The 288358-nt window shown below is 45.5% G+C and overlaps 1 long non-coding RNA gene and 1 pseudogene across 1 annotated transcript; one reads left to right on the forward strand and one right to left on the reverse strand.

The window, feature by feature from the left end:
- Positions 1–4768: 4768 nt before the first annotated feature.
- Positions 4769–240157, reverse strand: LOC118971532 (uncharacterized). The gene is made up of 6 exons (XR_012127588.1): positions 238526–240157; positions 199271–200908; positions 183586–183798; positions 170465–170579; positions 37649–37744; positions 4769–5176 (listed from the first exon to the last, which is right to left on the reverse strand). It is a non-coding gene; the product is annotated as an uncharacterized lncRNA (long non-coding RNA).
- LOC140847420 (coiled-coil domain-containing protein 122 pseudogene) lies at positions 184218–185501 on the forward strand (annotated as a pseudogene).
- Positions 240158–288358: the final 48201 nt, after the last annotated feature.

A 288358-nucleotide genomic window follows, 5' to 3' on the forward strand; every position in this document is an offset into this window, starting at 1 on the left:
CTGTGCATAACAGTGCGGAGCGCCTAGGACCGCCATTCCTGGGGCCGCTGATGAACGCTGACACTGCATGGACTGCTTCTGCAGGATAAGGAAAGAGAAATCTACCACGGAGCCCTTCAGATGTCCAGGCTGGAGACTTCTAGTGGCAGACATACTCATTATAGGAACTGGGCACCAAGTTAACATGTTGGCCCACGTGGAGCGAACAAGAAAAAAGGAAAAACACAGAGTGAAGCACAGATTACCAAGAGAGATGAAAAGGCAACTCGGTGACACACGCCACGCTGTTTTCAAGGAAGCCAAAATTACGAAAGCAGAAATAAAACCTAGACAGTAGAACAGACACAGAGAACAACCCAATCAATGAGACAGAAAACAAACAAGATAGTCTAAGAATTAAGAGAAGAACAAAGAAAAAAAGTGTATAAAAAACACAGAGGATGGGAACAGAGATTTGGTGTAAAGAAACTGATTTTCTCTAGGAAGCCCCCAGAATACTAGAAAAAGAAGCACTTATTTAAGTAACTATTATGTCCTATGTACTGTGGTAAGCACTTTACAGTTAGTATCCCTTAAAACAACCCTTTCAGGTGCACACTAATATATCCCCGTTTTTCAAATGAAAAACCCACGCATTATGGGAAGCCTGTAATTTACACAGTGAGCTAGTAATCGGATAGATCACGAGTCAACACCCGAGCTGACTCGATTTAACATCTGGTATCTACATCCCTCATCAAGAAACAGCCAAGGAACGTTTCCCGGAAAGAAAAAAAAACCAAAATAACCCAACTAAGGGGATCAAAATGATTTGTCTTCATAGTCTTCTAAAATAATGGAGAGCCCGTTACATGCTCAAAAGCTTTGTCACATTTATGCAAAACACAGAACGAGTGTATACATTTGGAGAGTGGTTTCCACCTCCGAGAACCAGCGCCGTGATATGCAGAAGCCAAGGAGGCAGGTTCAGGCCACACCACCACGAAGCTATTGTTTCATTGAAAGAAAGGCAATAATATTCTGTGCCTGACAAGCCACATCAAGAAGTGGGTCTGGTTCTGGGAGACATTTTTAAGGACATTGATGGAATGAGCCAACTTCATGAAGTGTTCAGAGGATGCTTGTGAGTAAATGTGACTCAGTCCCAAGAAGAGACACCCGGACGATGGTGGGAGTGGGTGCCAAGCGGTCCCTTCCGACGCAGACAGGCCGTGAAGGGGCGGCTACTCAGACTGAAGTCTGATGTGGGCTACACATTAACTAAGGCAAAGCGTAACCCTCCCTTTTTGTTATACAATCTTTCAAATGACTTCCCAGGCGAGGAGAGTTAAGTTTTGCTGGAAATACCAGAGGAGATCCCATTTCATGGTTTGTGTTTCTCGATTCACAGTTCTGTGCCTGAGAACATGACCTGGCTTATCACAGGGGTCATTGCCATTTGGGGATTAATGTTTCACAAACTTGGCAGAGAAGAATGACCATAGTGTAGGGCTACCTCTCTCAAGCCACTTCGCACTGTCCCTGCGAGGGTTTCTGGATGCTTACGACGGCTGAGGAAGAGCTCAATCCAATAAAAATGAGCCCTTAAGAGGACAAAAGTAGCCAAAAGAAGCAAATAAATATGCAGGACACAGTTTCATAATCTGTGCCACTTCTGAATTAGTAACATAGAGGAATCAAATGGCATACATTGTAAGTTTTGTTCAGCATGTGCTGAAACAATTCCTATTTTATGAATACCCAGTAATGTCAATTATTATTTATTATTAACAGCCCACCATCAAATTAAAAAGAAGACATACGTGTGTGTGTTCTAGTCTGCTCGTTTCCCTCTCTCACCTCATTATAAGGCTCAGTTGCTTCATAACTAATTAATGATTTAAGGTAACTTGGAAATAGAAATTGCAACCCACATAACCAGACACTAAGGTTGAAATGGGGTAATGTTCTGTCGTGTTCTTGGGTTGTTTATAAAATTTTGATTACTGGTAAATATTTGATCTACTGTTTTGTGCCTGACAAGAATGTACTGTTTTCTGAGATCTACTTTTTCCAAAATCTACTTTTAAGTTCCAAGCTGTTTTACATGACCATCGAATTCTTGGTATTCTAATTTGGAAAAAGAGACCCAAGTCCACAGGGCCGTCTTATTGCGTGATAAACCACTGGGAAATGGTGCAAAGAGCGCGTGTACCCCTTCAGGGCAAGCAGTCGCTGTGCCTCTTAGCGTGAATTCCTTCCCAAAGTCAGTGGTTCCTCTTGACATACAGGAGGCAGAGGCTCCCTATAGCTGCTTATCATGCACTTTACAAAGAGGTTTTATGTTTCCATGTGACTCTCATAAAAGTCCTATGAAGCAGCTATTTTTAATTCCCTTATGGCATTGAGAAAACTGAGGTTGGGACGTTCAGTGTGTTTCCTCAACTCTAACGGCTTTCCAAGTGCAGATCCAAGCCTGCAAAATAATGGCTGGGCTCCCTCCGCTTCACGCTGCCGGCGCTGGTCCTGAGAAGGGGAACGGAGCTGATGGACGGATTTGTATGAAGTCACCAAACTGACTTCTCGTTTCAGCTCCGCAGCCTGCCAGTTCATCCCCAACACTAGGCTCTGGGTGAGCCCCTGGTGGGAAGCTAAGCACTTAATCTAAAAGCCCGCACAGTTTTTAGAGCCTGGGGCTAGAAAAGAACACTCTGTCCTCCCTGACACATTCTGGTATGGTAATAAAAAATGTGAATGACATATTCATCCCCGAACCTTAAAATCAGCACTGGAAATTGAGAAAAATGGGAGCAACAAAAAGCTCAAGACCATATTCACCAAATTCAAGGCACAGAACCTCACAGAATTATGGAGAAAGTCCACCCAATCAATAGCATTCAGAGCTAAGAATTCAGCCACTAAGTAGCATAATTGCTGTAATTAGTCAAATGGTGTAATTACAGTAAACACATGATACGTTGCCTCCGAAGCATGTAATTGCAAAACATAATGGTGTTATTATGATTTCTGATGATATAATACAATTTGGATATATAATAAATGTCCGTAACAATATTAAGACATTTTCCATGTGTGAATATTCTTAGTACTTGATTTGGCTTTCTTAAACTTTCTAGGTTTAAACCTAAGTCATGCAGGAAATCAAAGCTTTTCAATGAAAGGGAAAGTGAATATCATCCAAGACAGTATCTTGGTGAGAAAAAGACAGATAGAAAGAGAGAACAAAGTCTTTGAAGTTGAGTGTAAGGTCACTGACTCATTAGGAAAACGCTACAGAGGAATAATGCTGCAGTGCAAGAAAATACCTACACAAATGTGGTTATTTCATGTACATTCTGTTTCTCAGGAATTTGAATTTTTACCTTAAGTTTACTGCTAAACTATCCATGAAAGTAAGAACATAACGCCGTCAGCACCATTCCTAGGAGAAGGCAATGTTTTTAAGGCATTTGCACATTAGTTAAGCATGTGTCCAAATCTCATACCATACGTTATACTGATAATTATGAGTGGTCTTGAATTCTTTTTAGATTCAAGGTTTTGTACGACTGAAAACATTTTTAATTCACAGAACTTGAGAGTTGGGAGAATTCTTTGTGGGTGAAGAGATGCACGGTTCAGGGGCTCTTGAACTTGATTCATAAAAGGCGCTGCACGTTTTGGTGGAGCTGCAGTTTTCTTGGGAAGGGGTTTTCATCGGTGTGTTCAGCAGATCTGGGAAGCAGACAGATCGGCCTGGGAGGTTACCCTACCATCTACACATGGGATGGAATCTTCTCTACCAATGCCCATCAGATCCGTGTTCCACTTCGACTTCAACCTTGGTAGGAAGGAACTCTAAGTAATATTTCAAAGTGGTTGTCCTGTTATTCATGAAACACTCCACTCCTTAGATCCTTACTCCCCCATACTGACCATAATTCTTCTTCATCAGACCTTCTACCCTGCTGTCTTGATCCCTCTTCCAGACAAAGCCCTCTAGAATGTTTGAAGACAATTCCTATCACAAATGGCTTTCTCTCGAATGAGCATCTCTATTACTGGGGACCCTTCCTACTTCCTTCTCCAGTGGGTCCCCCATCCAGCAAGATCCCATTTAGAGTGGGACATGACTCTCTAGATGAGTGGTTAGCAAACATTTTCTAGTAAGGGTCAGACAAGAAGTATTTTTGGCTTTGCGAGCCGTACAGTCTCATCACAATGAGTCACCACGTCTGCCACACAAAAGCAGACATAGATGAATGGGGAAGGCTGTGCACTAATAAAACCTTATTTTAAAAAAACGGGACAGACTGGAGTTGACGTGTTGGTTTGCTGATCACACCCACATGAATCTGAAGCACAGGAGAGTCCCGGGCAGTGGTTCTTCTCTGTCTACTGACCTTCTGCTAATCCAGTTTAACTTAAAAAACAAACAAACAACTGAGCATACAGTTAACAAAGTTCCGTAGATAAGCACTTGTCTAATAGAACTTTCATGATAAATGGAAGTTTTCTGTCCATGTTGCACAGCAAGGTGGCCCTGGGTACATGTGGCTACTGAGCAAGTGAACAGTACCTGATGCATTTTACAGACTGAATTTGTTATTTAACTCTAATTAATTTGTTTAAATTAAAACAGCCCTTGAGTGGCTACTACATTGGACAGCACAGCCATAGACGTTGTTTCCCTCTGCCCTTCGGCATACTCATTAATGACACTGTACATGTTATCAAATTAACACATGAACTCATTTATTATCATCAGCAAAATACAGCTTCAAGTATCAAAGAAGTTCAATAAATATTAATGATGATCGTTAAATTGAATCATTACAGATAGTGACATAGCATGACAAGATATGAGACATAATTAGAATCCGTCTTGCTTTTATTGACAAAGATTTTCCATGGAACTGGGAGCCACGATCACATCATACTATAGGCGTTCATGATTTTAAATTATTTTAATGGATTTCACACTTTTGATGTTTATCTGAAGTCAATTCAAGCTTTTCCTCATTGACATTCCCCTGCAATGAATATTGATGGATTTTACTGTAGTGTGAATTTCCAAGGGTCTTTTTTTTGTCTCGTGCTCTGAAGATCCAGACGTCGGCACACATTGTTTAGTGTTGAAGTTCATTTCAACTCTACGGAAAGTAGAGAAGAGCATTTCATCCTAATGTTCACCGTCCTCAGGAACCAGAATGCAAACAACAAAAGAATTAAGAACACCAGCCTGCTGGAAAGTAAACAAGTTCATGAATTAAGAACCCAATTATTACTCAAAACACATTGCTTTTATTGCATCCCTTCACTTATTCATTCAACAAAAATTGCTCTTCGCGTTGCAGATACAAGAGCAAACTGGACACGTGTGGATTCTGCCATCCGGGAGCTGCCACCGCATGCAGATGACAAACATTAATTAAGGCACCTCATAAGCAAAGGCCCATTTACAAATTATAATCTGGAAAGTTCCACAACACACTGAGGGCATATGACCAAGGGCCCTAGCAGTGCCCAGCAAGAAGTGACATTTAGGGGGACATCTCAAGAATAAAAATGGAGCCTTGCAAGAAAACTGGCAGCAGATACATAACAGGGTGAGGAACTGTGTTAGGTCACATGTGAGGGTGAAAGTGAGGCACTGGCCATGAGTTAGCACGGGGTCCTGGTCCCCATCCCAAGAGCAAATCGGTGGTGGTGGGGCCAATGGTGAGAAAGTTAAGGACAGATGGGGAAGCGGAGGGGCAGCCGAATCCACCCAGCATGTGACAGGACCTCTCTGGCTGCTACAGGGACACAGGCTGGGGGCCACATGCAAACGGTGAGTCCAGCTTCAGGGCCCGGCCTGTCGTCCAGCTGAAAAGTGAGTGCGTTCTGTGCTGGAGAGGGCAGAATGGACACGGAAGGAGTAAGTGTCCCGGAGCAGTGCTCAGAAGGTGGAATCGACCGGAAGGAGGGCGAGGGAGGGCTGAGGGGCCGGGCAGCGCCCCGACACTCCAGGGCCCCCTGGGAGAGCCGGGTCTGGGAGTCTCCGCCGTTCTCCAGAGGTCCAGCATTGAGCAGGCGCTGCAGGGCCAAGTGTTTGTGTCGGGGCATAAGCAATCCTTCTAAAGCAATGAAGACCTACCTCTAAAGGGATAAAGAGCTTCTTTTTGTTCTGGGTGCATGTGTGTTTCAAATATAAATGTAAGATGCATGGCAAATCCTCTTCCTAGGCTCTGAAGGCAGCTGGGTCCTTGGCATCCCTTGGCTTGTATCTGCCTCCATTGTCAGACAACATCGTCCCCATGTCTCTGGGCCCAATCTCCCTCTTCAATTAGTGACACTAGTCACCAGGTTAGGGCCCCCCCTGATGACCTCACCCTAATGTAACTCAGCTTGCCAAGACCCTGCTTCTAAGTAAGGTCCTGTGTAGGTTCTGGGGCTTAGGACTTCCACGTGTCTTTTTGGGGAGACACAATTCAACCCAGAATGCCATGCATTCAATTTTCCTAACTGAAGCATGTGTAGATATTTCTTCTCAACTATCGTCCCCCATAAGTACTGCTATGAAAGGCAGAAAAACAGGGACCTGCATTCAGTCTAATTCTGGCTGCTTCTCATACTTGCACATGATTTTATTAGTGTTTACCTGATTGTGACAATTATTTCACTATGTGTCAATTCCCACCCTTGACTTAGAAGTGAGATCTTTTCATAATTAAGACCTGTGTGTCATTTATTAAGACACAGGTCTTATGCTAACTTAGAGCTTAATGCCTGTCATGTGAAGGGACCTCACTTAACGTCCGTCAAGTGAGAACAAGAGAAGAGAGTAGAAGGAAGGAAGTTAGAGTAATTTCCTGGTTTCATCTTCAGTCGTAACCAGATTAACATGCCTTCCCCATTTCCCCTTAACCTTTCCTAATTGCCTCTATTAATTTCCCTCTCCATCCTTGCAAGGATTCAAAGTCATCGTCAGACATTACTGATAAGCCATGAAGGGAGTGATAATGAGTAATGGATGAGATAGTAACCTGTTTCCAATCTGCAGATAAGACAGATTAAGCCTGGGACTCTTAGGGGCCAGTGCTTCTGAAGATTGCTAATAGATTGCTGGGAATTTTCCATGGACAGGGACACCACATCCTCTCAAACTGCCAGCACTGGGTGTCACCCCCAGAGTACTGTGATTCAGTAACAATTATGCAAGTATTTTATTGCAAAATGTCTTCACCTGCAGTAAAGGGGTTCTGGCTCAATGTCTTCCACGACCAATTCACTATGCACAAACACAAACAGTGAGACAGTAAAAAAATTAATGAGTCTGTGTGATCCCATATATGTGAAACGCCAAAAAGAGGCACTCCCAAAGACACAGAAAGCAAATTGGGGGTCAGCAGAGATGGAGGGCAGGGAGAGTGACCGCCAGGAGGTACCAGCTTTCTTCTGGGGCTGATGAAAATGCTCTCAAGCTGATGGAAATGCTTGAGGAATTCTGTGAATATGCTACACACCATAAATAGATGGGAAAATTATGCAATAAGTGGATTATATCTCAATAAAAAAGTTTGTAAAAAGTGTTGGCCAATCTCATGCATGAACGCAGATATGAAAATCCTAAATATTTTTAAAACTTATCAGCAATATATAAAGAAAGGCACTATGTCAAGATCAAGGTTGTTTCCATGTTAGAATGTCAGCTGATTTATTTCATAACAGATTTATGTAAAAAAATTCTATATACTCCATGTAGAAAAGTATAGACAGATAGTGAATAACATTAAAGAACTGAATTTAGGGATCCAGACAACATGTTCTTCATTAGAAAGCTCAGTATTGTAGAGATGTCAATTCTTCCCATTTGGTTCATAGATTCAATATAAAATTCCAATAAAAATGTTGGCAGGTTTTCTGTGGGCTGTGACATCCTGATTAAACAATCATATGTACATTGTTCCTCTTCCCTTTCTCTTATCTTACTTTTCCTGTTCTCTTCCCCTCCTTTTCCTTGAGGGGCAGAATGGCCATGGGCCAAAGTGTCAGTAGATACAATAAATATGTATAAATACATGCAGACACACACACACACACATAAATCAATTAACCAAACCCTAAATGTGTATCGTCCATAACAAGGTATTTCATAAGACAGAAAAGACAAACAGCCAGTGATAATTTTTTTAAAGTGCCAACTTTCATTACTAATCAGAAAAAAATCGATTGTAATTCACCAGGGGCTAATTCAAGAGGGAGACCCAGGAAGATCCTGAACTACAGGCACACCGGATCTAGAATCACATATTGGAACAATTCCCTCTAAATTCACAACGAGACTTCATTTCAAACCCAACAGATTTTATAAAAAGTTGGTTTTTGTTTTCCATTTTTAATCTTAACATCATCATCTACAGGCTAGGATGTGAAGCCAAAATCCCTCCATGATCTGTGGACAAGGACTGACCATCTGCTGTTGGAAGGAGTAAAAGAAATTTGGTATTATCTAGTGAATTTGAATTTGAGTATACTCTACAGCCTGGCCATTCCACTCCCGGGCACCACGGCCGAGAGGAGAAACTTGTGTGTATGTGCTCCAAGAGACATAACTGCAAATGTCTGTGGCAGTCATATCGTCAACAGCAAAGTTCTTAAGACTCTTAGAAGTCCTTCTGTCTAGCTAAGAGGATCTATTTATTCTGTACCATGTTCAATCTTTCAGAAATTTTAACAAGGGTTCGCAGAAACACAGTCTGGATTTGATCTTTATTCCCAGGCCACCTTTTATTTTGAGAATGCCAGTTTGGGGAAACTGCAGATGAGAAAGAATTTTGCTTTCCAATCCACTCCTGGTCTGTAAATTCATCTTTCTGGATTCTGCGTGGAGACCATCCTGGTCCTTGTCTAGCTCCTGGCTTTTATCATCCTCAGCTAAAATGGACCAACTGACACTCTCAACAACGCTTTCACTTTGCAGGAAAGAAGGAATTTCAGCGACCAGAGGCGCCAACACTGATCCCGTGTTTCGTGAGCAGACACAGAAGGAAACATAGCATTTCAAGGAGAAGTGGTTTTTTTTCTTTAAAGTTGCACACGCACACGTATAGAAGTGTTTCCTTTTTACCAAGGGGGCTGCTTACAAAGGCTTCTCTGAAAGATAATCTGAGCTAAAACCAGAATAGTAACTTGATTCCACATGAAATCACAGAAATTCTAGGCATGTAAAATCATGGAAAAAACACTCCATGCAGAGGGAGCAGCAAGTACAAAGGCCCTGAGGTAGTGACAACAATGATGAGTCTGGGCTGCAGAAGAAAGGACAGTGGGAAGGAGCACAGAGGTCAGACAGGAGAGCTGAAAAACCTGTTGCCCATTAATTCAGTAAACTCTTGAAAAATGCTAAACTCTGTCGCTGTTACAATGCTACACGTAAGTAGGGACTTGGCAACTGGTTTCAGTTTGTTATGTTGATTGGCATGCTGGGGATGACTGGGAATCGATGATCCTGGGTCAGGCTGGCCCCAGATCAAGGGGCTGAGGTTAGCAAGCTTGCCTCGATGGCTCCCTAGTTCCCCATGCATGTTGCACAGGCTCTCCATAGTTACAAGCTGGGCTTCTCCTTTGAGCTAGCCCTTCCCAAATACTGGCACCGTAAAGGTTAAGCTACTCCTATGGAAATGGAGCTCGGCGGTGGATCACTGCTTTTCACGGTGACCGGAAACACACGGTACGTGTGTGTTAATACGATGACCTCCTTAGGGACCGGTTCTTAAAGAAAGAGCTCCAGAATAGAGAATGTCTCAGATAGTCCCCAACTTACGAGGGTCTGACTTAAGACATTTTGACTTTTTGGTGTGCAAGGGCTACACATTCGGTAGGAAACTGAACCTGGAATTTCTCATGTGGCTCTTCTGTAGGCAGCAGGATCCTCTGCCCTGATGCTGGCAGCTCCCGGTCAGCCACACGACTGCGAGGGTCACAACCGTGCCTTCCCCAGACAACTGCTGTGGTTTTCGGATTCAGCACAGTGTTCAGTACCTTACATGACACAGTCAGCACCTTACGGTAACACAGGCTTTACGTTAGATGACTTTGCCCGACTGTAGGCACCTTCTGTGGCTCTGATATCCTAACTCAGCATATATCTGTGAGGTCGTTCACTGCTGCTAGTTAAGGAAACAAAAGTAGTTAAAGTTCAGGAAGGAGCGAGTTCTTTTTTAGTAGCGTCCATTATGTTCTTTCGGATACTGCGTTCAATTTTAGGTGATTAACCTGTGTTCTCTCTGTACTTTTTCTCTTCATACACTAGATGTCACTGTGGAGCTCTTTATTAAAAAGCCTAAGGAAACGGTTCATAGATCAATGGAAACTAAAACAATCATGAAGGATGCCTACCACGGCAGCACCCAAAATGCACGCGAACATCCTGCTCACCAGGATGACGTCCGGCAAGCAGACAGCTCGTCTCCTACACACGACTCGCCCTGACTCTAGCCCAGTGTGAGCTCTGATACTTAAAAAACAACTTGGATTTGTTTCTGTCTTTTCTCCATTTGCATACCTGTCAACCCGATAAAAAGTGAGAGTCTGGGAAATGCAAGTCGCCTACTCATGAAATTTAATGATGTGCACATATGCTCTATTCTAAAACGTTGCAAAAATATGCCATTCCCTGGATGCTTCAGAAAAGTAACCCTCTGAAGGTGACGACCTGGAAAAGAGTGAGGACCCAAGCCCCTGTGCTGCGCCTTTCCCGCCTCCTGTTTCTGCTGCATCACAGCCCTTAGAGCCAGAAACGGCTGTAATATGTTTTCAATAGTTAGGGTGACCAACGTCCCAGGTTTCCTGGGACTGAGGGGGTTTTAAAACCAGGGCAAACTGGTCAATCCACAAACGATGGACACCAGGGAGATCCATTTGTTTATGGTATTACAAAGCCCTCTGAGAACTCTGCACGCACACAGAGAACCCCGAGTTCCTAAACGTGAGCACCAAGCGTTGAGACAGGCAATGTTACTCGGCCTACTTTTTAAATCCCATCAGAATGACGGGTCTGACTCGCCACATGGCATTCAAAAGGAGGAAACATTTTCCAGGATGCCTTCCGGAAGCAGAACCAGTTGGCCAGGTCCGAAGTTTTAATGACAGTGACCACAGAGATGGAAAGATCTGCACAGTTCTAAAGGGGGCCCTGGAAGAAGTTTCCAGGCGCTCTGCTAAGGTACATACGGCACTGCCCTGGCAAAAAGATGCTCCTGCACTAGGTGAGAGGGTTAGCTTTTCCTAAAAAACGTAAAGGGCTTTTTCTAAAATATCGGATGTGTGGATCCGAGAGGACAATTCTACCATGTACAGCATAATTGGTGACATTGATTCAAAGGCATGGTTTTGATGTGCATCTAAAATAGTACCACCTTCTTCCAAAGAAGTGCAAGTCCACAGACTGTCCTATTATTGTATTCAGAGAGGAGGAGGGGGACGCCTGTAATCCCCTCCTTGATCCTCAGAACCACCCTTTGGGAAGGCATCCTTATCTCCATTTCACTGACAAGGAACTCTGGGGGCACAGCTGCTCAACTGTGCACAGGGCAAGTGGTGGAAGCAGGTTTGGAAACAGCTTTCTCTGCCACAGTTTCCCCACCGCTCCTTACTGTGCCTGGACTCGATCCTCGGTTGGGAACCATGTTCTGCTCAGGAACCACCACCACTGTTGGGAGCCATTTACCTGAGTATTGACTATAAGTATCTAGGGAACACCTCACTGTGGGTGACACAGTTACCTGTCTTTCATCTGCAGCATTTGTTTAAAAAAAAGAGAGAGAGAGAAGAATTGAAATGAACCCTGCAATCCACACTAGAGAGTGTTTCCTACAGATTTTATAAAGCAGGTAACATGGGAAAATTAAAATGTGTAAAAATCTCAGTACAAAAAATGAAAGTGAAAAGACTTTAAAAAGATAATTTGCAAAGATGTCAGAGAGGAATGTGGAAGCAGCAGGGCCGGGACGGCTGGTGAACAGCGCCTACTCCTCGACCCCCAGTGGCAACGGCCACACACGGTGAGCACAGCCCTTCCGGGGCCGCCTTGCAAGGTTGGTCCCCTGCCTCGTGCAAGTGTCCCCTTCGAAGCCACTGTGCAGCCGGCTGGCAGATGTGCACACATGCTGTCCACTGGACTTCCCTTGTAGCTCCCAGAGAGAACGGAGAAGGACGGCGGTGGATCTGGGGGGCTGCACAGCATGCCTCCCCATCAGGCTCGCACTGGTCCCCTCTGGGGCTTCTGCTGGGGTCTCTGATTCGCCTGCACGTCACGTAGCTCTAAACAACTTGGCACCACTGCGAAGCTCCTGCATTCAGCTGCCCACTCAGCTTACAAATCCTCCAAGTTCTACACAGGTTTTGTCGACACAGCCTCAGCCCCCAGCTAGTCTCTCCCCCAAACACCTCCACACTAATTAGAGCAGGTTTGGGAACTTGAGAAAGTCTCGTATTTCCAAAAAATATTATCTTCAACGATTATACTTTGCCTTGTGAACCCAGCTACAGTCTTTTCTGAAAACACTTTGTGGGCACCATGGCAGAAGAGACTTTATGTAATCCATTGGCTCTAAACAGGAAAAGATGTCTTGGAGGTTAGCGTTTTGTGAAAGATGCTCCCGAGCTAATCAGAAGCAATTTCCACCAGAGTTATTTCCAGTCTCCTGCTTTCCAACTTTCGAACCATCACAGCAGAAATGAGTGAGAAAGCACCTGCCCATGGCGCTCCTTCTCCGAGGCTCGGCCGTCCATTCCCACCCATTCACTTTCCTAAGAGCTGCCGAGGAGGCTGAGGTCACACAGCATCAGGCAGGTGTGCCTGGAACAACACAATCCCTCATCAGGAGTCACACTTCCATAGGAAAACCCCCTTACCCTCTAAGTCTGATCTCTCCTGTCAATTAGAAAGAAATTTCTATTTTCAATAGCTGGTGATTTGATTGAGAAAGGCTAGCAAAGAACTGACCCAATTTTGTATTGCCATCACAGTTTTTGAGTGGTTCTATGCCCTGTGTGCTTCCTGGCTTCTCAAATTGAAAAATCAACAAGCATTTGCGAGAACTGCAGGGAGAACAGGCAGACCCCCCGACACCACAGTCTCATCTCCTGTGCGCCACGCATGCTCAAGTGGGAAGCATGTGATACAGGTGTTGTCCTCCATCTCTGAAGCCAGCTGAACAGGAGCAGGCGGCACGGAGACCTCTGAGTCATGTGGCCAAGGGCCCAGCTCCTGTGCGGCCCTGCATGTGTGGCCACACCTCCCACAGCTGAGTGTACAGGGGTCTAGGGTCACCTGAATAACACCTCCTCCCAAAGATGTCCACAGCCTAATTCCTGACACCCGTGACCGTGTTACCTTCGGTGACAAGAGGGACTATGCAGATGTGGAGAAGTCAAGGATCCTGAGATGGGGAAATGGTCCAGGACTGTCTGGATGGCCTCAGTGTCATCACACGGGCACTCGGAGAGGCAGGCAGGAGTGGCAGAGGGAGGGAAGGAGGGATGAGGACAAAAGCAGAGGCCAAAGAGGAAGAGGGGACTGGAGATGCCAGGCCACTGACGTGCACGGTACAGGCAGAACCACAGCTAAGGAATGTGGGCAGCCTGGTGGAGTCGGGCAGGGCTAGCGCAGGCTTCCCTGCAGCCTCCCGCAGGAACAGCCACTGATTGGAGCCCCGTAACACCCACCTCCACCTTCTGATCTCCAGAATTGCCAGAGAATCAATCTGTGCTACTTTTAAGCCACCGAGCGTGGCAATTTGTTAGAATTGCAAAAGGCAACTAATACAGCTGGTTTCCCTGTCTCTTTCTCTAAAACTGTGGTCCCCTCACCCCCTTGTATCTCCCCCTTGTATAACAGCTTATGGTCTGGCCCATCAGGCATAGCTCCTGCATTACTAAACGTGCAGATGGGAATTGAGCAGTTCTGACTCAGCACTACAGGCCGGCTCGCAAGGCCACTGTCTTCCAGCAAGATCCTGTTTGCTCTCAGAAAGCAGACATTCGATGGTTCTCCTTCTGTTTCTTCTGTGAGATGAACTTCACCTCCTGCCTCCCTAGCCAGGCAGAGTACACCTCAGGGACTACAGCAAAGGCTGTACTCAAAACCAAAAAGCAGCAGTAGAGCGGGAGAAGGGGGTAACTTCACCACACAGCCCCGGTCACAGAAGTCCCACCTGCAATGCCTTATTACGCTATGTCAGGAGAAAAATAAAGTCCTTGTCCTTACGTAGCTCAGAGTCTGGGGCAGCCCTTTCAAAGCTCACATCATGCATCGAAGTTCCTGGGCAGGGCTTGTTGAAACACAGATTGCCAAGCCCCAGCCCCAGAGTTTTGGATTAGCAGCTCTGCAGTGGGGCTGAGGATTTACATTCCCAAGAGATGTTGGTGGCCGCTTGTCTAAGACAGACAAGATGCAAGCCCAATAATCAAAAACAGGGCAGTGAGTGCAAGCACTGTGTGAGCCACACAGCTTGGCAGAGGGAGGAGTGGAAGTCGCCCTGAGCAGGGGGGGCCGGAGATGCCGACAGCCCGTGACACTGCGGTGGGAGCACACCTGGCCCTACCATGGGACACAACTCCAGGTCCAGGGACGGACACGTGCAGGGACCCAGGGATGCTGTGGGCCGTGTCCAGCACAGAGCTGGCCAGCAGACACCATGAGCTGGTGGCAGGGTTGAGGGAAGGGGACTAGTGAGAAGTTTGAGGGGCACAGGCTAGCTGACTGGGGGACTGGGTGAGTCCCATGAGACAGAGCGCACCTATTCTGTCCAACGACCACGTGCCGGGTGGGAAGCGGACAGTGGCTCAGAACTGGTCCCCTTGCAAGTTTGGAGTCTAGCTATGGAAAAGAGGGTGCTGGAGGATTCTGTGCAGGAAAAACGGAGGATGAAGACCTTGGGGGCACCAGGCACAGTGGCCGCAGAGCCTGAGCTGGGCCACTGGCATGGGAACGAGAGATGGGTGCAAAGCAGAAGCAAGGGAAAGAATCAAAGACTGATGCCAGGCGGCTCAGTCCAGTCAGAAAGAGGGGGTCAGAGGAAGCACAGGGGGTGGCAGGAGCGGTGCTGAGGGGGTGGCAGGGCCCAGGCAGGCCGGAGATGCAGCCGGTCAACTCGCTGCAAGCAGCCAGGGCCGCTGCAGTCAGCGCTGTATCTTGCCGGCTGAGCCTCCCGCGTGTTTCCTGTCTGAAAGGCCTGCTTGGCTGCACGGCGTCCTGACACTGCACCAAAATGAAGTGACGTTTTAATTGTACCTTTCACTAGGGACCATGGAAAAAATATGTGACAGTCCTCTCGAAGCCAGACCCCAATAGCCCCATGCGCTTCAGAAGCAGAAGTGGGTCAACAGGGCTCAGCACTTTCCCTTTATTCGAGCAGGAGAGGCAGGTCTCATTTTGGGGGGAATGCTGAGCTTTCCTTCTGGGGACACAAATATCCCTGGTCATTTGGATATGGAAAGAGAAAGCCTAAGCCCTATTCTCCTAGGGAGAAGTGCAGAATAATGAGGAGCTAAGCCGTTGTGAATAGTCACACAGGAAGCGTTTGCCACTGTGAGCAGAGATGTCGCCCAGAGAGATCCGTGGAGGCGGACCGTGGGAAGGGCTTCTGTTGTCTCTGGGAAGACTGGAAAGGGGTCCTCAATTCTCGGGGGGTGTCAGGAAACAGGGCCCTGGCAATGGCAGCAGGCTGGGACGCGGGGAGGAGAAAGGCGGGGTGGTGGTCTCAGAGAGTCTGCATGTTGACATGTGACATGACACGTGACATATACACTGGTTGGCTGCATGCAACTCCCTTCGCCCAGTCCCACCCCACAGGGGAACTCCATCCAGGACATGGGTGGAGATCTAGTGACTGAAACTTAGATGCAGGTACCCGTGTGCATGGGGACTGTGCCTGGAGACAGAGATGTACAGGTGGATGCGAATGTACAGAGTACAGGTAGAGCTGAAGGTACATATTAGAGATAGGTATGGACAAGGAGATATAAACCTGTAGTTTATAGTAACTACAGACATATGCCCCAAACTAGAGTTAGTGGCCTCAGGACCACCAGCTCTCATTAGTCATGATCTTCATGACATGTGACACGTGTCTCTTCTATGAACTTTCCAAGATATTTAAACATAAGTCTTTTAAAAGCATATTAAAAATCGGGTAGCCATGGCAACCAGCTGCCATAATACAGTATCTTTGTTTATACAGTACCTGGGCAAAGGGTTTTAAATTATCTTGGCTTATTAAGTGATTTCATAATGATCTGTCATGTTCATTCTGTGCTCAATTCAAAAGCAAATTTAGAATTTTCTGAGTATACATACTTTAGATGATTAAGGCTATCTTCACTTGATAAAATATAATCTATGGGTACGTGTTTATTTTACACCTTCTATTGCCATGGTGAGCACAGTTAGAAAAACATTCCAGATAGTGTCCATTCCAAATTATAGAAAATGCAGATATTTCAAATATCTAATACATAATGTGAAATTCTTTCTCAATGCACATTTTGCTTAAAAAATGGTCATGGGGATCCTTAACTATCATATATACTACCTACTTTACTGTCCCATGTTACCTCAATTATTTCCAGTAAAATTAAGTGGGACACACTTTGTATCTTAAAAAGTGGGTACTCTATTTAAAAACTGAAATTCATCCTTCAAAAATGTATTTTCTTTAATGCTCTGCAAATCAGCCATCCTTCCCTAGAGGACGTGTGTATCACCTCAGATTTGGTCCTCCAGGGAAGGAAGTGGTACTAGTGCTGGACCTGAGCCCAGGGTCAAGGCGTAGAGCTCAGAGATGTCAATTATGGAGGCAACGCAGCAGTAACGATGCAGAAAGATGGAGCAGGGCAGGCTGAAGGCTCCATGTAAAACCGAAACCTGATGCACGAGGTGAAATCGATCTAAGAGGTAGACAAGACCAGGAATATGGTCAATTTACCAAGTGCAGAACGGAAGGAGGGCACGGAGCTGGAGCAGAGGGTAAACTCTAGCTGAAGATGCCCAAGGGATGGATCAACCAGCAAAGCAAAATAAACAGAACAAGTACTTGCTTGGTGAAGAAACACAGACATATGACTCCAGTGCCATGAGACTTCTCTAGAAGATGATGGTTTTCGAAGATCAGAAGGGGTTTAGACTAGAACTGGGGTAAAAGAACTGCTAGTCAGTGGTCAACGTTTGTAAGAATCTACGCTTAGGAAATGATCCAAAAATACAGAGAAATCTCATGTACAGATTCTGCTCTGAGTATTATTTATAATAGCAAAAAAAGCAAAAATGACCCAAATATGCCAAACAAAGGTGTTGCTCAGTAAATGACAGTTCATCCACTTGATAGGAACCCATAGAGAAAATAAATGGTAGTTTTAATAATAATGCTAATAAAAGTTAGCTAAAACAAAAGTCATGATTCGGGGAAGCTAGTTAAAATCTCTCAAACATCAAATAAAATGTCTGTTGAGATCACTTTAAGGACTTACACTTACTGTTTTGTTTGCAGGGTCTAAGTATCTTCAATGAGACAGGATACTGGTCTCTGGATTATTCCTAAAATATTCCTAGGAGCTTTCTAAGGCTCTTAACAGCAGTAACGCTGGGATTTTCACCATGTGAGGAAACCCCGCAGTACTTCTTCTAAGGATGCAGCTTTGAGTTCCAGGTCATCAGCCTTAGATTCACAGGCAGGAAGGATGAAATGGGCAATAAGGATGCAGTAATGCTTCTCAGACACAGCAGTGTGCAAGTGCTCTTTATGCGCCCTCTCAGCCTCAGGCCTCCATCCCGAAGGCCCTGTTTTACCTTCCCCCAAGAACGGGCTCCACCTGGGTACACCACCTTCTGTTTTCATTCGTTTTCTCGGAACCTGGTTGATCCTGCAGCCACAGATTATGCCTGCTTCTGCTGAGCATGATGTGAATGAGACAGACGCACTGTACTTCGTCTAGAGAACCCAGCGCACACGCAGGACAACAGGCAGGAGATGACAGGTAATCCCACCATCAGAACTGAGGTGAGGGCGACAAGAGAAATCAACAGAGGCTTGGAGGATTTCAGAGCCCGCTGAAGTGGAGTTCCCACACAAACACACCGAGGCGGGGGTTCAGCCATAAGCAGTGTATTTAGAGGGGCTGGTACTCCGGCTGGGGAGAGGGAGGCGAGACAGGGAAGGGAAGGCGGACCTATTAAACTACCTGTCATGGAAAGCACCTGGAGCTGCACCCCGCCAGGAAGCCTCAGAGCATGGTACAAAATGCCGGCTCTGGAACCATCTCACCTACAGAGCAAGGAGGCTGGGGGGCCACACGTCACCCCACAGTGCTGTGTGTCCGTCATCCAGGGAAGATGCTTCACAGGGGGTGTTACTTCCCTAGCGCTTTGGGACGCATGGCGCACATGGACGGATCGGCCTCCCGCGGCCCCCGAAGGTACTGACAGAGAAACGGTCACGGTCGCAGGGATTTGAGTCACACACACACAACATCTGCTACTGGATGTGATCTTACTGCAAAGCACTGTATCATCAAACGCCAGTTTTTATGGAATGGAAAGTCTTGACAGAAACAGATCTGAGCACCTAAACGTGGGATTACTTCTTCAAAAGAACAGCGAGACGTCAGCACGTCCAGAAAACACAGTGGGGCCATCAGCACAGGGAAGAGGCTTCAGGACCTCCAAATCCACGTGTAGAGTGAAGGTGGGGATGAAGGTCTGGCCAGGGTACAGCTGCAGACAATGGTGCTGCGAGAAGGAGGACCTTCTGGGATCCCTACATATACATGACGTGGGAAAGTCCCATGTGCTGGCCAGTCTGGCTATTGCACGGCATCCTGCCACAGCCTAACGCGCTTCTTAATGCCAGGACTACATAGCTCACAACATGGCCAGAGGGCACGGGACCGGAGTGCACACTCCCCTGGCATGCATACAGCCCTCATTTACCACCCTCGGATTCCCCAGGCAAGCAGAGCTTGGTGCTGGGAAACTGCCTCAGACACCTCCAGGAGTCTCTGTCACCTGACACCAAGGATCTTGGTCCAGCTAACAGCTGTATTTTGTCTCATAGGGGATCTGAAGTGGTGGTGGATTTCCAAGCATACTCTAAAATCTTCTCATTCAGACACTACAGAATTGCACTCATGAGAATAGTAAAAGAACCTTAAAACAATACCAGTTTTTTAAAAGACGAATATCAAAACAGAAGTACCAGTTATTTGGAAAACATGTGAAGCACGGATGTACTGACTTAAGTCACAGACTCGCTTTCCATATACCTGGGGAGGAGATCTGGGATTTTTGGCAAGTTACATGCCTGTCTTATTTTCTTCATCTGTCTAATTTCACTTAATAGGATTATAAAAGATTAAATGAGTTTATTGCTTAGCAATCATAACCAATAAATGTTAACTGCTCTTGCCTTTGTTAACTTCTAAAAGATGACCACATAATTTTATTGTCCAGACCTGAATCCTCTTACTAGAAGAAGGGTAAGTTAGGATTAATTACACCAGGACTGCAGGCATAAGCCTGCACGGCTCCAGATAAGGTGGGACACACAGTCTGCGCATGCCAATCAACAAGTTGGTGTAAGTGGTTCACCTCATTATCTCAGCTAAAGCCAGCTATGCTTCCTTGTCAGAAAGTTGATTCTTGAGTGACACAGTTGTATCAGCAACATTTGGTGGTGATGGGGATTGGGTGAGGGGAGCCTCAGAAAGGACTTCAGTACACCTGAGAATTTCCTTCTACAAGCACACTAAATCTCTGCTCCAGTATCAGGTAATTTACTGAGGATTCGGTGGTTGCACAAAACACACTGTTGCAATTAACTTCTACTTTTATTTTCTACATACATGCCTTCCCTCTATATAGATACACATTGGAAGGTTATTACTTGGCCAACTGCCAGTTACTACAACATTTCCTTACAGCACGAATCTGTACAACAGTGCAGGCGTGGAAATGGGAAGTTTGGCCTAAAGAAAGACCCATGGCCATTGATAAGAGTCAGGCTTTGAGGGAGGAGTTACAGGTTTCCCTTTCAATACTCTGAGACAAGGACTCAGCTTTTTAAAAACTTCTGACTCCTGATTCTTGTATGCATACCCTTGGTATTTAAGAAGGATTTCAAAATCTTTGAGTGGGTTCTTGACTCTCTACCTGGCAGATATGACCTGTGTTTTCCCCTCTCACTTTGGCATCTGACATCTGTCTCCTGTGAGTCTTGACCTATCCTCCAAGCGGACCCCCCAGTCACACATATCAGCAGAGAATCGCAGAGCGTGATCAACTCTTTAGCGATTGTATAAGCCAGGCACCATGAATGCAGAGAGAATGGACTCTGCTAGGAAAGGCCACCCACACCTCAGATACTCTGTCCCTTGGATGTGTCTTTGGGCACATGTCAAAATTCTTCAAGCAGAATTGCTAGGGTATGGAGTTTGCACGTTTACCACTTTTCTTAGACACGCGACAACTGCTCACACATCCTGGCCTTGCCAACTCAATGTTGCCAGGTTCAGAAATTTTGCCAATCTGATGGCTGTGAAAAGATCTCCTTTTTATTTCAATTTGCATTTTCCCAAATACCATACTGATTTGGAGCGTCTTTCCAAGTTATTGTTAACAACATAATTGTTCCTATTGCCAGTTCATGTACTTTGGTGAATTTTCCATTCAAAGCCTTTAATGGTTTTTCCTTTGATCTCTCTGTCTTTTTTCCAAGTTGTTAGATTTTTATATCCTATACTATAATCTGTGGTCTGATACAGATGAATTATAGAGACAGATAGATAGGTATACAGCTATACATCTCCAGACACCTTCATCTATTCTGTTGTGTATCTTTAACTTTTAAATGTATGGTGACTTAATGTGATGAAAAAAATTTAGATTTTGATAAAAACATACTTATGAAACTAAAGGTTTATGAGTTTTATTTTTTGTGTATGGCTTTAAAAACTCACTTTCTGCCCTGAAATTATAAAGATGTTAACCATTTTCATACAGATATTTTCAAAGCTCTGTTTTTCATCTCTAGGTCTTAAACTGTCTCTGTTTATGTCATGATAGAGATCTAAGTTTTCAAAAATTTTCCTACAAGGTAACCCAATTATTTGAACACTTCTACTGAATTCAAATACAGTTGACCCTTGAACAATGAGGGGTTTAGGGATGCTGGTCCCCCACCATGCAGTCAGAAAATCCATGTGTAACTCTGACGACCCCAAAACTTAACCACTAATAGCCTACTGTGGACTAGAAGCCTCAGCAGTCACACACACAGCTGATAGCACACATTCTGCATATTGTATGTATTACATTTTACACTCTAACCATAAAGTAAGCTAGAGGAATGGAAATGCTTTTTTCAAACTGTCACAAATCTCTGAAAAGTTTTCCAATATATTAATTGAAAAATTCTGCACATTAAGTGGACCTAAGCAGTTCAAACCCATGTTGCTCAAGGGTCAACAGTACATGAAAGGTTGTATGTTTGTGGGTTAGCTTCTGGACTCTTTATTCCATGATTTAATTGTACCACTTTGCAAAAATTGTAGATTTTTGAATTATGAAATAAACGCTCATTGTGCTATTTTCCAGAATTTTCAGGATTATTTGGTTATTCTGTGAAGATCGCTGTTACTCATAAAATTATGCATGTTTGATGAATCCCAGCCCACCAAAACAAAACTTTGTAGGGTTTTTGTTGAATCCTCTTTGGACTTATTCCTCTCTTTCCAGAGGATCCATATCATTTTTGTAAAGTCTACTCATCAAACAACGTATGTCATTGCCTTTATTGGGTCTTTTTACACTGCTTAACATTATTTTACAATTTTTCTTACACAGAATTAGAACTTCGTTAGGTGTATTCCTGGGTAATTTATAGGCTTTGTTGGTACACTGGATGAGCTCGTTTTCCTTTTACTGTTTACTGACTTGGTTAGTGCTGGTGTTGGAGAACACTAGTGTTTTCTGTATATTGAAGGGAATGAACACAAGTGCGCAAATACCATAACTGTCAAGTGACATTTAAGCAGCCACTGGCCTTTTTAGCTGTGGGTGTTGTTCAAGAACCTTTTTAGATGAACTACATTGAAAAGGGGCTGTCAGCCAACAGACAAGTCAGATGATCTTAGCACCTGGGCATTCAAGAGAGGCTTGCGGAATTCACAATGTTATGCATTGTATAACATATTCCAGAGTTTAAAACAATTAGGTAAGTACTGAAGTCAAGCAGGGCTGGAGAGAGGTACAAAGTAGTTGACCTCAATTAGGACAAGATTCTGATCAGTGACACAGAAACAGAACTCCATCAGGGAGCTGAATAAGTACATAGGAAGCCTGCATGTAGATCACCTAAAATGTCAGTCTGATTCTCTTCGATACCTTTTAACTGATATTAAAGAAACATTATTCAGTATTTGAAAGCTGAGGTAGCAGATCCCAATGGATAAATTATTTTTGTACCTTTCCAGGGATTAATGCTGTCCAGATGACCCAGGTCCTGAGGACCTACGGAATCATCCAGAAAACTCCAGCAGTTCTGTGCCGTATCCCCCATGAAAGGGAAAAGGATGGATTTCCCAGTGGTAACCAGTGGTCTGTACCCAATTAGACCCAGAATCATTCCTGGCATCCGTCATTAATACTCCCCAAAAGGAAGACAAATGCAATTTAGGAGGAAGGAACAAAACTTCCCTGCCTTCATGGAGGGCTCACTTTACTGCAGCCAGACTTCACATTAACATCTTAACAGCTCTGACAGAATCACTTAGGAGCCCGGCTTCATGTAAATAGAAAATTGTTAATGAGGAGAAAATGTGGGTGATGAATGAATGTGATTGAAATGAAATGACCTTCACTTATTCACTGGGTAATTAAAGTAATCAAAGGACACCCAGCTGTGATGGGAAATGTCACAGAATCGACCAAAACACAATAAGCTGTCCTCAGGGTGAAAACTACAGCGTTCCCTATGTTCTACAGAGAAAGGAGTGCTCTTGGAAAGTGTTACGTGACAGAGAGTTTTCCTGGCTATCTGAAGAATGTTCGTACTTGAGGGAGACTGTTGCAGTACAAAAACAGGAGTGAGAAATACAACTGCTATGGAACAAAAAGGTAGCGTGCAGAGACAGATCTTCCGCATCCTGAGCTATCCTTTGGATCCCAATTAGGCGTTCCCCACAGTGTACAACATCAACCACAAAATGAGGACACGCAGCAGATCACTTCAGATCCCCCCGATGTTACCCTGGGGAAGCAGGGATCAAGGATGCACTGTCCCTAAAAAGCCTCTATCATTTCTTTTGGCATCAAAACAAGCAGCCGTGTCCCAAAGCTGGGCAGGAACACAGACCGCACTCGAGGGTCGGTGATGGATTTCCTGCGCGGCAGTGACCATCCCCATAATTCCCACTCGTTAAAAAAGCTCATGCAATCCACGTGCACTGCCAGACTTCTTTTCTCATTCCTCCCCTGTACAAGCACCAACTCCAAATTTGTGAGCTCTTTAAACTATAGATCTCTCGAGGGCAAAACCTGAGCTTTCACCTGGGACAAACCCCACATACGTTAGCACCTGGGCATTAGAGATGCTTGCTGAGTTCACTCTGCAGACACAACAAAATACATCGGAGTATATGTGCTGCATATATATACAAAGGACAGAGTGTGTATACATGAGGCACGGCTCCCCACTGCTGTGCCTACAGGGTGCGTGTCGCTTTGAGCACATCCACGTTAACCAACGTGATTACAGGGAATCCCACATGAGGCTGTCCCCCAGGGCGCTGGTGCACTGCTTACTCTGAAATCACTGTCCTAACTGCAGGGCTGTCGAGCCAGCATCACTAGTTCCAGGATCCAGTTTCCCCGAGGTCCTCTTTACATGTCTAAATGCAGAAAGGAGAGTCAGTCCGGCAGAAAGAGCGGAGAGCGTGTTACCAGGAGAGAGAAGGAGAGATGTTTCTCTAGACTTTCCAGACCACCTTCCGAGAAGCAGTTACCATTCTGTTTTACTCATTTGATTCTGCCTCATCTCTGTGTTCCTCTCCTTTTTTTCCTGCTGCACCTTTCCGCTTTTATGTGCCTGCCTGCCTGCGTTTCGGGTCTCCCTTCTATGGAGATGGGAGCTGTTTCATCCTTCCCCATCCTCAGCGATTGGGAGGCTGCTTTTAAACAATCCTGGCATTTTTATCTTTCTCTCCACAGTCCTGCCTCCTCCTCCTCCTCCGTTCCTTCGAGTCCTCATTTCCTCCCCACGGCTGATGTGCTGATTTGGACTTTCAAAGTTTTTTGAGGACTTGTGTGGCCGAGGAAGCCTGAGCAGCCAGCCGTGGAACTGGGGTTCTGGGAGCTGCAGTCCAAACCATGAGTAACAGCCAGTTGTGACCAACACAAAGAAAGGCTGTGCTTATGTTAATGAAGACAGATGGAGCAGCTGCATAAAAAGAGAGGCAGCTACATCACACTGAGCACAGGCTGGGCATGAAATAAATAGAAAAAAACATCACCCCTGCCAGTCTCTGCAGTATTCAAATTTTATGCACTCAGTATTCAAGCAATAAATTATAACACATTCAAATTGATTGGGAGCCTCTAATTTTAAGCCCTAAATGCCATGGTGTCAACTTCCACATCCTTACTGGTCAGTGGTGAAGATGATGTTAATATTTTCCAGGTAAATCCCTGTGCAAAGTAAAACTTCATCTCTACAGAAGCCACACCTGTAAGTTTACACGTGGGTCACCAGCTGGAAAATTGAACTGGACTGAATTCAGAGGCTATTTGAAAACCTCAGTTTAAAATTGTGATGGTTAATTTTGTGTGTCAGCTTGACGGGGCCACAGGGGTGCCCAGATGCTTGGACACACATTATTCTGGATGTTTCTGTGAACGTGTTCTTGGATGAGATGAACATTTTGGTGGACTAAGCAAAGCAGATTGCTCTCCAGAACATGGGTGGGCCTCATACAATCAGCTGAAGGTCCGACTGGAACAGAAAGCCCGCTCCTACCCCTTAGGAACAGAGAATTCATCCTGCCTACCAGCCATTAAATTGGCACACCTACTGTTTTCCTCCTTTCAGACTACAACTGAAATATCAGCTCTTCCTGGGTCCCAGGTTTTGAACCGTCAGATCTCTTGAATCTCCAGCTGGCTGACACACCCTGCAGATCTTGGGTCTTGCCCATCTCCATAAGTCCATGAGCCGATTCCTGACAATAAATCCCTTTCTGAACCTATACACATGTGTTGCTTCTGTTTCTCAGGGGTACACTGATTCACACAAAAACCTTACCCCCGTCAGAAACCTTAGAGTCATTTCTCAGAGCATGGAAGGAAAATAAGGTACAGAGAGACTACGAAATGTGATGAAAGATAAATAACAAATGAGCGTCACTGCTGATTTTTCTTTCTCAGGCCTCATGGAGTTTCCAGGGCAGTCACAGTTGTATATGATCTGGGGGAGACGCAAGCCCAATCAGTCAGCTTTCAGATGTCAGGAAAGCCTGAACAAGCGGAACATGTGGGAGAGGATGCAATGGCTCTTGCAATATCAGCACATTCACTGCACCCCATCAACGATTACCTAGAAACTTTCTGATATTATCTTCTCTTTTAATCTAACTTGCTCAAAATGTCTGTTGTACTCCTCAAGATAAAAACCTGTCTGGTTTCCTCTAATGATGCTAGAACTGTAGCAAGGAAATAGACCCAAAAGAGTGTCTGGACCAAGCCATGGGAAGCACTTGGGGAGGGGGGGGTGATGACCAGAATAATGGCCTCCCAGACACGTCTGCTTTTCCTAATCCCCAGAGGCTATGACTATGTCACTTACGTGGCCAAATGGTCACTGAAGATGTGATTAAGTTGAGGATCTTGCGATGGGAAGGTTATCCTGGATCAGCCAGGTGGACTCAAACCATCGCAAAGTCCTGCTAAGAGGGAGGCAGCAGTGCCAACAGGGAGAAGGAGGTGTGAAAACAGAAGCAGAGGTGGGAGACAGGGAAATGATGCCGTCCTGGCTGCACAGATGAAGGACGGGACCACAAAGAAGGAATGCAGGTGGCTTCTAACACCGGGAGAAACCCACCAGATTCTCTCTCAGGATCTCCAGAAAGAATACGAGCCCTCCACACCTTGCTATTAGTGGAGCATGACCTGGACTCGGGTCCTCTAGAGCTATTTCTGTGTCACTTGAAGCCATGCAGTTCATAGCAGTTTGTTACAGCACCAATAGTTAACTAACTCAGCGAGGCTTGCAAAAATAAAGGCCTGAGCCCAGCCCCCAATGATTCTAATTCATATCTTCTTCCAGGAATCAAATTTTATATTTCACGAATTTTGTCAGTGACCAGAGGTACAATGAAAAAGCCTAGGCACCCTCCTGAGGAGCTTGTACTCTGAAGGAAAAGGTAGTTTTTTTGACACAAAACACCTCTCTTTCCTGATTAAGAGGGTTAACAGCCACCCACAAATAGTATATTGATAGATCTGTGGTGATCCCTAAGGCTTTGCCAAAAAAAAAATAGAGAAATGAAATTCCATTCATTCATTCACTTTACTCAGGTCAGCTTTCCTAGAGGGATGGCTTGGTGGTGAATGTTTACAAGATTCGTGCAGCTCTCCATCTTTCTTCCACACATTTGCACCCTGAGAACCAACCCTTCCTGTTATTTTGTCTGGGCCCAAATCAAAAAGTGGTGGGGCGGTAGTGATGAGCACACCTGAGAGGCCAGTTAAAGTTTTCATCACAAGAAAAAAAATGTGTAACTTGTTACGGTGAGAGACGGTAACTAGACTTCCTGTAGCAGCTGTTCCGTAATGCATATATGCGTCAGATTATTCTGTGGTGCACCTGACACTAATGCAACCTTGGATGTCAATTAAAAAATTTTTAAATGGCACTATCATAGCTTTTTGCAGATTTTTAACCATTTTATTCTCCACCCCAAGACACAAACACATGAGTTGACTTTTAAACATTGCTTTAAAATACTTTAAGGTGTTTTCCATGCAGAGACAATTAAGCCAGAAAGGGACGAACTCTAAAATATGCACATTTCTCTGAAAGTTGGATATAATTTTTACTTGCAAAAGAACACTCCAACAGAAAGTCTTCAATATGATGATGTCGGCTTTTTCAGACTTGCCGTTTTAATTGCTAAGATGAATGTTGAGGCTGATTTAGCTCCAGAATCATAATTGACCATAAATTTTATCTCATTTTTACAACCATTCCTGAAATACCGAATACAGTTTCTAAGCTGAAGTCCAGTTTCCCGTAAGGGTTTATGAGGGGTTGAATTGTGTCCCGTCAAAAGCTGCTGAGTCCCAGCCACCAGTCCCTGGGAAGTCATCTTATTTGGAAATAGGGTCTTTCACACAACTGAGTGAAGATGAAGTCATTAGGGTGGGCCTCAACCCAATATGATTTGGGCCTTGTGGACAGACATGCAGAGATGTGAGGATATAGGGAGGGTGCCATCAACAACCAAGGGGGTAGCTGAGACCACGAGAAGCTAGGAGAGGGCATGAAACAGCTTGTTGTCCCCAACCAAGCCTGTGGACACCTTGATCTTGGACTTCTAGCCTCCAGACCAGTGAAACAAGGAATTTCTGTTGTTTCAACCACATAGCTTGTTAAGGCAGCCCTGAGAAACTAATAAAGATGCCAGATGTGCTTTGATTCCTTTTATATATTACAGATTAGAAGCTAGCAATTACAATATTCAGATGAAAATGGTCCTTCAGAATTACCCACAAACACTCATTACCCCATTCTTCCCAGCATGTGTGCAACACAAAAACCTAGTCCTGCTGCCCCAGGCTGAGGTTCTGGATCCATTAAAACCAACGGAAGTAAACGATCTCCTTGTTTTTTAAATTAAAATTCCTCATGGAATATGAAATGGACTCCAGATATTACAGGAATCAAAGTCTAGAAAATACGACGGTAGTGAAAAAATATGAGAATACTTAATGCAAGTTGTTTATATTTCTCCTGCTCTTTAACATATTTGTCAAATATTCCAGACAACCTAAGCTAAATCTGTGGTTTCCTTCAGTATCACTGGAATAGTGGCGTAGCTAGCTCTAAGGTACGGAGATTCTCAGTGACAGTGTGAATAACTTTAGGTCACTGGGCTGACTCTCTTAGGGAGCCAATACTTTTACCTGCTCTCTGCATTTACTTCACAATCTCAGGAGCCCTTTTTCTCTTTTTAGGCTGAACTTTCTCTTCCTCCCTTGCCAAAGCCTGCCCTCAGGACTGCCGCTGTCATCCTTCACACTAGGTGTCGATCAACTGAAGTCAATGTGTTAACTCACACAACCAGCTTACACCTATTTTTATAAATAAAGTATTATTATAATGCAGCCAAAGTACATTTACATATGACTGCCTTTGACTTAAACAGGCAGTCATATGTGGCCCAAAGGCTGAAAATATTTACTCTCTGGGCTTTAGACAGGCCTCTCTCAATAAAAGCAAGGACAAACATAATCACCACATAATATTTATATTATATTTGAAATCTTCAGGACGTAGGAGAGTAAACAGCATGGTTATGTGGGATGTAAAAAGACAGAGCTTTTTCATCAAATAAACCACACACCCAGTTCATTTTTGAGTTTGATGTGAGCAAGGTGAAATGGGCTGGGAGGCCAGTTTTGGGAACTACATATGTATATGGGGTGCCTTAAATAACCGTATATTTACACAGAAGTATCTGTACGTCTTTCTTGGGTCTTACTCCTTTCTGTTCTCATAATCTAACCTGTTTGGTTTTAGGATATGCAAAACATCGGCTTACTCCCAAACCTTGAAGTTGAAGAGATGTGTTTTAGTAAATACGAACCAAAGTTTCACTTTGAGAGTTCGTAGTTGAATGCCATGTGTCAGCTTCCTGAGTCAGACCCCAAAATTGCTCCTGTTTGGGAAGGAGCAATCTGGACGCTGGCTCCACTGAATTCGAGCCTGCAAACTAAAATGTCATAAACAGAATAAACAGACATGGATTCGTCCCACTGTCTCCAATGAGTGTCCCTTTATTCCAACTTCCTGCTTTTAACATGGAACACCTATTACATCACCAAAACAAAATGCTATGACTGCTTCTTGCACTGACATTATTGCTCTTGGTAATTCACCATCTGATCATCCTGCTGAATTAGGCACTTGCCACTCTTGCTATTTACCTCTTTGTTACTTATTAGCACCATGACTACAAATGGAAACAAAATACAGAGGGAGTCAACATTAGACAGGTAACGCCCCCTTTCTGGAAGTTTGCCTCAAGCCGTTCCCCTTTTACAGAAGACCTCCATTAGTAGGGTACCAATGTTTTTTCCATAAAAGTGGAAATCCCCTTCAGATTTCTTTTGATTAGCAAAAACAGGTGCTATTGTAGATCGTTCATAAAAGTCACATGGCCTGATTTGAACTCTTGAAAAGCAGGAGGATACTCTTTGCTTTGTGCCATTTCAGCTTAGAAAAGGTTTCATAGAAATGTTCTACTTTCAGACAGCTGGGGAAACCTGTGTTTCTGGATAAGTTGTAGTTTCTGAGTAATCAATACATGATTTCCAACCACTTTCTCACAAGTGCAAAATTCCTTGGAAGTGAATGGGAAACATGTTGTATTAGACCCTGAAGACTCCTGGGTATGTCTGTTCTCAGCAGCTTCACTTTTTAAAACACATGTACTGAAAAATAGAAATGACCTGGATTAAGACACACAATTTCTCAGGCTGGACTGCAGCCAACTGCAATTTGTTCTTTCATTCAACAAATATTCACTGCATACCTACTATGTGCCCAGCACATTCTGTGTTCTTGGAACACAGTTGCCAACAATGTACAAAATATCCCTGCCCAAGTAGGACCTCCCTTCCTTCGAAGGAGCTTCTCTCTCTAACGTGGACAACCAAGAGAGGGAAAGGCTTAACGATCAAATCAGGAACGTCACATTCATTTGCAACAGCTCTTTTCACAGATATCACAGAACGCTGGCCTGATAACTGTACTTTCAATATATCTTTTTCTTCTCAGTCTTTTCCTTTCCCTTTAAAAAAAAACCTTTTATCATTGTCTCTCCATTGTCTAATTGCTTGTTTAAATGCTTCAAATACTTCAGTTATCTTAATGTCCTAATTCCAGACTTTCAAAAATGTCAATTTTCTTAGTTACTCCACCAAGAGATGTTTATCAAGCAGTGTGCCAGTATTTCCTTGCTGCGTAACAAACAGTCCCAGACATCAAGTGGCTTAAAGAAACCACTCGTTTATTTGGGCAGGATTGGGTGGTGATGATTGATCTCCCTTCCCTGTAGAAGCAGGTGCGGAAGCTCAGCTGGGGTCTGCAGGACACAGACACTAGCTGCTGAGCTGGTGCTGCCTGCTGATGGGAACTTAGCTGGGATGCTGGCTGGGGGCCTCAGCTCATTTCCACGTGGAGCTGTCCAGGGGCTGCTTGGGCTTCCTTAGAACATGACAGGTAGGTTCCAAAGAGAAGTGTTTCAGGTGACAGCAAGTGGAAGCTGCCAGTCTCTTAAGGCTTGGGCATGGAAAGTGGCACAGGGCCCCTTCTGCCATATCTTACTGGCCATGGAGGCAGCATGGAGCCTACCCAGAATCAATGGGAGAAGACAAAATCGCACTTCTCAAAGACAGATGAGCCCAAAGATTTGAGGTCTCCTGTGTGCCAGGTATGATGGAAGGCACTGGAAATGCACAAATCAATCAAAGTGGCCAAGGTCCCACAAGAGGCTGGGAGTCCGGCAGAAGAAGGAAGCCAGTAAATAGCAAGCTATAACACAACAGGTTCGTTTAGGGGGGAAGTGCTGTGGGTATACAGAGAGAAAATTGAGGATTATTTTATAAGTAGGCATTCAAGCAGTTAGAACAAGTAAAAATAAAAACAAAACCCTGAGAGGAAGAACACAGCTTCAATGCTGAAATTGTGGCCACCAGAGTGAGCCCTGCCTGTAGAATCCAAATTCGACCGTGAGGTAACCACCAATGTCCACCATCTGTCCCCCCGTCATTAAATGAGCGGAACACCCAAGCAAATGCGTATCGGACCAGAGTGAGCCGCATCCCCTTGTCACCAGCCACAGCTGCCCTCCAGCCCTCTCTCCCCTCCCCGCCCTCGGTCTCCTGGCTTCTGCTTGACAAGGGCTGGAAGCCTGCCAGCTTCTCAATGAAGGCATAGATGCTCCTCAGCCGGTCCCTGCAGGGACCGACTGAAAGAACCCACTTCCCACCCACTGCCCTTTCCAGACATGGATCGCCCCTGGCTGTGCTCCACGGGCACAAGTAGCTTTATATTTGGTAGAGGATTCACACCCCTGGCTAGGCTTCAGGTCCTATTAGCACATTCAAATGGTGTATTTTATAGGTTTATGCAAAGAGTGAGCCATACACACGTCGCTTTAAAGTCAGTGTAACTAATACATAACAAACAAGAAGACAAAGCTCACTATGGCACAGGTCTAGAAAGGAGATGTTTTTAGATTGTAACTGGCCTCTGAATAGAGGAAAATTTAAAGCTATTTACTTATTTCAAAGCTTCTCGAATGGACGCCCAAACTTCACAACCTGTTTGAGCTCAACTTCTCTATCACGCACCTGCCTCAGGTGCTTTTCCTAACTGGAGTCAGCCATTTCATACCTCTTTTCAACGCTGCTTGATTCTAGCACTTATAGAATTATTTTAAACTGGGATATGTTGTACAATGTCATTTTATGTATCTTTGGGTTGACTGAGCCCTTTTAAAATGTGGCGCCTCTGAAAAGGGACTAGAACTAAACCAGCAGGTTAGCATGCTTATGATCATTATGAAATTATTTAAAAGTGGCCTACTTAATATTTTTATTGTATTATATTGAGAAACATGACTGACATAACAAACGTCACTCACGTTTGCTTAACCTCTCATCACGTACCTGGGTTGTGATGGGTTAAAACCTACCAAGCACTGATTTAACTCTGAAAGGGCAGAAACAAAAATACCAAGTTGAGTCTACATGGGAAAGTTATCCAACTTCCAACAGTATAACCAAGATGTACCAAAATACAAAATAATTCCTAAACTGGTCACCCGGAATCTTCAGAGAGCTCTGTCCACTGGCCCAGTAACTTATACAAGCCAATGGAATGACATCAGACTATTCTTCAATTCCTGCTCTCCAACCCAGTTTTGGAGTGATAGGCATTGTATTTATCCACAAGTTCAAAACAGATCGAGATTAAGGCACCCACGTTCAACACAACAGCACATATAATCAATCAGGTGAAGCCATGGGTACCTACCGAATACACAGGTCAGTCTTTGTACGCAAACAGTATGAAAAACTTGCAGGTCAGAGTTAAGGGTGAGCAGGATTCTAACATTAAGGGCTACAATATAGTCAAAGATTAAGGCAAAGCATAAGCGCACATTTTCCACATTTAAAGTTTACCTTTAGTTCCATGCAATCGAAAATTGTAATCTTTTTACAATGGATCTACAGGATGAAGCCCTTCTAAGATCCATGAGAATAAAGTTATTCTTTGCAGAATTGACTATCATATAGGAACTTAATAGATGTTGCTTTAACTAGATGGTAAAAACGGCATGTAAAATTAAAGGACCCCTTTTCCACCTAGGGAACACTATACGTGGTAGCTTACAAGCAAGTCTACCGTCAATTTGATGTTTAAATGCTGTTAGGTGGAGAAATGAGGTTTATGAGTTTTTTTAAATACATTTTTCTCTATCACAATTGACCAATTATATAGCAACTGTAATACAGTTTCAAATCTATAGCACTGAATTTTTGTTCTGTTCAAAGCTCTGTTACCAACATGGGTAATCAATGCTTTAAAATAACAATTTATCGGGAACATATTAACTTCCGCTTTTTCTCCTCATGCCTTGAGCAGAACCATGAAGTAGGCAAAAATTGTAATTTGGAACCGATTCCCATTCCGTGTCTCCAAACAAGACACTCACAGCAGCAGTTCAAGGTTGTCTTTTGAAAGAAGAAAGCAAGAGATTTCTAGCTCAACAGATGCAACCTTTCTCCATCTATTCCCCAGCTGGAAATCCTACGTGAAACAACACAACAAACATCATCTACAAGCTGACAACCCGAGCAGGGTTACTGCAGGCCAGCAGTGCCACGGTCAACTGGACAAGCAGGGTGACGTCCGGATGGAGGCGGAAGTGTGAGCCCAGACTTGGAAGTGCTGCGCGTTCTCCAGTTTGACATCCAATGTCCTGGAAGGTCCATCCTGAAGGTCTTTGATTAGAGGTCTGAGACCCAAGTTTGAGGATGGGGTGTATGGGAGGGAAGGACATGCTCACTGGGGGCCATCCCTTGCCCAGGGGACACCCAGCGGTGACTGGAGGCATTTTCAGGTGGGGAGATGCTCGTGGCTCCTGGTTATTGGGTCAAGACCAGGGGTGCTACTGAACATACTATGGACACCTTCCCACCCCGACAAAGAGCAGGTGGCCCCACAGGTGAACAGTACTGAGGCCACAAAGCCCTGTTCTGGAGACTAACTCAGCAGACACAATGAGGGGAGAGAGGAGATGCCATCCAGACGGGCAACTTATATGGTCTGCAACAAAGCCATGTAGCCAAGGAAGGCTGACAGAGATGAGGCTCTGCAGGGAGGGAGGGGAGGCAGCCCGTAACCAGTGAGAAGACAAGTAACTGTGCTCCCGGGTGCTGTGCTGTGAACCCCACAAACCACCTGAATGCCGGACAGAGAAACATCTTCACAGGGCAGACGAGTGACAGCTTTGGAAAGAGGGTGTTTGGGAGCGCACACTCCCAGTGGGGCTGTGGACAGATGGCCGCTGTGTGTCCCTTCCTCCTCCCCCTCAGGGCTTCCTCATCTCTGAGGCAAAGGGCAGCTCCCATTCAACATGGCACAGCAATGTGAAAGGGGCACACGGGCTTCTTCTGTGCAGGGAGGGAGGGAGAGAGAGCAGGGGAGAGAGGGGGAAAGTAGAGATTACAAACAAGACAAGTACATTTATCACCAGAAAATATATCCAAAAAGAAGGAGAAGACCATGAATTTCAGACAAGTAGTTTTCCACTCTCAAATAAATTACAGGTTTGAGATTACTTTTTAAAATATGAAATAACAAAAGGAGATTTTAAAAAATCAAGCTAGTGGAGCTGAGGAAACAGGAAAGAAAAAAAACCGCACACGAGTGAAAACAGCCACTAGCGTAAGTAAAATAGAAAGTAAATTCAGAGGCATGAGCTTTAAAATTGAGTCAATGAACTGCAGAAGAATGGAAGAGAACAATGATATAAAACTACTATGAAGCGAGCTGGATGAACCCGTCGTGAAGGGCATCCAGTGTAGTGCGACTCGCAGTCCTGCAGAAGAGAGGAGGAGAGAGCCCAGGCGTCCACAGTCAATTCAGAGTTATAATAAAAGACGTTCTGTTCTGGAATAAAGACTTGAACCTGCTGATAAAGAGGACGCTGTCTCCTAAGCGATGTGCAGCAGAATCATCAGCATGAAGATATGGTGAAATTCATCAACTTCAAAGGCAAAGAACCATGTGGGAATCCAGGTAGAACAAAGCCCAGTTATGTAAAAGGACAAAGACATAATATGATCTTAGACTTGTGAGGCAACACTGAATGCCCGAAGATCACAGGACAATGGCTACAAAATTTTGAGGGTAAGAAAGCGCCCTCCCCAAATGTAATGCTCAGCCAAGCTGTCCTTCAACATAAAAGCAGCAGATAGACCTTCTGCAGCATCGTGACAGAAAGAATACAGCCCCATTCACCTGTGTTCAAAACATTGCTGGATGACAGATTCAAGGCAATAACAGATAAATCAAAATAAATAAATAAGGAATGGGGAAAGGATGATTTAAAAAACAAAAACAAAAACTGAGGTTAACTACCAAATAAGTTTAGATCCAGGAATGAAATGCTGGTTATATGCAATGAAAAAGAAACATGAAAGTAATCCAACAAACAAAAAATTGACAGCTGTTGGGAAATGCGCAAAAAAGGATGTTGTGTTTTAATAAATATCCTCCTGTTATTTAAGAGAACAGATAATGGCTAAAGTTGTAACATGTAGTTAGAAAAAAGCAGTTTTTTTAAAAACCACCTTTTTATGGTTTATGTTCCTTCATCAGAATTTCTGAGTTAGGAGGGACAACCATTCTAGGAAATGACTTTTGGAAAAGAAATGTTCATTCTAACATTTAACAATTTCTTCCCTCTTATTTTCACGTACCATTTTTTGGCTAAATTTATTCAAATATAATCTTATTACTAAAAATAACATATAAAAGCTTGATCCCGTTTTTTAATGTACTTTTCCCTAGCTATTGGCATTTAGTGACAATTTATGGCTCTTCCGATGTGTTTCAAAAGGGAGATGCCAGTCCCAAACGTCAAATGTTGACCAGAATGACTTCTGTGTGGTGAGCTTTGGAGTGATTTTTTTTAATTCATACTTTTCTGCATTGCTGTTTTCAAAATTAAAAACATATGTTTTTAGAACAAAAGAGGTCATTATTGTCTTAGTAGAAATGGCAGAATTGAGAAGATGTGACAAAACCGTATGGTACCCCCCCAACTCTCACTATTTTGCTCCTGGCCCTTTAGAGAGGTGGCTTGCCATTCTGTGCCCAGGTCCCTGCGTGCTGACCAGCGAAGGCCCAGCTGTGCCCCCAGGCAGAAGGGGAGCATGGGCTGCCACCCTCAGGGGCACATCCTTCCTACACCTTCCTCAGCCATCAGCAGCAACATTTCCCAGTGGATCTGATGTTTTTATAATTAACAGGAAGTCTATGAGGGGGCGCTGGTACCCCCCATGGCCAGCACACACCCGCTGCCTCCTCTCCACGGAGACCAAGTGAGCTTTCAGAGGGTCACCCATTCCCTAAGCCACCAGATCGGAGGCCCATGGGGCAAAGAGGAAGTATCACCCCTCAACCCTAAAAAGGGTCTGGGATGGGCTCACTAGGAAGTCATTTGCAAGGATACTGAGTAATAGCAGAGAACTTCCTGCTCTGGGATGCCTGGTGAGGGTGAGGCACCCCGACGATCTTTTCAGAAACAAGCCCAGCTCAGGCGCGTCCAGGTGGCAATGACCCTGAACCCTGGACAATTTTTCCATAACTTTATGAAATCATCATGAATTACTCTTAAGTACAGATTAACAAAGAACATTAGACAGTGGCCTGTGTAAAGACGTACGACTGTAGAAAAAGGAGTGACTTCTAAGCTGCCATTGCTGCCGCCCTCCTGGGGTACAGCTTGCATCTCAAGTCCGCCCGTCCATCCCTCCACGGAAGAACCAAGCAGCCCCTCGTGACAAGTCAGACCTCCCTTCTGGGCACTGGCTTCAAGGGTTAAATGTAGTTCACTGCAGAGTCCTTAAAAGCAATTTATGCTTCAGTTCCTTATTCTCTAAGGCAGGAAATCTCTCTCATTACTGACAATTAGCTTCCTATTGATTCTGTCATGTGCTCACTCGAGCTGTAAAGCGGGTCTTTAAAATAAAATAAGATTTTGGGCAACATTTGGCAATGGCCTAGAAATCCAAAACACGGCAGGAGGTGGGGATAAAACACTCAATAACTCTGCAGGCAGCGCCACTGAGTGGAAAATCTGCAATCTAGCAATAAACAGGCTTTAAATATCATTAGTCATATTTGTATATAACCTTCTCTAATACATCCAAGTCGACTCCAAGTGTAAGTGCCTATCATAGCAGTCTTTCAGAAATCGTTCTTGAAAGCAGTGTTTTTGTCCTAAGAGTGAAAATGAATGCATGGAAAATAACTCAGTGTAGCACTTACATTTAAATGAAACAGATTCTCATTTGAACTTCTAAAGCTAGCTGTTCTTTCTTCATTACAAGGACAATCACGAGAGTGCGATAACAAGAGAAGCAATAATCCATCAAACAGTGAGTTCAAAATTGGAGCTATTTTCCTTCCTTATTTATAAAATCATTCTTTTTCTTTGTCTTTCCAAGACACAGGCCCTGCTTACATTGTTTTTTCTTTTTTTAAAAGCAATGGTATTTATTTTCTGTGAAATGTATCTTCAAGCGGAGCTTACCTTGTTACGGTGTTCTTCTGTTTTATGAGAGGCTAACTGGGGAATATTTTCACTGGAACTAATTGGTGAAGAGGATAGCAGATAAAAATACAGGTCTTCAGGAAGAAAACTGGCATGGGAAAGCAGGAAGCCTTACACATGGGTTTGGGCTACTTTTGATGCACAAGTATAGCCAGTCCCATTCTGTAGTGTCAACTCGGGTGTGCGAGTCACAAAGGGCATGCTTACCTCCCTCCAGTTTTCATTACTTTGTCATAAACTATGAGAGCCTTTGATGTAAGCACACTCAGTAGTTGAAGGGATGGCAATGGAGGGATGAGCCATCGCTAGAGGCTAGATATAACTCCGTAAGTACCTAATCACCCCTGCAAGAACCTCATTACTCCTAAAACTTACCCAGTAAGCAATCACCTGGAAAGAACCACATGTCGATTGAAGAGTCACACATACAAATCCACTACAGCCATGTTCAGGGGCCCAAAAGCACGGAGCCTGACCGTCCAGGTGAGTGAGTCAGACCTACCTGGCTCTCAGTTCCCAGATGCTCTTGCTACCCAGGGGCTAACTTCTCTGGACTTCAGTTTCCTCCGCTGTGATCTGGAAACCATAAAGGGCTCTTCTGCAAAAGACAGACACAACAGCAAAAAACACATCAAAGTCTAGAATGTACTGAGCATGTCCACTCCAGTAGGCATAATTATTACTGAGGTTGCTGAGATATCCGAGATAACGCAGGCTTCTGGGGCCACAATCCAAGTACAGGTACCATAGCCACCGTCAACCAAAAGCTTATCTCAGAGTCATGAAATGGGAAAAATAAAATGAAAATGGAAGGGCTTTATAACATGTGCCCAGTGGGTATTGCAAACAATAAGTGGTTGCAGTGAATGGAGATTAGGTGCCAGCAATGTCTTCCGTGGGAGAATGACCTTGAGCTCAGTTTCACGCTCTGGCACATCTCTATTACATGCAAGGTGCCAGGGACCCCTGCCACTCAAAGTGTGTTTCTTGGGCCAGCAGCGTTGACACCACCTGGAGCTTGTTACAAATGCAAAATTTTGGGCCCTATCGTAGCAGGCTCTCCCATACCTACCAGACCTATCTGAATTTCAGCAAGATCCTCAGGTAAGTGATATGTATGTTTCAGTTTCATAAACACTGGGAACAAGCACAGATCACAGAGTCTGTCAATGGCCAGTGTCTATGGGAACTGAGTTGGAACAGAGCCCCCGAATTCTACTCCTCGCGGATGTGCACCAGGCCCACACATCAACAGGTGGAGTGCATTTCCCTTGCCTTAATTCCTGCGTGGTCTTAGAACTGGCTTTGGCCAAAAGAAAATCCCCCAAACTGCTGATCTTTGTCTGAACCCGTACAATGTGCACCACCAAGATGAACCCTGATGGAATTATGGACTTTGAGTGATGGTGATGTATCCGTGTAGGTTCATGGATTGTAACAAGAGATACCAAGCTGGTGGGAGACAGCAGGGGAGGCTGTGTGTGTTGAGGAGAGGGGTTTTGTGAGAACTCTGAACTTCCCACTCAATGTTCTAAAAAATAAAGTTTATTAATAATAATTAAAACATTGATGTTTTGGGAGTTCCAAGCGCCACCCATCGGGCATCCAGCCACCTGGAAAGGTCTTGTGGGGGAGATTGGAGGCACTCTGGTAGGCCGCCCCCACTGAGGTCCTTGGCCATCATGGCCCCAGGTAACTGGAGCCCCAACCCACATCACATGACCCAGAAGAACCACCTCTCTGAGCCCAGCTGATGTACAGAGTCATGAGAATAACACAGTGCTGCTGGGGTGAGTCCCCAGGTTTTGGGATGGTTTATTATGCTACAGAATGTATGGGAACAATCTGATTTGAGAGTCCACTGTAGCACATTTCTATCTGAAGATAAGTTTCCACAAAAAAAAGATGTGATCTGCTGATGATTCAAGAAGGGCAAATTCATTGTTGTAAGGCTCTTGTCCAAGACAAATCCTGATGCTATGATACAAAGAACTAACAGGGTAAACTGCAGCAAGAGGGAGCACGTGAAGTCCTAGGGCAGTCCCTTTGCTGCGTGCAGTCCTTTTCTTAGGAGAAGCGTGCTATACACCTTTCTAAAATATGGGCAGAGTGATTCGAGAAGGAAGTTTAACAAGAGGGTTTCGGCGAGGTGTTTTCATTCCCCTCCTGAATGAACCCAAGAGAACAGCTGCTCTCTCAGGCTGCTGTTCTCTTACCAGTTTAAAGCATTTTTTTGCCCTTGAAATAAATGTCCATAAGAGGAAATATATTTCATTTATGTTCCTGGAAAATGTGCTGTTATGTGAAATGTGAGTTTCTCATAAGAAAAAGAAAGCAGAATGTGGAACTCACTTCTCAACCATAGAGCGATGGTCAAATGTTTATAGAAACGGCAATGATATTGAAGTAACTCCAAGGGATGTGATTTACAAGTAGAAAGCTTCTTAGAGAGGACATATATTAACAATATGGCATATTGATTAATAATCAAACATCATAATATATGCGACAATGTTTTTGTCCTACTGTTTTATAACCTGTGTTATAAATATACTGTTTTATTACTCATGCCAAAATAAATCAGAGAATAAAGAAACAGTTTCATCAGAGCAGAACATGGCTACCTGCTCCCGGAATGGAAGGGTCATGCCACAGTTCCCAGAAGTGAGCAGCCTGTAAGCCTCATTCAATCATACTGAAATAGACTAAGAACAGGTTATACCTAGAAGGTTGGTATTAGGATTAATAAAGTAACCAGCATCAACCCCCCACTACCACCACCCCACCACCACCATATAGTGTCTATCACATCATGAGGGCTCAATAAAGGTGGAGAAATTCAGGGACAAATAAGAAACTTCAGATCCCTTGCTTACAATATTTCAGACTCCTTATAGACAGCAGACATGATTATTCTGTTGTCTTCAAAGCATGTCTTCCTGCTTTCTAGAAATGCCACTTGGGGGCCAGTAAGTGGAATTTCATATTCATTCTGCTTTCAGCACACTGCGGAAGGCTCCCCAATGGGCCATGAGCACAAAGGAAAGAATTAAGACATATTTTCTCTTCTCAAAGAGCGCACACTTCTCTCATCCTCGTTCTTGGAATTGGCTTCCGAACCGGTTCAGCAGCGATGCCAGGAGGCCAGCCCTCCCTCCTTCTCAGCTGAACTAATTAATGGGAGTGACATGTGGTGGGAAGTGCACACCAAAGGGTTGGAGAAGCCATGGAATAAGCGAGGTGCTCCTGAAGCATAAACTTACCCATGGCTTTTGTAAGCACAGTCTGCGTTTGGGGGCTAGGAAAGATGTGCGGCAGCAGAAATTGCAAGAAAAACCACAATGTGTGTCACTCATGAATGAGGAAAGGAGTAGCCTTCATTACTGCGGAGTCAGCCCTGACTCTAGGCCAACGAGGCAAAGCGCACCCACAAAATAGATGGAAATTATCTCAGAGACCTTCCAGTTGGAAGATTATGCTTCATTACTGCATAAAACTTTTTTTTACCTTAAGAGTCAGTATTTTCTTTGAAGAGGTCTTTTAGGGTTCTACTGCTGTTTAACAAGTTACCACAGCCTTAGCAGCTTAAAGCAACACCCAGAACAAGCTCATCAACGTCCCTGGGCCAGGCATCCAGGAGAAGCGTGGCTATTTTCTCAGCATGGGGTTTCACAAGGCTGACATTAAGGTGTCAGGGCTGCTGTATCTTTATCTAGCCCTTCAAGCTCCTCTTCCAAGCTAACCGGCAGTGGGAAGAATCCATTCCCTTGTGTTTACATGACTGAGATCCTGGTTTTCTTGTGGGCTGTCAGCCGGTGGTCACACTCAGCTCAAAGGCTGCCCACATGTCTTAGCTAAGTGGCCCCTCCATGCCCCTTCTCATTCGTCAATACCTCTAACTTCAGGAAAACCCCAGTCCCTTTCAAGGGCTCACCTAATTAGGTCAGACCCATATGGATAATTAACCTTTTGATTTACTTAACATCATCATATTAACCTGCTAAGGAACAGCTATTAATCATCCCAGTAGATACAGAAAAAGCATTTGGCAAAATTCATTGTTGACCTATGATAAGAAGTCTCAGAAAATGAGGAATAATGGGGAGTGTCTGGAACCTAATAAAACATCCACTTAATGGTGAAAGATTGAATCCTTTCTCCCCCAATGTGGGGGAGACGCCAAGGAGGTCCTTTCTTAGGACTTCTATTAAACACTGTGCTTAAAGTCCCGGCCAATGTACCAAGGTGAATAAATAAAAATAAAAAACACACAGATTTTTAAAGAAAGAATTAGAAGTGTCTCTAATGTGGCATAATGACATCTGTGGGAAATGCCAAGCAATCTATTTAAGAGCTAGTAGAAATAAAACATGAGGTTAGCAAAGGTTGCAGGAGACAGTATCAATATACAACTGTGTTTGCATACAGCAATATTTCTCTATAATTGGAAACAAAAAGTTAAAACCCAAGACGCTAGCAGCCGAACAAGTCGGAGAAGGATTTTATTTTTAGATGGGAGAAAGAACAGGAACTTTTCTTTTGGGTCTTAATCTGGCAGGGAGAGGAAGGACAACACGGAAGGGAGAGGGAGAGGAGACAATCCCTCAGGCGATGTCCTGGGGTCAGTAAGAGAGTGTAGGATCTAGAGAACGAATGAAGGAGTCAGCGTAAGATGTGGCCATGGGTCATTTGCCGATAACAAGGGGGACAATTCTTGTCCAATGGGGAGGAGGAACCCACATGCTGGTATGTGGGTACATGTGGTGGCAATCTGCGGGATTTACTTTCTTGCCACCTTAATTTCCACAGTGAGGTCAGGAGCAAGCCCTTCAGCTATGCATGTGGTTGGGAGAAAGAAATGCCAGAGTTTTCAAAGAGAGAGCTGGAAGGTGGGAAATGGCTGAGAAGAAAGTGGAACCATAAACCGGCATTAGGGCATGAAGTCTCGGCAGCATTAAGGGTGACTCTTTGAGGTCGTGGATTTGGGAACCAGACAGCAGTTGTTCTCAAACCACGTTCAGCTGCATGCTGACATGGAGTAGGCTGAGGTCTTAGGGCAATCAGCATTGCCATGTGGCCAAGCAAGCAGAAAGGTGTGGAGGATGGATGCAGAGGTGATGGGGGGCTGACAGGGATTTTAAGGCAGGTATGGAGGGCAGAGAAGTCCTCAGGGGGCTGAAGCACTGTAAGGGGTGGCAGACGAATGGGCTGGAATTCCCAGGGAAGCCAGAGATACACTGGCTGGTGTTGCTAGAAGGCACAGGCCAGCAGGACAGGAGGTGGTGATGACATAGCTGGACTCACGGGATTGTGATTGTGAGCAGAAGACACAGGCATTGAAGATAAGGTAAGCTTGTGAGCTTAAAGAAGACAAATTGTGAAAAGGCATATACATTGAGCCAGAAGCTAAAGTCATCCAGAAGTGAGCATGGATGATGCAGAAGTCGTGGAACAACAGCAAATACAGCAGGATGCTGGTGATACAGTATGACGGCATTATCTTCACATTCGGGGCATTTAAGACAAGTGAAGAGAGAAAGATACGGTGATTGAAATAACAAAATTTTGACATTTAAGACCATTAATCCTGGCATTATGAGAACCAATCACACAGAGATTTATATGTCCTCATTAATAATATGTATTATTATTATAACCTCATGCTCCCCCTCCAATGGCAGCCACTTGCAATAACAAATAGGATAGTTTGATGTCAATTTTTCACCATTTACTCTGAGTCTTCTGATTTAATTTTTTAAAACTATTCTGTTAGTAAAAAAAAAATCCATTAGTGTCTATTGGAAAAGATTTTAAAGGGTCTATCTCTATGTAAAAAGGACTGGCTAGCTGTAAAGGCACAAGTGACTTGATTTCTCAGCAAATACACTGATCAAAAATTCCTCCGATGTGACCTAACGCTGTTACATAGTGTCCGCCAGCCATTTTAAGAAGTTTGTCCCTCTTCCTCAGAGATTACCTGGACACGTGGGAGAGCATTAAATTGATGTTATCATCTGTATATCATATTTATATGGTATTTCTTTGTGGAAATACAGTGACACCAAGACAGAGAAGAGAAACTGTTCTCATGCCACATCTGATATGCAGTGTCACCTGGCTTCAGTCTGGCCTGCTTTTCCAAAATTGATAAACTCAATGAAATAGTATTTCAACCAGCCACCAAGAAGAGGCAAGACATTTTCTGGTGAAAGTAACATGAAATACCATTTTCCAGTAAAAACGCTATGACATGGAGGAGAAAATGAGCGCTTTTTACATTAAAAGGAGACTTGGAGGAACCCAACATTTGAAATGTGTGATTGACGGTATCGCGAGATTTTCATCAGTGGGCCCAGCAAGCCATACCCCTACTCCAAACCTGGGCCTGCCCCCTTTTGCTGCCGGCTACATCGTTGGGAAGCTGGAGAGGCAATGCTTGGGGTTAACTGATTTCACGGTTGGCCTGAAATATTGCTTCCGTCTCCTTCTATCCTTCATTTTTCCTCCCCACTCTTCTCTGCTGTTTCTGGAAAAAGAGGGACTTTCCAGGTGGGGCTTAAACTAAGAGACCCTGGGAAGAAGCCAAGTGAAAGGTGGAGGCAGGGCTACGGGTTCAGATGGCAGGCAAAGGAGAAGGACCCTTTGCAGAGGGGGTCCAAAACATTCCAAGCAGCCTTCTGCTGACTTTAAATATCTTCATTTGTCAGTGTAAGTGCAATTGATTAAGAGCCACAATCACACATTCCTGAAAGCCATCTGTCATGGACTGACTCTCTATATAATCAAGGATGCACTTCAGAACCACCTATTTTAAACAGCAAAAAAGTATGATAACCAGAGAACCACCAATAATAACTGACATCTTACTGCTACTTCACGGCCTTCAGAGAGTTATCACAGATGCAGGCGATGTATAATAGACTATTTAGAAATCTGGATTTTCCATGCCACTGGCATTTCCCCATTTCTGCAATGGCCTTGCTTTTAGGCATCTTACTGTATCTCATTGCTTTTTTTTTGGAGAGGGCATCTCTCATATTTATTGATCAAATGGTTATAAACAACAAGAAAATTCTGTATAGGGGACTCAATGCACAATCATTAATCAACCCCAAGCCTAATTCTCAACAGTCTCCAATCTTCTGAAGCATAATGAACAAGTTCTTACACGGTGAACAAGGTCTTACATAGTGAATAAGTTCTTACATGATGAACAGTACAAGGGCAGTCATCACAGAAACTTTTGGTTTTGATCACGCATCATGAACTATAAACAATCAGGTCAATTATGACAATTTGTTTGATTTTTATACTTGATTTATATGTGAATCCCACATTTCTCCCTTATTATTATTATTATTATTATTATTATATTTAATAAAATGCTGAAGTGGTAGGTAGATGCAAACATAGTTTAGTGCTGTAAGAGGGCAAATGTAGATGATCAGGTGTGTGCCTGTAGACTAAGTATTAATCCAGGCTAGACAAGGGCAACAAAACATCCACGGATGCAGAAGATTTCTCTCACAACGGGGGGAGGGGGGGGTGAGGTTCTAAGCCTCACCTCTGTTGACCCCCAATTTCTCACCTGATGGCCCCCCTGCGACTGTGCCTGTCTTAGGTTGTTCCTCCCTTGAGGAATCTCACCCATCTCTGGCTAACCAGTCATCTTCCGGGGCCACACAGGGAAATGTAAAGTTGGTAAGTGAAAGAAGCAATATTCTTTGAAAAGGTTTATCTCATTGCTTTTTATATCTTACCACCACGGAGAAAGGAAACCGCAGTAACCCAGCTCACTCTGTCTGAGCAACGCCCACAATATGACAGGTGGAGGGACTGAATGAGTAAGTTCAGTGGTGATTCGGACTTGTGGATTGCTTTCCAGTCATGCCTCTCTCTTATCCTTTAAATACAAGGGGAGACATCATTCCTAATCTGTTTCTCTGACATACCAGTCAGGCCAAGTTATACTTCCAGAATCACAGTGCTTCTAAGCCTCCCAGAGTCTGGGCAGTTCCAGGGAAAAGCACATTTCTCCACAGCTCCATGGCTTCTTTCTCCTGTTGGGGCAGGGAGCCCCAAGATGTGTTCCCTGGACAGGCACATTATTTTGAGCTCAAATCAGTCAAGGCCCAAATGATCCAGGAAGAAACTCTCACCCTCCCCTAGTTGCCTAAAAAGAATTTAGATAGAGGACCTGCTCCAGGAAGCTAGAAGATATCATTAGGGTTTTTTGTTTGTTTCCTATGCTGATTTTCCCAGTTGTGGGGGCCCCTGAGCTTCAATCATCAAAAGACAGAAAGCATGAGAGGTCCCCAAAGGGCTACTTCTATCAGCATGTTCCTCGAGCGTGAGTGAGGAGGCATTTTGGGGGTAAGCAAACTGCTGGATAGTAAGTGTGCTGAGCAACACACCTACAGAAATGTTCTGGAGAATAGATTTACCTGGAAATAAAATCCAATGCTGTTCTAGAAGATTCCTGCGGAAAGACACGTGTATATAGAAGCATGTGCATACAGTCCTAAAATTCTTCTTTGGGGCAGATTTTCAGTGGATTAAGAAGCTCTTCTACAGACCTCAGGGCCCTTTCAATTCTGTGTCCAGGCTGCTTTCCCCAGAATTGTTCAGTGGCCCCTGCAGTGTCCTGAACTAGACCCCCCCACCCCGATGAAAAACATCTTCAGTCACTTGGAGGACAGCCTCACACCACCTTAAAGTGCCACGGAGAGCAAGCGCAGGCACGTGCATCTCCCCCACGCCCAGAGAATGTGCTACGAGCTGTCTAAACGGCCTGTCTAAACGGCCTGTCTCTGCTTTCTGATTCCTCCCGGAAAGGGGCCATTTCGTGAAGTTGGTCTCTAGCTTAACAAGACACCCACAGTCCTAAAATCTGCTCTTACTGGGAAAAGCACCCACTGCTTACAACTAATTGGATTTAACTCACATTGCAAATACTCCTGGTCAGATCAGACCAATCCCAAAGAGAAGACTCAGGCAGCTGTTTGAGTAATCATGATCTCTCCAGGACGGTGTGTGTTCTCCTTCTTGGCTCAAGGGCAAGGTCCCTCCTCCCTCTTGTAAACGACTTCAGCATGAGTTACAAGGACCATTTCAAACCCCAAATTCTACGTCCTCCTACTTGACTGAAAGATAAGGAGACATAAGTGCTTCACTTCTCTTTCCAAGGTGCCCTCAACACAGCTACAGCCCTTAGCCCTTGATGCATCTTTCCTCATCCAAATAGTCCCCCGTTATGTAACCCGCATCTGCTTCCCTTTCTAAACTTGGAGGGTGCCTTCCTCACGTCATCAGAGGAACACGCCCTGGCAGGGTCAGCTGTCCCAGCAGAGCAGCTGCTCATGTCAGAGCAGTGACAACTGCGAATCTGTGGGAAGAACTGCTCTCATTGGAAATGGAGCAAAAAAGACAGCCCATCAGGTTCCTTCCGCTGTGGTTTGTTCTGCTCACATGTAGATAAAAGCCATGCAGAGTGTGTGTAGCCAGACTCTCAAATGACTCTGATTCTTCACATAAGTTTAAGACAGAATATGTGCTGACAACTCAAAACAACACCGAACAGTAATTGACAGGAATGTTCACGTGCAAATTTGACCTCCAAACAGATCTCTGGTTGTGGACATCGGTTCTTAATGTATATGGTTTTTTTATACACCAAAACTTTCCAGTCCTCTCACCAAAAGGAGGCGTTTGAAATATGTCCAAAATCCAAAATTTGACAGCAGTCTATTTCCTGCTACAAATAAATACATCTTTGAATATATAGAAATGTCTTTCACTGACTAACTGTACCTTACATCAATTAAAATTATTTTTCAAATTACTATACATTTTTATGGGTACTGTTGTCTCTCCCTCAACTAGAACTGTTTCCTCTCATCTCCAAGGATATAACCTTAACAAAATGGCCATGAGCTAAAGCCTGGAAAGATTGATGACTAGCTTCTGTAAGGGAAAATCAACCTGGAAATCCATGTCACAATGAAGAGGTTTGGCTTTAATGAAAGCTAATGGTTCCGTAAGCAAGCACATCATATTGTTGAGGACAGAGCATTTCTTGCAGGCAAAGAGTGAGGGATTTTCCCGTTTGGTCACATAAAATATAGGTAGGCAGGAAAAACGTGGGGTGATCAGAAAACTCCCACAAGGTCTAGTTACTTCTCATCCCACTGGGTTAAATCCTTTTTCCACAAGTGCCTAATAACCAGCAATCCTCCTATGCCTGTAGAGACCATTAAAGCTTCCAGTGGTGGGTGTGAGGGTGGGACGTGCAGCTGGTGGAAGCGGTGGGTGTGAGGGTGGGGGTGTGCAGCGGGTGGAACCCACTCCGGGAGGTGGAATATTTCCTCCCTGACATTGCATAGAATTCCTAGAACTTGGTGATGATAAACAGGAGGCAGGCGGTCAGTCTGTTTCATCATTGCTGTTATCTGAGATCCCTGCCCTCCTCATATAGTATCTTAGTTCATTTTCTGGGAAGCCAAGCTAGGCCTTGATCTTCTGCATAAAAACAGACCCTTTGCCCACACTTTGACATGCCCTCTATACCACTGTGTAGAACTCATTGGAGGTCAGCACACAGGAACTGCGTTTTTTGTTGTTGTTGTTGTTTTTTATTAAGAGAAAGGAATATTATCAGAAAAGAGTACCTCCATAGCCAATCATCTGACACCCTTTAAGTGATCAAAATTAAGGATATTTAAAGCATGCGTTAATCTTTGATTTACCAAGAGTTTTATCCTATCAAGGAGTAATCCCCCTTTTCTTTCTTTCTTTCTTTCTTATTTTTTCCTTTTTTTAAAATCTTTAATCTACGCTTAAATGAAGAATACTATGTTTACTATGCTCTCCCCTATACCAAGTCCCTCCTAAAAACCACATTACAGTCACTGTCCATCAGCATAGCAAAATTTTGTAGAATCACTACTTGTCCTCTCTGTGTTGTGCAGCCCACCCTCCCCTTTCTCCCTCCCCCCCCATGCATGCTAATCTTAATACCCCCCTTCTTCTTCCCCTCCCTTATCCCACCCTGCCCACCCATCCTCCCCAGTTCCTTTCCCTTTGGTACCTGTTAGTCCATTTTTGGATTCTGTAATTCCGCTGCTGTTTTGTTCCTTCAGTTTTTCCTTTGTTCGTATACTCCTCAGATGAGTGAAATCATTTGGTATTTCTTTCTCCGCTTGGCTTATTTCACTGAGCATAATACTCTCCAGCTCCATCCATGTTGCTGCAAATGGTAGGATTTTCCCTCTTCTTATGGCTGAGTAGTATTCCATTGTGTATATGTTCCACATCTTCTTTATCCATTCATCTACTGATGGACATTTAGGTTGCTTCCAATTCTTGGCTATTGTAAATAGTGCTGCGATAAACATAGGGGTGCATCTGTCTTTTTCAAACTTGATTGCTGCATTCTTAGGGTGAATTCCTAGGAGTGGAATTCCTGGGTCAAATGGTAGGTCTGTTTTGAGCATTTTGATGAACCTCCATACTGCTTTCCACAATGGTTGAACTAGTTTACATTCCCACCAGCAGTGTAGGAGGGTTCCCCTTTCTCCACAGCCTCGCCAACATTTGTTGTTGTTTGTCTTTTGGATGGCAGTCATCCTTACTGGTGTGAGGTGATACCTCATTGCAGTTTTAATTTGCATTTCTCTGATAATTAGCGATGTGGAGCATCTTTTCATGCGTCTGTTGGCCATCTGTATTTCTTTTTTAGAAAACTGTCTGTTCAGTTCCTCTGCCCATTTTTTAATTGGGTTATTTGTTTTTTGTTTGTTGAGGCATGTGAGCTCTTTATATATTCTGGACGTCAAGCCTTTATCGGATCTGTCATTTTCAAATATATTCTCCCATACTGTAGGGCTCCTTTTTGTTCTATTGATGGTGTCTTTCGCTGTACAGAAGCTTTTCAGCTTAATGTAGTCCCACTTGCTCATTTTTGCTGTTGTTTTCCTTGCCCAGGGAGATATGTTCAAGAAGAGGTCACTCATGTTTATGTATAAGAGGTTTTTGCCTATGTTTTTTTCCAAGAGTTTAATGGTTTCATGACTTACATTCAGGTCTTTGATCCATTTTGAGTTTACCTTTGTATATGGGGTTAAACAATGGTCCAGTTTCATTCTCCTACATGTAGCTGTCCAGTTTTGCCAGCACCATCTGTTGAAGAGACTGTCATTTTGCCATTGTATGTCCATGGCTCCTTTATCAAATATTAATTGACCATATATGTTTGGGTTAATTTCTGGAGTCTCTAATCTGTTCCACTGGTCTGTGGCTCTGTTCTTGTGCCAGTATCAAATTGTCTTGATTACTATGGCTTTGTAGTAGAGCTTGAAGTTGGGGGGTGAGATCCCCCTACTTTATTCTTCTTTTTCAGGATTGCTTTGGCTATTCGGGATCTTTGGTGTTTCCATATGAATTTTTGAATTATTTGTTCCAGTTCATTGAAGAATGTTGCTGGTAATTTGATAGGGATTGCATCAAATCTGTATATTGCTTTGGGCAGGATGGCCATTTTGACGATATTAATTCTTCATAGCCAAGAGCATGGGATGAGTTTCCATTTGTAGTGTCCCCTTTAATTTCTCTTAAGAGTGACTTTCAGGGTATAGGTCTTTCATTTCTTTGGTTAGGTTTATTCCTAGGTATTTTATTCTTTTTGATGCAATGGTGAATGGAATTGTTTTCCTGATTTCTCTTTCTATTAGTTTATTGTTAGTGTATAGGAAAGCCACAGATTTCTGTGTGTTAATTTTGTATCCTGCAACTTTGCTGTATTCTGATATCAGTTCTAGTAGTTTTGGAGTGGAGTCTTTAGGGTTTTTTATGTACAGTATCATATCATCTGCAAATAGTGACAGTTTAACTTCTTCTCTACCAATCTGGATTCCTTGTATTTCTTTGTTTTGTCTGATTGCCGTGGCTAGGACCTCCAGTACTATGTTAAATAACAGTGGGAGAGTGGGCATCCCTGTCTGGTTCCCGATCTCAGAGGAAATGCTTTCAGCTTCTCGCTGTTCAGTATAATGCTGGCTGTGGGTTTATCATATATGGCCTTTATTATGTTGAGGTACTTGCCCTCTATTCCCATTTTGCTGAGAGTTTTTATCATGAATGGATGTTGAATTTTGTCAAATGCTTTTTCAGCATCTATGGAGATGATCGTGTGGTTTTTGTCTTTCTTTTTGTTGATGTGGTGGATGATGTTGATGGATTTTCGAATGTTGTACCATCCTTGCATCCCTGGGATGAACCCCACTTGGTCATGGTGTATGATCCTTTTGATATACTGTTGAATTCTGTTTGCTAATATTTTATTGAGTATTTTTGCATCTACATTCATCAGGGATATTGGTCTGTAATTTTCTTTTTTGGTGGGGTCTTTGCCTGGTTTTGGTATTAGGGTGATATTGGCTTCATAGAATGAGTTTGGGAGTATTCCCTCCTCTTCTATTTTTTGGAACACTTTAAGGAGAATGGGTATTATGTCTTCTCTGTGTGTCTGATAAAATTCCAAGGTAAATCCGTCCGGCTCCGGGGTTTTGTTCTTGGGTAGTTTTTTGATTACCGTTTCAATTTCTTTGCTCGTAATTGGTTTGTTTAACTTTTGTGTTTCTTCCTTGGTCAGTCTTGGGAGGTTGTATTTTTCTAGGAAGTTGTCCATTTCTTCTAGGTTTTCCAGCTTGTTGGCATATAGGTTTTCATAGTAGTCTTTAATAATTCTTTGTATTTCTGTGGAGTCTGTCGTGATTATTCCGTTCTCATTTCTGATGCTGCTGATTTGTGTTGATTCTCTTTTTCTCTTAATAAGTTTGGCTAGAGGTTTATCTATTTTGTTTATTTTCTCGAAGAACCAGCTCTTGGTTTCGTTGGTTTTTGCTATTGTTTTATTCTTCTCAATTTTGTTTATTTCTTCTCTGATCTTTATTATGTCCCTCCTTCTGCTGACTTTAGGCCTCATTTGTTCTTCTTTTTCCAGTTTTGATAATTGCGATCTTAGACTATTCATTTGGGATTGTTCTTCCTTCTTCAAGTGTGCCTGGATTGCTATATACTTTCCTCTTAAGACTGCTTTCGCTGCATCCCACAGAAGTTGGGGCTTAGTGTTGTTGTTGTCATTTGTTTCTATATATTCCTTGATCTCTATTTTGATTTGTTCATTGATCCATTGATTATTTAGTAGCATGTTGTTAAGCCTCCATGTGTTTGTGAGCCTTTTTGTTTTCTTTGTAGAATTTATTTCTACTTTCATACCTTTGTGGTCTGAAAAATTGGTTGGTAGAATTTCAATATTTTGGAATTTACTGAGGCTCTTTTTGTGAGCTAGTATGTGGTCTATTCTGGAGAATGTTCCATGTGCACTTGAGAAGAATGTATATCCTGTTGCTTTTGGATGTAGAGTTCTATAGATGTCTATTAGGTCCATCTGTTCTAGTGTGTTGTTCAGTGCCTCTGTGTCCTTACTTATTTTCTGCCCGGTGGATCTATCCTTTGGGGTGAGTGGTGTGTTGAAGTCTCCTAAATGAATGCATTGCAGTCTATTTCCCTCTTTAGTTCTGTTGTATTTGCTTCACATATGCTGGTGCTCCTGTATTGGGTGCATATATATTTAGAATGGTTATATCCTCTTGTTGGACTGAGCCCTTTATCATTATGTAGTGTCCTTCTTTATCTCTTGTTACTTTCTTTGTTTTGAAGTCTATTTTGTCTGATATTAGTACTGCAACCCCGGCTTTCTTTTCACTGTTGTTTGCCTGAAATATGTTTTTCCATCCCTTGACTTTTAGTCTGTGTCTGTCTTTGGGCTTGAAGTGAGTTTCTTGAAGCAGCATATAGATGGGTCTTGCCTTTTTATCCATTCTATTACTCTGTGTCTTTTGATTGGTGCATTAAGTCCATTTACATTTAGGGTGACTATTGAGAGATAATGTACTTATTGCCATTGCAGGCTTTAAATTCGTGGTTACCAAAGGTTCAAGGTTAGCTTCTTTAGTATCTTACTGCCTAACTTAGCTCGCTTATTGAGCTGTTATATACACTGTCTGGAGATTCTTTTCTTCTCTCCCTTCTTATTCCTCCTCCTCCATTCTTCATATGTTGTGTGTTCTGTTCTGTGCTCTTTTTAGGAGTGCTCCCATCTAGAGCAGCCCCTGTAAGATGGCCTGTGGAGGTGGTTTGTGGGAAGCAAATTCCCTCAGCTTTTGTTTTTCTGGGAATTGTTTAATCCCGCCATCATATTTAAATGATAGTCGTGCTGGATACAGTATCCTTGGTTCAAGGCCCTTCTGTTTCATTGCATTAAGTATATCATGCCATTCTCTTCTGGCCTGTAGGGTTTCTGTCGAGAAGTCTGATGTTAGCCTGATGGGTTTTCCTTTATAGGTGACCTTTTTCTCTCTAGCTGCCTTTAAAACTCTTTCCTTGTCCTTGATCCTTGCCATTTTAATTACTATGTGTCTTGGTGTTGTCCTCCTTGGATCCTTTCTGTTGGGGGTTCTGTGTATTTCCGTGGTCTGTTCGATTATTTCCTCCCCCAGTTTGGGGAAGTTTTCAGCAATTATTTCTTCAAAGAGACTTTCTATCCCTTTCCCTCTTTCTTTTTCTTCTGGTACCCCTATAATACGAATATTATTCCTTTTGGATTAGTCACATAGTTCTCTTAGTGTTGTTTCGTTCCTGGAGATCCTTTTATCTCTATGTCAGCTTCTATACGTTCCTGTTCTCTGGTTTCTATTCCTTCAATGGCCTCTTGCATCTTATCTATTCTGCTTATAAATCCTTCCAGGGTTTGTTTCACTTCTGTGATCTCCTTCCTGACATCTGTGATCTCCCTCTGGACTTCATCCCATTGCTCTTGCATTTTTCTCTGCATCTCATCCCATTGCTCTTGCATTTTTCTCTGCATCTCTGTCAGCATGTTCATGATTTTTATTTTGAATTCTTTTTCAGGAAGACTGGTTAGGTCTGTCTCCTCAGGTGTTGACTCTGTGATCTTTGTCTGCCTGTAGTTTTGCCTTTTCATGGTGATAGAGATAGTTTGCAGAGCTGGTATAAGTGACAGCTGGGAGAGCTTTCCTTCTTGTTGGTTTGTGGCCTTCCTCTCCCCCTTCATGAGGCGCTGGGTTCTCACAGGTGTGGATGTGGTCTGGCTGTTGTCCTGTGTCCTCTGGTCTCTATTTTAGGAACAGTTGTCTTTGTTATATTTTCATAGATATATGTGGTTTTGGGAGGAGATTTCTGCTGCTCTACTCATGCCGCCATCCTGGCTCCACCTCCCCGGAAGGGCAAGCATTTTAAACCATTTGTCCACTGGTAACCACCCCAGATGCTCTGTTCTGAAAAAATAACTGGCTGTTTATGACTGCTAATGCTTCAGCAGCAGACTATTCTTGCTACATGAAATACTATTCAGAATCCCTGTTTCTTTCAGAGAAAACCAAAGTCCCTTTTGCTCTGTGGCTCTGAGGCCCCCACAGCAGACTTGAGAAGAGGGTCCTCATTGGGTGCTGGGGAGCGGCGGGTACAGAGGCCACCCAAGGGGTGCTGAGACCACACAGCCAGATCCTGGACAGTCAGAAAGTCCAAGGAGGGCTTAAGAGACATGGGAAAAAGAGAGGCTGGGTGTGGCAGGCACCTACCAGGTCCGTTTGATTTATAACTTTGAATCACTTCGGTCCTACACTGGAAGGTAACTCTGTTTCCAAGGAAGGGTGCATCTTTAATCTCTCAGCTGAGCATTCCCTTCAGGCAAACACCAAAGTTTCTTTATAAAATGTGCTTATATTTGAATTTCTATGGCCAGAGTTGACCTTTCTATACAACTGGGAAGGGAAAAATAATTTTCATATCCAAGTTTAATTCTCACGTGCTTGATCCTGTAATTATTATCCCTTGAAAATAGGAGTTTAACCTGAGGACACTGGCAAGCCCCCACTTATTAATACTCAGGTCTTTCCCCAGGACTGTGAATGAGTTCCCAGAAGCCAGAGAGAGCTTGGACTTTCTCCAGCCCTTGGCCTTTTGTAATCTCTCCACCCTTTGTTCCTACAGTGCTGGAGAAAACGGCTTTTCCTGCCCAGCTTTTCGTTTCTCTAGGTCCCTGTTTTAGTTGCCCCTGCCTAAAAACTAAGCCAAGAGGCATGCTAGTTTGCACAGCTGAGCCAACTGTGCAAACTGTAAATGCATATTCCAGGACAGAGAGGTAGGTGACCCTCTCCGTCAGCAAGCAGGGTGTGTTCACCAGCCCAGGAGGTATTTTCCAGGCATTCTGTTCACCAAGGAAATGTGCAGGAGCCAAAAGAAAGGAAATGGACAATGTTCTCTGCTCCTCCAGAATTGCAGTTCTCCTGGGAGATAAGGAATCTCTTCCCAGCCATTTTTTTTCTCAGATTATATGAATCCAGGGACACCCTGCTGGAGAAAGCTCCCCTAGGCGACGCTGGTGGAATGTTAACTCTGCCAGCGCCTTCTGCCAGGTCCCTTGGAGATGTTTCCCCTGCACAGTCTGAACCCAATTTTGATTGTCACAAGATTCTGAAATGAATTGAACATTGGACAACCGAGATGATTCCCTTTCTGTTTTCCTCCACTTTAAACGTGCAGATCATGGTCTATTATCACCACTTGCCTGCATAAGGTAACTCACTCACAGCTGAGTGTTAGGTACAGACACAGGCACGCATGTGTTCATCCCAATGCACCTGTGCGTGTTCTCTTCTGCCCCCCTTTCCCCTCTCCTCCCTCTAGAAACAGCTATCCTAATGTACATGTGTTGTACGTGCTCATGTCAAATGTGTATCACTGGTTTTCAGTTCTGAATGTATGTTATGTGATATATTTGGTTGTATGTGTTGCATGAGGGATACAGATGTTTTGTATGGTAGGTTACATGGTTTCTTCCTTTTTTTCACTCAACACTGTCTCCTGGATCTCTCGGTGGTGTGGTGTGCACAGAGTGAATGCCTTCTGACTGCAGGAGACTGCTCTGAAGTTCAGGACTGTATGCACCCCATCCCCAGTGATGTCTCCAGTTCCTGGCTGGAACACCTCTAGGATGACCCTCCTTATGCGTCTCCCAGTGGACCTGATGTGGGAATTTATTTGGGTTATATACTCAAGTACAAATTTGGGTCTAGGCTATTTTGATACTTACTGTGATGAAGCACCATATATTTTTATATTGTGTTCCCATATGTTTCTTTCCAAGACACCTCATTTGTTTTTGTCTTTATACCATAGTTGTGCTGTTTTAATTACTATGGCTTTTGTCTTTATCTTAATATCTTTTATGTCAAGTCTTCTGTCAAGTATTTTTTTGTCATATTTTTGCCATTCTCACAGAAATGTGTCTTCAATACAAATTTAGATCGGGTTTATCAAGTTTCTAAAGGAATTAAACTGAAATATTGAATTTATAGATTAATTAGGAGAAGTGACATCTCTATAACATAAAACTTGTATCATCTCAGGAAAGGAATGTCTCTTCATATATTTATATTATCTTCAATGCCCTCTGAGTTTACATTTTTCTCAATAGACATTGTGCATAAAGATACTTGATAATTTGTGTTAATATTGTGAATGGTATCTTGGATTATATACTCAAGTTGGTGGTGTAGAGAATTGCTTCTAATTTTTATAAGTTTATGTTGCTTCCAGCAACCTTGTTGAATTCTAAGTTTGTTTATTGATTGTTATTGTTGTTGTACCCACAGGATTTTTTCATCTGCAAATGATTTAGTATAAGAAATCCTGTTCTGTACCAAGAAAAAAGGACAGGGGTCTCCCCTGGAGGCAATGTGGCTGCCAGCAGACATGTGGCAGTGTCTGGAGCTGTTCTTGATCGTCACGACTGGGTGAAGGTGGTGCTGTGGACACCCAGGGGGTACAGGTCAGGGCTGCTGCTCTGCAGCCGACAGGGCCCAGGAGGCCTCACCACCCCATAAAGAGAATGATGTGGCTCCAGATGTCGCAACCGTGGAGGCTGAGAGGCCCCCGGCTAGGATTCCAGCTGCTCTGTGAACTGCTGAGGGGCTGAGTCCCAAGAGTGGATGCCCCCGGGAGCAGACAGTCATGCAGGCCACTTCCTTTCCCTCAACCATATCAGGCAACCCTCTGCTCAGGCTTTTCTCTAAGGTGCTTGTCTAAATTTTGTCTCCTGAGGTTGGGGTTCACCAACTGCTCAGTGCTTAGAAAGGCAGCAGGCAGAGGAGGGGCTGCCCGAGGAGGGCAGGGGGACCAAGGAGACCCTTTCATCCATTCCTCGCCCCGGAGGGGAGGCTGTATGGCCCTGATATGACCACCCACCCCAGGAATATCAGTGGCCTGGCTTTTGCAATAGTTTCTTTATAGCAAAGAGAGCAGGCAGAGACCCCCACCTGCTACCCCGACACACACACCAAATCCAGTATCGGGGAAAGGTGAAAGCAGAAATTAATTCTTTCTACCACAGTCCCTCTGTCCCTTCGGCCGCCTGGCTCCAGCTTAATGAAGCAACCTTTCACCTGTCCCTGCCGACAGAGGTACAGTCTGTTTGCAGCATTCTCAGTTCCCCCAGGGAACTGTGCTGGTTTTTTATGGGGTGTCTGCTCCCTCAGCTATCTATGGTCACTGCTGCAGTTCTGTATTACCTTAAAAAAATAATTAATTGTAGGTACTTTGGGAAAACTAAGATATTGAAGTGAATATTTCTGTAAATTCCATTCTTCATTAATGGATGATGTAATAGATTCTTGTCCATATGTTTTAATGAGGTCCGATATGTTTATGACTTGTTATTTCCCCCATCTCGGACACAAAATTACATTTCTCTTGACACTGACGGTTACCCTACAAATGATAAGAAAAACTCAATGTTCTTCCCCTTTCCAGTTTCTAGGAAGAGCTGTTTAACATCACAGGTCCTTAATCTCAGGAAACAGAATCCCATTCCTAGCCGCTAATAACATTCATCAAAGCAGTCTTTTATGACATTTAAATAGATGAATTTTCCTTTACACACACAAGGACAGTACAGATGATCTGTATGAAACTAGGAATTTATCACAGTGATATATTCCTGTTATCACCCTGCCATTATTTAGCCGTTGATTCAGGGAAAACAAACCGCTTGGATATCAAGATATCGAGATGGCAGTATAGAGAGAGAAAAACACTCATGAAAATTCAAAGAAAGCTTCCATGGCCCACCCCCGATATTACTATTAGAGATTACTTGTGTGGTTTATAATCCTACTTAAAATTCAGACTTAACATTTACAACATTTTGTCATGAGAGAGCTGTTTTTCACATACATATATGAAATACATATAATGCATTTCAGAAAAAAAGTTTAAAACAACCTTAAACACTCTAAAATGAGGCTTGTATGCATTCAAATGTCTAAGGGGAAATGATTTTTATTTCTATCTTTTATTTTGGATGCTTTGGTACACCACCGTTTCCCATAAGCTGCAAGTTGAGAGCCAGTGGTAAAGCACAGCCAATTATTTAGCAAACTTGAGAAACAACAGCTGTGCATGCAAATATTTCTGCAAATTCTGCTGCATCATAAGCTCTGATAAGCAGAAAAATACCAATTTTGATTAAAGTAACATATGGATAATCTCAGAGTAAATTCAAGAGCAACCTGGATAGTTGTTAAGATTTTATTCAAATACATTTAATATAATTCTCTAACGTCTATTTTAGGACAAAAACAAGTAGGCAAGAATGCAAAGCTTGTGCCTACTCCAGAGTAACACGAACACTGATCAGGATAAAACAACTATCTTCTGATTCAAGTTTTCCTCTCTGATCCTTGGTTTTAGACCAAGGGGCCAGTCAACTAAGCCAAATCTGGCCCACCATCCTTTTCATAAATAAAGTTTTATTGGTACACAAACACATCCCCTGGCCAATGAATAGTCCATGATGGCTTTCACACTATCGCGTCGGAGCTGAGGCCATCTGACCTGCAAAACCTAAAATATTAACTATCTTTCTGTTCATGGAAAGACTGTGGTGGCCTCTGTCACAGGCCGTGAATAGACAAACACATACTGAAGTTGCTGCCCGCCATTTCTCCACTGTTCTTACCTAGTGTGGTCAGAATATTCTTCCTCCCTCAGCAAGGCTGTCTTGGCACCTTCCCTCGAGGTCTCCTAGGGGGTGACCCTTGCTACTCTCTCCTCTTGCTGTGTGCTGGCATGAGCAGCTTTCCCGGCCGCTGGAGCCGCTTACGGCAGCTTCCAAATGATCTCACGCACGTTCACTCTTAATTCATTCTAAAATAATCTGCACACATACTCCCTTGGTACTAACTTTGGATGAGCAGTGATTCATACTTTTGTTGGCAAAATGAGACACTTGATTAGAATCAATAATATCAAATAGCTGCCATCAATTAAAAATGCTTCCAACAATCCTTGGTAGTGGAGCTCTATAAATGGATATGGTCTTGATTTACTAGAGAAAGGTATTGATTTTTCCCCAGATACTGGCAGCATACAATTGATTAATGCAAACATTAGTGTTGTTAGACTTTTAAGCATTTTTTAAGTGCCGTTGTTATTTCTCTGTACCCAGTGAATTATTTAGGAGAGTATTTTTAAATTCCCAAACATATGGGGCTTTATTAACTATCCTTTGGTTTCCAATTTATTGGCCTCACAGTCATTCTCTGTGTTTGGGATATAAGTTTGTGTACGTACAATATGCCAGGCTTCTTAGTGTCATTGTGTAAACCTAGCTTCCTAATGCTGTTACCTTGATCTACCAATTTCTGATAAAAGCATGTTAATAATATTTTCAACTTCTGATGAATGTGCCTATTTTCTTGGTGATTCTGTCAGTTTCCTTTCTGGAGTTCAAGCTGCATACAATGTCATATTGCTAAACCTTCTAGTGTACTTGCTCTTTTGTATTCATTACACACTATATTATTTTACTAAAATAATTTATGTATCCAATTCTACGCTGTGGAGTATTAGTATGACTGTTTTCTTTTAATTAGTGTTCTCCTTGATTTTGTTTAGCTGTGTCATTTTTTCTTTGGCTGGATTTTCACTAGTTAAATCCATTCACCCTGATAATAATGACTGATAGATTGGAACATTTCCACCATTTTATTTTGTGCTTCCTATATAGCCATTGTTTTACTTTTTTTCTCTCCAAATGACTTTTTAACTTTTTATTTCTCTCCAATTTTGGTTATTTATTGTATTTTATATTTATAGTGATCAGTTTCATTGTTACATATACTAAACATTCCTTTAAAATAAAACCTGAAGTTAGTTAATTCTAAGAAAACCTGAAATTATGCAGTAATTGTGTTTTTCATCAAACATTACATTCCTACTGGTTATGGATTCCAGAGTTTTTATTTTCAATGCTTAATGCAAAATGTATTTTCTGCATTTAGCATTTAATTAAATTAGTTGGAACTATTTCTTCCACTCCTGTTACACACTCTTTCTTGAACCCTTTCTCTTCTCTCTTACCTTCTTATTGTCTTAATGAAGAACATCCTTTAATACTTCTTGAAGCACTGGTTGTACTGTCTGTGGATATAAAGTCTGTATGTGAGAAAATGCTTTCCATCTAACTGGGATCAGCAGACGAGATGTCCACTGTTAGTTGAATTATCTTCCTTTGTAGGCAATCTGATGTTTCTCTATTGTAGCTTAGGAGTTTTTCTTCATTCTCAATGGTTTGCAAGTAGCAATTACATGCTAGGGAATGGACTTATATTTATCTGTTTCAGTTCACAAAGAACATTTTTTATCTGAAGTTTTCAATTCTGAATAATTTTGGATATAACTTTATTCAACTCCATGCATTTACCACCAATGTCCCTCTTAGGAAACTCCTAGGAAACTAACATTAAAGTATCTCAATCAGCTATACACATCTCAGACAGTTTTGTTTCTTTTTTAAAAATCTTTTTTCTTGCTATTCTGTTCTAAGGTTGTCACACATCTAATTGCCAATTTCTCTTTGAGTAGGTGTGGTAAGAGTTCATCCCCAAAACAGTTTGCTTGTTATTCTTTTACTGATAATGCCTAAGTTTTTCTATGATTACTAATTTTTTATGTTTATTTCTGCCTATCTTGATAACTTCCTTGCCCTTTTAAAATGTATGCTGTGAAATCATTTATTCACTTAAGTATCTTAAATATATTAGCTTTAAATGCTCAGTCAGAATGTTCTAGAACATTCTTGTCAAGTTGATTTTTTAAATGTTGATTTTATTGACTGTAATGGATTCTTAGTAATGGTTTTCTTCAAAGGTTTTGGAATTTTGGATTCTGGCTCACTTGGAGGGTTGGTTTCTTTTTTCTCTTTCCTGCTTCTTTCTCCTTTCCCTCCCTCCCTCCCCTTTCCTGGCAGGCACACTCTTGCATCTAATGATTTCATGGCTGGTTGAACCCCCAAACTCCCTGTGATGGTTAATTTTATATGTCAGCTAAGCTGGTCCATGATGCCCAGATATTTGGTCAAACATTTTTCTGGATGGCTTTGACGGTGTTTTGGGAAGAGATTCACATTTACTTGAGTGGACTCTGAATAAAGCAGATTGCCCTCCATGATATGGGTGGGCCTCATCCAATCAGTTTAAGTCCTGACTAGAGTGAAAAGACTGACCTCCCTTGAGTAAGGAGGCATTCTGCCAGAAAATGACCTCCAGACTTCAAAGCAGTCTCAGCTCTTCCCTGGACCTGCAGCCTGCCAGCCTCCCTGCAGACTTTGGACTTGTCAGCCTCCATAGCCATGGGAGCCAATTCCTTATAGTAAACCTCCCCCTGCCCCCTCTTCCACATGCTGCTGTTTAAGTTTCTGTGGAGTTTAATGACTAATACATATACTCCCACACCAATCCGGATGAGCTATATTAATGGCATTTCAGGACTTCTGCTGGGTGATGGGGAAATTTAGCTAGAGGAAATCATGTTCCTGAATGACTGGGTGACTTGGCCCAGTCACTGGTGTTGAGGCTATGTCTGTGTCCTTCAGCCTCTCTAAACCCACAGCTGGTCAAAAGTCACAGCCTCAGGGAGTGGTTGGCAACTCTTTCCCCCCCAGCCTCCCCGCTGGAGGAGTGGGGAAAATCTCACCTAAGCTTCTAACATGCTTAAAAATGAATCTGGATCCTTGAACCTGGGCAGAAAATTCACAGACCACAGCCACTGCCAAATACCAAGTATGGCTCTATCTGCTTTCTTTCTGTAACAATAAAACGGAAAGGAGTGATGGCTTCCATGAATATACATTTTAGAAAATAGCCTTTTCCAAATATTTGGAGAAAAGGAGTTTCAGCCAGGAGACTCAGAAGAAGAGGATCCTGATAACTTTTTTGCTATAAAAGAATTTTCATAATTGATTGACAGCTTCAATGAGCACCATGAAGCCACAGTTTCCACGAAAACAACTTGCCCTGTGGGTTGAGGTTCAGACGGTGTGATGGCCTACGAAGAGGTGGTATTCTCTGAAGAATACTCAGTCTTGTCCCTCCGGCAGATTCCAAACGAAACATTCCCTTCCCTTTGCCTTGCTCAGTCCTCACTCATCCCCACCGTCACTGCCTGGCTTGAGTTCTCTCCTACTTACCCCTCTGCCACCCTGGCCTTACCCTGTTGGCACACGCCATACACTATTGAGTTATGAGTTCTTATTTATTATCAGCATCGTACATGATGAAATATAAAATATTTTCAGGGCTGGAACCTCTTCTACCTTATGGATATTCGAGTTGGCTGTTCCCGGATCCATGCTGACCACATCATTAGGCCCCCAACAAATCTTCTTTTGAATAGTTGAGTGGCTTCTCTTTGTTCTGAACAGCCCTGTTATTCCTGGACATTTGTGACCTATGCACAAAACTATTCCTATGAGACTTTGTAGATCTACAGTATGCTTTTACAGTAAACATTTTTGATTGGCGGAGTCATTCTCTTTTTGGGGGGTACATGTAGAGTCTATGGACCAGCAAAGGCTGTGGCTTCCTCGGCAAACAGTGTTTTCCTAAGTGGAAGTGGCTCCACTCAGCCTTCCATGCTATCCTAATCCAGGTGACAGAGGTCCAATGTTTGTGACTTCTTTTCCTACACTTTCCTACAGAAAGTCTCAGCCTTCACAAATGTGACTTGACTCTGGAACACACTGCAAATTTTATCAACACATAACAAAAAGGCCACTTCATCTCCGTGGACGTCTGAACACACAGATCGTGGAAAACCAAATGCAAAATATAAGCACTACGGGAAAACGTTTTTGACAGTTCCTCCGATCAGAGAGTGAGCAGGGCTGGCAGCAGGAGCGAGCAGCCTGAAAGCAGCACAGGAAGGTCTGACGTGGCCACAGCACTCCGCGGGATGGACGCGTCATGCCTTCGTAGGAGGCGGAGCCTCAAGGGGGCAAAATCACCGCCTTCACATCAAACGCATTACAAGGCCATTCCAGAGGGAAGGAAATGAGTTCTGGAGGAAAGCCACCCCCACTCAGGTCTTCACAAATGAGCCACTGAGGACCTTTTCAAAACCTAAGCCATCATTTAAAAAGGCACAGAGAGGAGTGATATGATGCAGAACGGTGCTTACATAACCAGTTCTGAAAAGACGTGCGCGGCGAGAGAGGGAGAAATGGAGGATCGAGTCCAGCTAAAGATTTCTTTTCCCTCGCATGCCAAGGGGCGGATGCTATTTAATTTTTCAAATGGGTGGGGAGGACGGGAATTAAGGATCCATCATACAGATATCTGAACGTCCCAAGGAAAACAAGAGATTCGGAAAATAATTTTTAATACATACTTTTCTCTACTAAATTTGCAGGGATTTTATGAACAACTCATGGGAGTATACATCGGTATTAAAGTTCATATAAGCCTTCTAAGTCCTAAACAGTACAAGTAAAGGAAATTCTCTCAAATATCTTATACGTTTTTAAGGGAAAGGGGCAAAGGCCAGTTGAAACAATGTCAGTATCCCCAGGAAAGGGAGATGAGGGGTTGGCTGCTAAGGGAGTGCTAAACGCTACAACGCAGCACTGGTAGCGCATTTCCCTCATTATCATTCCTACTGGCTTCCTTTAGGCAGATCTGCAGTTCTCAGCTGTCCATCTTAATTTAGAGAAGAACCTACGGCAAGTGGACCCAGGGCCCTGCGAGGAAGGCACACAAAGTCCTCTCTTCCTCGTGCGGCCTTGGATAAGCGCCAGCCCTTCAGAAAACCCCAGGGAGCAAGGAGAGTACCACGAAGCCCTTTCTAACTTAAGTGCATTTGGAGGCCTGGTCAAAAAAGGGACTCGTGTGGCAGGAAGAAGCCACCCTCTAGGCACGGAGTGTGGGGCAGGTGGGCCATGCTCCTCGGGGGACCCAGCGGGACAGGAAGGAGCTGGTGCCGGCAGTCACGGGCCAGGCACAGGAGGCGCCCTGGCCTCGGGAACCCAAACTAGACATGTGGGAGGACGGAGAAGGCTGTGACCTGGCGAATGGGGCGGCACGGAAGGAAACCTCTGTCCCCTAAGCACAGAAGCCGATGAATGGTGTGCACAAGCCCACCGCCGTGAGCCGCTGGAGCCCCGTGGGCAGGTGTGCACAGCCTGAGTCCCGTGGGGTACCTGGAAACACGTCTGAGCCCATGGCTTTTCCCTGAGCCCACCGAGCACGTGAAGGATAAGCAATAAAATCCTCCATGCTCAACCGAGCACCACACCGTGCAGGGAATTTAGACCTGAGCCTACGTGTTTTCCTTTTGGCCTGAGCAGTCACCCTCCACAAAAACAATTGCAAAACCGAGATACCATTGCCAAATAGCGCCTACTCTCATGGACAGACAAAATCCTTAAGAATCCTCTTAATGTTTTCCTGCAAATATTGGCTATGCCGCCCCAGTTTAAGATGCTTGACAAGACTGAGCTGGGCTAACACAACTAATTTGCTCATGACACACATCTTCACTGGCAGGGGGAAGGTATATTGCAGTCCAGCCAGTGACCACATTAATAATTCCAAATGAGTGGATTTTATGACCACAAGTATTGAACATTTTAAAGTGTTTTTCTCTCTTCTACTACTTCCGAGGACATTTAATTCATAGTGGGCTATTCCATGTGCCCATGTTAACAACACGAACTTGTTACAATCCCTTCACATCATCATATTGTAGCCCTGAGAATTTAACAGTCTGCAGGGAGCCCCTGAGTAGGGCTCCAGGCCAATAAGTTGCAAAACCTGGGGACTTATGAATATTCTCAACTCCATTACATGGCATTGTAAAGTTGGGGTCTCCCTACCCCTAGTTGTCCCCAAATCTCCTGCAATCCCCCCACCAAATGCTTGTTAGTGGCTCTACTACAGAATTTGCATTTTGAATCTTTGTACAGAGAGGTCTGTCCTGCTTCTTGTGTCTGGAAGACACAATTTCTATGTGTTGAGAGTTCTCCTATGTCCTCACTCCCATCTTTGATGCCACCTCCTCCATGCAGGCTTCTGTGATATACCATGACTCTTTACATGTCCCCCTATGGACATTTACCAGCTTGTTCTTGGCTACACACTTGTTATTCACATTCAAATCTCATTTTTCAACTTGTGGTTCAGAGCAGGGGCTGAGCCTTCTTTATAATCCTAAACATTTCTTCCCTGGGCTGTGGCAGGCATTGAATCACAAAGCCTTGCATTCTGATTACTGACTTGCCCTGCTAACGCAGGAGTGCCTCTAGGGAGCATGACTTACATACCTTCCATGGCAGAAACGAAGGTTCCCTACGTCGAAGCTGATCCTCCCTGTGTAGCACCACAAGCCAGAAATTCTACAGATAGAAATTACTGTCCGCTGAACATCAGCGTGTCCCAGTGTCAGCTGTCCTGGGAGAGATGAGGTGCTGTTATCTGCACGTTTGTTTATCAGATGGTTTTCCTGAGCAAAAAGAGATGAGGTGGAGCAAGCAGGAGTGGCTGCTTACCAGGAAGAGAGACCAAAAGAAAGAGGTGGGAAATGAAGGTGGAAGGGTCGAGAACTAAGCTGCTGCTAGCTCTGCGGGGAACAGTAGCATTCTCAGAAGGTCACGCCTTGAGGTGGGTCAGTGTCTCTTCTCAGCCAGCCACTGTGGGCAGGTTCTCCCGAGATCACTACTGCGGGGCATCGATCACTACTGCACCTGCATGCAGGTCTGCACCTACACTGGGTTGCTCAGCTCAGCAAAAAAAAAAAATCAGATATTCTACAGCCTTTCACTTGCATGTGAGGCCTCCAACAGCATATTTCATTTCAATCATTAAGTCCACTCTTCCATCCAAACTGGATTTCCAGACCCAGGGCAGCTAGGCTGAGAATCCATCGAACATGAACTCTCTGTGTGGCCACGAAGACAGTTAGAAAATGGAGTAGCCGCATGTCTTACACATGGGAAGAAAACCCGACAGCCTGAACTGTCTGGGGCCAAATTTCTGAAAGGGCCCAGTGGACCTGCTTATAGCCATGGAAGACAGACACACCCTGATGGGCCACAGAAAAGGCAAGAGCAGGCACAGACTGGGGGGACAGGGTGTGCAAATGGCCAGCGAGATGCATGCATCTAGCATCTGTGCACAAACAAGGAGCAGACTAAGCTACCTGGGGTTTCCCTGCTGAGCAGATGCACATGGTGTATTTAAAAATTTTCCTTTGTGTGTTTCTATGTTCGTGGAAGGTGTTGATTCAATAGCTGTAATGAGAGATGGAAGCTTCTCAAAGTTCAGTGTTTCATTTCACACTGGAACAATCAGAGCAAAAGAGAAATGATTCTATAAAATGTTCTTGACTGCATGCAGGGCAGAAGCTAACCCATTCACCATGGTGCATACAACTCTCCTGAAAGTACTTAAATGTTACAGGGAAGCAAATTGAAGTGCAGACTAAAAACCTTTGCTCTCTTTGAATAGGGCTTCAAACTCTGATGGGGTTGGAGGAGCTCAGACCATCCAGGATGGGCAGGGCGTTCTCGATGGGGAGCAGGTGAGAGCCCTTTGGCAGTGATCCTCCTGGCAAAGCAGAGGAATCAGAGCACGTGGCCCGAAGTGCCACCTTGTTTGTGCACATCAAACCCAGTGCCACCATCAAACCCAGTCTGGCCACACTCGCGCCCTTTCTGCTCACTTATCATGGAAATCACAGTACCAGGTACAGGGCTGTTGTGGAGAGACAAAGTAAAAAGACACAAACAAGGAAAAGATCTTTGAAAAACTAACACTAAAAATAAAACACCCCATTTTATAGCAAGTTGCTATTTATCCAAATTACTGAAACCTGTAGAAACGTGCATTTTATTAACTCAGTCCCCAAAGCAGTGCACACAAATGACTGTCATGAGCATGAATGGCAGATGCACAGCCACATACCTGTGAAGAAGGAATCCAGTCGGGAAAGTGAGTAACAGGTGACCTGGGGGGAATGAGTGTGTGTGCTTTCTAGATGGTGAGGAGGCTCTGCAGGACAGCTGGAAGCACCGCAGATGGGTCCCAACTGTGAGGACGGCATGGGTGCATCAGCAGGGCCACCGGCTCGCTCCACCCCTGCAAGCCTGGGAGGAAATCAGCACCAAAGATCACATGTCCATAGTGATGAGATACATGCAGTGGACAGAGTCAGGAGGAGACTCCTGATAACAGGTGCACAGGTTCTTGTCGGTACTGATAAGCAGACCTTCTCTCCACTCTGGGACCTTCTCCTTAGAAGTCGCCTAGATCCACAGTACATACATGTATGGCTCAGTAACCGACTCCCACCGAACAGGATGTGGGGGTGTTGAACATGCATTTCTCTGTGGCAGCAGGCAAGCCCAATGACAGTCGTGCACTGTGGTGTAAGCATATAAAAGTGTAATCACGTTTGTTTCCCACAAATCTAGGCAATGAAATGGTCCTGGTTCTTGCGTACTTCCTGACAGGAGAGCACAGGAGCGAATGGACTGGGACATGGTGCATCATCCGACACAAACTGGCTCCGAGAGCAACGGTGGTGGAGACGTCAGTGCTAGGGCGTTTGCGTAGGTGACTCACGGCCAGAGGGCGTCCTGTACACTGCAGGGGGCAGCAGCTTTCTCCCAGTTTGGGCCAAGTGCTCTGCACACACAACAGGGTAGCAGGACTGGATCGGGGGACTTGGCTGGTGGGCATTTTGTTGCCCTCTGAGCAATGTTGACAGCTATGGGAGCACATTATGCAAAGCGCTTCCTTCAGGAACCTGCTTGATCACAAGGCCTTCTTTAGAAGTCAACCTTTGGGGTCTGTGCATTTTAGATGAGTATCTATTTTCAACAGCTTCATCTGTTTTTCTCTTTTCATGGTGTCTTCTTTGCGTAATGAGGCATTCTTCTGGGACCTGACAGACATTAGGCACTGTTCTAGCAGGATGTCAGCTAGAAGCGCAGGAAGACAATGTGTTAAGGTGCCTGAAGACCTAGCCCAGTGACTGAGGACTACAGACAGGCATCTGCTGAGCCATTTTTTACGTTAACCCTGCAGTGTTCAAGTCAGTGGGATCTCCCTAACGGCTAAGCCCCTGGGCTTCTTCTCAACCCTGTAATTTTACCTTCTGTCTCCAAAGGGCAGCCCTTTTAGTTCAGCCCTCGGTATTCATGAAGTAAATACCCTTCTCTATTAGTCTGGAAGGCCCCATTAGTCTCTTTCATATAGCCAATATGGTGAATGACATTTAATAATTATTAATGTCCCAAATTGCATTGTACCTTGTCATGGTCCAGTAAGCTTGATAACTGCTGATGACCTTCAGTGACACTGTCCGTCACCCAGGTTCACTCAGCATACTCATATAAAGATGCCTGCCCCCACCTTCTAGCCACCTCCCTGCTAAAAACTTTAAGAATGTGATGCAATTTCCTGCTTCTGTCCAAAAACACAGCCCATGTTTCTAGGCATCATTTCCTACTTTTCTAGTGTACGGTTAGAAAGATTTCTAACTTGAAGGAATGTGGGCTTTCCCTAGCTTTGAATCTAGTCTCTTGCTCAGGAAGGGGGACCTCCCAGTGGCGTCTCAATGAGACTGTGGTTGTCTATAGGCTGCATCTTGTTCCTGAGCTCACTGGACACCCGCTGGATGTCTTCACCTGTTTATGGGGAGACTAAAGCCAGGATGTCTGACCATGTGGGGAGGGACGTTCACTGCTGGGATGAGGATGCGCTCCATTCCTGCCCTCTGCTCTCACCCTGGCCCTGGCCTCAAAGCCCCTAATTACAGCTAGTCCTCTGCCTCATTTGGTTTATTCTCATTCATTAAACTTTTGTTAAGTGAATAAATGTACATGTGGAAAAAATTAATGACGGTGGCAGAAGCTTGCTCACTGTCATGAAGCTAGCTATAATTCCAGCGCACCTTTTTTCCAGCCTTATGACATACAGACACGTAACATTGTGTATAAGGTGTACAAGCTGCTGATGTGATACATTTATAAATTATCATTGAAAAATGATTACTAGCACCGTGTTAGCTGCCACCTCCAACCTGTCACAGAGTTACCATTTCTTTCTTGTTATGGAATGTTCAAGATCTCCTCTCTTCACAGCATTCGAGTAGATGATACAGTAACACTAGCTTATAATCACCATGCTGCACATCAGATCCCTAAACTTGCTAATCTTATAACTGGAATTTTGTGCCCTTTCATCAGTATTTCCCCATGTCCCTGACCCCATAACCCATTAACAGCCACTCTACTCTGTTTTTTCTGAGTTTGTCTTTTTTTAGACTCCACATATAAGTGAGATCATACCATATGTCTCTCTCTCCTTCTGGCTTATTTCACTTAACATAATGTCCTCAAGGTCCATTCACATTGTTGCGCCCGGCAGAACTGCCTCCTTTCCTATGGCTGCACAACATCGCAGTGTACACACCCCCACATCTTCATCCATTCATTGATCGATGGATATTTAAGTTGCTCACTTCTTGTTTTTTGTGACTCATGCAGCAGTGACTAGGGCAGTGTAAATATCTCTTCAAGATTCTGATTTCAGTTTCTTTGGATAAACGCCTAGAAGTGGGATGGCTGGGTCCTGGGGTGGGCAGTTGTCTTTCTAACCTTCTGGGGAGCTTCCATGCTTCCTTCCATGGCGGCTGCACCAGTTTACGATCCCTCCCACAGCGCACAAGGTCTTCCTTCCCTCCACATCCTTGCCCACGCCTGTTAATGTCTTGTTCCACCTCATTCTCTGAGCACCCACATTGCTATTTTCTATTCCATGGGGTTTTTATTTTCTACTTGCAGTGATTTTGCCCCCATTTTTTTTCCATCTGATTTTGGATGTCTGGACTAGCTGCAAACCCAGACAGCAGGGATTGTGGTGTTTTTGTAAGGCACTCTTCTCCCTAAGGACTGAGCCGCAAGCAGCATGACCCCTAAGCTCAGACAGGCACTGTTGTTTTACTTAATGTTCAAAAGCATGCTACATCTCCACACTGAGGTTCTTCAGGGTAAAAGAGGTATCCTGGGCTCCTTTATATCTTCAGCATCTTTCTCACAGCCTAGCAGGGGTGGATTCTCAAGGTTTTGTGGGATAAAGTGGGAATAATTCTATATTCTCTCCTAAAACAGAGACCAGCTCATTGTTCACTTGGAATTTAAATTCTAACACAGCAGACAGAGCAAAACATAAAAAGGCACCTGGAAAGGGTGGTGGCCAGCTGTGCTGTGAGGAAAGAAGAACGGGAGGATGTGAGGAAGAAAGAGGCAAACAGATACACAAATCATCACAGGCAGATTCTCTCAGGGGGCAACACTTGAACCGTGAGAACCGAATGATCAGGGAAGAGCCAGCTGTGATAAGACCTAAGAAACGCAGCCTTCCAGACAGTAGGACTAAAAGTGCAAAGGCCCTGAGGTAGGAATGCACTGGCACCATGAAGTGGGAAGAAGGCCAGGGTCCCCAGGTCTGATGTGGGGTTTCGAGGAGACAGGAAATGCATGTGGAGATGCGTAAAGTCACTGGGCCGGCGCCGTCTCAGCCGGCAGTGCTCAGCAGGGCGAGAGAAGCTGTCCCCTCTGCCGTCTCTTATTTTCTGAGCAGCAGAAGGAAAAGAGAGTTGTGGTAACTCTCCGAGGCTACCAAAAAAGTAAGGGAGTGACATGACTTCCTGTGATGTCACAAAAACGCCCATACCAACAGCACGTGGATGGTTCAGGACCCCCACACCCACCACAGAGCCATCCAGCCGGGAACAGCCTCCGAGCCTCTGGCATGGGAGCATCACTGTCATGTAGAGCTACGAGCCTGCTGGGCGAGGCTTGTCGTCACCCACCCCTCTGTGCACGCTGCCTGTCTGGATGATACCCTGGCATGTGCGGACCTGGGAGGGAAATTAAGTCACGCCGAGAAGTCAACCGCCCAGCCTCACCTCACTTTCTGTATCGGAGCATATCACTTCCTTAAGCTATAACCAAAAACCAGCAAAGAAAGACATCTGGAGGGTCAAAGATAAAGAACAAGCTTAGGAAATATGTCGATAAATACACAAACGAGATGTGATTTCACGCATTTCAGACTGGCAAAGACATGAAAAGTGAGAAAGCCAGGAATATGAGCAAATGGGAGCATGCTCACACAGCTGGTGGGGAGGAGAATTGCTATGACCCCTTCAGATTCACAGGCAATTTTACAAAATGATCTAGTAACAGTCACGATGGGCATGACCTACAACCTAGCAATTCTACTTCTAGTTAGAAATGCCAATAATAGTGCTGCCATGTGCCCAGAAAGAGGTGCACAGCTGTTTACTGCCGCATTGTTTGTTACGGCAAACAAAAAATCTAAAATTCACCAACAGGTAAATGGGTGGATTATGATACATTTATAAAATGAAATCTCACAAGGCAATTAAATCGGGGGAGAAGGGCTACTTGTGTAAACATCGGTAAATGTGAAACACTATGATGGGTGGGGAAAAGGATGAAAAATCACTGGCAAAAATACACCATAAGTATGAATTTTTAAAAACTCAGAACAATCCACATATAGTAAAAATCTGAAAAGGATGATTTAAATGGCACTGTTAGTAAGAAAAATCTCTCTTCTTCCTAAAATGACCCTGAATTGTGAGTACGGTAATAGTGAGTTTCAAAGTTGGTACAATAAAACAGAAGTGCGCAGGAACAATGGAAATAAGGAGCATGTTGGGTTACAGTATTTTGCAAACATCATGAGGAGGAACGACACCTCTAATAAGAGATTTTTATGCATATCCACTGGGATAATGTGTAAAAGTAGAATCCTATAATTCTTATTTGAATTGATGGCGAGTGCGTGTACTGATCTCATTTTGGCTGCAATGATTATATTAATTAACCCAAGATAAATGGTGGGGAAGATGGTCAAAAACATTTTATATTTGTGGCTTGTGCCTTCTCTTATTTTCTGTCTTTAGATTATCCCTTCAGCCCATCAGGACCACATGATAGAGCCACTGGCTTTGTGCACCAGCGTACTCTTCTAAATACCTGCTCACAAATAAAAGTAAAAAAGGGGGAAATATTCTCTCTTCCTAGGAAACATAAGAGCAAATGCCTCCAGATTGTCTGCATTCACCCCGATGAGGGGGTGGCCGCTAGATTCACTGCCCAGAGCCAAAGAATTAGAGAAAAGAAGAATGAACCCCGGAATTCACATGGGCATATGAAATGAACCTCGCAAAAAGTGGCCCTACTCATTTTCCTGTTTAAATAGCTGCTCCCCAGTGAGAATTCCCTTTGTGCTACTGGGTAATAAATACTGAAAGAGACTCATTATGGCTTCATCCTATTACAGGTACCTACTCCTTGGGAACAAAACCAGCTAACCTGTCAGGATCACAAGCGCCCCTCCTAAGTGTGCCCCAAAAAAGGTCCTTAATCTTCTAAGAGCTGATTCTCTGAGGTGCCTGTGCACAGAATTATCTGACGAAAGGATTGTCTTATTTAATGCCATAGGAAATCCTCAAAGTTTTAACTCACTGATTCACTACTATGGTATTTTAAGCCAGGTAAATACCATAAATGTCCTAAGCAGCCATTGTCATCCTAAACTTCGGCACACAGGGTTGAAGCCTTGGTTACAAGGGATCCCCACTGTGCTTCTGCGGTTTGCAGCCAGAGCATGTCTTCTGCATCCACCACTGGGGCAGCAAATAGGGCATTTTCCCAACATGCACGCAGACCGGGGCACAGAGACTGCCGGTGGCCCCATTCACCGGGCCGCAGAGGTCCGAGCACCTCCACTGTGGCCTTACCGGTGGCCGATGCCGGGGACTGCGCAGGCCGCCAGAGGGCGGGAGGGTGCTGCTGACAGCGGCCCAGGGTGAGACCTCACCGGGGGCTTTGAGCGGCCGCCGGGAGCAGGCCAGCCATACACAGCCTTGCAGGTCGCTGGGAGAAAGATGGGGAGCCGTTGGAATGATTTTAGGACAGGACAGAGGTGAACTAAAGAATGTTCTCAAAGAAGCACTCCGGAAAGGACAAAGGGAACTTCACAGAGGAAACCCGGCCGACAGCCCCTGAGCCCAGTGACCAGGGTAACATGACGGTGGACAGGCGCGTGCACATCCCCTATCCTGATGATGATGCACAGGGTCCTTCACCGCTGCCATGTTCTGGCCCAAATCCCCAAGCCCCAGCCTGATGGTGAGAAAACAGCAGAGAAACCCAAATTGAATGTCTTTCAGCAGAACACCTGACCAGTCCTCCTGAAAACTCACGCAAGGCAAGGGAACACCAGGAAACTGTCAGACTGGAGACCAGATGACACGGTGACTAAGTGCCACGTGGGATCCTGGATGGGACCCTGGGACAGAGAAAAATCACTTGTGGAAAAACTTGGGGAATCTCAGCACCATCTCTAACACAGCTGACCATGTCGCACCCGTGGTAATTTCTTAGCTCGGACACATGCCGTGTCCCTGTGTAAGATGTTACCAGGAGGGGCAGCTGGGCAGAGGGTACATGGCACCTACCTGCAGGGCCTTGGCAATTTTTTTAAAACTCTATAAACTCACTCTAACATCAAAAGGGTTTGTGGGGAGAAAAACAAGATACTCTGGCCACTTCCAGTGGACAAGTATGATGCGAGAGGACTAGTTAGATGCAGGGACTTAGGTGAGGGAGTGAGAAGGCGAGCTGGTTTGGGACTCATCCTGCAGGAAGAACTCGTGGGATTTGGGGCAGGTCTGGGTGGCGGTGACAAGGGAGAGGAGTCAGGGATGATTCACACAGTCCACGAGAGGCATGGCGGTGTCGGGAGTGAGATGGCCAGCCAGGCTGAGGAGCAGGATTCGAGGAGAAATCAAGGGCTCATCTTAGACGTGGGGAGTCTGAGGTGCCTGTTAGCGGTCCATGTGGGGAGGTGGAAGCGGTAGATGGAACGCATTAGTCTAGAGCTCAGAGGGACAGGTCAGGGTTTGAGGTACAAACACGTTATCATCAACAGGTATATAATCCCCCAGAAAGTGGGAGAGAGTCCCTAGGGGTGGCTGGGTGGGTGTGCAGGAGGTAGGCAAGGGAGAAAGGAGCAAAGGGCAGTGGGGAGGAAGGTTGGCAGGGGATCCTGTCCACTGCCAGGTAAAACTCCCGTCAATGTAACTAAGCCTTTCCAAAAGAAAATGAAGCCTTCGTGGCCGGGATGTTGAAGCCCGGGCAATTGAGGTGGGAGTTTGTCATGGAATGTACATGCACATGTGCATAGACATACTTCATACGTATGCACACTGTGCATTATCTTTCCTTAAAATAGGGTCCATGTCCAAGATCCACGGGAATTCCTGAGATTTTACATCATTAGCTGCCGCCATTCATTTATAACCCATTTGCATATCAAACCACAGGTAATGAAGGGGAAGTTTTTTATGCCAAAGGGTGAACCTGTGCATCATTTGCACTGAAATTATGATGAAGGTCAGATCCTCAGGAAAACCTCTTTTGGCTTAGGAAAATAATAAAGTCAATAAATCAAATCTACCCCAAGGGCCAAGTTCCCAGGGATTTAGTACAGTCAGGGAGAACATGTTCCCCTTTCCATTCTAACATTAGCGTCGCATTCTTGAGTCCTGTAGGGAGAGTGCTGTGTGCAAAGCTGAGGTTGGAGAGGCCCAACTTGTAGTCCCCGGAGGGTTTCCCTTATTGGGAGATTATGAGTCAAATTAAATCTGAGGGCCCACGTTACTCTCTTAAATGAGTCTTTTCCAAACCGTTAAATCTCTTGGACACAGAGGGCCTTCACTGCTCCACTGGCCTCTCTTTGGTAAATCTTCTCAAAGTGATTTCCCCAGACTTTCAGGACTCTCACTGTGATGGGAATTTGCTGCTGGAGAGCACACACCATACGTGGGTCATAAAGACCTATCACCTCTCCTTCCTGCCAGGCACCGTTTTCACAGGCAGCCCTGTCAGGGACCATGCCGCCAGGAGGCATGAATTCCAAGGAGGCTGCAGAAAGTTGATTCAGGTATTGTTTTTGAAGGATGTCATCAAATAAAAAAACACATTGGGATTAGGAAGGAGAGGCTTCTTTCCAAAGGATTATTGCAAGGGGAGGAAAGGGGCCTTTGCAATTATGGGGACATGATTAGTGCAGGAGGGAAAATGCTCTGCCTCTAAGGACAGCACGTGTTTCAAAGGCTGGGCCAACGGGGGGCTTCCTTTATAGGGAGGAGTTTATAACAAGGCTTATAAAGAATGGAAAGTCACTCCTCACACTTCTGGAGGCTAGACGGCCCAGATCAGGGTGCCCGCCTGGGCTGGCGAGGACCATCTTCCTGGTGCCCTCTCTCTCTGCATGCTCTCACAGCGGAAGGCGTGAGGGAGCTCTCTGGGGAGTCCTCTATACTGGTGCTAATCCGTTAGGAGGGCTCCACCATGAGCACCTGATCCCAAACCCCAAAGGCCCCACCTCCTAATACCATCTTTTTTGGGGGGTTAAGAACCTGGGGGGACACAAACTTTCAGGCAATAGTGACGTTTTGTTCTGATTGGTGAGTGGGCAGATGCAACTCAGCTAATCATTTGTGAGGTGAAGAATGGGCATGTGGAGGGTCTGTGTCTTGCCTTGTCCTGGGTACAGAGACCGGCAAGGGGTGGCATCTGTGAGCCTTAAGTCACATGAGGAATGGCCCTTTGCAGCCAGCTGTTTTCCAGAACACCAGGGGTGGCGGGCATTTCTTAACTATCACTATTTTCCAGGATCACAGGGCTTGGGTAAAGTTTGACATTGTCAGTAACAATGAAAGAAAATTCAATCAAAGGACAAGACTGGGCCCTTAGTGGTGATACACGGGGCATCTAAGTAACCAGGAAAGCTTGCTCTTAATTTGCCCCCAGAAAAACAAACAGTATGAATGCCATTTTGTGACTTCTTGAAGTAAAACAATTGCTGTTTTCTGAAATCCCAGGAGAGATCCTGTGCTTAGCAATTGTACTAACATTTAAATACCTAGAAGAATGCCAGTGCCACCAGGAGCTTCCTGCCAGGAGTGTGCAGGGACACCACATAGAGAAGCCACAGAACCTGTGACCATCCCTGCAGCACAGACTCGAGAGGTAACCCAGAGAAGAAACCTGCCCCTTGTCTTTCCACCATGGTTGGCTCTTTTTCTTTTACTCTTGACTTTTAAAAAATATTTTACAGTTCACCTTTAACACCTTGGTGTTTCCGGGAAGGACCTCAGGAGCAAATCAGAAACTATCAGGATTCCAACAGGGATGGAGCTGTGGACAGAAAGATTGGAAAACATCCTCTTTGTAAATTTCCTCAGGGGTTGGCCTAACACCGAGGAGAAGCCCATTGTGTGACTTCATTCACGTCATGACCAGTGGACGAGGGATTTTTATTTTGATTTAGGTTGGGTGAAGGCCTTTCCCCTTTCCAGGCTCACCTGCCCCACCTCCAACCATCCTCCTTAGGAAAGCTATGCTCCTCATCTTCAACAGGCTGCAGATACTGGGACCTGGTTCTCTGGATGTCCATGCAGTCCTTCACCTCAACGAAATCTATACTGGATGTTGTTTTTCTTTAAATGTGTTTTATCCACATCATACCAACTTACTTTACAAAAAAGGGCTGCTTATAAGAGGTCCAAGATGTATATTTTCCATGCAAGAAAAACTTTAGAAACAAAAAGTGACTCTGACGTTTACCATCATTAGGATTGAGGAAAGAATGACAGAAAGGTTTAGATGGCGTGTATTTATTAAAGAGTAATGGCACACGTATAGAAGACAGCATGATTTAGAAATGATGTTGCTCATTTTGAATGTAGAAATAAAATCACCACAGCCAAAATATGTAAGTACGGTTGTAATTCCCAATATTATTTAGCTGTTTATGTAAGCTGTTTGAATTACACGTAATTTTATAGAGTTGCACATTAAATCTGAAATAGAGAAAGCAAACGATCCTATTATCTTTATTATTAAAAGCTCCCATGCAGATGATCCTAATAAATAAGAGTTTGAATAATCAAGCATAAACTTAGTCTGTGATTTCTAAAGGAAGTTCAGGCCACGCCAGGGTTACTGACAGTGAAACCTTTAACCACACAGCAGAAGATGACATGTGCTAAAGCTTTCTGACCATCCTAATTTGGATTAATGTTGTTTCATCAGGGCCAGTTTAGTTTTATAGCCTGTGCCACTGCATCCAAGAACAGAATTCAATAAATTGCATAGATTTTTTTAACAGAGTTGAGGGTGTCAATCCCTGTTCCTACTACCACCCTGACACAGGGATTTGGGGAGCAAAACAGAAAGATCAATGAATACCAATCTTTAGGAAAGAAACTTTCAAGACTCCTGAAGAAAAGGATCATGAATGGGTATTCACAAGCAATTAAAATTAAAAAACTTCACAAGCTGTATCCAGAAAATCAAATGCTATGTATGCCAGTTTTAGGTACATGTGCAGCAAAGACATCCAAGGGGGATGATGGAGGGTTTGAAGAGACCATTGTTTAAGGTTTACTTACGACCTTCCAGCTAAATTCTACAAGTGGGATTCCCTGGAGCCAGATGTACTTAACATTTATTCATATTAGTGATATTTAGCGTGTCAGAACTCACAGAGGTTGACAGAGTTGCAAGTATTATTGTAGAGAAAACACTACCAAATTATTTTCTATATAAAGTTTCATTCAGTAAAAAAAAAAAAAAAAAAAACACATTAGATTTTAATGCACATTATAAATGTAGGGGATGCAGTCTCCCTAGATGAATAACATTTTATCAAGTGACTCTCCATTAACCGCAAGCAGATTATCTACAATTCAATTCAACACAATTATCAAATATCACAAGGCACCACGCTAAATGCGGTAGGTAAAAGGAATAAAATAACAACCCTGCTGTCTGCGCACTCATAGCCTAATGGAAAGAAAAATAGATAAGCAACCAATTAAAATGCAATATGATCGGTGCTACAAAGGAGACAATTCTACTGTTTCGGTTTGGATTCACTAGAGGCCAAGGAAGGTACCAGAAAGACAGACAGAGTGACATTTGAGGGGGGCATACAGTTTTCTGGGTTAAAAAAAGTGGGGTTTGGCTATGCCAGACTAAAAGGGCAGGATATTTAAGGCACAAAGGTATGGAAGTTGAGGAAATGCCCTGGGAGCCGTGAGGGATCAGTGCGGGCTGAGCACAGCGGACACGGAGGAGGACATGAGGGAGGAACTGGGAAGGTAAGGCTGGGACAGGGAAGTACACGTTTACTCAGTGGAGTGGTTTACCGGGATCTGTGGAAAGCCCCATTGCTTGGTGTGAAGGATGGATTATAAAGGTGAGATGCTGACCATCGGGGCAGCCAGTGCCCATGTGCAGACAGAAGATGATGGAGTTTGGGGCAAGAGCAGTACATGGCAGCGCAAGGTAGGAAGATCGCAGCAATTGTAGACATTGAATTGGGGGTACCTGATGACCAAATGGAGGTGTGAATTCAGGGAAGGAGGCGTCAAAGGACTCTGTGGCTCCTGGCTCAGGCAACCGGAGGTTGTCATTACTAAGCTTGGAAATACGGCAGCAGATGCATGTGGGAGGCAGTTCGGTGGGGACAGCGTGTAATGGTTTGTGGGCACACTGATTGCTAGTGGGGCAGGAGACATCCAGCAGGATATATATGCCCAGAAGGCACTTAGTAAAGGACTCAGAAGAGCGCTGGAGATCTAATCAATGTGAACACCATCATCACATGCACTTTGATAAACTCAGTGGTCCTTAAACATAGAAGCCCTACAAAAAAGAAAATGCAAGAAGCCCCAGGCAAAGAGCATAGCCGGTCTGGAAAATGTCCTGCTTCTCCTCTTCTCTGGACTCCAAATCCCAGGGACCATCTCTCCGTCCTCCCCACACCTCCTGCCACTACAAATGTTTGTATCTCCCCATTTGCATTTTGGAATATTTTTGGGATTTCGGTTACTTGCCACACATATTCACAGCTGCATCTCATCACAGGAAGGGATTGTCTCCCCAGTGACAGACACCCCCAGACCTTCCTAGCTCTGATCTGTGTCCCCCAACCCAGACTTTGTATCTCCTGGGGGCTAACCTGTATGACAGCTTCAGAGGGGAATGTGCAATCATGGCAAGAGGAGAGGGCCAAGGTAGAACATGGGAAACACCAACATTTTAATGAAGAGAGGGGAAGCTGGAGAAGGCAGCAGAGAGAGGGGCCACAAGGAGACAGATGAGATGCTCAGAATTTGTGGCCGGAGGAATAGTTGGATATGAGGTGAAGTCAGGTGAATTGGGGTTACCCTTCACCACTCCATTTTGCAATGGGACCATCTCTCCATCAGTGTGGAGCTCTGGCATGCACTTTCGAATATCCATTCACCTTTCTTTTTTACTGGCAGAATCCCATATTCACTTGGACCAGCAATGTTTCAAGCTAACAATACTCATTATCACAGCCTGCCTTGTCGCTGGTAGGAGGTGCCGTGCAACACAGCTCCAGACAACGGAGATAGAGGGAAGTTCCTGGGTCAGGATTCCACACGTGAAACTGCAGAAAGGAGTTTTTGGCTCCCACCCTCTTCTGCTTCAATGCGAGCATGGTGTTTATAGGACTGGAGCCCATGTTCTGGCCAAGAGACTGAAATCAACATGTGAAGAATGGCAGAACAAAATGGTACAAGGATCGTGGGTCCCTGCTGGCATTTTTGAGCCTGTGCCTCAGCCTCAGACATCCTGCTTCTAGACTTGCTGTTTGTGAGGAAAAGAAAACCTTTTGTGTTAAAGCGGTTGTTAGCTGCCTTGTAGTCTTTGTTCCTTGGAGCCCTATGTATGCGACACTTCGTGTGTACATAGACCTAGAAAAGGCTCTTCAGGCACTGACAGCGGGAGACCTTTAATTCTGGAAGCTGCCATGCTTACCCAGCGCTGAACTGCAGGGGAGATGTAGGCGGTCTTTTCCTAAAGCATCAGGGGAGCATCACCGAGCAATGGCGAGCAGAGCCGGGACTCCCTCTGCAGAACCACATTCCCGTGTGCCACCTGAAGTTGGGAAGCCGGGCTTTCACGTGGAGGGCTCTGGAGGGTGGCCCATTCGGAGGCTCACTCGTTCCCAACTTCTCTCTCACCGTCTCTCCTTCGTGGCCATCCATAAGCCTCTGCCCTTCCTGCAGAACCTGCAGCTCTCTTCCCTGAAAAGGGGCCCTAGCACAGGGTCAGTTCTGGGTCTCAAGCTGGCTCTCTTGCCACCTCCAAGGTGTCTCTTCCTTCCAGCTTTGTACCCGATCCTGGTTCATTCGATTCTAAATAGACATCAACTTACAACAGCATTCAACTGATTGCATTTCATTAAAATGCTAAACCTTTTTTTAGGGAGTGTTAATTCACCTGATGCCAAACCATAAATGACGTAGAGGGTATTTCAGAGTTCTCCACCCCCCACATCTTTAAAAAAAAAACACACAGCTTTTGCTTTAATTCTTAATATGGAAAATATGTATAATTACAACTTTGAAAATTCACAACTCCAGAGATTCAGTGCAGGAACAGGCCTTCAGGACTAAGATAAGTTTTGAGAACCTAATTTGAGAAGTTCCGCAGCTCATCTCATTCTTGGCAGAAAATCAAGAGAAAAGTGGGCCACCTGGTGAACATTATGGTCTGAATGAAGCAGAAAACTGATCCCCCAACTTCTCCTCTTCACATGAAGGGTGCCTCTGAGTTTCAGTCTGAGTCTTAACTATTATTTTCTAGGTCTCAAGTTCACATGTTAAAAAATAGGCTTAGAGGATTTTCCCCCAAAACTATAAAAGTACGCTTATCGAAGAAAGATAATCATACCAAAAACAAAGACAAAAGCCTATAATTCTTCTCTCTCCCCAGTTAATATCACTCCACCCCCTCACATGGACACACACCAATCCCTGGGAACAGTCTGACGGGCACTCAGCCACATGCTTAATACATAGATTATATGCAATTACGTCCCTTTCAATAAAAGCAATTTACAAAATGTGCAGCAAAATGCATTTTAAGTTTTAAAACACTGGAAATCTTATAAATAATTTCTGATTCTTAAGTTTCAAAAAGTCAATTTTTGGTTGGAGAAATAAAGGTAGCCTAGTTACAAGGCAGCAGGGAGAGTAACATTCATATTTGAACTTATACCACTGATACTTGCAGTAAGCATTAAAATGCAACCAGTGGTGCATTTCCAAGATATTTCAATTCTGTCTTACACCACAAAATACCCCGGAGAGGATTTCTAACCAATACAAATAGCCAAACACCCAAGATCTTTCCAGAAGAGTACAAATAAATAAGTCCATTACTTGCTGTTCAACTAACAGATGAATAAAATTCTATTTGGTGACTGGTTGAACAATATTGGAACTGGATTATTTGAATATATTTAAATGTTCATACCTATCACCTTCCAAATCTTACTGCCATATTGTCAAGGTAAAACATCTGCCTAGTTCTCATGCCCCAGGCAAAGCCTACACAGAAGAATAATTGCTCCCAGGGCTTAAACTACTTGTATTTTTTTAATCCTGTTTTTCCACTTCAGCATTTTCTTCAATAGTGAAGGCAATGTGCTCAACCAATAATCCCCTTGAGGGCATGGACTGCGCTGACTGTACTCTGTATTCTCTTCATTCACTACATGCATATCCTTAAGTTAAGTGGCTCTAATGAGTAAGTTTAGTAATATTATTTTCCTTACAGCTTTTCACAAAATTCCCGTAACAGAATAAACTGGGGAAAAAAGCATGTACTTCTGTTTTTTTCTTTTTCTCTGGAAAGCTACAAAGGCTAGAACAGGAGAGATTTAATAATTGATCATTCTAACAGATCATTAAAAACGTGATTTCAGGACATCACAAGATTTTTGCAAAGGAAGAGGAATACAGAACTTGCATTTTATGACTCACAGATTTCTTTCAAACGGAAAGAATGAAGTGCTATTGAGAGTCATGTTCTCACGATGCCCTTCCACTTGAGCCAATACACCTGGCCCAAAATAACTCATGAGCAGTGACCTGTCAGTCCCTCGGAGCTCTGAGGCGTGTCTTACGAGCGTCTGTGTTTCTGGGACCGCATCTCAGTATCTTAGAGCAACAATGATGAATTCCTTCTCACACCTCTGGGGGTTGACCGGGCATTCCTGGTCCTGCCCAAGCTCACGCAAGGGCTGAATGTTCTAAGACAGCCTTGCTCAAATGCTGAAGCCTTCCTTGGAGCTGCTGGAACGGTTGGGATGGCTGACTGCCCTCTGCACGTGCTCACCCATCCCCGGATTCCTCAGAAAGGGTGGCCTCAGGATTCTACGTGGGAGAGTGGAAGCTGCACAGCCTCTAGGGGTCCCAGCTGGAAGCTTTACGATGTCACCATTCTATGATGCAAAGCAAGCCACTGTAGCTCAAAGGGGTGCAGCCACAGCCTCTGCCTCTGGAGGAAGGAGTTGTAAAGAAGCCATGGCCATTGTTAATCTACTTCAGGAAACTGAAAATCCCTCACACCTCCACCCAGCCTCGTGCCATCCGACCCTGGACACAAACCGATGGTGGACCAAGAGACTCCACTGCCTTCCAGGACTTCAATACGACCACCTTAAAATGGGATTTTCTAGGATGGACATTTCCCAGCAAACAGGCAGGAGGAAGTACAGTACACAAAATGCATATTACCATGCAATATGTCACAACTGTAAGAAATGAGGGAAAAGTTTAAGAGGCATTTTGGGTTGGAGCAGTAAGCACAGTTAGATGAGAGAACTCCACAGAGCTTTAAAGGTACAGAATACAAAATGTACACTACACCATGCTTGCTTTATATCAGGGACTGTTCTAGAAAGTTTGATGGACTTAGTTCATTTGATCCCCATAATAAAACTCATAAAGGGACACTTTCACCCGTTCCATTTAAAGATGAAGAAATTAAGGCATGGCGAGGTCCACTCACCAATGGCAGCGCTGTGCCTCTGACACAGACAGTTCTGTCTGCAGAATCCATGCTTCTCCCTGTCCACATGCTGGTTGCGAATTCCTCATTCAAACTGCTGCCTGGCTATACAGCTAGCAGAGTACGTCCTCTGTGAAGTTAAAATATCATGAGAAGCAATGCCCTGGAGAAAGCTATGTGTGTCTAGATCAATACTGGCCTAAATACCAAGCACTTAGGAATGGAGAACGATTATAAACAACTGTATGGCTTGTTCTTGATGGCCAATCCCTCTACTATGAAGTGTTATGTCTCAGAAAGCCTGAGTGGTAGGGTATGCTGGGGGGGGCACCAGGGTTCACATTATAACTTCAGATTCATCTGTCCTTAGACTGAGTTGGCCAAGAGGCACAATGGCTTATGTACTCATATAACTGTCCATTCCTGCTTCGGAACCCCAAATTGGCTGGTGGCAATAGGCAGTTCTCTGAGGATCAGTTTCCTTCCGTGTGAAAGAAGGACAAAGAAAGAATGGAGAGCACAATCCCCCATTTATTCTGAGAACAGGATATATTTCATAAATGCTTATTAGTCTTCTTCTGCAAAACACTGAGAAATACATAGTGAGTGAAACCCTACTTTGGTTTAATTTAAAGTTGAGCTTAATCATCGAAGCTGTGGGTTGCTAGATCTCCTCTTCTGGGCCCTTACATTTATTTTTCAATACCGTGCAATTACAAAAAAACTTAACTTCCACTGCAAAGGGCATCCATTCTTCCATGAAGCCGAACGGTTGGGAGACTTGGCAACAAAGGGCTGACCTCCATGAAAAACAGACTCTTCAAAAGAGTCATTGTTTTGTACTCAGAATCCAGCCCACAATGTTCAAGTCCAACAACATCCAGAGAAGTCAAGAGGGTGCCCTTTCTTCATAGCGATTGGGAGGTAAAGTTACTTTGGGAATTGGCTGAGCTGCCCGACAGCTACCCACACCTCACAGAAATGATAAAAGGCTAAACACTCAAGCTAAAATGAGCATTATGTTTCCAGGTCATTTTAACCTCAGTGGCCTATTCCAAAGAGCAGAACATTCCTTAAGAGCTTTATATTGTGATTAGATGATCTGGCTTGTAAGTGGTATTGTCCCTTCAGCAGAAGCCTGCAAACATTGAATGGCTTTTCAACAAATATTTGCCTACAATGAGAAAGCATCCTTTCTTTTAGTGTGATGGCAGCCTTGGCCATGGCATCACCAGACCCGGCTGCCTTTGGGCTGGCTCACTCAGGCACACAAATAGTTTGAAAACTTCTCTAGACAAAAAAAAACCTCCAATTCTCTTTCCATGGCAGCAGGTTGTGATCATTAACTTCTCCGACATATTTAGGGATAAAAAGCCACACTAGAGATGAGATTATCAAGGGGACCTCCTACTAGAGGGGCATATATTCAGAACACTGACTGTCCCTGGGGCAATGACCTAGGTCCAGCTCACAAGTTCGGGTCCAGCTAGCAGAGAAAGTGCAGCCCGTTGTTTTTTCAACAACACAGGTGAATCTTAACTTCTGTCTCTGACAAAATGGAAATCAAATAACTGAAGATGTCATCATGACAAAGTCCTCTGTAAAATCTAACCAAAATGACAAGGACATTGAAAACTGAGTCCTGGATAAAAGCCTGAGACTGCCTGTCCCTATGACCATATGCTAAGCCAGCGCAAAGACCACCGGAGAACTGGGACCCTCAAGGGGGAACAACATAAGGACTCAAGATCACTCACACTCTGGCACCCACACCATTGGGGTCTGCTGCAGAAGAAAGGTTTTCACAAGTATTAGTAAATGAAGGTTTCCCAATGTGAGAGATTAGAATTCAAGTATTTATGTCCTGTGTAGTCTGGGGCCACTCAAGCTATGATTTTTCTTTAAGCAGTCTTGCAATGACAGTAAGAAGCACACAAAATTGATATTTCAAGTCTTTGCTCAAAATCCTCCTCCTCAGCAAGGCCACCCTGGTCGCTGTTTGCACCATCGGCATTCGGGCTCACCTTCGCAGTCACAGCTGTCTGGCCTTACGCAATGTAAACCACAGATGCCGGGGCTGTTTGCTCCATACCTGGCATAAAGCAAGGTCCCTGCTATGACTGGCATCATCTGTACTGGATCATCCCAGGAGGCACCTGACATTATCCACATGTTGGCATGCTCATCTGCACAACCCAGCTTAGGGACTGACACTTACCTGAACTCACCAAGAGTTTTTGGTTGAGTGTCAGTTTGAGCATGTGGATTTACATCTGGCTAAAGGAAAGTGAAATGAAGTTGCATGCTTGTGTGAGTAATAAAATTGGGGTGGTGGGTAGCAGAAGGCATGAGGAGTAAAGAAAAGGGTAGCCAGCCAGGCGTGGGGACAACAGAGAGAGACCTCACACACCCTGCCCGTAGTGGGTGCAAAGCAGCAGAGGAGCCCGACAGAGCTGAAAGGAGATATCCCAGTGGACCTTAGCTGGACGAAAGGTTTTAATTATTTTTGCAAGAAAGAGCCAGATATTGTTAGAGAGAAAGCTGAGTCATTCAAACTCCAGCAGCGCCTGCCTGGTGATGTGGGTTTTCTGCCAACTGGAAAGAGAATGTCAGCCAGTCTCCAAACCACTTCATTACTTTTCTTGCAAGGGTTCAACGGAGATATAAAGGCAACTCAATCAGTCCCTGTAAGATTCCAGTCGCGCTCACAGCACAGAAGCCCCTTGAGCCCAGAGTGAATCACGTTCCCTGTGTTCCAGCAATGGTAGAAAGAATATAGGGACCAACAACCCAAACACCCTCTTGCCTTATTGGCCTGACATCACACAGGCACTCTTCCTGCACCCACGTTTTCCTCTCTCCTTGCTGTCGCAAGGTCTATGTTCCCCTTTTCCTGTGTCATTAATATTCTAGTTTCAGCCTTCCACAGGTGTCTCCTGACTAAGTTCTTTCCAAGAATTGTCCTAGGAGATTTGTATTCTGCACATGAGGAAAGCATGCTCTGTCAAATGGCATCCAGCTGAAGCTTTTCTGAGAGAACCAGAGGAAAAGATTTGAGACATTTCATGTTGTTTTTGTTTCTGTGCTTTATCTGAACACTCCTTGTATTTTGACGAACCGCAGACACAAAACCTTGCCTTGTCCCCACTGCCTATCCTGTCTTGTATCTCTTACCTTCTTTGAGACGCAGTGCTGCTGAAAGAAAATGCCCAATTTTAATGTCTAAATAGCATTCAGGGAAGGCTGTTACATGGCAAACGCGAATCTGTAATAACTGGGTAAACACTGGAGTCTTTCATCTATGACTTTACTCCTTGATGGCTTAATATATAAATAAATCCCTCGGGGGAAACAATTATCAAATTCAATAGCACAAAATAGGAGGTACATTATTTAGCACAGTGCTTCTACACCTGTAATCAACAGCCATTGTTTTGTGCTCCAAGACACAGAATCTATTTTCCTGGATTGCTTCACATAAAATAGCTCTTTTAAATTCATTCTTGAAGCATGCAACATTTCATGTAGATCCTGCCTGAAGAGAGGCAGGCTATGATGCTTTCTCACCAGACACCATGCATACAAATAACCAGAAGGAGCTCTGTGATGGTCGGGGTTATAGACATGATCTTTCTGGGGTTACAGAGAGACAGGGCCCAGGGCGGTGGCTCATTTATGACAAAGAAAGCTGTCAGGGAACAGTACATCGTGGGAAACGCAGATGTGGCCAAGATAGACAGAAACAGCTTGAGATTTTTATTTGCTACCTCTGAGGTGGGGATCTGCATTCTATTCAGAGGAGTGTCACTGTGGCCGGCTGAATAAGGGACCCTCAAAGCAGCCACACTAGTTTCCAGACCCTGTGAATGGCAAAAGGAACTCTGTAGACAGAAGCCCAAGGCCTCAAGAAGGGGATATTTTGGGAGATCACCAAGGTGGATCCAGTGTAAGCAGACCGAGGCAGAGAGTGAAGCCTACAGACAAGGACTGCTGGGATGGTGTGGTGCATGGATGATCTAAGCAGCTACTGCTGGCTCTGGAGATGGAGGAAGGGACCACAAGCCATAGAATACAAGTGGTCCCCAGAAGCTGGAAAAGAGAAGGGAACAGATTCTCCACTACAGAAGGATCCAGAAGGAGCACAACCCCCATGGCACCTAGGTGTCAGTCCAGTGTATCATCAGTCAGGGTTCACCAGGGAAACAGATCCGAAGGAGATTGATCATGAGGAATTGGCTCAGGTGGTTCTGGTGCTGAGAAGTCCCAAAGTCTGCCATGGGCAAGTTAGGGACCCCGGAAAGCTGGAGCAAGTGAGAAAGTCCACCACAGTAAGCGCCTGGCACAAGCAGTGTGAGAGTAAGAAGGCAAAGAATGAAGGCCGCCCTCAAAAGCCCTTGGGCCACAGGGCCCACCTGCTACGGACCACGGCCGAGACCGCCCTCAAGAGCCCTCGGGCCACAGGGCCCACCTGCTACGGACCACGGCCAAGACCGCCCTCAAGAGCCCTTGGGCCACAGGGCCCACCTGCTGCAGACCACGGCCGAGACCGCCCTCAAGAGCCCTCGGGCCACAGGGCCCACCTGCTGCAGACCACAGCTGAGACCACACTCAAGAGCCTTCAGGGTCACATGCCCACTGCTACGCACTGCGGCAGTGACCACATTTCCTGCTTGAAACTACAAAGAGAAACGGTCCCTTAAGTGTATGACAAAACTTTACCAATGGTCACTGTGTGAAGACCAAATAAAGAACTCGTGGTGGTGATGAAAACACCAGCAGTTGCTGAAAGCAGTTGTGTGTCTTTGTTCCTGACAGTAGGGTGGGAAGGAAGGGAAGAGACAGGTGTGTGGGGACGGGGGAGAGGTGGATTCCTGTGAGTTTGGGACCCAGACCAGCCACCGCCAGTCAGCCAGTCACTGGGAATAAGGATGAAGTGAGGACTGAGCACAGTGAGGACAAATTTTCTCCTTCACACACTATCCCACTTGCAGGGAAGAAAAAAGACTTGGTGTTTCTGTGTGTTTCTTCTGGGGGTGACTCAGTTGGGGGGAGGGGTGTTGTGGGGGTGGCAGTGCATAATAATGAATTTGACTCCATGTTTTACGTTTGAATAGGGACAACATTTAAGCCTCATTTCTTCTCCTCCTGGCCCACATCTGGGCAAGCTGATGAAAACAGTCAGGGAGTTACTGAATGAAAAACAGAAGAAAACAGATAGGCCTCAGCTTCAGCAGTGGAAGTAGTGCCTTGCCTGAATTCCCCACCGCCAGAGCACCCACTGCCCTGAAATACCCTCTAGCACACACGGACCGTCTGAGGCAGTGGGCGCTGAAGGATTCCTGGGCACTTACGAGCAGCTTGAAGAAAAGTGACCTTTAGGACCTTCCTCCCAAGTTAAAAAGCACTTTCCAGCCCAGTTTTAAAAAAAAAAGACCCCATCAAAGTGAAAACAGGGCCTTCCTAGGTTGAAAACCATTACAGGAGACCTATTTAGGGAAGGTGCGCGTATCCCCCTGCTTCCGCACCTAAGAGCCAAATCTGACCTGTTCTTAAACCTGGAAAATGTAAGTGGTGCTTCAGTGTCAATATTCCTGTTCTAGGGCTTCATCTATATTACCAAAGCTACTGATTCCAGCCAGTAAGTAACTGGGAAATAATTTGCAGTACTTGGCTAATCTGTCCTATTCTGGGTCCATTTCAGCAGCCTCTCAGCTACAGTACCCCTTTCCCTGGGTACTCCGGGGGGTAACTCCCCGCTGATGTCATCTCATGTATTATATCTTTGCAGGCAACATTTTAACCACCTCTGGTCTTTTCCAGGTGTACAGGTATGACATCACACCGAGGACATCCTTTGAGGAGATTACCATGGCACACTTATTCAGAGCATGAAAACACTCACAAAGGAGCTCACAAAAGCAGAAAGATCCAGTACATCCACATGTAAGTACAAGGCCCCACCACCTCAGTTAAGTCCTGAAAACTAGTCGGTGAACTGAGGGTGCTGCAATCCCGAGAGTATCAAGAAATAGCTTTTAATATTTTTGTTTGTTTTATTTTGGTATCATTAATCTACAATTACATGAGGAACATCATGTTTACTACACTCCCCCCATCACCAAGTCCCCCCCACATACCCCATTACAGTCTCTGTCCATCAGTATAGTAAGATGCTACAGAGTCAATACTTGTCTTCTCTGTGTTGTAGAGCCCTCCCTGTGCCCCCCCTCATTATACATGAGGGATTTTTTAAAGCTCTGCTTTCCAACTCATTCATTCTCTCTTCAGCTGTGTTTCATTTGCAATTTACATGTGATGTTTCTAAGTTGTTTTATTTCATTTCTGGAATATACATTTGGTTATTTTTCATATCTGCAAGGCCAATTATATTCATTACATTAAATATCCTGCCTTTTGGCTATTTTTTACATTTTTTAAATGCAGTAGGCTTCTAGTCTGGTTATTCCAATACCTGCAGACCTTATAGGTCTGACCCTGCTATTTGTGGCTCTTGCTCATGGCAGCTTATTATGAGTGGCACCCCTCCCAGTTATGACAAGCAAAGCTGTGTCCAGACATTGCTAACTAGCCACTGGAGGTAAAATGGCCCTTGGTGAGAACCAGTGTGTTAGACAAATGCGTACGCTCTCTGAAAATCCCTGGAAATGCCATCAAGCCCTCCCTGATAACCGGGGCCCACATCTGTTTCTCTGTCACCTGAGAGAGCATACTCTAACCTGAGAGATCAAGTGGCATAATCTATCACTTCAGCACAGTACACATTACTGTCCTAGTCCACATTTTAAAAACCCATTACAGAATCATTTATTTCTTATCTTACCTAATTTAGCACTGTGCTCATGGGACTCAAAAATATGTCTCTGATGTGACCAAAGGGAAATTTTCAATTCAGTACTTTTAAAAATATTGGTCACGGTGATTATTGTGTGTACCTTGGCTGAGATGACTCAGCGGGTAGGGGTAGGAGTGTAAGAATTCAAATCAGTTGTTTGCTTGGATTAACTCTGTTAAGTATCTGTATCATATAGTCAGCTTTACAGAGCCAGTTTGTAATAGTTTAATTAGTGATTCTAAAAGTGCAAATGAAGAATACTATTTTTGAACCACCTGAGAGGCTGCATGTGTTATCTGGCTGGCTTTTACTTCAACCAAATTTTATATACCCTTCAAAAGTATTAGGAATATTTTTCTCTTTTTTTCTGAAAAGAACAAACTGGCTGATGAAAATCAGTGGCTTTAGGTCACTCAGCAACAATTATAATTAACCAAGTGATATTTGAATGAAAGTCATTAAGTGGCGGATCACACAAGACATGATTAAGCCATAATGGTTATCAGTAAGCATACATGTGAATAGGTGGCCTAAAAATGTCAGTGGCATTCAGTTTAATTCCAGAGACAGCCGTCAATACATTTCCCATCTGTACTTCCACTGGCAATATAAACTGGACTTTGGAAAATTCCTAAACTATGTTGATCTTTAAATGGAGAATTATGCTTATTTATGTGTTTTAATGTAAATTAAATCAGACTTTTCAAAACCTAGAACGGTAAATTGTCGGTGGTGTCTAAGCTGTGGAGAACCAGAATGGTAGGCAGGGAGTTTGAGACGTAAAGAGAAAACAAGCACAAAGTTCAGCATTCAGGAAACCCCACGCTCAACGCTGGAAGATGCTCCCAACAGTGGAATGCCGGCACTTCCACCTGCCTAGAGAGCTCCACTTGCAGCAATTCTCTGAAGATTTCTCATTCCAATTAACACCTATAATTCACATGTATTTTTTTAAAATCTTATCTCCACATTTTGACCTTCCTTTGAAGAGAAAAAAGAAAGGAGTCTTCGCGTCACAGACATCTGAAATAAAGGGCTGTACCACAGAGGTAATAACCTTTGCATTTATTGAGCAATTACTATGTGCTGAACACTCTGTGAAGTGCTTTCCTTTCTGAGTTCATATAAGGTCATTTCTTGCTACACAGGCCAGGCCTCTCAGCATGTCCTTAGGTTTCTGATAAAGAAACCACGACACTTCATGGGAAGATGGCGGCGTGAGCAGTTCAGTGGAAATCTCCTCCAAAAAACATATATATTTATGAAAATACAATAAATACAACTATTTCTAAAAGAGACACCAGTGGATACAGTACAACAGCCAGGATACATCTACATCTGCGAGAATTCAACATCACATGAAGGAGGTAAGGTACAACCCATGGCCAGGCGGGACCCAAACACTTCCCCACCCCAGAACCCAGCAGGAATAGAGGAGTTGGAACGGGGAGGGAGTGAAAGCCCAGGACTGCTAAACAACCAGCTCTGGAAAACCTCACCCGGAGCACAAACACAAGGTGCACAGGGTGCTGGATACTAGAGAAACGGAAAAGCAAAACCTGCGGGCAGGTCCCCACAACTGGCATACCTGAGACAAAAGAAAAGCGAGTGCTTTTTCCAAGTCTTAAAGAGACAGGGACCCCATAGCTGGGCAAAGTCATCTGGGCACACTTAGCCAGCAGCTGGGAATCCCAGGGAACTCTAGGTGCGCTAACCCCCTGGGCGGCAGCACAGCTATGAAGCCCCTCATGGTACTAAACAGCCTGCCAGTCATTCCCACAACTGGCGTGAACCCCGACACACTTGCACAGTAGCGGAAGATTGGCAGTGCACGCCGGGGGTGCCAGCACCAGAGGGGACCGGGAGCGGCCTGAGTGCACCGGTGGTGCTAGAGAGGACTGGGAGCAGCTTGCGTGAGCTCGCCGCAGTGGCGACCGAGCAGCCCAGGAGCGGCCTGTGTGTGCCAGCGGCGGCAGTGCCACAGGGGCACAGGAGAGGCCCAAGCGCACCTGCAGCGGAGTCAGAGAGAGCAGGCATGCTCCCAGCAACCAACCGGAATCCCAGCCTGATGCACAGCAGCCCGGGCCAGACCCAAAGGCCACTGCTGGTACACAGCTGCCCGGCAGGGGCACCACTATCGCACAGGAGTGCACCTGGCGTGCCTGCCACTCCCCGCAGGGCTCCGCGCTGCTCTGATGGACACCCCACCCACAGTAGCTTAGGGGATTAACCCAGTGGCTGCTCCAGGAGTGCGGGCAACCGTCACAGACAGCAGAGAAGGGCAAGGCATCCAGCAAGCAGAAAAGGACTTTCTTCTCCCAGCTGACACACTCACAACTTGCCTACAGCCACCACTATCACAATCAAAGGGCAAAAAAATTTAGTCCACTCCAAAATAGTTCAGACAACCCTGGAGAGAGGACCTGCAGAGACAGACCTAACCAGTCTGTCTCCCAGAAAAAGAATTCAAAATAAAAATCATAAACATGCTGACAGAGCTGCAGAGAAATATACAAGAGCCAAGGGATGACGTCCAGAGGGAGATTACAGAAATGAAACAATCTCTGGAAGGATTTCTAAGCAGAATGGATAAGGTGCAAGAGGCCATTGATGGAACAGAAACCAGAGAACAGGAACACATAGAAGCTGACACAGAGAGAGATAAAAGGATCTCCAAGAATGAAACAATATTAAGAGAACTCTGTGACCAATCCAAAAGGAACTATATCTGCACTAAAGGGGTACCAGAAGAAGTAGAGAGAGAAAAAGGGATAGAAAGTGTCTTTGAAGAAATAATTGCTGAGAACTTCCATAAACTCGGGGAGGAACTAGCTGCTCAGATAACAGAAGTATACAGAACTCAAACAGAAGGGACCCAAGGAGCGCAACACCAAGACACATAATAATTAAAATGGCAAAGATCAAGGACAAGGACAGGGTATTAAAGGCAGCCAGAAAGAGAAAAAAGGTCACCTACAAAGGAAATCCCATCACGCTATCATCAGACTTCTCAACAGAAACCTTACAGGCCAGAAGAGAATGGCATGATATATTTAATGCAAAGAAACAGAAGGGCCTCAAACCAAGATTACTGTATCCAGCACCACGATTATCATTTAATTATGAATGAGGGATTAAACAATTCCCAGACAAGCAAAAGTTGAGGGAATTTGCCTCCCACAAACCACCTCTACAGGGTATCTTAGACGGACTGCTCTAGATGGAAGCACTCCTAAAAAGAGCACAGAACAAAACACCCAAAACACCCAACCAACGGAGGAGAATGAATAAGAAGGGAAAGAAATAATCATCAGACTGTGTTTATAATAGCTCAATAAGCAAGTTAACTTAGACAGTAAGGTAATAAACAAGCTAACCTTGAACATTTGGTAACCACGAATCTTAAGCCTGCAGTGGCAATAAGTACATATCACTCAATAGTCACCCTAAATGTAAATGGACTGAATGCAACAATCAAAAGACATAGAGTAATAGAATGGATAAAAAAGCAAGACCCATCTATATGCTGCTCACAAGAGACTCACCTCAAACCCAAAGACAAGCACAGATTAAAAGTCAAGGGATGGAAAAAGATATTTCATGAAAACAACAGAGAGAAAATTCTAGTATCAGGTGTTGCAATTCTAGTATCAGACAAAATAGACTTCAAAATAAAGAAAGTAACAAAAGATAAAGAAGGACATTACATAATGATAAAGGGCTCAGTCCAACAAGAGGATATAACCATTCTAAATATATATGCACCCAATACAGTAGCACCAACATATCTGAAACAAATACTAACAGAACTAAAGGAGGAAACAGAATGCAATGCATTCATTCTGGGAGACTTCAACACACCACTCACTCCAAAGGACAGATCCACCAGACAGAAAATAAGTAAGGACACAGAGGCACTGAACAACACACTAGAACAGATGGACCTAATAGACATCTACAGAACTCTACATCCAAAAGCAACAGGATACACATTGTTCTCAAGTGCACATGGAACATTATCCAGGATAGACCACATACTAGGCCACAAAAAGAGCCTCAGTAAATTCCAAAAGATTGAAATCCTACCAACCAACTTTTCAGACCACAAAGGTATAAAACTAGAAATAAATTGTATAAAGAAAGCAAAAAGGCTCACAAACACATGGAGGCTTAACAATATGCTCCTAAATAGTCAATGCGTCAATGACCAAATTAAAATGGAAATCCAGCAATATATATAAACAAACAACAACAGTGCAAAGCCCCAACTTCTGTGGGATGCAGCGAAAGCAGTCTTAAGAGGAAAGTATACAGCAATCCAGGCATATTTAAAGAAGGAATAACAATACCAAATGAATGGTCTAATGTCACAATTATCGAAATTGGAAAAAGAAGAATAAATGAGGCCTAAGTTCAGCAGAAGGAGGGACATAATAAAGATCAGAGAAGAAATAAAATTGAGAAGAATAAAACAATAGTAAAAATCAATGAAACCAAGAGCTGGTTCTTCGAGAAAATAAACAAAATAGATAAGCCTCTAGCCAGACTTATTAAGAGGAAAAGAGAGTCAACACACATCAACAGAATCAGAAACCAGAAAGGAAAAATCATGACGGACCCCACAGAAATACAAAGAATTATTAGAGAGTACTATGAAAACCTATATGCTAACAAGCTGGGAAACCTAGGAGAAATGGACAACTTCCTAGAAAAATACAACCTTCCAAGACTGACCCAGAAAGAAACAGAAAATCAAAACAGACCAATTACCAGCAATGAAATTGAATCTGTAATCAGAAAACTACCCAAGAACAAAACCCCTGGGTCAGATGGATTTACCTCAGAATTTTATGAGACATACAGAGAAGACATAATACCTATTCTCCTTAAAGTTTTCCAAAAAATAGAAAAGGAAGGAATATTCCCAGTCTCATTCTATGAAGCAAACATCACCCTAATACCAAAACCAGGAAAAGACCCCACAAAAAAGAAAACTACACACAAATATCCCTGATGAAAGTAGATGCAAAAATACTCAACAAAATATTAGAAAACCGAATTCAAAAATACCTCAAGAGGATCATACACCATGACCAAGTGGGATTCATCCCAGGGATGCAAGGATGGTACAACATTTGAAAATCCATCAACATCATCCACCACATCAACAAAAAGGACAAAAACCACATGATCATCTCCATAGATACTAAAAAAGCATTCAACAAAATTCAACACCCATTCATGATAAAAACTCTAAATAAAATGGGCATAGAGGGCAAGTACCTCAACATAATAAAGGCCATATATGATAAACCCACAGCTAACATAATACTGAACAGCGAGAGGCTGAAAGCTTTTCCTCTGAGATTAGGAACAAGACAGGGATGCCCACTCTCCCCACTGTTATTCAGCATAGTACTGGAAGTCCTAGCCAGAGCAATTAGACAAAAAAAAAAGAAACACAATGAATTCAGATTGGTAAAGAAGAAGTCAAACTGTCGCTATTTGCAGATGACGTCATATTGTACATAAACAACCCTAAAGACTCCACTGCAAAACTATTAGAACTAATATCGGAATTCAGCACAGTTGCAGGATACAAAATTAACACACAGAAATCTGTGGCTCTCCTATACAGTAACAATGAACTAATAGAAAGAGAAATCAGGAAAACAAGTCCATTCACAATAGCATCAAAAAGAATAAAAAACCAGGAATAAACCTAACAAAGGAAGTGAAAGACCGATACCCTGAAAACTACAAGACACTCTTAAGAAAATTTAAAGAGGACACTAAGAAATGGAAACTCATCCCATGCTCCTGGTTGGGAAGAATTAATATCATCAAAATGCCATCCTGCCCAAAACAATATAAAGATTTGATGCAATCCCTATCAAATTACCAACAGCATTCTTCAATGAGCTGGAACAAATAGTTCAAAAATTCATATGGAACCACCAAAGACCCTGAATAGCCAAAGCAATCCTGAGAAGGAAGAAGAAAGTGGGAGGGGGGGGATCTCGCTCCCCAACTTCAAGCTCTACTACAAAGCCACAGAGTAATCAAGACAATTTAGTACTGACACAAGAACAGAGCCACAGACCAGTGGAACAGAATATAGACTCCAAACATTAACCCAAACATATATGGCCAACTAATACACGATAAAGGAGGCATGCACATACAATGGGGAAATGACAGTTTCTTCAACAGATGGTGCTGGCAAAACTGGACAGCTACATGTAAGAGAATGAAACTGGATCACTGTCTAACCCCATACACAAAAGTAAACTCCAAATGGATCAAAGACCTGAATATAAGTCATGACATCTTAAAACTCTTAGAAGAGAACATAGGCAAAAATCTCATGGACATAAACATGAGTGACTTCTTCATGAACATATCTCCCCGGGCAAGGGAAACAAAAGCAAAAATGAACAAGTGGGAATATACCAAACTAAAAAGCTTCTGTACAGCAAAGGACACCATCAATAGAACAAAAAGGTATCCTACAGTATGGAAGAATATATTCATAAATGACAGATCTGATAAAGGGTTGACATCCAAAATATATAAAGAGCTCACACGCCTCAACAAACAAAAAGCAAATAATCCAATTAAAAATGGGCAGTGGAGCTGAATAGCCAGTTCTCTAAAGAAGAAATTCAGATGGCCAACAGACACATGAAAAGATGCTCCACATCGCTTGTCATCGGAGAAATGGAAATTAAAACCACAATGAGATATCACCTCACACCAGTAAGGATCGCAATCATCGAAAAGACAAACAACAACAAATGTTGGCAAGGTTGTGGAGAAAGGGGAACCCTCCTACACTGCTGGTGGGAATGTAAATTAGTTCAACCATTGTGGAAAGCAGTATGGAGGTTCCTCAAAATGCTCAAAATAGAAATACCATTTGACCCAGGAATTCCACTTCTAGGAATTTACCCCAAGAATGCAGCACTCCAGTTTGAAAAAGACAGATGCACCCCTGTTTATCACTGCACTATTTACAATAGCCAAGATATGGAAGCAACCTAAGTGTCCATCAGTAGATGAATGGATAAAGAAGATGTGGTACCTATACACAATGGAATATTACTCAGCCATAAGAAAAAAACAGATCCTACCATTTTCAACAACATGGATGGAGCTAGAGGGTATTATGCTCAGTGAAATAAGCCAGGCAGAGAAAGACAAGTACCAAATGATTTTACTCATATGTGGAGTATAAGAACAAAGGAAAACTGAAGGAACAAAACAGCAGCAGAATCACAGAACCCAAGAATGGACGAACAGTTACCAAAGGGAAAGGGACTGGGGAGGATGGGTGGGAAGGGAGGGACAAGGGCGGGGAAAAAGAAAGAGGGCATTACAATTAGCATGTACAGTGTCGGCGGGGTGGGGCACAGGGAGGGCTGTGCAACACAGAGAAGACAAGTAGTGATTTTACAGCATCTTACTACGCTGATGGACAGTATGTGGGGGGGACTTGGTGAAGGGGGGAGCCTAGTAAACATAATGTTCTTTATGTAATTGTAGATTAATGATACCAAAATTTAAAAAATTAAAGAAAAAAAGAAACCACGACATAGAGCTAGGAACAACACATTAGATCTTTTAGAAGACAACCTCTCTGCTGAGTTATCTGCTGCCCCAGCCCATTCACCTATCTGCCCCACAGCAACCCAGACGAGGAGAAGACGGGCTGGCAGGTCCGCACTCCACCCATCTCCCTGGCAATGTTTGGGCAATGCCAACAGCAGTCCAGCACTGTACTGGCTGCCTGGCTTCTCCTCTCTCTGAATCAGAAGTGCCCAGAGCCCACACACGACACTGAAGTGGAAGGAAACAGTCAACGTGGTCCCCACCTTGCCTCCTCACACACGTAAATCGGCTCTGTCACCCCCTGGGTCACATCCCAAGTGCTTGCTCCACGGCTTCTGCACATCTCGGATTATCCACAGAATCAAAATGCCCAAACAATACAAGTTCAATGCTATACGGAGTCCAGTGAACCCGTGCACTGACTGTCTTGTCCTTTGAGGGAGGAGAGTTACTTCTTTTAATCGATGGGATGTGAATCACAGAGATTAAATGCAGTTTGCTGAGGCTCTTGGTGATAGATAATGATTAGGTGATTAGATAATTGTGGGTGACCAGATAATACTCCTGCAAAGGGAGAATGCCAGAGTGTTAGGATCATCAGCAGGGGTGGGGGGGCTGTAAAACATCCTGGTGTCTATGCCATATCCCAGACCATAACGTGAGAGAGAGGGACCAGGGCCCCCAGGATGACCACGGGCTGCTGTCACCCAGGAACCTGCGGAGAATGAAATCTACCTGGACATAATCATTGGAAAGAGTGGACATTTTCAGATGGCTTTTCATTTACAGTAATGTCAAGGGAACGAAATCGATGACTTTTATGTCCTATATGGAAAAAATGTGTAGTACTTATGAATGGGAAAAATGAGAGGTTTCATCCAATTAGGATGTTTTTATCTCTAAGTTCGGATTCTGGGCCTCGAGCAAAGACTTCCACAAGGGCCCTGTGCCCTTTTTTATTTGTACAAAGACACCAATGAGCTTTGGGAGGGAGACTCTGCTCAAAGAGGGGAAGGAGGCTCCCCCTGCTGCCTCGGGAGGGAGGGATATTTTTTATCTGTGGAACTGGCTTGTTTTGAACTTTATCCTTCCTTTGAATGACTGTGTTATCTCTATTAATTTTCCAAGGAAAATAGAGAGCCCTTCTAAAAACTATTCAGGTTCCTAGAAAAGAACAATAACCATTTTCCCCAAAATTTTTATCATGAATTACATTTCAATCCCAATGGGAAAGTCTGTTGTTGTTTTTTTTTTTTGGAAGTCTGTAATTCCTTTATTTTATCTCTTTACCTTATAACCATGGCATAAGTAAGATACTGTTTTTGAAGGTTTTTCTTGCTCATACTTTTGAACTTGGAAAATTGAGCTTCAACAATGCTGACTGACTCTTGAGCACATCCTGGAAGTTTGTTCTGTTAACCTTTTTTTTTTTTTTTGAGAGGGCATCTCTCATATTTATTGATCAAATGGTTGTTAACAACAATAAAATTCTGTATAGGGGGGTCAATGCTCAATGCACAATCATTAATCCACCCCAAGCCTAATTCTCGTCAGTCTCCAATCTTCTGAAGCATAATGAACAAGTTCTTACATGGTGAACAAATTCTTACATAGTGAATAAGTTCTTACATGGTGAACAGTACAAGGGCAGTCATCACAGAAACTTTTGGTTTTGATCATGCATTATGAACTATAAATAATCAGTCAAATATGAATATTCATTTGATTTTTATACTTGATTTATATGTGAATCCCACATTTCCCCCTTTATTATTATTATTATTTTTTTAAATAAGATGCTGAAGTGGTAGGTAGATGCAAGATAAAGTTTAGTGTTGTAAGAGAGCAATTGTAGATGATCAGGTGTGTGCCTGTAGACTATGGTTAATCCAAGCTAGACAAGGGCAATAAAACATCCACAGATGCAGAATATTTCTCTCAAAACAGGGAGGGTGAGTTTCTAAGCCTCATCTTTGTTGACCCCCAATTTCTCACCTGATGGCCCCCTGCAACTGTGCCTGTCTTGTTGTTCGTCCCTTGAGGCATCTTACCCATTTCTGGCTAACCAGTCAATTTCTGGGGCCATACAGGGAAATGTAAAGTTGGTAAGTGAGAGAGAGGCCATATTGTTTGAAAAGGTTAGCTTTTTACTTCTTTGCAGATTTATGCCCTGTGGCTTCTATGCCCAGCACTTGTCTTGAGGTATCTTTACCACTTGGAGGAATTATGATACTCGGAAAATTCAATATGAGGCATGAATTCTATTTAAGGGTTGTAATTAGGAAGGAAGAAGAAAAGCTATAGAAGTAGCAGGCGGAAGAAAACGTGAGAAGATTTATTATTTCTTTGACATATCTTCTTATAGAGTAACTTAAGCATGTATAGGTTTTAAACTACTAATTAAATTGCGCACACACATTAACATAATAGGAATACAGTTACATAACCAAAGCAGATCTATAATTACCAGCCATATCCACTGAAACCAAGAAAACCAGTTAGGCATCCTAGGCATTTGTGAAAATTTATCTATGATATGATGGATATTGTCCAACTGTATTTGAACAGTCTGAGAGAAATCAGACATATTAAAACAACCCATTCCTGGGAGCTGTTCACATGCCATATGTTCTTTTAACAGTAGATAGTCTGTAGTTGTAAGATTCTGGAGCACTACAACTTGCACTTCTCCTAATTCTTGGTTGAGTTCCAACAGTATAGATCAGTCAAATTTGTTGTTTTACTGTATGCACAGGCCAGCTTAGATATCTCCTTCTTCATTCTCATGGCAAGTTCAGGAACCGGTGGGATGAATGCAGCTACAGCTGTAGCAGTGTCTGGATCTTTGTTGAGGTTTTTTTGATGATCATCTTCTGGTATGACTCTTCCAGAGAGTGCTGATGTTGGAAGTTCTTCTTCATATCGTATCTTAGTTCATTTTCTGGGTAGCCAAATTAGGCTTTGATCCTCTGTATAAACACAAACAGACCCTTTGCCCACACTTTGATATGCCCTTTATACCATTGTGTAAAACTCATTGGAGGTCACCGCACAGGAACTGTTTTGTTTTTTTTTTAAGAGAAAGGAATATTATCAGAAAACTGTACCTCCATAGCCAATCATCTGACACCCTTTAAGTGATCAAAATTAAGGATATTTAAGGCAAGGATTAATCGTTGATTTACAGTTAGTTTTATCCTATCAGGGAGTAATCTCCCTTTTCTTTCTTTTTTTTTTGTTATCATTAATCTACACTTACATGAAGAATATTATGTTTACTAGGCTCTCCCCTATACCAGATAGCCCCCTATAAACCCCTTTACAGTCACTGTCCATCAGCATACCAAAATGTTGTAGAATCACTACTTGTCTTCTGTGTTGTACAGCCCTCCCGTTTCTCCCACACCCCCATTATGCATGCTGATCTTAATCCCCTCCTTCTTCTTCCCCCCCTTATTCCTCCCTACCCACCCATCCTCCCCAGTCCCTTTCCCTTTGGTACCTGTTAGTCCATTCTTGGGTTCTGTGATTCCGCTGCTGTTTTGTTCCTTCAGTTTTTCCTTTATTCTTATACTCCACAGATGAGTGAAATCATTTGGTATTTCTCCTTCTCAGCTTGGCTTATTTCACTGAGCATAATACCCTCCAGCTCCATCCATGTTGCTGCAAATGGTAGGATTTGCCCTCTTCTTATGGCTGAGTAGTATCCCATTGTGTATATGTACCACATCTTTATCCATTCATCTACCGATGGACATTTAGGTTGCTTCCAATTCTTGGCTATTGTAAATAGTGCTGCAATAAACATAGGGGTGCATCTGTCTTTCTCAAACTTGATTGCTGTGTTCTTAGGGTAAATTCCTAGGAGTGGAATTCCTGGGTCAAATGGTAGGTCTGTTTTGAGCATTTTGATGAACCTCCATACTGCTTTCCACAATGGTTGAACTAATTTACATTCCCACCAGCAGTGTAGGAGGGTTCCCCTTTCTCCACAGCCTCGCCAACATTTGTTGTTGTTTGTCTTTTGGATGGCAGCCATCCTTACTGGTGTGAGGTGATACCTCATTGTAGTTTTAATTTGCATTTCTCTGATAATTAGCAATGTGGAGCATCTTTTCATGTGTCTGTTGGCCATCTGCATTTCTTTTTCAGATAACTGTTCAGTTCCTCTGCCCATTTTTTAATTGGGTTATTTGTTTTTTGTTTGTTGAGGTGGGTGAACTCTTCATATATTTTGGATGTCAAGCCTTTATCGGATCTGTCATTTACAAATATATTCTCCCATACTGTAGGGTTCCTTTTTGTTCTATTGATGGTGTCTTTTGCTGTACAGAAGATTTTCAGCTTGATATAGTCCCACTTGTTCATTTTTGCTGTTGTTTTCCTTGCCCGGGGAGATATGTTCAAGAAGAGGTCACTCATTTTTATGTCTAAGAGGTTTCTGCCTATGTTTTTTTCCAAGAGTTTAATGGATTCATGACTTACATTCAGGTCTTTGATCCATTTTGAGTTTACCTTTTTATATGGGGTTAGACAATGGTCCAGTTTCATTCTCCTACATGTAGCTGTCCAGTTTTGCCAGCACCATCTGTTGAAGAGACTGTCATTTCACCATTGTATGTCCATGGCTCCTTTATCAAATATTAATTGAACATATATGTCTGGGTTAATGTCTGGAGTCTCTAGTCTGTTCCACTGGTCTGTGGCTCTGTTCTTGTGCCAGTACCAAATTGTCTTGATTACTATGGCTTTATAGTAGAGCTTGAAGTTAGGGAGTGAGATCCCCCCTACTTTATTCTTCTTTTTCAGGATTGCTTTGGCTATTCGGGGTCTTTGGTGTTTCCACATGAATTTTTGAATTATTTGTTCCAGTTCACTGAAGAATGTTGCTGATAGTTTGATAGGGATTGCATCAAATCTGTATATTGCTTTGGGCAGGATGGCCATTTTGACGATATTAATTCTTCCTAACCATGAGCATAGGATGAGTTTCCATTTGTTAGTGTCCCCTTTAATTTCTCTTAAGAGTGACTTGTAGTTTTCAGGGTATAGGTCTTTCACTTCCTTGGTTAGGTTTATTCCTAGGTATTTTATTCTTTTTGATGCAATTGTGAATGGAGTTGTTTTCCTGATTTCTCTTTCTGTTGGTTCATTGTTAGTGTATAGGAAAGCCACAGATTTCTGTGTGTTAATTTTGTATCCTGCAACTTTGCTGTATTCTGATATCAGTTCTAGTAGTTTTGGGGTGGAGTCCTCAGGGTTTTTTTATGTACAATATCATGTCATCTGCAAATAGTGACAGTTTAACTTCTTCTTCGCCAATCTGTATTCCTTGTATTTCTTTGTTGTGTCTGATTGCTGTGGCTAGGACCTCCAGTACTATGTTAAATAACAGTGGGGAGAGTGAGCATCCCTGTCTAGTTCCCAATCTCAGAGGAAAAGCTTCTCACTGTTCAGTATAATGTTCACTGTGGTTTTATCATAAATGGCCTTTATTATGTTGAGGTATTTGCCCTCTATTCCCATTTCGCTGAGAGTTTTTATCATGAATGAATGTTGAATTTTGTCAAATGTTTTCAGCATCTATGGAGATGATCATGTGGTTTTTGTCTTTATTTTGTTGATGTGGTGGATGATGTTGATGGATTTTCGAATGTTGTACCATCCTTGCATCCCTGGGATGAATCCCACTTGGTCATGGTGTACGATCCTTTTGATGTATTTTTGAATTCAGTTTGCTAATATTTTGTTGAGTATTTTTGTATCTATGTTCATCAGGGATATTGGTCTGTAGTTTTCTTTTTTGGTGGGTTCTTTGCCTGGTTTTGGTATTAGGGTGATGTTGGCTTCATAGAATGAGTTTGGGAGTATTCCCTCCTCTTCTATTTTTTGGAAAACTGTAAGGAGAATGGGTATTATGTCTTCCCTGTATGTGTGATAAAATTCGAGGTGAATCCATCTGGCCGAGGGGTTTTGTTCTTGGGTAGTTTTTTGATTACCGATTCAATTTCGTTGCTGGTAATTGGTCTGTTTTGATTTTCTGTTTCTTTCTGGGTCAGTCTTGGAAGGTTGTATTTTTCTAGGAAGTTGTCCATTTCTCCTAGGTTTCCCAGCTTGTTAGCATATAGGTTTTCATAGTACTCTCTAATAATTCTTTGTATTTCTGTGGGGTCCGTCATCATTTTTCCTTTCTGGTTTCTGATTCTGTTGATGTGTGTTGACTCTCTTTTCCTCTTAATAAGTCTGGCTAGAGGCTTATCTATTTTGTTTATTTTCTCGAAGAATCAGCTCTTGGTTTCACTGATTTTTGGTATTGTTTTATTCTTCTCAATTTTATTTATTTCTTCTCTGATCTTTATTATGTCCCTCCTTCTGCTGAACTTAGGCCTCATTTATTCTTCTTTTTCCAATTTCGATAATTGTGACATTAGACCATTCATTTGGTATTGTTATTCCTTCTTTAAATATGCCTGGATTGCTGTATACTTTCCTCTTAAGACTGCTTTCGCTGCATCCCACAGAAGTTGGGGCTTTGCACTGTTGTTGTTTGTTTCTATATATTGCTGGATCTCCATTTAAATTTGGTCATTGATGCATTGACTATTTAGGAGCATGTTGTTAAGCCTCCATGTGTTTGTGAGACTTTTTGCTTTCTTTGTACAGTTTATTTCTACTTTTATGCCTTTGTGGTCTGAAAAGTTGGTTGGTAGGATTTCAATCTTTTGGAATTTACTGAGGTTCTTTTTTGGTCTAGTATGTGGTCTATTCTGGAGACTGTTCCATGTGCACTTGAGAACAATGTGTATCCTGTTGCTTTTGGATGTAGAGTTCTGTAGATGTCTATTAGGTCCATCTGTTCTAGTGTGTTGTTCAGTGCCTCTGTGTCCTTACTTATTTTCTGTCTGGTGGATCTGTCCTTTGGAGTGAGTGGTGTGTTGAAGTCTCCCAGAATGAATGCATTGTATTCTATTTCCTCCTTTAGTTCTGTTAGTATTTGTTTCAGATATGTTGGTGCTCCTGTATTGGGTGCATATATGTTTATAATGGTTATATCCTCTTGCTGGACTGAGCCCTTTATCATTATGTAATGTCCTTCTTTATCTTTTGTTACTTTCTTTATTTTGAAGTCTGTTTTGTCTGATACTAGAATTGCAACACCTGCTTTTTTCTCTCTGTTGTTTGCATGAAATATCTTTTTTCATCCCTTGACTTTAAGTGTGTGCATGTCTTTGGGTTTAAGGTGAGTCTCTTGTAAGCAGCATATGGATGGATCTTGCTTTTTTATGCATTCTATTACTCTCTATCTTTTGATTGTTGCATTCAGTCCATTTACATTTAGGGTGATTATTGAAAGGTATGTACTTATCACCATTGCAGGCTTTAAGTTTGTGGTTACCAAAGGTCCAGGGTTAGCTTCTTTACTATCTTACTGTCTAACTTAACTCACTTGTTGAGCTATTATAAACACAGTCTGATGATTCTTTATTTCTCTCCCTTCTTATTTCTCCTCCTCCCTTCTTCATATGTTGGGTGTTTTGTTCTGTGCTCTTTTTAGGAGTGCTCCCATCTAGAGCAGTCCCTGTAAGATGCCCTGTAGAGGTGGTTTTTGGGAGGCAAATTCCCTCAACTTTGGCTTGTCTGGGAATTGTTTAATCCCTCCTTCATATTTAAATGATATTTGTGCTGGATACAGTAGTCTTGGTTCAAGGCCCTTCTGTTTCATTGCATTAAGTATACCATGCCATTCTCTTCTGGCCTGTAGGGTTTCTGTTGAGAAGTCTGATGACAGCCTGATGGGTTTTCCTTTGTAGGTAACGTTTTTTTTCTCTCTGGCTGCCTTTAATACTTTGTCCTTGTCTTTGATCTTTGCCATTTTAATTATAATATGTCTTGGTGTTGCCCTCCTTGGATCCCTTGTCATGGGAGTTCCGTGTACCTCTGTGGTCTGAGAGGCCATTTCCTACCCTAGTTTGGGGAAGTTTTCAGCAATTATTTCTTCAAAGACACTTTCTATCCCTTTTTCTCTCTCTTCTTCTTCTGGTACCCCTATAATGCGGATATTGTTCCATTTTGATTGGTCACTCAACTCTCTTAGAATTCTTTCATTCCTGGAGATCCTTTTATCTCTCTCTGCATCAGCTTCTCTGCGTTCCTGTTCTCTGTTTTCTAGTCCATTAATGGTCTCTTGCATCTAGTCCATTCTGTTTTGAAGTCCTTCCAGAGCTTGTTTTATTTCTGTATTCTCCTTCCTTAGTTCTTGCATATTTCCCTGCAAGTCCATCAGGATGGTTATGACTTTTGTTTTGAATTCTTTTTCAGAAAGACTGGTTAAATCTATCTCCCCAGGTTCCTTCTCAGAGGAAGATGTAGCATATGCCGAAGCTATCTGGGTTAGTCTTATCTGGATCAATTTTTTTTGCCTTTTCATGTTGATATGTGCTATTGACTGTCAGCTGGGGGGGCCAAACTTTCCAATTGCCACTGGCCTTTCTTTACTGGGACAGCTGCGACCCCTGGTGGCTTGTGTTGGGCAACTGCGTGTAGACTGGGTCTTTGTGTCTTTCCCGGCCGGTATGGAGGAAGCTCCCTTGCTGAGGGCATGACCAGCCTCAGGCTGCTTCTCTGCTTTTGCTGCACCCTGGAGGGGTAATGGACAGGGGGCTGTTTGGCTGTTTACCTCCATGAGGGGTCTCAGAGCTGTTGCCCAGGGGGTTAGTGTGCCTGGGTTTCCCTGGAATTTCCAGCTACTGGACTATGACCTGTGTTGTTTCCATCCAGCTGTTGCATCTCTGTCCCTTTAAGACTTTCTAAAAGCACTCGCTTTTCTTTGTCACAGGGGCATCAGCTTCGGGACCCACTCACCGGTCCTGCTGCCCTGTTTCACTAGTATCCAGGACCCCACACATGCACTGTGTCTGCGCTCTGGTGTGGATGGCTGGGGCTGGGTGATTAGCTGTCCTGGGCTCCCTCTCCCTCCCCGCTCCGACTCCTCTCCTCCCACCAGGAGCTGGGGTGAGGGGCGCTTGGGTCCCACCGGGCCAGGGCTTGTATCTTACCCCTTTCACCAGGTGCTGGGCTCTCGCATGTGTGGATGTAGTCTGGCTGTTTTCCTGTGTCTTCTGGTCTCTCTTTTAGGATTAGTTGTATTTGTTGTATTTTCAAAAATATATATGTTTTTGGGAGGAGATTCCCACTGTCCTACTCATGCCACCATGTTGGCTTCGCCTCGTCTGTTTGTTTTGTATTGCAATTACATCAACTCCTTTCCAGAAATAAATTAAACTCTAGTTCCTTACTCAGCTTAAAAAAAATTTCCAAAACAAAGCAGGGATACACTTTGCATAAATATGTTCTCATAAATATTTGGTTAAAAACACATATATCACAAATAAGTTATCTGGTTATTTGCATGCAACTGGACAACATATACATGTAATTGTATGTAACATCTATATAGATACACATGTAATACATTAAACATATTCTATATTTTTTCATGTCATTTTATTCATGTTGATATGCTTATGTGTATACATTAATACCCATTTCACATGTTCAAAATTATTCTAAGCAATAAAATGCAGCATATAAACTCAAAATTACTTTCTGAGAACAGACAAAGCAAACTGAATCTTAATTGGAGCTATTACCTTAAGGTAATGATTGAGTATTTTAATCAGTACAAAACAAGTTAAGAAAAAGAAGGAAAGTTCAGTTTTGCAGAGTTTCAGAGTTACTGACCAAACCTGTCTATTTAAATCCATCTAAATCCCACTTGGGAGGTGCGAGGTCCATAAAAAGGTACAGCGCAGGCAAGCTCTATGTGGGGCCATGAAAATAAGCACCTCCAGCAACCGTCTCCACCATCAGGAAAGAGCACAGAATGGAAATTAGGTCCCACAGCCAGGAGGTGGCCATTTCCATCATTTAACGCTGCCTGGATTCATTCAATCATAGTAATTCACTTGACAAGCTGTGTTTCCAGCAAAGCATTGTCTTGAATTTGGAATTAGCGAGGTAGGAATTGGGAGAGGTTTTCCAGTGCCTTCTGGACATTTCCACTCCATCTTAGTTGAGCTAGTTGCTAGCCTACCGGGGCACACTCAGGTACCCACCAATGTTTGTTGATGGTGGCACTGATCATCCAGACCAACCTGAAAGACGTCTCTCAGGAGCCTCCCAACCACCACTGGCCACTGTACCTGGAACTGCAACACACCCCAGCCTGAACGAATGTGATGCTGGTCACCACTGGACTTCTCTTGCTGCCTCTCTTTACTATCCAACATGTGGTGCACTTTACATACTCATCTTATGGATTTCTTTGACTCCTCTGCTAGAACTGTAAGCTCCAGAAGGGCAAGAATTTTGAATTGTCTGTTCACTGGCAAACTACCAGTGCTGAGAGCTGGCTTTGGTAAGTCCAGCTTGGGTTATGGATAATATGACATGAGTAAACCAGAATGCAATCTGATTGATTAAGATAAAAAGGCAGGAGTGTAAGAAGAAAAGGAGGAAAATAGATCTTGAGCATGTTCAAATGGTGCAGCACCCAGGTTGATTTATTTTCAGGGTGAAACAGAGTCTCAGTATGCCTCTCAAACTTATGGGCCATTCCTTCATCATCTCCATAGAATTTTCCAGAAGAAGCAGACATGGATGGAATCAGATAACACATCCAAGGGCCCCAATTACCCAGAACTCTTGCCAGAATTGGAAACATTATATAGTGCTGTTCATTTTCTTCTCTATATTGGAATTGGCATTGGTAGACACAAACATTGAAACTGACTTGACTGTAAATGGACTCATGTTTCCCAGTCTCTTGCCAATCTTTTTATAACCAGTTACTGACCAGCCTTTGCAAGCCACTCACAATGCAGTATGCTTTCCTTCTACTTATTTTACAGCTTGGAAGAATGTTTTGTTCTATGTCTTCACCAAGTTGTGCATGTTTTTATTCCACTTGGCTTACCCTATCACCTAAGGCAGTGGTTGGCAAAGCTTTTCTATATAGGGCCAGAGAGTAAATATTTCAGGCTCTGCTGATCATACAGTCGCCATAGCACCCACTCAACCCCACTGCTGCACCTCAGGTGCAGCCATGGACAACGTGTACATAAGTGGGTATGGCTGGGTTGTCATAAAACTTTATGTCTGGACACTGAAATCTGACAGTAACATAATTTTTACATTTCAGGAAATATTTTTAAAATCATTTTCCAACTATTTAAAAATGCATAAACCATTCTTAGCCTGTGGTCCAGATAACAACAGGCAACAGGAGGGACTGTGCTTTGCCAACCCCTAGCCTAGGGTGTTAGAAGGATTTCTCAAAGTGATCCTTAACCTTGAAGAGGAGCTGTTCAGATCCTTCTTTCAGTCCCTAGCCCCTAAATGCAAATTGCCACAGGAAAGTTCTCTTTAAACCCAAAGACTAGAGCTGCTGAATGAACCCAAGGTACAGGAGGCCAGATTCCTAACAGGGGAATTGAGCTTCACCTGTACACTACTCAACATTTGAGGAGACCCATAGAATGTACAATACGAAAGTGCATTGTAATGTAGACTACGGAGTCTGGGGGATCATGATGTGTCAGCGTACGTTCATCAGTTGTAACAAACTCTCTGATGTCGGATGTTCATAGAGAGAGAGGCGATACGTGTGGCGGGGGAAGGAGTAAGTGGGAAATCTCTGTCACACCCCTCATTTATGCTGTGTACCTAAAACTTCTCCAAAAAATCAAGTCTACTTTTCTAAGAAAGGAGATAACCATCGGCAGGCCTGACCTAACCAGGTAAGCCCTGTAAAGCCGGCCCTAGCTTTCTCTGAAACCCGAGACTTTAGCTCCAGGGATGCTCTTTTGCTGACCTTGAAGGAGAAAGATGTCATGAGTACTACGGATACAAGGACCTGAATTCCACCAACAATGTAAGGAGGCTTGAAAAAGGATCTTTCCGCAGTCCAGTCTCCAGATGAGAACACAGCCCAGCCAACACTTTGATTTGAAAGTGAGTCCCTGTCAGACCATGAGCAGAGAACCCAGAGAAGCCTTGCCCAGACTTCTGACCCACAGAAAATATAACAAATGGGTATTGCTTTAAGTTTGTGGTAATTTATTATGCACCACAGACAAAGAACGATGACGATACACATTGTGCTATAGTGTTTATAAACTCCACACACAAGCACACCTCGCTTTTTTCACTGGCTCATGATTCTCACCTCAGTTGGGGGATCAAAATAACAACACAGTGCGTAAAAAACACAAGTACTGGAATTTTAATGACCCGAGTTTGACTCGTGCTTTGCCCACTTCCTTGCGGGTATCCTGTGGCAGGCTTACCCCTGGGAACTCTATACAACAGAGATGATGAGAGGACCTGCCTGACCACACTGCTTCTCAAACTTGGCTGCCCCATACTCATCGGGGAAACTTTACAAATGCTGACGCCAAGCACCGCCCCCGGGGATTCGCCTGTGATAGTAAAGGGTGGGGCCTGGACACTGGGCTGCTCACAAACTCCGCAGGCGATTCTCATGAGCAGCAAAACAGGAGACTGGCTGCCTCGTGGGGCTGCAGTGAGGCGCAAATTAGATGGCGAGGGTTCCAGTGCTCAGTGCCCAGGGAAGTCACTTTGGTTATCCTAGTGTTTTGGGTATAGAAGCTTGAGATCAGAGATGTAATGGCCCAAGTTCACCCACTTAAGTAGGAGCTCCCATAGCCAAATACAGCTCATCCTATCACACCCAGTTTAAAAGACCAGCAGACTGTCTCTCTAGGTCTCCATCCCTTCATTTTGTCCAATCCCAGATCCTTGAAAAGTGACCCATGGAATAGGGGGTCAGCAAACTGAAGCCTGGGGAGAAATGTCGCAGTCACCTGCTTTGGCAAAATGAAAAAAATTTTAGAATAAAGTTGTATTGGAAGCAGCCTTTTAGTGCTTCAACGGCAGAGTTGAGTGATCACAGCAGAGCCACAAGTGTCCGGCATCCGGCCCTTTACGGGAACGCGTTGCCGACCCCAACAATGAACAGTAGGCAAGGTGATGGCTCATCACAGCTGGCGACCTGATAGGTGTCCGCTGGTCAATGCTGAGCTTCCCAGACAATTAAAGAGACGATATACCTGAATAGTTAAAACACTTAAAAGCAGACTGAGCTCACAGGAGATGTTAGACCGGCACAAGCTGTGAGTTCCCTCAGGGGCCACGACAGAAATGGAATCCAGATTTTCTACCTTCTGCACAGCACAGTTTGAGATCCACTGCAATTTAACTGAAGTAAACTTAACAGCTATTCAAGAGGTTTGAATGGGGGATGGGGCGGTAATTTCATTTTGTTTTCTGTTTGTTTTAATATTGCAAAGCCACCAGTAATTGCAATGGATTGGACAAAACCAGTTAAGGTTTTAGGAAAAACACAGCCGCTCTAGAACTAGGTCCGAATTCTCTGGAATAACGTAAACAACTTCTGTTGTTTTGAGGCTTAACAGAGTACAAGTATATGTGGCACAAACACCATGTTTAAAAGCTTTTTAGCAACTGTTTCATTCTACTAAACTCTAAATGGGTGGGAATTCAGCCCCCAGTAGGCTCTGTTTTAAATGGAAAGGTTTCTCTTTGTGTTATTTATCCCACATGCCAAGCAGCATAACCCTGCTGGCATGAATGCTAAGTGCCCAGCCAAAGAAGATTCTGGCATAACAAAGACAAACCACCCAGGGAGCCCTTTGTCTTACACTGAAGTCTCTTGGCTGCTGGTTATCACACTGCAGATATTTCCTGAGGCCAGAAATTACTGAATTTCAAAAATATTTTTAAATCATTATTTTTTTCAGTTGTGGCCCTTCTAGGCCTTCTAGATACAGTTTAAAACTGTACTTCAAGGAACTATTTATTTTTTTAAAAAGAAGCTTTCTGTCTTGTTGCTTACCTGCAGAGTGCAAGACAGGAACGGGGTGCTCTCTTAGGCCCCTTCCCTCTCAAACGAGGTGTGATTATGCGTTTTGGCTGACAGTATCCATCTGGATAAATAACCAGCCTTGCAGTGCCCCCAGTAAGGGGGAGACGAGGTACAACCGAGTACATGTGCCACACACGTTATTTTTTGCATGTTCTGTGAGCCTGGTCTTTAGCGAAGCATGGTGCATCATAGAGGACAGACAGACAGCTGGTCCTCATTCCCAAGGGGCAAACAGTCAGGCTGGGAAAGATTCCACTGAAATGCACAGCAATAAGGAACAGTTACCTTTGGCATACAGGACACACTTGGAAAACAGAAATTCTCAACCACCTAGGTTTGTTTGTTCTGCTAACAAGACAGTGCTATAAAATTTGACTGGTCCAAAAGAAAGAAAAACTGCGCCTTCGAAGTTTCTAAGACCTGTTTTTGGTGGTAAAAGTACACACACCACCAAGATATTTTATTTGGGATGCTGGCCCATGAGTGTTTTGGTTATTGAAGTGGAGGCCCAATCTGAGGAAGAGGAAGAGATTGGGGGGGGGGGGGTCCTCTGCTCTGCATAACGAAGCAGCAGACATTTGGGGTCTGGGGTGGCAAAGTAAAAGCCTGCTTCATTCTGTATTCCTTTTCTATTGCCACAAACACGGTGACTTAAAACCACACAAATTTATTACCTTACAGTTTCCGTGAGTCAGGAATAAGGACACAGGTTACCTGAGTCCTCTGTGCAGAGTCTTGCCAGGCCACAGTCAAGGTGCGAGCTGGGCTGTGGTCTCATCTGGGCCTCAGGCTGTTGGCAGGATTCAGTTCTTTGTGGTGGCAGGACTGAGGCCTCATTTCCATGCTGGCTGTCAGCTGGTGGCCTCTCAGCAATTCTAAGCTCTGCCACATTTCCTGGCTACGTGGTCGCCTCCACAGGCCCCCATCAGGCTTCCAATCACTCTGACTTCAGGGAGGGTCCAATTCCTTTAAGCAATCACCTGATTAGGTCAGGCCCACCCCAGACTTACTGAACTAGAAACCCCAGGGGTGGTACCTCATAATCCTTTGTAACAAGTTCTTGCTCAAGTTCATGAAACACTGTATGTTTGAGGTGTTTGCATATAAAACTGAAGAGTCCACAACACACTGGCAATGATCTCAACTATGACAAAAGAATTCTGTGACACGTAAAGGAGAGAGAGAGTTGCCACACACGCAAAGGTTGGAAAATCAAGGTTTCAGTTGAATGTCTAGACCCCTAAGGAAATGTGGCCAGACCCCAGAGAGGCTATGCTTTAGGCTTCTGGGACACTGAAGGCTCTGATACACATCAACAGGACATAAAGGAACTCAAGGAAGCCACAAATAAGCTCTGTTTTCGTGTCATCAGCACAGCCAATGGAGAATGGAAATGTGGTTGATCTGATGGTTTTAAAAACAGAAGTTCAGCTACTTATCTATAGAGTTATGTTTAAAAAGTGCATTCAGAACACCAACCCTAAGTGTCATTCAACTGGAAAACCCTTGATGCTGAGACAACCTTGACACGCAGCGGTCACAGGGAAATCTCACAGCGGCAAGAGCCCCAGTTAGAATAGTGTCACCTGGTGGTTAGGAGTTGAGATGCTGGCACCTCACAAACCTGGAGTGGAATTCCAGCTCTCCACCTGTGTTAGCCTCTGTGCATCTCAGTTCTTCTCATCTACAATAAGACACAATGACAGCCCCATCCTTACTCAGTGAGGATCAAATAAGTCAGACACCATTCAGCAGCAACAAGACAACGCAATTAAAAATGGGCAACTGATCCGAGCAGGCATTTCTCAGTGAAGATCTGCAAATGGCCAACAAGCACATGAAGAGATGGTCAACGTCATTCGTCAGGAAAATACAAACCAAAACCACAATCAGACACCATGTCATATCCTCTAGGATGACTATAACCTAACAAGACAGTAACTAGTGTTGGTGAGGACACAGCAAAATCGGAGCCGTCCTACACCTCTCATGGGAATGTGAAATGGAAACAGTTTGGCAATGCCACAGACGGTTAAACAGAATTATGCTATGACCCAACTATACACTCAAGAGAACAAGACAGCAATATCCACACAAAAATTTGCATATGGACATACGTAGAGGAATTATTCATAATAGCAACCTGAATGCCCATTAGCTGATGAGTCGATAAACAAACTGAGGTCTACTCACACAGTGGGATTCAATTTGCTCTAAAAACAAATAAAGTACTAGTACTTATGACAACACAGATGAACCTTGAAAACATTGCACTAAGTGAAGGGAGCCAGTCACAAAAGACCACTTATCTTCCCATTGTATGAAATGTCCAGAATAGGCAAATCCATAGAGACAAAAAGTAGATTAGTGACTGCCAGGCGCTGAGGAAGAGAGGAATGAGTGGCTTATCATGGAAATATTCTGGAATTAGTTTGTGGTAATTGTCACAAACTTTGTGAACATGCTATAAATCCATGAATGATACACTTTAAGGGGACCTATCTTGAGGTATGTAAATTACACTTCGATTCCAAACAATAGAAAAATCCACAAAGATTGAGCTTATCAGTGTCCGTAGCACAGAGACAACGAATAAAAGCTATCTCAACAAAACAATGAGACTGGTGGGGGTGTAAAATGATGCAGCCACTGTGAAAAAAGTATGGTAGCTCCTCAAAAGATTAAACACAGAATTACCATATAATCCAGCAAATTTCACTTCTGGGTATATTCCCAAAGGAACTGAAAATCAGGGTCTTGAACAGATACCTGTATATTCACATTCACAGCAGCATTATTTACAGTATCTAAAAGGCATTAGCAACCCAAGTGCCCATCAATGGATGAATGGACAAAATGTGGCCTATCCACACAACGGAATATGGCTCAGCCTCAATACGGAAGGAAATTCTGAAACCTGCTACAACGTGGATGAACCTGGTGGACATATGCCAAGTGAAATAAGCCTGTCACAAAAAGATACAGACTGCGTGATCTCACTTCAGTACCTAGAGTCATCAACTTTATGGAGACAGGTTAGAGTGGTGGGTGCCAGGGGCTGGATAAGAGGGGTGGCGAGTTAGTGTTAAAGGGGTCAGGGTGTCTGCTTGAGAGGATGAAAAGTTCTGGAGATGGATGGTGATGATGCTTGCACAGCAATGTAAATGCACTTTATGCCAAAGAACTGTACACTTAAAAACAGTTAAAATTGTAAATTTTATGTTGTATATATTATAGCAATTTTCTGAAAATTAAAAATAGAGGTCAGTAGATGGTGTATTGTGGGTGGAAGTTACAAAAAAAGTCTTCTTGTAAAGTACTTAATAATCAAGTAATAGCAAAATGAACTTGATATCTGCCTTTTTTTAACAAATGAGAAATTGCACATCCCACCACTGCAGCGGGCCAAGGGCCAACATGCATTCACGTCAATATCACTGAGTGCCAAGGATTGAGACAGAGACAGGGGACCCAAGGAGACAACTGGGTCCTTTCAGAACTCACTGATTACCTCTGCTTTCTGGGGAGCAATCACCCATCATCTTAGCTCTGAAATAATTGTGCATGAGCTCCTCCAAAGCAGCCATCTGAGCTATGTTCCCTGAAGAGCTGTCTCAGGTATGCTTGCAGCTGAATGAATCAGGCTAAACCCAGAAGCAATCATCACAGAGAAGATGCTTTTCAGAGAACAAGTGGCCACCTGTGAATCAGGGACATTCTGAAAGTCTAGGAAGCGCTGTCCAATTTGGGGTTAATGACGTCTTTGAAAAGGTGACTGTACATTGTCAAGATGCTATTTCTTCACATAATAACTACTTGCCTGGAATGAGTAGTGGTTTTTCCTCATAGAAATGTTTATCTGGTCAGCCTGCTGATAGTTTTTATTCTTCATCAAAGAATTTCAAAAAAAAGCTATGCATGCAGAACAAAATCATGAAAATAATCATTTAAAGTATTCAGGAAAATCCTAGAATCTCCAAGAGAAAATATTATACAAGAATTCAGCTCCAGTATTATGAGTTTTGTTTCACCAGACACATAATACCTATTCAGTTTGGTTTAATACCTCATCTTATACCCCAAGAGAAATTTGTGGAGTGAAAAAAAAAGATCTCTTATGAAACACACCTGCTGTTTATTATTACAATTTCTCAAAAAAAGTTGTAGTGTCTCTATTCACTTCACAAAAGGAGTGGAAGAGCCAATAAATGCTGACTACATCTCTAACAGATAATACCTACACAAAGAAAAATCAGTTTTTAAATCATTTTACCTACTTCCAAAATATAATATGTTTCAACACATTTTTTCACTGATCGTCTGATCATGTGGACTCAGTCCTATTTTTTTAAGACATGACTTGAATATTGCAAATTTAACCCATGAATGTATCTCTTCCCTTTCCCAAGGTTTAGTAAAATGGGAATAGAGAAATAAAAAGATAGTCATTAGGGCTTAAAGAATAAAGGAGACAACAGAGGCCAAGAGAGACGATGGAAGGTCTTAGAGCTGCAAAGCAGCCGTGAGCAGTCAGCAGGGCTGTCTGTGTCTGCCAAATACCAGGGGCCTGGAGGGGCAGAGGGCAGGGGTGAGGAGGCCGTTGCCTGCAGCACACTCCCAGGAAGATTCAGAGAGAACAGGCGCCAGGGGTCAGGAGGCGGGGTGCAACTGTGGACTACAGACGGATTGCAGGCCGGTCGAGAAAGACAGCTCACCTCAGACTCAACATGTTTCAGACAATACCCTGTCACCATGAGCAATGACCCAGGAACCACCACCTCCCAGCCTGCGTACCTGCTGCACCTCTTTCTGACCACCAGCCTCCAACACCTGCCAGTATCCACGGAACATTCCCCTTCCTCTGCCAAGTGCACAAAGACCTAGTCCTCTTGATTTTTCTCCAAGGAAGTCTTCTGGAATACTGTTGCCCCCTCCAGGAGTGCCCCCCATTGTCTTTACCTCCTCAGTCACAGCCTAGTGTAGCCCTTTCCCACATGAACGCTGGGCACATCTGACCGATCCGTTCAATACTGCAGAAGTGCTCCACGTCCAGGTCAGCGCTCACTGTGCTCTGTTGAGCTCCTTTTTCTTTTTCTTTCTTTTCAACATCCGGGCCTTCTGTTCCTGCAGGCGGTGTTAGTCTTCACCGCGCAAGGCACAGGGAACCTTACAGTGAATTAGACAGGATGTTACACTGTTCGCCGAGCTAGAAGATTCAGTGGGATTCTGATAGGTGGGCGGCAGGAAAGGCTTCCAGGCGTATGGGCCGCACTTCAGTAGGACCTGCATTCAAAGCCCTTTTGATCAAGAAGGATGTCTCTGCTTGATGCTGCTCTGAGTTGAATGCCTAACTCTTTTTTGTGTATGTGTGAGCATTTAAGCATTTTAACAGTATCTAGTATATAATTACACTGAATAAATGATAGCTGTTATTAAAGAGATCTAATATTAATCACTGCCACATGCTAAGCACTGTGTTTACACCATGAAATAGCATCTACATATGTAGAATGTCCAACCCATTCAGTGGCTGGGGTCAAGTGGTTCTAAAAGCAGCACTGAATGATGTATTAATCTGGACCTGTTATCTTCTTGGCATTCATTAGGCATCTAGCAATTCCTGTGGGCTGGAGAGGAGGGATACAGGATACAGGAGTCATAAATTCTGAAAGGTCTGCATCCTGTGTCCTGTTTCATGGCGCAAATTTTCATATCTCATTTGCCTATCCTTTGCACTGTCCTTTCTCCACTCAGCAGCCAGAGTAATCTTCCTAAAATCCAAATCAGATTATGTAATCTTATTTTTAAAATCTTGCTATGGCTTCCGATTCTCTTTATAGGAAGTCCAAACAACTGAGCCTAACATGGAAGGCCCTCCGAATCCTATTACTGCTCAGTCTTCATCTTTTTTGTCACTGCTCACTACGTTACACTTGACTCCTTAATTGGACTACTTAGAATTCCTTGATTGTGCCTCGCTGTGTCTTCCACAGGCCTCCGTAAATGTTGATTCCTATTTGGAAATACCTATCCTGGCATCTTCTCTTGGTGAATGGTTACTTCAGCTTACAGCTTAGACATCATGTCCTTCGGGAAGCTTTGTTTGATGCCCTAGACAGGTGCCCCTCCTGTGCTTATTCTTTTTTGGTTACATAATTTTTTTATTAAGGTACCATTGATACACAATCTTAAGAAGGTTTCACATGAGCAGCATCACAGTTACTACACTCACACATATTATCCAGAGCCCCCACACCCCATTGCAGTCACTGTCCATCAGCGTCCTAAGATGATATAGAGTCACTACTTGTCTTTTCTGTGCTACACTGCCTTCCCCGTGGCCCCCCAACATTATGTGTGTGAACTGCTTTTTTCTGAGGGTAGCCTGCCCCCCTGTCATGAGGACACTCAGGTGTCCAAATAAAGAGCCTACATAGAAAGGAACCAATTTGCCAGCACCAAGCAGTGAGTGGCCCTCCTGGGAAATGGCTTCCTCAGCCCCGCCAGGCCCTCAGATGGCTGCAGCCCCGGTGACATCTGTCGTCACACTCTCCCTTGTTTCTGCCGTGACTCTCAGTATCCAGCATCAGCTACCAGTCGGCTCATGTTTTGTTCTTTTTTCACTTTTTGTTTTGACATAATTATACAATCACAGGAAGCTGCAACATAGTTTGTACACAGTCCTGCATACATTTCAGCCACCTGCTCCCAACAGAGACCTCTTAAATAACTACAATAAAAACCAGGATGTGAATAAAGCAAGAGGCAAAATTATCTCTTTTCACCTGAGCTCTATTCGGTAGGTATGCAACCCTCTGCAAGTTGTATATTATCTCAGCAGCTCAGTTTTCTCATCTATAAAATAGGGATAATAGCTCTTGCTCCAAAAGTTTACAGGAGAATTGAGATCATACTCCTAAAACACGTAGAACAGAACTGGGTTTGGAACAGAGACATCAATAAATGGCAGCTGTTGTGATGATTCTGTAGGTTTCACAATGACAACTCATATACACTGATAATCACTTTATGGGATCAGATAAAACATTAGATTTTTCTTCAAAAGATCCACAAGAGTTGCCATCAAGACATTTACAAACAGGATAAAGGAAACATACTCAGACACTGAAAGAAAACTCCAATAACCTATGAGATAGAAAAAAGAGTTTTGTACTTCACTGCAGTGACACCAGATGCCGAACAATAATGGAGCAATGGGTACAACATTGTGAAGAAAAGGATGTGGGACCCAGTGAACACCAGGCGAGATGTCACTCAAGCAAAGAGCAAAACAGAGAGACTCTTCTGCATCAAAGAGCTCAGGAAACACAGAAATCATGAGCCTCCTTGATAAAACTGCTTGAGGATGAAATCCAGACAAAACAAGACAAGATTAAAACCCAAGAATGGAGAATATTTGGCCAGACAAAGGCTGATGAGAGAGGATCCATTTAAACAGAACCCATATTAAACACCTGTGGGAAATGTGGATGTGGTCACAGAGCGACTCTGCCTGTTATATATACCACCGTGGCATGAAAATCATGTAATCGTGAAGAAAATCAGAAGACAAAATGGAAAAGTGTGAAATGACACCCTCAAATTTCATAGCACACAGTTAACATTACCTGAAACTGAAAACTGTAATTCAAAGATATATAATGTCTTCAACTTCTTAATGTTATTTATAACCTTAATTCCTTAACCTTACATCAGTCTTTTAGGGGCTAACATGTCTTGTAGGAAAAAAAAAATCTATTTGAAATTTAGTGCATCTCTTGATTCTAAATCTGTTTCATTTCTTCCTGTTCAATCAAGTGAAGTCAAATCAATGCTTCCATGAAATAACGGGGCCCATCAAAATGAAAATACATTTTGGTGTCACTGTCCATCTTCTGTCCCTGTTCCTGGGGCCTTTCAAAGGTGTTCGACGTGATGGTTATCCGCTGGGGATGACGTTTACATGTGGCTGGTAGGGAATCTGCCTACATTTTATTCTGTTCTTTGTCAGTTTCTGTATTACTTTATCTTTGTCACAATGATGTATTCTTTCCATACAAGGAATGAAATCATCACTGGTTGGCTTCTCACGCAGCCTTTTCTACTTTTATTTCAAGTACTGCCCAAATGATGTAACCTAGAAAGACAACTTGGCTTTGATCTGAGTTATTCATGCTGTCCATCTACGGAAACCCGTTCAGACAGTACACGTCCAACCAACTTGCCTCTTGTCACACATAAACATGCCCATCGAGAGCCTCAGCATCATCACGCTGGAGGGTAAGGGGAAAGTCCTTGGGGACCGGTTCGAACGTGGGTTTCTTTTCACTAACTGGGAGCCTATTTCAGGATCTCTGCCAGCACCCTCGCTTCCCTGGATATTTCAAGTGTACCCAAAAAAATTTAATTCCCAGATGCTAGATCCGTTTTCCTGCCTTTTAGCTTCTATACAAAGATTCTACTCTCTCTGGAACGTAGAGCAAGGAAGATTTTTCTGGCGAATTCTTGGTTGATTTTCACTTGATCAACAACAAAAAAATCTCTACTTTTGGAAATTTTTACAAAGCAGCAGAGAGTCCCTCTATGTGGCAGAAAAGCACTATTTCCCACAAACTGCTGACTCACTGGCTATTTTTCGGTCAGGTAAGCTACCCTGGGACAAGTTAGAAATGCTGACTTTTACAGAAAGCAGAAAGGGAGGGAGGCTCTGTGTAGCTGACAAATTCGAACAAACACGCAGCACCTGTAGGATAAGACAGCAGAGTCTGCAAGGACACTGATATGACTAAAACCTCCAAACACAGTTAACCACGGAATCCGACGTGTTTCAGGCAATTCAGACTGCAACCGTGAGTGGAAACCCTTGGAAACTCGCTGAGCAGAGAGGACACTGGGAAGGCTCCAGCTCAGTCCTGACACTTAGAAGGAGCCTCAAAAGGAGGGCAGGCTGAGGACGCCAGGCTTCCTAACTGGACAGTCACCTCTCATCCGGGGCCTCCTCTTTTGAGAGTCACCCCTCTGATTTCCCTCTAAATTTGTAAGGTCGCAGGGTTGGGGGTCCCACTCAGGCTGAGCCAGGTCAGCACTGCCCGGCTGGGTACCTCTGTGAAGCCCGGGAGCCTCAGGGGCGATGAGCCGCCTGCCCAGCTCCGGCCTCTGGTTCCTTGCACGGCTGGATGAATACTCACAGCAATACGTGGTGCCCTGTGTGTGTTCTTGTCAGGTATCCTTTATACGGTATGAGTCACTGACGTACCTTTCCTACATCAGGATTCGTGCTGATGGGGTGTGTGTATGGTGTGTTTACGGGATGTACCTAGGCCCCCTTTTTTATAACACTTGTTAGAATATTTGTTTGAGCAAAAAGTCAGGTTAGTTGCAAATGCTTTAAGAATCACACAGAAAGGATTCAGTCATGAAAGTTGAAAAAAGCTTCATCACAGGGCAATGCATGCCCCCCCAACCCCTTCCACAAACCACAATGACCATTAAGTCACCCTTAATGTGTTTCACGGGGGGTTCACTTTTGTTTAATCTAGACTCAAAACACATCTCGAATGTGCCAATTCATAAACATAACAGCTCTGAATATAAATGTGTGTGTCACAACTGCCCTTGGGCATAGCTGAGAAGTAAGCAGACTTACCCTTCTGCTCCTTTTCCCGTCCTTCTCCTGCAGGGGCCTCCCTCCCAGGGCTCTTAGGAATCCATGGCCTTGGGCATCCTTCCCCAGTGGAAACCTCATCTCAGGGAAGAATGTGAACAAAGCGTTCACAGGAAGCTCTGGACACCAGCTCACCAGCATTCCTAGCGTCGTGCAGGCATCCATCTGCTCTACTACAGAAGAGGGGAGACTGTTTAGGCATGCGGGTGAGGCCTCTGCACTGAAAAAGCCACTAGAAAACGCTTGTGCAACCGGCACAAAATTCCCTCTCCCAGAAGCATCCACATTTTAGCAGAGAGTAAAGCCTCGGACCCAGGCAATGAAACCCTAATGGAGGGACATCAACAGTAGGTAAAGGAAGCATTTCTGAATCAACGAGGCCTTTTGCAGTTTTCCCAAAATGCTCCTTCCTCCTGGGGCTGGCCTGACAGGTTCATGAGCCCAGGCTGCAAACATCCCGGTTAATCCTTTGACCCACAGCAGCGATTCCCAAAACGCGTGTGTTCGGAAGGATGTTAATGGGTGTCACACACAGGATAAAGGGAGCTGTGGTCAGATCATTTTGGCAGGCACAAGCAAAATTAACCAGCTGCTAAATAGGCTCAGGTGTGTTTCAGAGCTTCAAGTGGAGAATGTATTCCTCCGTGCTTCTCAGAATTACTCTCTTTGCTCTAAGCTTTGAAACACAGATCTCAGGCAACAGTTCCGACATTCAGATTCCCCGTGGACAGAGTAATCACCTTGGTGGCCACAGACACACAGCTCTCGTCTCCCAGCAAGGGGCCCTGCGGCAGGGAGCTCAGCTGAATGGCATCATCCAAATACTGATCTTGTTTCAACAAAGTACCACAAAATGAAATGCCACAGACTGGGTGGCTTATAAATAAGGGACATTTACTTCTCCCAGTTCTGGAGGTTAAGAAGCCCAGGATCATGGTGCTAGCAGTTTCGATGCCTGGTTGGGGCCCATTTCCCAGTTCTCCCTGCATCCTCACATCATAGAAGGGAACCCTCTGGGGTCTGTTATCAGGGCACTAATCCCCTTCCTGAAGGCCCTACCCCCATGACCCAATCACCTCTCAAAAGCCCCACCTCCTACCACCACACTGGGAATTAGCTTCAACAGAGGACTTCTGAGCGACTGCCCAAGAGCCTGGCTAAGTTCCTTAGATGTACAGGGTAGACTGAAGCTCTTCCTATACAGCCCTGTCTTGCCCAAGGGTTTCAGCCCCAGGCAAGTCAGTGAGACTGAGAAATAACAATGGAATGTTCTTGGGGTAAAAGGGTTTATACACGGCTTTATTCTCACAGTGGTAGGTCAAGACTAGGATCCTGTCTGCACCCAGCAGTCTGCAGGTCTGCAATCCACCTCCATCTCTGCCTCCTCCCAGAGCACCCGGCAGAGCTCTTTACATAGTGACTCAGTCAGTAACAGTGTATTGCCTACGGGTGTGGGAGCATTAGCCTAGCAGCAGGACAATTACATCAACAAGTTTAGGGTCGGGGGAGGATCCTGGCCATAGGAACTTCCATTTTCCCATACCCTTCTTCTGTCTGTCATTTCACAAGTTGCAAAACCAAGTATCTAAAGTCCCTCTCAGCCTTCTGCCCCACCCAATCCCTTTCTCCTTCACAGGTATCACCGGTCCCAAAAGATGTGCCCACCCACAACCTGAGAATGTGACTTTCTTTGGGAAAAAAGCATCTTTGTAGATGTTATTAAGAATCATGAGCTCCCTGAGCCGATGCCTGGTGTCCTCATGAGAGCAGCAGAACATGGAGAGTCACAGAGGAGAAGATCTGCAGAGATGGGGCAGAACTGGAGGGATGCTCCCACAGGCTGGACCCACCTGAAACTGGAAGAGCTGAGGAAGGATGCCTGCAACCCTTCAGGCAGCTTGATCTCAGACTTCTGGTCTTTAGAACGGAGAGAGAATAATTTATGTGGTTTAAGCCACCACGTTTGCAGTATGTCGTTACAGTAGTCCTTGGACATAGACACACACATGTCCTCCAATAACGTCTTGCCCATCTAAGCCTCATTTGGCATCTGTTTCTCTGAGGACCTGCACTGACACAGGAGCTTCTTAAAATTGAGAGTCCTGGGCCTTGGCCCTACACACTCGTCAAGACTCTGACGTACCCGCTCAGCTCTCCGTGGCTGCGTTTCTCAGCTCCGGGGTCGCATATGGGATCGCCGCGGAAAACTGTTCATCTCCCCAATGTCCAGGCCACACCCCAGACCAACAAAACAAGAACATCTGTGGGCCAAACCCAGCCAAACCCAGGGCATTCTTTGAGGCTCTCCAGATACAGCCCAGTGAGAGAACTGCTTCTCGAGAGAAGTGGTGCTCAGACAGAGCACGCATCAGAGGCACCTGGAGGGCCTGCTGGAACCCACATTGCTGAGCAGAGTTTCTGAGTCAGCAGGCCTGGGGAGGGGCCCAAGAACGGGCTTTCCTACAACCCCCAGGTGTTGCGGATGCTGCCATTCCACAAGGCACACACCGAGCACTGCTGAGAGGAAGACCCTGACAACACATTCCCGCAGGGAATCCCTGGGACCCCTTCCAGCCTTCCAGAATACCCAGGGTTACAGCTGAAAGAGGTCCCATGACCTTCTCTGTCTCTCACTGCATATGTGAGCAAACTGGGGCATAAAGTGGTGAGGTGACGCTCCCTGCTGGAGTCCAAATGTGTCCCCTCAAAGTTTATTCTGTTGAATGAAGCTTAGTCCCAGAGTGAGGGCATTAGGAGGTGGGGGGTTTGAAGGTGATTTGGTCATGAGGGTGGGGCCCTCAGGAATGGGATTAGGGCCCTGATAACAGACACCCCAGATAGCCCCCTCACCCCTCCTTGCCATGTGAGGACACAGGGAAATGACGGTCATCTAGGGTCCAGGAAGCAGACCCCCCCCAGACACAGAATATACCAGTACCTTGATCTTGGTCCCAGCCTCCAGAACTGTGAGACATACATGTTTGTTGTTCATAAGCCGCCCGGATGATCGTATTCTGTTACAGCAGCCTGAATGGAATACGATGTCCTCCACCCCCTCAGAAATCACACAGATCCCAGATGCAGGATTTGAGCCAGTGAGCTGGTTCTCTGCCACTCCACATGCCAGAATTCACCTGCCTTTCCGTTTCTTCTGAACTCAGCCCTCCAAAAGAGCGCTGGTAGCAACTGCCAACATAAAACCATGAGAATGTCCGCCAATGCAAAGGTGCGAGTCCGGCCCAAGCTGGAGGGGGCCTGTAGCAGACGGTGGCACACACAGAGGTAAGTGAATGGGTTACCACTGCTGACGGGTGTCTTACTTCACTTAAACTTGAACATGTCACCCTATAGCTCAGTTCTCTCACTGCCACCCTGATACAACAACTGAGAAAAACAAGCAGAGCTCCTGCCTTAATTCAATGCATAGATTCTTTTACAGTGCAAAGACGGTATCCAGTCTACTCTGAAGATACTCTCCACAGGTGAGAACAAGATGGAAGTAATTCCTATTCTTAAAAAGTGCAGGGATGCGGGACAGGGATCCTTTGATCCTCAGCAGTTTATACTCACGCATGCCATGTGCAATAACTTCATCTACTGGATCCTCAAAGGGCTGCCTGTTTTTCAGTAAAAATATCAGAATTGAACTTCAGCTGATCTCACTGGTACGGCAGCTTGTGGTGCCTAACTGAAACAAGTCTTTAAAGTGGCATTGACTTTTCTGAGGGGAAAGGGGGAAGACTGTAAAAGATCTACAAAATGTAGGAAGGAAAGTTGCCTGGCTTTCTAAGTGAATTGTGCGGGCATTTTGTCAGTATCTATATCGTTCCATTTAACCACACACAAGGACAACGCTTCTAGGACAAACACGGCCTAGGAAACACTGGTCCTCAACGTCCCGGGGCAGAGGTGTTCTTGATGCTCGCCCTGCAGAACCAAATCTGGGGGCTGGGAGGCTAAGGAGGCACTTTTTTATTTCACAGCTAGTAATATGAAGGACTGAGGAAAGCAAAGCGCCCTTTTATCACGTAATATAAGTCCTTAGGACTAAGTTACGGGCATCATAATCTCTAAGGAGCGCATTCATCTGGATGCTTGGTGAAACGTCGCCATCAAAACCGCAAGCAATCGGCCGCTGACAAATGTGTTTGTGACGAGGGAAAAGCAGCGGTGGAAGCACGTTCCGCAGTTTCTGCAGACATGGAACAAATGACCGAGCAGGCGGTCGGTGCCTTCCCCTTTGGATATTTTTCCCTGTTTTCTCCAGGACAGGGCCGGCAGTGAACACTGCTGAGATTCTTGTGGGACATTATATAGCAAGTGCCCAGGAACTTCCTCTGGCAAAGCGGGCAGAGTGTTCCCAGGGACCATGTGAGAAGTCAGTGAGCACCCACTGGGGCCCACCTTCTCACCAGAGAACGGGAAGTAATCAACATCCCGCGCAGAGGGGCAACTTAGAATCAGTCCGTCTGGGGAGGGTAAGGCTGAGAATTGTGACATGAGCATTTATCAAGCCGGGGAGCAGGCTAAGCACATCCCAAGAACTGCCTCATTCCTCCTGTTAACGACCGTGTACCTCACATCCTACCATTATTTTCATTTTTCAGTCGAGTAAATTCATGCACAAAGAAATGAAGCCATGTGTCCGAGGCCACACAGACTGCCAGTAAACTGTGAATCCCAAGGAACCCTGAATTTCCTCTGGCTCCACAATCCACAGCCTTAACTACCAGGGGCAATGGCCAGCCTCAGCTTCCCTGCCCTGCTCTTACCATTATGCCCTAAAGGATTTAAGGCAGCACTTCAAAGAAGCACTGTTTTCTTCAAAACAAGCAAACACGAGAAGTCCTCATCATTGAGTGTGTGCATACCCAGGGCAGGGAAGCCACGCTGCTGCATTTGAGATCTCAACAATTTTATTCTCAAGGCACTTGGTTAAATAATGTCTAAACTTCAAATAACTGGCAAGATGGAAGTACCTCGTGTGCTGTGAAATGAAATGCATGCAATTCATTTCCACTGGTCAGATACGAACACACAGAGTTGCATTTAATGGCCATTAATATTTGAAAATATTTGAACTATTCTAAAGGGCAGCTGCCCTTAAAAAAAAAAAAGGCAATTAGTTTGGGAACCAAAGGAGAAACAGTGCATTTCTTAACCTTTCCTGTTTGCTTCACATTTTGTAGGTGGTCTTTACGCAGGGAGGGTAATGAAGCCTTTCCACCGGAAGCTGGCCTCTATATTTATATACAGCACGGTCCTGAAAACGTATACTGAATGTCAATACCCAAAAGTGAACAGCTGAACAAGAATCCTAAAAGCAAGCATGACCTCTACCACCCCAGATGACATCTAGTCTTTAGAGGTGAATATACGAAACACTGTTAAACTTGATCCTTAAAACACAATCTTCAGCAATATCTTTTCGAATGTACAAGTTCATGAAACTATCTTCTTTGATAATTGGTTGTATTTCTACCAGCCTGTAGCTGATGAAACTTGCAGAGTTTAAAGATGTGCTACTTCTGATATGCCTAATTCCATTTTGGTTGCATCTGTATCATATTTATGAAACCTCATATTTCTTATCATAGCAGGAGAGCTTCCCTTTTTTTTCTTTTTTACTCATATTTAGAGAAGAATATGATATAGTAGTAAACCAAACACACGAAAACACACTTCTGTACCGAGACAGTCAATCCGCAGAAAAGCAACTAGCAATGGCAAGGGGTGCCCTACATTACAACTAGAAACACCCAGTCCTCAGCTGACATACACGAAAGGCAGTACCTATGAGCAGTTACAGAGTGTTGATGTAGAATCTGCAGACATACGTGATGTTTAGAAACATCAAATATATGAAAGTTGGGGACTATTGATGTCATATGATAATTACAACATCCCTTGTCCACAGAACAGGCATTGTTTTCCTGGTGCTCTAACGAAGAAAATGATGAAAAGGAAAAAAGAAAATCAAGGCTTAGACCGGTGAATGGAGAAGGCACCCCCTCAAAATAGTCACATTCAACAAGCGAGCCTATTTGTAAGAACGTTTGCATTCAGCTAGCAAGCCAGTGTGTAAGAAGACGTCCTGTGCCATGTCTCCCTGCGAGGGTTCTGGAAGTTCAGGTCTCTAATGACCAAGGTATGTATGCATCTGGGCTCCGAAAAGAAGGGGAAACAAAAAGCAGCTCCCTGCAGAGAGGCGTACTGACTGACCGCTCGTCTTCAGGTGCCAAGTGGAGAGTTCTGTATAAACGGCAGGAAGCAAGGCGCACTGACTTCTCAAAATCAGAGGTGTTCTGTCTAAGTTAGTGCACCCTTTCTCAGACTTTCTCTGTAGCTAAGATCAGCGTTTCTTACATTGGTACTACTGACTCTTCTTGGTTGTGGGAACTGTTGTGTGTGCACTGTTAGGATGTTTACCAGCATCCCTGCCCTCTACCCACTCGATGCCAGTAGCACCCCCTCCTCATTTTGACATCCAAAAATGTCCCCTAGACATTGCTGCATGTCCTCTCATAGGGGGATGGGGGAATAGGCACAATCATGTGACCCAACCGTCCACAGTGAGCTCCACAGCCTTACATCACCAGGGACTTCCAAGCCCCTGCAGACATGTTTGTTGAAAGGATTCAAGTGCACAGAACTGCAGCCCAATTTGTTTTCCTGGCTGTTCCATGCACAGGTAAACCAACAGTCATGGAGGCTGTAAACCTGCTCAACCTACCTCTCCTGGCACAGAACTGTGCCACCAAGGCCAAATGCCCATGTCAATCATGTGGCAGACTGTCAGTCTCTCTCGATTTCTGAAATTGGAATTGTGTCCAATGTTTAAAAAAAGAACCACATCCCCAAGTTTTGCTTGAAGTCATTTAGCAAATTAACTGCTCTTTCAAAGTTCTTAAGATGTACTTATTACTAAAATTAGAAATTGACTAAATGGCAGAGAATGGAACAGTAGTTAGTTAAAACACAGTATACCCTTACAGTGGGAACAGTACATCCCCATTAATTATCGTGTATTTGAAAACTATATAACGACACAGGAAAATGATGAGGACATAGTGATCGAGGAACCAACTAGTATTTATAATTTATAAATATATACATATATATAGTGTTCAAAATTATTAGCATGATGCTATCAGTGGATGTTATCTCACATAGTTTTCATTTTCTTTTGTCTTTATTTTCTAAATGTTCTTCATCGAACAGTTAACAATTAAAATAATAACCTTATCACCTAAAATACCCATTCTGTACAACATGCTATGCATTAATTTATGCAAAATAAAAACGAGAAGCTGATTTTACATGGTCCCCCTTCCTATAAAAACCTTTCTGGGTGTTTAGTTCCTTACCCCACTGTGGTTTTGCTCAGAGGAAGTGGCTGCAGAATTCGGCTGCCATCGTGACTCAGCAACGCAGAGCCGAGTCTCAGCCATGACCCCAGTGTGTAACCACAAGATGACACTCTTGTTCACTGGAGGCAAGGCACCCCTCCCCAATGGTCTCAATGCCCATTGGCCATGGAGTGACACACAACGGGCCTACTCTGTGGATCTCTGAGGTTAGTTTCTAAATCAACAGCCACAAAGGACAAAAATCTCCACTCCAAAATGAACTCATGAGTCAAAAGCACCTGAAGCATGGCAAGTGTTGTGAAAAGATGCTGAGATACAGGACAGGGAGGCCCTGGGGACCGGGAGAAGTGGGCAGCTTCGTCCAGGTGCCGAGGCCCAGCTCTGTGTGTCCCACCACACCGCTCCTTACCTTCTGACTGCCACGCGAGGAAACAGAATGGCAGGCGGAACAGATGCTCACTGAAGAACAGCCCTAAGGAAGGGCTGAGATGTGTCAGAGGTGCCTTCACGGGACTCCAGCAGATGGCAGTAAAAGCTAAATCAGGCATGCAAATTAGCTTGGGTCCACAGGGCCAAGGGCAGAAAAGGAAGGTCAAGTATCTGTCATTCTCCAGGAGTCACATTCCTACAGGTACAGGCACCCATACACCTCAACCAGAAAACATACAAAACAACCTGGAAGCTCTTCATTGGCAGCCAGGAATGCGTTTCGCTCTCATGCGCCAACACGCCAAGCTCAGCTATGATTCCTGGTAAAGGGGGAACACGCTGGTGATCAGTTGGTGGCAGCCACTGTTTTGATCCACTCACTGTTACTTGGAAGCAAGAAGAGGAAGGTTCTAAAGGACAGTTTCTGACACCTTGCGCTACTGCTCTCCAATGCGGACACAAAAGCTAGTGAACTTGGGGTACCATGTGAAAAATTTCAGAACAATGTCCTGATGAAGTCAATAAACCCAGAAACACTGTTTGCAGGCAGCCAAAGCATCTCCTTCTGAAGCATAATGTCATGCAGAACCTAGCAGCCTAGAGGTCACTAGCCCTCACGGCCAACATGCTCTATGATCTTCTCAAATGCTCAACTTCTCATCAGCTCACTTTACTTGTAAGTAGAATAAAGGTCTTGGGCAAGATAAATTTTAAGGTTCTCTCCAGTTTTGAGATTCTAGGATCTCATAGCTCTTTACCTCATAGACTACACGTCCATCTGCATGGGACTGATGAGGTTAAGACGGCATCAAAATCCAACTCAACTCACTGAATACGGGGCCAATGTTGAGCGCATCTCTCTGGGAACAGACAGATGGAACTTTGGGTTTCTCACGTGGCTTCCCAGCACCAGAATTCCACTTGTCAGGGCCCCAGTGTAATGAGGTGACTCACTGAGCACTCCTTGGGTATTTGGCTGTGCGTTGATCTAAGCATGCTGTATGACCTGTTTCACATTCTCTGGAAATACTCTTGCTTGATGAGATGTAGAAGCTCTGCAAAGACTGGAATGAGGAAATTGTAACAATTGATTGGTTTTACTACCTTGTTTTTCCCCATCAGGGCCCAAGTCAGTCAGAAACAAGCATGGCACTCCCACGATTCTTGGCTGGGGTACCACAGCCTCTAGGAAATGCATTCCCAGGGCCAGCCAAGGCGCCGCTTCATTTCCTCCCATAAAAGCAAGGAGTGTAGGTGCGGTTATTTTTGGTTTCAGAATCCTGTTTGGCTGGATGAGAACTCCACTTTCATCATTTTTATTCTTTCTGCAATACAGTTTTTTAAAAGCAATGCTCTTTGCATGTCATTTTGGGAGCCACTCACACTGATCAAAGATAATGACATTCTTCAGGAACAAAAGATACCATTTCCCAGCTCAGTATTTTTCTAGGACAATTTGTTGAATCAGATTTTAGGGAAGGCTAGTAAGTGGGGGAAGCACTTCAACTAGCGTGGCTGTGGCAACTGCTACAAAAGCTAACGGAACACTCACTCTGCTTCTGAGTGAGTACAGTTTTACATCTTAAAATATCACCGATTTCCGTGGTACAGAGATGCAATTAGCCAGGTCTGTAGAGGGGGAAGATTTTTTTCTCTCTCTCAGGTGCTGGAAGGTCAGGCTAAAATGAAACCTTTTCACAGATAAAATGGCTGGAGTTTCAAAAGCTATTCCAGGTGCACCTGGATGGGGTGATGTGCGGCATGTCTGAAGGCCCCTCCCCCGGGGATCAGCTCTGGTAGCCCTTTGCCAGGACCCCTGAAGACAATCATTTGGGGAAGGAGAGAGACGGAGCTTCGTATCTCCCGTGTGGCTTCCCAGCGCCAGAACTGTGACATTTTCCATTTGTCACCGCTCACCATCTGTATGATACAAATTATTTAACTGCTGCAAGATTCCGCTTTCTTATCTGGAAAATGGGAGCAATACCCCACAATATATGGATTAAGCAATAAATCACAGTGGACTGCCTCGAGCGCTACACAGATAGGAAAAACTCACCCACATTTCTGTCCATTGTGTCATAACTCAGCGAGCACATACAAGAAATTAATTCCAACTCAAAGCAAATCAGTAACTATTAAAGGCAATTCTATTTTACTATCTTAAGTGGTTCTTTTCTATCATAACCTCTGTTTCATAAAGTGGTGGCTATGAACTCCAAGAACACTGAACAAGGATTATAATTTATAGATGCTATCTCCAGGCTGCCCTTGGGGCCAAAAAACGCATTTAAAATGAATGGTCACAGTGGACGCAGTGACTCGAAAGAAGAGAGCATGGAAAGAGAAGACACGGTAAGTTCACAGCGCAGACACCTGGCAAGTACTCTCCTAGCAAGTGATCAAGGTCAACATCACTAACAGTGCGACCCTGATACAGTGGGATGGGAGGGGTGCTGCACCTCTGTGGTATAAAGGTAGGAAGAATAAATGTGGGCAGAACACCAGGCTTCAGTCTGATCCCTGGGACGGTGATGGAGCCAGCCCTTCCCTTCTGACTGGAGACTGTGCAGGGCCACAGCACACATGAGACGGTACAGGGGCACTTACTGAGCCCATCTGCAAAAGCCAATGTGACTGGCTTCTGTTCCTGGGAGGGGTGGGCATCCTGAGCGCTTCAGGGGGCTGAGCAGCATCCATGGCCTCCACCTACAAGGTGCCAGCAGCAATGCCTCCAGATACTGGCAAAGGTCCCTAGGCATGGGGAGGCCGGGGCACATCTGCCTCTGTACCTCACAGCTTCCTGGGTAAGAACCACTCATGTAAGAAAACTGGCCAGACCTCCCAAAAAAGTCAGTGTTGTGGAAAACAGACAATTACAAATAAAGGGTGGGAGGTGGGACCCTTCTAGGTAGCATACAATCATCAGAGGAATTCTGGACACATGACCAAAAATCATTTCCTGAATGTAAACACTGACACACACAGCTCTTTAAAGCAGAGCAGCCCTTCTTCAAGGGACACACCCATCCTCTCAGGGCAGCCCTAAAATGCAGATTCCGAAGCTGTGGTGGGGTGGGTACCGAGTGTCTGCACTGCTAATGAGCTTCCAGGGGCTGCCCCCTCACACCACACCTGGCCCACACGTACAGCAGGGGTCACTGCAAGAAGACACGTCTGTGAATAAAGACTGACTCTCAATTCCACTTCTTCACAGAGTGGTGTCCATACACTGGCCTTTTCTGAGCATACATATGTTAGGTTGCTGATCCATCTGCGATAGATAAAGCATAGAAGGAAATTATTTGTGAACAGCGGTGCCTAATTACTCATCTGCTGTGACTGACACACCTCTGTTTCTTTTACAGAGGATGGAGATAATGTTAGTTTCTCTAGGGGAAGTAGGCACCTATCTTTAAATTCAGGATAAAATATAGTTAAATTGCAACAGTATTTGAAGTTACAATGTTTGGAAAGTGTGATAAAAATCTAGAGGCAACACAAAAAACGAAGCCACGGTTCCATTAAACCTAATTGCCACTGACCTTTTTATATATTTCATTCTGGACCTTTTCCCCATGCATAGGTTTGTTTATGTTGCTTACCATGTAAGAAGTTGTATCCTTTCTCTCTGACCTAGTAGCAGGGTTACTGCTCTATATTATTAGAAGCTTCACAAACACCACATTCATGACTCAATAATATCCTATAATCGCTTTTAACATGCCATGTTTCAAAGTGAGAGAACATTCAGATGGCGCTTCCTTCAAAAACTAGCCAGGGACACCCTGATCTCTGTCTCCCTCCCCTTTGGTGTGCTGATCCCAGCTTAATCAAACGCTAAAATGATTACAACGCTTTCTGCCATCTCACCCTGACTTCTCTGGAATGGGTGGTTCTAGCTGTGAAGCTGCTGACAGGCTGGGTGTAAAAATGTCCTGAGATGGGCACGCAGCTGCCTCTCCATCACGGAGAGGGCGGTGAGGTGCGCGCCAGCTAAGACCAAAAGCCCTAGTGTGCGTGGTGGCTCTGCTGGGTGGGTGGGCTCACGCGCTGCCCCTCCTGACTCTCAAAGCTGGGGGTGGGTCTCTTTCCCCTCCGTCAGCTAAAGCAGGAGGCTCTGCCTCGGGGCTCCAGCATGACCATTCCCAGCATTTCCCGAAGCGAGCGATTTCCTGGCCAGGCACCCCAGCTCCATACAGCCCCTTTATTTTTTTTCTCACTTTCCATCTCAGTCTCCATCAGTACCTGCTCTCTGTGAATCCCCCCAGATGGTCACCCAAACAGTGTGACTTTGAAACTAGCTTCTGAAAGACAACACCGTGTCATTACCAAGCAGCGTCAAGTGTTTTGAGGCAGCAGTGAAACCAGCAGAGAGAGCCAGGCCCTGGTGTGCAGGCCGTGCTGCTCACCCGGGACCATGGCTGGCACAGAACTAGAAAGGAAGAGATGCACCCACCCTCCACACTTTCAGGACTAAGACCCGTCCCCCAGAGGCAGAATCAGGGAGAGCGTAGGGGAACAGGGACCTGGTCATACCTTGGAGGCCCTTGGGCACTGCCTGTCCTGTTCCTTGTCTGGGAGAAGACGGCAGACTTCAGAAAGCTACATGCCAAGTTTGGGTGCTGAAGAAGAAAAACAGGACTTGGGCACCCCAAGGAGAAAAGGAGGAACGTTCAGATAACAAACTCCCTTGAGGGGCGCTCCCTTGTCTGTCCAGCTGGAATTGCCTGGGACTGGACCACCCCAGTGGTCAGCTGCAAAATGCACCTGGGAGTCAGACACAAATGAACACGGGCAGTTCCTTCCTATCATGGTGCTGCTTCTGTTTGCTTAATAAACGGGTTTATGATGACAACGAACTGCCTTCTTTCCACCTAAAGACGGCGATCGCAGGTCACCCAGATGCGATGGCCAAAGATACTACTAAGGCTGTTTCTCCGTGGCCCCGGGGGCAGGGAGCACCTGCCGCAGGGTCACCTGGGAGCCTGTTGCGGTGCACATGCATTCCTGGATGCCATCCCAGGCCAGCTGAGTGCGTATCTTGGGCGGGAGCCAGAGAATATGCATATCTAACGACTCCCTTGCGGATTCATAGGGAGGACTTACAGGTTTCAGTGCCTAGAGACGAGATCGACAATTTATAGGGCCCAGGTGTCACAAAATGTACCTCCGAGTTCCTGAGCAGGCAGAAATTGCTCGTGGTGTTTAGAGAAAGCCTCAGGTTAGAGGATCTTCGAGAGCATCCCTACAGCAACTGCAGAGTGTACCTTCTCTGAGATACACAATAAACCCTTTCACACCGGCTGACTACTTTGGAAGAAGAGAATGAGAGGGAGGAAGAGGGGTGAAAAAAGAGGAGAAATGCACTCACCCCAGCCCTCTGCAGAGAACACACTAGGGAATTTTTCCCACTGCGACTTTCATAGCACAGCCCTGCTGGGCAATCTCCTAGGTGGATACGGCCCCGTGCTTCTCGGTCTTGGGACAGCACAGCCTGGCAGGTCGGCCTGCTTGTGAGCGGGTTGTGTGTTGGGAGAGGAGTGGAATGGAGCAGTTAGGAGCACAGTCAGCTGCAGCGATCCCAACAGGCAGTCCCCAGCACACACTTGGGAGAACCCGGCCCCCAGCTCCTGTGTGGGAAGAAGCCAGGATGCAGAAACACCACCTTGAAAATGTGCGGCTTTGGCTTTTCCTCTCGAAAGAAGCTTCTCATAGGCATTACACCGGGAATGCATCTTTGGGAGGGAACACTTCCAACTGGGGGGTTGTTCCCTATGCAGACCTTTCTGTGGAAAATGAGTGGATGAGTCCCCCACAGAAAAATTTTAAAGCATTTTTTAAATTAAAAAGGAGCCTCTGTTCATTTTCTCACATGTCAAGCTGTTAAGGGGCAGTGACCTCTACAGCTGTGACTGGGATTCAACAGGTCACAGAAAGTCATGATGGGAAGTCACTGCAAGCGGGGTGGTCCCTTCCCCTGCGATTCCCAAGGATGGGGTCAAGTGCCTTTGAACAGTGCTAAGGGGAAGACAGTGAGAGGGCGTTTAATCGCATGACTCAGTTTCCCCTAGGGCTCCTCGGCACTGGCCCCTGACCCACTCGTGCTGACCTGGATAGAGGGAGACCTGATGATTCCACAACCCGACAGGCCTTTCCATCTACTCCTGCTGGACACCTGTGCCTCGTGGCCTCCTCTGTATATGCTGGTCCCTTCCTGCCCCTTACAAGGACACTCTCACGGAGGGGAGGGACCCTCATCCTGTATGACCTCATCTTGCTCCCTTCCTAAGACCCTAACTACGTCTGCAAAGACCCTTTGCCAAATGAGGTCCCATTCTGAGGGACACATGCATTTGGGGCGTCACTATTCAGTCACTACAGAAGGGATATGGGTTCATGTGGTGACGGGAGCACCTCTCCAGGTCAGGTGCAATCATCATTACTTGCTTAAACGTGGGGAAGAATTCACCAGAGCAGTTATCTGGACCCAGACTCATTTTTGAAGAAAGGTTCTCAGTAGATTTAATTTCTTTAAAACACATAGTATAGTTCAAATTCCCTATTTCTTTTTGCATTTTCTTCAAAATAAATCCTTTTCACTTAAATATTTAAATATATGGGCAAAAGATGGTTGTTATTTCCACTTACATCTCTTCAATGCCTGACAGGGGTCTGGTGACAGCGTCTGTGATGTTCCTGACGCTGGCCTTGTGTGTCTATGTCTTTTCATGATTAGTCATCCCAAGGATTTGTAAATTTTGTTACTGCTTCAAAGAGCAAACTTTGTGTTTCAACTTGGCCTTTCTTGGCTTTTCTCTGCTCCACCTTTGCTTCCTGCTTTGTTAATCTCTAGTCTCATCTTTATTCTTCTTCTCCACCTTGACTCCATCTGCTCTTCTCACCTTCTGGAGATGTTTAGACCCTTGACTTCTGGTATTTCATCTTTTTCGCATGTCCACAAAACAGTAAACATTTTCTTCTGTTCATAGTTCTTCTGAATCTCATAAACTTTGATAGGACAAGTTTTCATCCCCTGAGCTCCAAATGTGTTCTAATTTCCATTGTTAACTTTTTTTACACTTACTACTTAGAAGCATACTGCTTAATTTCTAAATGTTTGAGAATTTCCTAGTTATCTTTTTGTTACTGATTTCTAACATACTTCCATTGTCATCAAAGAATATACTCTGAGATTTTAATCTCTTAAAATTTGTTGATAATGACTTTATGAGTCACTTTGTGGTTGATTTGGGCTATTTTCTAAGAGCGCTTTGAAACTAATGGTATATTCCGCAGTTTGGGCTACAGCATTATATACATGTTAATTGATAAAGTGTGCTAAACGTGTGTAATTGTTCTCTAGCTTGTTCTCTCAGGTCTGAAGAGGTGTGTTAAAATTTCACACACACACACACACAAAGGCAAACTTCCCTGGGAGAGAATTGTGCTGTCTCTTCCATGCCGAGGTCAGGTGTCCTGTCCCTAACGAGAAAGGGCATCCACATGCTGACTTGGTTTCTGGAACCTTCCCCATCCTCCTGGATAAGTTAGGAGAAGGAGCCTGAAAATGCTGACTCTGGAGGGTGGCTGGATTTGCGTCTGAGCTGAGTCACAGTAAAGGAAGGAATGCCAGCGTGCCAGGCAGCAACCAGCCCAGGGATGCGGGCCACCGCATGGCTGCCCAGGAGACAGCCAGAAGCCCAGGCCTCACGGTTCTTCCCCTGCGGGCTGCCAGCACCTCCCAGCTCCTGGATCCTGCTCGAACCCGCCCTCAGCAGGCTAACCCTTCCCCGTCCCCCGATGACTCACCCTGCCTCAGATGCAGGAGGCACCATCCAAGTGAGCCTTTTCTTTCTGGATGCTTCCTTAAACCAAAGGGGAAGGCTGGGACGTTGTTATGGCATTTTATATATTTATTTATAAAAATGTATATATGTATATGGAAACTAGCTGTAAAGTTATATAAACTTATAGATGTTAAACTATGAACATATATATTTATAAACTAGGTATAAATGTGGTTATTTTAAGTCATTCTTTATAAAATCAATTATATAATAAAATATTGCTATGAACCACATTGTATATCATGGATTTCATATACATATTATCTATATGTAAATACCTCATGTATATTATGTACATATGTTGTATGTAACTATTATAAATGTATATGTATAATCATTAATATAACCTCACAGTAAATATATAAATTATAAGTTAATGCAAATAAAGAATATATATGCATGTTTGTATTCATATTTTGATAAATTATTCATATAAATTCATGTCATAAACATATATATTAATTTATATATATTGGTTTTTACATGTTTTTATGACCCTTTGCATAACGATGAATCCACTCTATGCTGTGTTGTCAGGCTTTTTCTTCTGATTCTAGAATAAATTAAAACGTTTCCATGGGCTCTGGGCACCGGGCTCCCTGCCCAAGGAAGTCTGTGCTGCCTCACAAGACGGTTCTGCAAGTACAAAGCTGTTGCAGCAGGGGAGTGAAGTGGGGCTTCTGCCCTTGGAGAGGAGAGGAGACGGACATCATAAACCAGCAGGACCGCATCTGTGGCCCCGCGGGGACTCGGTGAATGTTTAATGTTGATTCTTGCTGTTATTTTGTCTCCATGTACTTTAATATGGCTCTCTTTGAGATGTACTGGATCTCCAAATCCAGGGAATTTAATTGGATTTCGGTGAGAGTTCAGACACACACACATCACCAGCAGACAAGCCGCGGGGTGGGGGGAAGCCCTGAGGAATTCTGTCCTGAGGAATTCTGTCCTTCTCTGCAAGAGGAAAATGAGTTTCAGAACAGCTGGACTTTCCCCCGTTAGAAGCAACCCCACTCAGTAAGAGACGGTGACACTCAGAGCACCGGATTCAGGTTTCTCTGCACACTTTAGGGGTGGAGCAAATCTGGAAGACTTTATTCTTATATTTCTATAGCGATGTAAAAAAGTCCAATGAAAAACGTGAAACGGTATGGGAAAAAAGGCTCAGTGGGTGACTGTGCATTGCAAATGATTTATCAGTTGCTGAAAAGTGACTGATCTATCAGATGGGACTCAGCCTTTACCAGAGCATTTTCTGGAAATCCAGGAGAAGGCGTGTCACTTTAGCAAATGTGAGGTCCTTCTACCACAAATGACTTCTGCTTCATGCAGATTTGGAAATCTAACTCCACATGATCAAAGAAAGGAAAAAAGACCATATTTTGGTTGTATGACTGAACTGTTATTTTCCCCAAACAGAAAATACTCAAATATGTCAGGAATGCATGTGAAAAAGGAAGGAAGAAGGGTAGGCTGAGGTGGCAGGTCCCTAATGTCCCTAATTTACAGATGGGAGGAACAGGTTTTCACTTACCTGAATAAAAACATCAATAATAACAAAAACCCACAGTGAGCCTACACTATTCCTGTTGTTACCTACCCTTCATTCCAGTGGGCAGAAAACAGAATTTTCCATTAAAGGCTGAAGTCTTGCACATCATGTCTCCTAAACACCTCACATAGGCCACTGGTGGACAATTTCAGAGCCGCGCTTATAATCTGACCCAGACTTTCTTTGCACAGCTTTAGGTACAATTTTGTCAGCCCCCTTTCTGGCTTAACCTGGGACATAAAGAGTTATTCTCTGCTTCTTTTCCCTCTTTCAGTAGATGTAGATAGAAGCAGAGAGAAAATGTAATTATTGTCAAATACTTTGAAATTACAATAAAAATCCCAGATGACACTGTATTAGTCTTCCACTGCTTCTGCAACAAATACCACAAACAAGTGACTTGAAGCGGCACAAATGATCTTACGTTCTAGGGGTCAGATGTGCTGCGATCACAGTGCCTCTGTGGCGGGCCCACTGGGGCTCTGAGAATCCCTCCCCTTGCCGTCTCCAGCTCCTGAAGGCCAGCTGCCCGCCTGGGCCCACGGCTCCTTGCTTTCGGCAAGCCGGGAAGTTAGCATCCTCCACTCCCTGGGACCTCTGCTTCCACGCCGCATCTCCTTCTCTGACTCCTCCTTACAAAGACCCCTGTACTTACATTAGGACCACCTACACTCTCCAGGATGATCTTCCTCATCTCAAAATCCTTAACTTAGTCACAGCATCAAAGTTCCAGATCCTGAGGACCAGGACCTGGATGTCGTTGGAGGACAGAGGACGAGGGACTTTATTCTGGTCACCACAAATAACAAAGAAGGTGTCCGCATATATCAAATCAGAAGAGTTTGAGTTTCTGCAGTTGCTGTCAGCAAGAGGTGGGCACCAGCTCTGGGGCAGGGCTGTCCCCCAGCATGCTGCAATAGGTCCAGTGCAAGATTTTAGGGACAGTGACACATTCCATGCCTATACTTCCTGAAGAATTACCGTTAGGTAGAATTACTAAATCGTAGTACTACCTGCTAATCTCAGTGGTTTACCACCATGACAGTTTATCTCACTCATGGAATGTCCCAGGATGGCCCTCCCTCCTCCAGGTGACTTGGGCTTCCTACAATCTGTGGCTTGGCCATTTCAACACATGGCTTCTGTAGTTGCCATGCTTGTCTAGATCCAAATATGTGGTGCCGGTTCCGCAACACACCTAACTTCCACTCACATTCCAATGACTGGAAATCAGTCACATGATCTCTGCCAACTGTAAGGGAGGCTGGGGAATGGAGTTCCCAGGAAGGAGAGGACACCGATATGGTCAGCGCACCAATGGGAGAGTGGCAAGATGCCTTCTAAGCAGCGGGAAATAACAAGAAATAATGTACTACATACGTGGATCTTCCGTCATGCAATTGAAAAGAAATGTTTCGCTCCCTTTGGTCCATGACAATGGTGAATGACGGTCCCTCACGGTGAGCATTTGGGCAATCTTGGGTCTACACGAGGCTCATTTCTCAAGTGATTCAAATTGAGGAGCAATCAATAGGAATTTATAGAAAACATAATATCGCAGCAGGGTCAAATCAACCTGGAGCTCACTTTGAAATTTTCCAAATGCAAATTCAAACTTTGCAAGCAAATAGTGCCTGAAAGACTGGACATTTCTATGAAGAGAAAAAAAAGAGAATCTTCACCCTTACTTTGCACCAAACCTACAGGTTAATACAAAATCATCTACGAAAGAGCTAAAATTATTACATGTCTACAAGAGAACAGAGGAAACTGGATTGGCAGAGGATTTCTAATGCAGGACCAAAAAGGCACAATTTTTAAAATGTTATAAAATCAGGATCACCAAGATTAAAATATTTTGCTTTCTGATAAACACAGTTAAGAAATGAAAAGGAAATCACAGACTGGGAAAATTTTTGCAAAACATACCTGACCGAAGGCTAATATCCAGAACATACAGGTCATCTCTCACTCAGTCATGAGAAGACAACGCAAATTTTTTTAAATGGGCAACAGATTGGAATAGATACCTCAAAAGAGACAATATAAATAACCAATATGCATATGAGAAGATGCTGAAAGTCATTCATCATCAGTGAAAGACACATTAAAAATTCCTCCACACCTATGTTAAAAAGTTAAACGTCAACGTTAAAAAGACTGGCAATAGCTGGTGAAGATGCAGACCGAGTGCAACCCTCCCCCATTACCGGCAAGAAGGCAAAAAGTTAAATGCACATTCACTACTCCACTCCCACGTGTCTATTTACAAGAGGTAGAAACGGATTAACGCAAAGACCGGGAATGTGAAAGATGACAGTGGCCTTAGTCCCAATCAGCAAAAACTAGAAATGAACCAAATATTACTCAAAGGCAGATAAGCAAACTGTGACCCTTCCATACACCTGGATGCTCTTCAGGGATTAGAGGGGACGAACGCTGGCACATGAAACAATACGGACGAACCTCGGAGGATCATGCTAAATGAAAGGCACCAACATGAAATGTCCTCTTATATCCTTCCATGTATATGACATTTTAGAAAAGGCAAAGTTATGCACAGAGGACTCCACATTTCCTTAATGCTCTGCTATTGCCATCTTTAAATTTTTTATAATTTTTGAAAACAGGCCTGCACACTTTGTTTGCACTGAAACCCTTGGTGCATGGCTGGTCCTGCTTAGTTTGGCTAACATGGAGTTTTTAAAATATGTGCACATGCAGAAGTGCACAGCTACTTTGTGTTCCCGCCAGGCCAAGGTTTCCAATTTTCTTACACCCAGAGTGCCTTCAAACATTAATGTGACTGTCTGACACCACAAGAAATATGAGGTTTCAAAAGTGCAAAAGTATGTTGGCCAGCAGATCTCAGAAATCACTAAAAACAAAACCAAAAACTGGAGAAGCCAGGGTGCCCATATGGAAGGGCCCAGTGGGCACACTTGCCCGCACTCCCCCACGCTGCGCCCTCCAGCAGTGGGGTGACCGATGGCCAGGACGTCCCCAGTGTGGCAGGCTGAGTGCAAGAACGCCATCTCCCATACAGCATAATCTGAATAAATGTTGTTGGCTTCGAAAACATCTGTGCTGCGACCAAAATGGTGTCTTCATACCCCATCGAGTTTCTGGCTTGCTTTTCTGAAAGTAGTTTCATATACAAGATGAGCGGCAACCCTGCTGTCTACAGAATCCCCTCCATCAGCGCGGGCTTGTGATAGAAAAAAGACGTCAACACCTGAGAAAAACAAATCATTCTCAAAGCTGAGAAAAACACCTTGGCTGTATGGGACGAAGAAACGGAAGGGATTGTATTCAAACTGGCAGGGCAAACTTCCTGCGGAAAGCCACAGGGGGATCCCCAGAGCAACATACGTTCCATCAGCGAGAGGAGCCTGTCTTCTCCGCCAGCGCCAGGATGGAGGCCATCAGCACTGCCCACTGCTTAACCACCACCCCAAAGGCGACCCTTAGGGCCTGGGGGGAGGGACGCTTTTCCATCCTCTAGGCTTCTCTGCACTGATGCCGAGATTGATGCAATAATTACAATGATAAATTCGGGGGGCATTTCCTAATCACCTGATGTGGTGAGCAGTACATCCTACGCAGCCCTGCCCCTTCCACATTGCCCAGGCGCATGCTCATTATTCCATCCCGCACAACTGTGAGATGGGTGGGTGGGAAGTTGTTATTTTCGTTGTTTTACAGATTTGTAAAGAACGTGAGGGTGTAAAAGGTTGACATGTGTTTTATTTTTGAAACCACAGAGCTGCTGTAGTGCCACCTCTGGCGACAGGGGAAGAGGAGCTCGAGCGGAATACATTTCCACCCAAGGCTCATCTCCTCATTCTCTGGGTTCGTGAGAATTCAGGTCACGTAGACAGCATTTTATCATCCCTAGAAGAAGAGTGAGCAGTCCTGTCAGCCTCTCCACACTGGCACCAGCAGACCTTGAAACCGAGGCAAAGGGAAAAGTTAAAAAATATTCTTTATGCCTTTGAGGGAAAATGTGTGTGAGGAAAAGGAGAGAAATAAAGATCCCCCTAAGATGCAGCTGGTCTAGAGCAGCAGTATGAACAATCTAAGGTCAGAGGAACAGCGCTGTGTGATAATGGGAGGCGGATGGTAAGGCAGATGGTAAGGCAGATGGTAAGGTGAGTGAGTATGCACGTATGTCCACGTGTGCACATGCGCGTGTCTGTGTGTTGGAAGCCATTTAAAATGATTCCATTATGGACTATAATCTGTTAAAAGTATTCTATTATTCTGCAAAACAGTTTCTTCCACAAGCATTACCTGAATGCTACCAACGGCTTTTCCCCAAAAAGTATTCTTTCCACTAAATAGGTCTTCTCTTATATTCCAGTTTCTACAGTAACCCAACCAGTTGTCCCAAATTTGTTCATAAACACGCAATTTGGACAGGACTCGGTGGAGACGTCTCCCTTCTGCTCCTCCTGGTCCTCCCTGGGGCAGCTGAAAGGCTGGCGCCTGGGATCATCGGAAGACCTGCCCAGATTTGGCCGTTGCTCTGGGCTGTTGGTTACGATGTCACCTAGGCCTGTTGGTTTACCTTGGGCATGGCGACTTCATGCGGCCTGGGCTTCCTCACAACGCGGTGGCTGAGTTCCAAGACTGAATGTTCAGGGAAAGAGGTGGGAAGCGTGATGACCTCTGTGATCCAGCCCAGGAAGTCACACAGCATCCCTTCCACATTCTGTTTCTTATGGTGATCTTAAATCTCCACTCGGGTTCAAGGGGAGAGGAAAGAGACTCCACATCCTGACAAAATTGGCGAGTTTCAGAAGGGCACGTGGGAAAACTTGTCAGAATCCACGGTCTCCACCTTGCCAATGCACAGAGTAGCATCTGCTGCACCTCCAAGACACGAGCGCAGGGAGACAAATGTGGGGCTGTCTGAAGAGAGATGAACGTCATGCAGGACTCCCCCAGCACCCCCAGATCAAGATCAGGGACAATATCAGTTATACTCCTCTACCCACCTACAGCATTAGCACAGGGTGGTTCAATCTCAGTGCACCTGAAAACTTAGCATGAAACCAGATACGATTACCTCAGAGTACATGTCCAATGTCCTTGTCCAAACAAAGGACGATGAGATAACGCAGTTTATTTACAAGCAGGGACTTCCTTTCCTGCATGCTGGCTTTTAAAGCACTGCGGTGATTTTCCATTTGTGATATGCTAAATATTTGAATTACATTTTGAAGTAAGCAACATTCCAGAATAAATAGCCAAAGACAAGGTAATTAATTCTCAAAGGTAACCAAATGCATTTTTTCATGGAAGAAATTAATTATTCTCTAGACAACTGTCTTTTCCCTCATAAATGAGGACATTTCTCCCCTAATTAGTTGAAATTGCCTGTAGGAGATTATCACCACTGACCTATGGAATTTCCTTCAGCAGGTAATTCCAGTCATCAGAGCGAAGGGCTTAAAATAGCAGAATCTGGGTTTTCGGTTTGTTTCTGCTCAGTGGGGTGTAGAATAAAAACATAAATCCATCTGTGATTACGTAGGGATATTCGCCCTGCACTCATGTGTTAAGCAGAAGCGTTCCCTGGAGCAACCTGAGATACTAGTGGAAACACCTTTCCACATCCTGCTGCTGTGCTCCTTCTTGCCACAACACCATAGGCCAGGAATACAGAGTCTCTTTCCCTGCGCGTCAAGCTGCACCACGCTGAGATCCCAACCAAGAAAGAAACTGCAGTCTGATTACTCCCACAATGTGCTGCCCAGAAGCCAGGGTGAGTCACCCCTGCCCAGGTTAGTGCTTCCCACCTGGAACCTGATTCAGCCAGACAGCTAGATGATAGACAAGAGACATGGATAAACAGATGGATGGACAGATAGGTGGACAGATGGGTAGATACATGAATGGACTGATAGATAATGGACAGAGCGGTAAGTAGGTGGCTAGATAGACGGATGGCTGATAGATGATCTGATGGATAAGTGGGTAGGTGGGGAGGTCTCTGGTAGATGGATAGATGGACGTCTGGATAGCTGGGCAGATCACTGCATGCATGGATACGTACCATCACTGGAAGAGTAGGATAAAATTCTTGGGTAGAGTCATAACCGACTAATATGACACATCATCCAAATCTAAACCACTACACTAGGAACATGCAGGCATTTATTTACTAACACAGCATATCTTCGTTTGTAAACACTTGGTGTGCACGAGGTTCCAGGCACTGAGTCAAAAGCAAGGCACACAGCAATTTCCCTGTTATCAAGATTACATTCTCATAGAGAAGACAGAGAAACAAATTTTAAAAATATATCACGGAAAGTCAAGATCAGTGCTATGACAAAAAATAAAGCACAATAAGGGGAGAGGGGCTCCCTGAGCTGCCCAGCTCAGCAAAGTCCTCTTGGGAAAATAAGGAACTGTGCAAATACCCGGGGAGAAGGGTTCCCAGTCAAGGACACTGCAAGTGCAAAGGCCAGAGGACTGGACTGGGTATGGTAGGGCCTGAGGCACAGAGAGAAGGTCACGCCACCTGCTCACGGCAGATGCCCACCTAGAGGGCAGTGCACTGCCACATACACCATGCCTGGATGGCCACGTGCATCACCCCTGGAAGACACAGATGAAATCCGTGGGGACAGCTGCCCAGGACTGTGCAAAGACCCATGGCAAGCCAAGCTCTGCTTTGTCTCTGGAGTCCAGAGATTCCTGAAGCCCAGGCAGCCTGGAAACAGAAGTGCCCAGGGCTGTAAACCTTGGCAGAGAAAACAGCCCTAGGCTGAACAAGACTCTCTAGGCGAAGCAGACATTTTTTCCTGTTTTCCTTACTTTCCACCTTTGGCTTTTCTGTGTTACTTTCAGAGGATACATCTCTGTGTGTATGAAAGGCTGGAGGCCAGATAGCATGGGGGAAAAAAAGTAGCTTCCTCTATTTATAGGCCCAGGCCTTTCAGAGCATTCATGCCCACAGATCTCCATCCTTACCTGGAAATGGCAAAGGGAAATGAGTCTGCAGCCAAGCTCACCTCCCAGAGCATCCAAAACATAGTGGAGCTGTTTTGGAGCCAAGGACATTTTCCTGAATTCATTCCAAACCAGAATGCACATGCTGGTGCATGATATTTTGCAAAATATGCAGGCTCAGGAACTGACAGACTTTACATTTACGTCAAATAGGAAGAACCATTTGTGAATCTCTGTTGCAGAAAGCCGCTGTCTGCAAGCCAAAAATAATAGCATGAAGAAGAAGAAAGAAACAAATGTGGCATGAAAACCTCTTCCCTGGAAGACGGCCAGTTTTGAGTTTGATACCAGTGACTTGTGGAACCCGAAAAGAGAATAAATTCCTACCTGCACAATCTGCATTGTTCCGCTCCTCGTGTTAATTCTACCTCACACTTCAAACACATATGTCATTTTTCTCCTGTTGCAAGTGCAAGGTGTTCATTCTAAAAATAAGCTGTCTGATTAGATTCCATAAGCAGATTCTTCCTGATGACTGTTATTTTTCAAGACTGTTGTTTCAACTGAGGTTACAGTAAAGAATTAGATATATTTTCTTCCAGAATCCTCAAGATGTGTACATACGTGTGCACGTGTGTACATAGTCTTCATGACATAGAAATTTCCCATTTGCTCTGCTCAACTACATGATCGAATATTCATGAAGAAAAATAATAATAAACAAACTTGTTTGCTGCATGCTGATCAAGAGCTAGAAATTCCTTGTTTACCCCTAATCAAGAGCCGTGCACACTGAAAAACTCATCAAATCCAAAAGTCACTCAAATCCACTAGTATTTTTCAAAATCAGGCTGTAAATAGAAACTCAATAATATTGCACTAAACACCAGAATATAGACTGTACAGGCCTGCAACTATTTTTGAAATGCTTTGATTCCACCAGGCAGCCAATTACCTGGAAGAACCAGGGCAAGAGATGGAAAAAAGGGACAGAAATGAAAGGGGGGAGAGAGTGAGTAGGGAGCAGGGCTTGACAAACTCCAGCCCACATGAGCCACCCTGCAGGGCACCCAGATCGCTGGCCCACAGCCACTGTTCCTGATTCTGGAGGTCTGCGGGGGAACCTGAGTGCGTTTCTAACAAGCTCCCAGGAGATGCTGATGCAAGCAGCCCAAACTCTGGGCATTAGGGAGAGAACTAGGGCATAAAACAGGAGGGAAGGAGAGGGAAAGGGGACTGCAGGAGCGCCGTGTGGCCAGGCAGAGGCTGGTGGGGGCATCCGTGCTCACTGACTGGCCCAGGGCAGAAGCAGAACAGCGAGCTGCTGAGCTGCGGCAGCCCCATCCTGACCCGCCTGCAGCCCCATCCTGACCCGCCTGCAGCCTCGCCTGGTAACTGACTCAGTCCTGGCCGAGAGAGGTGAGGAAAGTCACAGGGCAGGTGGGGCTTCTAGGGAGGCTGCCCACTGGGCCCTCTGTCCCTCTCTCCTTCTTCCCACCCAGCGCTAGGAGCTCGAGATGCAGCAGCCATCTGTAGCCACACAAGCCTGTGGACAAAGGCATCCTCCTGTGCCAGGTGGAGCAAAAGAATGGAGACTGCCTGGGCCTCTGATGGCATCCTGCAGCCCGGCCCCACTGTGCCCATCATGGTCTCACCCCAGTCTGCGTGACGGGCAAAGCAAGCACCTCCCTCTCTGTTTAAACCTCTGACTGCTGGGTTTTCCATTGCCTTCGCAGAACGATCCTGGCTTATGTAACAACTAGCCAAGAGCTTATTATGTGCCCAGCATGGCGCATTGCTGTGCATAAATTATCTCATTTAAAATAATGATTAATGATTGAATAGTGCTCAGAACTCTTGACTGCTCTGCAATGATGCATTTAGAAAAGCATTAACTTTCTGCTTGATTCCAGACATAGAAAACACAGAACCCGAATGCAAAAATACTCACAATCACCATCCCATCACGGCAGGAAGAGCAAGCACAGCCTGGGGGCGACCAGGAGAGCCCCCGCGACAAAGCGCGTGGAGGAAAAGCTCAGGCAGGCTTTCTGGAGGCAGAGAGCCCTGAGCCCAGTCCTGAAGGGAGAGTGGAAAGTGCACGCACACTTACACCTCTGGCAATGTCTCTTTGAATGTATGGCAGCCACAGCTCAAGGGCAGAAAGAAGAAAGCGTTCTGTGAACTTCTGCAGCAGTGACAGAACACCATGCAGCCAACTCTACACGTGCACACAAGTGGGAGGGGACGCTGGGTGCACGGTGGCAAGGAAAACCATGTCATGTCGGCGCTGCGGAGTCCACCACCATGAGCAAATCTGCCACCTCCCTGCATCCCAAACTCACTGCCACATTGAGCTGGAGCCAGGCAGACCTCACGGGAAAGGTGGTACTCAAGCCATCCTTGGGCCAGCAAGGAGCTCCTAGCTTGTCCTGACTGCCATGTCCTACAAGACCAGGAAGGGTTTCCCTCCGTATGAGAAGCACAGCCCCCTCACCTCCCCACTCCACCCCAACCCCAGCAAACAATCTAGGGGGTTGAAATTTTTGTTTGAAAAGCACTGGGTTGGGACTGTCCTAGAAGAGTGGCAATAAGCAACAAGGAAGCTTGGGGTGGAGAGGCATGGGACTTCCAGGTCAGCGTAGAAATAAGGAGAGACGCCCACAAGTCCCATCCAGGAGCCCCAGAAGTACAGCCCTCCTCAGGGGGCAATGGTGCCCACCTGGTTGCTTGTCTGATCTGTGACTCACTGGCCTTTTAAGCCAAAGCAAAATTCTTCACTGGCCCATAAGATACCAAACAACACATCTGCCTATATTACATAGATTAGGATGATAAAGGATTCCTTACAACCACTTTCATGTGATTGGCCACCAAACAAAATGACTTGTGATGGGAAGTCCGGCCACATATTTCATAACAGATAAAGCAATTTCTAGCTCTGACTGGGGCCCAGCACTCTAACAGTTAACTCCTAATTCTTTCTCCTTGATGGCTTTTATGCTCTTACTGTTTTGTTATCTACATCTTCAAAATTAATTGCTTTTGTCCAAACACAAGTGTTACAGATGCACGCCAATGGAAAAAATGACAGTCTGAGGAAAAGGCTGAAGATTTTGCATCTATCTTTCCTAAAACAATTAGGACCGATTTTGTGCATTAGCTGGGAGAAAATACTTTTATTTGTCGATAATACCAAAGTACATTTTTCTAATATACCCTTGAGAAAACTGCAACACCGTGTCCTTTGATACTTTTGAAAGCAAAGCGATCTTGTGCCCACAACACAGACTTAACTATGGGCTTGAATAGCTGTCTGAGCATCATGTTTTGTTTTGGAACCTTTAAAGTGAGAGAGGCAATTTAGAGACTCTTGCTGCATCCAACCCTCCAGAATGCAGGAGACCACGGGGGACAGACGGTACGTCCACTGTGCCTTCACCCCACACAGGACAACAGTAAAAGGAATGAAGGATGCTGAGAACCGTCACAGAAATTCGTCTTGGTAAACAAGGATTCCGCAAATGGCAGTGTATCCGAGTTCCGTGAGACAACTTCGCTTCTGCCGTGAGCAGCTGACTTGCCATACACATCACTTGCGGTCTCACCCAAAAGGGCACCCCTAACCCTGAGGAGTGGGGGCAGGCTGCGTACGTGTGTTATTTCCATGCCTGTCCGCCTGTATGTCTGTCTGAGGATCCAGAAACAAGTTCAAAAAACAGTAACATACTGGAAAGTAAGGCAGTAGGCTTTGATCTTTCATATTTAAATTTTAAAGTTCTAAATAATGTAACAGTCATTTTCTACCATTGACCTCATTTACAATGTGCCAGGAGCTGACATAAATGCTTCTGATATCATGATTCTTAGAAAATACGGCAAAGTGAGCATTGGTCCCTGTCTTAAAAGATAAGCAAACTCAAACTGAGACACAGAGAGGCTAATTCCCTGCCCAAAATCACACAGACAGTAAGAGAAAGATGGGAATAATACAAACCCGGGTGTGTTTGCCTGTGAAGTTCTGACTCTTAACTGACATTTTATATGTCATTTCTATTTATATGTTTATACGTCAGAGGATGTTTCTCATCCTCTTCACCAAAGTTCGGTAGATTCCTGCCCATGTGCACCCCAGCTCAGACAACACGGTGGGGTGGCAGTGGAGGCAGAGAACGCCATCTGATTCTTCCCGGCACACAGCCTGTCAGTCACAGCTAATGAACTGAAGGCTCTCTTACCCCCCACTCAAACTCTCTACAGGAGCAAACAATCTATTATATGCAGAAAATCTTCATGCTAAGGAAATCATTAGCTTCAAGGGAAAAAGGAATCGTACTTAAAAACTCTGAATGGAAGTATCTGATTGCTTATGCATTACATGATCCTAGTCTGCTTGTGAGAAAAAGAAACTGTTACCACGTTTTATGTGCCAGATGAAAACAGTTATCGCCCTACAGAGCCTGTCTTACATTCTAGAAACTAACAGGGTTTTTCCTTGCTTGGGGTGGGGGGTGGGGGTGGGGGGTGGGGGTGGGGGGGTTCCGACTCTGGTCATGACATACGCCTGCTTAGGGAGCTCTCTGTCTTCGATGATATTCAAAGTGTAAGTAGGAAGAAGACGGAGACCGTTCTGGCCGTCAGAGAGCAGCCAGGCATGGCTCAGTACCCAGAAAGAAAGACGAGAGTATTTTGTGAAACAAAATTAAGTTGTGAAAGATCCCAATGTAACAGATCAGGGAACTCTGATTTGTGGGCAGACCTCCAAACAAAACACAACAGAGGATCAATCTATGCTTCTGCTTCACTGGGGCCGTTCAGTTCTCTTACAAAAGGTATTGATCTGGCCTCGCAGCTACAGCAGTCAGACTTCCATGACAGCCAGTGTTTATGGCTGAACATTATGTTTCATTTTCCCCAAACCCTGCCCCAGCCCCAAAAAAGCTCAGTAGGAAGTTATCCTGAAACAGGACAGCACAAATGGCTTTCCCAGTAAAAGGTATAACAGCTCCTCTTCAGTTTGCGGGCAGTGCGGTCCGCCTCCAACACCCTCTGCAGACAGGCTCCCGTGCTCCCTGGCTGCCACTCATCCCCGAACCCTCCCCTCCTCATGGTGACAGCTCACAGCTCTAGACCTGCCCTGCAAGGACCAAATCCCAAGCATGGCAGAAATGGCCCTGGCCACGGAATAGCACGCCAGAAGTGAAACAGGCTCATAACTCTACACAAGCTCCGGGAAGGGCCTTCAGTACATTTAAAGAGCTCTTCCACAAAGTGTTCACGATCTTCTAAAGCAGCATGTAGTTTGCTTATTGGTGATTGTCACACGCTGTCTCTCTCCAGCTGCTGGGATGCACATTCATCATCCTTGGGGATCCCTCTACGTTTTATTCACTGATTATGTACCACAAGCCTTAGCACAGTGCCTGGGAATTCCTGGTAATAGTTGTTCCATAAATGTGGTGAGACTTCCCATTTTTAGAGTATATATTTCTTAGGAGCTGTCTTTATTCAGAATATATTTGTGCCACTGAGGGAATTAACAATAGTAAAGATTGCGAAAAAGAAACAGGAGAAATAAGGGGGCTGCTAGCTGAAAGGGCAAGCTCCCAGATTCTATTTCAGCCAATTGGGACCTGTATCTTGTTTCAGCCAGTCGGGACCTGGATCCTATTTCACCCTATCAGAGCTTAGTCCCTCTCTCCCCTCCAGTCAGCAAGAACACACACCACCCCTGGACCCTGCCAACTGACCAAAGCCACGACTCATCACCCCCCAACTACCCCCAGGCCCAGCCAATCAGCCAGGGCCATGGCCATCACCCCCCCGCCAAACCGCCCTGGAAGCCCATAAAACCTTTGTTCTGGGCAAAACGCGCTCTCTTTCTCTGGCATCTTGCCACTGCGTTGGTGTAGATGAGAGATTGAGCTCGGGCTAGCTGGAATAAAGGCTCTTTGCTTTTGCATCGGTGTTGGCTCCTTGGTGGTCTTCTGGGATTCATGACACTGGGCACAACACTAGTAAGATCCAGATAATCTGCTATCCTCCATACACGTAACAGAGCAGGAGGTAACCATGTGAACACGATCAAAGCCACATCTTATAAACAAACAGTGGGACTTCTAGGCCCTGTGCTCGGTCCATGCGGAAGCTCTCTGGGCTCAGGGAAGTCCGCATCGACGGCACAGACGTGGCTACAGTGGCTGTTCACTTCAAGTGTACACAGGGGGAAGCGATGACTTTCTTCACTTGATAGGATGCTGCGCCTTCTGTAGGCTCCGTCAAGAGCATACAGGCAAAGGACGCTAATCGGTAGGGGACTTTCCTGTTCGCGTTCCTGAAACTCAGACCTCACGGTGCCGCTGTCATATTCATGTCCTTAGTGATGTTTTGTCCCCCGTGCACAGGATACGAGCTGATTCCCTGGTGTGGCCAATGCCCAGCTCTCCAGAACCATCTCCTGCCAGCATCTGCACATCCAAGTTCTCAGATCTCACCTCCCCCCTTCCCACCTTCCTTCCTCCGCAGATCTTTAGACCTGAGGCTCTATCCCCAACTTCATAAAAAAAAAAATGAGACAAAAGCAGCAGTTTATCAGATTTTTACAACCCCTGAGCTCATTCTTTGCTTAGTAACCATTTGTTTTTTAAAAAACAAAACAAAACTCTGAGCAATACCTGTGTGCCAGGCACTGCATTAGAAAAAAGCTTTCATTTGAATTATTTCATTTTAATATTCTAAAAACTCCATCAACATGAATGTCACACTATATATGTACAGGAGGAACTGGCTGCTCAGTAAATGTAAGGGCTCTTCACACAAGAACAGATAAGGCTGGCCAGGAGACACAGGAAAAAGTAATAATAATAATCAGCTCAGCAGAGAGGCACAGTTTGAAGGCACGGTGAAATACCACTATTATTACACTGGTAAAGTTTTTTTTAACGGACAATACCCAGTGCTGGCAAGGATGTGGAGCAACTGGGGACTGTCCTACATTGCCGGTGGGAATGTAAAACAGCCCAGTGACTCTGGAAGCCAGCTTGACAGTGTTTTTGAAGTTGAACGTGCTTTCCCGTATGATGCAGCAGTTACACTGAGATACATATACAAGCAAAATGAAAATGCATGTCCACACAAAGACGTGGTCGTGAAAGTACATGGAAATGTTCACAATCACTAAACCTGGGAACAATCCAGTGTCCTTCAGCTGATGGGTGGATAAACAAACTATTGTTAAGTAAATCCATACAAGGAAAATGCTATTCAGCAATAAAAAGGGACTATTTATGCACACAACAAATTGAATGAACCTCGGAGGCATTATACTAAGGGAAAGAAGCCAGACACCAAAGCCTCAAAGTGTATCATTTATTTTATATGAGATTTTGGAGAATGCAAAACTATGGGCAGAAATCAGATCACTGGTTGCCAGAAACTAAGATGGGGAGAGGGGGTGACTACTAAGGGACAGGAGAGAACAGAATTGCTCTATCATGATTGTGATGGGGATTACTCAGTTATATGCATTTGCCAAAACTCACCAAACTGTACCCTTAAAATGGTTGTCCTTTTCTGGATGTAAATTTTGCATCAATAAAGCTTAGCATAAAAAATAATCCATCAGTCAATAGAAAGAAAGAGGTACCTTGTTGTAAGCCAGGTGGCTCTGAAATGGTCAAGTGGAAGCTTGCAATATATGCAATTATACTACAACTGCAGTATATGTTCATTTATGTTTACATAAGGTCAACAATGTAATCTCTAGATTTGTCCACACGTGGGTAATGCACAATATATGCCAATATTTTGGCTACTGTGGGGCTGCCCCATTTCTCCTCAGATCACCTCTCATCCTGGTTATGACTTGGGATAGGTGAGCACCTGTACTGATCTGTATAGATCTTAATAATGCTAAAGACTTTGATCTTGGCATTTACTTCTTATTCTTAAAAGAAGTTTTGGTATTTTCTCCCCACATGCAACAAACTGTTATAATCCCCCCACCCTTGGAGATTATGCCACCCGCGCTGGAGTGTCTCTCCTCTGGGTGGCTTACTCTCCTGGAAGTTCTCCTGTACAGATTTGATGTCTCTGCCAAATCTTACACGTCTCATTGGACCCTTCAGATCCGACGTGCATTGGTCATGCATCTGACTGCCCTTTTCCTGTTTATCCTTCCATTTATGGAAGGCAATCGTTCCTTCCCTGCCAATGTCATTCTAAGACATTTCTAGGGCACTTCCCTAAAAACAAAATATAGAGAAAATTCTTCAGTGTTTTTCATGGGTTCCCAAAAACAATAAATACATAAATGTACTACAAATAGTCTACAGGCCTCTCCTGCATAACTGACGTCCGTAAGCCCAGCTTCCAGGGCCACATGCGCCTTCGGTTTCCTTTCCTCTCACTGAGCGCAGTGCTGCAGTGTCCCCCTCCCTTCGTTTGATGACCTTCATTGTGTTTTGCTCATTAAAACGCAGGGACTCCCCCACTCGGCTCCTGACCGACAAGGCCCTATCTGCCACTTCCCACTGCTGTCTTTAACCTTTAAGTTGTCGTTTCAAGTTTGAAGATATTTTGCTGTAAGGTCGACCTTATACCTATAAAGCAGGGAAGCCATCACTCCTAACATTTGGGGCTGCCTGCTTTTCTATTGCTGGGCCATCCTGGGGACTGTGGGGTACTGAGAGGCATCCCGGTCTCCATCCACCGGATGCCAGGAGCGCCTCCACCTAATGTGACAAGTAAAAATGTCTCTGGACAGGGTCCAACGTCTCCTGGGAGGCGTGGCTGCCCCCAGTTGGGAACCACTATTCACAGTGATGCTGTCCATTTAAAACAAGACCCTGCTCAGCAGCTCGGGCTGCTGTGACACATGAGAATATGACTGTTACACTCAGCAGCAAGGTGCAAGGAACACACAGCAGCAGAAAATGTTCTTAGCGAAAAGGAAGGACTCATTTTCCTAAGCAGGCTGAGACAGCCTTCCTTTGCAACAAGAGGGAAAGCACAAGATCACTCCAGGTATATTCACTCTCTTCTTTAGAGACGTGCCCCCTAAAGGCTTGCGTTTCTCTCCCCCACACCCCTCTGCAGGGATGAGGGCTCCCCTTAACCTTCACCTGCAGTGGACAGGCAGGCCCGAGCAAAAGCGCTTCATGTCCACCCCACTTGAGCAACAGGGATAATAATGCCAGTGCCCACCTCATGGGACGTCGCAAGGACACAGGACTTAACACAGAGCATCTGAGCCAGTGCTACTTCGTAGTAACTGCTTTTAGGAGTAGCTTTAACAGTATTACAGCCAGAAAATACTTTGATTCAATCACTTTCTCATGTTCTCATTTCACATCAACTATTTGTTGAGTACCTGAGCTATGCAGACACTCGCTGGACTAATGTCACTGCTCCCAAGGGGGTCACAGTCTGTTAGGAGACAGTAGACGATGGAAGTATTAACAAGGTGCCAAGGCAACAGAAGGGGACACCAAAGTGTCCAGAGGAACCCAGGAGGGCTTCCTGGAGGAGATGGTAGTTGAACTGAGACCTGAATGACAGAGGGAATTTTCCATGGGGCAAGGAGTTAAAAACAAAGGCTACAAGTCCAGGGGTACAAGCTCAGATGGCACTTGTAGGAAATTGAATTTCAAAATCACTGTCGGTACGGATGTAATCAGGGGAGTTGTGGGAAGTGTGGCTGAAGAGCAAGCAGGGGCCAGCTCACAACAAGTCTTGCATGGAGAGCACGGCCTTTCCCAAATGCACTGAGAACACAAATGTCATGGGATGTTACACGGCTGACGTTGGGGAGGCCCAGAGTCAACCAAGACCATTGGGAAATGCTAGGTCAGACCTAAATGAGTTTCTCAACTTCAGGACTTCCCAAAACATTTAAAATGCCAAAGGTGGTTCTAAGGTTCCAAGAAGAATAACTGTAATAAGCAACAGTTTCCCAACTGAGGTCCTAAGAACAGCCCCACAAGGGATCCACATCGGGCAATATAGCCTAGCTAACGAGAAGACATAAAAGACTGTTCAGATAAAGGGATTCCTTCATCAGACTGGCACATGAGAAATGTCCCTCTGACAGGACCAGCGTGGACAGCTTAAACAGGATGGGCGTAAGCCCAGAGGCAGGGAACACCAGGGAAGGACACTGCTGCCATCTTCCAAAAAGGACAGCAATAGATCGAGTTCCAGCCTCCAGCAGTGGACAGAAGGGTGGAATGCCAGAGAGACATCAGAGGTAGGAATGACCGGACTGTAGGTAATGAATGTGAGTCGTGAGCCAGAGAGGTACAGAAATATCACATGTCCACCTTATGCAGCAGGTGATGGTGGAACCGTTCACTAAGAAAGAAATCATGGGACAAAACACTGGTTTGAGGAGGCGGACGGGGGAGTACCATCCTGGGGCGAGGACTCGGAGGGGCCTGTGAACTATCAAGGATAGGTGGGAGGGGGCGCCCAAGACCCAGACTATCGATAGAAATTCAGGAGCCGTGATAGTGGATTGAGACCCTTGGCATCAAGGCTGGAGAGAGTGCAGAATAAAAGGAGGAGGTGATACCGAGGACCCTGCAGAGAGCACCTGTTACGGGCTGGGCGGAAGGAGGAGCCTGCAAGGGAAGCCGCTGCACAGGTGGGGTGTGTCTGTGGACAGATACCTGCACAGGAGAGAATCGCTTCAGGTGGAGAGAACGTGAAATCAGGGAGCACCGGCCAAGACCACACCGGAAGCTTCTGACTAGACCTCTCCGCCAGAGCCACGGGGGCCGTAGTTCAGTGCTTCTCAAAGTCAAGCGTGCATCGGGGTCCCCTGGAGGGCCCATTCGAGCCCAGACTGGGGGCCGCCCCCACAGTCTCTGATTCCCCAGGTCCCAGGTGGTGCCATGGCTGAGGAACCCCACTCTGAGAACCACTGTTTCTAGACAAAAGAATCCTGACCCTTCTTCTCTTCCTTGGACAGAAATGAGGGTGGGAAGAGCACAAATGTTTCATGTTTTCCTCTCTCTGGTCCTCTGATTCCAGGATATGGGAGTACTTTCTTTTACAGCACCTTATTCCAACTTCAGGAGCCCAAACCCTCCACATTGCACCAAGTATAAGAGGGTCTCAACACTAAGACACACCTGTAATTCAAGGAATGCCACGGAGGAGAAAAGGACACCGATAACTGTGAGAGGTAGCTGACTGTAGGTAGCACTCTGATTTCAGAAATAGAAAATCCTACAAAAATGGACACTTTGGAACTGTTAATGCTGTCCTCCGGGGCCATCCTGGAAAAGTCTGAGAAGGCTGCACAGCAGCAGGAACTGATCATTACCTTGTGGTACAGACACACATATCAACACATACCTACCAGATCCAAGGGCTTTCGTCCTCGTGAGATGGCCCACGGCCACATCCTTTACCTGTGCCCCCAAAAGCATATAATCCTACATTCCCCCAGTTCTTCGGAAGCTCTCAAAACTCATCATGCAAACATGCCAGGATATATAAGAATGAGGTCTTCACTCACTTACCAACTTTACATTTCCCTGTATGGCCCCGGAAGATGACTGTTTAGCCAGAGACGGGTAAGATTCCTCAAGGGAGGAACAACCTAAGACAGGCACAGTCGCAGGGGGGCCATCAGGTGAGAAATCGGGGAACAACAGAGGTGAGGCTCAGAACCTCACCCCCCACCCCCGTTTTGAGAGAAAGCTTCTGCTTCGGATGTTTTATTGCCCGTGTCTAGCTCGGATTAGCACATAGTCTACAGGCACACACATGATCATCTATAATTGCTCTCTTACAACACTAAACTATGTTTTCTACTTTTATCTGCATCTACCTACCACTTCAGCATTTTATTAAAAATAAAAATAATAATAATAATAATAAAGGGAGAAATGTGGGATCCACATATAAATCAAGTATGAAAATCAAACGAATATTCATATTTGACGTGATTGTTTATAGTTCATAATGCGTGATCAAAACTGAAAGTTTCTGTGATGAATGCCCTTGCACTGTTCACCATGTAAGAACTTATTCACTATGTAAGAATTCCTTCACTACCTAAGAACTTGTTCATTGTGCTTCAGAAGATCGGAGACTGACGAGAATTAGGCTTGAGATGGATTAATGATTGTGCACTGAGCATTGACCCCCCCCATACAGAATTTTATTGTTGTTAACAACCATTTGATCAATAAATATGAGAGATGCCCTCTCAAAAAAAAAAAAAGAATGAGGTCTTCATTCCCCACAGTTACCTGGGACTCTAAGTAGACATGCCCAGAATGTTCTAGCCCAGATGGCCTGCTGCTGCAGAGGAGATCCACTCCAGAAATGCCACTGGCATGGTCAGAGTTCAGAGGAAGCGAACTCTCCTACTGGTTTTTTCTCCTCATTAGCAAGAGAGATCCTCCGAGTTGCATGTATCATTAACTCATTGCATCTTATAAACAATAGCTACCATTTCTTAGATCCTAACTATGTAATACAGGTTTCCACCTGTACGTATTTTCTCAAAAGAACCACTCAAGGTAGATATTTTTAATATGAAAATAAGCTTCAGATGGTGGAGGCAGAGCCAAGATTCGACAAATATTGTAAGATTAATTTCAAGGGCATAAATTTTTGTACACCAAGCTACTGGGAATAGTCCGTCTACACTGACATTGGCCGGTGTCCACAGCCGAAATGCATGGGCAAAACCAAAAATACAATTGGTCTCTCCCCTTTAGGGGTTAAAAGAAAATGTCTTCCACTGCTGCCTACAAGAAACTCCATGCAGAGTCAAACTGAAATAGCTGTTTCTGCGCTGCCAGGGGTCTCAGCGCACTAGCTCAGCAGTACCAGCTGGAGGCAATCTGTCCACCTCTATGGGGCATCCCAAAGGCAAGCATCTCTGGTGTCATCAAGCTACATCACATAGCCATGCTTTTACCTCCAAACACCCGTGTGAGACGGACTGCCCTTACATCTGTCCTACTAAGGGTAGAGATGGCTCCATGGAGGTAAGTTGATCAGAAAGAGAGCAGGCCATGAGTCTATGCTGAGACCGGTCTGGGGCCTAACCCTGAAGCCACGCTGCCTCTCAGGGGACACACGCCTAGAGCAGCCACAGCCAGAACAGTCTTACCTCCTTATAGGGAGGGCCAATTCAGGACACGCCATTAACACAGCCAACAAAAGGTCAACCAAAACAAATACCTTATACAAACAGTGGCCAACATAAAGCCTTTTTCCCTGGGAGGGTGCTTTGAAATGACAGGCGGGAAACCCGATCCCCACGTGAATGTCCCGGGAGAGCGTCCAGTAGTAGCAAATCTTCCGAGAGGGTCAAAATTGCCTGTTATTTTTAAAACCTGAAACTTACAATAATTCCAGACTGCTCAGCCACATGTTGCAAAAACTGCCAGATTAAGTTATACACATGGAAATGATTCCAGCAATCCTGCAAAGAAGGGGTCTCTTAAAATTTGGCAACGTCAGTTTCCATCTGGGAGGCATTACCCAGCCTGGGCGGAGATGGGAGGGGGTGTGTGGCTGGTGAGCAGTCCCGGGGTCCTGGGAGCCCAACGGCCGGGCATGTGGCTCGGCCTCTTCTGGGCTTTGAGGGAAGCTTCAGGGAGAGCTCATCTCCTCCTTGTAAGAGAGTTGTGTATATTTGGGGCCATGCTCTGGCTGTCATTCTATACGGAACGTTCTTTTTTTTTTTAACCTTTCCCAAATCTGAGAGTAATGAGTCCTTTGTATTCAAGCTCTGGTATTTGGAAAAGGCATCGTTATGAATAGGCAGAGTCTGAGCTACCTGCAGAATGCCAGCTCTCCCACATGTGGGAAAATTCAGACCCCCACATGTGTTTCCCAGGAAGACCCTCTTTTCACAGAATTTGATAGGTCCATTTGCACTGCCCCCAGGTGCTGGAAGGCCAGGCGATAGAGCCTCACACAGAAATGAGGCTCCCTTTTAATTACCTGGATTCTTCCGGGATGTTTTTAAAAGTAAATGGGTTCCAAGAAACCTGGGGAGAAAGAATGAAGTCATTGCAGGAATACCTGAGTTTCCTCGAGTTTGCTAAGAAGACACTTTAATGAAGAATCATCCCCACAGTCTTCTTCTGGGGTTAGATACAGCTTTTGGGGCCCTCGCTGAAATTCTGTAAAATTGTGCAACTTACCGGAACCATCACCTGCTTTCCCCTAGTTTGTTACAGTTGCTGAATCTATTCACAAATGAGCAGATGCTGTCGACACCCTTAACAGCCAAAGGGTGGTTAAGGCCCAGCAGCAGCAACTTCTCCTGGGAGCACGTCAGAAATGCAGAACCGCTCCCCCCCCCACGTCTGATCTACAGAGCCACCAACTTCATTGTAACATCTACCTTCTCTGCACCAATGAAACTGGCAGGTGGCCAACTGCGGATGTGCAAACCAAATCCGGCACAGCCCGCTTTTGTAAATAAAGATTTACTGAGACACAGCCAGGGCCATTAATTTCTCCATGCTTGCTTTCACACTACCATGGCCAAACTGAGAAGCTGCACATAGTACTTTCTGGTGCAGTGCAGAAAATGCTTACTAACCCCTGATCAACCTTGGTGGGAGCGGAGGGGTTGGTGGGGGTGCTGAACCCTGCTCCTACTAAAACCACAGCAGGAAAGTAGACAGTCGTTCTTTGGTAAGAGATCTGCTTGACCCATTAGCAACAAAAATCCCCAGGTAAACCTCTAGACCACATTCGATCCCACAGTCCTCCCAAGACAAGGTCTGCCTCTGACCCCCCCCAAGATGGGCAAGCAAAAAATTACCTTCATGTCCCATTCAGTGCAAAGCATAGTCCTGTCCAGTAATTCAGGCCAGCGTTTCCCAGGTGAGCTTCCCAGCAGCACTGCGGAGCATGTGGGACACGCAGGCTCACGCCACACCCCACACCTGCCTTACCAGAGACCCGGGGGGTGGGGCCCTGTAGTTTGTGTTTAACAAGCCCTCCAGATGATTCTAATGCACGCTCGAGTTTGAGAATCACTCACTGGATAAACCCTTTGGGTAACTGAGGCACATGGTACTGCTTTCTCAGCAGACATTTGAGGCTCAAATACTAGTTAGAAAATCAGCTGGCAAGTTTTTTCTGCAATGGGTCAAACAGTAAACATTTTCACTTTGACAGCCATATCATCTTGGTTGCAACTACTCAGTTCTGCTGTCACAGTGGGAAAGCAGCCACAGTGAATGAATGAACATGGCTGTGTTCCAATAAAGCTTTATTTACGGAAACAGGTTCTGGCCCCGTGTGGCTGGCAGGTTGGCATTTGTTGAACCCTGAGTTAGAGTAACAGGAGCTGCTATAACAAGCCTACACGCCTCGATAGTGTTTTATGACATAAGTTTACTCTTGCTCTTGTGATAATCCAGTACAGTCCAGTATTCTAGTTGTCAGAAGGCTTTCCTCCAGGGATGATCTTTAAATCCAGGAAGAGCTGACAGTTAACCTTTCAGTCTTGTAGAATGTGAAAAAATATATCAAGGTATTTGATCCAGCAACCATGCTCCTTGACATTTGCTCAAATGAGTGCAAACTTATGTCCATACAAAACTGTGCACACAGATGCTTAGAGCTACTTCATTCCTAACTGCCAAAACTTGGACACACCCAAGGTGTTCTTCAGTACATGAATTTGTAAAGAAACTGCGGTCCATTCAGACAATGAGTGATTATTCAGCACTGAAAAGAAATGAGCTATCAAGCCATGAAAAGTCATAGAGGATCCTTGAATACATACTAAGTCAAAGAAACCAGTCTGAAAAGGCTACTTACTGTAGGATTCCAACTATGTGGTTTTTTTTTGGAAAAGGCAAAAACTTTGAGACAGTAAAAAGATGAATGGTTGCAAGGGAGGGGGGGTGGGTAGGGAGGGACAAATAGGATTTTCAGGGCAGTGAACATACTCTGTATGACACAATAATGATGGACATATGTCACTTTACATTTATGCAAACCCACAGGATGGACACCATCGAGAGCAAACGCTAATGAAAACTTTGGGTCATCTGGACCCTACATGGCAGTGTAGAGTCGCCAGCTGTAATGTCCCCTCTGGTGGGGATGTGGATAGCTGGGGGATGAAAGTGCGCCTGCAAACATGTGGGAGAGGAGGTACATGGGAAATGTCTGTACATTCTGCTCATTTCTGCTGTGAACCTAAAATGCTCTAAAAAATAAAGTCTATTAAATATGTGTGTGCATCCATCTTTTCCATCATTTATCAACATGTACATATTTTTTTTCTCTGGCTGGTACAGTAGTCGCTAGGGGACACCGTGGCCTGAGGAAGGTGAAGCCCCTCATGGAAGGCAAAATGAAGAAGGGGGTGGGGGCTGGGGAGCACTAAGATGGACCTCCCTACCCTCCGACTCTGCCTGGAGCAGAGCGTACATCAGATAGGGGCACCAATGTACTAACCAGCTTCAGAGAAAGCTGGATTTGGAGTCTGGAAGGAGGTGGGATGACATCTTTAAGGCCTCTGGACAGATACTCCTTTTCAGACCATCATATTTAGAATCTTGATACAGTTCTGTATACCCAAGACCCTTACCAGATGAGACTCTGGATGCATGACAAACTGTACGCTGAAAAAAAATCTTGTTTGAATTGCACAAGTTCAAGGAAGCCGGTAATAAGCCAAATAGCCTGCCTGTGGGAGAGCTGCAGGGAGAGAGAAGGGTCAGGAAGGAAAATCATAAAATAAACAAATTGCCGCTTTGAAAATTCATATAGCTCACCCCACCTCTGAAATGAGAGTTCGAAATGGAAATGCTTGCTCCCTTAATACCGGTTATCATAACAAGATGCATTTAATCCGTGCGCTGCCCGGATCCCTTTATTTAGCCATGCTGACTGTTTTTCCACAACAGATTGAAACATCCACTGTTTCACCTGCAGCCTCCTCCCACATGCACACCAGATACCTGGTAGCAAATCTCATTTAGATGATGTTTTGTCTGGAGACGCTTCCTAACAAGGCAGATGCAGAGGATGCAATTTCAGACACTCACATCCAAAAGCACACAGCTCACCACCTGTCGCTGGGAGGCAAGGCAAAGGCTGCAGGCAGGAAGTCTGTGTGCCTCCCTGCGGCCCGGCCCCGGGCCACCAGGCGCTGGGGGGTGCAGCAGGGCAGGGACTGTGGAAGCGGTCCAAGCACTGTGTGGAGTGTGGCCTTCTGAGTGTGAACGGATCAGCTGAAGAGTAGAGAAAAATGGCCATGGCATCAAATCAGACGGCTATCCCACACGGTGCAGAAAGGCCTTGCTGGGGAGGAAAGCTCAGAACGTGATCCTTCTCAAAACACTTGTACCTGCCCTCCTGAGGGGGCCGAGAAACCGTGTATGAGCAAAATCCACCAAGCAAAATAAACAGAAACTTGAGTTCCCTAGACCACTTCCCTCTCGTTGCACAGCACTCTCTCTTTTGAAGAACTAATTAGTGACAAAAAAATAATTAGTGACTTGAGAACTGTTTAAAAGGAAAAAAGACGGCCCAAATGGAACTTGGCATTCCTAAATTCTGACTTTTCTCAAAATGAACTCATTGCAATTTAGGGAGGTGCAACTGTAGATTTTTTAGCGTTCGTAAAGCACAATCCCATTTTGATGACACTGGAGTGATATGTGCATTTGCATACTTACAAACGTTACATGCATATAGGAAATTAGAACCCATTCCTAATAGTACCAGGAATGTGATCTAAGGAAGCTTCCTGCCTGGTCAGTTTTTCAGGTGACCTTGAGGTGCCCCCTAACTTTCACTTCTCCATTCCTGGCTATAAAATTTGCAGCCATCGAGAACCAATTCTAGAAGAAAATTCTAGGTGGAATTTAAAACAAAATAAAGTTAATATTTACCAGCTAGTACAGCAATGAGCAAAATGGATAACATGTTGAAAAAAATTACAAATCAGGAAAAATGCTTAGTTCTCTTACAAAGGAATCACATTGTCCCTTTCTGGGGAACACCAGTCACTCTGGGCTAGTGTTCACCCTAATATCCTCACTGGAGCTTGGTTACCTCTGGAAAGACCGTTTTTCCAAATAAAGCCACATTTCTGAGGTCCTGGGGGGTTAGGACTTCAACATACCTTTTTTTGGCACACTACACACCCCATAAAGCCATCCCATATCCCTATTCTGTATATTGTAAGACAAATATATCATGCTCGAAGTTGAAGTAAGTTAATGATAAGAAAAATCAAAGAATAGCTCTGCTCAAGGGATGGATGCATTATGAAGGCCAAAATCCATGGAGGTCGTCACTTGCCACTGAACACACTTGTAAAGTAGGTCAGGCTATTGTGACTAGAAGTTTCCCCTTCTTGTACTGTTTGGAAATCCATGTTGAAAAGCAGCTCTTCTCCCACCCCTTCAACAACATTTAGTCTGTAAAAGTGCTCAAATCATTTACCTCTACAAAAATAGAAAGCCCAGCAGGCCTCATCAGACGCCCCTGAGCTTTCCTGGTCCCTGCACAGTGACCCACTCTCAGCCCCTTCTCTCCCAGATTGACTCCCTTCGTTCTGCCATCCTCACCCCTCTGTACCCCACATCCGCCTTGCATTTGTGCCACTCCAGCCCTTGGTTCAAGATACTCCCTTCATTGAAATTCTCAACTCTTCTTCACCTATTAAAACCCTTCAAGAGCCAGTGCAAAGACTGTCCCCGGAGGACACCTTCCCCACCTCCTCACCCACCTCTGCCTGATTCCTCCTCTCCCTGCTGTCTGCTCTCTTTACCTCCCATGAAGCCCTTAGATTCCTCTGCTCACACGATGCCTCCCTCTTTACATCTGTTTTCCTGACCACGTCATAAATCCCCCAGGCTCCGGCTGTGCAGCCCCATTTAAACGGAGCTCATAGTAAGCCCTCGAGAAAAGATCTCTGGGCTAACTGATAGAAAACCAGATGAATGCTGTTATGAAGAGTCCAATGTGGTTGCCAAGCTCACTGAAAATAATTATGCTTTCTAAGAAAAACATTTGTGATTTTTGCCCTCCACTCTTGGTCTAAGCGTGGAAGATTCAGCAGGACAAATCAGCAAATGAATAAAAGAAGACGGCTTAAGATACAATATGAAAAAGAACTTCCAACATCAGCACTCTCGGGAAGACTCATGCCAGAAGATGATCATCAAAAAACCCCAACAAAGATCCACGCGCTGCTACAGGTGTAGATGCACTCATCCCACTGGTTCCTGGACTTGCCATGGGAATGAAGAAGGAGATATCTAAGCTGGCCTGTGCATACAGTAAAACAACAAATTTGACTGGATCTACACTGTTGGAACTCAACCAAGAATTAGGAGAAGTGCAAATTGTAGCGCTCCAAAATCTTACAACTACAGACTATTTACTGTTAAAAGAACATATGGGATGTGAACAGTCCACAGGAATGGGTTGTTTTAATTTGTCTGATTTCTCTCACACTATTCAAGTTCAGATGGACAATATCCACCATATCATAGATAAGTTTTCACAAATGCCTAAGGTTTCACAAGTGCCTAACTGGTTTTCTTGGTTTCACTGGATATGGCTGGTAATTATAGATCTGCTTTGGTTATGTAACTGTATTCCTATTATGTTAATGTATGTGCACAATTTAATTAGTAGTTTAAAACCTATACATGCTGAAGTTACTCTACAAGAAGATACGTCAAAGAAATAATCAATCTTCCCATGTTTTCTTCCGCCTGCTACTTCTATAGCTTTTCTTCTTCCTTCCAAATTACAACCCATAAATAGAATTCGTGCCTCATATCGAATTTACCGTGTATCACAATTCTTCCAAGTGGTAAAGATACCTCCCGACAAATGCTGGGCATAGAAGCCACAGGGCATAAATCTGCAAAGAAGTAAAAAACTAACCTTTTCAAACAATAAGGCTTCTCTCTCACTTACCAACTTTACATTTCCCTGTATGGCCCAGGAAGATGACTGATTAGCCAGAGACGGGTAAGATTCCTCAAGGGTGGAACAACCTAAGACAGGCACAGTCGCAGGGGGGTCATCAGGTGAGGAACTGGGGATCAACAGAGGTGAGGCTTAGAACCTCCCCCCCCCCCATTCTGAGAGAAATCTGCTGCATCCGTGGATGTTTTATTGCCCTTGTCTAGCTTGGATTAACACAGTCTACAGGCACACACCTGATCATCTACATTTGCTCTCTTACAACACTAAACTATGTTTTCTACTTTTATCCTCCATCTACCTACCACTTCAGCATTTTATTAAAAGTAATAATAATAAAGAGAGAAATGTGGTATCCACATATAAATCAAGTATAAAAATCAAACGAATATTCATATTTGAACTGACTGTTTATAGTTCATAATGCGTGATCAAAACTAAAAGTTTCTGTGATGACTGCCCTTGTACTATTCACCATGTAACTTATTCACTATGTAAGAATTTGTTCTCCATGTAAGAACTTGTTTGTTACGCTTCAGAAGATTGGAGACTGATGAAAATTAGGCTTGGGGTGGATTAATGATTGATTATACATTGAGCATTGAGTCCCCTATACAGAATTTTATTGTTGTTAACAACCATTTGATCAAAAAAAAATAGGAGAGATGCCCTCATAAAAAATAAATAAATAAATAAAATTTTTAAAAAAAGAAATAAATAAAATAAAGTACACACTTCCAATTGTAAAATAAGTAAGTAACCGGGATGTAATGTATAGCATAAGGAATATAGTCAAAATATTGTGACAACTTGGTATGGTGATATCTGGTACCTAGAATTATCATGTTTATAAATGTTCAATCACTGTGTTGTACACCTGAAACTAATGTAATACTGTATGTCAACTACCCTTCAATAAAAAATAATTATCTAAAAAAAAAAAAGAAGATGGCTGACACCCAAATGGCACGAGGCCAGTCCACTTGTGGTGACTATGCTTTGGAAGCTATGATTTTTCAGGTGATAACCGCATTCTGGAATACATATGATCAACAGGTGTCCCCGTGAAAATACAAGCTGTGTGACAACAGCCAGGCGGTCGCTGAAGGAAGAACAGTGAAAAGATAACAGGATCTGTCTAGAATCCTTTGGTACTAAAGATGCTTTAGCAGGTTCTGGAATTTACAAATATCACCCATCTTTGAAATGCTGGATGGGGAAGACAGAGATCCCACACTTTTCCTGGTGGCCTCTGCCTGTAATGGTCAATGTCGTCTTCTCTGTCTTGTAAAATATGCAGTGTTTCAAACTTCAGCTCCTCTCCTAAGCCTTCCAGCCTGGAGCACACCTGCCCTGCCCCAAACTATTTTCTAGGGCTTAAGGGCTAGCCCCCTAATTCACAGCTTACCCGTCAGTTATCTTTCTCACATATTTCTGTTTTAAATGCCTCAAGGTGACCGCAATGTCTTTGAACAAAGGGGGTCCACCTCGGGTCTTCCATCTCTGTAGTCACTGTCACATTCCATTACCTTTCCTCTAAAATGTGCACAACTGCAGCTGAAAGGAAAAGGCAGATGCCCAGAGCTTTCACTATGGGCAAAATATCTTTCCCTCCATACCGTTCAAGAACTGCTGAGCGAATTAAACTGTAAATCGGAGACAGCACAGCCGTCTCTCCCCACCGCCCAGGAGAGCTAGCTCAATCAGGACAACAGAACTACAGGCAACGACAAAACGATAAACACCGTTAAACATACGGGCTGAAATGTGCTGCTAACGCAAAGCAAATCTGGCCAATGACAATGTTAGTTTGAAATCCTATTTTCAATTCCAACATGTAACTGTTACTGCAAACGCTGGGCTGAACAAACTTACACTTTTTCAAAATAGTCAAGAAAAATTGCAAATGTGATATTTTCAGTAGAATATTTGGGTAAAAAGAGGGTTGTGAAACATTCTACACTGCTATAATGTATTGAAAAATGGATTGCAATATGTACTACATTCAAATATGAAGATTATACTGATAGTAACATGTTTATATATGTATTTGTATATAAATATGTATTATGCAAAATATATATGTACGTTGGTGTGTATATGTATGCACACACAGAGATGTATACTTCTGTTCTGCTTGTTTATTTCAGATCAATTTTATTGTTTACATTATTAAAGCTTGAGCAGTGGCCTCACTCCTACCTTCACCTATAAATTCTGAGCAAGAATCTTACTGTGCCGATGGACAGTGACTGCAATGGGATGGGGGGGAGGGGAAGGCTCAATAATATGGGTGAATGTAGTAACCACATTGTTTTTCATGCGAAACCATCATAAGAGTGTATATCAATGATACCTTAATTTAAAAAAAAATTCTGAGCCAGAAGTCCCATGAGAAATTTCAGCTGGTCTTTCCACAGCTAAACCTCTAACCCTTGCAGTTTTACCGTGTTTGGGGTTTGTTCTATTTAATACTGGGGGTTGTCTCTCTCCTCACGTTCCATTAGATCCAGCCCCCACCTCACAGAACACAAGCACGGAAGCCCACCCCCCCGTCAGGCTTTATCTATCCTTGTGGCATGCGCTCACAGCCCTCCAGGAAAGCCACCCACAGATTCAGTGGCTGAGCCATCAGATGAATGAAAAATGCTCAGGGTGAGAATTTCACGTCTACATGAAGAAGCCCCGTGTCTCCTTGGTGTGACAAGGTAATGTTAGAAAGGGTAAGGACCAGCACACAGCACAAAAGGCAGCCGTGAATACATCAGGAGTCCAGGAAATGAAGAAACCCTCCAAAGGGGAGGGGCTGTGTCTGGGCAAGGAGGCGGCTATGGCTAAGAAAACAACCTTGAAATGGGGAGACAGCCATGTGCCCTTCCCATGTACAAACCAACCTTTGCCAGCAACAACAAGAACTCCAGCTCTTCTGATGTTTTCCCGCACCCATTGCTCTTGACTTGAATGTGCTTCATTCGAGAAGCTCTGTGAAGCCAAGCATCAAGAATGCCTCCTCCCCGATGCATTAGGTATTAAATGGCTTCCCCAGGCCTCTCTAGGATGGGGACACGCAGTGCCTCCATGCAATGCTCAATCTCTCCAGGCGGCTTTCTCCCCAGATGCACAGTCAACCCTCCCTATCTGCCACACCTCCCATTAAGGCTGTGTGCCGTGAGGAGACAGCTTTCCCATGCCCTGGATGGCTCACAGCCCTGCCTCTTTCCCAGGGCCTCCCACCGACAAAGTGCAGAGCAGCGGGCTCTGGGGGCAGGAGCTCTGTGTCCCAGCTCGGCCACCTGCACCCCAAGGAGCGAGTTCTGGGGTTCTCTGACTCATTTGGGCTCTACGTTCAGTCTCCCCAAGGCCACTTCCCGTGCCATTTGCTTGACAAACCATGTGGGACAGTCTCATGACATCCTGGACAGGAGATTGGTACATGTCCCCCAGTCACCTATCACTGCTCTCCTGCCAGCCCAGCCCTGCCCTATGGGGCCAGTTCCAGGACAGATGGGAACACAGGCTCTGCAGGTACCCAAGGAAGACAGATCCTCATCACAGCCCTCCGCCTGGAGGGATCACACCAGCAGGGTCATCCTTTCGGACTTGAGCTGATGGAGGCTGTGATGGTATCTTAGAGCAGATAAGCCCCGTTGTCTGGGAGAGACAATATGACAGCAGGACACACACACATACACACGTACATACATTTCTCTTTCCAACTAACTTTCAGAGAAGGGTGGACATCCCTGTGGTCTCAGATATGATGGATGTCCATGTATGTTCATCTCAGGGTGGTTGACCTTCCATGTGATTCTAACACCTTTAGGTTAATAGGGAGGATTTTCAAACTCTTCCCACAGCAGGAAGGTAGAAAGCTCCACTATGGGGCACAGCAGTGAGTGTGTCTGAAGTCCTTTGCATCTTTGAAACCATTCTGAGAAGAGATCGCTCTTTATCTCCTGTGACACCACACACAGCTGTGTTCACAGGCCTCTCTGTGCCTACGGACCCCAGGGTTCCTGAATAAAGAGCTGAAGAGTATCTCTCACAGAATACCTGGAGTTCTTTCATTTTTGAATTCCAGTATCAGAATGTCAAACCTTGATGAATTTTCTCCTCAAATCACTAACTTTGAAATCAACTTATGTCTTTCAGAATCACTCCCTAAACAAAACTAACAAAAATGGAGGATGTACAGGAATCCATAGCGGCACTATTCCTAAAGGCCAAAAGGTGGGAGCGACCCAAACGTCCACTGCATGAACAGAGACGCAAGCTGTGGTGTATACACGCAGCAGAATATTATCCAGCCACAGAAGCAAATGGCATATGGTTCCACACCATAACTGGATGAACCTTGAAAACATTAGGCTAAAGGAAAGCAGCCAGATGCGGAAGGACAAGTACTGTGTGATTTCGAGTACATGAAATGTCCAGAAGCAGCGAATTCACAGAGGAAGAAAGTAGCCTGTGGTTGCCCAGGGCTGAGGGGAGGGAGTGGCTGCTTACCGAACACGGGGTTTAATTCTGGGGCCAGGAAAGCATTTGGGAACTAGGCAGAAGTGGTGGTCATACAACACTGTGAACGTACAAAATGCCAGTGAATTGTTCACTTTAAAATGATTTGTTTTATGTGACTTTCACTTCAATTTCTTGTAAATGCATGATTTAAACGATACGTAATAGATTTCGTTAACTTATCTGGATGGTGTTTGTTCCAACAGAGTTTATGTTTTTCTTTTGTGGGAAAATCTGTTTAAGACACCCATAAAAGCTCCTCTTTGTATCCCTTTTTAGAAGAGGCCTCCGAGGACTCTACGAAAAAGTCCTTCTATGGGAGGAAATAATCTCTTACCCTCCGGGCGTGGCCACCAAAAGGCAAAACTAGTTGCAGTTTCTCTAATCAATATCCAATAACAGAAACAGATTGACACGCAAAGCTGGGCCACCAGGTGGACTGAAGCAGAGGGGTTTGAAATTTTACCGGGTAAAGAGAAGGGTATGACAGGACAGCCCAGGCTGTCTAGAGGGCGGTCGGCTTTGATCCCGAGCATCCCCAGGGAGCTTCTTGGAACGGCAGGATTCAGCCCCACCCAGACCTACACAAGAGACTCTGCGCTTGGCCGGTCCCCAGGCATCCCCATCACCGGCCCGCAGCAGTCGGCCAGCCCCTCTCCCTGCACTGCTGTTACTCTGCCTTCAAGAAAAAGCCTCCCCAAGTCCTCCAGAAGCCACCTCCACAAACCCGGCTGCACACGGCTCCCCCGCCACTTCCAAGTCACCTACAAATGTCCTATGCTGCTCCGACACCAGACCCCAAAAGGGCCAAGCCTCTGTCAAGCACAGCTCCACGACCTAGAAACCTGCACACAATTTTCTATAAGCTAATTTTTACCATCCAACCAAGACTACCTACCCCCTCCAAAAAGCATCTCTTCCTCTTTCCTCTGCCTTCCCCTACGGATGAACAGGCCAGTTGGTTCTGCTTCAGGCTGAATATTTCTCACAATTCTCAGATCCCTTTATCTCTCTTTTCAACTTTTATTGCCCACCAAAAAAAAAAATCACCTCTATTTCCAGTTGATATGCATCAAAACATTGCTCGGAGGCTGCAGAACAAAGATGACGGTGGCTCAGAGCAGCCTGGCGCAGCCAAGAGGAGCCTAAGGAGGCAGGACAGGACATGGTGACTCACCTGGATGTGTGTCCTGGATGGGGTCCTGGGACACAGAAAGGACGTCAGGTGAGAACTCAGGAAATCCGACTAGGTTATGGCCGTGAGTCAACGATGCTGTGTCAATGTGGGTTCACTAAGGGTAAAAATGGACCATACTGCTGTTAACATGTTAATAGAAGGGAAATTGAGTGCAGGATATGGGAGTATTACCTTCAGAATTTTTCTGTAAATCTAAAACTGTTCTAAAATGAAGAGTTTGTTTAAGAAACATAGAAGAGTAGGTAATGATGAGAGATGGGAGACAACAGGATGCCCACTGACTGGGGGCGGCCATGGGGAACAGCTGGGAGGAAACCCTCCTTCCCTGCCGGGGGCACCGTGGAAACAGACCTGGAGGCAAGGAGGAGGAGTGAGGGGCCAGGTGGGGAGCCTCCCTTTAGGGGGTGCTGAGGAAGTTCCCCCAGTTCTACCCAGAACATCTGGACTCCTGGGCTCCTTGCCCTGCACACCCCCAGGGATTTCCAAGGATGGGGCTTTGTGATGTCAAGGCAGCCCAAGGCTACCATTGGCTGGAGGACTGTCCTGCTGGCCAATCAGAGGAAGGGTGTGGCTCCTCATTGTCTTGGGAGGGTATAAATGGAGGGGGTCAGGGAGCCCTACTGGTTCTTGGGGAACATCGCTGATCTTGTCAGATATGCTGGAGAAACTGGCAGGAGCCGGGAACATGCGGCTCCCAGCAAGCGGTGGAGGACGATGTGGAGGGCGTCTTGTCAACCTGGCGCAGAGGAGGAGGACGAGCGTCGACGCTGTTCACGTGCCTCCTCTTGTTTCCCATCCGTCTCCCACCAAAGACTGTCACCCTGCCCTTGCCTGGCACAAAACCCCTCCTCAACCCACACCCGTTCTCTCAAAGTCCCCTTTCCCATCTATTTTCCATCCTCTGTCCCAAAACTACAGCCTCTCTGGGCTCGCCTTTTTTTTCCTACCAGCTGATAAAGATAGTGACAAGGAAAACTGAAGTCACATGAATCACCTGGATTACACAGGAGCAAGTGAGAAAGTCCAGCACAGTAAGCGCCTGGCACAAGCAGTGTGAGAGTTAGAAGGCAAACAACGAAGGCCGCCCTCAAGGGCCCTCTGGGCCACAGGGCCCACCTGCTGCTGACCACGGCCGAGACCGCCCTCAAGGGCCCTCGGGCCACAGGGCCCACCTGCTACGGACCACGGCCGAGACCGCCCTCAAGAGCCCTCGGGCCACAGGGCCCACCTGCTACAGACCACGGCCGAGACCGCCCTCAAGAGCCCTCGGGCCACAGGGCCCACCTGCTACGGACCACGGCCGAGACCACCCTCAAGAGCCCTCGGGCCACAGGGCCCACCTGCTACGGACCACGGCTAAGACCACCCTCAAGAGCCCTCGGGCCACAGGGCCCACCTGCTGCTGACCACGGCCGAGACCACCCTCAAGGGCCCTCGGGCCACAGGGCCCACCTGCTACGGACCACGGCCGAGACCGCCCTCAAGAGCCCTCCGGGCCACAGGGCCTACCTGCTATGGACCGCAGCTGAGACCGCCCTCAAGGGCCCTCCGGGCCACAGGGCCCACATGCTGCAGACCACGGCTGAGACCACCCTCAAGAGCCCTCAGGCCACAGGGCCCACCTGCTACAGACCACGGCCGAGACCGCCCTCAAGAGCCCTCCGGGCCACAGGGCCCACCTGCTACAGACCACGGCCGAGACTGCACTCAAGAGCCCTCCGGGCCACAGGGCCCACCTGCTACAGACCACGGCCGAGACCGCACTCAAGAGCCCTCCGGGCCACAGGGCCCACCTGCTACAGACCACGGCCGAGACCGCCCTCAAGAGCCCTCCGGGCCACAGGGCCCACCTGCTGCGGACCACGGCTGAGACCACCCTCAAGGGCCCTCCGGGCCACAGGGCCCACCTGCTGCGGACCACGGCTGAGACCACATTCTTGCCTGAAACTACAAAGAGAAACCATCCCTTAAGTGTATGACAAAACTTTACCAATGGTCACTGTGTGAAGACCAAATAAAGAACTCGTGGTGGTGATGAAAACACCAGCAGTTGCTGAAAGCAGTTGTGTGTCTTTGTTCCTGACAGTAGGGTGGGAAAGAAGGGAAGGAACAGGTGTGTGGGGAGGGGGAGAGGTGGATTCCTGCAAGTTTGGGGCCCAGACCAGCCAGCCCCCAGTCATCCAGTCACTGGGAATAAGGACGAGGGGAGGACTGAGCACTGTGAGGACAAATTTCCACCTTAATACTCTATCCCACTTGCAGGGAAGAAAAAGACTTGGTGTTTCTGTGTGTTTCGTCTGGGGGTGACTCAGTTGGGGGGAGGGGTGTTGTGGGGGTGGCAGTGCATAGTAATGAATTTGACTCCACTTTTTATGTTTGAATAGGGACAACTTTTAAGCCTCATTTCTTCTCCTCCTGGCCCACATCTGGGCAAGCTGATGAAAACAGCCAGGGAGTTACTGAATAAAAAGCAGAAGAAAACAGATAGGCCTCAGCTTCAGCAGTGGAAGTAGTGCCTTGCCTGAATTCCCCACCGCCAGAGCACCCACTGCCCTGAAATACCCTCTAGCACACACGGACCATCTGAGGCAGTGGGCGCTGAAGGATTCCTGGGCACTTACGAGCAGCTTGAAGAAAAGTGACCTTTAGGACCTTCCTCCCGAGTTAAAAAGCACTTTCCAGCCCAGTTTAAAAAAAAAAAAGACCCCATCAAAGTGAAAACAGGGCCTTCCTAGGTTGAAAACCATTACAGGAGACCTATTTAGGGAAGGTGCGCGTATCCCCCTGCTTCCGCACCTAAGAGCCAAATCTGACCTGTTCTTAAACCTGGAAAATGTAAGTGGTGCTTCAGTGTCAATATTCCTGTTCTAGGGCTTCATCTATATTACCAAAGCTACTGATTCCAGCCAGTAAGTAACTGGGAAATAATTTGCAGTACTTGGCTAATCTGTCCTATTCTGGGTCCATTTCAGCAGCCTCTCAGCTACAGTACCCCTTTCCCTGGGTACTCAGGGGGGTAACTCCCCACTGATGTCATCTCATGTATTACATCTTTGCAGGCAACATTTTAACCACCTCTGGTCTTTTCCGGGTGTACAGGTATGACATCACACCGAGGACATCCTTTGAGGAGATTACCATGGCACACTTATTCAGAGCATGAAAACACTCACAAAGGAGCTCAGCTCACAAAAGCAGAAAGATCCAGTACATCCACATGTAAGTACAAGGCCCCACCACCTCAGTTAAGTCCTGAAGAGTAGTCGGTAAACTGAGGGTGCTGCAATCCCAAGAGTATCAAGAAATAGCTCTTAACATTTTTGTTTGTTTGTCTGTTTGATTTATTTTGGTATCATTAATCTACAATTACATGAGGAACATCATGTTTACTAGACTCCCCCCATCACCAAGTCCCCCCCACATACCCCATTACAGTCTCTGTCCATCAGCATAATAAGATGCTACAGAGTCAATACTTGTCTTCTCTGTGTTGCACAGCCCTCCCTGTGCCCCCCCTCATTATACATGCTAACCATAATGCCCCCTTCCTTTCCCGCCCCCACCCCACCCTCATCCCTCCCTTCCCACCCATCCCCCCCAATCCCTCTCTCTTTGGTAACTGTTAGTCCATTCTTGGGTTCTGTGAGTCTGCTATCCTCTTTTTCATTTTGTTCAGAACCACTCACACTTCCTGTCATTAACTGATTTTCCTTCCCTCGTCTCACTGTTAGTACCTGTGAGAGGCTTGTCTGCTTTCTCCTTCCCTCTCAGAGCTCTGGGATGATGATGGTCTCTGAAATCAGTCCCAGCCATTCTGATCTCCTCAGCTTCCTCTCTGGGCCCTTCCCTGGACAAACTGCTCTTCCTCAGGCCCACCCACACCTCTTGTATGGTCTCCCAAACCTCCGCCTCCATAACTTCATTACCTCTACGCTTATACCCGTACACCTCGATTATCTCATCATTGCAAACTCTAACTGCAAAGCAGATTTTCCACAGCCGCCCCAAAGTTTCCCTTCTCAGTACCATCTGATAGGAACAGCAAGTTCTTTCAGCCTCAGAGTTTTAAATGTTCCCTCTCCCTTGCCCCTCATATTCAATCATCCACATGTCTTTCCCCCATTCTCTTCTCTCTTTGCAGAATTCTAATTTATATGACCACCTTAATTTATCTTCCCTGTCCTTTAACCTCACTTCCATATTTTCCGTATTTTTAAGCTCTCTGAGCTGCCCGCTGAGGGATTTTTTTAAAGCTCTGCTTTCCAACTCATTCATTCTCTCTTCAGCTGTGTTTCATCTGCAATTTACATGTGATGTTCCTAAGTTGTTTTATTTCATTTCTGGAATATACATTTGGTAATTTTTCATATCTGCAAGGCCAATTATATTCATTACATTAAATATCCTGCCTTTTGGCTATTTTTTACATTTTTTAAATGCAGTAGGCTTCTAGTCTGGTTATTCCAATACCTGCAGACCTTACAGGTCTGACCCTGCTATTTGTGACTCTTGCTCATGGCAGCTTATTATGAGTGGCACCCCTCCCAGTTATGACAAGCAAAGCTGTGTCCAGACATTGCTAACTAGCCACTGGAGGTAAAACGGCCTTGGTTGAGAACCAGTGCGTTAGACAAATGCGTACGCTCTCTGAAAATCCCTGGAAATGCCATCAAGCCCTCCCTGATAACCGGGGCCCACATCTGTTTCTCTGTCACCTGAGAGAGCATACTCTAACCTGAGAGATCAAGTGGCATAATCTATCACTTCAGCACAGTACACATTACTGTCCTAGTCCACATTTTAAAAACCCATTACAGAATCATTTATTTCTTATCTTACCTAATTTAGCACTGTGCTCATGGGACTCAAAAATATGTCTCTGATGTGACCAAAGGGAAATTTTCAATTCAGTACTTTTAAAAATATTGGTCACGGTGATTATTGTGTGTACCTTGGCTGAGATGACTCAGCGGGTAGGGGTAGGAGTGTAAGAATTCAAATCAGTTGTTTGCTTGGATTAACTCTGTTAAGTATCTGTATCATATAGTCAGCTTTACAGAGCCAGTTTGTAATAGTTTAATTAGTGATTCTAAAAGTGCAAATGAAGAATACTATTTTTGAACCACCTGAGAGGCTGCATGTGTTATCTGGCTGGCTTTTACTTCAATCAAATTTTATATAGCCTTCAAAAGTATTAGGAATATTTTTCTCTTTTTTTCTGAAAAGAACAAACTGACTGATGAAAATCAGTGGCTTTAGGTCACTCAGCAACAATTATAATTAACCAAGAGATATTTGAATGAAAGTCATTAAGTGGCGGATCACACAAGACATGATTAAGCCATAATGGTTATCAGTGAGCATACATGTGAATAGGTGGCCTAAAAATGTCAGTGGCATTCAGTTTAATTCTAGAGACAGCAGTCAATACATTTCCCATCTGTACTTCCACTGGCAATATAAACTAGACTTTGGAAAATTCCTAAACTATGTTGATCTTTAAATGGAGAATTATGCTTATTTATGTGTTTTAATGTAAATTAAATCAGACTTTTCAAAACATTATTGCCAAATATGTTTGATTACACTTCTCTTTTAATTTTTGTTTATAAAATAGAGGAAAATAATTATTCCCTAACACTACACTTGCAGTGTTTCTATTAGTCAGACATTTCCAGTAGTTCCCATGTTTTCAGCAAGTTATCTCTTCAGTCTGAGTTCCCAAATGTAGGCAGGTGCTGGAGGCATTTGAGCTGCAGGAGCTTACATTTTAGGTGCACATCCATCAGGGACAAACTGCTCACCCACCAACACCCAACCTCCCCACGGGATGTGGAAAACGTTCTTCACTCAGTCAGCACCGCGTATCCACCACCCACCTGGGTGCCACAGACAAACGGCACTGCCTGACTCCTCTCTGTGACCCGATGTCCCGGCCTCCTGCTCACACGGCAAGGGGAAAGGATGGTGTGTGGGAGAGAGGGGAGAAAGCTGAGGTTAGACTCTTTGTTGAGACTTCTCTTGATTGTACAAGCCTCAAAAGAAAGGAAGCATCCAAAATCACACACAGTCCTCTGGCCAACTAAAGAATTTAAGCTGGAATTTCCTCCTCTGCATTCAACGGCCATTGTATACACAGACCTCTCTTCTCCTGGGCCCCTACCATACTCTGATAAACTGTCTGCAGAGGGTTGTGGCTTCTCTTGGTTTAAGTCTCATCTCTTTGTTCCTGTGTCTGAACTGAGTTCTTGAATCCCATCAGATAGCCCAGTGTTGGCCGCATCTATCCAGCCTGCCCTAACAAAGGTTGACATTCATGAGCATCCCTAGGCCAGTGCGTGTCCTAACTTCCGTGGACCTCCATCTCTGGGGAAAGCTGGTGCAAGGGAATCCTAATGCTACAGCCAATAGTCGCGCGCCCATCCACGTCAGTCTCATTTCACTTACAAGGCCAGCACTAGGAGAAGAGCGTACGAATCCCTTCATCTTGAAAAGTGAGAGAAAATACCCGGAGTCCAGGAATTCCTCAGCTTGTTTGAATCTGGAGCGCAAGACTGTAAGAAGTGCCTGGACCTCTGCTACCACCGTTCTGCTGCTCATACCTGCCTCCGCAAATCAGCAGTCTTCTGCCCGCCCGTACCGTCTGCCTGCTTCAGACCTGATGTGGGGCCGTGATTGCTCTTCCCCCTCCAAACTCATGGGGAATTTCACAAATCTTACTTGAGTAAGTCCCATGAAGGCCAGTAGACTGTCCCATTCATCTAGCTTGGACACTGTGTCTTGTTTCTAGAATGAGGATTCTGCCTTGTTCTCTGGTTAAACCAGATCATGTATTCCAATCTCCTAGCCCATCCCTTTGGTCTTGGACATTATATCTTAAAGACTAGAATCTATTCCAGTTCCTCTAAGATTTGCTCCTCCCTTTCCTCTGTGGTATCCTGTTCAGACACACACTGAGGACCGCACAGTGTGTTCCTCACCCCACCTACCCCGAGTCTCCTACCAGCCCAGACTTTCTCCCTATGTCAGGACTGCCTGCCTAATTGTAAAAAGAAAAGAGCACATGGCTGAACAGCTGATAATTATTAATCGTTTGTCTACAGGCAGCAAAAGTAGTCCTGCAGAGCAGGTAGAGGGGAAACAGCCAATGTGAACCTTCCCACAATTTGAATTTATGTTAATTCTAACAGAGGTTCCGTTACAGATTCCACATATATATGTACATATGGACGGATGGATGGATGGATGGGTGGGTGGGTGGGGGGGTGGGTGGATGGATGGGTGGGTGGATGGATGGATGCAGGGAGGAGTGGAGGGATGGAGAGATGGATGGATGGAGGGATGGATGGGTGGGTGGGTGGATGGAGGGATGGATGGGTGGGTGGGTGGGTGGATGGGTGGGTGGATGGAGGGAGGGATGGAGGGATGGAGGGATGGATGGACGGACAGAGGGATGGAGGGATGGGTGGACGGATGGGTGGATGGAGGGACGGAGGGATGGATGGGTGGATGGAGGGATGGATAGGTGAATGGATGGAGGGATGGATGGGTGGGTGGGTGGGTGGATGGATGGATGGAGGGAGGGGTGGAGGGATGGAGAGATGGATGGATGGAGGGATGGATGGGTGGGTGGGTGGATGGGTGGGTGGATGGATGGATGGATGAGTGGGTGGATGGATGGATGGATGGAGGGAGGGATGGAGGGATGGATGGAGGGAGGGATGGAGGGATGGATGGACAGAGGGACGGAGGGATGGGTGGACGGATGGGTGGATGGAGGGATGGAGGGATGGATGGGTGGATGGAGGGATGGAGGGATGGATGGGTGGATGGAGGGATGGAGGGATGGAGGGATGGATGGGTGGATGGGTGGATGGAGGGAGGGAGGGAGAGATGAAGGGAGGGAGGGAGGGAGGGATGGATGATAGACAGGAACAGCCAGAGACATAGAGAAACAGAAAGAGAGAGAGATTCACAGACTGTGAATGAACCAGACCCCTCTGTTCTTCCCGACACTGTTTACCTTGTCTGAAATGCCCTCCTTTACCCCCCAACACACACCCTCATCACGCCAGTCCAGGACTGGGAAGCAGCGAGATGAACACTATGCCAACTTGGAAATATGATGAGTTCCAGCACTTTTTTCTAAATGACATGGTTTTACTAAGTCCCACCCCTCCTCTGTGGCTGTTCCATTAAATGTCACTGTGAGCTCCTGCCACTACATCACAGCCTCCCTTCCATGCCCCTCCCTCCTCCGGACTCCTTCCTACCAGACAAAGTGGCCACTTTGTTCCAAATGTGCTCCACATGTGCCACCCTCACCTGCACAGTGGTAGGGCCCACAAATGCATGCCCAGGGAGCTGGACATGCGGGGCAAGGAGCACGTTCTGAAGCCACAGCACCCAAGTTCTGGACACTGGCTTCTTGGTCCACCACCGGAGGACCTCAGGCACATTACTGAATCTCTGTGCGTCTCAGGCTCCTTAGATGTAAACTGTGTACAACAGTAATAACCCCTAGTTTGTGGGGATGCTGTGAGACAGGAGATCAGGTACTTGGGCAGGGTACTCAGAAGTATCCAGAACCGCAAACAGTCTGAAACATTATGTACATGAAAGTACACCTGCCCCGGGCTCAGAGATGCCGGTGGGAGACACAGTGCTGCTGGGTCAAGGACAAAGGACTTTATTACTGAGCAACAGCGGCAGCCAGTGTGTCGTCATCTGAGCCCACTCCCCAGGCCCCAGGTCCAAGCAGGCAATGCAAAGGCCAGGGGACCCCACGCGGCGGTGGCTGTCTGACGGGAAAGGAGACCAGAGCTCAGGCAACCTGAACTTTCTCTAAGGTGCAGAAACCTGCCTGGTCTTTGCCCTGGACGGAGACGTTATAATGACAATCCCGCAGAGTCAGCTATCCTGCCCTCTGCTGCAGAGGGAGATGCAATCACTGCCTCCCAAGCTGTTCTTTATAAAAACATACTTGAAAAGACAGTCTGGAGTAAAAGAGTGTCCTGTGCCTCGCTCACAGGACTCAGAGAAACACGACTGAGCATCCAGAGTTCCTTCCCAGCAAAGCCACCTGCTTCCCTGTGCTCTTGCTGTTTCTTCCTGCCTGGGATTTTCCTCTTCTCTCCTCCACAGATCCAAGTCTTTGCTTCACTCCAAGCACAAGTTAAATGCCCTTTCCTTGAGGAGCGTTTTCCAAACACGTCAGCCATTATAAATTCCTTCTCAGGATCCCTTTCTCTATTTATGGTCTTTCTTGCAAAAACAAGCCATTCTCTGACTTTCTAGCTGCTTCAGTAGAATTTCATACTCACCCCACATATTTATTTCAACTCTGATAAGGCTGTAGGGCATCCTGGCAGAGCCTGGGGCCCCACCTGCAGCCCTGGCTCCTCCCTTCCGGAGGGCTCCCCCTAGTGACTGGACTGTGCACCAGCAGGCCTGAAGGGCTGGACAATTCCATGGGTCCCAGCACCCCTCAGAGGCACGTCGGTATATAAATACCCAACTCCCTTGTTCCTTGGAGGGGTGCGTGTCCTACACTGTCCCCTAGAGTTCCCATAGGGCATGAAGCTCGTTACCCGCCGCCGCCTGGCTTAATGACATTCCATTTTGCAGATGCCTCCCTTGTCTTCTTGCTTCTTCACCCCGGTCCCAGGGTGTTCTGTGCACTAAATCCTCACCTCAGGTCCTTTTCTATGGGAACGCAAATGAAAAGGGTGTCAATGAATGACTGATCATGGATCACACCTTCAAATTATTAAGTACCCACTGACAAATAGCTCTCAGTGAAAATCACTCCTCTAGTTCTTCTGAGGCATCAATTAACTCCAATGACATCAAAAACATTTTTAACTCATCCTTATGTTGCTTAAGAATAAAATGATCATATTACAAGTATAATGCCACTAGGACAAAGTTTGGGACCAAAGGAATCTCCATGTGAAAGGAGCAAAACTGCCAGGAGTGGAGGAGAGGCACCTGGCCCCCACGGGTGTCTGCAGCGCCTCTCAGTGTAAGGCTGGGAGTAACTCAGAGGGGTCCTTCCGGCAGCCCCTCATGCAGTGCGATGTGGCCGGATCCTTTGCTTGCGGCGGCCCCAGGGCCTGGCAGGGGCACATGCCAGTCGACCACATAAACTGCCTCAAAACAGCTACAGTGGGCACCTTGACAAAGAAGCCAGTTGTTTCTCCCTGTTGACTTATGCACGGTAAGGACATTCTCGTCATAACCAGTCCCAGAGGAGAAACTAAGGTCTTCCTTGCCAAGCCCTGCAGATGTCTACTCAGCTCCAGTGTTACTGATTCCAGGGAAGATTCAGTCCACTGCTCCTCCGAATACAAGCTGTTTCTCACACAGTATCCCAGAACTGGGTTTCTGACATCTCCTGTATCCTTTATTCAGTTACAGCTACAAAATGCGTGCATACACACACAAACACAACGACACACACACACAACACATATACACAAAACATACAGCATACACACCCCCCACCTACATGCACAGACGCACTACGACACACATACATACACAAGCGTGGACAGTCCTAAAGCTTTCTTTGCCCTACAAGTATTGACCTTTCTCAAGTTCCCCTATAAAAATCAAGTAACTCAAGTCAGGTAATCCAGAAAGACAGAAAGCAGGAAAATAAAGCAGAGTACCTACCACACTATTACCACTACAATAAGGAAGCTGACATTTAAGAACAGGTCAACCTGTGTGACTGGCTCAATCAGAGTCCACAGTGCACACAACTAAACACCCTCACACTGCAGGTACTGGTCCAGACCCACACTCATCCGGAGCACCACAGAAGGACCAGAGATGGGGAAGAGCAGACACCGTGGGATGTGGGAGAACGGCAAAGACAGAGAGCGCACCAGGTATGAGGTTTGTTGGAGAAAATTATCAATGCGTTTAATGGGATGTGGGTGTACTGCATAAACAGTTACCTTTTAAGGAATTTGAAAGGCAGAGGTCAATTAAACCTCAGTGTGAATCTCGCATCTGAGCTCAGTTAAGGGGAAAAATATCTCCCCCAGTCTCAGAGCAGGAATCCCTTGGAGTGGGATACAGGCCCCCACCTAAGAAAACGCTCCTTGTTGCTGGTGCGGCACAGCGGCAGAGCGGCACAGCTGTCCCAGTCTGAGGTTTGGAAAACTGCAGTGAGCCTGTGGCCGCAGAAAAACAGGGGACAGGCTTCGGGAACAGGCAGCACAGGGACTCGGGGATGAACACAGAAAAAGACTGGCAGCCCCTCCTAAGTCTGGTCACCACGTGGCCCAGCAATTCCACTCCTCGATGGAGACCCACAAGAAATGAAAACAAATCCATGCAAGAGCTGCTACACAAATGCTCGCCGTGGCATTACGCATAGGAGAAAAGCGGAAACAATCCACATAGCCACCCCTAATGAACGGGGAAACAAGGTGTGGTCTATCCCCACAGCGCCGGGCTGTGACAAGGAAGAAAGTGCGGGGAGATGCTAACACACACATAAACCTTGAAGCTGTTACACTCAGTGAAAGAAGCTGACACAGAAGGGCACAGAGCATGTGGCTTCACTTACATGAAATGACCAGACTAGTCAGATCCAGAGACAGAAAACAGTCAAGTGGCTGGTTACCCGAGGCCTGGAATGTGGGGATATGGGAGGTGAGGGCTGATGGGAATGCAGTTCCTTTTAGCAATGATAAATGTGCTCTAAGATTAGATTAGGGTGAACCTTGTACAACTCTGTAAACACATGTCAAATGCTTAGAACAGTACTTGGTACAGGATTAGTGATGTAAGGGTTGTGACAATAATAACATCATTACAAAGATAATAACATTTTAATAACTGTTATTCTTACAATTGTTATTATTATAAGTACTCGCACGATTAATAATCCCACGGCCTCCATGCATGACTTCTGCTAGTATGGATCAACAATGTGGGGCCGCAGGCAAAACGCGAGCAATGCCTGTTCTCGTAGTTCTGCCAGCACTCAGCCACGCCTCTTTGCTGGGTCATCTAGGACTGGTTAGTGCTGCAATGGCACCCTGAGGGCTTGACAGACTGCTAAAACCTCAAACACTTCCTATCTGGACGTGGGGAGAGTACTGGCCCCAGCTCCGGGATGCCCTGTCCCTCACACGGCCACCCTGGGGTGGCAGAGGGCCCCTCCAGGGCTCACCTCGGCTCGCTCTCAGGTTCAAGAGGAGCACCTTCTCCCCTTCGTGTTTACTCCTGGGGAGGAAAGCATGGAAACACCAGTTCTGAAAGCCTTTCCAAAGGGAAGAGGGAAGAGGTGGCTTTAATCAGCAAGAGCCTGAACAGGCCTCAGGGACACATTCTCGAGCGCCCGCCAAAGGCTCCTGGCCCCTCGCAGCATCCTGCCCACAACTGCACACACCCTGCCTGTCCGCACAGTGGGCCCTACTCCAGCACAATGAATCCGCTGCAGGGCTGGATCGGCCAAGGAATTAATGGCTGATAAACAGGTGCCAGACACAGGTGCTCAGCTAGGTCTTGCAGGTTAACAGTGTTGGTAGCATTTATTCTCCTAACTCTTGTGGACAGTTGGGTTTTAAGAAAAACTATGTTGCTTGAGGAAATTCAGTCTGCCCCAGAACACCGTTGGTGCTACTGGAGAATAACCCACATTATTCCAGCTACTGCTCGGCAAGTGAACTCGGTGTTCTGCGGGGCTGCCCACTGCAGGGCCCAGCATACCGGATGGTGCAGCCATTCCCCAGACTGCAGTTAACCCGCCACAGCAGACCCAGGGCAAACGGGCTTCAGGCACCTCACGTCATGTGGTAACCGATGCCTGCAGTGTGCTAAGCTTCCTGGGGTTTTTTATACCAAAAAAAAAAAAAGAGAAACAGAGAAAGGCAGGGAGACCAGGAGAAACAGAGAGCCAGCCTGCAGACAAAGAACTCACAGGGGCCCAATTTCTTTCCCACGCCCACTGATCCCCCAAACGTGGGCTCCCACCACGGTCCTCGTGAGCTTTGCCCGCACTGTACAGAGGTGAGCAGCATTAAACAACTCCACAGAATGCGCCAAAGGAAAACAGACGCAGAATTTAAGCCTTTTTTTACCTTTTCCAAGGAGTCAAACGATGACTCAAGACCAGCGCATCAAAATCAAAGATGACAGGGGCTTCAGGGCTTCCAGAGATGAAAGGCAGAGCGTGGGGAGAGGACAAGGAGGCTGGGATGGCATGGGGAGGGCCTCTGAGCTAGCGTGATGCCAAAGAGCCATCGTCTCCAGCCAGGTAACTTCCCCTCTCACACGGAGCTTTACGGAAAGCACTTTAACAGAAACAAAAATGAGGCATTTTAGCAAAGAATGTTGCCACCACACTCTGCTGGCAAATATATTCCAGGACGTCAGTTTGCCCCCTCCGTAAAAGCCCCGTCTCGCTGGACTTCACATACTTGGGACTGCATTTCACTGGGCTGCCCCGGCGTCCAGGACGATTTGCAGGGAGAGCACAGCGGAGTAGTTTTGAACTCAATATATTTACCCTGGTGGTATTTGAAATGCGGCCCCTCTACAACCTCCCCAGGTGCTGGCAGGAAGCACAAAGATTACCCTATAGTTCTTAAATTCTTAGAATTTGACGACTGGTTTCTGCATAATCGGTCGGAAATCGCCTCTCCCTCACACTCTCCCGCCGTTGTGAAATATTTCTCTCTTTAGCTCACATCTCCCAGAGCACTTCTGCAGCATGACCGTAGAGAGGCAGCCCCCTGATACTGAGTGTGGCGGTGGATGCCACCTCACTGAGCAATCACGCCTACTTACAGGTAACTGCCTGGGCCTCTCACAAAGACAGATCCCAGGAGCAGGGGTGCTCTGACCCCAGTAACTGTGCACCGTGTTGCCTCCAACACTGGCTGCCTTTTTACTTGAAACATCATGATGTTTGGATGTGACTTGAGGGAATACGGTGCCCTCCCCCATAAGGCACTGTCCTTCCCAGAACACTTCCCCCAGTGTGCCTCATTTCCAGGCCGCAGGGAGGTGGCAGAGCAACCGAGATGGAGAATAGAGTTTAGTCCCTGGCTTGCAACAGGTGCCCAGTAAAAAGCTGCCTGCAAATCATTTATTGAAGAAACTTGCTGACGTGGTTCTTTCAGAGACAAAATGCAGGATATGCGTGCTTCTGATCCACCATCTCATCACCTCAGTCTTTCCTGTATATAAAATATGATTCCCGGAAGAACACGAACCAGAGCTGCCGAAGGGCCCTGTGGCCGGAGCCAGGAGGGAGTAAAGGTAAACCAAAAAGGGGAAAAGAAGCACAGAAGAATGTCAGCCAACAAAGAAAGGAAGAGTCATAGAGTTTCTGAAGAAGAATGAACTTCATGAGCTTGAAAAACAAACAGCATCTGTTTCTGCAGAAACTGAAGAAAAACACAAATTTATCAACAAGATGCTGCCATAGAAAATACCAAGCTTCAGTGTGGAAACCTGGAAACTCAAATCAAATCTTTACATACACAAGATGTAAAGCTTAAATTTGACACAGAAGCAGCCCAAAAAGACTTTGAGGAACACATGCTAAGATATAATGAATAAATATTATGCAAAAATGAAAGTACATAAAGATAGTTTGGGGGAGATACAAAGCAAATGGTCAGTCATGACTGAACCCCATGAAAAACGAGATCTTGTTAAAAAACTAATGACAATGAAAGAGGAACTTATACAAGATTCCCAAAATCCAGAAGGAAACCAGATGAAACAAGTACAGGAAGACATTACAAAGCTAAAGGCTCAAATTATAACTGTAAAAGAATCCATCATTGAAAAAACTTGTTTTCTTGAGGAAGAAAATAATATGCATGAAAAATTAAGAAAAGAAATAGAGGTACAACATAAGAGATATGGTGCAATTCTTAAGCATCTGCACTGTCAGGTGAACAAACTTCAGTCAAACAGAACACAATGGCAATGGAACATTGAACAACTGGAAAAAACCACAGCTGAACTAAGAATGAAAGATTAATATGGCCGTAGGACAATGTAGAGCACAGACTGCCTGCAAAAATTATGGGGCATAAGGATCAGCAAATCCTTTGGATTCTTAACAACCAGCATTCACAGTCAGCGGTCTGTCTGAATGAAAGATGCATTTTCTTTTTTTTTTAAATCAGTCATCTGTTTCAAAGTGCCTTCCAACCCCACAATTGATAGCAGTAGATAGACAATAGTTATGTTTACAGAAGAATCGTGGAAGACTCTGAATACTTTGTGTGTAAGATATACTGTACTCATGAATGCCTGTTTGTAAACATACAGCCTTCACTATCATATCAAGTAAAAATTTAGAAGAAAAACACTTGAATTTACAATGATTTTTAAATTGTTAAGATATTTTAAGTGATTGTTTCAAACTTTGTTACAATGTACTTTTTTACCACTGCCTTCATAATAGTCGTAAATACTGGCATTTACAATAAAAATAAATATGATTCCCACTGCCTTGGGATCTATACAAGTACCACATGTTCCTGAAAATAGCTGCAGATGCCTGAATGGCAGTTTCCACCTAAACAGAAACTTCATTATTAAAACCCAGGTCCAGAGTGTGATACCCATAAAAATGAATCTTCACAAATACACACACACACACACACACACACACACACACACTCAGTGCAAGAAACACAAAAATCCAAAACAATCTTTTATGCATCTGCAACTATTACTAATGTATTGGACCTTGTCAAATCATATTAAGCCTTCCACTTTATCCATGCCTGAATATCATCTACATTAATCTTTGGCCTTATTGGAAAAGATTGTGGGGACAATTTGCAAATCTGTAAAGAAGCAAATAAGGCTGTATATATATCACTAAGTGTTTCTCATTTATTTTGTACTGTTATACTCAGACTGTTTCTATTAAGTGCACCCAAGTTTGCCAAAGCTAACACATTAACTTTTCTGAAAAGCTCTGTTTTCCTAAATGTTTTATTCTGATGTGTGCGGCCCTGGAACAGGTTGAAAGAGTTTTTAAAAACAACTGGCTAGGGGGTTCATGGGAAGATGGCGGCGTGAGTAGTTCAGAGGAAATCTCCTCCCCAAAACATATATATATTTATGAAAATACAATAAATACAACTATTCCTAAAAGAGACACCAGTGGATGCAGTACAATAGCCAGGATACATCTACATCTGCGAGAACTCAGCATCACACGAAGGGGGTAAGATAAAAGCCGAGGCCAGGGGGGACCCGAATGCTCCCCCACCCCAAAACCCAGCAGGAAGAAAGGAGTCGGAACGGGGAGGGAGTGAAAGCCCAGGACTGCTAAACAACCAGCTCTAGAAATCCGCACCTGGAATGCAGACACAAGGAGCATGGGGTGCTGGATATTAGAGAAACCGAAAAGCAAGACCTGTGGACAGATCCCCACAACACGCACCCCTGAGAAAAAAGAAAAGCGAGTGCTCTCTGCAAGTCTTAAAGAAACACGGACCCCATAGCTGGATGAAGTTGTTGCAGCACACATAGCCAGCAGCTGGGAATCTTGGGGAAACTTGGGCGCCCTAAACCCTGGGGAGGCAGTGCAGCTCTGAGGCCCCTCATGGCACTAAGCAGCCTGCCAGTCGTTCTTCCAACTGGCACGGACCCCGACACACTGGCCCAGTAGCAGGAGAGGAGAGTGGCAGCGCACGCCAGGGGCAGAGGCGCCGGAAGGGACCCGGGGCAGATCTGTGCACCAACGGCACCAGATGGGACCAGGACAGGCTTGTGCGAGCCTGCAGTGGCACAACTGAAAAGCTGAGGCGCAGCTCGCGCGCACCGGCGGCAGTGGAGCCAGAGGAGCCGGGTTGAGGCCCGTGTGCACCTGCAGCGGAGCCAGAGGGAGCAGGCATGCTCCCAGCAGCCGAGCGGAATCCCAGCCCAAGGCACAGCTGCCCAGGCCAGATCGAAAGGCCACTGCTGGCACAGAGCTGCCCGGCAGGGTCACCGCTAGCACGGAGGAGGGCACCTGGCGTGCCTGGCACTCCCCGCAGGGCTCCGCACTGCTCTGACGGGCATCCCGCCCACAGTAGCTTAGGGGATTAACCCAGTGGCTGCTCCACGAGTGCAGGTAACCGTCACAGGCAGCGGAGAAGGGCAAGGCATCCAGCAAGCAGGAAAGGACTTTCTTCTCCCAGCTGACACACCCGCAACTTGCCTACAGCCACCGCTATCACCATGAAAAGGCGAAAAAATTTAGTCCACTCCAAAATAGTTCGGACAATCCCATAGAGAGGATCTGCAGAGACAGACCTAACCAGTCTGTCTCCATGAAAAAGAATTCAAAATAAAAATCATAAACATGCTGACAGAGCTGCAGAGAAATATACAAGAGCTAAGGGATGACATCCGGAGTGAGATTACAGAAATGAAAGAATCTCTGGAAGGATTTATAAGCAGAATGGATAAGGTGCAAGAGGCCATTGATGGAACAGAAACCAGAGAACAGGAATGCATAGAAGCTGACACAGAGAGAGAGAGATAAAAGGATCTCCAGGAATGAAACAATATTAAGAGAACTGCTCAGACTATGGAAGCACACAGAATTCCCAACAGAAGGGACCCAAGGACGGCAACACCAAGACACATAATACTTAAAATGGCAAAGATCAAGGACAAGGACAGAGTATTAAAGGCAGCCAGAGAGAGAAAAAAGGTCACCTACAAAGGAAAACCCATCAGGCTATCATCAGACTTCTCAACAGAAACCTTACAGGCCAGAAGAGAATGGCATGATATATTTAATGCAATGAAACAGAAGGGCCTTGAAACAAGGATACTGTATCCAGCATGATTATCATTGAAATATGAAGGAGGGATTAAACAATTCCCAGACAAGCAAAAGTTGAGGGAATTTGCCTCCCACAAACCATCTCTACAGGGCATCCTACAGGGACTGCTCTAATTGGGAGCACTCCTAAAAAGAGCACAGAACAAAACACCCAACATGGAGGAGAATGAATAATAAGGGAGAGAACTAATCATCAGACTGTGTTTATAATAGCTCAATAAGCAAGTTAAGTCAGACAGTAAGGTAGTAAACAAGCTAACCTTGAACCTTTGGTAACCACAAATCTAAAGCCCGCGATGGCAATAAGTACATATCTTTCAATAATCACCCTAAATGTAAATGGACTGAATGCACCAATCAAAAGACACAGAGGAATAGAATGGATAAAAAAGCAAGGCCCATCTATATGCTGCTTACAAGAGACTCACCTCAAACCCAAAGACATGCACAGATTAAAAGTCAAGGGATGGAGAAAGATATTTCATGCAAACAATAGGGAGAAAAAGCAGGTGTTGCAATACTAGTATCAGACAAAATAGCCTTGAAAATAAAGAAAGTAAAAAGAGATAAAGAAGGACATTACATAATGAAAAAGGGCTCAGTCCAACAAGAGGATATAACCATTATAAACATATATGCACCCAATACAGGAGCACCAATTAAAGAAAGTAAAAAGAGATAAAGAAGGACATTACATAATGAAAAAGGGCTCAGTCCAACAAGAGGATATAACCATTATAAATATATATGCACCCAATACAGGAGCACCAATATATGTGAAACAAATACTAACAGAATTACAGGAGGAAATAGAATGCAATGAACTCATTTTGGGAGACATTAACACACCACTCACTCCAAAGGACAGATCCACCAGAGAGAAAATAAGTAAGGACACAGAGGCACTGAACAACACACTAGAACAGATGGACCTAATAGACATCTACAGAACTCTACACCCAAAAGCAGCAGGATACACATTCTTCTCAAGTGCACATGGAACATTCTCCAGAATAGACCACATACAAGGCCACAAAAAGAGCCTCAGTAAACTCCAAAAGATTGAAATCCTACGAACCAACTTTTCAGACCACAAAGGAATAAAAGTAGAAATAAACTGTACAAAGAAAGCAAAAAGGCTCACAAACACATGGAGGCTTAACAACACGCTCCTAAATAATCAATGGATCAATGACGAAATCAAAATGGAGATCCAGCAATATATGGAAACAAACAACAACAACACAAAGCCGCAACTTCTGTGGGACGCAGCGAAAGCAGTCTTAAGAGGAAAGTATACAGCAATCCAGGCATATTTAAGGAAGGAAGAACAATCCCAAATGAATGGTCTAATGTCACAATTATCGAAATTGGAAAAAGAAGAACAAATGAGGCCTAACGTCAGCAGATGGAGGGACATAATAAAGATGAGAGAAGAAATAAATAAAATCGAGAAGAATAAAACAATAGAAAAAAATCAATGAAACCAAGAGCTGGTTCTTGGAGAAAATCAACATAATAGATAAGCCTCTAGCCAGACTTATTAAGAGAAAAAGAGAGTCAACACACATCAACAGAATCAGAAATGAGAAAGGAAAAATCACGACGGAGCCCACAGAAATACAAAGAATTATTAGAGAATACTATGAAAACCTATATGCTAACAAGCTGGAAAACCTAGGAGAAATGGACAACTTCCTAGAAAAATACAACCTTCCAAGACTGACTAAGAAAGAAACAGAAAATCTAAACAGACCAATTACCAGCAACGAAACTGAATCGGTAATCAAAAAACTACCCAAGAACAAAACCCCCGGGCCAGATGGATTTACCACAGAGTTTTATCAGACATACAGAGAAGACATAATACCCATTCTCCTTTTTTTTCCAAAATTCTCCTATTTTTTCCAAAAAATAGAAGAGGAGGGAATACTCCCAAACTCATTCTATGAAGCCAACATCACCCTAATACCAAAACCAGGCAAAGATCCCACCAAAAAAGAAAACTACAGACAAACATCCCTGATGAACATAGATGCAAAAATACTCAACAAAATATTAGCAAACCGAATTCAAAAATACATCAAGAGGATCATATACCATGACCAAGTGGGTTTCACCCCAGGGATGCAAGGATGGTACAACATTTGAAAATCCATCAACATCATCCACCACATCAACAAAAAGGACAAAAACCACATGATCATCTCTATAGATGCTGAAAAAGCATTTGACAGAATTCAACTTCCATTCATGATAAAAACTCTCAACAAAATGGGCATAGAGGGGAAGGACCTCAACATAATAAAGGCCATATATGATAAACCCACAGCTAAGATCATACTGAACAGCGAGAGGCTGAAAGCTTTTCCTCTGAGATCAGGTACAAGACAGGGATGCCCACTCTCCCCACTGTTATTCAACATAGTACTGGAGGTCCTCGCCATGGCAATCAGACAAAACAAAGAAATACAAGGAATCCAGATTGGTAAAGAAGAAGTTAAACTGTCACTATTTGCAGATGACATGATCATGATATTGTACATAAAAAACCCTAAAGACTCCACTGCAAAACTACTAGAACTAATATCGGAATTCAGTAAAGTTCCAGGATACAAAATTAACACACAGAAATCTGTAGCTTTCCTATACACTAACAATGAACTAATAGAAAGAGAAATCAGGAAAACAATTCCATTCACAATAGCATCAAAAAGAATAAAATACCTAGGAATAAACCTAACCAAGGAAGTGAAAGACCTATACCCTGAAAATTATAAGACACTCTTAAGAGAAATTAAAGAGGACACTAACAAATGCAAACTCATCCCATGCTCTTGGCTAGGAAGAATTAATATCATCAAAATGGCCATCCTGCCCAAAGCAATATACAGATTCGATGCAATCCCTATCAAATTACCAACAGCATTCCTCAGTGAACTGGAACAAATAGTTCAAAACTTCATATGGAAACACCAAAGACCCCGAATAGCCAAAGCAATCCTGAGAAGGAAGAATAAAGTAGGGGGGATCTCGCTCCCCAACTTCAAGCTCTACTATAAGGCCATAGTAATCAAGACAATTTGGTAATGGCACAAGACCAGAGCCACAAACCAGTGGAACAGATAGAGAGTTCAGACATTAACCCAAACATATACGGCCAATTAATATACGATAAAGGAGCCATGGACATACAATGGGGAAATGACAGTCTCTTCAACAGATGGTGCTGGCAAAACTGGACAGCTACATGTAAGAGAATGAAACTGGATCACTGTCTAACCCCATGCACAAAAGTAAACTCCAAATGGATCAAAGACCTGAATATAAGTCACAAAACCATAAAACTCTTAGAAAAAAACATAGGCAAAAATCTCATGGACATAAACAGGAGTGACTTCTTCATGAATATATCTCCCTGGGCAAGGGAAACAAAGGCAAAAATGAACAAGTGGGACTATACCAAGCTAAAAAGCTTCTGTACAGCAAAGGACACCATCAATAGAACAAAAAAGTATCCTACAGTATGGGAGAACATATTCATAAATGACAGATCTGATAAAGGATTGACATCCAAAATATATAAAGAGCTCACACGCCTCAACAAACAAAAAGCAAATAATCCAATTAAAAAATGGGCAGAGGAGCTGAATAGACAGTTCTCTAAAGAAGAAATCCAGGTGGCCAACAGATAGGTGAAAAGATGCTCCACATCGCTAATCATCAGAGAAATGCAAATTAAAACCGCAGTGAGATATCACCTCACACCAGTAAGGATGGCCATCATTGAAAGACAAACAACAACAAATGTTGGTGAGGCTGTGGAGAAAGGGGAACCCTCCTACACTGCTGGTGGGAATGTAAATTAGTTCCACCATTGTGGAAAGCAGTATGGAGGTTCATCAAAATGCTCAAAACAGACCTACCATTTGACCCAGGAATTCCACTCCTAGGAATTTACCCTAAGAACACAGCAATCAAGTTTGAGAAAGACAGATGCACCCCTATGTTTATCGCAGCACTATTTACAATAGCCAAGAATTGGAAGCAACCTAAATGTCCATCAGTAGATGAATGGATAAAGAAGATGTGGTACACATACACAATGGAATATTACTCAGCCAAAAGAAAAAAACAGATCCTACCATTTGCAACAACATGGATGGAGCTGAGGGTATTATGCTCAGTGAAATAAGCCAGGCGGAGAAAGACAAGTACCAAATGATTTCACTCATATGTGGAGTAAAAGAACAAAGGAAAACTGAAGGAACAAAACAGCAGCAGAATCACAGAACCCAAGAATGGACTAACAGTTACCAAAGGGAAAGGGACTGGGGAGGACGGGTGGGAAGGGAGGGATAAGGGTGGGGGAAAAGAAAGGGGGCATTACGATTAGCATGTATAGTGCATGGGGTGTACAGGAGGGCTGTGCAACACAGAGAAGACAAGTAGTGATTTTACAGCATCTTACTATGCAGATGGACAGTGAGTGTGAAGGAGTATGTGGGGGGGACTTGGTGAAGGGGGGAGCCTAGTAAACATAATGTTCTTCATGTAATTGTAGATTAATGATACCAAAATAAAAATATAAAATAAAATAAAAAACAACTGGCTAGTTTTGAATGCAGACAGCTTCACAAAAAGACAGCACCTCGTCGCCCAAATAAAGCTGTCTTGAGTAAACCCTGCACACAGCACTTACACCAGCCATAAACCTCACTCTGCGAGGAGGAGACCCCTCTATCATCAATCCTGTCACTCCCCTCTCTTTCTCTCTGTCCCCTTCTGCCCTCAAGCCATTTCTTCCTGCTTTTACCTGTCAGTGAGCATCACGGCAGAATAACAGAGGTCAGACAGTCATTGTCCCCTAACCATGGAACACCCTTCCCTAACCATGGAACATCTGAATATTTGAAAATAACAGAAGTCAGGTTCATCTTTCAGTTTTGCAAATTTCCATAATGCCATACATATCAGTGGGCCATAAGTTAATATAATCACTAGATAAAAATCCTCAAATCTTCAAGGTATTTTCAAAAGCAAAATATTTTTATTATTGCATAGTGGACATACCCCTGGTCCACTCCACCTCCCGAAAAAGTGGTGAGCCTCCTGTTACGTAAAGTTTCAAATTCTATTATGAAGCAATTACTCATTTTCATGGGAGGGAAGAGAAAGATGGCAACATTCACTGCCCAGATTCAGAAACTGGAACAAATGCAAACTACCAAATGGTCTTCAGCTAAAACAAAGACCCAACATTTCAAATTTAGCCAAGATCCTAAGCCAAGCTAACTCATAACAATGAATTAATCGTACAGCTGGTTGTCATGGCGACCTCATTTTGGTTTTACAGAATCTAGGTGTCAGATGATGCCTAAGAGATATGACTGCAAAATATTGTGGAAATAATGAAAAATGGGCATGGTTTGGATCCCCAGCATCACTGACCTTCTTAAGTTTAAACAACCTTTTAAATCTACCTGAAAATACTCCCAACAGCACTCAGGCCTCTTGATTTATGGTAACAATTTGATCTTGTTTTCTCTTCTCTTCACAAAGCTAACCTACTTTGAATATGCTGAACGATTTAACCACCTCAACAGATCTCTGATCAAAGCAACTGTGAAATAATTTCCCCCACTTTGTACAGCAAAATCCTGTAAGTAAGTCCACAGTATGGAGAAGAGAGAATGCAATTCAAAAGGCGTGGAGACAGGGCTGAGAGAAGAAGACAGATTTGCTAATATTACCACACGGAATTGTTTCTTTTGTTTTCTTAAATCTCAGCTGGGAGGCAGCAACAACTGAAACAATGTTCTCCCAGTATGGCTGGTGGGTTCAAAATGCTTTAGGGAATGAAATGACTTTCTAATCACAAAATCTACTAGACTGGAATAGCCTAAAAGAGGCCACAGAATGCTAGCAGCCTTGCCCCCCTCGGAAGTTAACACGAGGAGGAAGAGAAGGCGGTGGCACTACCGCGCTGGAGGCCATCCCTGGAAGTAAAGCCTGTGAGAGGCCCTGCCGTGAGAGAAGGAACCCAGGAGTCCTTTCTCCTGGCCTCCTCCGTGCGCATCTAAAGCCCCCAGGTCGGCCTCCAGAGGTGAGGAGATTGCCAAGTCAGCAGGTGCCATTTGCTGCGGACAGGATAAGTCTGAACTTGTAGTAGGAACGAAAAATCAGTGTCCTCCCTGAAGACCTTTGTAAGCTCGGACTCTTTCAGAAGGAAAGTGCTGATCATGGATGAGTCCAATGCAAAGGCAAGACGTTACCCTGACGGCAGACAGCCCAAGCCTGGGCGGCCCAATGGGTGGGGAACCTACTTTCTCCAGCCTGCTCAACCCCCCTGGCCCCGGGCTGGGAGCCTATTATGGGAGGAAAGAAAGAGCCTCAGTCTCTGCCCAGGGTATAGAGTCAGCCCTAGAGCCGTGGGGTTCCACTTCAGCCCCACAGGAACCGGAGAGCCCTGGAGGGCTCATCCACCAGAGGCTGGCCCCACCCGATTCCGCAGGTCCAGGCTGGGGCCCTGGAATGTGCATTTCCAGCAGCTCCCCACTTTCCCATCTTTGCAGAAGCGCCTGGAGTTTCACTAAATAAGCTGTGTGTAGATTGGAGATCCGGGCTGCAAGTGCACCCTCAGACGCTGCCTCTTGACCCCACGCACTGGGGTGCTGTTGAAGCACACATCCTTTAATACCTGTGTGACTGCTGGACACTTTAGACTCGGATGGGATGCAGACCGCCCAGGTTAGAATCCCAGCTCCACGGTTACCGTGTGGTCTAGAGGAAGCCTCCTGAGTTCTGGAGGCTCAGTGAATGGAGGGGACCTGCATAGGGTCATCACGGGGGGCTGAGAATGAAGTGCGGCGATGAGCACCCGGACTGGCCGGGGGGCAGAGCACCCAGGAAATGCGGTGGCTCTCATTTCTTATTGTTACCAGCCTATCATATGAGTCACATAACACGACTGACTCTATAAATCTGCGTCAGCGAACTGTAATCCTTAAATCACTTGAACGCAGCCACTGCTGGTTTCCGTGACTCTATTTCCGCCAGATCCGTAGGTTAGCACCTCCCTGGCCCAGAGGATGCAAAACAGAAATAGAAAAGTGTATTGTGCTTGTATGATTAAGAACACTATTAAGAAATTGGGGGTGGAGGGAAAATATGGAAAGAAGTAAAAGAATAGCTTAAGGAGTAAATGTTACGGCCACAGGAAACATGTGGTTATGTATCCAGGTAAATGCTATGCCAGATTTCATCTGATGCAGCGAGGATTGTCTGGGAAGAAAAGGGATTGTATAGCCATTTGATATTTTTTAAAGGGAGGGAGACCCAGACAGAGGGAGACATGGAGTGGGGAGAAGGGAAAGGGAGGGGGTAAGGTAAAGAAAAAGGAAATGGAAAGAAAGAAGCCTAAGCAAAGGGAAGAGAAATGTGTCCGAGCTTCAGCTGGTCTTCATTTAGCTGGACACAGGCGGAGGCGGCCTGCGGCTGGGCTGTTTTGTCTGACGCACCCGTGCAATGCTCTCCCCGCTGTCTGAACAGCAGTCTGAAACCCAAGCACGGCCTGGCAACAGAAGGCTCAGCAGCCACCGTGCCCTGGAAGCTGCTTCCCTTCACAGGAGCGCCGGGCATCTTTGGTTACCTGAGCACTGCAGCCTGGTCTCCAGGCAACAGACACCCTCGCCATCTAGAGCAGCGAACGTGACTGCTCCCAGGCCTGCCGCTCCTTCTCCTGATTGCTAAGGAGGTGGGTTTAAAGAACCTCTCTCTTCCAAAATCAGTATGCTCCTCCTGACCCATTAATTCTGTGAAGCTGCAGTCTAGCGTGTGGGGCCTCAAAATCATTTCTGATTGCACACAAGCATTAGAGTGAACAGCATAGTGGGAAAACAAACAAAAACACAAGTACAGGAGAGGTTACCACGGGTTAGGGACCATAATAAAGAGAAACACGCAAACAAAAGTGCACTTGCACACACGTATGCAAACCGCACACGTGCTCTACGCAGTGCTACACACACCTACATGCATGCATACATACACAAACACGTGAGCACACATGCACACATGTGCACACGGCCACGTCCGCACATGCATGCACACTGTTAAATTAATGAAGCAAGGAGGCCATTAGACAGAGGGGGCTCTAATGCCCTGGTGGCCCCCAGTAGCAAACCAAAACCTAAGCCCATCAGTGCCTCAAGGTTACTCAAGCAAAACCTAAGGGTAACCACTCACAGCCAACTCGGCAGGAGACAGGCCATCAGTAACTTCCCTGCTTGGCTCCCGCCTCTCTACAGTCTCCCCAGCTCCACCCGGGTGGGGCTCCTAACTACTTGCGGTTGAGTACTGCCTGATTGGAATCCCTTTTTGCTCCAATAAACTCTTAAAATTGTTAAATGCCTCAGTTAATCTTTTAGCCGTACACATGCAGACACACACACACAGCCATATACACAATGCACGTGCATATCCACCCACATGCATTAGTGTGGTGAGCTCCAATTCTCACCAACTAAGAAACTGAATGAGCTGTAGATGTTACGGGCTTCTTTCAAGGTTTGAAACCGTGAGCGGGGGCAACAACACCCTGCAGGCTAAGGCTTTGAATTTGGGCCTCCACTACTCTCCAGTCGCCGACTGGAGTCCTGCAACGAGCCTCAGGGGACAGCGGGCATCACACAGTCTCCCGTCCCAGGGGCAGCCTGGCCATCCCAAGCCCCTGTGAAGTACAAGGAAGCTTCCCTTAGCAGGCGACCAAGTCAAAGGAAGGTGGTGGCCCCTGCATCTCCCGTGCCAACCTTCCGCTAACAGGCTGACCATGATTCAACATGTAACCCCAGTCCTCATCTATTCAGAGACTTACTACTGGACAAAAGGGAGGACACTACTGTTCCCTGTGAACCAAAGCTTGAACGGTAAAACAAAATGAGACAGCCCAGAGAGCAATAAGCAGGGGCCTGGCACCCCCTCCACCTGTCTGCCCTTTACACCAGGAACTAGGTCCTTCCGGAGGTAGCAGATGCCCAGGTAGGGCCCAGGGGTGGGAGAGAGGGGTAAGGACCAGTAGGGTTCAGCCTCCCGCCCTACTCCCAGTCTGCAGACAAGAGTCAGCCCCACTGACACGGACAAAGAGTTCATTCAATGCTTTCTGGATATGCAAAAGGACCAAAACCCTCACAAGCAAATTGCCTTTCTCCTCTCTTGATGTCTTTACTCTTATGTAAATGTGTTCCCAAAAAAACACCACTGTGTTTTCTGTAAAGTGACACCACGAACCTATCTACAGTCTTCTGACTGTCTGGGTGCCTGGCAAACATCTTTAAATCCTATCAAAACGTGGCCTGGATGTGCGACGTCTAAACAGGAGATGAGGGGCAAGGCGAGGTCCCCTGGGAGACAGCTAAGCAGTGGCTTCCCGAAGGGCTGCTGCTCCTCATCTCTGTGCGACAGTGTTAAGTTATCAGAACAAATCGGCGCATAAATGAAACCTAATTTCCAGAATGAAAAGTTTAAAATGGAAAGATATTCTTTTTGTTTACTGGTATGGTTTTAACTCAAACTGAGTTGCATCCATCAAGTCCTGATGTCTAACACCATCGTTCTACAAAGAGTTTCCAGTCAATTTTAATGCTGCTTTTTGTTCCACATCTTCAAAAGTTAGTATGATGAATGTTAGAGTGTTCAATAGGGGTTAACATTAAATTGCTAAGCTGTCATCAATAGAAAGAAAAGGAAAGCCATGGAAGCATTGCATTCAAAATCACCAGGGGCACGTGCTCGCGTGTATGTGTGGGGGTGGGGGTGGGAGTGAGAGAGACAGAGAGAGAGAGATCCTTCTGGGTGACACACTGTTTTTATACTATTTCATTTCAGAATGACAGGAAAGATTGCATTTCAATTTAGTCTTGTCTGTCTGGGGAACAATTCATCATATGTTAAGAATAATCAATCGCAATGAAAAGATATTTTGTGCTAATCCATAGATAAAAAGAGTAATATTGGTGTATTAAAAGGCTCCACTTTTGTTTTAATCATATGAAGTGGATGTGCCAGCTAACTCCCTGTGAATGGATTAGGTCAAATATTACCTGAGGTTCACTGGGCTCAGTTTCTATTTGCATTGCACCATGTGCTATTTGTACCTTAAAAACCATGTCCATATTTAATTATCCAATTGTTCAATGCACTATAACCATATCTTGTAATCACGACAAAAATAGAAGGGAGGAGGCACCATTCGGGGCCCCACTGAGCAAGGCTGATGCTCACTCACTCAACCCCTCGCCCATATAAATTACCTGCACAACCTCCATTGCTTGGAGATGAAAATTCAGTTTCTCACCTACCACCTGTATGTCTCCATTTGGCTCCTGGACAGGGCTCTAATATTCTCTTTGCAAGTGTAAAGGAAAGAAGCCTGTGAAAGTCCACAGCAGGATGAAGGAGACATAATACTCAATTATACAGCAGCCTCCGGTACCGATGCAGAGTCCCACATAAACTCAGCGGCCAAGCGTTGGCCCCTTGATCCTCCTGAGAGCTGACATTCTCACTTTTTAAAATTCAACTGCATTTCTTATACCCACTACATATTTACATCTTATTTACCTTTCTTCTTTGAATTCCCATGCCATTTCTGATTTTTCCAAATTAGTAAGTACCAAAAAGTATTTAAGCATAAGGACTTAGTAAGTACTGAAAAGTATTTATGCCACAAACGGGGAATATTATTACGGGCACTGTGGTAGCACAAACATTGCCACAGCCCAGCACGAGGGCAGGGAACTTTATAGGGATTTCCAGTGGCCATGGCTGGACCCTGGTATTACGTATTAGTTATCTACTGCTGTGGAACAAATTGCATGAAAACTTTAATAGTGTAAAATAGCTATGACCGGTACTTGCCAGAGTCTGTACGTGTCAGCAATGTGGGAAGAGCTTACCCGGGTGGTTTTGGTTCAAGGTCTCCCATGAGGTTGCAGTCGAGAGGTCAGTTCAGTGAGAGGTGTCGTCATGGGAAGGCTGACTGGGGCGGGAGGACCGAATGCCACACTGGGTGTGGACAAGGCTGGCAATCCGGTGCGCGCAGTTGTTCAGTACAAAGACCCCTGCACGCGGCTGCTTAACTGTTTCCATGACGTCACAACCACTTTCCCCAGAGCAGGAACTGAAGAGGAACCGAGGGGCAAGTGGCAATGCCTTTCATGCCCTATGGTCCAAAGTCACCCGTCACCATTTCCATAATACCCTACTAGTTATACTATGGTCCCACCAGCCTCATCAAGCTGGAGGGAACTGGGCAAGGCAGTGAGTCAGGAAGGACAGCATCTTGGAGGCTGGCGGCCCCGTCACTTCCCAGAAAACGAGACAATTGTCCAAACCCACGGACATGCTGGAACTTCAGCGGAAGATGGGTCGGGACGGAGTCTAGGGCCTGGAGACTGGTTCACCGGACAGGAGGATGGCCACCGGCCCCGACAGCAGCGCCCTAAGGGGCACGGCAAACACCGGGCCCTGCGGACGTGAGGAGGCCGCGCAAGAGGGAGGGCGACCCAGTCCCGGGAGTGGCGGGAGCAGCCAGGTTCCCAGCAACACAGGGGCCTGGAGTCGAGCACACGGCGGGGCTGTCGGTCCCGGGGAGCCACTCGGCTCGGGGCAGGATTCCGGCAGTGGCCGGGGAGGGAGCGTGCACCCCTCAGACAGGACGGGCTTGGGGCGCGCAGGCCTCCGCAGGCCGGAACTGGAACCACGACGCGGAGCGGCGCCGAACGTGCGCGGCAGCCCCGGCGCCGTCACGCAGACGCCCCCTGGCGGCCAGTCCTGCCGGCGCCCGCCGTCCGCGAGGCGGGAGGGCCGCTGTGAGCAGTGCGGCGCCCCTCGGGGGTCCCCGTCCCGCGCCCCGCACCTCCTGCGCCGGCCTGCGCGCCTCCTCCGGGCGCCCTCCGCCCGCGGCCCCGGGTGGCTGCGGCCTCTCCGCAGCCTCCGGGGTCCGACCCTCCCGCGCTGCCACCGTGTGCCTGAGCCGAAAGCTCTGGAAGGATGGGCACGCGGGAGCCTGCGGGGCCGCACGCTGGCTGGAGGGGCCGCAAGCGCACCGGGCGCGCCGGGAGCCTACTGTGCCGTTCAGATGCCTGAGGTCCCGCACGCATACCCGGATCCAGGGCCGGAGGTCCTGATTACTGAGGTGTGCACGCCTGAAGTGCTGTACAGGTGCCTGAGGTCCAAATGCCCGAGGCTCGGGTGCCCGAGGTCCAGATATCCGAGGTCTAGATGCCCAGGATCCAGATGCCTGACGTCCGGCTGTCTCACATACCCTATAGATGCCTGAGGTCCATGTGGCGAAGCTCCAGGTGCCCGCGCTCCAGATGCCAGGAGATGAGGCAGAGGTTGTGAGGCAAGCTCTTAACATCTTCATGTCCATGTGGAGGCCTACGTCTGAAGCTAATAGAGACTTATTTCTGGTGTAACATGCCTCTGGGGCTGGCAGTCGCTCACACAAACAGAATGACACGTGTTTCTGGAATTCTCTGGGACTTGCAGTCAGTTTTGCCAGATGGTCACCGTCACTCCAGGCACGGCATCTGTGTTCAAGGCAGAAGTAGAGGAGAGGGGTCAGCATCTACAGTGTCGATAGCTTTCATCAAGAAAGCAACGACTTACCTTGGGAGCTCCCAGAGCATTTCTGTGTATGTCTGATTGCCCAAACACAGGTTCTGAGACCAACTTTACCACCTGCAAGGCTGGGCAAGCACAAACTGGCCAGGGAGAAAGAGGGCAAGAGAGACAGCAGGACTCGGCAGACGCCAGGGTCTTCCACAAACCCATATTGTACGACATGGCTTACCCAGAATTACATAGTAATTCAACTTTGCCCAGAGCTTATTTCCAGAACAATAGTTCTTCAACTTCATGAAAAATGCAGATTTTGTGGGTAAAAAAAGATATTACTGTCCCCCCACCCCCCACCCCCACTGCCATTTGACATGCACCAAACAAAACTTAAATTACAGGATCTGAGAAAACTTTGGACCCCATATGGCGATACTGAGCATCCGAGGTTCCATTTCCACCTGCATGCTCAGGACGAGAAGGGTTGACTTGGTTCACGGCCATAAAGGGCCCTGCTAGAACATTCCTCTTCCTCCCCCCATTGACGCACGTGCAGCCATGGCACATCCTTCTGGCTGATGAGACCTAAGCAGGAGACTCCTGGAGTATCCGGGGGAAGCTGGTTTTCCACATGGAGGCACCTCTCCTCCCTTCCTCGCCTCCATCCTTCCATTCCAACCTCCCTCCCTTCCTCCAAATGCCCTTCCTTCCCTCCCTCCTTTCTTCTCTGAGCCTAGAATATAGTACTTGGGGGAGCCATGGTGCAAATTCAAGGCAACCAGCATGCGCATTAGGGGTACCAGCCGCAGGCACAAGAGGGGAAGGGGAGGGCCTGGGTGCGGGTGGGAACGTGGAGGCGCCGCAGCAGCCCTGGCCTGGCTCTGGAGCTTCTGTGACGCAAGAGGATGATTCCTGCCTGGTTAAACTGTGAACCAACTTAACCCCATGCAGCCAAACCCCAGCATAACTGACGCAATTACCCAGTACTGGCCAAACTCTTTTTCCCTGGGGAGTCATTAACCACATCCCACAGAACTGGTGTGGTATTCAGGATATTTTAGAAAAGACCGACCTGGCGTCACTAGAAGGGATTTAAGCGGGGGGGGGGGGGCAGGCCACCCCTCTACGACCACATTATAAGGACCCACACACTGCTCCCTGGGCGGGAAAGGCTGGGGGTCGGTGGGGGGGGGATGTGCCAGCGAGAGGGGAGCTTCAGTGGAATGTTACCATAATTGAAATTAACTTGAAGAATGAAAGTCAAAAATCCTGGAAGCATGATGTCAAAAGTGTATTAGTCACCTTTATCTTCAGAACACAATATTTTAAATATCATGTCCTCCCATGAAATTTATGATCTAGTTTTCACGACTGATTTGCATTACTTGGACAGGAGGTATAATTTAAAACATGTTCCACCAACGAAATACACCTCCCAGCTGGTTGGTACGCTGGCCTTCTTCCACCTACAGTAATTCAAAAAGAGCTCCAGCTCTTTAAGATGATTATTTTACAAATTCCAATGGCATGTAAGTCTGGGAGGCAGTGTGCAGGGGGTGCTTAAGGGCTGACCAGGTCCTGTGCCATCGAGAAAGGTAGCCACTGGCCACAGGCAGCCATGGAGCACTTAAACCATGGCTAGCCTGAATGGAGGCGTGTTGTAAGTGTAAAATATATGCAGGATCGTGAAGATCTGATATGACAGAAAGAATGCAAAGTATCCATGAATAATGTATTTATTAATCACATGTTGAAATGCTAATATTTTTGATGTACTGGATCGGTTACATATATTATTAAAAGTTAACTTCACCTGCTTCTCACTACTTCTACTGTATGGCACTGAGAGAAAATTTTAAATTACAAATATGGCTGGCATTATGTTTCTAGTAGATGTTTTATTCTAGGCACTTCTTCCCCCTTACTGTGTTGTGAGCCTTTGGGGGCTATTTGGGCCACAGTTTCCCCACCCAGAGAACAGGGTGATTGGAACAGGTTACCCCACTGTCCCAGTTTTAGTGTAAGTGAAGTGTAAAAGCTGTGTGTTTCTTCTTGCCCTGTTTGGTCTCTTAAGAAAAACAGTCATTTGTATATTTTCCTGGGAAGAACACTGGGCTTAAAGTCAGAAAGCCTGGGTTGAGTCCTGTTTCTGCCACTCCCTGGCCCAGGGACTTTGGGAAAGTCACTAATGTTTTAGTATCATTTTCACGTGGGAGGAGCACATATTTGAGCTGTTTTAAATAAAGTCCTATCCGCAAGAAATAACAAATGTTGGTGAGGATGTAGAGAAATGGGAACCCTCCTATCCTGTTGGTGGGAATGCAAATTGGTGCAACCGCTGTGGAAAGCTATATGGAGGTTCCTCAAAAAACTAAAAATAGAAATACCATCAGACCCAGTAATTCCACCCCTAGGAATCTAAGCAAAGAAAACAAAATCCCTGATTCAAAAAGACATATGCACCCCTATGTTTACACAGCACTATTTGCAGTAGTCAAGATATGGAAGCAACTTAAGTATTCATCAGTAGATGAATGGATAAAGGAGATGTGGTACATGTACACAATGGAATATTATTTAGCCATAAAAAGAAAATAAATCCTGCCATTTGCAATAACATGAATGGATCTAGAGGGTATTATGCTCAGTGAAATAAGCCAGGCGGAGAAAGACAAACACCACATGATTTCAATTATTTGTGGAATATAAGTACAAAGCAAAAGAAAAGGAACAAAACAGCAGGAGACTCATAGACACTGAGAAGTGACTAGTGGTAAGAGCGAGGGGTTGGGGTGGCGGTGGGGGAGGGAGGTAAAGGGGCACAATAACTTGCAATCACAATATAAGTTGGTCTCGGGGATGGTAGTACAGCATGGAGAATATAATCAATGACTCTGTAACATCTTTGTATGTTGATAGTGACTGCACTAGAGGGGTGAGGATTTAATAATATGGGGAACCACTGTGTTGTACACTTGAATACAAGATTGTATATCAGATTAGCACACATAATGTGGGGGTGGGGCACAGGAAGGCAGTATAGCACAGAGAATACAAGTAGTGTGACTCTGTAGCATCTTACTACACGGATGGACAGTGACTGTCATGGGGTATGTGGTGGGGACTTGATGATGAGGGGAATCTAGTGACCACAATGTTGCTCATGTGACTGTACATTAATGATACCAAAATTTTTACAAAATAGATTGCATATCAATGATACTTCAATTTAAAAAAAGTAAGTCTATCTGAATGGAAAGCTGGCTCTTAGTAGAAACACGGTTCTCTTGAAAGTGAGGATATTTACTTACAGACACAGAAAGCAATATATAGGAAAAAGCATTTTAAATAATGGTGGAACATCTTCCCATCAGTTCTCAGCCCACAGCCTGAAGTACACCACAAATACATAAAGTGCCTCCCACCGTGGCTGTATTAGTTTCAAGCATTCTACGGAAGACTGAAGCAATTAGCACTTGGGTTCCCAGCAAGCAGGACGTCTCAGAAAAACAAATATATCCCAGGTGCTGTTCAGAAACTGGGAATACAGTTGGAAAACAAAATCATCAGGCATGGTTCTTCCCCCCATGGTGCTTACTTCTCTGCAACTTCAGAAGGTCCAGCATTACGCAGATCCATACAGTAGCAATTAGGAACAAAAGCAGCCAACACAATAGACGTGCAGGTGTTGGAACGTTCTTTAAACATAACAGATCATTTATCTCTGTGTGACGTTAGAACTTTTGAGGAATTACATGCAAGGTGTCTAAGAATTCTGCAATGAGGTTATCTCCTGTAATACCAGTAAGTGGCAGGTCAGGGACAGATGACAATAGAATGAATAAGAAGACAAAAGAGGTCAAATGGTAACAGATACCCAGAGTGATGCTAGAGGCCAAATGAGAGGAAAGTCGGGGCATTTAAGGCAGAGGGGCACAGGTAGGACCTGGGGCAGCTTCCTGAACTTCAGCTTCAGGGTTTAGCCCAGGACCCAACAGGTCACATCAAATGCCACTTGATAGGTATGACTGGATACGCTTCCTAAAATATCGTATACGTTTCTACTTTAACCGCCATTAAACCACATGCAATGTATGTCCTGTCAACAATTCATGTCACTCAAGGAATCACTGTCTTGTGTTTATAAAAGAATCAAGCTAAAATAACAAACTCAGTTAACAGAATGGTGGCTCGCGGGGTAGGTGTAATCAGCCACGTGCTGCCCCTGCCCTGAGCCCTTGGTGCCCAGGCAAACCCTTGTGCTGTTTCACGTCTTCATTCAACATACATGCATTGCGTGTCTGTGTTACGAGTTGAATTCTGTCCTCAAAGTTCCTGCGCTGAAGTCCCACCCCAGTGCCTGGGAATGACTGCATGTATAGTATAGACAGGTCCATTTCAGATGCAACTGGTGAAGTTAGCGTGAGCCCCTACTGTTGTGGGCGCTAATCCCATAGGGCTGGTGTCCTTAGAGAAAGCAGAAATTTGGACACAGAGATACATACAGAGGGAGGACGCCCTGTGAGGATTGGAGTTGTGCAGCCACCAGCCAGGGAACCAGCAGAGACGAGAAGACAGGCCTGGAGCAAAGCCTCCCAAGAGCCTGTGGAAGGAGCCCGGCCCTGCTGACATGCATCTCACATCCCCAGCCTCCAGACCTGGGAGACAATAAATTTCTTCTGCTCAAGCTACCCAGTCTGTGGTACATCGTACAGACTAACAGAGCCTGCAGGGCGCCAGGTCCTACCTTAGACGAAGCCCCAGCAACAGCGCTTAGGTCCTGAACTGCTGAGGTGGAAAGGAACACGATTTCCAAATGTGATCCGGGACAGCCCTTACCCACAGGGCATTACGGATTCTTCTTCATGTCACTGATCAGAGAACCTTGCGCACATAAACACTTAAATCAAACTTGAAGAGCCATGGTGCCAGGATGTATTCCATTCCAGCAATGAATAGCTGGTTGGCATTCAGAATCTCCCATTAAGGAAGCTCATACTTACAATTCAGTCTTAACTTCCATTTTTCTTCCTCATTGCACATTGTCCCTATCCAATATGCCTTTTTATGAGCAATACTTCTACAGTATTCCTTCTGTGTAATAAAAGTTTTATCTTTTCAGCATGTCTCGAAAACTGCACCTGACAGAGAGCCAAGTTACTTAGGCAGAAAAATAATTCTTTTCACTGTATGTTATTGGGCATTTCTAGAAACGTTAACAGAGGAGAAGAGAATCATGTGAATGAAAGATAAAAGTAGAAAGTTGGAATGATTTATGGGCCACTGTGCTGGCAACCTCCACGGGAATGTGCTAACTTGTACGTAACACGGACTCAGGAATGGGTAGCAGAATATTGTCCTGAAAGTAGAGAACTGGCTGCCTGGGTGGAGATGATGAGGGAGCTTTTCATGGGCTAGCCCAGACCAGAAGTTTAAAGTGTGTAATCAATCAACGTCAAGTGAAAAGAAAAGCTGCTAAGACCATTTGACCATAGAAATTTCTCCAATACCTCAAATCCTTCTTTACCAGAAGAAAGTTTTGTGTGCATGTTAAGAGATACCAGGTAGATAATAGATAAATACATCCATGACAGATAGTCAATAGATGAACAGATGATTGATTGATATGGGTAGATGGATACAAATAATTGTGCCCCAGAAAGTAAGGTGGAGAAAACTTCCGGATGACCTGAAAGATGTTTCAAGGTGTCTTCCTCAAGTCCTCACGTGCTCCTCCTCCCTTCGTCATCTTCTCAGATCAAGTCTTCACTGTTCCTCATGGTCCAGAGTATCCCAGAAACGCAGGCCTTCGGCATCCCTGACTCTGCCCACTGAACCTTCCAAAGCTCAGTCCTTGGGACACCCCTCCCCACGCGCTTCTGGATGCTTGTCTTCATCAGACGCTGCCACCAGGCAAGCTGAACTAAATCCCAGCTACAGCTTCTCCACCCCGCCCAGTGCTGCCCCGCCCAGCGCAGGGAAAGCTCACTTAGGTGCCCCACATAAAAACTCAGTCTTCCCATCGAGCATCAGGTGCTGGCCCTTTTGAAAAACAGGTACATCGGCCAGCAAAGGACCCACATCTCCATGTGGCCTGAACGGGGGGCTGCCGGCTCTCCTCCACCACCCCTCCTCTGCTGTGTAAGGTGCCTGCTGGCCCCGCAGGCAGGTATTTGGACACCCAAAGCCCAGATTCTGCCTGTAGAGCTACAGCTGACCACAGACACCTGCTCCTCAGAGATCTGTAAGCCCTCCTGTCTTTGGTAAAGCGGTTACTCCGATGAGCTTCCATACCACCTCTGCAGAGATGACTCCCTGATTAACTAATCTTGCGTGGTACTCGGTCACGCAGGTTTATATAAAACTGCTATGACTTTCTATGCAGGCTTGCTGATGGGTCTGGCTTTGGGAGCTGGCTTGTAATCTGGGAGTTTGCAGATTTTCTTCATCTCCCAGATTCGCTGAAAACGTGGCTTTTAGGCGGTCATTATTTTTCTTGCTGCTCTGTATGTTTTCTAGGAGGAAGCAATTCAAAACTAAACTGCTCCCATGTTCCTATCAGAAGCAGAAATCCCTTTCTTGGACTTTTAAAAAATTATCTATGATTGAGTCCCTGTTTCTTGTTTTTTTCACTTATTCTGGAACTCCTGTTATTTAGCTATTGGGCCTCCTGGAGTGGTTCTCCAATTTTCTTACACGTTCTCTCCTCCATCTCCTTGTCTTTTTCTCACTTCCTGGAGATTTCCTGAATTTCAGTTTCAGCAGTACACTCTCTCTGCGCTTACCCATATCCCCTTGGTACGTACACTTTCATGTCTCCCAGACTGTCTTCCAACTGCCACCCACAACTGTTGGCTCGAGGACTTTCTATGGGACCAGATTCCACTGTGCTCCTGTGAGCAGCGAGCTGTAAATGCCGAGGAATCACTCTGCCTCGGAGCAGCCCTGCACTGTGAACGACTGGCTTTCTTCACTCAGCACATTTCCTTAGAGACACATCCAAGCTGTTCCATGTATCGACGCCCTAGTTCCTTTTATTTCCTGGTGGTATTCCATTGGATGGATGGACCGCAACAGCTTTAGCCATTCACCTGTTGAAGGACACTGGGAGTTGTTTCCACTTTGGGGCTATTCCGAGCAAAGCTACCAGGAACATTTATACGTGGATCTTTGTGCAAACATAAATTTCATTTCTCTGGGACCAAAGCCCAAGAGGGCAATCGCTGGGTCATCTGGTATGTGCATGTTTCACGGGGCCAAGTTTTTAAAGAATCATCAGTGCTAAGTTACAGGGGCTTGGACTTTAGTTAATAGTGAGGGAAAGTGTTCATAAACTTTTGAGAAAGTAGGATGTGATCAGAGTAGTACTACATGAAATCGCATGCCTTATGGGGACTAAATTGGACATGAAGGGTCTGAGCAACCATTACCATCATAACTAGAAGGATAAAGAGTGCAAATCAGAAGAAAGGCACTGGGAGTGGACAGGAGAAATGGATCCAAGGGGCAAAGTTCTTGAGAAATCTTACAGTTAATTCCAGAGCTGCAAAAGGACACCCTTGTAAAATATGACTCTCTCGACTTCAGCCCCCAGGAGGATACCTGAGGAAAAATATAAACAAGGCAAAGCAGAAAAGAAACTAGACGTCATTACATTTATTTTTAATTAACATGTCTTTATAACATTTAAAGAGATTCCTATAAACAAAACTGTGGCTTAAAGAAAAGCTGAGAGAAAAATCTCTGCCTCATGTTTTCCCAGTCTGCAGCCTCTGTGCACTGCTTTTAATAAAATAAAACAAGATGTGCTTCTGTGGGTAAATTATGATTTTCCCCTAATACGTTCTAATTCAAACTATTTTCAGAGAGCCCGATCTGAAAATTGCTCCTGTATCTATAAAAAGCACATGTATTTTGAGAAATAAAAGATGAGAAACAAGAAGAAAAAGATACTTTAGAAAAAAATGCTGCAGCCTGTCTGGTTACAGCTTGAGCCAAGAATCTGATGTCCTGAGAAAATAGTTCTCTCCACCAGTTTTAGAAAAGGAAGAACCCAGATAAAAATAGGCCTCTAGCAAATGGAGCCTGCACAAGAATCCATCCAAAAAAATCTAATTAAAAACATAATTTGCACAACCTCACTTGTACATCTTATTTTGGGTACCTTAAAGACAAATTATTATTAAATCTTTTCAAAGAATTGTCCCAACTTCTTCATAGCCCCCTACCTCTTTGTAGCTTCTTACTTCAGGGGTAAAGTTGGGGGTGGGGAGTGAGGGGTTATTTTGTCTTGTTTATGATAGAGCTGTTTTTCATGACAAATCCTTAGAGACAGAGGGCCACCCTACCATTCATTCCACTTTTCAAATCTGGCTGCTCAGGAAAGCCAGTTTCCGTAAAGAAGAAAACTCAAGCAAAACAAGGAAAGAGAAAATCTGCAAAGATGCATTTCCACTTGGCTTTGAAGTGCAAAGGGCTAGCAACACCAGTGAAATGTGGTTACATCAAGTGTCTGTGAGCAGCCCCGAAGGGACTCCGGACTCCTGAAATGTGGACACTGCTTTCCCTGTATTCATCTTTGTCCAACTGCCTCTTGACCAGCCTGTTTCTGGACTCCACTACACGAGGCACACAGAGCTTCTGTTCCAAGGCTGACTTCCACAAGAAATAACAAATGTTGGCGAGGATGCAGAGAACTGGGAACCCTCCTACCCTGTTGGTGGGAATGCAAATTCATGCAACCACTGTGGAAAGCCATATGGAGGTTCCTCAAAAAACTAAAAATAGAAATATCATAGGACCCAGTAATTCCACCCCTAGGAATCTAAGCAAAGAAAACAAAATCCCTGATTCAAAAAGACATATGCACCCCTATGTTTATTGCAGCACTATTTGCAATAGTCAAGATATGGAAGCAACTTAAGTATTCATCTGTAGAAGAATGGATAAAGGAGATGTGGTACCTATACACAGGCTGACTTCCGTGAGACAGGAAGCCGTGCTTCGTGTCGTACAGCCGGCCCTGAAACAGTGAAGCTGCTTCCCTGGAGGGTGTATTAGGTGCATTGCCTACTACTCCAGAGCAGACACTTTGGGAGTTTCTGCCATTATTTAAAAACATCAACATGCTCCTTCCAAGGCTGCCATCAGGAAAAGATTTTATGGAACCGGACACACATCAGAGTCCTTTAACCAGCTTGCAAATCCCAATTTTCCCAGATTCTCTTCCACATGAGTATGGCCCATATCAAACCATAGTTGATACAAAGACATTCTGTATCTAACGACCTGTTTATTTAAACTACCATTATAGATATTAAGGTCCTTAAATGCATAACTAGCCAAGCAAAGGGGGGAAAAGCATAATTCCAAGATTAGGAATGATTGCAGACATAAAAGCTTTTGAGTCTTTTACCCATTAAAGAAGGAATCTTTAAAACCACTCTTTTGTTCAAAAACAGATCACATTCATGGTTCTCCAACTTGCTGTGTTTGAAACCCCTTTTTTTAAAACCTTAAATCACTTTTCCCTGTGTGGTTTAATAGATCACATCCAGTAGCTTATGGGAAAATGAGTATTTTACGAAGCACATTCTCAAATGTCAGTAAAAACAGGCAATGGTAGTGTATGTACCAGCCTTCAAGAGAGCCCCCAGTGATGCCCACCAGCTGGAATTCAAGCCCTTGGGTAATCCTCTCCCACACTCAACCAAGACTGGCCCCACAGGACCAGTGGAGTAGGGCAGGAAGGATCGCGTGCGATTTCCAAAGCTGAGCTATAAGAGGCGACAAACCTTCCGCCTTTGTCGTTTGGATCTCCCACTCTGGAAATGTCATCTGCCATGCTGTGAGGATACTCAGGCAGCACGTGAAGAGGCCACACAGCGAGGGACCCACATGCCAGTCACATCAGCGAGCCGCCTTGAAAGCAAATGCCCAGCCCCCACCCAGCCTTCGGATGACACAGCCTTGGTCAATGGCTGACAGCAAGCTCCTCAGGGAACCACAGCCAGACCACTCGGCCAAGTCACTCCCAAATTCATGATCCATACAGACCTGGAGAGAGAAGAAACTTTACCGAGGTTTTAAGCCAGAAAAGGACTCAAACCCAACAGAGAAAAAATTTTCCAAGGTGTCACCCCTTCCAGCAGATTATTCAGCAGCTCAGATAAAATAATATTTCTTACCAATAGTGTTTAAAGTATCAATAATTGAACAGGGATATTTTGCACATCAATTAAATTTTTTCTTCTTAGAACCACTATGCTTCTTCCTACAAAGTTCTTTTTTCTGATTATATTCTGATAAAGGGAATAGAGATGGTCTGTTTGCCTTTCCAAAATTTTCCGTAACACTCTAAATATGGTTGCCAGCTACCCATGTGAATGACAAAATTGCATGTTATATAATTATTAGCCAGAAACTACTAATCAAAGTTGAGTAGAGCATGATTTATTTTTTTTTTCTACAAAAGAAAGCTTTTGTAATTTAATTGACTGGGAATACTCGGATAAAATTTCAAATGGTCTATCAAGTATTGGCACTGAAAAAGGGCTCAGTATGTGTTTTCTTTATTCATGTAACAGATTGACTATCAAAGCTACATTATGAACAAGATCATAGTGGATATGCCAAGCCCTCTGAATTTTTAAGAAACAAATTGTTTTTCTCTATATAAAGAGCCCTTTAACCAGTCTTGCTGTACCTGGTTGCATGTTTCTAATCTTGCTACATGTATGCCACGATGAAATTCTTATCACCATAGCCAACATCTCTTTTAGCCAAATGTATGAAATTATATTCATAGAATCAAATGCATGAGACCCCACAGATAAGGGAAATAACTCAGATCATGAAATTATATAAGCAAATCCTATAGTAAGAAGGACTCTAAAGAGGACACAGCCTGTCGTGCGCAATAAAATTTAGAACAAAAGTTAAGAATGTTCTCCCACTGTAGCAGGGAGTTTCCTAAGCAAGGAAAACTGCCTTCTGTATTCTGGGTAATTACCGAAAATGTAAAAATGTCTACTTAAAGTCCTCTCTTCAGCCAGACATTTCTCTACCCACAGCCACCACTTTGTCATCTCAAAGCCCCTCTCTAATCACCCAAGGAAAAAGCCTGAAAAAAAATTAAGGGAGAAAATTTAGTCTATCCTGCTTCCTTGTGCTTCCAGATTTTATTTCTTATTCTTTGCATCAGGGGAAAGGTAACGGCACATTTGGCTTATTTGTTGAGTTTTTCATACTTACTGAGCACTTTCTTCTATAATCAGAGAGCCAACTTATGCATTCGAACTACTCAACTAATATGACCCATTTAATCCGCAAGAGCCCTGTGGGTCATCCCCTTTCCCAAGAAGGAAATGAGGCTGACAGAGAGTAAGAAATTCTGCCCAGCTCATACAGGACAGGATTTGAACCTGTGAAGTCTGACACCACAGCCTCCACCCTTAACCACTGCCCAGTATATTCCTGGTCATTTTAGTGAATAAAATCAGCCACCAAAGGCATCACTTTCGGTGGCTTTAAAACAAGCTATTTTATCATCTATCCCACGAGTCAGAAGAGAGTAGAATTCTCGAGAGAACTTGGAATCCCCTATACAGGTGTTTCAAACGTTACACAGGGTCCCTCAGACATTCCAGAAACCTAACAAAGATGGTGGCGACCCTGCTACACATGATTAAGGTATAAAGAAACACTTCCAACGGGGTTGGTCCTGACTGATAAGACTGTCATTGAAAGCCCAAGGACTTGTCTAATTCAACCACCGCAAGAGATCCTGAAGGCCAAGTGCCTTTTAAGGGCATGTTCACAGTCAGGGATTAGGACTGGTGGGTGGTGTCAAATCAAACTGCAGCCAGACAGGCTAAATGATTCTGATCCTCCATATTCCAGCATCATGTATTGCATCGTACGTGTTCTTGATCAGTTTCAGGCTTACAAACTAGACTTAGACCGACACAGACACGCAGGACATGGGTGCTGCAGAAACCACGGGTGTGCCCAGCCGGCTCCCTCCCGTGGAGCTGCACTGCGCCGCCACTCGTTATTGGGAAGTTAAAGACCAAACAACGTTGGCAGATGCAAGACAAATGAGGAGACAGGAGGCGAAGACACAGCCCTAACGCCGCCTCCCTGGCACATCCAGTGAGTGCGGTGTTGATGCATTGATATTTGCTGTGGGTAAACGGAAGCCACCCCTTCCCAGGCCAGCAGGTGCTGCTTCTGGCTTCCCCGTCCCGCGTGACTGGATCGGTCTGACTCTCAGGGACGAGGGGCTTTGTGCGGAAATCCAGAGGACAGCCGTCTCCCGACAGCTGTGAGTGGGCCACCTTGAAAGCTGGGCCTCAGGCCTCAAGGCTTCAGATCATTCCAGCCGGTGCTGAAGGCTCAGTGCCAGCTCGCGACAGACGGTGGGGTCCAAACCACCCAGCTCGATTCCTCCCACATTCCTCCCGCCAGAAACCCCGAGGTCGTAAATGTGTACTTTTAAGCTACTAGGGAGGGGTTTGTTTTGTACCAAGAGATAGCTAACACACAGGAAATAAGTCTGGGGGGCTTGGCCCCAAAGCCCTTGTATTTCACACCACTAGTTGTTGTTATGCAAAATCAAAATTTCCCTGCCCTGATTATGTCGCCTTTTTCTGTGCCTGTTTATACTAGTCCTCACATTCTCAAGACACTGGTCTCGCCTTCTAGATAATAAGGGCCACGGACACAGGGGAGAGCCCAGTCTGGGTCACCTGCGCACCCCAAGAACCAACTTCTGTCTTCGGTAAGTAGTAAGGACTTCATAAATATTTGGGGATGAATGGATGGCCCAAACACACATGGTACAACCAGTCCACCACTGGCCCTTCATTCTCATTTTACGCTGGACCCAAGGGGAATAAATTCTATATCCAAGAAGGAAGAGAGGATTGTTAGAGTTATGATTTTTACAGATCTGAATGCCCCCAGAAGGTTGTTTTATTCTGAGAAAATACTCTGAAGACCAGGACACAGGACTGTTTTTCCATTACGTGCAAAAATCCCCAGGGCATGCTAAAAGCCAAGAATATTTTCCTAATCAAAAGCATCTTGTTGGGTCCTCCCGAGTTTCGCTTCCATTCAAGACCGACTGGAGGTTCTGGGCAGCTGGCCCCGGGTCAGGAGTGGCCACAGCCGCCGCTGGCCTCATCCCACCCACAGCCGCAGGGGGTCCGGGAACACGCAGAGACAGATGACATTTTTGGGGCACGCTGGTTGCTCACCATGAACACTAAGTCAACACGTAGCACTAAGTTGCCGCAGCTTCTAACTTTGTGGGAAATGTCTCACCACCCAGGTTTTATTTTACAGCCAGGAAAAAAAATCATAATAGTGTGTGAGGTAAACAAAAGGCAGGAAACAGCAATCAGACAGGACTGAAATAACAAGCCCCAGGAACAAACGCAGCTTTGATCCAGGAACCACTTTCTTTTTTACAAAGTATCGTTAATAGACAATCTTATGTTAGTTTCAAAGGTACATCACAGCGGTTCAGCAATCTCCGTGATCAACTTACATTGTGATTGCCAATTACTGAAGGACCAACCGCTTTTCTAGGAACCACTAATACGGGAGGGGATATCGCAATACACTTTTAATCACATCCTTGCTCCTTTCTTTAGCATTTTATCATCTCTACTGGTGCTGCCCACTGGAACCTTCTGTAATGATGGAAACGCTCCGTGCTAAAACGGCAGCCACGGACCGTATGGGGTTACTGAGCGCTGGAAATGTGGCGAGCATGACTGGGAACTGCATTTTTAATTTCATTTCAGTTTCATGATTATTATATTAATTTCAATTAATTGAATTAGCCACACCAAGGCTGGAAGCTTTGGTATCTGGGCAGCGCTGCTGAACTATTTCCCAGAGTCTTGAGATACGGGCACCCTCAAGCTGCTGGAGTAATTTGGGGAAAGACAGGCTGAGAATCATTATATTTTGCCAAAGATAGCAAGAAGCTCGAAAACCTCAAGCTATATTTTAAAACCTAGGGAACCCATCCATTGTTCATCTGTTTTCTGGAGTTTCTTAACGGTCAGCTCCCAATGCAAGAAATGAAGTGAGTTAGACAATGAAGAAGAAAGTCCACGGAGGGTCTCAAACCAAAGTTCCTGTCCAATCAGAGAAGGATGGGTTAGGGACCACCCGTGTGCACCCCTGCCGTGAAATGGGGCAGCAAAGCGAAGCACAGGGCTCCCTGGCATAGAAATGACATTTCATTCACAAAGGAGGTGTAACAGGAATGCAGCAAAGCCCTCAGAGTCCCCAAGAGGTGCCCAGAAAGTGTACCGGCGAAATGCCACGGTCTCCTGCTGCTTTGGGAGCAAGTCCAAACTCTGCAACCTGTCCAGGACGCAGGAGCCAGCCTCTGCCCCACCCTTCCTCCCATGGCCCAGCGGCCTAATTTATCACAGCTGCCCAAGGTCTGGCCACTGTCCGGTTCCGGGGAATTCCAGGCCTACGGGGGGCAGCTCTCTGCATGGCTCCCAGACAACACACCCCTCAAATTCCATCCAGGGCGTGGCTGGGGAGCAAACAGAGACTCACCCTCTGCTAGGAGTGTGAAACGGACACAACCAGGTGGGGACAATGTCTCTAAGAATCTCTTAAAACTGACCCCTTGTACTGGGAGCAAGTCAATATATACCCAACAAAAACATGAATATATTCTCACTAAAAGACATGCACTTCAATATCCATAGCAACACTGGGCCAAGTACCGTAACCCTCGAAACACCAACTCCCAACACAATGGAATGCATGAGGGTGGTAGGTGTCCACATCGGCATTCCACACATCAATAAAAATTAACAGTCTGCAGCCGCATGAAGTAACACCAATGCCTGTGACATCATGATGGGCTGACGCACCCAGTACAAAAGAGAATTGTCCTGTCACTTCAGATGCTCCCTGAATTTTGCATCATTCAATACACAGAAAGTACAGAAACGGGCACAATTAATCCATGCTGTTCAAAGAGGTGGAGGTGCACAGAGACTGCAAGGGGACATGGAAAGGGCGGCGGCGGGTCCAAGGTGTGGGAAATGTTATTTTCTTTATCTGGGTACTGATTCAATGTCTGTGCTCAGGTGTAAAACACCAGCAAGCTGCACACTGAAGATATATACATACACTTTCACTATATTATTCTTCCAATATTTTTTAAACTATCCATCCTCAAAAGTAGAGCTTAAAATTCACCACTTCCGTGAACCGTGACAGTATCCTAAGTGATTTTTCCTTTTCTCATCATTAAACAAAAATTGTGACATTATTTCAGGTACATACATTTCAGTGTGTCAGTCAGAATTTAAACACTGCACCTTTTAAGCCTCCCTCAGTATCCGGCACACTTCAGGTCTAAAATGTATACTTCATACTCTTTCTACCCGAGCCCATCTTCTCTACTATTACCTAAAGTTGCTTAAAGGGCAGACAGGTAGGATATCATACTTTTTGTGAATTTTCAAACAGCTGAGTTTAGTTAAGCACACATTTCCTTGCACACATACAAATTGGAAAACTTCCTCTGCGTGAAGTTTTCCACAAACCCCCGCCGTACCTTTTCCCTCTCTCCCAGTGCAGGACTGAGGCGGCAGGCACCCTCTTGCATGTCTTCAGGCCACCTCTCTCCCAACCAGAATTACTGGCTTTCTTTATCTGCCTCTCCCAGCTAGCTGCTATTTCCTCAAGGGATGAGGCTCTCGGACTGCCAGCCAGAGAACGCAGTCAGTTAACACATGCAAAGTGGAACATTTGGACCAACAGCCTTTGTTATACTTCGAGCAAAGAAGAGCAAAGGTGTGTGACTTTGGTGTGACCCCTGAGAGCCTCCAAAACGTGAAGAACTGTCCCACGTGGAGCCAGTCACAAGGCACTTCACTGTTGCTCCCACTCATCGCACCTGGAACTTCCTTGCAAGTCACATTTATTGATGCACGTCCCCCACAAAGCTGGGGACTTGACCGTCACTGCGTTCTGCTGCGTTTACAGTGAAACGGATCCTGGGACTCTGCGTGTCTTCCATTCCGCATTTGTTAAGATATCGAAACAGACAACTGGAAATGCGGATTCCATGCCAGACATGTTACTGCTCGGGTGGCAGGTGGCTAATGGAAAGCGGGACTGTAGGAAACTCAGAGTCCTTTCCATCATCCATCACATGGCCACAGAAAACAGGAGTTGATGACGCAATAGACCTCCCCACCTGCAGGGGCCACCGTCCTTAATGCACCTGGAAGCCTGCCCCAGGCGGCCCTATCCCACCAGGAAAAATCCACATAACCCAACTCAAGGGGCCCCCTAGGCAAAAGGAATTCCCCGTGCCTGCCACAGTACTTTCAATTAGTCCACGAGGCATCCATTGCCCTTCCTTCAGTTAGGGCAGTTTTGTCCTAAACACTCGTTTGCAAATGCTTGTTCTGCTCCCTGTGGCCCCATAGGGAGCCCTTAATGACAGACACCAAGGGTCTCTCCATCCTTATCTTCAATTGCTGCTCACCCACCCACCCATTCACCCCCTGTCAGCTACATCTCCCTGGCCAGCAGCCAGTCCAGCACAAGGCCACGGGGCTTTGCATTTGGGATTCCCTCTGCTGGCACACACCCCCTCCCTTCACTCAGATCTCTGCCCCCATGATGCCTTCTCAGGGAGGCCATCTCTATGAAATACTGCTATCCTGCCCCGTAGCCCTGTGGCTATCGGAATTGCGCACACTTGGGTTTTTAGGCTGTAAACCCATTAGGACATGCTCTTCCTGAAAACAAAGACTGTGCCCATTTTGGTCACCTGGAGGCCCCTGCCACCCAGCAGGTCCTCAGTAGATATTAGCTGAAGGAAGGAATGAGTGATACTTTGATTAGCAAATACAGAAATTACAAGGCAGGTCTTATTCCAGTGAGTTAAGTAATGATATAAAATCCTCAGCTAGAACCGTATTGGGTTTTTTTGTGCATTATACAAATACAATAATAGATGTGTTGGGGTTTTTGGTAATTTCCTCAGTGTTACATACTTGGCATCAACTAGAGCTCAATTAGTTACAAATAACAGAAATCCCTTCTCCAACCGACTTACACACTCAGAGGAATTTACTACAGCATCTGGCCGTAAGGCTAAAGACAGGCAAGACTTGAATCTGGGCTCATAAAACCAACATGAGCAGGGCCTGCTTTCTCTCTCCCGTTTCAATCACTCCCAGCCAGCCTACGTTTTCATGTGTACACGGGCCCTCGGCACGGGCCCCTGTGGATGTCAGCCAGGCAGGCTGATTCCTCCTTCAGGTCCAACAGAGAACACTCCTTGGGGCAGCACCCAGGGAGAAGTAAGGCTTTGCTTTCCTAGAAGCCCCCACGTCTGTCTCCTGTGCCAATCCCTGGTTGCTTCCCCAGAACCAGGAGGGATGGAAGGAGCTTGGGCCGGGATCCGACAAACCCACACATCCGACACCAAAGCGGAGGAGGGCTAAATGCCTCAAGAGGAAATCAGGGTTTTGTGCAGAAAAGTGGGAAATCTCTTCTGGGAAGACAAACCCTGCATATCCAACCGTCGTGAAAACATGATTTAAGATGTTACAAACTTACACTCAGTATCAAGCATGGAGTAAAACTTAGCTTTCTAAAACCATTCTCTTTCCTCAAATTGTAGCTTCCTTAATTTTTAAGAGCGGTGGAAATATTTTAGATCTTGATCGTGGTGGTAATTATGTGACTATCCATTGGTCAAAATTCATAGAACTACAGTAGAGCCAAGTCTATACACTTTGTACAAAGGACTAGATGGTAAATATTTTGGACTCTGAAGACCAAGACTGTTGCAACTACCCACGTCTGTCATTGTAGCATGAAAGCAGTTTAGACAGACAATATGTAAATGAATGGGAGGGACTGTGTTCAATAAAACTTTATTTGCAAAAACAAGCAGTGAGTCACATGGAACCCATGGGCTGTATGTAAAGATTCCTGAACGACACACTTAAAAAAGAATGAGTTTTACTATATGTGATGTACACCTCAAAAAAACAAAATGGTGAAGCACAGAAAAACACACCGCACACAAAAAACCCTGTAGTTCCTTCAACTCACTTGAAGTGAGATCTTACCACAAGAAGAGAGGTATTTTATTGTTTGGAGGACAATTTGCTGTCAATCATTGTGCAACAGATGAGCTGGGAAGTTTAGAGAAAGCTAAACAGGGAATTCTAAGCCTGACATTTGAAGATTATTTTAACGACTCACTTAAAAAGTTCACCACGAAGTTGAGCGTCTCACCTCTGTCCTCAGCAGAGCCACCTGCAGCTGGCTGTGCCCTGTGTCAGCTCTAGAGCTGAGCTGTTCCCTTTTCTTTTCGTTGTGCTTAGTGGAATGACTTCAAGATTCAGCGTCTTGATGGGTGGGAAGGGAGGGACAAGGGGGAATAAGGGGCATTACGATTGGCAGACATTGTGTGGGGTGGGCACGGGGAGGGCTGTACAACACAGAGGAGACAAGAAGGGATTCTATAGCATCTTACTACGCCAATAGACAGTGACTGTAATGGGGTTGGTTAGGGGGACTTGGTGAAGGGGGGAGTCTAGTAACCATAAGGTTGTTCATGTAATTGTAGATTAATGATACCAAAATAAAACTACAAAGAAAGTTCCAGCGTCTTGAACTTCTAGTTCTTTGGTGCCTGCTTCTTGTATGGCCGAGCAGTCTTTATCAGCCGCAGGTTGTAAACAAAAGCCAGCTGATGCTTCCGCTTCTCTAAACAGGGCACCCACAGAGCATCTGGGAGGCTCCCCACTGAAATGGGAAGGGAGATCAAACTATCAGAACCAGAGGCGAACACTCTCAAGGGAAAGAAAAGCCTTAAAGCAGAAGAGTTCAAAATCAGCACTCATCAGCACGCATTCAAACACCCAAAGGTAGGCAAAGTGATGCGGGGGCTACTGCACATGAGGAAAGGCAGGTTGTATACAAGATACACAGTCACACAATCAGCCTCTAGCATCTGGATTTCTTAAAGATGTTGAAATAAGAATCAGTGTTCATCTCATCTTTCAGTAGAAAAAAACACTTTTAAATCAAAGGTAGCTGATGTGCAGATCAGCTGGAATTTTGCGTGAAGATGTCGCTTTCCCCATATAAACATCAGTCCTTCAGGGGATGAATACTAAGGGACAGATGACATGCTGGACATGGCTCCACAAACACACATAGGGCATGAGCTGCCCTTAAGCAGCTGAGAGTCCAACTAGGAAGACAGATATAACACAAAATTTTGAAGAAAATGTGTTCCATTAGAACAGTCTCTAAATGCTTTAAGAACTCCAGGCCAGTTTAATGTGTAAGAAGTTAACAGTAAATGTGGAAGCACCATCATTCCCCTTTGGAGTGACACACTAAGAAAATATGATTAAAAGGGTCACGTGAGTTAAAAAAACAGACACGTTACACATTTTCCCCCTCTCCTAAGACCTGTGCTACCACAATATAGGTACAGAATTTTCTTTCTGTAAAAAAAAATGCCAGTAGAAGAATGTTAATTTTCACTCATTTTTTTCTATCTTTTTGTTTTGTTTTTGCTAAATAACTTCAGATTAATATTACCAAGAGGAATTAGGAATAAATAAAGCTAAAAGGAACCATCAGAGTTAATTTTAGTAGCAATCCTGCTCTTGGTAACCGTCAGAATGTTTCACAGAAAGAATTGTGATATGGTTCAAACAACCAAGCCAGAAAGATAAACTTCGGCTAAAAACATAGTCATTTTTTCCATGGAGTCATTTCCTACAGCCAGACATAAATATCCCCTGGACATAGAATGGACCAATGGAGAATAGCACAACTGTAATTGACTGGAGGCACTGGAAGTTAATTTGGGGACGTGAGGCCTCTCAACTTGGAAGGGACCTCAGAAGCATCACAAATGCTTCTTTGTCACTGCAGATTCCCAGGCACTGCTCCCTGGAGACTTGGAGCCAGGAGACCAGCATGGGGCCAGGAGTTCATTCATTCATCCCACAAACTATATCAGACCCCTGCTACAGCCTCAGGAGCCAGGAGCTGCAGAGGCGGTCCTCGGCGCGTGTGCCCGACGCCCACAGGACCCTTGACCTGGAGGCTCCCCAACTTCACTCCCATTGACTCTCCAGGGTTCCCTTTGGAAGCCAATCAGAAGAACTTGGGATGGACCGAGGTCTGACATAGGTATGGGCAGGAACTGTGACACGTGCTGTCTTAGTCTATTTGTAATCATTCGAACAGCAAATCAAAAGCTTTAAGAAGGTACCTCTGTGGTTAAATTTACTCAAGTCAATGGTTGCTTTTTCCATTAATTGCGTCATGAAGATGCTTATTTCCTTAAAACAACAAACAGCTAAGCCTATTTATCTGAAGCCACCAGCTTTTCCAAGTCAGTGGAATGTATCGGTGTTTCTTTTTCTTTGCAAAACAGAATCTCATACACCCGGCATGAGGCATTGATAAGGCCCCTTTCAATGGGGTCATCCATTTGTCTTTTGACAAATGAAGGAATCTCAAGACTAAGATGCCTAGAAGGAAGCAGGCCTCACATGCGATCACAGTAACGTATTATTTGTTCAGTCCATGCATATAAAAAACTTCTGCAGTGAGCCATTAACTGATTACGATGAATTTAGTTTTGCTACAATTATACATGTCATTTTTGCTTATCTCTAGGTAAAGGACACAGGCGTGTCTAAATAACTTGGCTGATTGGGAAATTTGGCAACTGTCTAGTCCAGAGATTGGCAAATTACAGCCTGATATCTATTACTGTAAAAAAACAAAAAGTTTTACTGGAGCCCAGACATGCACATTCATTTAGGCATCGTCAGTGGTCGCTTTCCGGCTATAGCAGCAGAGATAACTGGCTGCCGCAGAGACCATGTGGCCCTCAAAACCTAAGATATTTACAGTCTGGCCCTTCTCAGAAAAAGTTTGCCAAATCATGATCTTGTCAACTGAGTCTGCCAAGGTTAGAAGTCAGCCACAAAAGAGCCAGAGAGATGAAAATGCTGGATGCTGACAACAAAGCCATATAACCCTGGACAAATGCAGAAGGAAATGCTATGCATAAAAGCAATAGAAGAAATGCAGAGAAAAAAATGTATAAATTTTACTGTATTTACTCTAATTTTTTAAACTTAAAATGAAAACAAGAAACATTGCTAAAAGTTAACTACAAAGAAAGCAGTTAATATGCTCCATATCTAAAGAACTCTCACAAATCTGTTGAAAAGTCACTGAGAACTCCACACAATAAACTTAAAAGGAGCAGATACAATTTGCTGCTTTATAGGACAGGAAACATACAAACACATGAAAAGAGGCTCAACCTACCTAGAAATACAAGATATTAAAAGGATAATGAAACACCATTTCATATCGACAAAAACTGAGTGAAACACTGATTTCTAGGTAGTATCAAGTCTAGTAAAGATCTGGGGACCCTTGAGCCCCTATCTTGCCTGAGGGTTTCAGCCCTGGGCAAGTTCAGTCTGGATTCAGTGAGACTGAGAAATGACAATGGAACATTGTTGGGGTAAAAGAATGTATACCCGTCTTTATTCTCATGGTGGTAGGTTGAAACTAGTATCCCACCTGTATCCTGCAGTGTTCAGGTCTGCAGTCCACCTCCGTCTCTGCCTCTGCCCAGAGCTCTTTATGTAGTGACTCCATCAATAACAGCTCATTGCCTATGGGTGTGAGAGCATTAGCCAAGCAGTAGGCCAATTCCATCCTCACACAGGTTAGGGTTCAGGGAGGATCCTGGCCACAGGAAGTGCCATTTTCCCCACAGCCCCCATTGTGGGAGGGCATTTTAAAGAGCAATTGGCAGCATCTATGAAAATTTTAAATACACATCACCTTGGCATCTGCGACTAAAATTCTTGACATTCACCAAAACAAAATACTTGCATGTGTTCATAACACTGCGTGGCAAACTCAGGAAGAACAGCCCTATACAAACCAAACAGCAGCTACAGAGCACGAGGCAGAGGCCAATGTTGACGTCAAATGCAGGCCAGATTTCTGTTACCCAAAAGAAGCAATTCACAAAGCAGTACATACATGAAGATACCACTGGGTTTGTAAAAACCCAGAGCTGCGTAACACATCTGTTCTGGACTGAACTGTGTCCCCCAAATAAGATATGTTGGAGTCCTAACCCCCAGTACCTCAGAATGTGACCTTATTTGGAAGCAGGGTCTTTACCACGGCAATCAATTACACTGAGGTCATGAGGTGGATCCTGATCCGGTCCTAATGAAAAGGAAAAATTTGTACACAGAGAGACACACAGAGGCCCTGTGACTGGAATAATGCATCTCTACGCCAAGGAACACCGAAGATTGACAGTGAAGAACAGAAGCTGGAGGAAGCAAGGAAGGAGCCTCCCCTGGAGTTTTGCAGGGAGCGTAGCCCTGCTCACACCCTGATTTCAGGTTCTGGCCTTCACATCAGGGAGACCACAAATGCCTGTCGTTTTGAGCCCCCCAGATGTTGGCACTCTGCTGCAGCAGTCCTAAAACACGAATCCATAATCCATCACAGTTCCCTAAAAACGCCTTGTCATTTCTGGAGGGTTAGTACACGTTCATATTCATGCACCTAAACGCACAGGAAATGACTGAGGAAGAAGGCTACGCACCACTCAGCAATGGGTATGTCTGGGAGGAATCTGCACGTGACCCTTGAGATGGACCTTAGCTTTCTATACATGATTCAAAAATCCCAACAATGTAGTACCTGCTTAAGTGAAAATTTTTTTCGGATGAAATGGTGAAGGGCATGTCCAGGGTACCTCCATTCTGGAGCAGCACCCCCTCTGCTGGTACACGGACCCCTCTGGCCCAACCATCTGATGTGAGTAAAGGCATCAGTTGGGAACCGTTCTGCAGGTTCACCTGGGGCCCAAGCCAAGCGCAGCAGGTCTCATGGAACCCCTTCCCGTCGGCACAGCTGAAGACCTAAGCCTGGGACATCCTGGCCATCATACCCACTTGGCAGAGAGAGAGTGCAAAGTCAGCCTCAGATGGGAAGCAGAGGTGATGGACGGGGTCCCCGTGACACCTGGGGGCCGTGGAATGTTCCAGACGCTCCAGAAACCAGCTGCACCTTTGTCCTCACCCACTGGAGCCAGCGGTTCTGTTACCAATGCACCTTGAAACTGGAGTTCACTCACTTACATGTGAAACAGCCCTGCCAGAGAGGAACAGACAAAACCAGGAGAATGAATACCCGATTCTAAGCATCTGGAGGGGATAATGCTCAATCTTTTCATTATGTAGAGAGGACAAGTTTTTTTTTTTAATGGGATGGTTTTACTTTTTCTTAATTCACTGGCATCTATGCTGTGTGTGTGTGTGCGCACCCTGAACTGAAATCCTCAACCTCACGAGGGTGGAACAATAAGCCCTTTTTATTCTTTTTTTTAATGCTTTTCTGAATCTGTTAAATTCTTACCGGTAAGATAGTATTTCTATTCTAAAAAATTAAATTCTCATTTCTCTTTTTCTTTAGAAAAACTCTGAAAGAAGTCAAGTGTGACATTTAGGACCGAGATTCCAAGATATTTTCAAAGACTCCCAAGTATTTTTTTTCTGATCACTCAAAGAGGGAGAAAATGAGCAGATTCCAGGGTGACTTTATGGTTGAGAGCACCTTATGTCTGGCTTCTTAGCACACCTTAAACATAGCGTATTTACTACTAATCTGCACTTAATAGGCATGCCATTGCCATGATTATGTCCTATACTTAAAGCATGTTCATGTATTAGAGCCTGATAACTAGTGTGGTAGCCCATAGATTTTACCTATTTGACCTATTCTTCTGCTGTTTTTACACACTGGAATTATTCTTTTTGATAGTTTACTAACTTAGCAAAAGATTATACTGCTTTCTGAGCCTGATTAAACAGCAAGCTAAAGAAAGATCTTGGCTGGATGAGAAGCTTTCACGTTTCTAGCACAGCTCACACCATGCACTAACTTACACTGCTATCATGGTCATCAAGCACAAACAAGGTCACATTTCTGTAATACATTATCAAGCCGTGATTCCCTCCACCCACAACCCTAGTCTCAGCACTAGAAGGGAATGTAATGGGAACCACAAAAGAAGCTCTTAGTAATTGCTCCCAGATCTGTTTTCCCTCCACTTCTAAGCGTGAGTTTAGACCAAACACTTCAGCCTTGTGGAAGTTAGCTTGAATCATTTCATCAGATCCAGGCTCAGCTTGTAAAGTGTACACACCAGCCGCGCGGGATGCCTTTGTGTTCTCATAGGGATATGCAACCATAAGGAAGTGGTCCCTCAAATAACAGTAAAGGAAGAACATTTCTCAATGGGAATTGATGGCAACCACCGTCAGGGAACTTGTGCATGAAAGCAGCGCAGAGAAGAGTGAAATTACTTTTGAAAAGCAGATTGAGATCATCTTCATCCAGAGTCCAGTAGCTTCCCGTGAGCTCAAGTATCCTACCATGGAGTAAACAGGTGGACATGCCATCTAAACGGGAGCATGGTGCACGTCACAGACACACACAGACAAACCGGGGCACACGTGGAGAAACATACTTAGGCATGCACATGACCTCTGCTGGAGCGATGCACGCCACCCCACACACAGGAAATACCACGGGAAGTATTTGTATCTCAACTTGGAAATGAAATTTCTATATTGCTGTGACTTTTCAAAAAAAATTACTGTCTGCTCAGTATCACTAGTCATGAGTCGTCAGAGAAATGCACATCAAAATAGCAGTGATATCTCACCTCACACCAGTTAGAATGGCCACTATCCAAAAGACAAGAAACGACAAGAGTTGGTGAGGATGTGGAGAAAAGGGAGCCCTCCTACCCTGCAGGTGGGAATGGCAATGGGTATGGAGTGGAGAGCAGTAGGGAGGGCCCTCAAAAACCTGAAAATAGAAATACCATATGACCTGGCCATCCCACTCCTGGACAAGTACCCGAAGAAAACAAAAGCCCTGATCCAAAAACATGCATGCAGCTCTATGTTTATTGCAGCACTATTTACAACACCCAAGATATGGAAGCAACCTAAGTATCCATCAATAGCTGGATGGATACAGAAGAGGTGGTCCATATACACAAGGGAATATTATTCAGCCAGGAAAAAAAATAATGAAGTCTTGCCATTTGTTACAACACGGATGGATCTAGAGGGTATTATGGTAAGTGAAATAAGCCATGCAGAGAAAGACAAATACCATAGGATTTCACTGTTGTATGGAATCTAAAAAACAAAATACAGGAATAAAACAGAAAGACTCAGAGACACAGAGAAGACACTGGTAGATGCCACACGGGAGGGTTTTGGGAAATGGGTGAAATAGGCAAAGGGGATAAAGAGGCACAGAATCTCAATTATAACAGAAATAAGTCACGGGGATGAAAACACAGGTTAGGGTATATAGTCAATAATACTATATTACCTTTCTACGTTGACAGATAGTAATTACACTTACTAGAGTATTTAGTAATGTAGATTTTAAAATTTAGCAAGAAAAGGAAAAAAAAAAGCTTTTTATCCCCAAACCACATCACTCAGAGGTGGGCCTTTGTCTTACATGTTGACGTAAAGTCCCCTGGGGTCTGTGAATTCTGCTGAAATAAAATTTTCAGCAAACTTGGGTCTGGAGTTAAATAAGCAAACATCATTGTCTTACCAAAATAAAACTCTCCCCTTACACGTCCCGTGCTGAGCATCCTGTACAGAATCACTGGATCACTATGTCCTACACCTGGAACTAACGAAAAAAGAAAAAATACTTCCTGTGATCCTGAGCAACTTCACCTCGCCCAGCAACGCCATTCCCGCTGCACTGCCTGAGATGGGACTCTTTGCTCGCGAAATGGTGGAAATACCGGCCGAAGTACAACGTGGGGCCACACGGAACATCAGAAACATTATGTCCATGTGTCGTTTTTTTATCTGTGTCCCATGGAAGACTTTGAGGGTGGGGAAAGCCCGCCTCTTAAGAGTGATGGCAGCCCAAAGGACTCCCCCTGGCCAACTGGGGGGCAACTTGAACATCAGAAAGAATAATGATGTCCACCAACTATAGCACATGTAAGAAATACAACAAAACCATAAAAACAGGCTGTAATGACACTCAAAGAAAGTTAGGGTCGCAGAAGTAAAGCTCTTCTTCTAAGAAGACTTTCCCTGAGAGCTTGGAGCAGCCCTGAAATGCACACAGTGTTGCAGGTCGATGGACACGATAGAGCTGGGCTGAACCAAGGAAGAATAACTTGTAGAAGAAACAGCCAAAGCGGTAGCTCACCATCCTGTAGCTGCCAGTGTGATATTTCAAACAGGGAAGGATAGGAAATGGGTGCAAACAGATATTCACACCCCCAAAAAATGCCGGAGTTCACTCATTCCTTCCACAAAAATGAAGGTATCTGCACCCCAGGGAAATGGGGTGGGCACAGCCATAACCAGCCACCTGAGCTCAGCCAGAGCAATGAAGGCACAGGAGGACCATCTGAACCCCCTCTAGGGCTGCACAACGAAAAGGACACACATCACCTCTGCAGGCTTCTTGCAAAAGATGTGCGACCTGACTGGACTCGAGGAAACAATCAGACAAGTACAGACCAAGGGACAGGACAGAAGCAAGCAGCCTGGACTCCTGAAGAAAGACAGTGACATGGATAAAAACCAAAGGGAGGTAAACTGTTCAATAGAGGACATTACAAAGTCATAGTCAAATGCAGTGCTAGCTTTTTAAGTGAATCTCAGATTTTTTAAAAGGCTCTGAGAGGACATTCTGTGCTGATGCCAAAGCTGCTGGCAGCTACTGAACAGACACAGGCATCATTGGCTGAGCGTGTATGGCAGCCACCTGCAGACCCCCACCCTGGAGGGGCATGGCGCAGGTTCAGGGTGGCATTTGGGCAATGCTGAGACACAATCTGTCTGGATGAGTCCCTGGAAATGAGGTGCCTGCGACATACCCACCTGCCCTGTGTGGGGCACGGCCGCTGCTGCGAGGACCCGTTAGGGTCCAGCACGTTAAGTCACGTCCCCTGTCCCAGTCTCCCTTTGGGCCGCAATGACAGAGTATCACAGACTGGGTGGTTTATAAAGAACACATTTATTTCTCAAAGTTCTGGAGGCTGGAAGTCCAAGACCAAGGCGCCAGCAGATTGGTATCTGGTGAGAAGCCCCTTCCTGGTTCATAGGTGGCAGCTTCTCCGTGCATCCTCACATGGTAGAAGGGCAAGAGCTCTCTGGTCTCTTTATAAGGGCAGTCGTCCCATTCCCAGGGCTCCCCCCATCTTCTAATCACCTCCCAAAGGCCTCACCTCCAAATACCATCACCTTGGGAGTTAGATTTCAGCATATGAATTTGGGAAGGGGGGCCATAAACACTGTCTATAGCAACCTGCTATAGCTTAACGCAGTTGCCTTTATCGAATTCGTAGCATCGTCTTAACCGGAGCAGCCGTATTAAAGGGAAGGTCCCCCAAGCAATTTTCAAAGGGTGCTGAACAGTTCATAGTAATTGGGGAAATTATCAGACTGATCCTTCGTGCCTCATTTTATATCACTTAGAAAGCAGTTTTAATGATATATGGTTCAGACAGAGAATAAAATGGAATATACTTTAAAATTATTATTGATGCATTAATTTATATTACTAAGTATTTTGTATGTTTTATATTACTCTAAATTTTGGGTTTTAGTACTACTCAAAGGGTAATTTTGATGGTGAAATACAATATGTAAGGTCCCGCGCTAAGTGCCCATTACACCGCAGTGTGCGCTAAGTTTCACTGACTTTTATTCCAGCAGACTACCTACACTTTGGACACACTAATGAAAAGCGCAACATGGACTAGACGCCCCAAGCAGGCACTCATGTGAACGAGGCATTCATTGCCGTCCCCACGGGTTGTAAACTTTTACATTTGAAAAGTGCATCCCATCGCGAGCCCTAACCTAATCCCACAGGGGTTCCCAGCTAGGTAACCAATCACTTCAGTTACAGCGAAATTACGTTTACATGCCAGCTCCAAAAGGAAAAACAATGCTGAAAACTGAAATTCAGCATAAACATTGACCCACGGGCACAGTTCATGGACCGCAGAACTGGAGAAGGACATCTATTATTTCCAGCTTCTCTCAACATGGAAAAGAAGACCATAAAATAGGTAACAAATCGAACTTTAGTTTAGCAATTTCCTGGGATTACGCTTTTCATTTGTGATCTTTTTATTCCAGAAGTACCTCTAAACCTCCCTCATCATACAGAAAATACATAAGCACCTCGTTTATGTATAAACTGTGGCTGATGGGTCTAATTCCCCCACCCACCCCCACAAAATATACCAGCACCTGTCCTGGTGTCTTTGGTTTTGTTCTGTTTTTTTGATGTGATCCTGAACAGCTTTCACCTTTCAGGACATTTTCCGATCCCATGGACGTCAGTTCTTCCAAATGCTCTCATGCCACGCTCTCGGCAGATAAAACATTTTAATTGGGTGAGAGAAACGATTTACGACTTCAATAGCTCTTTGTAAAAGTTCCTTCCGCTTTACCAGCACCAAGGCCCACGTAACTGTTGTTTCTTCTCTTGAACGTCTGTTGGATGGCACTGCTGCTTTTCAAATGGGTCCTGCGTGAAGCAAGCCCTTCCTTCCACAGCACTCAGGACACAACCTGCGGGCAGGATTCTCCTGGTCTCTGCAGGACAGGTGACCACAGGACGCCCACATCCCCGTGCAAGGATCCAGGCGGCTTTCATACAATCCGCACCCACACACCAGGGCCAATAGTCCCGGTTTTTCTTCTCCTTTATTAAAAAAACTCAATACCCTGTCAGTACCTTGCTACTCAACCGCTGAGCCATCTTGAGAAAGGTAAATTGTCACCTACAGGTCTGTTCTTGGTCTGTCCAAATCGATGAGGCTGAGACATTGGAGATACTGCACTTAAAAGTTATCAATCTACATCTCTCAAGAGGGGATCAGCAAACTACACCCACGGGCCAAATAAAGCACTACCTGTTTTATACATAGTTTTACTGGCTCTCAGCCACCCTATTGTCTAGGGCTACAAGAACAAAGTGGGGGACTTTTAACAGAGACCCTATCCACTAAAAAAGCCTGAGATACTTACTGTCTGGCCCTGTACAGAAAACATGTGCCAGCCCTACCCTAAAGCAGTATTATCTAACGGAAAAATAATGCAGGCCACGTATGTGATTCTAAACTACTTAGTGGCCATATTAAAAATTAAAAAGAAACAAGTAAAGTTAATAGTAATAATATATTTTTGCCTAGTCTGTGCAAAACAGTATCATTTCAACACATGATCAATACTAAAGTTACTAATGAGAAACCATCCATTTTTTTCTTCTCCATCATACAAAGTTTTGGAAGAAGTGCCTTTTTTTTTTCTCTTCATACGAAGTCTGAGAAACCTACCTCACTTAAGAACTCAGACTAGCCACAGTTCAAGAGCTTGATAGCCACTTGTGACTAATGGCCACCTCACTGGCCCCTGTAGATCTAAAGGGCATGCGAAGTGAAAGAAGAAACAGAATGGATTTTTCAATGAAGGCTCCAGCTTTACAAGAGTGAAAGGTGAGATAAGAGACTCTTTTTACTCATTCCAAATATTCCAAGCAATATTTGGGAAACACTTATACTAAAACATCGTTCCTCGTGTATCTGAAATTCAAATGTAACTGGGTGTCCCGATTTTACCTGGCCACCCGTACCTCAGCCCCTGAATTTTCCCGCTCAGGAGAAAACGCAAGTGGGAGGTGGCAAACAGATAGGACGCTGTCCTACATCCTCTGCTCTGCTCTGGGGCTCAAGCCACCATTGAATCCATTCTGGTGTGCACACACTCGTAGGCCCTGGAAATCAGTTAGTGCTGAATTCATGCAGCCCAACGGCTGCCTGGGGACTCGCAGGCCGCACCCCTCAGGCCAGTGAGATGACTGAGGAGTAATTTCACATCATGAAGGCCATCTGGGAAGCCACATAAAAATCCAAGCTGTAAAATCCAAGCCTTGTGCGTTCTGTTGTGTTTCTGCAAAGCATGGGTGACAGACCGTTCAGTCTTCCCCATCGCACAGCCTTCCTAGTTCACAACGTCAGCAGTTCTCACAGAGCCCAGGGTGGATGAGAGATCGTGGGGCAACAGTGCCGTCAGGTAAGAGGGCAGCAGGCTCTGACAGGCGGGGGAACTCGGAGATGCGTGAGCGCTTGGCAACTGGTGCGGGATCAAAGCTGTCCACACGATGTGATCCTGTAACAATAGACCCCAAAGATGGAGGAGGAAATGATCCAGTGACAACTGTAATTATGCACTTTTCCTTGTACTCATCTTGAAAAATCATCTGGGAGGAACTTTTGCACCAAAAGAACAAAGTGCTTTATGTCACTCTTTAAAATTCACTTCCTTGCAGAGCTCAAGATGCGAAGCACCCCACCAACAACTCATTTTGTAAGGGTGGCTCAAAACACGTTTCTATGCAGAGTAAGGGTTCCCTTTTCTTTGCAATAAAAACATTTTTTAACTATCTGCACATTCATGTGGTCACATGAGCATGAAAATCCAGAAGATGAGAATAATAACAGCCCATCGCGCAGCCACCAACACGTTCAAAGTTCTAGGTGTTTTTCTTGTTATGATGGCGTAGAGCCTCAGTTACAAGTGATGGCATTCAGGGGGACGTGCCAAGTGTCCAGGAGTCCGTAACCACCCATCAAGCTCTCCCAGGCCCTCCGTTTGGATCGGTACCATCTCCTAGTCTTCTCCTGACAGCTCGCCCACGTCACCTTGAGATTCTTTCAACCTGCAAACCTCCAGAGCTCCCTCCACAATACAAAACACAAAGGTCCTGCAAGAACGACAGCTCACATCGTGTCACTAGGCTGGTGAACTAGTTTCCTCTTCTCTCTGAAGAACACTGAGAAAACACTCCATCAGATTATCAAATGTGTTATTATTGGATGGAAAGATTTATTTCTCAAATAGTTTAAAAATAAACAGTGCCAAGTATCTATACTTTCAAGTAGGTTATGCTATATTCACTTCAGAATTCCTCAGTAAGATGAAATAAAATTATCATGAAATTACTTTATGCCACTGAACTGTGTGCTTTAAAAGGGTTAAAATGGTAAGCTTAGTGTTTGGTATACTTTACAATAAAATTTTTTTTAATGAAGTGTAAAAACTGAAATAAAGCCAGATAGCCATAAAATGTCATCCACAGTACAGTGTTGATGGCAAATCTTGTTGCTATGTTCCTGGCACCTTCCAGATGCCAAGTCTCTTTTTCCTCCATGACCTGAAGTTCCAGAAATCGTTCCCCCTACTAAGCACACTTTTCGGTTAAATGGGCCATTCAGTCCTATCTGTGAAGAGGACTGTAAACAAAATATGCTGTTAAAATACAGGATAATCTAGGCTACTCACATCATGGTCCAACTATTTTGCCCTAAGTCGCAGACAAACAGAATTCCATTTTCTGGTACCATAATGACCAGGGACGTCTTCAGATTCCACATGACCACTTATTTCCCCTTCTCTGTTGACAGCCATCAGCCATTTCTGTGTAATGGGAAATCACTGTTATTTACATAAGAATTCATGAACTTCTTTAATGAGGATTTTTTGTGTCTTTCTCTCCCAACAGGCAACTTAAGAGTAGGTGTATTTTGACTTTCTTTTTTCTAGCTTCACCATTCTCCAGAGAGTGTCGCCTTCCAGGCTGCTGTGCCTGCTGGTTTGAGGGTGGTTTTCAGCTCTGCGTTGTATCAGCTGTAGAGCCTCTTCATGATGTCTACACCGGGCAGTTTGTGGACTTGGAGAGAGATGGGGGGTCCCGGGCAAAGGAGGGCGTTGCTGAGCTGAGACTTCGTAGGACGGACAGGCAGGGCCCTCACCAGGAGAGCAGGAAGAACGCGGGAGAACAGTGGAGCAGCACGTGTGGCCATGAGGCTCACAGGCGGGGCACAGGCTAAGGGGGCTCAGACCCACCCTGCAGGGAAGTGGGGTGCCACTGGAGGAGTGTAAGCAAGGGGGTACCCAGGAGGTTGCATGGCAGCCCCCAAGATAGATGCTCAAGCGCTAACTGCTGGCACCTCAGAATGTGACCTTATTATAAGGATCTTTGCAATGTACTCGGTAAGAATCTAGATATGGCCACACCAGATTTAGGGTGGCCCTAGATTCAGTGAGTGGTATCATTTTAGGAGAAAGGAGAGGGCGACTAGAGACACAGAGACCAAAAACACCGTGGGAGGACCGACGCAGCACTGGGGTGGTGACTCTACAAGTGAAGGGCCGCTGATACCCCCAGGAGTGAAGGGAGGGCAGGGGACACATCCACCCCCAGAACTTCTAGGGGAACCAGCTCTGCCGTCACCCTGCTTTCCGATTTGTGGCCCTCAGAAGCATAAGCAGCTACATTTCTGCTGTTATGACCTCATCCCCATCTATTTGGCCAGGACCAAGGAAATGAATACCAATTCCCATGATCAGATCACATTTCAAAAACGTTCTGGCTTCTGTATTGGAAAATGGCTTGAATGAAAAGATTCAAGTGCTAGTGAGTCCAGTTAGGAAGATGTGCAATAATCTAGACCCAGTCTCTGCCTGGGTCGATGAAGGTGAGATTTAAAGGGGTTTTAAGGCAAAGGACTTTTACAAACATTGCCAAATATTTGACATGCCAGGGAGGGAGGGCAAGAAGCCACGTCTGGGAACCACTGAGTGGGGCACTGGGGTAAGTGTTACCAGGAAAGGGCAGCTGGTCCCCATAGATGCAGGGAAGATGGGTGATGGATGACCTCCATCAGACAAGGTCATCTGCCAAGTGCACGCAGAGAGGGAGAAGGCCATGTGGTCTGCTGCAGCGGGGACTGGAGGATGGGCGCAAAGGCCCAAGAGGGACTCACAGAACTGCTTGCTCTCATGAGGGCCCAGCTAGGGTTGAAGATCACGATCTGCAGTAATCTGAATTCACTCGGTTGTGCAATTTCTCTCTAGCAGCCATCAGCAGCTTGGATGTGGACCAAGGACGACAGATGGCTGGGCTGATTCAAGATTGGGCTTCTGCAAAGAGCCGTACATAACATTTCAGCTTGTTTCCAATAGGAGCTCTGTTGGACTGATCGACGTCAATAAGGTCTGTACTGTAAACATTGGGTATAAAAAATATTCCCTACTGGATAAATACATTGTGGTACAGTCACATGTCAGTGCTGGGACAACCTTGAGAATGACTAAGGAATAGCTACAGCTCGGAGGAACATCACATGCACAGCACTGAGTAGAAGATGCAAGACTCCCCCACACACAACATACATGCAGTGTGATTCCATGAGCACAATTCATTCTGTTGAAGGGTGCACATGGAATACAACTACAGAGAAAAGCAAGGAGATGATTATCCCAGAAATCAAAATAGTGGTCACTTCCAGTAGGGAAATATGGGTGTGATCATGGGAAGCTCCTGGGCAGCTGGCAACATTCTCTTTCTTTATTATTCATTAAAATATATAAATATCTCGAGTGCACTTTTACATCCATAGGTCGTCTGTCATCATAAGAGGTGAAAGGAAAGGAGGGAAATTCTCTGTGGCTCTAATAGCATTCCATTATCCTTTACTCCTCTACAAAATAGAGGTTAGGATTCTAAAAATCCAGGAAAAGTTTTTCAGCCGTAACAATAAGCAACCAAAGTCAAACTGGGCTATGGAAAAAAAAAAAAAAAGGAACACATTCGTTCATATAATGTAACAGTTCATGTGTGGCCTTCAGGCTTGGCTAGATCCAGGTACTCAAATGCTACCTAATGGGATCTGTCTGTCTTTACTCCTCAGCTCCATGTTTCTCACTGGCTCAGTGCTGTCTCAAGGATCAATAAAGAAGATAGACTGTTAACATCACTAGGTTCACATGCTACTAGCTTAGCAACCCTAGCAAACAAATAAATAAGCTAACAAGACTCTTTTGTCAGTAATTCTGGCTGTCTCTGGATTATCATGTGTCACAGAGTTTTCCCTCACCAGTCACTGTAGTCAAGAGAAGGAAATTGCTGTTCAACCAGGTGCACTTCACCATTCCACCCCTAGAACTCCATATCATAGGGCCTGAGAATAGCCAGGAGTTCCGTAAAGAAAACGACTCATTTTAACCAACACATAGAGGGTAGGCAAGGGAACAGACAGAACCCACCAATGTCCACCACAAACATGTCCACCTTTCTTTGGTGCTATCACAAGCAGTATTCCCTTTCATTTCCCACTCCTGTATTTCAGACACTTCCCTTCCTTTCCAGCCCTCTCCCAAATAAACAGCAAAGACAAACAAACAACATACACACACAAAAAAGACCCAAATGTAGAAGGAAGCAAAAGGACTAAAAGAATGAGTGAATGATTCCATTTTTCCCAACCTTTGGCCTTTTGATAATTACCTACCAGAGGTTTGGGCCAAAGCTTGGCACCAGCCCAGATATGTATTTCTAGCAACTTGCTGATACTAGATCCCTGCTAGCACGATTCAGTAGAATAGAATGTGACATTCTGTGTGGCAAGATGATGAAGGGTGCCAGATTGACCCAAATCCCTCAGCCTTTGCCCAGTGACCAGCCACTTCTGTCCCAGAGACCCAGGGGGCAAATGGAACTCAGTGAGCTCCCTTAAGTGAATAAAGGGGATGATCGTGACTGCCCCAGAAGTGTCCAGGACAAAATGGATTTGCCCCAGAGGGAAAGTACTGCCTACTAGTAACCCAGGGCCCCAGGACCATTTCAACCAGGACTGTTGTAAGGGAATAACAATGAAAAGGTCTCCCTAATTATGCCTGAGGCTCCTTGAATCTTTCTGCTTCTGCTAACACTTCAGGCTAGACTTCAAGGCTGATGTGCGCAAATTTAAAAGCATCCTGAGATCACCAAATCTTTCCAGCCCCCTTCACTGGGATCAGACATTAATAAAGGCCACTGAAATCAGAGCTCAGACAGACTTTAGCCTCTGGACATCAACTTTCTGAGAATGGAGGAAATCCACATATCAAAACATCCACAGCCGGGTATTTCTCCCTAGTGAAAGCAACTGAGGAGAAAACTCTCTCTTTTTAATAATGACCAGTAATCATTTCACAACAAAAGGATTTGTGGTTTCTGTCACATATGATCAGTGAAGATTAAATTAACATCTTGAAAACCCACATGATTATTCCACAAATGCACCCTGGGCTCCCTCCTGGATGCCAACCACTACGGAAAGCGCTGGGAACACAAACATTAATAAGACCAACTCCTGACAAAAAGAGATTGCTTGGGAAAAATTCTTCCCTACAGCATATTCTGATGACCCTCAGGCTGTGTGAAGATGGAAAATAGAAGTCATCTCTTTTTAGAGCTCTCATCTCCCAGAATAGAGAATTGACAATACAGCTGTGATAAGGCCAGGCCTAGCAGTTAACAGCGGCCTAGGCCGCAGTCCACCAGGAGGGCCCGGTCCCCACAGGTCCCTCCAGGCTGCACAGCCCACGTGCTCACAGGCCGCAGGCTCTGCTGGGCAAGGGGCAGGAGGGACACAAGGTCCTTCTCCACTGTCTTAATACTTAAGTCTCTTAAGTATTCTTTCAGCCCTGTTAGAGATTGATTTATATTACCCCCAAATTCACATGTTGAAATCCTAACTCCTAGGAGCTCAGAATATGACTGTATTTTGAAACTGGGTCTTCAAAGAGAAGATTAAAGTAAGATCAGGAAGGTGGGCCTAGTTGAACAGGATGGGTGTCCTTGTGAAATGAGGACACAGACACATAGAGGGTCAACCATGTGAGGACACCGGGCAAAGACAGCCGTCTACACAGCCACGGAGCAAGGCCTGAGGAGGAAGCCGCCCTGCCCACACCTGGATTTGGACTTCCAGCCTCCAGAATGGGGAGGAAATAAATTCCTGCTGTCTAAACCATCCACTCTGTTACCGCAATACAGGAGCCCTAGCCGACTCACGCACAGCCAGTCCACCACTCAGCTCTCAACTTAGAGACCCTACAGAAATGCTCAGTTTCAAGATGAATTATTTTTCTTCCCAGTTTCGGAAGCCCAGGCAGTTAAAACAAGTGGGACCTCTTGCTTTTCAGACTGCAATGATACATCTTATTAAATCTGCACACTTGCATGACCACCGTGTCAAGAAAACTTACAGAGTGGCCCCAAAATCCTGGCTTCTCCTCCCACAGATGAGTCCCCACGCCCCCAGCCCAAGACCCTTTTAAGATGGTGGTACGGTACTCTGGCTTGGAGGAGCTCTGGAGCTTTTACGGAATCTGGCCTCATGTGATGGTAAGATTGTGAACTATGCATTTGCCAAGTTTTCCCCTGTGCCAGACCATTTTGGAGTTATGTGTGCACAGAATGGCATTTAGGGGCCTTAAATATCTCCCAAGGACAGAGAAGCAGAAAGTAGCCCACGAAGCTCATCTAATAAGAGCAAGAACAGCTGATGCAGTTTGGGGTGGGTTTTCCGTTGGATTTGGGTCAGTGGGGGGCTTTTCCCTCTAACAGAGGGAACCTCGTCGACAGGCAGCTATGTAGGAAAGGCGCTTCTAGCCAGAGAGGGTAGATCTCAGCTGCTGGAGTCCAGCTCCTCCGGGGTAGAGGGTGAGCAAGCCTGGGGAGTCCCTAGTGATGACCCAGCAGGCGGCTCAGCTGCAGGGTCCCGGGACGCCCAGCCTCCACCTCAAATGCAGCCCCTCCCGGGCCGTGGACAAGTGTTTTTTTTTTAATGTCTTTTTTAAGCAGAACTTCCTGTTATGTTCGAGGAAGGCATGGGCCGTTTTATTATTAAGCAATTTTCTTTTTAAGTTAAAGACAAAAAAAAGACCGCATAAGCGCAAGGCTAAGACCAGCCTTAGTCAAGCATCCATGTTTTAAAATCTCGTTATTTTCTTAAGCCCTTCATTAAGCCAAGAGATTGCCTATGTTTAATCTGCATTACGAAACAGAAAATCTAATGTTTTTTTAACATTGTCTGCTTCTGCTGAAAAGGAAACTGTAAATTTATACAGTCTGGTTAAAAAAAAAAAAAACTTGGCAATTGCATCTTTAATGAGTCTCCAGGATTGGGTTTGGGCAGAGCCCCAAGCACCGCCCCCACCCCCACCCCGTCCTGAACCCGCGTCCCTTTCCCTGCTCCACCTCACTTACCCTGCTCTCCCTCCCCTCCCCCTCCTCCCCTTCCCTCCCCTCCTACCCTCGTTCCCACCCCTCCCTCCCCCACCAGCCCCTCCCGGCGGGGGTGTGGACGGGGGCGAGGCCCGTAAGGTCACGTGCCTCCGGCCCCCCGGGCAAGGGAGGGGCGGCGGCCAAACCTGTTCTTTGTTAAGAGGTCACCGCCGGCGCCCCGCGCCGCCGGGAAGGAAGTACCGACGACCTTCGAAGAGCCGAGCACTCGCAGGCCCGCCCCGCCCTCCGCCTGTCCCCGCCCCGCCCTCGGCGCGCCGGGGCCCCGAACGCCGCGGGCTCACCCTGGCCTCCGGGGCTGCGGGCCCTCGGGGCTGCAGGCGGAGGAGCTGAGCCCGGAGAGGGGCGCGCAGGGACGGTGCCTCGAGGCGGCGGCGGCGGGCGGGTGGGTGCGGGGCCAGGGCCGGGGCTCCCGGGGGAGCCGGGCGGGGGTCTCGGCGTCCAGTTGGGCCTGCGTGGCGTCCTCCGTGCTGCTGCTGAGCGTCCCCGGGAGGTCCGCGCTGCAGCCGGCGAGCTGGCTCCCCCGCCCAGCCCCACGACTGACCCCCAGCGAGACGACCCAGCCCCGGAAGGCGGCCGCCGGGGCCCGGGAAGTGCCGCCGGCGGATCCCCCGTGCGCCCAGGGCCGCCCGCAGGCCTCTGCGGCTGCGTCGTCCTGCAGTGACCGGCTCCATTCTTAAGCCACCCGGGGAAACCTTTGGCCCTTTACTGCGCCTCCGCAGCTGAGATGGCCAAGGGTGTTTACTCTTCGTAATAAGAAAATAACAACTCCAGTGTTAAACTTTTGCGTGCATGACAGACCAGTCATTTCCCTCTGTGCAGAAAAATCTCCCATCCAAAAATGGGAGTTGAGGGTAAAGGGCAGGTGAATCATAATTAGAAACAGCTTGACATTCTGATTTTTGCTACCTAGCCTGAAAAATATTTTCTTGGTCACTACGTGTTCTTCAACAGCATGATCGCTTTAAATTTCAGTGTCGGGAATTTTATATGTCAGAATTTATTAACCATTCCCCTACTGTACAACAGTCGTCTTGTTTAGCCCTGAAGAAATCTCCCAAATTATCCTCGCATGTAGTAGTATGCACTACCATGGATAAGTGTGTCCGCCTGTGCTTGCTGTGAGGTGGTTTGGATTCCTATGTGAAGCTCTCCTGTGCTGAAGGTGGAAAACATTAGCCAAGTATCCAAGCCAAAAGCTTCTGCTTGTCTTCTGAGACCTCAGATGGGAGAAGAGGGTGGCCTAACGGGGAGATGGGAGGCTGCTCCCAGGGCTTGGACAGGCTGGCAAATATGTGGATCACAATCGTGGAAGGAGCCCATGTGGGAAACCCTCCCCCAAAGCATCGCCTGCCACATTCCCTGGGATATCCGGCAAAGCCTCCGTGTTGATGGCGAGGACTGGAAAATTTTTCCCTCTGTGACATTCTCTGCATAATGCCTGGTTTGTGTGTTTATATACATAACCCCATTTTAGTGGGATGGTGGCCCTCCCTGATTACATCTAAATTGAGTGACTTTGCTTAAAGGCACAGGTCTCCATGTGGTGGGACATGATGGAGGCAGCCCCATGAAGACAAGAGTGGCCTCCTATGAATGACAAACTTCACAGGCATGGGCGTCCCAGGGGTTGTCTTGAATAATTCCCTCATTTGTGCCCATCACGTGAACTGTGAGAGCAAAAGGTTTCCCCTTGAGTTACTTCTTCCCACATTTCCACATTGAATATTCAAAGAAAAAATGTGAGACCAATACATGGAAATCAACACCCCTCAGCTCCTAGGTCTACAGTGAGGGCTGAGTCCAGAGCTGTTCTTGTACCTTTTTGGAACACTCACATAGTGGGTGTTTGCTCTTTGAATCAGTAACCAGTATTACCATGTGATCAATTATACATCTACTTAAGAGAAAATAAAACATATACGTGGTATCCTAGATGTTTACAGTGGCATTATTCATAAAAGCCAAAAAGTAGAAACAACTCAGATGTCCATCAGCAGATACACGGACACACAAAATGTGGTCTGTCCATAGCACGGAATAATATTCAGCCACAGAAAGAATGAATTCCTAGTATGTGTTAACAATGTGCTTGAACCTCAGAAACATTATGCTGAGATGCAAAGGCAACATATATGACTCCTCTTATATGAAATGGATAGAAAAGATGAACCATACAGAAGGGGAACTAGCTTAGTGGCTGTTGCTGGCCCACCAGAGAAGAAATGGACAGGGACAGTTAATGAGTAACCAGGTTCCTTTTGGGGGTGATGGAAATGTTCTAAACATCGATCCCTCATTAAGATTCACTGCTGTAAGTATCCTAAGAAACACCACCACGGAATTGTACGGTCACAGTGGGGGATTTTATGACATGTACATTGTATCTCAAAACTGGTTTTTAAAATGCAATGATACCACACAATTTGGGCAGGCATTTTCCCAAGTGAAAAGGGGCCCCTGACACACACCTATTAAAGACAGGATACCTTCAAAATGGGCCACCCTAAAGCTAGCACATGCTGGAGAGAATCTGTGCCGGACACTGGCCTTTCCTTGGATACTTTTCTCTGTGACCTGCCCCTGGTCGAAGCCTTTGTGACATTACTCGCATTATGCACTCTGGCCCTTTCCTGCTAGTCTTTTCTGTCTTCCCGCATTCCGCCCAGGCCGATCCTTGGGATGGAGTGCTTCATGGAATTTACCACATGCCCTGTCAAATAATCCATGAATCCACCTCCCTGGCGGTTTACGCGGGTCCCCCACGATTCCGCAGGCCAAATGCAGGCTTTCCTCCCGCTGCCCTCACGTGACCAACCTGGGCCCTTTTGTGTCTCCTCTCCAGATAAGCCACCACAAGCAGGCAGAGAGAGGCACACGTCCCACTGAAAACCAAGACCCAGAGCCGTTTCCATGTGTGGCCGAAACCAAATGCTCCTAAAGTCGTCCTTGCCGCCGTGTGACGAACTGTGATTTTCTTGTTTATCCACTGGCATTTTTTCATTGCCGGTCACTATGTCCTCTGCTGAATGCACAGCCAACTAGTTATTTGAGTCACCATCCCACCCTCCCCAGCATGAAGAATACGGGTCAGCAGGGATATGAGGCAGTGATCGCAGGCATCTTGCCTGTCGCAAATGGTTTGGGTTGTGGCTGGTATCCAGTGGGTGGAGGCTGGGGCTGGCCTCCACCTGTGTGCATGGCATGCTCGTTGCAGAGAACTGCGCGGCCCCATGCCCGCCGTGCCAGGGTGGAGGAACTCTGCTCGACTCCAAAGTTGCCAGGGTCCCTCCGCTGAGTGGATCTTGTGGTCGACTCTGAAACAAGGCTCCTAAGGAGAGCTCTCAGTAATGGATAAAAGTGACCCTGTTTCTGCCACTCCCTAATTTACGCCGTCTTCCTCAGCTCATGGTTGTCCCAGGGCAAGGCAGGCCTTCCTGACTGGGGCCTGAGGTTGCTTCCTTTGGCTCTGGGTGCACATTTTCAGAAACCAAGGCCAACTCCTTGCCCACAGCACAGCCTCACCTTTGGCTGCTGTCCTCTGGCCCCAGTCTGGGGATGAATGGCCAGGCTCTCTTCTGCCTCTTGGTTCCCACAAGCGTCCCCAGGGCCTCTGGGAAAATTCCTCCTCGTGGGTCCTGCACTAACTCGGGCTTTCTCACTTGAGAATCCAGAAACCGTCTCGGATGGAGCTTTCCATCTGTGACCCCCTTATGCCACGCCTAAATCACAGGGCCCTTGAGGCTCCAGCTTGGTGCATCTTGCAAACACTCTGGGAGCTTCACAGGTTCCAGCTGCCTGAGTCCCACCCCCTGAGATTCCCACTTCTCTGGTCTGGGATGGCGGCCTGAGCATCAGAATGTTTGGAAGCTCCCCTGGGGTTCTCATGTGCAGCCAAGGTGGGGGGCCCTATTTGAGCACTTCAGGCCTTCCCAAAGCTCCTGCTCGGCTCCCAGTGTAAACACTCGACCCCCCCGCCCTCCCCCCCGCCGTCCTCTTTATTTATAATAGAAACAAACCTGTAATTGCCTTTGGGAGACATTCTCTGTAAGTTAATATTCTGAACTCTGATCCACGGAAGCTTCTCCGAGGGAAGTAATAATGCTTGATGATTGCTGGAGGGATGGAACTGAGGAATGATTTTTAAAAGTATCTTTCCATTGCTGTCACTTCTGGCACTCTTGGCATCTGGGCTTAGACCATGCTCTGTGGTGGGGCGCCCTGAGCACCATGCGGTGCTGAGCAGCAGCCCTGGGCTGCACCCCCCAGAGGCCAGAGCACTCCTGAACCCAGTTGTGAGAAGCAGTAATGTGTCCAGACACTGCTGAGTGTCCCTGGGGTGAAAAACCTCACCCCTAGTCCAGAACCCCTGACTTACGGGAATACAGGAGTGTATTTCTGCTTGGCTGTTTTTTAAATTACATTAAAAATACGCTTTTTCAACATGTTTTCCAATGTCACTGCTGGCTGATTGTACTTGGTGTAGTTGAGGTGGGAGACAGGGCCACATTATCCTCCCGGGTACCTTTAGAGGAAAGTCGTGGCAGCCCCCCCAGAAGGATGCCGACCTGAAACAAGGCATACGGTTCCGTGGGAGGCAAGCACGGCAATGAGTTTAGGGCCACCGGCGGAGACCACGTGGCCGGCCTGTGCCCCTCTAGTTACCGCTGTGGCTCAAGGCTTCCCTTCCAGGAGGGCCATGCGGCTCCTGCGCTGACCGCACCGCGGGGCCCCTCCTGAGTTCCTTCCTGCCTTCCTGCCCAGCACATGCAGGTTCTGGCCGTTGGGGATCGTGGGATCCCTTCCCTCAGAACTGTGCCTGCAAACAGCAGGAGAGCGGCCCACGAGGCGGGAGGGAATGAGACGAGGCCGGCTCGGGACAGTTTGTCACTTCTGCACGCCGTGAAGCCATCAGGCATGATTCCATCCGACTGCTCGCCGCTGCATCGGGCTGTACAAGCGAGAACAGAGCATGATTCGCAGTTTTCAAAATTAAACCGAGCAGCAGTGGATTTTTTTTTTGTTTTTGCAACATTTATAGAACTGTGTTAGGGATTTCAGAGGAGAAATTGGCCATTGGGACTCTTTGCCCTGGATTGTTTGTGAGGAAATGAGTCATTCTCTTTCCCTCTCTCTGGGCCGTGCACAGTATACTGCAGTGGAAAGATGTGTCTGAATCGGACTTAAGTGGGGACCCTGTATGTAAGTTGTGGGGCATGTTGCAAAATGTAACCACAGGGGGCTTTTGCTCAAAAGCAGGAAAGAAAAGATACTTCCTTTCTCCCTCAGTCTCTCTTGACCTGTCGTGGTGCTTTTTTCCTTTAAAGGTTGTACTTATTTGAGCACTATGATACTTACAGGGCCAGTGAGGTCTCTCAAACGTGCCGGAGACCCCATGATTCAGCAAGTGGGCACACGCCTGATGACCCCACCCCCTTGATCTCCCCAGGGCAGAGGGTGGCAGCAGTCCTGGATGGGGGCAGGGAAGCGGGCTGCAGACAGCTCATTCTGGGGAGGCAGAGAAGCTGCTGGAAGTGGAACTCCAAGCCCCCAGGTTCATGCTCCATGGTCCCATTGGGCTGCATTTTCAAAACAGAATCTCCAACATGCCAAGGATTTCGACAGGGTGGTTGCAGAACATTAAACCTCAAGTATAGGGCCAAATCTGAGCATGGGGACACGTGTGACTGAGCTGGCCAGGAGGCTGCCCCTGCTTACTCATAAAGCCAGGAGGCTGACCCTGCTTACTCATAAAGCACCAGCTAATATTTTATATAAGTAAATGATAAATAATTTTCCAACTCACAAGGATGACTCCCTCAAATAATGACTCAATAACCGGTTCCCTCAAATAATTCACTCTTTTAGGAACAGAATTAGCATTTTAAGCCATTTGCTTTTGTCAGATGCCAAAACCTGCCTTTTTTTTTACACTGTTAATATCTATAAGAATGTGAAAACATGCAATGTACACTTTTTTTCAATCCGTTTCCTTTCTTTATTGTCCCTGCCTTGCAGTTCTTGACTGATTTGTAAAACAACCAAAAAAGAACCAAGGAGTTATAATTTATGTCATGGCCAAATAATGCACATTCCCCCAAATCAGGTTGGTCCTTACTCGAAACGTAATGAAATCACGTGCTGGTGGGTTTAAAAGAGCCTAGGCAGTATGGATTGCAAACGGCGAAGCGTGATGAGAAGGGACTGTCACCAGATTGGTCACTGCTTGTGCAGCATTGCTTGGCCTAGGAAGCTTGGACCTCCTGTACTGGAATCTGCCCGGCCCAGGGCTGGAGCTCCAGGGGTGACATTTGGGAATCTGGCTCTGCAACCACAGGTCACTGGGATGCAGCGGCACTTCAGGAACCACTGCCCAGTCTAACATTCCCTGACTGTCCCCGGGCAGCTGAGATCCACGTCTGCTCCTCCTAGAGGCCCTGTGAACCCCTTCTTGTTCTGGCTGCCCGACTTCCTACCCAGCCCTTGGGTGAAATACCATGAGCAAAATTCTGAGGCCCTGGGTGCCCGTCTCCTGGCCCCCAGCTTCCTCTTGGGCCACACTGCACATTTCAGAGGTAATCACCTGCCTAGCTCTTCTGCACACACAGAAGCCAGGTACTGAAAAATACAAACGCCCTTTTGTTCTGTGTGTTTATGTCTCTTGGCACTATCCCGACTTGCAGGGTCAGAGCAAAAACCTTATGCTCAGGAAACACTTTTCTGTCTTTTCTTAGAAGGTAACTTTTATTTTAACGTTAGAAAATCTTCCACATATAAAATGTTTTTTGTGATATTCCTGAGACAGGAATCTGCTAATTGGGTAGATTTGTTCTTAAACATAATCCTTTCCCTGTAGCTGCAAACATCTTTGAGGTAGGGCGGGCATAGTCAGTTTTCACTGGACACTGGACACACTTGCTTCCATTTCTGAGTTCCTCAAATGCCATCTTCTTGTCACTTCTATGTATCGAGCCATGCACACAGAATGACTTGTTAGCTCCAGGAGAGTCTAGGAACGGAGCTGGTCCCTATTTTATCAGCATGTTTTTTGTTTTTTTGGCAAAACGTTGCCTGCCTTCCCTGAAATGTTAATTCTGCCACAGGTGATTTGTCGGTTCCATTATTTAAACTATGAGTACATTTTAAAACACAAGAACACAAGGGGTCCTAAGGGCAAAAGAGATTATTTAGGGCAAACTAGGAAGAAAATAAAAAGAGTGTACAGATGACTGCTTAAAAGCGTTCATAAACCCTGCGATATGATGATGACGGCTGTTAACTTGGCAGATGTTTCAGAGAAACACACAGGAAGCAAGACCCACTGCATGCATAAAGGGTCCGGAATTTCACTGGGCACTGGCCACAAGCGTTCAGCGTCCTCAGAGCCGCTTGGTAACCTACACACTTAATGGAGATGCCCCAACCGCCTCTCTCCCACCTTCCAGCCAAAGACTTCTTGCAGGTCTAATGGGGGCACGCCAAAACCTGGCTCATCCCCTGAGTCTCAGGGTCGCTTTTTGCTTTCCTCTGTCCCATTCCCCTGCCTTCTCACTCCTTATATTGAGTCAGCAAAGAGAAAATGTCAAGGGACTCCGAAGGACAGGGTAATGGGGTGAATGAGCAAATGGCAACATTCCCCCTGTTGTTTCATTAAGAAATCTTTGACTTCAGGATGCACTGTTCAAAGTGAAGGACTCCTTGTAGATTGTCCAGAGACGAAAGGGACATAGAGTAAACCAGGGCAAGGTCGGGTGGATGGGGCTTTGCTGGGCCTGCACAGCCCGAGGCTCTCCAGCAAACCCAGGAGCCGGCATTAGTGACTGTCTCTTTGCATAAAGTCACTTTTCATAAGGATCTGAAGGTGCAGGGAAGTGTCAGCCAAGGGCAGCTGCCAAAAATAGCTGACTTCCAAGAATGCAGAGAAATTGCAAGACCAGTGGAAAAGGACCCAAGCCACACTCATTAACCCATCAGAGACGAACAGTGGTTATGAGACCCATAGGTATCCATCAGGAAAGATACAAATAGCCCCCTCTATGACACCCTAGGTGAATACTGTGTCTGCAGTTCCAGCCTGCTGCCTCTTGTGGGGCTGCCCCGTGTGCAGGCAGTTATGGGGTCTGAGGAATTGTGCTTATCACACAGTCCTCAGCTCCTTGGACTCCAGGAACCCAGGCCAGCAGATCTAGTTCATGAAAACTGACAGTCAAATCAAGTGATGCCAGTAACGATCGTGACTTTGATGTCCAAAAGCAACAAGCTGCATGTGCAAGAAATGAGAAAACCCTCATGGACAAACCAGGATGCCTGTGGCTTACCTCTGTTCCCAGTAAAGCCCCTTAGAATGAATGGTATTGTTCATCTAGATTTTCAGGCCTTATTTAACTGAATAACCACTTGTGTGGCAAAGAGCTATGCTAGGTGCTGAGGGAGCCGAGAGAAGGAAGACACAATATAAAAAGGGTGGCTGTGTGCAACGACCCAGTGGGCAAGTGGCCAGGGAGACCGCAGGGCGTTCCCGCTGAAGAAGAGCATGCTGGGCAAAGGTTGCAGGCCTTCCCTGGGCTCATGAATACTGGTGTGGTGGGCAAGAAGGCCACGGGGGCTTAAAAATCCCTTTGTTTCTGGGGGTTGGTCACAGCTTAAGAGTCCCTGGAGGCCTGGGCACACAAGCCCAGGAGACCGGGATGCCTTTAAAATGTCATGCCATGCGGAGCACAGTCGTCCCATAGCCACACAGTACTCTGCCCGAGATCTTGAGCCGCCAGCTCAGATGGAAGTCACAACTGAGACACAGGTGAAGGGGCCCCTCCTGGAGTGGGAGGTGAGAGCAGTGTCAGGTTAGAGGGTGGCTGACAGCAGGGCTTCCAGAGGGGGCTTCTCGATGGAGACCTACCCTGCTCACTCTCCCTTACTCCTGTGGCACAGCCTGGTACACAGTAGGCACGCAGGAAGGTTGGGGAGAGTGATGGAATGAATGAATGCTGGTGTGTGCTGACTACTTGACATGCACCACGTGCCACATGAAGCTCCAGGTGCAGAACTAGATATAAATTTCATTAGTTCTCTCAACAGCCTTGCACCACAAGTGCAATTCATAGTCTTCACACTTTACAGTGACTTCCAGATGTCCCCCAGCTAGTTCATGGTAAAGAGACATGCCCATGGCAACCCATGAATACGTGTTAAGAACCTGGCTTCAAACTCCCATCAGATGGGCCTTGCAAGTACGGAATCTTTGCTGCTCAGCCAGTGGCTCTCAAACTTGACCGTGGGGAGCTTGTTAGTATAGTTTCCAGGGCCACATTCCCAGCAATGCAGATTCACCAGCCCTGAGTGGGGCCTAAATTTCTGTTCCTAACAAGCTCAAAGCAATACGGACACTGCTGGTCTGAGGTCATCCGCACGCACCACCAGAGCAGTAGAATCCTGTTTTGTGCAGATTCCCGGGACTCACTCCCAGGGCTGTGGGTACGCTAGATTTTAGTCGGTTCAGAAGCTGTCACACCTTCCCTGGGAGAGTCTAGTGTTGACAGCTTCTGCACCCACCCTTATTAGGAGGGTATTCTGAGTAGAGAAACAGTTTCTATGTTCTGGGACATACCAAGTCATTTGGAAGCTCGAGTGTCCAGGAAAGTGACCAAGGGTGGGCCTGGTTTGGAAAGCAGAAGACTGCGCAGGGTTCTGTGAGCTCAGGTGAGAATTTAGAGTTTAATTCCACAGGGGATACAACAGGTTCCATATAAACCAATTTTTCTTCACTATCAAAATAAGCATGCTCCTAGACTACAAGTTGGACAAAGATAGCTTAATCAACAGTTCTTTTTTTTGAAGCCCTCTCAACCTACACACTGCATTGCAAAACAGAAACAGAACATAAATAATGAATCAATGCACAGAAGTTTAACATCATATTTATACTGTTTACAGTCTTAGCTATTGATAAATCCATCCTTCCAGCTGCCAGGGGAAGCATTTGGGGTCCTCCCCAACCGCCCTCTTTCTGAAACATCTGCTTCTGATCCTTTGGGCTTGCCCTTCGGGCTGTGTTCAGAATCACCCTCAAGCGAAAGCCCTGTGGGAGCCACCCTTTTCTCGGTCTGGACGACCTTGTCAAGGGCCTCCTCACTAGACTTCCTGATTCCATCCTGGCTCTGACAGTCTGTTCCGGGCACAGCTCCTGGGGATCCTTCTACGAAGTCAGATGGGGCCCTTGCTCACACACCCAAAAAGGGTCCTGTTTCTTTCAGAGTAAAGCCAAAGTCCTGACAGTTGCCTGTGAGGTCTTGCATCAGTGCCCACCGCCCAGCTCCCTTACCTTTTAGACCTTGTAGAAAGGAGAATAATGGTTCCCCAAAGGTGCCCACTGGAACCTGTGGGTATCTGTTACCTGGCCAAGGAGAATCAAGGTTGTAGGTGGAATTAAAGTTGCTAGCCAGCTGACTTTAAGATGGGGAGATTACCCTGGATTATCTCAGTGGGTCCAATGCCATTACAAGGATCCTTAATGGCAGAAGAGGGAGACAGAAGAGGAAGCCAGAATTATGCAGTGTGAAAACCTCCAACCCACCATTGCTGGCAACAGAGATGGAAGAAGGAGTCGACAGGAATGTGGAAAGCCTCTGAAAGTTGGAAAAAGCTCATAGATGAATTCTCCCCTACAATCTTCAGAAGGAATGCAGCCGGCTGACACCTTAATTTTAACCCTCTAAGACCCACTTTGGACTTCTGACCTAGAAAACTATAAGCCAATAAACCTGTGTCGTTTTAAGCCACCAAGTCATTTGTTACAGCAGCCATGAGGCTCATACAGACTTCCTGTCCTCTGGCCTCCACGATCCCTTACTCACACTTGCAGTCCGGCCAGCATGCCAGCCAAACTCCCTCCCTGTGTTAGGGTCACCATATCATGCGTCCACCAAAACGAGGTTGTTTGTGGATGGAAAAGCTGCCCTGGTAATAATTCTGTCAGGACAGCGGGTGTAAACTGAGACCTCCCTGAACCCACGGAGACGTGTGATCACACCAGCCGCAGGGTCTTTGCGTGGGGTCATCCCTCTGTCTGGACAGGAAACCCCACCACCTCCTTTGAGTCTTTGTTTAGATATCATCATCTTCACCACGAGGCCAATCCTGAGTATAACATTTAAAACCCTCCTATCTCTGCATTCCTACCTCCTAGAACCTTCTTGCCCTGAGACGCTTTCTTTCCTCCTTGTCATCCATGCCCTTCTCACATGTGACATGCTCACCTGATTTCTCACACTTTTTGCTTTTGTCCATCTTTGGCTGCAATGCAAACTCTGCTAGGATATCAGTCATCACTGTCTTCTCTGATATATGTCATGGCGGGCTTTGAGAACAGTGGCCGGCACATAATAAATGCTTGCATGAATATTTGATGAATGAGCGAAGAAAGTGGGCATCCTGAAGATGGGGAGGAAGATGGAGCAGACACCAGGTCAAAGCGCAGATCTGAAGACCTGAGTTCTAGATCTAGAACTATGCTTGTGTGCTAATTATCTACAGTGAGCCATGTAGCCTCTCTGAGCATAGCTTTTCACCTACAAACTGAGAGCTCCAAGATCACCTGATATTCTCAAATCTATGATGTAATTAAGTGAACATTATATATTAGAGTATAGCAACTCCGAACCCGACCACATAAGGTAGGGGTCAGCATAGCATATACAGACCAAACGGCAAGAAGTAACCCCAATGGTAAGATTTTTAGGAGGAGTGTTCTCTAGTAGACTGTGACGTGGGGGTGGCTGCCATTCAGCCAGCTGAAGCGAGTCACCTTCAGCAAGATACATTTTAGAAGTTCAGCACAGTCATGTCTGGGCAGGTTCAAAGGCAGAGCGAGGGTGAGCCTGATATCCCTGTTTAACTCAACATGTCCAGGGAAATTTCTAGAAACAAAGTTACCCCCGGTTTGAACCATTTCCCAGAGGGATCTCCCAAAGTTACCTTCAAGTATGCAAATCTATCTCTGTTCTTCAAAATTGATTTGCTGGATCAAATTATGGGTGAGTAAACATCACATTACTGAGAGACACATTTCATTGACTAATGAGAGACACCTGGCCTGGGTGGTGACAACCACTGTATGTAGTTATTAAAATATATTTGCCGTCTCTACAACAGGTTATCAGGACAGACTGGGTTCAGATCTCCCCTTGTTCCTAGAAGCTATAAAACCTAGGCCCAGAGGCTGGATGCAATGCAGATGGCACGCCACAGCGCCTCCTGAGACACAGTGATTGTCATTATTGTTAATGGCTTCCTAAAATGCTCCTCCCAGGCCCCATCAGCTGCTCTTCTTTGTTTACCCACTCTTTTTGTTTATGTTTGTTACTGTGGGAGTAAGCAGGTTTCAGGAGGACAGGGGGAACCTTGGGGGGAGGAGGAATGCAAAGGAATATAGAATTGAATGTTTTGTCCACAAAATGTATCATTAGGAAAAAGCAAGATGCGTTCGAAAGTGTAGAAGGCTACCATACGTAAAGGAACATACGTACCACTGTGGGTAAGCTCGGATCCTTGGCTGCTGCACAAGCGACGTGTGGGACCAGGCATTGCCTGCTGGGTGGGGGGCTGTTGGGCATATCCCCAGCCAGGTGCCAGGACCACCCTCAGTTATGACAACCAAACATGCCTCGAGCACCATCAAATATGCCCTGTGGGCGGTGGGGGCTACCTCACCCCCAAGTAAGAACCACTAGGTAAGTGAACTGGGAGAGCAAAGCAGCCCAGTTAGGGCCATGGCAGAGTCCACGTAGTCACCCGTGGCGGGGGCCCAGATCTCTTCGTTCTCAGGCTGTGTCATGCACTGAGATCAGCATCCTGCGATCTACTGGGGAAGAAGAGGGCATGGGGAGGGCCCCGTGGGATTTCCGGGGCAGGCGCTGGGAGTGGCCCCCCATCTATGGGCCAAGACTGTCAGCACGCTCATTCGGCTGCGTGGGAGGCTTGGAATGTCACCTGTCCCCCTACTCAGAAGCAGCAATAACGGAATCTGAGAAGCTCATCATATCCTCTACCACACAGACGTGCTTATACATGTCCCCTCCCCCACTGACAAATCTCTGCAAGAATGCACCCCACCCCAAGCCTGGGGACAGTGGTCTTCCTGGAGGACGGGACCTGGCTCCTGACTGACGTGCAGGGACAGCAGGTTTGCTTTACACTATTTGCACATTGTGAATTTTACCCCATGAGCAGGCATGCCTATTTTAAAGGATGGATTTTGTTCTAAATCATGTCCAGAAAAATAAGAAAGTTTAACATGTGCCACCCGCAAGAATGGACTTCAGTGCTTTGAGGCCAACGTAAAGTTGGCTGTGTTACTGAAGACCAGATGTTTGTCTTCGAAGAGGACAGAGGCCAACCACCTCAGATTCAGTTCACTGGAACAGACTTTCACTAAAATCAATTATATCTGCTTCTTTTAGTCAATCTTGTCACTTCCACGGGTAACAGTTCTTAAGTACTTTCAGAGTAACTGGGACCAAACTCGATGAAAACATATTATGAAAACAGCTTGGAATTAATTTAACATAATTCATGACTGAAGCAATTTCGTAAGAGTTTCCTCTTTCCTATTTGAAAGGCTCTTCCTATTATATCTGTCCACATTAGGATTGCTAAACATATTTTACGTAATGTTCATAAGCAGATAAATAGTACAGAGAGGTACTCATTAAAGGCTCACATTCCTAAGAAAAATCCCCCACTGGAACTTCCACATGCACTCTTTCTGACAGAGTGCTGGCTTACAGAATGCAAATCCCAGGAGATAGCAGAGTTGTTTGGGGTGTGTCATTTTGTTTCTTTTTGCCGTATTTCTGGATAATCAGAGTCCTTGCCAGACGTACCCTCCCCCTTCTTAGTATTTCCAGTTCAATCACTAACTACAAAGGAGACGTGCACAGACATTCATTGTGTCAAAGGTTAGCAATTCTGACTGCTACACCAAAGAGCTATTGAAATTGCCAAGGGCAAACATTTTTAAGAATTAAAGATTTTTTTAAGGTTTTAAATCCCTGAAAATACTTCTACTGTGTGGAGTGGTGAGGAAATAATTTTCAGGTCACTACTCTCATGGGCTCACCAGATGAAAATTGTAGGTTTTTTCATATTTGTGTCAGTCAGCTTTTGGTGCATAACAAATATCCCTTAAACCTAGTGACAGAAAACAATCATCATCATTTATTAGGCTCATGCTGTGGGGGTCAAAAATGTGAGCTGGGCTTGGCTACATATAGCTCCTACTCTTGGCTACGCTCAGTCATGAATCTGCAGTTAGCGTCCAGGTGAGTTGGAGATGGACTGTCCCTAACATGGCTTGTCTTTGTGCCATATGGTGTGTCATCCACCAGCAGGCTGGGCAGAGCTCTGAGAGAAGAGGGACAGAAAGCCTCTTGACATGGAAGCCTGGAACTGACACATGGTCCTGGCTATCCCATTCTATTGGCACATCACAAGGCCAGAGCATGCATACAGGTTAGAGTAAAGGATCATTCTTACCATCTACAAGGCTATTAATATTTTCCTAATCACATTCTGCTATTTTGTGTCCTTTAAAATTCAACCCTATGAAGAATGGGGGAAAAAGAGCTGAAAATCAGACATCCCCATTGGGCTCTGATTTGACACAAGCCTTGATTTGTAAGTGTACATTCTTTTTAAGCTTTCAAAAGTCTAGCTAAATATCTGTCCTCAGAATATAACTTCAAAATATAAGGAGCATTAGCTCCTTAAGTTACTCCCAAAGCTACCTGTTTTGCTGCTCGGTACTATAATTTCCCATCTCCCACAGCAGTGGATAATCATGTGCGATGATTGCAGAGAGAGCGCTGTTGCAGCAATGGAAAAAATTTTTGATTTGATACAAGGTTCATGTAGCTAAAGCTCATGCATGTTGAACCAGTTTCATTAGTTTTGTAGTCCATTCAAAACACAAATGGTGGTGGGGAGGAGAGGCAAGCCCACCTTATTAAATGGAAAAAGAAAAACATAGGAGGAGAGAATCATTAATTTCTTGCTCATGAGTAAGAGGCATTAAACAAAAATGATGAAGAAAATCACTAGCGTCTTCCCAGGTGAACACCCTGCTCCTGCCACAAACAAAAAGAGCCCGGGGGGCTCACAGCCTGATGCCCCTTCCCCCGACCCTACCACCAACCCCACTCCCACTACGTCACAGATTATGAAGCACCTATTCACACATAGTATGATTTCCCAAAACACCACAGGGGGCTGGAAGAGCAGCAGCAAATGACTTCCTCACCAGGCTGTTTGGATTGGCTTACGCTTCTGGGGACCACAGATCAGAAAGCAGGGTGTCGGCAGAGCCGGTTCCTCTAGAAGTTCTGGGGGTGGATGTGTCCCCTGCCCTCCCTTCACTCCTGGGGGTGCCAGCGGCCCTTGCCTTGCAGAGTCACTACCCGAGTACTACTTCTGTCCTCCCACGGTGTTTTTGGTCTCTGTGTCTCCAGTCACCCTCTCCTTTCTCCTAAAATGATACCACTCACTGAATCTAGGGCCACCCTAAATCTGGTGTGGCCATGTCTAGATTCTTACCGAGTACATTTGCAAAAACCCTTATTATAAGGTCACATTCTGAGGTGCCAGCAGTTAGCGCTTCAGCATCTATCTTGGGGGCTGCCATGCAACCTCCTGAGTACCCCCTTGCTTACACTCCTCCAGTGGCACCCCACTTCCCTGCAGGGTGGGTCTGAGCCCCCTTAGCCTGTGCCCCGCCTGTGAGCCTCATGGCCACACGTGCTGCTCCACTGTTCTCCCGCGTTCTTCCTGCTCTCCTGGTGAGGGCCCTGCCTGTCCGTCCTACGAAGTCTCAGCTCAGCAACGCCCTCCTTTGCCCGGGACCCCCCATCTCTCTCCAAGTCCACAAACTGCCCGGTGTAGACATCATGAAGAGGCTCTACAGCTGATACAACGCAGAGCTGAAAACCACCCTCAAACCAGCAGGCACAGCAGCCTGGAAGGCGACAGTCTCTGGGGAATGGTGAAGCTAGAAAAAAAAAAGTCAAAATACACCTACTCTTAAGTTGCCTGTTGGGAGAGAAAGACACAAAAAATCCTCATTAAAGAAGTTCATGAATTCTTATGTAAATAACAGTGATTTCCCATTACACAGAAATGGCTGATGGCTGTCAACAGAGAAGGGGAAATAAGTGGTCATGTGGAATCTGAAGACGTCCCTGGTCATTATGGTACCAGAAAATGGAATTCTGTTTGTCTGCGACTTAGGGCAAAATAGTTGGACCATGATGTGAGTAGCCTAGATTATCCCAAATTTTCACAGCGTATTTTGTTTACAGTCCTCTTCACAGATAGGACTGAATGGCCCATTTAACCGAAAAGTGTGCTTAGTAGGGGGAACAATTTCTGGAACTTCAGGTCATGGAGGAAAAAGAGACTTGGCATCTGGAAGGTGCCAGGAACATAGCAACAAGATTTGCCATCAACACTGTACTGTGGATGACATTTTATGGCTATCTGGCTTTATTTCAGTTTTTACATTTCATTAAAAAAAATTTTATTGTAAAGTATACCAAACACTAAGCTTACATTTTAACCCTTTTAAAGCACACAGTTCAGTGGCATAAAGTAACTTCACAATAATTTTATTTCATCTTACTGAGGAATTCTGAAGTGAATATAGCATAACCTACTTGAAGGTATAGATACTCGGCAGTGTTTATTGTTAAACTATTTGAGAAATAAATCTTTCCATCCAATAATAACACATTTGATAATCTGATGGAGTGTTTTCCCAGTGTTCTTCAGAGAGAAGAGGAAACTAGTTCACCAGCCTAGTGACACGATGTGAGCTGTCGTTCTTGCCGGACCTTTGTGTTTTCTACTGTGGAGGGAGCTCTGGAGGTTTGCAGGATGAAAGAATCTCAAGGTGACGTGGGCGAGCTGTCAGGAGAAGACTAGGAGATGGTACCGATCCAAACGGAGAGCCTGGGAGAGCTTGATGGGCGGTTACGGACTCCTGGACACTTGACACGTCCCCCTAAATGCTGTCACTTGTAACTGAAGCTCTACGCCATCATAACAAGAAAAACACCTAGAACTTTGAACGTGTTGGTGGCTGCGCGATGGGCTGTTATTATTCTCATCTTCTGGATTTTCATGCTCATGTGACCACATGAATGTGCAGACAGTAAAAAAATTTTTTGTTCCAAAGAAAAGGGAAGCCTCACTCTGCATAGAAACGTGTTTTAAGCCATCCTTACAAAATGAGTCGTTGGTGGGGTGCTCCGCATGTTGAGCTCTGCAAGGAAATGAATTTTAGAGAGTGACATAAAGGCTCTCTGTTCTTTCAGCGCAAAAGTTCCTCCCAGATGATTTTTCAAGATGAGTACAAGGAAAAGTGCATGATTATAGCTGTCTCTGGATCATTTCCTCCTCCATCTTTGGGGTCTATCGTTACACGCTCACATCGTGTGGACAGCTTTGATCCCGCACCAGTTGCCAAGCGCTCACGCATCTCCGAGTTCCCCCGCCTGTCAGAGCCTGCTGCCCTCTTACCTGACGGCACTGTTGCCCCACGATCTCTCATCCACCCTGGGCTCTGTGAGAACTGCAGACGTTGTGAACTAGGAAGGCTGTGCGATGGGAAAGACTGAACGGTCTGTCACCCATGCTTTGCAGAAACACAACAGAACACACAAGGCTTGGATTTTACAACTTGGATTTTTATGTGGCTTCCCAGATGGCCTTCATGATGTGAAATTACTCCTCAGTCATCTCACTGGCCTGAGGGGTGCGGCCTGCGTGTCCCCAGGCAGCCGTTGGGCTGCACGAATTCAGCGCTAACTGATTTCCAGGGCCTACGAGTGTGTGCACACCAGAATGGATTCAATGGTGGCTTGAGCCCCAGAGCAGAGCAGAGGATGTAGGACAGCGCCCTATCTGTTTGCCACCTCCCACTTGCGTTTTCTCCTGAGCGGGAAAATTCAGGGGCTGAGGTACGGGTGGCCAGGTAAAATCGGGACACCCAGTTACATTTGAATTTCAGATACACGAGGAACGATGTTTTAGTATAAGTGTTTCCCAAATATTGCTTGGAATATTTGGAATAAGTAAAAAGAGTCTCTTATCTCACCTTTCACTCTTGTAAAGCTGGAGCCTTCATTGAAAAATCCATTCTGTTTCTTCTTTCACTTCGCATGCCCTTTAGATCTACAGGGGCCAGTGAGGTGGCCATTAGTCACAAGTGGCTATCAAGCTCTTGAACTGTGGCTAGTCTGAGTTCTTAAGTGAGGTGGGTTTCTAAGACTTCGTATGAAGAGAAAAAAAAAAGGCACTTCTTCTAAAACTTTGTATGATGGAGAAGAAAAAAATGGATGGTTTCTCATTAGTAACTTTAGTATTGATCATGTGTTGAAATGATACTGTTTTGCACAGACTAGGCTAAAATATATTATTACTATTAACTTTACTTGTTTCTTTTTAATTTTTAATATGGCCACTAAGTAGTTTAGAATCACATACGTGGCCTGCATTATTTTTCCGTTAGATAATACTGCTTTAGCTTAGGGCTGGCACATGTTTTCTGTACAGGGCCAGACAGTAAGTATCTCAGGCTTTTTTAGTGGATAGGGTCTCTGTTAAAAGTCCCCCACTTTGTTCTTGTAGCCCTAGACAATAGGGTGGCTGAGAGCCAGTAAAACTATGTATAAAACAGGTAGCGCTTTATTTGGCCCGTGGGTGTAGTTTGCTGATCCCCTCTTGAGAGATGTAGATTGATAACTTTTAAGTGCAGTATCTCCAATGTCTCAGCCTCATCGATTTGGACAGACCAAGAACAGACCTGTAGGTGACAATTTACCTTTCTCAAGATGGCTCAGCGGTTGAGTAGCACGGTACTGACAGGGTATTGAGTTTTTTTAATAAAGGAGAAGAAAAACCGGGACTATTGGCCCTGGTGTGTGGGTGCGGATTGTATGAAAGCCGCCTGGATCCTTGCACGGGGATGTGGGCGTCCTGTGGTCACCTGTCCTGCAGAGACCAGGAGAATCCTGCCCGCAGGTTGTGTCCTGAGTGCTGTGGAAGGAAGGGCTTGCTTCACGCAGGACCCATTTGAAAAGCAGCAGTGCCATCCAACAGACGTTCAAGAGAAGAAACAACAGTTACGGGGGCCTTGGTGCTGGTAAAGCGGAAGGAACTTTTACAAAGAGCTATTGAAGTCGTAAATCGTTTCTCTCACCCAATTAAAATGTTTTATCTGCCGAGAGCGTGGCATGAGAGCATTTGGAAGAACTGACGTCCATGGGATCGGAAAATGTCCTGAAAGGTGAAAGCTGTTCAGGATCACATCAAAAAAACAGAACAAAACCAAAGACACCAGGACAGGTGCTGGTATATTTTGTGGGGGTCGGTGGGGGAATTAGACCCATCAGCCACAGTTTATACATAAACGAGGTGCTTATGTATTTTCTGTATGATGAGGGAGGTTTAGAGGTACTTCTGGAATAAAAAGATCACAAATGAAAAGCGTAATCCCAGGAAATTGCTAAACTAAAGTTCGATTTGTTACCTATTTTATGGTCTTCTTTTCCATGTTGAGAGAAGCTGGAAATAATACATGTCCTTCTCCAGTTCTGCAGTCCATGAACTGTGCCCGTGGGTCAATGTTTATGCTGAATTTCAGTTTTCATCATTGTTTTTCCTTTTGGAGCTGGCATGTAAATGTAATTTCGCTGTAACTGAAGTGATTGGTTACCTAGCTGGGAACCCCTGTGGGATTAGGTTAGGGCTCGCGATGGGATGCACTTTTCAAATGTAAAAGTTTACAACCCGTGGGGACTGTAATGAATGCTTCGTTCACATGAGTGCCTGCTTGGGGCGTCTAGTCCATGTTGCGCTTTTCATTAGCGTGTCCAAAGTGTAGGTAGTCTGCTGGAATAAAAGTCAGTGAAACTTAGCGCACACTGCGGTGTAATGGGCACTTAGCGCGGGACCTTACATATTGTATTTCACCATCAAAACTACCCTTTGAGTAGTACTAAAACCCAAAATTTAGAGTAATATAAAACATACAAAATACTTAGTAATATAAATTAATGCATCAATAATAATTTTAAAATATATTCCATTTTATTCTCTGTCTGAACCATATATCATTAAAACTGCTTTCAAAGTGATATAAAATGAGGCACGAAGGATCAGTCTGATAATTTCCCCAATTACTATGAACTGTTCAGCACCCTTTGAAAATTGCTTGGAGGACCTTCCCTTTAATACGGCTGCTCCGGTTAAGACGATGCTACGAATTCGATAAAGGCAACTGCGTTAAGCTATAGCAGGTTGCTATAGACAGTGTTTATGGCCCCCCTTTCCAAATTCATATGCTGAAATCTAACTCCCAAGGTGATGGTATTTGGAGGTGAGGCCTTTGGGAGGTGATTAGGAGATGGGGGGAGCCCTGGGAATGGGACGACTGCCCTTATAAAGAGACCAGAGAGCTCTTGCCCTTCTACCATGTGAGGATGCACGGAGAAGCTGCCACCTGTGAACCAGGAAGGGGCTTCTCACCAGATACCAATCTGCTGGCGCCTTGGTCTTGGACTTCCAGCCTCCAGAACTTTGAGAAATAAATGTGTTCTTTATAAACCACCCAGTCTGTGATACTCTGTCATTGCGGCCCAAAGGGAGACTGGGACAGGGGACGTGACTTAACGTGCTGGACACTAACGGGTCCTCGCAGCAGCGGCCGTGCCCCCCACAGGGCAGGTGGGTATGTCGCAGGCACCTCATTTCCAGGGACTCATCCAGACAGATTGTGTCTCAGCATTGCCCAAATGCCACCCTGAACCTGCGCCATGCCCCTCCAGGGTGGGGGTCTGCAGGTGGCTGCTGTACACGCTCGGCCACTCACGCCTGTGTCCGTTCAGTAGCTGCCAGCAGCTTTGGTATCAGCACAGAATGTCGTCTCAGAGCCTTTTAAAAAATCCGAGATCCACTTAAAAAGCTTGCACTGCATGTGACTGTGACTTTGTAATGTCCTCTATTGAACAGTTTACCTCCCTTTGGTTTTTACCCATGTCACTGTCTTTCTTCAGGAGTCCAGGCTGCTGGCTTCTGTCCTGTCCCTCGGTCTGTACTTGTCTGATTGTTTCCTCGAGTCCAGTCAGGTTGCACATCTTCAGCAAGAAGCCTGCAGAGGTGACGTGTGTCCTTTCGTTGTGCAGCCCGAGCGGGGGTTCCGATGGTCCTCCTGTGCCTTCATTGCTCTGGCTGAGCTCGGGTGGCTGGTTATGGCTGTGCCCACCCCGTCTCCCTGGGGTGCAGGTACCTTCATTCTTGTGGAAGGAATGAGTGAACTCCGGCCTCTGTTGGGGGTGTGAGTATCTGTTCGCACCCATTTCCCATCCTTCCCTGTTTGAAATATCACACTGGCAGCTACAGGATGGTGAGCTACCGCTTTGGCTGTTTCTTCTACAAGTTCTTCCTTGGTTCAGCGCAGCTCTATCGTGTCCATCGACCTGCAACACTGTGTGCATTTCAGGGCTGCTCCAAGCTCTCAGGGAAAGTCTTCTTAGAAGAAGAGCTTTACTTCTGCGACCCTAACTTTCTTTGAGTGTCATTACAGCCTGTTTTTATGGTTTTGTTGTATTCTTACATGTGCTATAGTTGGTGGACATCATTATTCTTTCTGATGTTCAAGTTGCCCCCCAGTTGGCCAGGGGGAGTCCTTTGGGCTGCCATCACTCTTAAGAGGCGGGCTTTCCCCACCCTCAAAGTCTTCCATGGGACACAGATAAAAAAACGACACATGGACATAATGTTTCTGATGTTCCGTGTGGCCCCACGTTGTACTTCGGCCCGTATTTCCACCATTTCGCGAGCAAAGAGTCCCATCTCAGGCAGTGCAGCGGGAATGGCGTTGCTGGGCGAGGTGAAGTTGCTCAGGATCACAGGAAGTATTGTTTCCTTTTTCGTTAGTTCCAGGTGTACGACATAGTCATCCAGTGATTCTGTACAGGATGCTCAGCACGGGACGTGTAAGGGGAGAGTTTTATTTTGGTAAGACAATGATGTTTCCTTATTTAACTCCAGACCCAAGTTTGCTGAAAATTTTATTTCATCAGAATTCACTGACCCCAGGGGACTTTACGTCAACATGTAAGACAAAGGCCCACCTCTGAGTGATGTGGTTTGGGGATAAAAAGCTTTTTTTTTTCCTTTTCTTGCTAAATTTTAAAATCTACATTACTAAATACTCTAGTAAGTGTAATTACTATGTGTCAACATAGAAAGGTAATATAGTATTATTGACTATATACCCTAAGCTGTGTTTTCATCCCCGTGACTTATTTCTGTTATAATTGAGATTCTGTGCCTCTTTATCCCCTTTGCCTATTTCACCCATTTCCCAAAACCCTCCCGTGTGGCATCTACCAGTGTCTTCTCTGTGTCTCTGAGTCTTTCTGTTTTATTCCTGTGTTTTGTTTTTTAGATTCCATACAACAGTGAAATCCTGTGGTATTTGTCTTTCTCTCCATGGCTTATTTCACTTACCATAATACCCTCTAGATCCATCCATGTTGTAACAAATGTCAAGATTTCATTATTTTTTTCTGGCTGAATAATATTCCCTTGTGTATATGGACCACCTCTTCTGTATCCATCCAGCTATTGATGGATACGTTGGTTGCTTCCTTATCTTGGGTGTTGTAAATAGTGCTGCAATAAACATAGGGCTGCATGCATCTTTTTGGATCAGGGCTTTTGTTTTCTTCGGGTACTTGTCCAGGAGTGGGATGGCCAGGTCATATGGTATTTCTATTTTCAGGTTTTTGAGGGCCCTCCCTACTGCTCTCCACTCCATACCCATTGCCATTCCCACCTGCAGGGTAGGAGGGCTCCCTTTTCTCCACATCCTCACCAACTCTTGTCGCTTCTTGTCTTTTGCACAGTGGCCATTCTAACTGGTGTGAGGTGAGATATCACTGCTGTTTTGATGTGCATTTCTCTGATGACTGATGACTAGTGATATTGAGCAGACAGGCATTTTTTTTGAAAAGTCATAGCAATATAGAAATTTCATTTCCACGTTGAGATACAAATACCTCCCGTGGTATATCCTGTGTGTGGGGTGGCGTGCATCGCTCCAGCATAGGTCATGTGCATGCCTAAGTATGTTTCTCCACGTGTGCCCCGGTGTGTCTGTGTGTGTCTGTGACGTGCACCATGCTCCCGTTTAGATGGCATGTCCACCTGTTTGCTCCGTGGTAGGATACTTGAGCTCACAGGAAGCTACTGGACTCTGGATGAAGATGATCTCAATCTGCTTTTCAAAAGTCATTTCACTCTTCTCTGCACTGCTTTCATGCACAAGGTCCCTGAAGGTGGTTGCCATCAATTCCCATTGAGAAATGTTCTTCCTTTACTGTTATTTGAGGGACCACTTCCTTATGGTTGCATATCCCTGTGAGAACACAAAGGCATCCCACGCGGCTGGTGTGTACACTTTACAAGCTGAGCCTGGATCTGATGAAATGATTCAAGCTAACTTCCACAAGGCTGAAGTGTTTGGTCTAAACTCATGCTTAGAAGTGGAGGGAAAACAGATCTGGGAACAATTACTAAGAGCTGCTTGTGTGGTTCCCATTACATTCCCTTCTAGTGCTGAGACTAGGGTTGGGGGTGGAGGGAATCACGGCTTGATAATGTATTACAGAAATGTGACCTTGTTTGTGCTTGATGACAATGATAGCAGTGTAAGTTAGTGCATGGTGTGAGCTGTGCTAGAAACGTGAAAGCTTCTCATCCAGCCAAGATCTTTCTTTAGCTTGCTGTTTAATCAGGCTCAGAAAGCAGTATAATCTTTTGCTAAGTTAGTAAACTACCAAAAAGAATAATTCCAGTGTGTAAAAACAGCAAGAGAATAGGTCAAATAGGTAAAATCTATGGGCTACCACACTAGTTATCAGGCTCTAATACATGAACATGCTTTAAGTATAGGACATAATCATGGTAATGGCATGCCTATTAAATGCTGATGAGTAGTAAATACGCTATGTTTAAGGTGTGCTAAGAAGCCAGACATAAGGTGCTCTCAACCATAAAGTCACCCTGGAATCTGCTCATTTTCTCCCTCTTTGAGTGATCAGAAAAAAAATACTTGGGAGTCTTTGAAAATATCTTGGAATCTCGGTCCTAAATGTCACACTTGACTTCTTTCAGAGTTTTTCTAAAGAAAAAGGGAAATGAGATTTTAATTTTTTAGAATAGAAATACTATCTTACCAGTAAGAATTTAGCAGATTCAGAAAAGCATTTAAAAAAAGAATAAAATGGGCTTATTGTTCCACCCTCGTGAGGTTGAGGATTTCAGTTCAGGGTGCGCACACACACACACACAGCATAGATGCCAGTGAATTAAGAAAAAGTAAAACCATCCCATTAAAAAAAAAAACTTGTCCTCTCTACATAATGAAAAGATTGAGCATTATCCCAGATGCTTAGAATCGGGTATTCATTCTCCTGGTTTTGTCTGTTCCTCTCTGGCAGGGCTATTTCACATGTAAGTGAGTGAACTCCAGTTTCAAGGTGCATTGGTAACAGAGCCGCTGGCTCCAGTGGGTGAGGACAGAGGTGCAGCTGGTTTCCGGAGCATCTGGAACATTCCACGGCCCCCAGGTGTCACGGGGACCCCGTCCGTCACCTCTGCTTCCCATCTGAGGCTGACTTTGCACTCTCCCACCGGAGGTGCCTCTTCTGCCAAGTGGGTATGATGGCCAGGATGTCCCAGGCTTAGGTCTTCAGCTGTGCCGACGGGAAGGGGTTCCATGAGACCTGCTGCGCTTGGCTTGGGCCCCAGGTGAACCTGCAGAACGGTTCCCAACTGATGCCTTTACTCACATCAGATGGTTGGGCCAGAGGGGGCCGTGTACCAGAAGAGGGGGTGCTGCTCCAGAATGGAGGTACCCTGGACATGCCCTTCACCATTTCATCCGAAAAAAATTTTCACTTAAGCAGGTACTACATTGTTGGGGTTTTTGAATCATGTATAGAAAGCTAAGGTCCATCTCAAGGGTCACGTGCAGATTCCTCCCAGACATACCCATTGCTGAGTGGTGCGTAGCCTTCTTCCTCAGTCATTTCCTGTGCGTTTAGGTGCATGAATATGAACGTGTACTAACCCTCCAGAAATGACGAGGCGTTTTTAGGGAACTGTGATGGATTATGGATTCGTGTTTTAGGACTGCTGCAGCAGAGTGCCCACATCTGGGGGGCTCAAAACGACAGGCATTTGTGGTCTCCCTGATGTGAAGGCCAGAACCTGAAATCAGGGTGTGAGCAGGGCTACGCTCCCTGCAAAACTCCAGGGGAGGCTCCTTCCTTGCTTCCTCCAGCTTCTGTTATTCACTGTCAGTCTTCGGCGTTCCTTGGCGTAGAGATGCATTATTCCAGTCACAGGGCCTCTGTGTGTCTCTCTGTGTACAAATTTTTCCTTTTCATTAGGACAGTATCAGGATCCACCTCATGACCTCAGTGTAATTGATTGCCGTGGTAAAGACCCTGCTTCCAAATAAGGTCACATTCTGAGGTACTGGGGGTTAGGACTCCAACATATCTTATTTGGGGGACACAGTTCAGTTCACAACAGATGCGTTATGCAGCTCTGGGTTTGTACAAACCCAGTGGTATCTTCATGTATGTACTGCTTTGTGAATTGCTTCTTTTGGGTAACAGAAATCTGGCCTGCATTTGACGTCAACATTGGCCTCTGCCTCGTGCTCTGTAGGTGCTGTTCGGTTTGTATAGGGCTATTCTTCCTGAGTTTGCCACGCAGTGTTATGAACACATGCAAGTATTTTGTTTTGGTGAATGTCAAGAATTTTAATTGCAGGAGCCAAGGTGATGTGTATTTAAAATTTTCATAGATGCTGCCAATTGCTCTTCAAAATGCCCTCCCACAATGGGGGCTGTGGGGAAAATGGCACTTCCTGTGGCCAGGATCCTCCCTGAACCCTAACCTGTGTGAGGACGGAATTGGCCTACTGCTTGGCTACTGCTCTCACACCCATAGGCAATGAGCTGTTATTGACGGAGTCACTACATAAAGAGCTCTGGGCAGAGGCAGAGACAGAGGTGGACTGCAGACCTGAACACTGCAGGATACAGGTGGGATACTAGTTTCAACCTACCACCATGAGAATAAAGACGGGTATACATTCTTTTACCCCAACAATGTTCCATTGTCATTTCTCAGTCTCACTGAATCCAGAATGAAGTTGCCCAGGGCTGAAACCCTCAGGCAAGATAGGGGCTCAAGGGTCCCCAGATCTTTACTAGACTTGATACTACCTAGAAATCAGTGTTTCACTCAGTTTTTGTCGATATGAAATGGTGTTTCATTATCCTTTTAATATCTTGTATTTCTAGGTAGGTTGAGCCTCTTTTCATGTGTTTGTATGTTTCCTGTCCTATAAAGCAGCAAATTGTATCTGCTCCTTTTAGGTTCATTCTATGGAGTTGTCAGTGGCTTTTCAACAGATTTGTGAGAGTTCTTCAGATATGGAGCATATCAACTGCTTTCTTTGTAGTTAACTTTTGGCAATGTTTCTCGTTTTCATTTTAAGTTTAAAAAATTAGAGTAAATACAGTAAAATTTATACATTTTTTTCTCTGCATTTCTTCTATTGCTTTTATGCATAGCATTGCCTTCTGCATTTGTCCAGGGTTATATGGCTTTGTTGTCAGCATCCAGCATTTTCATCTCTCTGGCTCTTTTGTGGCTGACTTCTAACCTTGGCGGACTCAGTTGACAAGATCATGATTTGGCAAACTTTTTCTGAGAAGGGCCAGACTGTAAATATTTCAGGTTTTGAGGGCCACATGGTCTCTGCGGCAGCCAGTTATCTCTGCTGCTATAGCCGGAAAGCGACCACTGACGATGCCTAAATGAATGCGCATGTCTGGGCTCCAGTAAAACTTTTTGTTTTTTTACAGTAATAGATAGCAGGCTGTAATTTGCCAATCTCTGGACTAGACAGTTGCCAAATTTCCCAATCAGCCAAGTTATTTAGACACGCCTGTGTCCTTTACTTAGAGATAAGCAAAAATGACATGTATAATTGTAGCAAAACTAAATTCATCGTAATCAGTTAATGGCTCACTGCAGAAGAGTTTTTTATATACATGGACTGAACAAATAACACGTTACTGTGATCGCATGTGAGGCCTGCTTCCTTCTAGGCATCTGAGTCTTGAGATTCCTTCATTTGTCAAAAGACAAATGGATGACCCCATTGAAAGGGGCCTTATCAATGCCTCATGCCGGGTGTATGAGATTCTGTTTTGCAAAGAAAAAGAAACACCGATACATTCCACTGACTTGGAAAAGCTGGTGGCTTCAGATAAATAGGCTTAGCTGTTTGTTGTTTTAAGGAAATAAGCATCTTCATGATGCAATTAATGGAAAAAGCAACCATTGACTTGAGTAAATTTAACCACAGAGGTACCTTCTTAAATCTTTTGATTTGCTGTTCGAATGATTACAAATAGACTAAGACAGCACGTGTCACAGTTCCTGCCCATACCTATTTCAGACCTCAGTCCATCCCAAGTTCTTCTGATTGGCTTCCGATGGGAACCCTGGAGACTCAATGGCAGTGAAGTTGGGGAGCCTCCAGGTCAAGGGTCCTGTGGGCGTTGAGCACACGCGCCGAGGACCGCCTCTGCAGCTCCTGGCTCCTGAGGCTGTAGCAGGGGTCTGATATAGTTTGTGGGATGAATGAATGAACTCCTGGCCCCATGCTGGTCTCCTGGCTCCAAGTCTCCAGGGAGCGGTGCCTGGGAATCTGCAGTGACAAAGAAGCATTTGTGATGCTTCTGAGGTCCCTTCCAAGTTGAGAGGCCTCACGTCCCCAAATTAACTTCCAGTGCATCCAGTCAATTACAGTTGTGCTATTCTCCATTGGTCCATTCTATGTCCAGGGGATATTTATGTCTGGCTGTAGGAAATGACTCCATGGAAAAAATGACTATGTTTTTAGCCAAAGTTTATATTTCTGGCTTGGTTGTTTGAACCATATCACAATTCTTTCTGTAAAACATTCTGACGGTTACCAAGAGCAGGATTGCTACTAAAATCAACTCTGATGGTTCCTTTTAGCTTTATTTATTCCTAATTCCTCTTGGTAATATTAACCTGAAGTTATTTAGCAAAAACAAAACAAAAAGATAGAAGAAAATGAGTGAAAATTAACATTCTTCTACTGGCATTTTTTTTTACAGAAAGAAAATTCTGTACCTGTGTTGTGGTAGACAAGGATCTAGGAGATGGGGGGAAATGTGTAATGTGTTAGTTTTTGTAACTCACGTGACCCTTTTAATCATATTTTCTTAGTGTGTCACTCCAAAGGGGAATGATGGTGCTTCCACATTTACTGTTACCTTCTTACACATTAAACTGGCCTGGAGTTCTTAAAGCATTTAGAGACTGTTCTAATGGAACACATTTTCTTCAAAATTTTGTGTTATATCTGTCTTCCTAGTTGGACTCTCAGCTGCTTAAGGGCAGCTCATGCCCTATGTGTGTTTGTGGAGCCATGTCCAGCATGTCATCTGTCCCTTAGTATTCATCCCCTGAAGGACTGATGTTTATATGGGGAAAGCGACATCTTCACGCAAAATTCCAGCTGATCTGCACATCAGCTACCTTTGATTTAAAAGTGTTTTTTTCTACTGAAAGATGAGATGAACACTGATTCTTATTTCAACATCTTTAAGAAATCCAGATGCTAGAGGCTGATTGTGTGACTGTGTATCTTGTATACAACCTGCCTTTCCTCATGTGCAGTAGCCCCCGCATCACTTTGCCTACCTTTGGGTGTTTGAATGCGTGCTGATGAGTGCTGATTTTGAACTCTTCTGCTTTAAGGCTTTTCTTTCCCTTGAGAGTGTTCGCCTCTGGTTCTGATAGTTTGATCTCCCTTCCCATTTCAGTGGGGAGCCTCCCAGATGCTCTGTGGGTGCCCTGTTTAGAGAAGCGGAAGCATCAGCTGGCTTTTGTTTACAACCTGCGGCTGATAAAGACTGCTCGGCCATACAAGAAGCAGGCACCGAAGAACTAGAAGTTCAAGACGCTGGAACTTTCCTTGTCATTTTATTTTGGTATCATTAATCTACACTTACATGAGCAACATTATGGTTACCAGACTCCCTCAATCATCAAGTCCCCCCCACATACCCCATTATAGTCACTGTCTATAGGCATAGTAAGATGCTGCAGAATCCCTACTTGTCTTCTCTGTGTTGTACAGCCCTCCCCGTGCCCCCCTACATTATGTCTGCCAATGTGTGCGGTGTGTTTTTCTGTGCTTTACCATTTTGTTTTTTTGAGGTGTACATCACGTATAGTAAAACTCATTCTTTTTCAAGTGTGTCGTTCAGGAATCTTTACATACAGCCCATGGGTTCCATGTGACTCACTGCTTGTTTTTGTAAATAAAGTTTTATTGAACACAGTCCCTCCCATTCATTTACATATTGTCTGTCTAAACTGCTTTCATGCTACAATGACAGACATGCGTAGTTGCAACAGTCTGGGTCTTCAGAGTCCAAAATATTTATCATCTAGTCCATTGTATAAAGTGTATAGACTTGGTTGTACTGTAGTTCTATGAATTTTGACCAATGGATAGTCACATAATTACCACCACGATCAAGATCTAAAATATTTCCACCGCTCTTAAAAATTAAGGAAGCTACAATTTGAGGAAAGAGAATGGTTTTAGAAAGCTAAGTTTTACTCTATGCTTGATACTGACTGTAAGTTTGTAACATCTTAAATCGTGTTTTCATGATCGATTGAATATGCAGGGTTTGTCTTCCCAGCAGAGATTTCCCACTTTTCTGCTCAACAAAACCCTGATTTCCTCTTGAGGCATTTAGCCCTCCTCCACTTTGGTGTCGGATGTGTGGGTGTGTCGGATCCCAGCCCAAGCTCCTTCCATCCCTCCTGGTCCTGGGGAAGCAACCAGGGATTGGCACAGGAGACAGACGTGGGGGCTTCTAGGAAAGCAAAGCCTTACTTCTCCCTGGGTGCTGCCCCAAGGAGTGTTCTCTGTTGGACCTGAAGGAGGAATCAGCCTGCCTGGCTGACATCCACAGGGGCCCGTGCTCAGGGCTCGTGTAGACATGAAAACATAGGCTGGCTGGGAGTGATTGAAACGGGAGAGAGAAAGCAGACCCTGCTCATGTTGGTTTTATGAGCCCAGATTCAAGTCTTGCCTGTCGTTAGCCTTACGGCCAGATGCTGTAGTAAATTCCTCTGAGTGTGTAAGTCGGTTGGAGAAGGGATTTCTGTTATTTGTAACTAATTGAGCTCTAGTTGATGCCAAGTATGTAACACTGAGGAAATTACCAAAAACCCCAACACATCTATTATTGTATTTGTATAATGCACAAAAAAACCCAATACAGTTCTAGCTGAGGATTTTATATCATTACTTAACTCACTGGAATAAGACCTGCCTTGTAATTTCTGTATTTGCTAATCAAAGTATCACTCATTCCTTCCTTCAGCTAATATCTACTGAGGACCTGCTGGGTGGCAGGGGCCTCCAGGTGACCAAAATGGGCACAGTCTTTGTTTTCAGGAAGAGCATGTCCTAATGGGTTTACAGCCTAAAAACCCAAGTGTGCGCAATTCCGATAGCCACAGGGCTACGGGGCAGGATGGCAGTATTTCATAGAGATGGCCTCCCTGAGAAGGCATCATGGGGGCAGAGATCTGAGTGAAGGGAGGGGGTGTGTGCCAGCAGAGGGAATCCCAAATGCAAAGCCCCGTGGCCTTGTGCTGGACTGGCTGCTGGCCAGGGAGATGTGGCTGACAGGGGGTGAATGGGTGGGTGGGTGAGCAGCAATTGAAGATAAGGATGGAGAGACCCTTGGTGTCTGTCATTAAGGGCTCCCTATGGGGCCACAGGGAGCAGAACAAGCATTTGCAAACGAGTGTTTAGGACAAAACTGCCCTAACTGAAGGAAGGGCAATGGATGCCTCGTGGACTAATTGAAAGTACTGTGGCAGGCACGGGGAATTCCTTTTGCCTAGGGGGCCCCTTGAGTTGGGTTATGTGGATTTTTCCTGGTGGGATAGGGCCGCCTGGGGCAGGCTTCCCAGGTGTGTAAGGACGGTGGCCCCTGCAGGTGGGGAGGTCTATTGCGTCATCAACTCCTGTTTCCTGTGGCCATGTGATGCATGATGGAAAGGACTCTGAGTTTCCTACAGTCCCGCCTTCCATTAGCCACCTGCCACCCGAGCAGTAACATGTCTGGCATGGAATCCGAACTGCCAGTTGTCTGTTTCGATATCTTAACAAATGCGGAATGGAAGACACACAGAGTCCCAGGATCCGTTTCACTGTAAACGCAGCAGAACGCAGTGACGGTCAAGTCCCCAGCTTTGTGGGGGACGTGCGTCAATAAATGTGACTTGCAAGGAAGTTCCAGGTGCGATGAGTGGGAGCAACAGTGAAGTGCCTTGTGACTGGCTCCACGTGGGACAGTTCTTCACGTTTTGGAGGCTCTCAGGGGTCACACCAAAGTCACACACCTTTGCTCTTCTTTGCTTGAAGTATAACAAAGGCTGTTGGTCCAAATGTTCCATTTTGCATGTGTTAACTGACTGCGTTCTCTGGCTGGCAGTCTGAGAGCCTCAGCCCTTGAGGAAGTAGCAGCTAGCTGGGAGAGGCAGATAAAGAAAGCCAGTAATTCTGGTTGGGAGAGAGGTGGCCTGAAGACATGCAAGAGGGTGCCTGCCGCCTCAGTCCTGCACTGGGAGAGAGGAAAAAGGTAAGGCGGGGGTTTGTGGAAAACTTCACTCAGAGGAGCTGTCTGAATGGAGGTTTTCAAAATTGACGCATAATTCACCTACCAGAAAATGCATCTTCCTAAAATGTATATATAACTCAGTGGTGTCAGTATATTCAAACATACAAAATCGGTATTTATTTTGGAACATGTCATCACCGTCCAACAGAAACTGCATACCTCTTAGCAGTCCCCTCTCGTTCCCTTCTGCCCGCTGCCCCTGGGAACTACTAAGATGCTTTCCATCTCCACACTGGCCTCTTCTCAATCCTTCCTATAAATGATTCCGACAGCAGGTGGCTTTTTTGTTCATTGTCTTTCCCTTCGTGTTACCACGGTTCATGCACGCAGCTGTGAGAGGCAGGGCTTCATTCCATTTTGTAGCTGAACACCGTTCCGTCTCATGGATGGACCACACCTTGTTACCCATCCACCAGTTGATGGACATGTGGGTTGTGCCTACGTTTTGGCTGTTAGGAAAAGTGCTGCCATGAACATTCGTGCATGAGTTTCCATGTGGCTGTGCAGTTTCCGTTGTCTCGGGTGGGCGTCTGGGAGTTGGAATTCCTGGCTGATAAGAGATTCGCAGTTGAGTGGGACTGGGCATCTCTTTAAAGGGTAAGATCTGCTCTGAGCCTCACAGAGAGCTTGCAGAACAGAGACTAAGACTTTTGCCTGAGGGAGCAGGTCCTGGGTGGCATGACACACCGGGCAGTCAGTGCCTCCTCCCCGGGGGCAGATGTGACAGCTGTGCGGTTGCCTGAACTAGCTGAGGTCTGATGAGGCGAGAGACAGAGGCACCTTGGAGATCTGTGTGACTTAAGTTTTTGCTTTTAGTTCACTCCTTAGAACTGACATAATAAACCGGGCCATTTCTGGAAAGTTTTTAAATACAAGAGTATAGAATGTTGCGCTTCACACCAAGTAAAATGTCATAGCCCCAAACAGCTTCTCTCAGATTGGTTCTTGGAATTCGTGGATTCTGGGTTCACGCTGAGCACTTCATGGCTCTGTGGAAGCTTGGTGACAGTCATTTTAAGGAGGTTGCTTGCTGCTTCTATCCGGCTTTCCATCTGGGTGTCTGTAAATAAGTCAGACTACACCTCCTCCGCGGGCACCCACCTTCCCTGTGAGACTTGCAGACTAGGGAAGGGATCAGCAACCATTTATTCAGAGCAGAGGTGAAAGTTCTGAGGAAATGTCCATCCTCCTGTCTTTTTCTCATTTCTGTAAATCAGACATTACTTTTCCCTTCCTTGGGGGGAGCTGAGGAGGCCAAGCAAATATAAGAACGTTTCCAGGGGCTAGCCTCTGCGGCAAACACTCGGCTAGAAGGAAAAGAGAAGTGAGAACGTGCCAAGAAGCCTGCGTTGCTTACCAGCTGGTGGAATTTGGCAGCATCTCTCAGTGCATATCGTCCTGTGTGGTCACTGTGATCGTGCCTATGATTGAGGATTAGGTGATGGGTTCAGGCTGTTCTTCTCCTCTGTTCTCATGGTTTGTGAGTGAAAGAATAAGCAAGTGAATTAGTCGACTGCTCTTCGAAACTTGCAAAAATAGGATTTACTCTGAATTTTCCATTTGTGGCTCTAGTAACACTGTATGTTTTCATGCTTATCACAGTTTGGGGGAGTCTTTTCTTCTTTCCTTGATTATTTCTGAGGCCCTTGCCCACAACAGTGATGCATGGGGCTGCAGTGGGATGAAATCATTTCTCTTGTGTGGGATGGTGGGAGTGAGTTGCATTAAGAGAAGGTTATAGCACAGATGTTGTGTAGCAATAGCTGTGTAGATGGAAAATTCCAGAGTCTTTCTTCTTGCAATGTTTTCCATTTTTATATGTGCAAGGAAATGTGTGCTTAACTGAACTCAGCTGTTTGAAAATGCAAGAAATGGAGGAAAATGGAAGACTTCATTGGGCAGGAGGAAACACGTGTGCAGAGTCTTGCAAAGTGGGTCAGATGTGCATACACAAAATTAGTTATGCATGCCCCACAGCGTGGAACAACATGAGCAAAATCAGATGTGGAAAACCTTGACACTTGTCCTGCTTAAGAGCAACAAGTTCCAAAGTCAGACCCTATGAGTCCAAATGGTCGTTCTGCAATTTACAGGAGGCAGGTGCGGGGAGCTCAGGTAAGTTACTCAATACCCAGTGCTGGAAGTTAATAATAACATTTGTCTCACAAGGTTGTTGCGAGGATTAAAGTCTGTTACATCTTCATCAGGAGCCTTTTCCAACAGCCTCTCGTGTGTTAAATATTTAAAACAAGTCAGCTCTCATTACTGACATTGTTTATGTTACTGGCTCCACGGATATTTCCATTTGGCTCAATCATAAGGTGTATGAGGCAAAATTGTGGGAGGTCCGTGCTGGAAATACAGGTGTAAGTCAGGTCCCCAAGGACCTTGGATTCTAAATTGAGAAACTGCAATTTTCCACACCATCGCACAGGGCAGCAGGCATGGGTTTTGACCAGGGGCCCAGCAGGACAGGTTGTGGGCGCAGGAAGAATGGATGGACGTGGGCACAGATCGGGGCAAAGAGCAGTGAGAGGAAGGGCCCAGTGGGAAAGCGGGTTCTGGGGTGAGATGGAGAAGAGAGCACATGAGATGTGGAAGTCAGCTCAAAGGAGTCAGAAGTTAGGCGGCGGGCGCGGGCCTTGTGTTACCTATTCTGGTGCTGGAGCCATCGGAGCACTAGATGGTGCAAACCGCAAAGCACTTGACCCACTACAGGTGTACTTTTCTGCGTGGCTATCGACTTGGATCGATTCGTTAAAAAGTGACCGGAAGGTTTCAGGCAGGCAGACTTAGTGGGAGGATTGGATGACCTGGATGGAAAACCGCCCCCTGGTAGCAAGAGGTACCAGCTAAAACCTTCCAACTCAGAATCAAGAATCTAGAAGCAGGGCTGTAATTCCTGTGCTTCTAAAGTGAAATGCCCACAGGAAAAAAAAGGAGGAAGGAAGCGGGGGAAGAGGGAAGAGAAGGAAGACCGGCCTCAGGCAGCGAAACGCGGCGTATTGGTTGACAATTAGGCTGATATTTTGACCTTCTCCAATACGGGCAGCCAGTGCTTGCATATATAAATCTGGTTCCCAGTTTTCTTGAGGAACGGGAATGTGCCGCAGCCCTACTAAAACTCTAATCGAACACTAAAAAGTTTTAGCAGTATCTTGGCTCTACCTGAAATACCAACTGTGCCGTGGGGATAAATAGATGCCCACAAACAAGGTTTTAAATGACTTCATGCTTTGTCTGTTTATCCAATTGATTTCCCTTTGGGAAATAGGCTGGGTTGGAGGGAAGGATAAAATCAAACAAGTGAAATCCTGTTTCTCTTAAAAAGATAAGCTTCTTTCCACCTTCAAGTACAAAAGCGAGTAACCAAAGAGGGCAGCTGCAACTGGCATTCTCCTTTTAACCTGTGTGTGCTCATTAAATAGCAGGGGGTGCACAGGGCGTTTATGTCAATAAAAACAATTAAGCATATACATTTTGTCTTGCTCAGCGCTAATGATGCCCTGTTGACAGGGCGGCATGCAGGTACTTCTTGAGTTTCGAAGCAAAATTATTAAACAGAAATGACTGTCAAGTCTTATAATCTGCATAACTGCCAAGTAGAGCCAGGATAAAAGCACAAAGACAAGAAGAAAAGAGAATGATTACCAGCAACACTATTTTTTCCCTGTTGGAAAAATTATCACTGAGGCCCCAACGTGTCTGCTCCCGCCATGCAGGTTTCAAAAGGGCAGGCCTCCCACCATCCCTGAGCAGGACCACGTGGCTGCTCTCCAAGCCTGGGAATCCACTTCCAAAGCACCCCTAGGGTATCGAGTCCCAGATGAAGGATTAATTAGGGGCAATGTACAAAGCAAAAGAAAAACCATCGGGGTTCTGTTTCCAACACCAGTGTCTCTAGAGCTGAAGGGGTTTGCACCCCCACCTAACTTCGTACCATACCAGTTGCACATCTGTATTTGATTTTCATAATTTCACTAAAAAAAAGATCGCATTTGCCCTAAACTCAAAGAATATTTAAAATACTGAATATTCTCAATGAGCCAGAACATACTCTAAGATTTTTTTTTTGCAAAACCTGATTTCAAAAAAGAAGTGATGAAGAAGGGGAAAGTCTACGGGACTTCACTGAACATTCAGCTTCCGGAGTGTATCTTGGGGCCCAGCACAGAGATCAGCCCGTAAAGTAGAGTGGCAGGCTGGCTGGTCCACCCTGACGCTGGCCCCATGGCGACACGGGGCCAGAGACAAAGGACCATTAAACTAAGCCCCACGTGCTGAACTCGCTACAGGAGGGAGGACTGAACCATTTTTTAGAGTGTCACAAGGCAGAATCTGAGTCTTTCGAGGAAGCTGGAGGAAACCAGAAACTTCACTTCCCGCTCATCACCCACTCCCCACACGTCAACTGTGCTTGGAAACCTAAAAGTGTACCTCTTCACAATCAAGGTAGGTCTGAAATAAAAAACTAAGCACATAGGACAAAATGGAAGTTCAATATTCCAAGCTTTGTATAAGGGGAATTATCATTTGGTGAACAGGAAACTCAAAGTCTCTGTAGTTTCTACATCCCGTGACAGCAGATGGGGTGCAGTTTGCATGCAAGGCCATGAAACTAGGTGACCACAAAGCCCTGAAAAGGCATCAGTCGCCAGTGCGACTCACTGATGTCATGACCACTGAGTCACTGATCTGTTGTCACTGCTATGGTGATGCACAAAAATGTGTGCACCCACTGCCAAGCATTCCTGGAGCGGGAGTGAGGACACAGTGGCTTCCTGCTGAGAACCCTTGGGTCTAGAGGTTGGGTTGTGGCCCTGCCTGTCCAGATCTCATCTCCAAGCCCAACCAGCCCACCCAGGGCCTCCTCCAACTGCCCAAGGAACGGGTCTGTTTAGCACCGGGGTCCTGAACCTCAGCACTCTTGACATTTGGGGCCAGATCATTCTTTTGCACTGGAGAATACTGAGCAGCATCTCTGGCCTCTACCACTAGATGCTGGATCACATCCATCCTCACTGCTACGGTGATGCACAAAAATGTGCGCACCCATTGCCAAGCATTCCTGGAGCGGGAGTGAGGACACAGTGGCTTCCTGCCAAGAACCCTTGGGTCTAGAGGTTGGGTTGTGGCCCTGCCTGTCCAGATCTCATCTCCAAGCCCAACCAGCCCACCCAGGGCCTGCTCCAACTGCCCAAGGAACATGAGTTATGACGGTCGTACCTCATAATTCCATGTCCCGCTGCCATTCTTCTCCACCCATTTTGGCTTCAAAGGTAATTTGCCCCAGGCTGGGAACATATTTCCGCCCTGGAATTACATAAGTATATGAAGAGGCATATAGAGAACCATCAGTGCCCTCTGGTCCTTTCCTTTTGTTGTGGCAGAATCAGCCAGCCTTGCGACAGATCCCCAGAAACACAGGGCTCTCATTCGTTCCCTGTTCACCTGCTCCAGCACTGCAGCGTGGCTCTCTCTGTGGCAGGCGTTAGCACAGCTTAATAATGCTCTGCATGAAACAACACTTCTTAAAGTCCAAACTCTGTCTTTTCCTTCTCTTAATGGTAGGTAGTTCAGGGCCCGTAATTTTATAATAAACTGTATTTCCAGTGATTTTACTATAACCATTCACTGATGATTTTGAGCACTGGTGGGCCCTGCCTATTTTTCTAATTCAACAAAATGTAACGTTTGTTGAGTGTCTATTATGTGCCAAGCTCAACACTGGGGGTGGGAGTTTGCCTAAAGTTGGATCAAACACCCACCTGCTGTTGAAGAGCTTTCCTTGTTTTTTCATCTGCTGCATGCCAATGAAATGAACAATTTGTTTCAGAGAATAAATAAATGGAGTGCCTATTATGAACTGAAACTAGTGGAGCTTAGAGCTACCATTTTAACTGTAAGATAAAAACACAGAAATGCAGGTATTGGGAAAGGGAGAGGGGAAACCAGGGATAACCACACACAGAATTTATTCTACAGGCTCCTGTCAAGGCAAGGGCCCAGTGTTTGGCTTAAAGCTTCCCAGCAACCAAGGTGAAGAGAAAAACATGCTCCCCACCCCCACCCCTGTATTCACAGCATAAAAATGAGCAGAGCAGCTCTATCAGGACAACACCGACCGCTGCTCTTTTTGGAAGAGCAGTTCACTCCCTTATTCTCCTGTCATGGGCTCTCCCGTCATGTGACGCTGACAACGTAGGTAGAAGACGCACAGGGATACAAAGCGCCTGTGCATACAAGCCAAAGGGTGCAAGGACAACTTGCAGATAAATAGATAAGGCACCTGGAAAGCCCTGGTGGCTCTGGGGGCCAAAGGTGGGTCAGACTTCCAAAGAGGCAGAAAGAATGCCCTTCCAGCAGAGGGCACAGCCGAGGCAAAGACCCGGGAGAAACAAAACATCTTTTGAAGCAGACAAGTCGGTCTGGGGTGGCTGGAGCTCTTGAGGAAGCAGGCAAAGGAAGAGGCAGGCGGGAGGCAGATGGTGAAAGGTCCTGAAGCCAGGCTGAGGGCTGGAGACGTTGTTTTGTACAGTGTGTTCTGCAAGGACTGGAGAGGGGCTGGAGGTGTGTGATGGCAGCCGGAGCCCTGAGGCTCGTGTGTTGGAAGAGGAGGAGGTGGCAAGACCCGCCCCCCTGCTGGGAAGGAATCATCTGGAGATGAGGCGCAGAGGGCCTGGGCAGTGGACAGAGGAATGGGGAGGATAGGAGGCTAACTATGGCGAGGTGGTGTTGACCTGTTTTGCTAGTGACTCAGTCCTTGGCAAGGAGCCTTGGCTGTCAATATAAACGCTCTATAAAGTTGGCTAGATGAGGTACGGTGTGAGGATGGGGCAGGGGAGGGGAGAGGAAGGATGCAAAAGGCTTTGGTTTTTACATCCTGAGCAGTCAGAAGGATCCCAGTAGCATTAGCAGGAATGAGCATGGCAGATGCGAATCCATTGGGTGCATCAAGTCAAAAGTGTATTTACATACAGATGGGAATTCCAATCGAGGTCGCCTTCAAGGCACTAGCTGCAAAGACGCAGAAAGGGTGATGGCAATGTTCCCCATCTCGGTTGGGACATTGGGTACATAGATGCGTACGTGTGGCAAAACGCACCCAATGGCACACCTGAGAGCTACACGTTTTATTGCATTTTAAGTATACCTCCCTACGTTGACTTTTTTAAATGAAGTTTCCAACAGGCAAGCAAAGGTAAAGAGATTTTAGCTTTGCCTTCAGAGAGCTTACACAAGCAAATATATATCCAGAAACCCAACAAGAAGGAGAGATACAAGGTACAGAATATAAAGGGCAGAGCATCTTCTGGCTGGAGTTTAGGGAAAGCTCACAGGCAGTGATATTTGAACTGGGTTTTAAAGAAAAAGCATATTGGAAATAAAACTGCCAAAAAGAAAAGCAGGAAACATAATTTCCTGATGACTCATTGCATGATCAAGTTCAGATACACTTACTGCAATGCATTTTAAGGCCCTGTACAAATATGCATAAGTATGTGCCTACAGAAGAGACAGTGCCAGGCGATGTCAACGAACAGTGAGTTTGGGGCTGGACTGTTCTCTGGGAGAGCTCCAGCTGTGCCTTTCACTGGCAGTGTAGCATTGGGCAATTTATGTCTTCTTTCTTCGAGTACACATGCTAATATCTCTATTACATGAGTGGTGAGAATTAATGACATTCTTAGTTCATAAGTGTCTGTGAGTGTAAGCGCATGATTTGACTGCGTAGCAAGGGCATGTGCGTCGTATTAAAATGATTGTTACAGTAACACACTAACCAATACCCATATAGTTATACTCTTATTTTCAGATGTCTGAATGTTTTAAGGGTGGGTTTCTCACCTGCAAACCCCTAGGGACCTTCTCAGTTTAATTTAGGACTTTCTGCAGTAACTTAAGTTAAATCCAAAATATGTTAAAAATTTATCACGATGGTGGGTATGTAAAGCAGAGAACATTATAACCGTATGTGTGTGTGGGGTGTGTGTATGTCACGTGTGCTTCTTCCGTTAAGAGAACACATGTGAAGATCATGCATCCTTACTGATTCTGTGGGAGGCAGAGAATCACACTGCATATTCTGGAGAGGTCCTGGCCCTCTGCTGAGTCTTTGAGGTCAGGAACATCAGAGTAAGGAGAATCTGTTGGTTTAAACCATTTCTTCAAGAAACGATCAAGCCCCTGACTGGTCTCGCTACTAGTGTGGCCAAGACTGCTCTTTCCCCAACCTGACCTCTTGATGCCAGCAGATGGCCTCTCACCCTGGCTCTGGAAGGCTTAGCAACACCAGGTTGCCGAGATGCTGCGAGGACGAACGCTGTTTCCACACATACCTGGCATTTCTCGTGAGCTGAGCCCGACGTGACATACCAGGATGGTTACTGGCAGAGAGAGGTACGTGGTGAGAGGCTGACTCGAGGGGTGAAGGCTTTTGAAATTATGGCATATGTACAATAGTCTGCCTCCCCAGTGGCCAGGATCCTTACCAAGGCTGTCAGACTTCCACACTGATTGCGGGCTGGCAGTGGTTTACTGTCTTAAAAAATCACAGAAAGCCAATGGGGTTTTCGTCTCCTTCTCTTGGATGCAGAGTGGGGAAAAGCTGGTGTCTTCTCATTTCCAAATGTTCTATTGATCATTGTAATGACAAGAACTGTCCTTTGGGTGGAAACTGTGAATATGCCCAAGAGCTAGTGAGGGACAGATGTACTTCCATCAAGCAAAGGACAAATTACACTGGAAGATGGAACCTGAAATCTTCTCCGAAGGCAACACAGATGAATGGAATCAGAGCTACGTCTGAGTCGGGGAAGTTCCACAGACAGGAAAAGCATTCGGCACAGCTGAGCTGCTTGCCACGCCCTCGCAGCTTAGGAGGCAGTGTGCAAGGGAAGGTAAGCATTCTAGGGGGAGCATCCTGTCTTCCACTGGAGCTCTCTTGAAGTGTTCTTGCAATTCTCTGACTAATTTTGACTTTTAAAACTTCAGTATCTTAAGCCATGGATATCCTTTCAGGATCCCTTGCCAAATTCAGCTCTCCATGCACTGACCACCCAGCCTCCAGCCTAAAATTCCTTGTACCAGCTCCTGAGTCCTCATCCCTGCCTACATGTGGCCATGTACGTCTATATCAGGTTTCAGGTCAGATCATCGGAGTTCCTTCTTCTCAACGTCAACTCAACTATTGAGTATTGGGTGACACTTCTAGTACTTAGGAATGGCTGGGTATTACTTATCTGTGTTGCCTAATAAGTCCTTCCAAAGTTTAGCGAACTAAAGCAACCACTATCATTCATGACATCTCAAAGTTTCTTTAGGGCCAGAACCTGGAGAGGACACAGAAGGTGGATGGCTTGTCCTAACCTGTGATACTGGGTTTCCCCTGGGAGACTTAAACACCGAGAACCGCAGGCATCTGGGGGCAGGAGGATCCATGTCCTGGGGGGCTCACACACCTAGCAGGCACATTTGCGGCGACTGCTGGTGGGAGGCCTCAGTTCCTCTCCCCAGGACCCCTTGGGCATCCTCACAACATGACTCTGGTTTCCGCAGAGTGAACGAGCCGAGACTCCAAAGCGGACCCTGAAACGGTTATTAGGACCTAGCTTCAGAAGCCACACACCATTCCTTTCTCAGAATTCTACTGGTCACAGAGGTCAGCCATAGTCAACATGGGGAGACAAGCAAGGGTGTGAACACCAGGAGGTGAGGCTCATCGGGGACCGTCTTGGAGACTGGCGGCCACAGGCAGCAAGAGACAGGCGTGGGGTACACTGGCACGGTGTGGTGGGCACAGCACTGTGGTGTGGTGGTTGCTGTGGGACATGGGCCATCAGCTACTCCATTTGGGTTCACATCCCAGAGCATCACTTACTCTGTGGCCTAAAACAATTTGCTTAATCCCTCTTAATCCCATATTTAAAGTGTGGTGGGTTCGATCATTGGCAAATAATCACTGCCGACACTGCCTTCTCCCCCTCCTGCACCCCCCAATCTTCATGGGAGGACCATGCATCCCCCACTCGGTCAGTGCTGGGCTTGGCTCTGTGACCTCACAGTGGGCAGTGTATTTCCCCACCTCTTGATGTTGGACTCAGCAATGTGCTTCACTTGGGCCAATGTGAGACGATGGGACAGAGGCCTGAAATGAGTTTGCACAGTTCTGCTCACTCACTTGTGTGTGTTTCCCATTGCTGTGGGAGGAACATACTCCAGTTAGGCTGCTGGTTCAACAAAAGAGAGATACTTGGAACAAACCTGGACCCAACCTGCTGCATGGAGCTCAGCCCAGCTCTGCCCAGACTAGATCCTCTGGCTCTTAGCTGAACGGTGGACAGTAGATACATCAGGGAGTTAGAGGACTGGAGGGTTAAGCCACAGAAATGCTGTGGGGATGTTTGTCACACAGCATTATTGAGGCACTAGCTAACTGATACAGGTGGCAATGATAAAACTGATCTCAGGATCATGAGAAAATATATGGAAAGTGCTTAAAACACTGCCTGGTGCTGCAGTCTACTCATAGAGCTTCAACCTGCCTCTCGCATGCAGGGTTGTCCCTGAAGCCCTGTAGGCCCTCTTCCCTGGCCCATGCATTCCACTGCGTTCCAGGCTTCCTTGTTTTTCACGGCACTCAGCTGCATCTTCTCACACCCTGTCCACACCTTTCCAGGTATTAAGCAGCAGATCTAAGTTAATCCACATTAATACAATTGTGGGAAAACGCTACCTCCACGTTACCTCTTCCCACCTTCCTGGGAATCAGTGGGTTGTTCTTGCTTGTTTGTTTGAAGCATTTATTGGAGTCAAGAGTGCCTTTTGTCTCCCCAGGAGGAATGAGTCCCAGTGAACCACTCAGCTGAGGGATGAGGGATTGGGCAAGCTGCCACAGGCTAGGTTACAGAGGAAGGTTGCTGAGAAATGCGGACAGTGGCTTTGAACTTGATGGAGCTTGGGGCAACCTGGCCCCTCAGAACACACAGGTGTCATTCCTGTCATCACCGAGCTCTCCATCTGTGCTCAGAGCCAACTGCCCCTGCCTCGGCATGCAGGTGGTCACTGCTGAAGAGGCGAACTGATACTGCAGGCATCATCAGAGGGGCAGCGGGAGTCAAGGGAGTGAAGGGCATTGCAGCGGCCTCATCTACAGGACCTCACAATCAGAGCTGATGGCAGAGGTGGGACACTTCAGGTGAGGCCTGAATGGTGCCCAGAGCAGGGTCTTCTCAACCTCAGCGTGACATGTATTTGGGTCTGGATCACGTTTTGCTGTGGGGCATCCTGTGCATTGTACGATGCTGAGCAGCCTCCTAGCCTCCACCCACTAGATGCCAGGAGCACTAGATGTCCCCGATCCCCACCAGTGACAACCCAAAATGTTTCTGGCTATTATTAAATGTGCTCTAGAGGGCAAAACCCCCTCCGGTTGAGAACCACTGAGCTAGGGGCATACAGCCCGACTGGGGCCCCCTGCATTCACTCAGCAAACACTGCCTGCGTGTGTGTCCCTTGCAGGCACTGGGCAGGGATGTGGGATTACAGGGATGAGGACAGAGGTAGGCCTATAAGAAATGAACAGTAGTATCACTGCTGTACTCACCCCACAACCAAGTTGGGGAGGGAGCAGGATCCGCCTCTTGGGACAGTCCGAGCATGAAGCTCTGCCCTTGTCCCCAAAGCCAGCATGGGCACTGGTGCCCCCTGACTTTTCATGCTTTCCTCTGAAAGCTGTGTCCACTCAGAAATTCCTGCGTCCTCTCCCTCTCCTGTCGATGTAGGCATGACCAGAGGCCCTCCCATCTCAGGAGACCTTAGGCACATGCTCAGCTGATTCTGTTTGGACAGGAGGTCAGTTCTCCACAGAGGAGGGTGCTTCTCAACCCTGTCTGTCCTCTCACGGGTGGCTGGCCTTGCCTCCGCAGTGTGTAGCCCTAGAGTCCATCTAGATCTGACTCCCTGCCCCCCTGCTGGCCTGTACCCCTTCCCCGAGCCGGCCTCGTGACTGGGGGGGATGATGTGGAGCTCCAGCCAGCCCGCCCCCCAACCGTTTCTCCTACCTTCCCACTTATTCCAGAATGAATGGGCTGGCTCCCTTTCCAGAGAGAGCTTTCCTGCTGCATAGAAAATAAAACACATGGATAGGGTTTAAGCCAGCGGCAGGGAGAAAAAGAAAAGGAGACTGCAGGAAAGAAAGCAGATAGGGGACGTGGGGAAGAAACCTGGCCAGAAGAAAACGGAGGCAAACGGGGTGAGCAGACAGAATCCTGCAGAGACGGCGCTGGAAGGCCGAGGGCGGGAAAGCGTCAGTAATGGGATGGGGGCCCAGAGGGAACTGTGAGTCCTACACGCTTTCTCAACTCATCCGAAAAGGGAGGAGGAAAAAAAGATAAGGAAGCAGCATTTAATCTACAAACTCGTGTGGAAACTAGCACGTTCCCATGGGGCTTGAGCCTGGGAATTGGTCTTTGGAGTTACTTCTAGGATATTTGCTTGGTTTCTTAACTGGAGGAACGAAAGACCAAGCTCTCAGAAGGGGATCTTGGGAGAATCTTAATGAGGCCGATTGTATCTACCGGGACTCCTCGCTGTAAACAGTGCAACCTAACTGGCTAGTTGAAACAGTGCATGGATTCACTGAGGCATCATAGCTCATTCACCGAATCTCCAAGAGGGTACGTTAGACATGGAGCCGACGAGGTCAGAAACGGTGCCAAAATGTCACAAAACAGCTCAGGGAAGACTGGACTGCCGGCAAATCTGGAAATAATACCGCAGCTTGACCTTGAAGAACAGACTGGAGTTTGCCAGATAGAGAACAGGAGCCTGTTCTCCAGCAAGGGAGCTGCTGAGATGTGTCTCTTAATATCCACTCTCCGTCCTTTTGAGCAGTTCTCAGTCTGGGGCGATTTTACACGCAGGAGACATCGGACAGTGTGTGCGTCCATCTTTACTTGTCATAACCTGGTGGGGGGACAGATCCTACTGCCATGTGAGTGGGCGAGGCCACCGATGTGGCCAGGCGGCCTGCAGTGCCCAGGGCAGCCTGCACAACAAACACCCATCCCTCCAAAATGTCACTCGTGCTGGGGAGGAGGAACGCCACTCTGTGGTCATGAAACTTGCTGTTTTTAGCGGACTGGCTGGCCGTCCCAAAAGAAGGATCACATTCCCCAGCCTCATTTGCAGCTAAGTGTGGCGATGCGACTCTGTTCTAGCCATTGTGCTATGGACAGAAATGGTGTGTGTGCAACTACGAGGAGAGAGGTGCGAGGTGCCAACCAGTCAGCGAGCTGCCGTAAGGAAGCAGTTGGGACGGGGTGGCCACAGGACACACACCTTAGCCCTCCCCGTTCTGGAGGCTGGAAGGCCGCCACCCAGGTGGGGAGCATCCTGTGACTGGTGAGAGCCCCTGCCTGCCCTGCAGACGGCCATGTTCTGCTCTCAGATGCTGTCTCTGTCGCCTTGCCGCTCATCTTGCAGAGCATGCTGAGCCTGTGGGGACAGGCCCCAGGGCTTGAAGGCCGTGGCTTCTGGAAGCCGTGCTCAGCAAATGGCTCCCAGGAGTGCCCTCACTCCTCGGGCAGCATGCCCCCGAAGCACGTCGTAGGGCCTCCAGGTGCCAGATGCCATGGTGGCCACAGGCTGGGTAAGGCCCCCTGGGTTGGCTGCCAGCCCCTCATCAACTGCATGAGCTCACACCCTGCCTCAGAAAACCCCAGTCCGGGCACCTTCTCTAACTTCCAGCCCAGCTTCAGGCATGGAGACAACCTGCATCAATTATTTTTAAATCACAGCAATGTGGCAAGACAGAGCACGGACTTTTTAGCTCATCGCGTGAAAGTTAACAGGCATTTGTCAGCCACGGTCTAAAAAGGCGGCACAGCTTTGAGAAGCACAGGGAAGCTCTAGACGGCAAAACACAGGCACCAAACTGGATATAATTAAGGTTGTTTTTTTCTGTTTGGTTCATAAAAGTAACGTGAGAAGCTAAATCAATCACTCTGCACAACAGAAACCTGACCCTCTAGAAGAGAGTATCTTTGTGGAGAGAAGAACAAGAGACGGAGGCCTATGGGCTAGCACATCCCAGTGTCCGTTACCTGACCAACGGGATCGGAGTTCTCAAGCAGAAAAGATTAAATATTGATCCTCTGTGGGGGCAGGGAGAGAACAATCTTTATTTCGCCATCCCTACTCCCTGCCTCTGCCTCTTTATCACCCTACGTGAGAGAATTTGCAAGCCCCCTACATGTCCCTGACCACTTCCCATCTTTTACAGGATAAATGATTTTTGAAACAACCAACCGACTGAGATCATTTGCCGTCATTGTCCCTGAGAAAATTATCATGCCCCTACCCCCTGCAGAGAAAATATCTTTACATAAGCACAAGTGAAATTTGAATGTCAGAATTATTAGTAGTTAGCATTAAAACTTAATGCACATGCACAAGGTTGGAATGAGCCTTTTACTATCTCTCCTAGTATTGCATTTTTTAAAAAGTTTGCTTCTATTATAACAGATGGGGACATCAGTATTTTATATACTAGATAAATGACAAAAACAAACCAACATGGTTTAAGAAGATACTTAAAAAATCTGCTTTGCATCATCCTTTTATTCTGAGCATTCAGGTGGATAATTTCCATTTTTAACAAGGACACATAACAATTTTTTCTTGGCATGACTTCTTAAAATATGGCATAAGCAATGATGGCTCATTTCAGCCATTTTAATCTTTCCACTCTTTTTTGTTCCATGGTGAATTTGAATCCATAATCATGCTAAAAATAGGCAGCAGATTGTGCTATGTGAGTTGAGCCTGGTGTTTGCAGCATCGTCCCCTGCTTCCTGCATCAGTGTTAGCTCCTGGCAGGAATCTTCTGGGATTTTCCTGGTATTTGCAGAAACAGATCAAGCCTGCCTTTCTGCTATTCACAAGTGCCAAAGAGGACAAAGCAGGTAGATTTTACTATCAGGAGAGTTTCCGATCCTTTTTGACAGAAGAAGCCAGATTGAGAAGGGATCCCTTTGCAAGGCAGAAAGCGTGGCTCTGGGGAGGATTCTACAGCTTCTGGGTCCTGGTCATGCCTGATTTGGATCCTAATGCAGTTCACATCCCACTCGAAAATGATCACCAATCCACAACGCTGGCCTTTTATCGGGGATTACCGTGGCTGCTAACGGCATGTTGGGTGGCTCAGGGCGCTCGAGGAAGAACGGAGCTGCTGACACATGGCTGAGCCCAGCTGAGCCCAGGAGACTCATCTGCCTGAGCCCAACCCAGACTGACAGATGGAGAACCGTGAGACAGAGAAATGACAGTGGCTTTAAGCCATTAAGATGCGAGCCATTTGTCAAAACAGCAAATGCTGACTCATACAAATACTTTAAACAAGTGTAATTTTTAAAACTCTTATGAGCATACAAGAACGGTGACCTGAAAATTATCCCTTAACTACCCCACAATAGCTACATTTTCAATGATGAGAAACAGGAATGAATACTGGCACATGCCGCCATGAGGGCAAACCTCAAAAACATCATGCCAAGTTAAAGAAGCCAGACTCAAAAGCATATGAACTACCCAAATTTAGCAAGTCTGTTGAGACAGAAAGCAGATTAGTAGATGCCAAGAGCTGGGGGTTGGGGGGATGGGGAGAGACTGGTTAATGGGGTTGGGGTTTCAGTGATGGAAACATTCTGGAAACAGTTGATGGTTGCACAACATTGTGAATGTACTAAGTCATTAATGGTCAATTTTACGCTCTATGTGTTTTATTACAGTTTTTTTTGGAAAGAGAATGTGACACCACGGGATTTGTTTTAGGAAGAGCAGTGTGACTGATTGGGAGAAGATGAGGCTGGAGGCAGGGAGACCAGGTAAGACCATTTAATTCAGGAGAAACACAAAGGGGAGCCGCACAGGTGGGCAGAGGAAGGTAACAGATGAGTCAGACCGGGAAGAAGCCAGGGCTGGGTGATCCAGTGTCTGGGGATGAGAAAGGTGGACACATCAAGGACAAAACACAGATTTGTGGGCCACAGAGTCATCAGGGACAACACTTCAGAAGTGATTTTGCTCTTTCCACATCTCTTCTCCCTCTTTAAACCTGTAAGTGTGTGGCTTACTATAGAGCAGTATAGATTTTGCACTGTGAATATTTCTATTTTAATACATAGCTCTGTTAACATCCAAGCATTCTGTCTTTCTGCTGATGCCGACAGGGCCTAGGTCCCTAGGCAGAAACTGCTATCGGCCAGTCCAGAAAGGCAGACTACCCTTTGGACATCCTATCCATTTCTAGGGACACGTTGGTGAACTGGGCTTTTCCAACTCTATCAAGGTTTAGGACTGTCATTTCCGCCTCAAAGTACAAATACAGAGAAATGTGCAGTTGATCTAAAAAGTGCTTTGCATCAGTGAGTGTATGTGACACTGCTAGAACCCAGCAGACAAGAGAGAATTAATCCCCTTTATCAACTGAAGAAACCCAGTGGTTCAGACACCTAAGCACAAAGCCCACAAAAGCCCGGTGGGGCTTTGTACCTCCTTCTGACTCCAGAGCTCACATTCATCCCCTTGCTCCTCCTGAGTAGGAGCCAGGTGAGATTAGACTGAATTGGAGGAGTTAATTTCTGCTCAGTCAAGTCCTACCCCCAATTAGTGACGGCCTGTGGCCCAGTCAGGGATGATCCAGGGCTTTTGCTTCTTGTCTCTATTTCTCTTCCCTCTCTCCCCCGTAAGGTGTCAAGAGCAGTGAGAAGCAACCCTATTTAGCTGTGAGGTTCCACAGTGCTGGCAGTCCTTGCAAAGCTGCTTTAAACTGAGGAGAGACAGATGGCTTCCTAAGCCAGAGGTCAGCAAACTTCTTCTGTAAAGGGCAAGAGAATAAACATTTCAGGCTTTGCTGTCCATACAGTCCATACAGTCTCTGTGACAACCACTCAGCTCTGCCACTGTATCTGGAATTGGCCATAGACAACCTGTTCATGAATGGGTTTGGGTGTGTGCCAATAAAACTTTATTTAGGAAAACAGACAGTGGGCCAGATTTGGCTCGTGGCCCTTGGTTTGCTGATCCCTGTGCTAAACTGAGGATCTGGGATCATGTTGTGATTTTATTTATCTATAACCAGCCTGGTCCTCACTTCCCAAAATAGTCTAGGAGGGCGGAGTGGGCTGCCAAGCAAGGAAATGTGGGATGGCAGGATCATGCTCATTACCAGCCTGTGCCATCAGGGGCTCAGATATCGCTGCTCAGTGGCCTAGTTACAGGCGGCGCAGTTGTGTGCTCCTCAGCAAAGCCTAGCCCTCCCTCCAAGCAAAGGGGAAGAAAGAAAAGCCATCCAACTAATTAATTCTTTCATCCCTAGCAATTACGCAGGCCAGGACTAGTGAATTATTTAAAGCTAAAAATTAATTATTCAATGTGCATTCCCAGGACACCTCTCTGGCCATACAACCAGAGGGAAAAAGCAGGCCTTGCTGCCACTTCAGAATCCAGGCACAATACAGCAGGAGTCTGAGCTTTCTCATGAGCTTCTAGAGCTTTCTGAGCTCCAGGTCTAGGAGTGGAGGAGGCAAAGAGGCTGCCACAGGCATGGAGAGGGGGCATAGTCCACCCCCAAAGCAGACTGTGTGCTTCGAAAGAGAAAGGGGCAGAACGTGAGCACCATGCCAGGGTGAACTTGAGTGAAGGAACTAATTCAACAGATCTCACTGACGACCTCCTACGAGCCAATAGTTTCCCACCAAAGTTTTTTGTTACCCTTGTATTTTGAAATAATTGTAGATTTACAAAAATAAAATCATTATTACTTTGTGGGGTTCCCTTGGAAATCTGGAGAACAGCAGTCACTCCTGGGCAGTTATCGTAGAGAAATGAAAACAGGTTCGACACAGACAGTTGTCCACAGCAGCTGAATCCGTAATAGTCAAAATGGGACATCAGTCCCATGTCCTTCTGTAGGGGAATGGGGTACATCCGCAGCACAGAATTCGGCTCAGCAGTAAAGAGGAACAGCCTGCGTGGTGATACAAATAACAGCCTGGAGGGATGTCCAGAGGATTATGCCGAGTGTAAGAAGCCAACCTTATCCCCATCGCCCGCTCTCCCCACAAGCCCCATCGCCCACCGACCCACAGCAGGGGCAGGTTGCATAACCAGAGTACCAGGCTATCAAACCAGGAAGTCGACCCCAGCATAACACAATGAATCACTGGA

This window comes from Manis javanica, chromosome X, assembly GCF_040802235.1.
Source record: "Manis javanica isolate MJ-LG chromosome X, MJ_LKY, whole genome shotgun sequence".
NCBI lineage: Eukaryota > Metazoa > Chordata > Mammalia > Pholidota > Manidae > Manis > Manis javanica.